The following is a 210,905-nucleotide window of genomic DNA, read 5'->3' as shown; positions in this document are numbered from 1 at the left end:
ATGCCACAGAAACAAATTAGAAATAAATCCAAACAGCTTGCCAACATCATTTTTGCGGTTCCATGTGTTTCATTACTCCCCAAGCCTGCACAAAATGGAGTCATTTTATTCATATTGAGTTTCTTTTGTCTTTTATTAACATATTTGGTATTGGAGTCATCCAAAAGTCATTGAAAGTAATCCAGTTGAAGTAATCCTTCCCAACCCTGGATTTGGGATTGTATTATATGTTTAATCTGTTTTCAAGTTTAGCTATATTTTGTTTTCCTCATGTTGAGGTTTTCCTTGCCCCCATGTAGGTTTTAGATCAGGGGATGGTGTGGTTTGCAATAATCTGTGGTCTGTGCAGCCCTTTGAGACTCTTTGTAATTAAGGGCATCACAAATAAACATGACTTTTTTTTTGAAAACAAAACAAATGAGTAAAAATAATTTTCTAGTAATACAAAACATGATTTAATACATTTTAACCTTTTGTGTGGGGGAAATTATCAAGATATTTAGATTGTGATTTTTACTTTATTACATTTATTTCATTATTTTCTGTTAATAGATATTTGTAAGGAATTATTTGAAAAAAAAAGAGAAAAAAAATGCTGCCACCTACCGCAACGGATGAATGTTACAGCAGGGCGATCAATGGCAGAAAGCTATGTTTTATTTAAAGGTTTTATTTAGAGGTAAAATGAATAATAATAATAATAATAATAATTTCCTTGTATTGTCATTCTGTGTAACAATGTACACAGAACGAAATGTCGATTACACCTGACCCGTTGTAGCGAGCCGATGCAGCCGCAGCCAACAGAGGGCGCCGCCGACCACTTTTTAAGTCTTAGGAATGACTCGGCCGAGGCGCGAACCACCGACCTCCCAGTCTCAAAGCGGGCGCCTTACCATCTAGGCTACTGAGCTGGTACACTGCATGAGTATATTCAATACAGCTCATTCCTTTATAAACGTAATGGAATTATTATCAGGGAATCCTATTTAACATAGGACATCATCCGTCTTTTAATTAGGGATGTATTTTCTCTGGCAACAGACCCCCGCCTCTAAAATTAGAGCGTAATTGTCAGTATTGGTGAATTTTAATGATCTCGGTAATATTAATTATGGGCAGGACCGATTCTAATTTGGAGAAACAATCAGGCGCTGAGGACGGCCCACGCAGATGGTCCTGAATCATGATGAGTATGCGTTTAAAATGAAAAATGTGTTTTCCCATCACTCATTATGACACAAGCATACACCTGTTCTGCAGAAGTCTCTAAGCTATTAAAAAGCTAAACGGTCTTCAGATTAGTGACACGGCAGAGCTTGCAGACGAGTGAAAATTGCTTTCTAAAAACAAAATAGTTTCAAAAACACATGCAGAAAATTATAGGACACGCCACAACGTATCAATCGCAATCGAATTTAAACCGGCTGTCAAGAACCGGAACAGGATCAGGTTTGTTGAAGCTGTAAAAGATTGCAATGTCAGGACCAGATCGGAAACAGGACCCTAACCCTGACTCTTTCTTGTCCTGATTCCTGTTTGATTCCCGGCTCCGACCCCTTTTCTGAACTTGACGTTTTTGCTCCCCCGTCCCGTCCATCGATCTGTTTTTCCCCGCTCTCGACACTGCCTTCGCTCGCCACAGAGATACCACTCTCCTTAACTTATGTTTTTTTAACAGACCCGTTTATTGCGAGTGTGTTGCTAGCGTGTTGCTGCCATTAACTGCCCTGTCACAGGCACCGTTTGGGATGAAAGTTATATTATTATTATTATTAAACTTGGAAAACTCTCTCGGTGTACCGTCTTTCTTTGTAAATATGTGTAACCGTGTATAATATGTATTTGCAACTGTATATTTTTGTCATGTATTTATTTTAGACACTTATTGTGATATGTTTTGCACGGGCGAATGAAAAAGAAGGGGCGGAACAAACGCGGGGTGACGGGAAGTGGGGTAAAGGCGAGACCTGTTTGTAGACGCGGCGGACATTAGTGGATATATATTTTTCCCACCCTCACCTTTGGAAATATACACCTTTTTCCTTGGATTACTTTCAACGGGACCCGGACTCTGCAGGTCTGCATCAAACCTTAAGTACCGGTATCATTTTCCGTTCATTTTGACGGCCGTGATTTTTGGACTGTGGACTTTAATGAAGGACTTTTAGTTTAAATCGCGGGACTTAAAGTCGGGTTTGGGTTAATTTTGTGTTTGTGTTACATTTTTTAATGTGGGCGCATGCGGCTTATATACAGGTGCGTACAAAATCAGTTTTCCTCTTAAAATGCGGTGGGTGCGGCTTATAATCAGGTGCGCTCTATAGTCGGGAATTTACGGTACTCATTATTTACTTCCCGGATGTGAACTGGAGCAAACCTCGAGGGAGCTATTACTATTGTTTCAATGGAGGAGTTCTCTTTGTGATGGTGCATTTTAATAAGTGCAACACCATTATAATTTAAATCCACTTCGAAGCAATTATAGTAGTAATTATTGCCGAGATGTAGCTTCAAATTTATGACACGAAAACATTTAAACAAGTATGCCGGCGCGATAAGAGCTTTGCTTTCATAGGATGAAGTTCTCCTAGGTGAGTCACTGTAATTCAGTCGGCATAGTTGATAAAAGACACAAACATATTTCTTTTCTTCTTCTTTTATACGCACTGAAATAAACTACAATGTTCCCTATAATTTTCCCCGGGTCTGAGTCGGTGAGCAACGCTTGAAACAACAGTGAGCAACAGCAATCCCAAGTGTGGCAACTAAATCATGATCAAACATGTCCAAAACCTGACATCATATTACATTTTGCGGAGTTTCCGGCAATGCAAAATGATTTTTCTCTTTTGAATGAATTGACTCGTGTACGATTGCAAAGGTTGTACGGCCTACAAACCTCGTTTGTTTTTACAATTCTTTCACAAGATATGCATTTCTTTTTTTTTCTGATATATTTTGTCGCATAATACTAACATTTTTGGGGGATGATTTAGTCGGTTGCACGATACAGAACTGCGGCGGAAATGGCTCAGGAGGTAGAGCGCTCGTCTTGGGATCAAGAGATTGCAGTTCGAATCCAGTCTCCTCCGTGTTAGATGTCGAAGTGTCCTTGGGTAAGACACTGAACCCCTAATAACCCCAATAAGCAGGTTAGCGCACACTGTAAAGCGCTTTGGGAAGTGAATGCAACACAAACTTTTTCTTCTTTTTCCGTGCTTTTTTTCTCCTTTTTTTTAAATTACTTTTTTCCTAAATTTTTTCTTCTTTTTTTCTTCTTCTTCTTTTCTCAGCTTTTCACTACTTTTTCATTTTGGTATTTTTTTCTTGTTTGTTCTATTCCCCCCTTCCTTTAAGGCATTTTGTGCGTAATTTTACATCATATTTGGTCATGTTGGGATTAAAGAAGCAAAAAAAAAAAACCTGAAGAGCCGTTTGGGACCCGAAAGAGCCGGTTCCTTTTAGTGAGCCGAGCCGAAGAGGCCGGTTCTCGAAAAACTCTACTGACTTTACTCAACCTCGTTCTGCTTGAACCTTGACTTCAAAATATCGCATTTAGAACACAGCGTCAGTGGAACCCGTGTATTTTTCCCTTCATGCACTGTAACTTTGACTCAATTCGCTTCTTAATTAGCAATTTCGAGCCCTGATTTTTGTGCGCCGGCGCGATTTTCTTGTGCGCAGAGAATGTGCGGGCAGTGCGCAGCTTAGAGGGAACATTGCTTCTGCCATCGCCTTAACCTCTAAATATATGATATTCTTTGTGCCTACGATAGTGTATCAGCATGATAACTTGAATCATTGATTACCTGCCAAGCCTTCTTTAATAATTGAAGAGTTTGTACACATGCAAGAATTGTATCAGCACCACACGACTTACAGTACTGTCTTCTTTATTATGTAGAACATAAATATAGCCCTTATCTTTATAAAGACATATTGAGTTTCTTTACTTCCTGCTTTAAAAAATAATATATGCTGTGCTGTTGACTGTCAATTCATGATTAATAAGAACAAATACTCTGTTAAAGCAAAACACACTTAAAAGTACCGTATTTTCCGCACTATAAGGCGCACCGGGTTATAGGGCGCACCCCCAAAAAAATAGTTTTTGGTCCTATTTTTGACATACATAAGACGCACCGGATTATAAGGCGCTACAATGGGAACGTGGACAAAACAGTCAGATAGTTCAGTCCAACTTCTTACCCCCTTAACATTCCCAAAGCTTGCAAAGAAGCAAATACGTGTCGTAGACACGTGCGGATGCGGTGTTCGTAAGATGTGACTCAAATGCATCGTTTCAAATATCATTCGGAAGGTTTAAGTCTTGGGATTCAAGAAATGCCAACCATTCCTTAGTTTCTATTTTCTTTTTCGCTCGCAACTTTACTGTGCATATGACAATAAACACTTGGAATTGAGTTTAATTTAAAAATAAACACTCCATTCCATCCATTATCTGCACCGCTTATCACAGAAACATAGAGTTCAGTCTGAAACAAGATACAGGGAAAATATATAGCGGGAGTAGCTCACCGAAGTCGTTGTGTTCAATAATAATGTGCAGCCATGGTCCTCTTATATCCGTGAGTTTAGTAAATCCAGGAGAATAAAATTTTTACAAATACAGAATAGTAAAAAAATGCTTTCTGTATGCCGTCAACCACGTGCTATACGCATTCATCTTTTTCGGCCAATTGCAGGCTTTGTTTTGCCGCTTCAGCCGATGCCAGCCTGTAAATGATAAAAAGGATCCGCCCCTTGACCTCCGAATCACTTTAGCCAATAGTGATCGATTCAACTGATGATTGACACATCTTTTTCGGCCAATTGCAGGCTTTGTTTTGCCGCTTTAGCCTATGCCAGCCTGTAAATGATAAAAAGGATCCGCCCCCTTTACCTCCGAATAACTTTAGCCAATAGTGATCGATTCAAATGATGATTGACACATTGGTTAGCCAATGAAACGCCGGTAAATAAATCCCAGCATACACCGCGGACTACTTGGCGTTCGGGGGGAAATCTAGTCGGCGGCTGCAAGTTAGTTGGAAGACTTTGCGATTTAATATTGATCCATAAATAAGGCGCACTGTATTATAAGGCGCATGGTCAGCTTTTGAAAAAAATTAAGGCTTTTAGGTGCGCCTTATAGTGAGGACAATACGGTAATACTGGAACAGCATTTGAAAAGGGAAGTAGTGCGAATCGTCCTTGTTTTTTTTTAATTTCTGTCCAACTACCTGTTTCCTTCAGTTATCGAACTTATATCGATATCGGACAAATGGGGTCAATAACGGACAGTGCAGGACAGACAGGATTGATATCATAACAGGATATCGAAATTAACGAGGACAACTAGACTGGATCAAAGCTGGAAACCGATATTAAAACAGGACATAATGAACGGGAACGATACCGGACAGGAAATACCAACAGGAAACAGGACCGAGTCAAAAGGTTCGTTGACGGACTGACAAAGGGAGAGCCCTGAGCTTGATTAGAAGGAAAGCCGATCTGTCAACGAGCCGCAGCTGGCGCCACACGGGCGGGGCCCATTGGGCGCCATGGCAACCGTGACACCTGCGCAATACTTTTTTTTTTTTAAATTCTTTTTTTTTCTAAATTTTTCCTTCTTCCTTTTGTTTCTTTTTTCCTCAGCTTTTCACTTCAGTTATCCAAGGTTTAAATACTGTATAGGGGTGTGTGATCTCACCATGGCTGTTTAATGTGTACATGGATGGTGTGGTGAGAGAGGTAAGTGCAAGAATATTTGGCAGAGGTGTAGAGATCAGCAGAGAGGCTCCACCTTGCTAATACAGTGGAACCTCGGTTTTCGAACTTCTCTCAGTTCGAACAAATCGGAGTCCGACCAAAAATTTTGAGAAATTCTTGCTTCGCTGTTTAGTCAAAAAAACGGAGTTCGAACGCCGGTAATGCCTGAGTGCGTACGCTACGGTGCCATGCTGAGCGGCGTACGGGTGAAGATGGCTCTTTTCCTGACAAACTGTTATCGCGTGCGGACGTGCTTCCTTTTGCTTTCGCTTTTAATATAGGTGTAGGAAGTGTTTTAGCCCCTAATTATGCCTCCGAAGAAAGTCAGTGCATGCAGCAAAGTTGCTACAGGTGAAAAAAGAAAAGTAGTGCGTACAACTATTGCTGATCTTGCCTGCGCCTTCTGCTGACCACCACAAAGGTAAGTAATCCTATTCATAATTCTTTTCTTTATCCTTTTTTTTTATTTTTTCACGTTCATGTTAGCGTAATCTTCCGTACGAAAGATAACGCGAACGTACGATTAGCCTGGGTTAGCATTATGTTTACGTTGAACATTCAGGGTTTTGGAACGGAGCCCAACTTTCAGGGTGTTGGAACGGAGCCCCCTTTCCAATGTACCGCTCACCACTTGTTGTGGAGACCCGGGTGCTAAATGACTTGTAAACGACCTGATTTTTTGTATTTTTACACGTTCATGTTAGCGTCATCTTTCGTACGGAAGATTACGATAACGCGAACATACGATTAGCCTGGGTTAGCTTCATGTTAACGTTCATGGCAAACATTCAGGGTGTTGGAACGGATTGAAACGATTTACATTATTTTTAATAGGAAAAATGATTTCGGTGATGGAACAAATCGGTTTTCGAACAGGGTTCTGGAACCGATTATGGTCGAGAACCGAGGTTCCACTGTATTATCAAAGTATTCTCATACCTGGATGATTTAGAACATCAATTTTCTCTGTCTTCTTTAATAGACATGGGGATAATTGGAGCATTTCCCAGTTGACTTTGGGCAAGAGGCACAATATATTCCGGCCTGCACGCCTTCCGTACTCATATTTCTATTCAAATGAAATTCACACCTATGGGCAATTTAGGCTCAGTTTTTAATTAACCTAACATGCCATTTTAATATGACAGCAAGTCATTAGTATGCAAAGCAGGTTGTCAGGAATCCCGCTTAAGAACACGCAAAGTCTCAGTAAGAGATGAACCCGAGATTTTGAACCTGCCCCGCCCCTTTTTGGGAATTAAATATCAAAATGTATCGTTTACCAAATTCACCAACAATGCGCGCTCGTTTCTTGATAGAAAAGATGGACAAAAATAGCCGACATTTTCACACGGGGGCAGATTTCATTTCTTTAGCAATTTAACTAAGTTTACTCCATCGAAAATGGCCGAATTAGTCGGATTAGAGTCGTTGGAGTCCCTGTGAAGTTTTTTCTGAAGTCTTCCTGCCTTTCTCCTCTCGGCCCACGCCTCTCCGCAAGATGGTGTGCCGGCTCCTCCCATGGGCGTGCCAATGAAGTCCCCTGGGCTCCACCATCTCGGAGAAGAGTGCCGTGATGTCTGGAATTAACCAAAACAACATAGCCTTTCTCAAAACATTGCCTGCCGTCCTCCGTCATCAGGGCCCCTCCGCGTCTGGATGCGCTGATTATCTTTTCAGCCTCACGTCAGTTCCCGCCATTCCTGTCAACAATATTTCCTAGCCAGGCTTGGGTAGGGTTACTTTAACTGTACTACTTTCAATGACTTTTGGATTACTCCAATACCAAATATGCTAATAAAAGACAAAAGAAACTAAATAGGAATAAAATGATGACTCACAACACGTGGTAAGCTTTCTCTCCTGGCTTTGATCTCTTTGATCTCTGGCAAAACTAACATAAAATGCGACAGGAAGAAAATTAAAATCAATCCAAACAGCTTGCCAACATCAGTTTTGCCGTTCCATGTGTTCCGTTACTCACCAAGCCTGCACAAAATTGAGTCATTTTATTCATATTTTGTTTCTTTTGTCTTTTATTAGCATATTTGGTATTGGAGTAATCCAAAAGTAATTGAAAGTAATCAAGTTAAAGTAACCCTACCAAACCCTGCCCAGACCAGTGTTCCCTGAACTGTCACTGCTCATTGAACTTAAACCTACTCGGTGAAAATCTTCATTGCACTCAATAAATGTAACTTGTATTCAATCGTATAAAATCCTTTATAGTCAATTGTATAAAATCCTTCACCCTTTAAAAATCTATCATTGAAATTTCAATGATTATGCCATTTGAGTATAACCTATGTAATAAGGGATTTAATTATGTAGAAATATAATTTAGAAGTATTTGGAAACATGTCAGTTAGTGCTAAGTAGGCTCCCAGGGTGATATCAAATCCAATACCAGTTTCCGCAGGCAAACAAACCGGGGGTATCCATCACCTCTAATGACAGCGTAACTCCTGTGGCTCAATAGACACAAGGCACTTTGCTGACTTTCTCATTTTTTTATCTTCGTTTAGCGCTGATACGTTACCCCATTCTGCTGTTTCAAATGAATTTGCCCTCTAGGGATCATAAAGGATAATCATAGAAAAGTGTCAATATGTTGGGCATATTGCTACACATGATCTAGGATTTAGCGCTAGCTCATGGAAGAGAGTCATACAGTAATTTCCTTTCTTTTTTTTGTGTATTGCGTTGTTTTAAGAGCAGTTGATAATTGTGTATTTTATGTCAGGAGTAAGAGCGCTCGTCTTGGGATCAAAGGGTCGCAGGTTCGATTCCCGGCTTCTCCGTGTTATATGTCGAAGTATCCTTGGGCAAGACACTGAATCCCTAATGCCCCCAATAAGCAGGTCGGCGATTTGCATGGCTGACTCCCTACCGGTGTGTGTGTGTGTGCGAATGGGCAAGTGTGAAGCACATTGTAAAGCGCTTTGGGAGACTATTGACTTGAAAAGCGCGATATAAATGCAGAGCATTTACCAAATACATGATATATAAAGTCAGGTAAGAAGGTAAGCCACACAAAGTTTATCCATCCATCCATTATCTGCACCGCTTATCCTCAGTAGGGTCGCGGGGGTACTGGAGCCCATCCCAGCCATCTTCGGGCAGTGGGCAGGGGACACACTGAACTGGTTGCCAGCCAACCGCAGGGCACACAGGGACAGACAATTCGTCCCTCATTCACACCTAGGGACAATTTTGGACCTGACATGCATGTTTTTGGAATGTGGGAGGAAACCAGAGTGCCCGGAGGAAATCCACGCAAGCACAGGGATACATACAAACTTCGCACTGGAAGGTTGGTAGCTGGATTTGAACCCATGACCTCAGAACTGTGCCGCACACGCGCTAACCACCGCGCCGCCGTGCTGCCCCACAAAAAGTTTAACAAACAAAACAAAAAAACGAGCTCATACTGTTAATTTAAATCAATTGTCTTTATCATAATTAACATAAAACATTGTAAGTGGATATATGAGACATGGCACTCCGGGGCAAACATGTAATAAAGACTTTAAAGAGAAAAAAGATTAAAGACTGTCGGGTTAAATGGGCAAATAAAAATGGGCGAAAAAGAAGAGTGTACACAAGCACGAGAAGAACATGCAAACTCCACACAGGAAGGCTTGATCCCATGACCGTGGGTTCTGATTGGCTCCCTGTCACTATTTGAACCCAGTCCTGTCTGTCCCCTGTTGTCAGTCTGTCTGCAAACCTCAGTGTATACTAGGCAAGTCTTTTCCGACCCTGACTCCCACCTGTCCGGTTTTGCTCCTGTCAGTCTCCGGCTACGACCTGTTTTGCTCCTGACCACGTTTGTTCTCCCGGTCTGGCTTACGACTCGTCTCCGACCCCGACCACACCTTACTTTTCCAGTCCGGGCTACCGACAAGTTTTTTTCCGTGTTCGGATCATAATCCGAATACAAGAACGACTTGCTTCCCGCGTCCAGCGAACATCGGAGGCGCAGCCCTTCTTCTTTACTTTAATAATACTTGTGAGAAACGCAACGCAATTGGGTCAGGTTTTACAAAACGGGTCAAAGTCAGGCAACAGACAGGAGCAAAAAACAGGTTGGATTCAGGGTCGAAAAAAGGCTTGCCTAATAGAAACTGAGGTTCCCAGACGGACTGACAACAGGGGACAGATAGGAGTGCTTTTTAACAAGCTTTCAATCTAATAATGTGACTTAATTGAGACAGTATTTGACTTCAAATACCTTGATGAAACTTAAATTTATGAATTCATTGAATCAACAAAGGTATTGGAATACCACTTAAAAGACAAAATACCTTGTTTGTAGCATTTTATATTGAATGTGGTAATGTATTGCTCTCTGATCTCCCGTTGTCTGCCTCTGGAAATTTGCATCTGGTGCAAAACGCTGCAGCAGGACTTTTGACTAGGACACGAAAGTTCATATTACCTCAATCTTAGCTGACTTGCACAGGTTCCCTTAAAATTTAGGATGTGTATTCAAGGCTCTGTTACTAAAATGCGAATGTTTACATTCTCTTGCCCCTTGATATCTTTCCAATTTCGTAGTGCTGTATGTTTCTGCTCTGAACATCCTCTCTGATAATGCTGGACCAAGCGCCAAGAAGATAGCTGCAGACTGAGAGCGTTGTCTGTTCGTGCACAGGTGCTGTGGGATACTCTGCTCTCTGAGATAAGACCTGCAAAATTTGTGGAAGTGTTCGAATCTCGACTTAAGACCTTGTAAAGTAGGCTTAAAAGTATTTACCCCAAAGTGTGTATTTCTAATTAGATTGTATGTCTTTGCAGGATCGTGAAAATCAATTGCTCGTCACAGATACGTGCAGCCCTGACCAAATGGTCCCCAAAGGATGGTATGTCCAAACACAAGACTAATGTAAGGTTATCACTAATCCAATCCCGACTTGTTCAAAAGTCGATCACAAAGTTAAGTCAAAATGTCATGATTACTGATGGGACTCAGCTGTGCCCGCTCATTTGGCGCCACCCGCCGCGGGTTCCGATTGGCTCCCTGTCACTATTTTAACTCAGTCCTGTCAATCCCTGTTGTCAGTCCATCTGCGAATCTCCGTGTATACAAGGCAAGCCTTTTTCGACCCTGACCCCCACCTGTCCCGTTTTTACTCCCGTTTGTCTCTGGCTACAGTCCGTTTTGATCCCGATCACGTCTGCTGTAAAGTCCCGGCTTACGACCCTTTTTTTTGTTCCTGACTACTTCTACTCTCCCGTTCTGGCTTGCGACTCGTTTCCGACCCCGACCATGTCTTGCTCTTCCAGTCCCGACTACCGACCAGTTTTCCACCCCTGACACCGCCATCGCTCGCTACGGAAGTTCCACTTCCGTGTTCGATACGAGTACGAGAGCGATTCTCTTCCTGCGCCCAGCGAACACCGGATCGTGGGCGCAGCCCTTCCTCACTCTTTTAATAAAACTTGTGGTAAGCGTCACACAAGTGGGTCCTGTTTCTGTCCTGGTCCCGACACAAAAGCCCATTAGTCCGATCAATTCCATCGTTTTATCTCACAGGTATGCCTTGTCACAGCCTTTACTGGATTGCATTTCTTTGTTATGTATTATATTGCAGTGTTCTGGTTTGCCCGCGTCCCTGCGTCCTCGACGCATCATTTTTGCTGGGGACGCATGGTCTCAAATCAGCGTGCGTCCCCGGGACGCAACTTTTTTGACACATGTTCTCATTATTACCCGATTACATTTTTTTTTAAACAAAGATTTACCACACTCCAAACTTTTCGTCAGGCAGATCCGCCATTGTTGTTTTGGTCTCGCGCCGATCTCTGCAAACGAGATCTCGTTGCTTCGAGATGACGTCATTGTTGTGGCGGTTGTCGAGCGAGAGAGAAGTATGCCTCCGAAAAAACAGTTGGTACTCGGTGCAAATCAACACAAAATTGGTCATTTCTTCAGTGTCGGGAATAAGTCGAAACATAACACAGAAAGTGGTGACAACGGCAATCATTCCGGCACGAAAAAACGGCGGAGAAATTCTTCAGAAGACCGCGAAGGCAAGGAAGACACATGTGTTGAAGCGAACGATTCAACGAAAGAACATAAACAAAAGAATATTCCGAGCAAGTAAAGGACTTTTCTGCCAAAATGGACTCAATTATATTCCTGGTGATGCTATGAGGAGGAGGATAATGGATTGGACCTTGAGAAGACATTACAACTATGGCGGGACAGCAGACCACCAGAATATATGAACTGAAAAATTGGAAGTGATAACTGCTTGATTAGCTGTAGCCCTTTGTGCACGCCTATAGACTTATTTACAAATTGCTAATATCGGGGTAAATAAATTCTGTGCACAATGACACCTTACCTATAAAAATTAAATAATTATGCACCACTATCACATGTGAACAGGAAACTCATTATATGAGAAGTAAGTGGACTGCATTTCTGTAGCGCTTTTCAAGTCACTGAAGACCTCTAAAGCGCTTTACAATGTATTCCACACTTACCCATTCACACACACTCACACACCGATAGCGGCTTCAGCCATGCAAGGCGCCTGCTTATCGAAGGCATTCGGGGTTAGTGTCTTGCCCAAGGACACTTTGACAATGATGGAGTATTTCCATAGTAGTATTTTTTAGTATTTCTGTAGTACTTTTGTTTTTTTTTAATAGTCGATTTTTGTTGTTGTATACGTCGTATTTTTGTATAATTAAAGTTGTTATATAATTTGTAGTACTTTTGTTGTATTTGGAAAGTAGATATTTGTTGTATATTTGTAGTATTTTTGTAGTATTTTGTTTTTTAGTATTTTAGTATTTTGTTGTATTTTCAAATTAGAATGTCGTGTATCTTTATTATTTCTGTAGTACTTTTGTTTTTTTTTAATAGTCGATTTTTGTTGTTGTATACGTCGTATTTTTGTATAATTAAAGTTGTTATATAATTTGTAGTACTTTTGTTGTATTTGGAAAGTAGATTTTTGTTGTATATCTGTAGTATTTTGTTTTTTAGCACTTTTGTATTTTGTTGTATTTTCAAATTAGAATGTCATGTATCTTTATTATTTCTGTAGTATTTTTGTACTACAGTGTTACTGTAGTTTTATTTTTTGTAGTATTTTTGTGATATTTCCATAGGATCTATTTTGTAGGTTCACTATAGATGTAATTTTCAGCATTTCTGTTGTAATCTTCTTGTAGTAGTATTTTTGTAGTAATATTTCTCTGGTGGGTTTTTTTTAATATGTAGTATAATGTATTGGTATTTTTTTTAATACTTAAGTAGAAAAATAACTGATGTATTTCCAAAGCTGTATCTTAGTAGTAATTTTGTAGTATTTCCAAAATTCGATTTTTGTCATTTATTTAGTATTTTGGTAATAAGAACCAAACACTCTCATATAATAAAAATGAGTCACTTTCATGAATTCATCGCGTAAACGGTTTAAACAGAAACCCTGGATGAGTTCGGGTTAATATTTTATCCTCAGGCAGATTCAATATCAGATCAGTGGCTGTTTGGAGTCAGACTCAAACTGCTGTAAAGAGATGTATCATTCATGTGAAAGTAATTATGACCATTTCATTGGAGGCATTTTATTCCCTCTAGTATCTGTTTAAAATTCATTTCGAGTAATAGATCATGGATGCATGCGTGGTTGCTTATGCTAATTCATATCCAGCCAACCATAATCTTTCGCTTATTCTCAGTTGGGTCGCGGGGTGGGGGCCCATCCTAGCTATCCTCCGACAGTGGGCAGGGGACACCGTGAACTGGTTGCCAGCCAGTAAATAAATAAATAAATATTATATGTATGGGCAGCACGGCGGCGCAGTGGTTAGTGCATGTGCGGCACAGTTTATGTCTTGGGAACCTCCTGCGTGGGTTCAAATCCAGCTCCAGACTTCCTGTGCGGAGTTTGTATGTTTTCCCTTTGCTTGCGTGGGTTTCCTCCGGGCACTCCGGTTTCCTTCCAAAAACATGCATTTCAGGTGAATTGGCCGGTCCAAATTGTCCCTAGGTGTGAATGAGCGAGTGAGTTGTCTCTCCCCGTGTGCCCTGCGATTGGCTGGCAACCAGTCCAGGGTGTCCCCTGCCCACTGCCCGATGATTGCTGGGATGGGCTCCAGCACCCCCGCGACCCTACTGAGGATAAGCGGTGTAGCTGAAGAGATGAGATTATATATATATATATACACATTCATATCAGGGCAGCACAGCGGCGCAGTGGTTAGCGTGTGTGCGGCACGTTTATTTTTGTCCCCAACTAAGCTCACTCTCCTGTTCTGGCTTATGACCCGTTTCTGACCCCGACCATGTTTTTGCTCTCTTGTCCTGGCTATCGACCTGTTTTTCCGTCCTTGACACCGCCATCGCCCGCCACGGAAGATCCACTTCCGTGTTCGGATCACAATCTGAGAACGAGAGCGACTTGCTTCCCGCGTCCAGTGAGCATGGGATCGCGGGCGCTGCCCTTCCTCTTTCTTTCAATAACATTGTGAGACAACGTTACACGATTGGGTCCACCCTGTGTGCTGGTCGTGACAGTAGTGGCCAGGGATTAAGAGTCCTTTATCACACAGATGGCTCTGCTGTGGTATTGCAAGCCTTCAATGTCCTTTATACTTGGCAGAGAACAACCGGTGATCTTTTGGGTGGTGTTGATCTGGTTTTCATTTTCCTCATAAGTGTTTTAAAGCGGGTAGCACGGCGGCGCAGTGGTTAGCGCGTGTGTGGCACAGTTCCGAGGTCATGGGTTCAAATCCAGCTACCGGACTTCCTGAGTGGAGTTTGCATGTTCTCCCCGTGTTTCCTCGGGGCACTCTGGTTTCCTCCACATTCCAAAAACAGGCATTTCAGGTGGATTGGCCGGTCCAATTTGTCCCTAGGTGTGAATGAGCGAGCAAATTGTCTGTCCCTGTGTGCCCTGGGATTGGCTGGCAACCAGTTGAGGGTGTCCCCTGCCCACTGCCCGATGATTGCTGGGATGGGCTCCAGCACCCCTGCGACCCTACTGAGGATAAGCGGTGCAGATAATGGATTGTTTCATGTGGTATATTGTTGTGCAGTTAGTAGAAGGCTATGGGTTCTGTCAAAGTGGTCGGCGGCGCCCTCTGTTGGCTGCGGCTGCATCGGCTCGCTACAACGGGTCAGGTGCAATCGACATTTCGTTCTGTGTACATTGTTACACAGAATGACAATACAAGGAAATTATTATTATTATTATTATTATTATTACTTGCCTGGTCTAGACAAAGGAATAGTGATAATTAGATAATTAGAAAGTTCCATTTTTGTCATAGCCCGCCTTCCTAGTATAAATGTAGTGTCAGCCATTTTGACAGTGTATTGGTAAAACTGTACAGCCGTACCTTACAATGCCCAGAATATTATGCTTATAAACTCCCGTGTTTTAGCGTCCGAAAACGTATATAACAGGAACACATGGTGGATTAATTTGTCTTCAAGATCCATTCAGACTTTAAAATGTCGATTGAAAAAAAAACGATATCGTGTTTGCCCTATTAATGCTCAGATGAGTACAAAAAGCCTCTGATGTTCAAGTTCATTTTTGTTTTGAGCATTTTAATTCAGTTTCTTGCCAAAAGAGGATAGTGGAGCAGAGCAAGTGCGCTTCCAGCCCAGAGTGGCATTCACCACAATGTCAAGTGCAAACTACAGACGATTATGACACCATCCCCTGAGCCAAAACCTACATGAGGGCAAGGAAAAACTCAAAAACCTCAACATGAGGAAAATTGTTGTCACTTCTTACACATGGTTTAATGTAATTTACTGTTTATTTTATTTTAATCCTGTTTGCTCCCCATGTGGATCTATTTTCACCATTTAAAACCTGCAAATAAATTACTTAAGATGCCAGGGTTGGGTTAAAATTACTTTTATTCTGCACTGTTTTTCGTCATGTTTACTGTTATGGAGTACGCGTGCACTGTTGCGTCATTGTTACTTTTGTTGTGGATTAAGCAGATTTGGGGCTGACAACAGACATCTGGCAGGATGTTATGAGATAATGTTGATACAAGACATCACAAGTTATTGACTGAGAGTCGATTCTGAGAAAAAACACTTTCGATTCCGAGAAAATCACGTGATCTTGTTGAACACAGTATAAATGCCAGCATCTCTTGGACAAATTTCGAACGTGGATGCAATCAAGAGCGTTCCCTCTCTGCCATATTTTGTTTCTGCGTATATTTAGGGACGACGCCCAACGACATCCTCTCCAAAACTTTTTCATAATCATGTTGCAGTTCTTTGATACCCACACCCTTAAGGGTTGATCTGCTCTTAGTAACCTATGTGATTTTAACAGAAATAGAGGGCTCAGGAGAGGACCTTTAAGTCAAGTCATGTCATGTGTATTTGTCTAGCCCTTAGTCACAAAAAGTCTCAGATTATTGCAAACCACAGACTATGATGACACTATCCCCTGATCTAAAACCTACATGGGGGCAAGGGTGCTGAGGGTGGTGAGGGTCAAACAGAGTTGCTGGATACAACCGGAATGTTTGATGTTTGATCTTACATTTTCGAAGGCCTCTCAGTTCGAACAAATCGGTGCTCGACCGAAAATTTCGAGAAATTCTTGCTTCGCTGTTCGGTCAAAAGATCGGAGTTCGAACGCCGGTACGCTAGGGTGCGATGCTGAGCGGCGTACGGGTGTAGATCGTGTAGATTGCCCCAACCCCTCGTGACCAACTGTTATCACGTGCACACTTTCTTCTTTTCGCTTTCGCTTTTAATATCGGTGAACGGAGTGTTTTAGCCCCTAATTATGCCTCCGAAGAAGGTCGGTGCAAGCAGGACAGCTGAAAAAAGAAAAGTTGTTCATACAACTATTTCCTTTAAGAAAGACATAATAGCTAAATATGAAAGAAGAGTTTCCAATCTTGCTAGGGGAATACAGCATGGCTTCTGCTGACCACCACAAAGGTAAGAAATCCTATTCATAATTCTTTTCTTTATCCTTTTTTTTATTTTTACACGTTCATGTTAGCGTAATCTTTCGTACGGAAGATTACGATAACGCAAGCGTACGATTAGCCTGGGTTACTTTGTTTACGTAAAACATTCAGGGTGTTGGAACGGAGCCGCCTTTTCAATGAACCGGTCACCACTATTCGTGGAGGCCCGGGTGCTAAATAACGTGTAAACGACCCGATTTTTTTTATTTTTACACGTTCATGTTAGCTTAATCTTTTGTACGATTACGCTAACGCGAACGTACGATTAGCCTGGGTTAGCTTCATGTTTACGTTCATGGTAAACATTCAGGGTGTTGGAACGGATTAAAACGATTTACATCACTTTTAATGGGAAAAACGATTTCGGTGATTGAACAAATCGGTTTTCCAACAGGGTTCTGGAACCGATTATGGTTGAGAACCGAGGTTCCACTGTAGATAACTGTAGACTTTCTGTGTTGAGTTTTTTTTTTTAACTGATAAAAACGTTTACAGGCTTTTACAGCACACGAGTGGCTTTCGGAGAGTGTACTGGTATTTATTGGATGTGCGCTGTAATTAACTCCAAGGCCACAAAGAAAACATCACCCAAGACTTATCTCCTTACGGTAAAGGACGAGTGGGCTATTAATCATACTTCACACACACTGGTAATCGGGGAATAGTGTGATAAAAGTCCTTTATCTTTTCACGATATGATTTTTAAAGGTACTGTTAAAACCTCACGTATAAAGTTATGGGTAAAAAAACTTTACTTGAATACAGGTGGAATGGAGTACCGTATTTTCCGCACTATAAGGCGCACCTAAAAGCTTTTATTTTTTTCGCCGACTAGATTTTCCCCCGAACGCCAAGTAGTACGCGGTGTATGCTGGGATTTATTTACCGGCGTTTCATTGGCTAACCAATGTGTCAATCATCATTTGAATGGATCACTATTGGCTAAAGTTATTCGGAGGTTAAGGGGCGGATCCTTTTTATAATTTACAGGCTGGCATTGGCTTGAACGGCAAAACAAAGCCTTCAATTGGCCGAAAAAGATGTGTCAATCATCAGTTGAATCGATCACTATTGGCTAAAGTTATTCGGAGGTCAAGGGGCGGATCCTTTTTATCATTTACAGGCTGGTATAGGCTAAAGCGGCAAAACAAAGCCTGCAATTGGCCAAAAAAGATGGATGTGTATAGCACGTGGCTGACGGCATTGAGAAAGCATTTTTTTCTATTCTGTATTTGTAAATATTTTATTCTCCTGGATTTACTACCCTCACGGATATAAGAGGACATTGGCTGCACATTATTATGAACACAACGACTTCGGTGAGCTACTCCGGGTTTTATATTGTCCCTGTATCTTGTTTCAGACTGAACTCGATGTTTCTGTGATAAGCGGTGCAGATAATGGATGGAAGGGAGTGTCTATTTTTAAATTAAACTCAATTCCAAGTGTTTATTGTCATATGCACAGTAAAGTTGCGGGCGAAAAAGAAAATAGAAACTAAGGAATGGTTGGCATTTCTTGAATCCCAAGACTTTAACCTTCCGAATGATGGAACGATGCATTTGAGTGACATCGTACGGACACCGCATCCGCACGTGTTCTCGACACTTATTTGCATCTTTGCAAGCTTTCGCAATGTTAAGGGGGTAATATGTCGGAATGAACTATCTGACTGTTTTGTCGACGTTCCCATTGTGGCGCCTTATAATCCGGTGCGTCTTATGTATGTCAAAAATAGGACAAAAACGATTTTTTCGGGGTGCGCCCTATAACCCGGTGCGCCTTATAGTGCGGAAAATACGGTAGTTTCTTTTGTCTTTTATGAGCATATTTGGTATTGGAGTCATCCAAAAGTCATTGAAAGTGATCCAGTTAAAGTAACCCTACCCAACCCTGTTTATAAACAGGGAGCGCTTGAAAGTTATGCTTGTTTAATTGCACTCTAGACGCATGGCCACTCCAGAAACCTAAGTATATGCATACAAGCAATTAAAAGTGATATTTTACATAATATGCCAGGTTTATTAAGCACTCTGTGAAATAAGGACCATTTCCTTCTGAGCATTCTTGAGTCCTTTTTATCTGCATGGGCATTTTACTTTTTATCCGTCTTTTCTCCGAATTCTGAAAGTTGCGACACGCAGCAGGGTCGGGTAGGGTTACTTTAACTGGATTACTTTCAATGACTTTTGGATTACTCCAATACCAAATATGCTAATAAAAGACAAAATAAACTAAATAGGAATAAAATGACTACATTTTGTGCAAAATTATGTTTGGATTTATTTTCATTTTGTTTCTGTCGCATTTGCAGTTCAGGGTGTCCCCTGCCCACTGCCCGGAGATGGCTGGGATGGGCTCCAGCCCCCCCCGCGACCCTGATAAAGATAAGCGGTGCAGATAATGAGATGATATTTTTTTTTTTTTTTTTTAAAGCGGCGTCGCTACTTTGCAGATTTTCGCTTTTAGCGGGTAGTTTTGGTCCCCATTAACCGGGTCTGAAAAATAATAATAAAAAAAAAAAATAAGAAAAAAAAATCCCTTTTTTCTTTTTGAAGGTGCACCGCTACTTCGCGGATTTTCACTTATCGCGGGTGGTTTTGGTCCCCGTTAAGCGCGATAACCGAGGTCTTACTGTATATGAACTGAAAAATCTGAAGCTATAACTGCTTTGTATAACCAATTAACTGTGATGATTAAAACTAAATGAAAATATAGATTAATATTTCAGCAATATTATTTGGTATAATGTACAATATTGTTGTGAACTGAAAAATCTTGAAGTGATAACTGATTTGTATTACCAATTAACTGTGATGATTAAAACTGAATGAATATATATCGATTTATATTATATATTTGTCGCCGATTTACTATTTCAACCTGGATAACACTAAATCTTGGGAACCCATAGATCTCTGATGGGACCCATAGATTTTTGAGCATGCGAGTCCCTGGGACCCATCACTTTTTACAGCTCAAATGAACACTGAAAGATAGATAGATAATTTTCTGCCAGTGATATCAGTGATAAAAGATTCGTGTGTACTACCAAATACATGCAGCTGATACACAGAATTCGTCCTCATTATCACATACCAGTAGGGCTTTGCCTACATTCTCCATCTATACAATAATCCAAGCTATTTCTGGGTATGTGTGGGCACGTGTGAATAAAGCATCAAACATATTTACAGGAAGTCCCCGGAAATGAACGGTACAAAGAAAGAAGAACAATAAAGACTTTTCTGGCGTTGCTGTTTTAAATGGGTTAGGAAAAAACACCTAACCCAAGGATGGTATTCTTCCCTGTAGTTCAAAGACATCTTACAGCGAGCGTGTCAAACCCAAGGGGCTCGGGGGACGGGACGCATTATTAAAACATGTTTCATTTATTTATTTATCTTTTCATTGTGAGCGTGTTTCTGTTTTGTCGTGCGCAGCCGTCACGGTGTCGGCAAAGAGAGCGAATCTCAGGTAGGGCGGCAAGGGAATTTGATAGTGAGCATGCTGCGAATAGTTCAAACTGATTGCCGGGCCCCTCCAAGAAAAGTTTGGTCACATAACCCCGATTTTGAGCTAAACTGCATTGGCTCCCTGTTAACTTAAGATGTGATTTGAAGGTTCTGTTGGTAGTATCCAAAATCATGCATGGACTTGCTCCCTCATATCTTTCAGATTTAATTTCCCCTTATGTTCCGGTCCTGAGCCTTCGCTCTGAAAACGCTGGTCCACTAATGATCCCAAGAGCCAAGAAGAAATCCATAGGTTCGAAGGTGTTTTCCATTAGGGCCCCGAGGCTGTGGAATGCTCTTCCCCCTGAGATTTGATCTGCAACCTTAGTGGAAATGTTTAAATCTAAGCTTAAAACACCCTTCCATTCTATAGCATATGAACAGGGTTTGGTTACTTTAACTCGATTACTTTCAATTACTTTTGGATTACTATTATTATGTATGTCTACTAAACTATAAACTTAATGTATAGAGAGTATGTATACGTTTCATAAAACATCTGCACAGTATGACATATTAGTGATAATACAATATTAAAAGCGTTAACTGTCACGGTTGCCATGGCACCCAATTGGCCCTGCCCGTGTGGCGCCAGCTGCGGCTCGTTGACAGATTGGCTTCCCTTCTATTTAAGCTAAGTGCTCTCACTAACCCTTTGTTAGTCCATCAACGAACCTCTGCCCCACAAGACGTGGGTTTTGACTCGGTCCCGTTTCCTGTTGGTATTTCCTGTCCGGTATGGTTCCCGTTTATTTTGGCCTGTTTAATATCGGTTTTCAGTTCTATTCCGATCTAGTTTGTCCTGTTCAATTTGGATATCCTGTTTATGTTCCCGTTTATTTTGTCCTGTTTAATATCGGTTTCCAGTTTTGTTATCAATCATGTCTGTACCGTCCTGTCCGGTATCGACCCCATCCGTCCGATATCTGCTCGGGCAATTGGTATCGATCTCGTCAGCCTCTGGCTTCCTGTCACTCCATGCCAGACTACTGCCTAACGTGCACGACTCCCCATTTCCCATAAAATAAAAGGCTTGTGTGAGAAAAGTCACGCAATTGGGTCCTGATCCTGTTCCAGTTCTGTACATTAATGTAAAATATTGGACATTAGACTGCCACTGATTTAGCTAACTTATATTTATAATCTTATTATTTTTCATTATCAAATAATAGTAAACATTTGAGACTAATTCGGGCACATTGAACCTTTGTGTCATGTCTTGCAAGGTTGTCATGGCGCCCAGCTGGCCCCGCCCCTTGACACCGGCTGACTCGCATTGACTGATTACTCCTATGGGTACTTAAACGTGACTTTTGAAACTGCCTTTGGCCAGATCATTGTTTTCTCTTGTTGAAAACCTGTTCATGCCTGTTTGACACCTGTTTATTCTTGTTGTGCTTGTTGGACTTTGTTGCACTTCGGTGTAACATTCTGAGAGATTCCTGCAAATTCTGTTTAATCCCGTCTGTAGTTTTGCCTGCATTTGAGCCTGCTTTGTTTTGTTTTGTTTTTGGTCCTTTTGTGTGTCGGACAACTTTTCTTTCTCAATTAAAGTGACAGATCGTCTACGCAAATGAGTTCCAACTTCCTGCTTCCCGACCCGTTTCAAGACAGTCCCGATCCGTTTCGTGACATAGCTGATGACTTGAGCTCTGCCACTTTCACAAAGAGTCTTCCGGATGAAAAGGTAATCATCTTCTCATATTCAATTGATCGCCAGAATAACATTTCACACAATTGATTTGTGGAAAGACCAAAACATCAGTGGGAATCAATGTTCCCTCTAAGCTGCCTACCCAGAGCTTTTCCACGCACAAGAAAAATCTAGCCGGCTCACAAAAATCAGGGCTTAAAATTGCTAATTAAGAAGCCAATTAAGTCAAAGTTACAGTGCATGAAGATAAAAATACAAGGGTTCCCCTGACATTGTGTTCTAAATGCGGTATTTTGAAGTCAAGGCCGAAGTAGAACAAAGTTGAGTAAAATCAGTAGAGTTTTTCGAGAACGGGCTTCTTCGGCTCGGCTCACTAAAATGAACCGGCTCTTTCGGGTCTCAAACGGCTCTTTAGGTTGTTTTTGCTTCTTTCATCCCTATAAGATGTAAAATTGTGCACAAAATCGCTTAAAGGAAGGGGGGGAAATAGAACAAAAAAGAAAAAATACCAAAATGAAAAAGTAGTGAAAAGCTGAGGAAAAAAAGAAACAAAAAGAGAAAAAAGAAGTGAAAATACAGAAAAAAAGAAAATAAACAAAGGAAAAAAGTATATAGAAAACTAAAAGAAAAAAGTAACAGCTAGGAAAAAATAAACACAATGAGATTTTTTTTAAAAGGAATTAAAAAAAAAGAAAAAAACAGGGAAAAAGAAGAAACAGTTTGTGTTGCATTCAAATAATTTCCAATTATATCAAGTGAATCTTGTTGCCAACATGTACTTCCACTAAAAGATGTGATGGAATACTGTTGTGTATCGTGCAACTGACTCAATAAGCCCCCAAAAATTTTAGTATGATGCGACAAAAGATACCAGGAAAAAAAAAAATGAAAATCTTGTGAAAGAATTGTTGTAAAAACAGACAACGTTTGTAGGCCGTACAACCTTTGCAATAGTACATGAGTCAATTCATTTAAAAGAGAAAAACAATTTTGCATTGCCGGAAACTCAGCAAAATGTAACGTGATGTCAAATTTTGGACATGTTTGCTAATGACTAAGTTGCCACGCTTGGGATCGCCATTGCTCACTGCAGTTTCAAGCGTTGCTCCCCGACTTTGTGTGAACGCTCGGACCCGTAAGGAAAATGACAGGGAAGATTGGTGAAAATGCGTCTTTGATTTCAGCTCGCAGCTTTAACACAAATGTAAATGATGGCATCGGAGCGACATAAAGCATGAATAAAATATGCACTTACCACGATGACCTGAGGTAAAAAGCCCCAGATGAATGAAGGCTCAGGTGCATGTGCTGACGTTCCTCAGCAGAATTCTAATGGCTGTGGACGGAGGGACCCATTCATCATCCACAGGAGGAAGAAGTTAGGGCTGGATGGCCTTCAGATGGCCGCCACTTCCAGGTTCTGACACATACAAAGTGGTGGAAGTAAAATGATATTCAAAAGATCTCATGATTGACTTTAGAGTAAGAAAATGACCCCCTGAAAAGTGTTCCCTCTAAGCTGCGCACTGCTCGCACATTCTCAGCGCACAAGAAAATCTAGCCAGCGCGCAAAAATCAGGGCTCAAAATTGCTAATTAAGAAGCCAATTAAGTCAAAGTTACAGTGCATGAAGGTCAAAATACACGGGTTCCCCTGACGCTGTGTTCTAAATGCGGTATTTTGGAGTCGAAGTACAACAAAGTTGAGTAAAGTTAGTAGAGTTTGTCGAGAACCGGCTTCTTCGGCTCGGCTCACTAAAAGGAACCGGCTCTTTCGGGTTGTTTTTGCTTCTTTAATCCCAACATGACCAAATGTTATGTAAACTTATGCACAAAATGACTTAAAGGAAGGGGGGAAATAAAAAAAAAAAAAAAAAGAAAAAGTAGTGAAAAGCGGAGAAAAAACAAACAAAAGGATGAGAAAAAAGAAGGAAAAATTCAGAAAAAAAGAAAATAAAGAAACAGAAGAAAAAAGTAAATAGAGAACAAAAAGAAAAAAGTAACAGCTAGGAAAAAAATAAACACAATGAGATTTTTTTTAAAGGAATTAAAAAAAAATTGAAAACAAAACAGGGAAAAAGCAGAAAAAGTTTGTGTTACATTCAAATAATTTCCTATTTTACCAAGTCAATCTTGTTGCCAACATTCTACTTCCACTAAAAAATGTGATTAAATACAGTTGCATATAGTGCAACCGACTAGATAAGCCCGTTGCTCACTGTTGTTTCAAGCGTGGCCCACCGACTGTGTGTGAACGCTCAGATCCGTGGAAAATTACAGGGGGACATTGCCCCTGAACTGGCCAATAACAAGTAAAATTACACATGAAGTTGGAAAATTAAAGTAAAACACGAGCTGGCAAGTCAAATTTTTTTCATCATCGAAAAATGAGTATTAACAAAACTAGGAATATGTCTTACTCGTTTAATACAAAGAACGGATAATTTTTTCTATTTGATAAAATAAAATTTAGAAAAGAAATGTTATGATTAGCAAGATAGGATGCAAGCGCAGACACATGCGTTAAACTGAGAGGTTTATGGGGAATAGGGAATCAACAAAAGGTACTCCGGAGATGAAAGAAACAGGAAACGATTAATAGAAAGTACAGTCCATACAAAAACGAGACTGGTATATAAATGTCCAATTCTACTTCATTTGGGGATTATGGTTGCTGAAACGATCCATTTGTTTAGAAAAAAATAATGACAATATGAATGAATTAATGACAATTTCATATGCCAGTGTTTGGGCGCAGTTGTTTTCCACCCAAAAATCATTACAATTTTGCTACTTTGTACAAAACCACACAAAAAGTAGGGGTCAAATTAAATTAAACACTAGATTGGTTCTTAGAGATCTATTGGCAACCTGTTTCTGGGATTAAAATAATCAATCTCAAAGAGCAAAAATGTATTTACTCGTCCTGTAAAAAAATAAATAAGATATGCTAAGCAATACACATATTAGCTTGCCTGAAGGAAACTTTTACAGCCAGATGTCAAGTTGTTTATGTGTGTTTTTGTAATGTATTAGGTTCATAGTGGACCCTGACATATTACAACATATATATATATATATATATATATATATATATATATATATATATATATACAGTGAAGAAAATAAGTATTTGAACACCCTGCCATGACCCATCTTCAATGCTCTGACTGAGGGAAGCAGGTTGTACCCCAAAATGAGTAAATTTTGTGCAGGCTTGGGGAGTAATGGAATACACAGAAAGGCAAAAATGATGTTGGATTTATTTTCATTTTGTTTCTGTCGCATTTTATTTTAGTTTTGCCGGAGATCAAAGGGATCAAAGCCAGGAGAGAAAGCTTACCACGTGTTGTGAGTCATCATTTTATTCATATTTAGGTTTTTTTTGTCTTTTATTAGCATATTTGGTATTGGAGTCATCCAAAAATAATTGAAAGTAATCAAGTTAAAGTAACCCTACCCAACCCTGAAATGAGTATTAACCAAACTAAGAATATGTCTTACTCGTTTAATACAAAGAACGGAGAATTTTTTTCTATTTGATAAAATAAAATTTAGAAAAGAAATATTATGATTAGCAAGATAGGATGCAAGCGCAGACACATGCGTTAAACTGAGAGGTTTATGGGGAATAGGGATTCAACAAAAGGTACTCCGGAGGTGAAAGAAACAGGAAACGATTAATAGAAAACACTTTATTTTGTCTTTTATTAGCATATTTGGTATTGGAGCAATCCAAAAGTAATTGAAAGTAATCCAGTTAAAGTAACCCTACCCAACCCTGGGTATGTTCCACAGCTAATTTGCAGAAGGGATGAAATGTAAGAGAATATAGAATGTCGTCCTTTATGTGCGCCTTATAAACTGAGAGGTTTATGGGGAATAGGGAATCAACAAAAGGTACTCCGGAGGTGAAAGAAACAGGAAACGATTAATAGAAAACACTTTCTTTTGTCTTTTATTAGCATATTTGGCATTGGAGTAATCCAAAAGTAATTAAAAAGTAATCAAGTTAAAGTAACCCTACCCAACCCTGGGTATGTTCCACAGCTAATTTGCAGAAGGGATGAAACGTAAGAGAATATAGAATTTTGTCCTTGGGCAAAACGTAAGAGCAGGCTGATGAAACATTGCATTTACAGGAATCGGGAATAAATAAACATCAACAAAAAAGGAAATGACGAAACGACGGAACTCCTCGCTGGTGGTGCAGAAGATTATGTTACTCGATAATCTGAAATGGCTACGGCTACAGCTAATTCCTGCTCCAAGGCATCGGTGGAATGGAGTTTTTGTTACTGCAGATCCTTGTGCGGCATTTCCGATTGACAGTTCCGCTGGCTTTGGCTTTGGAATTGTCATTGTTGCCTTGTTTTGAAAAAACGGCCACGGATTATGGAAATCGTACGACGGTCTTGGGTACAATTTTGAAATGTTATGCCAATGTTATTTGGTCAGATTTAGCCTGGAAATGCTACGCTAACAAGAACTGTCAATCCTTATGTCACGGAGCGGAGCGGGAAACAGGAAAGGACCCATCGAAAGCCGGGACGGGAGAGTAGACGTGGTCAAGATCAAAAAAGGGGCGGAGCCAGGGGGACAGACAGGAGCAAAAAACAGGTGGGAGTCAGGGTCGAAAAAAAGGCTTGCCTAGTGTTAACTCAGGTTCGCAGACGGACTGACAAAAGGGGGCAGATAGGAATGGGTTTGAATAGGGACAGGGAGCCAATCAGAGTCCGAGGCAGTTGGCGCCAAAGGAGCGGGCAGAGGTGAAGCACATCGGTAATAATGACAAATTTTTTTCAAACAGTTACTCAATTATTATGGTTTTCTTCAAAGTAAGCAGGTTATTTTGTAGTTTTGTGCAAAACGATGAAACATTTGGCGTTGATTTTAACAGAACGATCAAAATGTTTTGGGTTTTTCGATAACAAAAGTACTTTTGTGGAGTCCAATTTTGAGAAATACACCAGATCTTTTGTCAATTTGATTTAAAGACAAAGCAATTTATAAAACACTTAACTGTTAAATGTTTTTCGTCCTGAACAAAATCCAAGTTAGGAAGTTGGGTGAAATTAAATCATTGACCCGATGGTCAGGACCAGAACGGAAACAGGACCCACTTGGGTTACGTTTTTCTCAGTTTTATGAGAAAAAAGGGAATGGTTGCACCCACGATCCCGTGATCGCTGGACACGGGAAGCAGGTCCCTCTGAACGCGGAAGTGGGACATCTGTGGCGAGCGATGGCGTGTCGGAAACACAAAAAAAAACGGGTCAGTCGCCGGGGCAGGAGAGCAAAAACGTGGTCGGGATCAGAAACGAGTCGAAAGCCAGGAAAGGAGAATAGACGAGGTCAGGGACAGAAAAGGTCGAAAGCAGCGGGGGAGAATCGGAGAGAAACAAAGCGGATGTGTTCTCGGCTCCACAATCGTCCTTCTCCTCCTCCTCTCTGCAGCCGGTTTTATTTGGTGGACTTTAAACTGACACATCATTGGGTAGACATGAGACTAAAACAGCAAAAGATATATAGACAGTGAATATTAGGGAAATGTTCAGAGAAATACACAAAATATATATATAGACTTCACACGTCTTATTGTGTTTCTGGGCAGGCAACTTTTCAGAGTTGTCTGCCCTGATGTCCGCTAACCTATTGCCCTGAGTTTCAGACACTGCTTTAATGCAAGTATGCAGTTCAAGTACATGCGAGATAACGATGGAAAAGTATACAGTATACGGGTGACCTCATGCCCCCTTTGGGTGAACTGTTGGTGCATTATATAAGAACAAAATAAAAAACAGTGAGGGAAAAACCCCCCACGAGTCTTATTTTGCTGATTTTCCTTCCTCCAGCAGACGGTTCTCACCATGGACGATTAGAAAGCATAATAGCCTGCAGGTGCTGCTTCCATGCGTTAAATGTGTGCTGACAGGATTATCGTCACTTGATTTCTTCAAAGAACCAAAATAGATGACACAGTGTGCACGTTGGGTACCGATGTACATCTCCCGCCACAATCATATTTCATTTAACAACTGGGAAGCATTGAGACTGCGTAGAACTAATATGCGTTTATTTATTCGTCCCTTCACACGTGCTATTTGACACCAGTGTTCCCTCTAAACTGCGCACTGCTCGCACATTCTCAGCGCACAAGAAAATCTAGCCAGCGCACAAAAATGAGAGCTCAAAATTACTAATTAAGAAGCAACTTAAGTCAAAGTTACAGTGCATGAAGGTAAAAATACACGCGTTCCCCTGACGTTGTGTTCTAAATGCGGTATTCTGAAGTCGAGTCGAAGTAGAACAAAGTTGAGTAAAGTTAGTAGAGTTTGTCGAGAACCGGCTTCTTCGGCACGGCTCACTAACAAGAACCGGCTCTTTCGGGTCCCAAACGGCTCTTCATGTTTTTTTTGCTTCTTTAATCCCAACATGACCAAATATGACGTAAAATTATGCACAAAATGACTTAAAGGAAGGGGGGAATAGAACAAAAAATAAAAAAATACCAAAATGAAAAAGCAGTGAAAAGCTGAGAAAAAAAGAAACAAAAGGAAGAGAAAAAAAGAAGGAAACATTTAGAAAAAAGACAGAAAAAAAGAAAAAAAGAAATGTAGGAAAAAAGTAAATAGAAAACAAAAAGAAAAAAGTAACAGGAATTAAAAACAAAAGTAGAAAAAAACACGGAAAAAAGAAGACAAAATTGTGTTGCATTCAAATAATTTCCAATGATATCAAGTGAATCTTGTTGCCAACATTGTACTTCCACTAAAAAATGTGATGAAGTACAGTTCTGTATCTTACAACCGACTCAATAAGCCCCCAAAAATGTTAATATTATGCGACAAAATATATCAGGAGGTAAAGAGAAATGGATAACTTGTGAAAGAATTGTAAGAACAAACGACGTTTGCAATTGTACATGAGTCAATTCATTCAAAAGTGAAAAATAATTTTGCATTGCCGGAAACTCCGCAAAATGTAACTTGATGTCAAGTTGTGGACATGTTTGATAATGAATTATCTTGCCACACTTGGGATTGCCGTTGCTCACTGTTGTTTCAAGCGTTGCTCACCGACTTTGTGTGAACGCTCAGACTCCTCCATTGGATTATTTTCTTGACTCTCTCCAATCCGCAGCAAGGACATTCGGTGTCAGTTTTGTCTTGATGCCATATTTCAAGATCGCGCGTTTGGGATATTCCACATCCTTCGGCTCGCCCACGGCGCGTGCGTCATTGCGCAGAAGCGCAAACCAGCCCTTGGTGAGAAAGGGAAAGTGCTGACTGGACACAACCAAATATTCTGTTGCCTTTACGCGTGAGCTCAGGATACGAAGATTCTCTATCTAATTCTTGAAATTGAACTGTCTTCACTTCGAGGACGCAGAGCAGCGGAGATCTCTTCCATGGCGGGCATCGAGTACGAGATGAGATATGTGCGGTAATCGTCCGAGTCAGGTAGGTTTTTATCATTCATCTGATATTAGCATGATATAATTGGCGTATTATTTTAATAATCAAGGGTTTATTCTGGTTATGCATTGCCGTGCGCGTTTCCCCCCCTGCACGCTGACGCGAATACGCATGGACGCATTTTAAGATTGGGGACTTCAAAGGTTGCAAATAACGATTTTTAAAAATAAAAATAATCTTGTGGAGACGTGTTTATTCAGGCAAGTAGTGTATTTGTCGTCTTTGTGCGTGCGTCAACCTTAATTGGTTTAAATTCATTATCTCTGCACTACTGCGTACTATCAATGTGTCAGAGTGAATGTTGCGTTAACGCGCTTTTGCCTTAACTATACATGTAATCTTGAACGTATATACGTTTAAATAAACTGAATTTAGGATCAAAATAGTTGGTTCTAAATAGTATTTCTGAGAACATTAAACAAATTACGGTAATCCCTCGGTTATCGCGGTTAATGGGGACCAAAACCACCCGCGAAAAGTGAAAATCCGCGAAGTAGCGACGCCCCTTCAAAAATGCTTAAAAAAAACAACGTTTTTTTTTTAATTATTATTTAGTTTTATTATTATTATTTTTTAGACCCGGTTAATGGGGACTAAAACAACACGCGAAAAGTGAAAATCTGCCAAGTAGCGACGCCTTTTCAAAAATGCTTGAAAAAAAAAAAAAAAAAAAAAAAAAAAAAAATATATATATATATATATATATATATATATATATATATATATATATATATATATTTTTATTATTTTGTTTTATAATTTTTTTTTTTTTAGACCCGGTTAATGGGGACCAAAACAACCCGTGAAAAGTGAAAATCTGCGAAGCAGCGACGCCCCTTCCAAATTTCGTAAAAATATATATATATAATAAAAAAAAAGAATTAAAAAATACATATATATATTATTATTATTGTTTGGACCCGCGAAGCTCTGAACCCGCGAACGTGAAACCACGAAGTAGCGGGGTCCCACTGTACTGTATTTTCCAGACTATAACTATCATTTCTTCCTCATGCCATGAGGCTCTTGAACTCCACCCCGGGGAATAAAAGCCCACATTAAACCCCACCCCCACATTTGCATATTACCCTATTTTTATGACAGTGTGTATTTTACGTAGCACTATTTAGATACTCCATAACAACACGTTATATTGGGTATTTCTGAATTCTATTTATTTTATTTTATTAATTTAGCTTTCAACACAAGGATACTGCTGGAAGTGTGAATTTCCCTACGGGGATGAATAAAGTTTCTATTTATATATATATATATATATATATATATATCTGTCTGTCTGTCTCTGTCCCTGTCTCTCTCCGTCTCTGTCCCTGTCTCTCTCCGTCTCTGTCCCTGTCTCTCTCCGTCTCTCTCCGTCTCTGTCCGTCTCTGTCCGTCTCTGTCAGTCTCTGTCAGTCTCTGTCAGTCTCTGTCAGTCTCTGTCAGTCTCTGTCAGTCTCTGTCAGTCTCTGTCCGTCTCTGTCAGTCTCTGTCAGTCTCTGTCAGTCTCTGTCAGTCTCTGTCAGTCTCTGTCAGTCTCTGTCAGTCTCTGTCCGTCTCTGTCCGTCTCTGTCCGTCTCTGTCCGTCTCTGTCGCTCTGTCTCTCTCTCTGTCTCTCTCTCTGTCTCTCGCTCTGTCTCTCGCTCTGTCTCTCTCTCTGTCTCTCTCTCTCTGTCCATTTATCTATATCTATCTATCTATCTATCCATCTATAAGGAGCACCTAAAAACCCCAAATTGCCAGTAATTGCTAAGTGTGCATTATAAACAGCAAAACATGGTGGATAAGATTCAAAATGCATTCATTATTTATATGTGAGTGTTACTACACAAGGATTGACAGTATACTACCACATTTGTGCAATGATTGATCAATCAAAAAAACAAATGACTCACCAAATTTGCAAAACATTGCATGCAATAGGGTGGCACAGCGGCTGAAAAGTAAGCCCTTCAGCCCCAAGGGTCTCAGGTTCAAATCCAGCCTCCTTGTGTGGAGTTTGCATGGGTTTCCTTTGAGCAGGTTTGGTCCCACATTCCAAAAACATGACTGGAAGGTTAGTTGGTGAGTCCGAATGGTCCCTCGGTATGATCAAGTGTGTACATGGTTGTATGTTTCCATGTGACTGGTAACTAGTTCAGGGTGCCCACTGCCTGAAAATGGCCGGGATGGGCTCCAGCACCCCTGGACTAAGGATAAGCCGTGCAGATAATGGAAGGGTGTATGCAACAAGACTTAAACCTGGGTCCCAGCGGTGAGAGCACTGGCAACGAAATACTAGACCACCACTGATACAACTGACATCTGAAAAACCATTCAATTGTATGTCATTGTTATTATTTTCACTCATGGTGCCATAAAGAATGGACAAAACTGAAAGTCGTCTTGAAAGCTACTCCTAATCCCAAAGGTGAGAACCACCAGGAAAAGTATGTGTGTGTCTGTGTGTGGAGTCGAACTTTGGAACAATTTACAAGACCAGATAAAACAATGTCCAACTATTCACTTGTTCAAATTTAAAAAACATTCCTGGCGGAATTTTGGGGGATGCACTTTATAATCTGGTGCACTTTGTTTTGCGGGAAAATACAGCGACTTGCAGTGTTCATTTGACCTCTGAGAAGTGATGGGTCCCGGGGACTCGCATGCTCAAAAATCTATGGGTCCCATCAGAGATCTATGGCTCCCCAAAATTTAGTCTTATCCAGGTTGAAATTGTAAATCGGCGACAAATATATCATATAAATCTATATATTCATTCTGTTTTAATCATCACAGTTTATTGGTAATACAAATCAGTTATCACTTCAAGATTTTTCAGTTCACAACAATATTGTACATTATACAAAATAATATTGCTGAAATAATTATATTAATCTATATTTTCATTCAGTTTTAATCATCACAGTTAATTGGTAATACAAAGCAGTTATCGCTTCAGATTTTTCAGTTCATATATTCTTCGTGGTTTGCTGTCCCGCCACAGTTGTAATGCCTTCTCAAAGTCCAATCCATTATCATCCTCCTCTTGGCGTCACCAGGAATAGAATTGAGTCAATTTTGGCAGAAAAGTCCTTTTCTTGCTCGGAGTATTCTTTTGTTTATTTTCTTTCGTCGAATTGTTCGCTTCAACACATGTCTTTTCCTTGCCTTCGCGGTCTTCTGAAGAATTTCTTCGCGTTTTTTTGATGCCGGAATTATTGCCGTTGTTACCACTTTCTGTGTTATGTTTCGAATTATTACCGACACTGAAGAAATTAAAATTTTTTTGTTGATTTGCACCTAATACCAACTGTTTTTACGGAGCCATACTTCCTTTCACTCGACAACCGCCGAGATCGGCGCGAGACCAAAACAACAACGACGAAAAGTTTGGAGTGCGGTAAATCTTTGTTTAAAAAAAAGTAATCTTGTAATAATGACAATTTGGTGTCAAAAACGTTGCGTCCCCAGCAAAAATGATGCGTCGCAGGGACGCGGGCAAACCAGAACACTGTATATATTTATATTGTTTATATTGTACATTATACAAATAATATTGCTGAAATATTAGTATATTTATTCATGCAGTTTTAATCATCACAGTTAATTGGTAATGCAAAGCAGTTATCACTTCAGATTTTTCAGTTCATATATTCTTCGTGGTTTGCTGTTCCCCGCCACAGTTGTAATGCCTTCTCAAGGTCCAATCCATTATTATCCTCCTCTTAGCGTAACCAGGAATCTAATTGAGTCCATTTTGGCAGAAAAGTCCTTGCTCGGAGTATTCTTTTGTTTATTTTCTTTCGTCGAATGATCCGCTTCAACACACGTGTTTTCCTTCCCTCCACGTTCTACCAAAAATTTTCTTCACCGTTTTTTCGTATCGGAATTATTGCTGTTGTTATCACTTTCTGCATCACGTTTCGACTTATTATTGACACTCCAGAAATGACCAATTTTGTGTTGATATTCACCTAATACTAACTGTTTTATTGGAGACATACTTCTTTCACTTGACGACAAGCACCACAACAATGACGTCATCTCGAAGCAGCGAGATCTCGTTCGCCGAGATCGGCGTGCGGACAAGAACTCGAACCGCGAGACCAAAACAACAAAAGCGTATCTGACTGACGAAAAGTTTGAACGGTAAATCGGGTAATAGTGACAATTTTGTGTCGAAAAAGTTGCGTCCCGGGTTTGAGACTATGCGTCCCCAGCAAAAATGACGCGTCTAGGACGCAGGGACGCCGGCAAACCAGAACACTGGACTCGATTCCCAAATGCCTCAAATCACTGCCGATACCTTATTAAAGCGTTCGTTGTTACAAAGGCATCCCCGAGTTTCACAAATGGTTTTAGTCCAACGCTCATCTTTGGAGGGAACCCAGATTAAGAGCCAACTTAATTGGTGCAGCTTTTGTTCACTCATTGCTTCTAAACTGCCAGCTGCCAGCTTTCAGATCTCTTAATGCAAGCCAAGCATCACAAACCGGGACTGGAGGGTAGAGCAATGTGATTTACATAAATAGAGTTGTGTGCGCTACAAATGGAAGCCTTATCATCAGGACTCCAGAGCCGTAAGTGCTGTTGTGTTTCCGAAATTTAGATGGAAAGCGTGTAACAAATCTCAACGCCAGCGACAGCTTTTGAAAATGAGTTTTCAATGTCATGATTTTATCTGCGTCCTAGTGGGGAACCTTGGAATTTTTATTGCAGTTCATATATTGCATTGACTTCCAGTGATGTACACCTTTAACGTAACACCGTTTAGATAGATAGATGTCTAGATAGATGTCTAGATAGATAGATAGATGTCTAGATAGATAGATAGATGTCTAGATAGATGTCTAGATGTCTAGATAGATAGATGTCTAGATAGATAGATAGATGTCTAGATAGATAGATAGATGTCTAGATAGATAGATAGATAGATGTCTAGATAGATAGATAGATGTCTAGATAGATAGATAGATAGATGTCTAGATAGATGTCTAGATAGATAGATGTCTAGATAGATGTCTAGATAGATGGATGTCTAGATAGATAGATAGATGTCTAGATAAATGTCTAGATACATGTCTAGATAGATGTCTAGATAGATGTCTAGATAGATGTCTAGATGTCTAGATAGATAGATAGATGTCTAGATAGATAGATAGATAGATGTCTAGATAGATAGATAGATACCTTAGATAGATAGAGATAGCTAGATGGATAGAGATAGATGGATAGATACCATAGATAGATAGATACCATAGATAGATAGATACCATAGATAGATAGATACCATGGATACCATAGATAAATAGATAGATACCATAGATAGATAGATACCATGGATACCATAGATAAATAGATAGATACCATAGATAGATAGCATAGATAGCATAGATAGCATAGATAGCATAGATAGCATAGATAGCATAGATAGATAGATAGATAGATACATAGATGGCAGTGTTCATTTTAGCTCTGAAAAGTGCTCAAAAATCTATGGGTCCCCAAAATTGAGTGTGCTCCATGCCCTTACAAACTGTCCTATTTTCCCTTACAAAATACAAAAAAAATTCAAGCATGTTCATTGATGTCGTTTTACATGTTATATTGGACATGTGTTTCCTTGTATTATATATATTGTTAATGAACATTTTGTTGTGAGACACTGAGTTGCTCGACATGAATGAGGTTTATTATGAAAAATGTTCAAAAATGAAGTCGTTTGGACGTTCACTGTAGAAGGAAAAAATGCATGCAAATAGAATTAAGTAGAATAATACATTTTCTTATTCAATGATTCATTCATTTTCTGCATTCAATTATTGTTGGTAATATACTGATTAAAAGGGATTACCACAAACCTGTCTTTTTTCATTTTCTCCTTTTATACTTCCTTTTTCTCTTAACTTCTTTATACAACATCATCATTCGTAATGTAATGCATCAAAGCAAGTGAGCCGTTGGAGAGCCGGCTCTCTTTAATGAGTTGAGCCGAAAGAGCCGGTTCTCTAAAAAGAGACGGACTACACAACTCGAACTGGAGATCGGCGTGCAGACGAAAACTCGAACCGCGAGACCAAAACAACAATGGCGGATCTGCCTGACCAAAAGTTTGGAGTGCGGTAAATCTTTGTTAAAAATGATAATGACAATTTCGTGTCAAAAAGTTGTGTCCCGGGGACGCACGTTGATTTGACACAATGCGTCCCCAGCAAAAATAATGCGTCTAGGATGCGGCAAACGAGAACACTGAGATAGATACTTTATTCATCCCCGTAGGAAAATTCACACTACCGGCGTGTGGCACTGTAAGAGGTCAGCCGGCAGGAATACTACTACTTAGTTTGTGTGTAAACATACTACGTGTGTATGGTTTAATATCTCGTGCATCCATTTAATAACTAGATGTTGCATCTTTTGTCACTAGTACGTTATAATTATTGTCAGAACCCAAACAGACAGAGGACCCAGATGCGTAACATTTTCACACAAGCTTTATTTTACGGGAATGGGGAAGTCATGCGTGTGATTCGGTGATCGCTGGGCGGAAGAAGTGAGAGACAGAAGTCAGGCGCAGGAAAACAGGAAGCCAGAGGCAGACGAGATTGAAACCGAACAGGACAGATGGGATCGATACTAGATATACGAGCAGATACCAGCTCAGTAGCCTAGATGGTAGTGTGCCCGCTTTGAGACTGGTAGGTCGCTGGTTCGCGCCTCGGCCGAGTCATACCTAATTGGTAAAATGGCGGCGCCCTCTGTTGGCTGCGGCTGCATCGGCTCGCTACAACGGGTCAGGTGTATCGACATTTCGTTCTGTGTACATTGTTACAAAGAATGACAATACAAAGGCAATTATTAATTATTATTATTAGATACCGGACAGAACGGAACAGACGAGATCGATACATGATACCGGATACTGGAGCAGGGCAGGACAGACGGAATCGATACCGGATGCTGGATACTGGAGCAAGTTACCGGACAGGGTAGGACAGGCGGAATTGATACCAGATACACGAGCAAGATACCGGACAGGGCAGGACATACAGAATCGATACCGGATACTGGCGACTTGGGCAGGATACCGGACAAGGTAGGACAGACTGAATCGATACCGGATCCTGGATACACGAGCAAGATACCGGACAGGATGATGCAGACGGGATCGATACCGGATACTGGAGACTGGCGCAAGATTCCGGATAGGACGAGACAGACGGGATCGATACCGGATACTGGAGACTAGCGCAAGATACCGGATAGGACGAGACAGACGAGGTCGATACCGGATACTGGACACTGGAGCAAGATACCAGACGGGATCGATACCGGATACTAAATACACAAGCAGGATACCGGACAGAGTCAAAATACAAGTCTTTCAAGTGCAGACTTTGGTTGACGGACTGACAAGGAGTGAATGAGAGCACTGAGTTTAAATAGGAGGGAAGCCAATCAGGCAACGAGCCGCAGCTGGCGCCAAATGGGCGGGCCCAGGTGAGGGCATGGTGCAACTTTGACAGATTATAGTAACTTCCTGACTGAAAATATTATTGAAGTTGAAATTGAAGTCATTAATACTGCTAACTCATAAGTGTGCTCATCTTCTAAAAAGTGCAGATGGCGTTTGTTTTTTTTAAACTCATTTATTTAGCGAGGGTTGAAGTTTTGTGTGTGTGTGCAGGCAATGACTAATGACAGCTCGACTGTTTTGTGCGTATGGTCATGTGGCCGTTACAAGCGGAACCCCGAGGCGCTATGAAGTCATTTATAGGTTAGAGCAAAGTCAAAATGGCCGCCCCCTGAGCTGAGTAAAAAATGGTGGATTACATTAGATTCTACAAACATTATCTAGAATATGATTTTCATCTAGACAAGTGTTTGTGCGCAGGGCTGTTGCTCACTATTTGGGTGTCTTGAGCACAAATCCACACTTCCTAGTGACGCTTTTCACGAGCTGGTTAACACCATCATGACCAAAGTGTTTGGTCATGTTTTTTCTTTTATTGTTTTTTTCTTTTTTTAACATTTTTTTTCTGGTGTTTTACTATGTGATAAATACGTGATCGATCTCTCTCTCTCTCTCTCTCTCTCTCTCATCTTTGACTCTCTCTCTCATCTTTGACTCTCTCTCTTTCTCTCTCTCATCTTTGACTTTCTCTCTCTCTTATCTTTGACTCTCTCTCTCTCTCTCTCATCTTTGACTCTCTCTCTCTCTCTCATCTTTGACTCTCTCTCTCTCTCATCTTTGACTCTCTCTCTCTCATCTTTGACTCTCTCTCTCTCTCTCATCTTTGACTCTCTCTCTCTCTGTCTCTCTCTCTCTCTGTCTCTCTCTCTCATCTTTGACTCTCTCTCTCATCTTTGACTCTCTCTCTCTCATCTTTGACTCTCTCTCTCTCATCTTTGACTCTCTCTCATCTTTGACTCTCTCTCTCTCTCTGTCTCTCTCTCTCTCTCTTTCATCTTTGACTCTCTCTCTCTCTCTCTCTTTCTCTCATCTTTGACTCTCTCTCTCTCTCTGTCTCACTCTCATTTTTGACTCTCTCGCTCTCTCTCTCATCTCATCTTTGACTCTATCTCTCTTTCATCTTTGACTCTCTCTCTCTCTCTGTCTCCCCCCCTCCCACCTCCCCCCCACTCCTCTCCCTCCACAATTTACCTGCAAATGAATGAGTCACAACACGTGGTAAGCTTCTCTGCTGGCTTTGATCCCTTTGATCTCCATAAGGGAATTAGGATTTTAGCACAACATGCAACTTCCGACAAAACTAACATAAAAGGCGACAGAAACAAAACGAAAATAAATCCAAACAGCTTAACAACATCAATCACATTACTGTGCATGTTGAGAGATTTGTCAGCTGTGAATTTAATGTTTGAAACAACTTTTTGCGGAGCACCAAAAGATCGTGGCTTACCGTTGACAGCACGCTGTTGGACTGCCAACAAACCCTGCCTTCCGGTCACATGTCTAAAGCCAAACCAAACCTTACCCCATACCAGCAGGTGGCACTGTTGGACTCATCATTGCAGGACACTTACACAAAAACTATACAACATATTTCAGCAGGAATTTCAATAAAACAAAAGTTATTATTACACCCGTTACACACACACACACATATACACACATATATATATATATTATATAAAAACCAAATCAATGTGTGTTAATCTTTATCAAAATACCCAATAGCAGCCTTTTGAATGTCTGATTAATATATGGCTTTTTTAATCTGTATACTGTATATCTGTGTCCTCCTTCCCCCGCCGTCAAACAAGATTTGACGCATGGCTGTCGCCCACATTTCCACTCTGTCAATTTCCCCCCCACCACTTCCATTCATGCATGCCATTGAAATTATCGCAGAGGACACCACAGGTTGATTTGAAGTACAGCTGCATCACAACGGTCTAAACCAGGGGTGTCCAACTCATTTTAACTCGGGGGCCACACGACAGAATAAACATTCTGTCGGGGGCCTGACTAGTAGATTAAAGAGAAAGAAAAAGAGAGATAAAGAAATAAGAGAAAGAGGAAGGGAAAATAAGAGAGAGGGCGGGACAAAGAAAGAGAGAGGGAGAGAGCGTGAGAAACAAAAGAGATAAAAAGAGAAGTCGTGAGAGAGGGAAAGAAAGAGAGGAAGAAAGAAATCCAAAGAAAAATAGAAATACAGAAGGACAGAAAAGAGAAAAGAAAGCGCAAAGGGTAGGACGGGAGAAAGAGAAAAGAGAGAAGAGGAAAAAAAAGGAAGTTAGAGCAAAATAAGTTAAAAAGACACAGAGAGAGAAAGAGACAAAGAGCAACAAAGGAAGATAAAAAGAGAGACACAGAGGGTGTAAGAGACAGAGAGTGGGAGAAAAGGGATGGAAGAGAGAGAGAGAGAGAGAGAGAGAGAGAGAGAGAGAGAGAGAGAGAGAGAGAGAGAGAGAGAGAAATAACTACAAGTCGAGAGAGAGGGAGAGAGCGTGAGAAACAAGAGATAAAAAGTCGTGAGAGAGGGGGAAAAGAAAGGGAGGGGAAGAAAGAAATGCAAAGAGAAAGAGAAAGACAGAAGGAGAGAAAAGAGAAAAGAAAGCGCAGAGGGTAGGAAGAGAGAAAGATGAAAGAGAGAAATAGAAGTTAGAGCAAAAGAAGTTAAAAAGAGATAGAGAGACAAAGAGCAACAAAGGAAGATAAATAGAGACCACAGAGAGTGAAAGAGACAGAGAGAGAGGGAGAAAATGGGTGGAAAAGAGGGAGAGACAGAGAGAGAGAGAGAGAGAGAGAGATAAATAAATACAAGTACACTGTCTTTGGTCAAGGCACCTGGCTTTGGGCCACATCAAGTTGACATATTTCAACCTGCAGCTTGTTTTTCTCTTGTGCTCCTCTGAGTGTTGTCTCGCGGGCCGGGTTCAAACCCTTAGCGGGCCTGATCTGGCCCGCCGGCCGCCTCTTTGACACCTGTGGTCTAAACCCTCCTGCTTTTGTCCTATTCTAAAATGTCAAAGTGTTCAAATTCTTCTTCAGAGAGAAAATCTTTCCCTCGGGCTTTCATTTTCAAGGAGTCAAAGAAATGTGGTCGAAGCATCGTTGTGGGGATGCCGAGGAGCTTTAAAGTCCTCTTTGATGAAAGGTGAGGGCAATGCATCATCCTTCGTCAGTGGTTCTAAGCCTTGGAATCTCGTCATAAGAAAACACATGATTACTATCGGGTTGTGCGTTCATCTTATAAAAATGAATCATCTTTCGAGTGGATTAGGATTCCGATTTAAACAAGCTTCATGTCAAGTGAAGTCATATTTATTTGTGACGCCCTTAATCACAAAGAGTCTCAAAGGGCTGCACAGATCAAAGACTATTGCAAACTACGGACTATTATGACACCATCCCCTGATCTAAAACCTACATGAGGGCAAGGAAAAACGCAAAAACCTCAACATGAGGAAAGTCAATTAAGTAAAGTCATGTTTATTTGTGATGCCCTTAATCACAAAGAGTCTCAAAGGGCTGCACGGACCACATATTATTGCAAACCACAGACTGTTATGACACTATCCCCTGATCTGAAACCTACATGAGGGCAAGGAAAAACTAAAAAACTTTAGCATGAGGAAAGTCAAGTCAAGTGAAGTCATGTTTATTTGTATCGCCCTTAATCACAAAGAGTCTCAAAGGGCTGCACAGATCAAAGACTATTGCAAACTACAGACTTTTATGACACCATCCCCTGATCTAAAACCTACATGAGGGCAAGGAAAAACGCAAAAACTTTAGCATGAGGAAAGTCAAGTCAAGTGAAGTCATGTTTATTTGTGACACACTTAATCACAAAGAGTCTCAAAGGGCTGTACAGACTACAGACTATTCTCACACTGTCCCCTGATCTAAAACCTACATGAGGGCAAGGAAAAACGCTAAAACTTTAGCATGAGGAAAGTCAAGTCAAGTGAAGTCATGTTTATTTGTGACACCCTTAATCACAAAGAGTCTCAAAGGGCTGCACAGACCACAGATTATTGCAAACTACAGAATATTATGACACCATCCCCTGAATGGTTAATAATCTATATTTACATTCAGTTTTAATCATCACAGTTAATTGGTAATACAAAACAGTTATCACTTCAGATTTTTCAGTTTATATATTCTTCGTGGTTTGCTGTCCCGCCATAGTTGTAATGAATTCTTAAGGTCCAATCCATTATCATCCTCCTCTTAGCGTCACCAGGTATATAATTGAGTCAATTTTGGCAGAAAAGTCCTTTTCTTGCTCGGAGTATTCTTTTGTTTATTTTCTTTCGTCGAATTGTTCGCTTCAACACATGTGTCTTCCTTGCCTTCGCGGTCTTCTGAAGAATTTCTCCGCCGTTTTTTCGTGCCGGAATGATTGCCGTTGTTACCACTTTCTGTGTTATGTTTCGACTTATTACTGACACTGAAGGAATGACCAATTTTTTGTTGATTTGCACCTAATACCAACTGTTTTTTCGGAGCCATACTTCCTTTCACTCGACAACCGCCACAATAATGGCGTCATCACGAAACAACGAGATCTCGTTTGCCGAGATCGGCGCGAGACCAAAACAACAATGGCGGATCTGCCCGGCGAAAAGTTTGGAGTGCGATAAAAAAAAAAAAAGTAATCTTGTAATAATGACAATTTGGTGTCAAAAACGTTGCGTCCCCAGCAAAAATGATGCGTCTAGGACGCAGGGACGCGGGCAAACCAGAACACTGTATATATTTATGAATTAAGATATTCCATCTTTATTCCATCTCCTGGTCCCTAGATTCAAGTCCTGGATCAGAAATGCATGAAAGCACATCACAGTCACTCCATTTGTCCAATTGTGTTTTTCATAGTTCCGATATTTCCACTCTAACTCCTCTCAACGCCGTGCATGCTGCTATAAAGCAAGTATGAGTGATGCCTGGTTTCCCCCTAAACAAATTGCATGAAATTGTTTCTTCATCAGAGCAGATAATCTTGTTTTCCCGCCGTCTGTCTTCGGTCGCTCGTTGCCAACGATTCGTGCTTTGTTTGCACGACATTTCATATTCGATTAGGTCGGTACCCGAATGAGTAAAGCAGAACTGTGGTTTCCTCAAATGTATTGCTGTAGTCGAGTGCAGAGATATTTAATGGAATCAATGAAAGATTACCGTAAATTCTGAACTATAAGCCGCTAATTTTTAACCCTAACCCTAACGTTCAACCCTGCGTCTTATTCAGCGATGCGGCCAATTTATGTCATTTTTCTAGCGGCCGCCAGCGGCGCTCGAGTACAAAAGGTAAAATTTAGACTGCAACTTCTCAGCTTGCGCACAAATTAAATTAGCCTAGATATATCCTCATCATGCAAATTGCAAAAAGAAAGGCACAATCGCAATCGAGCAGTCCGATATAGAAGGAACCAGAGCTATTGCACGTCAACTTTTTTGAATAAGAGAGCGTGGGAGGACGTCTACATGACAAAGTCTCTTTCCCATACTGAAGGAAGACGACTTTGATGACATCAGTTATAAGAAGGAAGATGAGGACGATTTACCGTGCTAACTACAAGTACGCTATGTTTTTTTAACAGAGCTGTTTACTGTGTTGCGAGCGTGTTGCTAGTAGCGTGTTGCTACCTGTCACAGTGACGGTTTGGGATGAAAGTTATATTATTATTATTAAAGTTTTGAAGACTCTCTCGGTGTACCGTCTTTCTTTGTAAATATGTGTAACCATGTATAATATGTATTTGCAACTGTATATTTTTGTAATGTATTTATTTTAGAAACTTATTCTGATATATTTTGCACGGACGAATTAAAAAAAAGGGGCGGGGCAAACGCGGGCTGACGGAAAGTGGAGTAATGGTGAGATGTGTTTGTGGACGCGGCGGACAATAGTGGATATATTTTTTCCCACCCTTACCTTTGGAAATATACACTTTTTTCCTTGGATTACTTTCAACGGGCACCCGGACTCTGCAGGTCTGCATTAAATCTTAAGTACTGGTATAATTTTGCCGGCTGTGTTTTTTGGACTGTATTGTGTATGGGTTAATTTCGTGTTTGTATTGCGTTTTTTCAATGTGGGCGCATGTGGCTAATATACAGGAGCGGCTTGTGTATGTACAAAATCGGTTTTCCTCCCGAAATGTGGTGGGTGCGGCTTATAATCAGGTGCGCTCTATAGTCCGGAATTAACGGTATTTCATAAAAAACAGCTATAAAGTGTCTTAATGGGCATACATGTTAAATTTCAGAAATGGGAAATCGGGAGATTTTTTTTCGACGCGATTATTAATAGTGAAATGAAATGAAATGTTTATTGAAGGTATTGTTGGATACATTAATCAAAACATGACACAAAAAGAAAAACTAATGCTGAGAGTGAGCATGGCCAAATAGGGTCACCTTACGCCCCCTCCCCTAAGGAAATTTGACAGATCTGTTTCTGCCAACCTTTGCTTAAAGGTTTGCACCGTATTTGCACTAATAACCCGGTCAGGTTAATGTCCTTGAGTAAGTAAGGGTTCCACACAACGCTGTTATATTCCAACATAAACGCAAAACATTCGAACTAAGAATGCTGGGTTCTTGTTGTAAAAGTGTCTGTAAATGTTTGATGCTATGTTATTGGCTTTGTTGGTAATTTTGGCGATATGCGTGATAAACTTTAGGTTTGAAGTAAGAGTGACACCCAGATCCTTATGTTCAGTAACAACATGCAAATCATGACCATTAATGTTATACAGCGGAACAGAACCATGAAAAAACAACTGTGCTAAGCATTTATGAGATGACAGTTGCAGTTGCCACCGTTCGGACCAAAGAAAAACTGATTTAATGTCATTTTAGAGAGAATCAATTGTTACTGCAACCTGGGTTTTTGGTAAGAAAGCTGAAAGTTTAGCATCATCGGCAAAAATTGAGATGTCACTACTTTGAATGGCCTCAGGTAGGTCGTTCACAAAAAACAGGAATAATAATGGTCCTAGTACTGAGCCCTGCGGTACCCCACTACAAACTTCCGACCACGCTGAAAGAACATCATCATTTTTTACGCATTGTTTACCATTTGACAGATATGCAGTTATCCATTCAAGCAGTTTTCCACTAATACCATAGCATTTCAGTTTTTGTAAAAGCTTGTCATGAGACACTTTATCAAAAGCCTTGCAAAAGTCTAAGTAAACAACATGACCAGCCATATTGTGAACAAAAAACATACTGGTAATATTATTCAAATGAGCTATCAAGTTAGTCATGGTAGAATGTCCGGACCTAAACCCATGTTGCTTAAACGTAAAAAGATTGTGCTCCTGTATAAATTTCCATATGGCATCTGAGATAATTTTCTCAAACACTTTACAGACGCAGCTTATTTCATAAAAAATAGCTATAAAGTGTCTAAATGGGTCAAGGAAGCTATATTTTCCTGGCTCCTCTGTGTTACGTGTCGAAATGCCCCCAATAAGCAGGTTGGCCCCTTGCATGGCTGCACGGCCGCTATTGGTGTGTGGGTGTGTGTGAATGGGTAAATGTGAAGCACATGGTAAAGCGCTTTGGGAAGTCCTCATTGACTTAAAAAGCGCTATATAAATGTAGATCATTTCATATTTTTTCCTCAAATTGAAGTCATTTTGATCAACCCACTGCTGTAGTCCCATCCATTCACCCATTATCTGCACCGCTTATCCCCAGTAGGGTCGCGGGGGTGCTGGAGCCCATTCCAGTCATCTTCGGGCAGTGGGCAGGGGACACCCTGAACTGGTTGCCAGCCAGTCGCAGGGCACACAGGGACAGAAATCAGCAAAATGATTTACCATTTGGAACCATGTGACCTATCCATCCGTCCATCCATTATCTGCACCGCTTATCCTCAGTAGGGTTGCGGGAGTGCTGGAACCCATCCCAGTCATCTTTCGGGCAGTGGGCAGAGGACACCCTGAACTGGTTGCCAGTCGCAGGGCACACAGGGACAGAAATCAGCAAAATTTACCATTAGGAACTATGTGGCCTATCCATCCATCCACCCATCCATCCATTATCTGCACCGCTTATCCCCAGTAGGGCCGCGGGGCTGCTGGAGCCCATCCCAGTCATCTTCGGGCAGTGGGCAGAGGACACCCTGAACTGGTTGCCAGCCAATCGCAGGAACAGGGACAGACAACTCGCTCGCTCACACCTAGGGACAATTTCGACCGGCCAATTAACCTGACATGCATGTTTTTGGAATGTGGGAGGAAACCGGAGTTAAAAAGCTTTCTCATCGATGGCGGTGGATACATTTGCATGGTCCTCTTTCTTGGGCCTTAATTATGTATTGCCTGATCGCACAAATATCGATTTCAAACTATGTGTCAAGCGCTGTAAAGGTTCCTCCAAAGCTAATGTCACTCTCTCCCGTGCTATTTGATTATTTACAGTGCGCAGTATTGAGCTGTTTCCACCATTGATTTTCACAGCCTTTGTGATGCAACTCTGGCCAAGTTCACGGACCCCAAAATGCAGACTCGGGCAATTAAAAAGCAAAACACAGTCAATTGAATTTCATCTGAATCCAAACCTCTTACACAGAACTAGCAGGTTGCTAAGTTTGGGTTTTCCTATACCTGTATTTTCGTTCATAAAGTTAAACATTTTGATTAAAGATTAAACCGGCATTGTTTTTTTTCTACTTTTGCATTCATTCGATTAAAAGTGAAGGTAAAGGATTTTATACGATTGAATACAAGTTTCATTTATTGAGTGCAATGGAGATTTTCAACGAGTAGGCTAAAGGTTCAAACGTTCCAAATGCAGAATATTTTGACCAGGGAATTTTAAAAACAGGACTCTGACGGAGGACGGCAGGCGATGTTTTGAGAACAAGGCCCTGATGACGTAGAAACGCTTGGTGTTGTTTTGAGTTTTCCAGACATTGCGACGCCCAGGGGGGGCTTCTTTGGCACGCTCATGGGAGGAGTCGAGACGCCATCTTGCGGGGGGACGTGGGCCGAGAGGAGAAAGCTAGAGGACTTCAAAGAAGGCTACACAGAGACTCGGGCGACATTAATTCGAATAATTCGACCATATTCGATGGAGTTCACTTAGTTAAATTGTCTATGAAATCAAATCTGCCCCCAGCTTTTCTTGTTCATCTTTTCCATCAAGAGACGAGCGCGCATTGTTGCGTGAATGTAGGTTGTGTTTGGTTAATGGAGTCAGATAACAAATTCGAACAATTTGGTCAACGATACATTATAATAATCAATTCGCAACAAAAGCGTGATTAAAGGTGGCATGCGTCGTTTTGGGTGTCCTTAAAAAAGTTGAAAGCAGCACCTTTTGTCTATTAATTATATGTTACCAATGCCTAGCTGAGTTCAAAGAGCCTTTGGGACTTGAAACATTAGGGAGCAGAAAGGAGGCGGGGGGTGTTGCGGGTTGGAATAGAGCAGGGGTGTCAAACTCATTTGAACTCGGGGGCCACACGAAAGAACAAACATTCTGTCGGGGGCCGGACTTGTAGATTAAAGCGAAAGAAAAAGAGAGATAAAGAAATAAGAGGACGGGACTAAGAAAGAAAAAAAAGGGGAGAGGGAGAGAGCGTAAGAAACAAAAGAGATAAAAAGAGAAGTCGTGAGAGATGAGGAAAGAAAGAGGAAGAAAGAAATCCAAAAAGAAATAGAAGGACAGATTCAGAAAAAAGAGAAAAGAAAGCGCGAAGGGTAGAAAGAGAGAAAGAGAAAAGAGAGAAAAGGAAAAAAGGAAGTTAGAGCAAAAGAAGTTAAAAAGACACAGAGATGGAGAGAAAGAGACAAAGAGCAACAAAGGAAGAGAAAAAGAGAGACACAGAAAGTGAAAGAGACAGAGACAGAGTGAGAGAAAAGGGGTGGAAAAGAAAGAGAGAGAGAGAGAAAGAAATACAAGTACAGTGTCTTTGTTCGAGGCACCTTTCTTTAGCAACATCAAGTTGACATATTTTAACCTGCAGCTGGTTTTTCTCTTGCGCTTCTCTGAGTGTTGTCTTGCGGGCCAGATTCAATCCCTTAGCGGGCCTGATCTGGCCCGCGGGCCGCCTGTTTGACACCTGTGGAATAGAGTAACTCATGCTCATGGATTTCTGTTACCGTAGCATGAAAGTGGAATAAGGACTATTTCTAACACAGTCCAAACAAAAAAAAGTTTATTTGTGCAAGTCTAAGAAATGCATGTACTTGCACACGCCACACAAGCAGCTTGACAGAGGCCGCAATGATGATTTAAGCCAGAAGATGGCCTCAGCAACTAAAAAGAACGTTTGAATCCAGGACAGCACCTTTAAAGAGACTAGTTACCTAGTGTGTGAACTACCTTGATTACAAAATGAAACACTGGAAAAATGTTTATTTTGTATTTTTGTATTTTAAGATTGTTTAACTAAAGTAAAATTTCTAATTCAAATGAGAACATTTGTCACAGAGAAGAAATCATTTTGCCTACTAGAACAGCTTTTTTCCATCTTCGCAACATTGCTAAAATTCGCCCAATGTTGTCTCAATCAGATGCGGAGATTATAATTCAAGCATTTGTTACCTCCCGTCTCGATGACTGTAATGCCCTACTCTCCGGTCTCCCGAAGTCCAGAATCAAGAGCCTTCAGCTGTTACAAAATGCTGCAGCCAGGCTTTTAACTAAGACAAGAAAGTTTGATCACATGACCCCGATTTTAGCTAACCTGCATTGGCTCCCTGTTAGCTTAAGATGTGATTTGAAGGTTCTGTTGGTAGTATACAAAATCATGCATGGACTTGCTCCCTCATATCTTTCAGAAATAATTTTCCCTTATGTTGCGGTCCGGAGCCTTCGCTCTGAAAATGCTGGTCTACTACTGATCCCAAGAGCCAAGAAGAAATCCGCGGGTAAGAGAGCGTTCTCCGTTCGGGCCCCAGTGCTGTGGAATGCTTTTCCCCCTGGTATTTGATAAATGGTTAATGGTAAATGGTCTGCATTTCTATAGCGCTTTTCAAGTCAATGAAGACCTCCCAAAGCGCTTTACAATGTGCTTCACACTTACCCATTCACATACACACTCACACACCAATAGCAGGCATGCAGCCATGCAATGCGCCTATCTGCTTATTGGGGTCATTAGGGATTCAGTGTCTTGCCCAAGGACACTTCGACATATAACACGGAGGAGAATCGAACCTGCGATCTCTTGATTTCAAGACGAGCGCTCTGCAACCTCAGTGGAATTGTTTCAATCCACGCTTAAAACACACTTCTATTCTATAGCATATGAACCTATATTTTATGTTGACAATATCTGTGTATTATTTGCCCTCATGTAAGTTTTAGATCAGGGGATGGTGTCATAATAGTCTGTGGTTTGCAATAATCTGTGGTTTGTGCAGCCCTTTGAGACTCTTTGTGATTAAGGGCATCACAAATAAACATGACTTCACTTGACTTGACTTTCCTCATGTTGGGGTTTTTGAGTTTTTCCTTGCCCTCATGTAGGTTTTAGATCAGGGGATGGTGTCATAATAGTCTGTGGTTTACGATAATCCATGCAGCCCTTTGAAACTCTTTGTGATTACGGGCGTCACAAATAAAAATGACATCACTTGACTTTCCTCATGTTGAGCTTTTTGAGTTTTTCCTTGCCCTTATGTAGGTTTTAGATTAGGGGATGGTGTCATAATAGTTTTTGGTTTGGAATAATCTGTGGTCTGTGCAGCCCTTTGAGACTTTGTCATTAAGGGCTATACAAATAAACATGACTTCACTTGACTTGACTTTGCTCTTGCTAAAGTTTGTAGTTTTTCCTTGCCCTCATGTAGGTTTTAGATCAGGTGAAGGTGTCATAATAGTCTTTGGTTTGCAATAATCTGTGGTCCTTGCAGCCCTTTGATACTCCTTGTGATTAATGATGTCGCAACCATAACTTCACTTGACTTGACGTTGCTCATGCTAAAGTTTTTGAGTTTTTCCTTGCCCTCATGTAGGTTTTAGATCAGGTGATGGTGTCATAATAGTCTGTGGTTTGCAATATGCATTTATTGGTAGTATATATTTTCTTGGTTTCTGAGGCAACATTGAGAAGGTTGGTTGGTTGGAGTTTGGAAGAGTGTGTGATTGGCGTAAGTTATGTGTGAATGTTGAGAAGAGTAGGGTGATGAAGTGTTCACGGGATGGAGTGCGCATGGCGTTAGAAATAAGGCATGAACAGTTGCTGGAAGAAGTTGAAAGTTTTAGGTACTTGGATTGTGATGTGGCTACAGTTGGTGGAATGGAGTGCGAGGTATTGCACCGAGTGAATCAAGGAAGCAAGGTTTTGAGTGCTTTGAGAAGAGTGATGAGCAACAAGAGTATGAGTATGGATGTTAACAGGGGACTTTATGAGAGTGTGATTGTGCCGACAGTGTATTATAGCGCAGAGACTTGGAGCCTGAACGCAGATTTAAGAAGGAAATTAAATGTTTTTAAGATGGAGTATGTTCGGAGTGACAAGATTGGATTGATTGAGAAATGAAATTGTGAGAGACAGAACTGGAGTAGTAGTGGAACTGAGCAATTGTGTGGATAAAAGAGAACTCGGTTGGTTTGGACACATTTTGTTTGTTGGGGTTGTCCATCGATTCGATGACGACCATCTTCTTTTATTTGTGAGTCTGCTGATGTTTGAACAGTCCGATCCTGGATTGTGGTCGGAGACTCAGGTAAAAGAGGATACCTGCGCAATGATGTTTTTTAAAGTGGCGTAAGGGGTGCGCTTTCCCCAACGCCACTATCTTGATTGTAAAGAGTGGCAAGGGAGACCCTAGACGACCGGCATCTTTCTACAACTGCAGGCAGCTAAAGGGATCCAGGTCTGTAGGAAACCGCCTCAAAGCGTGCCGCCACCAGCTTTTAGGATCACTCTTAGTCTGGACTCTACCCTTCGACCTGTTCGGCTTGGGTAACCCTACCAGGAGTACGAGACTCCCGCCGACATAGCTCTAGGGGTCATGGAGACGCGCAAAGTGCCCCAACACGATAAGGTGGTGATCCGTCGGGACACCATGTAGAGGATGGATGGGGAGCGAATGTTGAAGAGGATCCACAGAGCAGTAGTAAATGGAAGAAGACCAAGGGGAAGGCCGTGATTGACGTGGATGGATGGTGTACTGGAGGAAAGAGGTCTAAATGCAGTGGAAGCTAGAGCTCTTGTTGGTGATAGGAATGAGTGGAGAGGTGTTGTGAAAGGACTCGTCCTAAGGGATGGACAGGGCACCCGTATGATGCGGCAGGGGTAAACCAGTGAAAGTTGAACAGAAGAGTGTGCTGTGTCACTCTGGCCGCTTTCTCATGTCCCGTTTCATCTGAAAGGACGAAAGCATGACCGACTTGGGTGCCAAGGTGCTTAACTTGTTTGGGTGTTTGTGCATTTGGGTTGACTATGGTCACATTTTTTGCTACTTTTTCCTTTCTTTGTTTTTGTGTATGTGTTTGTCCAGGGTGGATAGATAGAAATATATTTTTTTTAAAACAGCAAAATTATGTCATGTAGGCTATGTAAAAAATATATTTTTACATTTTAAATATTATTTTAGGGCAGCACGGCAGCGCAGTGGTTAGCGCTTGTGCGGCACAGTTCATGTCATGGGAACCTCCTGCGTGGGTTCAAATCCAGCTCCAGACTTCCTGTGCGGAGTTTGTATGTTCTCCCCGTGCTTGCGTGGGTTTCCTCCGGGCACTCCGGTTTCCTCCCACGTTCCAAAAACATGCATTTCAGGTGAATTGGCCGGTCCAAATTGTCCCTAGGTGTGAATGAGCGAGTGAGTTGTCTGTCCCCGTGTGCCCTGCAATTGGCTGGCAACCGGTTCAGGGTGTCCCCTGCCCACTGCCCGGAGATGGCTGGGATGGGCTCCAGCCCCCCCGCGACCCTAATGAGGATAAGCGGTACAGCTAATGAGATGAGATGAATATTATTTTACCTTTTGGGACATATATCACGAAAATCTTAGAATAATAATTTTAAAAAATCCCGATTGAGCAACAATATATTATTTGTTTTGAGTTTTCACATAAAATCTGTGTAAATACGCAGGAAGAAAGCAACAATGAAATATAGCTCCAAAAGAATATAAATATGCGATCAGGCTCTGCACAGTCCACTACGCAATGTGAATTATAAGCATGAACGTAGCAAAATAAATCATGCTTGATAATACCGTTATAATTATGTACACTGTTCCCGCTCTACTTTGCAGTTTTTATTGGGAGTGACCGCTTTTATTTACTTTTTGTGACATCATTTTAGCCGAGTTTGCCTCATCTTAACTTCATTTTCTGATTTTGACCTTACCTTTTGCAGTGTTTCTTGATTTTTCTTTCTTTAAGTCAGAGTAGGTACAACTTGCAAGCCAGGTTTTCTTAAATCTGCATTTTCAAAGGTAAATGAGTAAATGAGATTGTTGGCGAAGACAATCTGTTCTTCCCTTTCCAGAATTCATCTTCCCATTCATCTATCTATCTAAAATGTTGTTGATTTTCATCAAAGAGTAAGTTAAGTTTCAGCTAAATAACCTTACCGGTGAGAGTCGAAAAGGCTTGGTTAACTCTTAACAATTGGCCATTTTGATTGATTCAACACTGCAGCCCAAAAAATATATTCTTTCTATATTGTGAGGATGGATGACCATTATCCTTTTGGTGTGAGTTTGAACCATTGTTTATCTTGAGTGCGTGTAACCTTCAACATTTAACATACCTTTATCACAAAGCTACGCATTTTTTAAAATTCCGTTAGCCTACCGTAAATTCCGGACTATAGAGCGCACCCACCACATTTTAAGAGGAAAACCGATTTTGTACTTACACACCTGTATATAAGCCGCATGCGCCCACATTAAAATATTTAACACAAACACAAAATTAACCCAAACCCGACTTTAAGTCCCGCAATTGAAACTAAATGTCCTTCATTAAAGTCCACAGTCCAAAATACACAGCCGGCAAAAAGAACGGAAAATGATTCCGGTACTTAAGGTTTAAAGCAGACCTGCAGAGTCCGGGTGCCCGTTGAAAGTAATCCAACAAAAAAAGTGTATATTTCCAAAGGTAAGGGTGGGAAAAATATATATCCACTATTGTCCGCCGCGTCCACAAACACTGTTAACAGGTCTGTCTGTCCCTCACCTTTACCCCACTTCCCGTCACCCCGCGTTTGTTCCGCCCCTTCTTTTTCATTCGCCCGTGCAAAATGTATCAGAATAAGTGTCTAAAATAAATACATTACAAAAATATACAGTTGCAAATACATATTATACATGGTTACACATATTTACAAAGGAAGACGGTACACCGAAAGTTTTCAAAGTTTTAATAATAATATTAGTACTTTCATCCCAAACGGTGCCTGTGACAGGGCAGTTAATGGTAGCACCACGCTAGCAACACGCTCGCAACACAGTAAACGGGTCTGTTATAAAAACATACCGTACTTGTAAAAATCACGGTAAACCGTCCTCATCTTCCTCATGTGCCTTTCTTTTTGAATTTTGCATGATGAGGGTATGTTTACGCTAATTTAATTCATACACAAGCCAAGAAGTTGCAGTCTTCCGTGCCGCATATATTCCACTGGTCTAAATCTTACCCTTTGTACGGCTGGCGGCCGTTAGAAAAATTACATAAATTGGCCGCATCGTTGAAAGTATGGGAAAAAACTAGCGGCTTATAGTCCGGAATTTACGGTAATTTGCCGTCGACGGAAGTCAGGACGAGCAGTCAAAAGGTTCTCTGGTGACTTTCATCTCCGACTTCTGAGAGACGGCACAAAACAAAGAGAGCCCCTTTTTTCTTTTTCAACCCGGTCTGCGTCGGTGGCTTTGAGCCATGAGTCTTCACAGGGGAAAATCATTAAGAAGATGTCATTATGCTGTATAGGGAATATCCCAAAGGCACCTCACCATGGTATCTCTTGTGGCATGATTGAGGGTCTTTTGAGGTCGTCAGCAAGCCAAAGGCTATTTCTCTTTTCAATATGAGATCATCTACTGTATCTTGGAGGATATTGCAAGGAATCCTGAAGTTTTTCTTTTTGAGATACTGTAAAAAAGGATTATAACGTGAACAATGTTCCCTGTAATTTTGCAGGGGTCTGAGCGTTCACACAAAGTCGGTGAGCAACGCTTGAAACAACAGTGAGCCACCATAATCCCAAGTGTGGCAAGATAATTAATTATTAAACATGTCCAAAACATTTTGCTGAGTTTCCGGCAATGGAATTTTATTTTCTCTTTTGAAAGAATTGACTCATGTACTATTGGAAAGGTTGTACGGCCTACAAACATCGTTTGTTCTATCCATTTATTTTTATTTCCTGACATATTTTGTTGCATAATATTAACATTTTTGGGGGCTTATTGAGTCGGTTGTAAGATACAGAACTGTACTTAATCCCATTTTTGAGTGGAAGTACAATGTTGGCAACAAGATTCACTTGATATCATTGGAAATTATTTGAATGCAACACAAACTTTTCTTCTTTTTTCCGTGTTTTTTTTTTCTACTTATTTTTTAATTCCTTTAAAAAAAATCTCATTGTGTTTATTTTTTTTCTTTGTGTTCTCTATTTACTTTTTTCCTACGTTTATTTTCTTTTTTTCTGCTTTTTTTTTCTAAATTTTGCCTTCTTTTTTCTCTTCCTTTTGTTTCTTTTTTTCCTCAGCTTTTCACTACTTTTTCATTTTGGTATTTTTTTTCTTTTTTGTTCTATTCCCCCTTAATTTAAGTCATTTTGTGCATAATTGTACATAATATTTGGTCATGTTGGGATGAAAGAAGCAAAAACAACCCGAAGAGCCGTTTAGGACCCGAAAGAGCCGGTTCCTTTTAGTGAGCCGAGCCGAAGAAGCCTGTTCTCGCCAAACTCTACTGACTTTACTTTTCAACTTCGTTCGACATTGACTTCGAAATACCGCATTTAGGACACAACGTCAAGGGAACCTGTGTATTTTTACCTTCATGCACTGTAACTTTGACTTAAGTCGCTTCTTAATTAGTAATTTTGAGCCCTGATTTTTGTGCGCTGGCTAGATTTTCTTGTGCACTGAGAATGTGCGAGCAAGCCTGCACAAAATTGATTCATTTTTTTCATATTTAGTTTCTTTTGTCTTTTATTAGCATATTTGGTATTGGAGTCATCCAAAAGTCATTGAAAGTAATCCAGTTAAAGTAACCCTACCCAACCCTGCTTCGCCCCGGCCGAGTCATTCCTAAGACTTAAAAAGTGGTCGGCGGCGCCCTCTGTTGGCTGCGGCTGCATCGGCTCGCTACAACGGGTCAGGTGCAATCGACATTTCGTTCTGTGTGCATTGTTACACAGAATGACAATACAAGGAAATTATTATTATTATTATTATTATTATACTCTAGAACGGTTCTGCATGTTTTTATCCTTCACAAAATGAATGGGTGCTTCTTGCAATCAATTGCACGTTATAGTCTTTTTACAGTATTTGAGGAGTATTTTGAAACTCAAACACTTTCTTCGCTATTTTTTTTCACAACCCAGAAACTGTATTAATGAAGAACTCAGCGCAATCAATCAAGTCTTGCGTCACGCTAATTTGCATGTTATTATCCGCTGTTTTTCTTATTCCAGATCCTGAACTCAACACTTCCACTTCCTCTGCAGCTATGGGTCTATACGTATCCGCGGGGACCGTGTTCTCGATGCTCCTCATTAGCAGGTAAGATTGCTGGCTGTGAAAAAAAAAACAATTCTCGGAAATCTCAGGCACAAACTGATCCAACAGGCAGGGAATATAATGGGGTCTATTTCCGTTGACAGCATGCGTATGGTGGCTGATAAAATTGGCAGATCTTGATGTTTGTGGCTGTTTTAGACTATTTTAGCATGTTAATCGGTGTTCATTCGCTGTAAAAAATGATGGGTCCCGGGGACTCGCATGCTGGAAAATCTATGGGTCGCAGCAGAGATCTATAGCTCCCTAAAATTTAGTTTTATCGAGGTTGAAATTGTAAATCAGCGACAAATATATAATATACATCTATATTTTCATTCAGTTTTAATCATGACAGTTAATTGGCAATACAGAGCAGTTATCACTTCAGATCTTTCAGTTCACAATATTGTACACTATACAAAATAATATTGCTGAAATATTTATATATTCATGCAGTTTTAATCATCACAGTTAATTGGTAATACAAAGCAGTTATTAATTCAAAATTTTCAGTTCATATATTCTTCGTAGTTTGCTGTCCCGCCATAGTTGTAATGCCTTCTCAAAGTCCAATCCATTATCACCCTCCTCATAGCGTTACCAGGAATATAATTGAGTCCATTTTGGCAGAAAAGTTATTTTCATGCTTGGACTATTCGTTGGTTTATTTTCTTTCGTCGAATTGTTCGCTTCAAAACACGTTTTTTCCTTGCCTTCGCGGTCTTCTGAAGAATTTTTCCGCCGTTTTTTCATGCCGGAATTATTGCCGTTGTTACCATTTTCTGTGTTATGTTTCGACTTATTACCGACACTGAAGAAATGACCAATTTTTGGTTGATTTGCACCTAATACCAACTGTTTTTACGGAGGCATACTTCTCTTTCACTCGACAACCGCCACAACAATGACACTTTGCATGGCTGCATGGCCGCTATTGGTGTGTGTGTGTGTGAATGGGTAAGTGTGAAGCACATTGTAAAGCGCTTTGGGAGGTCTTCATTGAGTTGAAAAGCGCTATAGAAATGCAGACCATTTACCATTCAATATTAAAAGATTTTGGATCAGGGCAGCACGGCACAGTTCTGAGGTCACGAGATCGAACCTTACTGTGTAGAGTTTGCATGTTCTCCCCGTGCTTGCGTGGGTTTCCTCCGGGCACTCCGGTTACCTACCAAAAACATGCATGTCAGGTTAATTGGCCAGTCCAAATTGTCCCTAGGTGTGAATGAGCGAGCTGATTGTCCGTCCCTGTGTGCCCTGTGATTGGCTGGCAACCAGTTCAGGGTGTCCCCTGCCCACTGCCCGAAGATCGCTGGGATGGGCTCCTGCACCCCTACGACCCTACTGTGGATAAGCAGTGCAGATAATGGACGGATGGATGGATTTTGGCTCAAACAATGCCTTTTTCTGAACGCCAATGGTGACAAAAACATAATTTAAGAACTGACGGGAGAATTACCCGAAAGCAGAGAAGAGGGGAGCATGGGATGGAAAATTCTATATCATTTCTCTGTGGAATGATATCAAGACCCACTCCGCATGGACAAACAACTCCAGTTTTCAGGCCGTGCACATTAAAATTCCATTACGGCATTCATGATGCTGCTGAGCACATCTGATTAGTCCTGCGTAGATCAAACACACAGCCACACCGGCGCAGTTCTCATGGGGATGATGGGAAATTTTGCGCCACATTTATTTGCCATCAGTAAAAAAACTCCTCTACTCCTCCTTCCTCCTTGTGCCTGAGCTTTGATTTGGATCTCACCTCGGAAAAAAGTACATTAGGACTTTAAAAAGGTTCCCCCATATTTTAATTATTTATCTGTATTAATATCCATTTAATTATTGATAATAGGTTAAGGCGTGTGTTGGCGTGTGAAGGCCAAAGATAAAGGTCCTAAAACTATGTTTACTGCTCACCTTGCACAATGTTGACAATTTTTTTGCACTATGATGACTATTTTATTGCACCAAATGCATATGTTGACTATTTTTTGCACTATGATGACTTTTTTTGCACCAATTGCATAATTGCACAAACCCTTACGATGCCAAACTGTATTCAGGGTTGGGTAGGATTACTTTAACTTGATTACTTTCAATTACTTTTGGATTACTCCAATATGAAATATGCTAATAAAAGACAAAATAAACTAAATATGAATAAAATGATGACTCACAACACGTGGTAAGCTTTCTCTCCTGGCTTTGATCTCTTTGATCTCCGGCAAAACTATCATAAAATGCAACAGAAACCAGGGTGGGGTAGGGTTACTTTAACTGGATTACTCTCAATGACTTTTGGATGACTTCAATACCAAATATGCTAATAAAAGGCAAAAGACACTAAATATGAATAAAATGATGACTCACAACACGTGGTAAGCTTTCTCTCCTGGCTTTGATCTCGTTGATCTCCGGCAAAACTAACATCAAATGCGACAGAAACCAGGGTTGGGTAGGGTTACTTTAACTGGATTACTTTCAATTCCTTTTGGATTACTCCAATACCAAATATGCTAATAAAAGACAAAAGAAACTAAATATGAATAAAATGATGACTCACAACACGTGGTAAGCTTTCTCTCCTGGCTTTGATCTCATTGATCTCCGGCAAAACTAACATCAAATGCGACAGAAACCAGGGTTGGGTAGGGTTACTTTAACTGGATTACTTTCAATTCCTTTTGGATTACTCCAATACCAAATATGCTAATAAAAGACAAAAGAAACTAAATATGAATAAAATGATGACTCACAACACGTGGTAAGCTTTCTCTCCTGGCTTTGATCTCTTTGATCTCCGGCAAAACTATCATAAAATGCAACAGAAACCAGGGTGGGGTAGGGTTACTTTAACTGGATTACTCTCAATGACTTTTGGATGACTTCAATACCAAATATGCTAATAAAAGGCAAAAGACACTAAATATGAATAAAATGATGACTCACAACACGTGGTAAGCTTTCTCTCCTGGCTTTGATCTCGTTGATCTCCGGCAAAACTAACATCAAATGCGACAGAAACCAGGGTTGGGTAGGGTTACTTTAACTGGATTACTTTCAATTCCTTTTGGATTACTCCAATACCAAATATGCTAATAAAAGACAAAAGAAACTAAATATGAATAAAATGATGACTCACAACACGTGGTAAGCTTTCTCTCCTGGCTTTGATCTCATTGATCTCCGGCAAAACTAACATCAAATGCGACAGAAACCAGGGTTGGGTAGGGTTACTTTAACTGGATTACTTTCAATTCCTTTTGGATTACTCCAATACCAAATATGCTAATAAAAGACAAAAGAAACTAAATATGAATAAAATGATGACTCACAACACGTGGTAAGCTTTCTCTCCTGGCTTTGATCTCTTTGATCTCCGGCAAAACTAACATAAAATGCGACAGAAACAAAATGAAAATAAATCCACACAGCTTGCCAACATCATTTTTGCCGTTCCATGTATTCCGTTACTCCCCAAGCCTGCACAAAATTGAGTCATTTTATTCATATTTAGTTTCTTTTGTCTTTTATTAGCATATTTGGTATTGGAGTAATCCAAAAGTAATTGAAAGTAATCAAGTTAAAGTAACCCTACCCAACCCTGACTGTATTTTGATACCAAACTGTATGTAACACCCTACATGCCGACAATTACTGTGTAAATATTGTGTAAATTATAACTATAACCTTTATCTTTTTGGCTTTTTTACCTCACTGTGAATGTGTGAAACTGGAGTGTCATGCTCAATTTCGTTGTCACAATACGTTAACCCATTTTGTAACAATGACAATAAAGGTATATTCCATTCAATTCTATCCTAAAATCAATCGGTGTGTCAGTCCTTCTTTACCCTCCAAGTGATGAATTTTGACCTCTCCAAACAGCGCTTTTTAAATTAAATTTCTTCAAGCAAAACCTTATTACAATTGTAGGCTTCATATAATTGTTTTTTTTATTTGAAATACGCCGTAGATTTAATCTCGGTAAGATGCAGTCAATCGGCAAACGTGCATCGGTTCTCCGATCAGTGGCTGGAGAGCTTTAGCTGGATTATGAATGATCAGGTTCCCTCCAGCAGTGGAATACAAATGCACTCCATTTTATAAACAAGGTCATCTAAGTGACCTTGAGGCTCCATAAAAGGACCCGACCTTTCCCTGAACATGCCCCTCGTTGCCCTTTTTAAAAGTGCGTTGACAAAGCTTCACGGAAGACATCCGTTCATCTACCACAACACAGCCACTGAGGCATGAATGGGATAGTTCAATGGGTCTACTGGTAGTTGATCTCCATTGTGAAGCCATTGTGGTTATGTAAACATAAGAGCAAGGGCTTCCGCCTTTCATTTAATTTTCTTCTCATCTGATGTGTAAAATATTCAGTGATAGGCTTAATGGCATCTGAGCATTTGTATTCCCCGAGTTCCATATTGTATGCTGTGACTCTAGTGTTGAATGGTTAATGGTTTGGTTTTGGATTACAGATAATAGGGAGATAATTTTTCCAAAACATACTTTCTATATTTGTCGAAAGTCTTGAGGGCTATTTATGTTTATAATACATACTGTGATACATTCATGTATGTGTACCTGAGGAGATTTGTTTTAGTGATTCACCATTCATCTTCAAGGCTTAACTAATGGCAGCAAATAGACTTATGTCAACTTGACGTGCTAACACATGGATGGATGGATGAATGCAATGATGGTTAGATGGATACATGGATGCAATGAAGGATGGATAGATGTATGGATGGATGCAAATAATAATGGATGGGTGGATGCAAACAATGATGGATGGATGGATGGATGGATGCAAAGGCTTAACTAATGGCAGCAAATAGACTTATGTCAACTCGACGTGCTACCACATGGATGGATGGATGGATGCAATGATGGTTAGATGGATACATGGATGCAATGAAGGATGGATAGATGTATGGATGGATGGATGCAAATAATGATGGATGGATGGATGCAAATAATGATGGATGGATGGATGGATGGATGCAAATAATGATGGATGGATGGATGCAAAGGCTTAACTAATGGCAGCAAATAGACTTATGTCAACTCGACGTGCTACCACATGGATGGATGCAATGGTGGGTGGATGCATGGATGGATGCAATGATGGTTAGATGGATGGGTGGATGCAATGAAGGATGGATTGATAGATGTATGGATGGATGGATGGATGCAAATAATGATGGATGGATGGATGGATGCAAATAATGACAGATGGATGGATGCAAAGGCTTAACTAATGGCAGCAAATAGACTTATGTCAACTTGACGTGCTACCACATGGATGGATGGATGGATGCAATGGTGGGCGGATGGATGGATGGGTGTTTGCAATGATGGTTAGATGGATACATGGATGCAATGAAGGATGGATAGATGTATGGATGCAAATAATGATGGATGGGTGGATGGATGGATGCAAAGGCTTAACTAATGGCAGCAAAAATACTTTTGTCAACTTGGGGTGCTACGACATAGATGGATGGATGCAATGATGGGTGGATGGATGGATGGATCCAATGATGGTTAGAAGGATGGGTGGATGCAATGAAGGGTGGATAGATGGATGGATGGATGCAAATAATAATGGATGGATGCAAATAATGATGGATGGATGGATGCAAATAATGATGGATGGATGGACGCAAATAATGGCGAATGGATGGATGCATGCAAAAAATGGTGCAAATAATGATGGATGGATGGATGCATGCAATGGTGGATGAAGGGATGGTTACATGCTTGCAATAATGGATGGACGGATGGATAAAAGATAGATTAATACATGAAATGAAGGATTGTTGTCAGGATAATTGGTCGGATGGATGGATGGATAAGCAGAAGGATAACTGCATACAATGATGGAGGTAGGATGGATGAATACATGGATTAAGGCATGCAGTGATGGATGGGTGGATGAATGGATGAAGGCATTCGATGGTGGATGAATAGATGGATGGATTAGGGGATGGATAAACACATGTAATGTTTGATGGGTGGATGGGTTGAAAGATGGATAAATGCCTTCAATGAAGGATGGAGGGATTGATGGATAAATACATGAAAAAAAAGATGATTGGATGGACGGATAAAGGGATGTGTTGATGGATGGATGTACAGTATGAATGGATAAAGGCATGCAATGATACATAGATGAATGCTGCATTAATGGATGGATGGATGAAGAGATGCATACATGAAAAAAGTGATAGATGGATAGATACATGCAAATAATGAAGGATGGATGGATGGATAAATGCTTGCAATAATGGATGGATGGGTGGATAAAAGATTAATACATGAAATGAAGGATTGTTGGTTGGATGGATGGATTAGCAGAAGGATAATTGCATAAATTGATGGAGGAATGATGAATGGATGAATACATGGATTAAAGCATGCAATGATGAATAAATGCCTTCTATGAAGGATGGATGGATTCATGGATAAATACATGAAAAACAATGATTGGATGGATGGATAAAGGCATGCAATGATACGTAGATGGATGATGCATTAATGGATGGCTGGATGAATGGATGCATACATGTATAAAGTGATCAGTGTCCTGTCCGTCCGAGAGGCATCATTTTTGCTGGGGACGCATAGTCTCAAACCAACGTGCGTCCCCGGGACGCAACTTTTTTGACACAAAATTGTCATTATTACCCGATTACTTTTTTTTTTAACAAAGATTTACCGCACTCCAAACTTTTTGTCAGGCACATCCGCCATTGTTGTTTTGGTCTCGCGGTTCCAGTTTTTGTCTGCACGCCGATCTCGGAAAACAAGATTACGTCATTGTTGTGGTGGAAGTATGTCTCTTTTTAGAGAACCGGCTTTTTCAGCTCAACTCCTTAATGAGAGCCGGCTCTCAAACGGCTCACTTGCTTTGATGCATTATATTACGAATGAATTTTTTTTTTATAATAAACCTCATTTTTTGTATTTTGTAAGGGAAAATATGACAGTTTGTAAGTGCATGGAGCCGTGGAGGTTGACAGGTATGAGTACGACTCCGAAAAAACAGTTAGTATTAGGTGAAAATCAACACAAAATTGGTCATTTCTTCAGTGTCAGTAATAAGTCGAAACATATTGCAGAAAGTGATAACAACGGCAATAATTCCTGCAGGAAAAAACGGCAGATAAATTCTTCGGAAGATCGCGGAGGCAAGGAAAACTAGTGTGCTGAAGCAAACGATTCGATGAAAGAAAATAAACAAAAGAATATAGATTAATATAATTACTTCAGCAATATTATTTTGTATAATGTAAAATAATCTTGTGAACTGAAAAATCTTGAAGGGATAACTGATTTGTATTACCAATAAACTGTGATGATTAAAACTGAATGAATATATAGATTTATATTATATATTTGTTGCAACAATTTCAACCTGGATAAGACTAAATTTTGGGGAGCTATAGATCTCTGTTGGGACCCATAGATTTTTGAGCATATGAGTCCCCGGGACCCATCACTTTTCACAGCTCAAATGAACATTGGGTGATGGATGGATAGATGAAGGCCATGATGGATGAATGCATAAAGTGGATGGATGTATAACTGCAAGAAATAAAGCATGCGTTGATGATTCATGGGAGAATGGTTAAATGTATGCAATAAGGGGGATGCATAGAGTGACAGATTAAATGCCGATTGGCTGCACGGAATCACAGGAACAAAGTTTAGAGTCAAACTTTTCCAATCATTCAAGATTTGATTATCATCATCCTTAATTGCCTTCCTCCTATCTGGAACAATATCTTCCCCCTTTTGGGATTTTCTGCCATTTTAATTTTCCAGAGCAGTTCATCATTGTTTCATTACCGCAAATAGATCAGAGGCTTTTTTTTTCTCCATTACAATGAAATCTTGCAGACGGTGTCAATCAAACACTGTATTCTTTCTGGAATGGTATATAATATTTTATCATTTGTTTTTCCTTTTAAGGATCGTGTTGCTTGTTCATGCATATTTAAATCAAATTAATTTCTCATTTATAAAGTGAAGAAAATTAGTATTTGAACACCCTGCTATTTTGCTATTTCTCCCACTTAGAAATCATGGAAGTGTGTGAAATTTTCATAGTAAGTCCACTGTGAGAGATAAACTAACAAGAAAAATCCAGAAATCACAAGGCATGATGTTTTAACAATTTTGCCAATGCCACACATGCTGCTGAAGAATCATTTAGCCTACGAGAGAGGTCTGGAAGTAACTTTAGCAGAGAAAATGTCATGGTTGCCATGGCGCCCAATTGGCCCTGCCCGTATGGCACCAGCTGCGGCTCATTAACAGATTGGCTTTCCGTCTTTTTAAGCTCAGTGCGCTCTCTCTTAGTTTGTCAGCCGGTAAACGAACATCTGCCCTGCAAGAGGTGGGTTCTGACTCGGTCCTGTTTTCCTGTTGGTATTTCCGGTGCGGTATTGTTCCCGTTTATTTTGGTTTCCAGTTTCGTTCCCGTCTATTTTTGTCCCGTTTATTAATTTCTCCAGTTTTTGTTCCCGTCTAGTTTGTCCAGTTTATTTTCGATATTCTGTTTTATTATCTATCCCGTCTGTGCCGTCCTGTACGGTATCGACCCCATCCGTCCGATATCAACTGGGGCAATTGGTATCGATCTCGTCAGCCTCTGGCTTCCTATCATTTGACGCCAGACTGCTTCATAACGTGCATGACTCCCCATTTCCCCTAAAATAAAAGGCTTGTCTGAGAACGTCACGCATTTGGGTCCTGATCCTGTTCTGGTTCTTGACAGAAAAATGATTCCCCTATTATGCCCCTAACTTTAAAACCATCACTGGTGAAACGACAAAGTACCACAGTTTAAAAACACCATCCATCTTAGAGCTTGCAGCCGTACTGTTTCCTTATTAAAGTACATTTTCCACTAAATCGGGCTATTAAAAGATTGAATACGATCTCTGGACCATATCAATTAAATAAAAAAGACACCAGCAATGTTCCCTCTAAGCTGCAATCGCGCACTGCCTGCACATACTCAGCGCACAAGAAAATCTAGCCAGCACACAAAAATCAGGGCTCGAAATTGATAATTAAGAAGCCAATTAAGTCAAAGTTACAGTGCATGAAGGTAAAAATACACGGGTTCCCCTGACGCTGTTTTCTAAATGCGGTATTTTGAAGTCGATCTCGAAGTCGAACAAAGTTGAGTAAAGTCGGTAGAGTTTTTCGAGAAACGGCTTCTTCGGCTCGGCTCACTGGCTCAAGAGGTAGGGCGCTCGTCTTGGCATCAAGAGGTTGCAGGTTCGATTCCGGCTCCTCCGTGTTCTTATGCCCCCAATAAGCAGGGCGGCGCCTTGAATGGCTGCATGGCCGCTATTGGTGTGCGAGTGTGTGTGTGAATGGGTAAGTCTGAAGCACATTGTAAAGCGCTTTGGGAGGTCATTGACTTGAAAAGCGCTATAGAAATGCAGACCAATTACCATTTAAAGAGAACCGGCTCCTTCGGGTCCTAAACGGCTCTTCAGGTTGTCTTTGCTTCTTTAATCCCCACACGACCAAATATCATGTAAAATAGTGCACAAAATGACTTAAAGGAAGGGGGGAACAGAACAAAAAAGAAAAAAATACCAAAATGAAAAAGTAGTGAAAAGCTGAGAAAAAATAAACCAAAGGAAGAGAAAAAAGAAGGAAAAAATCAGAAAAACCCAGAAAAAAAAGAAAAGAAACAAGAGAAAAAAAGGAAATAGAGAACAAAAAGAAAAAGTAACAGCTAGGAAAAATCAACACAATGAGATTTTTTTAAAGGAATTAAAAAAATAGAAAAAACAGGGAAAAAGAAGAAAAAGTTTGTCTCATCTCATCAGCTACACCGCTTATCCTCATTAGGGTCGCGGGGGGGCTGGAGCCCATCCCAGCCATCTCCGGGCAGTGGGCAGGGGACACCCTGAACTGGTTGCCAGCCAATCGCAGGGCACACAGGGACAGACAACTCATTCGCTCATTCACACCTAGGGACAATTTGGACAGGCCAATTCACCTGAAATGCATGTCTCTGGAATGTGGGAGGAAACCCACGCAGGCACGGGGAGAACATACAAACTCCGCACAGGAAGTCTGGAGCTGGATTTGAACCCACGACAGGTTCCCATGACATGAACTGTGCCGCACAAGCGCTAACCACTGCGCCTCCGTGCTGCCATGAAAGTTTGTGTTGTTGTTGCCATGTGACGTTTGTAGACTGCACAACCTTTGCAATAGTACATGAGTCAATTCATTCAAAAGAGAAAAATAATTTTGCATTGCCGGAAACTCAGCAAATTGTCAAGTTTTGGGCATGTTTGATAATGACTCAGTTGCCACACTTGGGATTGCCGTTGCTCACTGTTGTTTCAAGCGTTGCTCACCAACTTTGTGTGAACGCTCAGACCCGTAAGGAAATTTACAGGGAACATTGGACACCAGTCGGAAGTATTTTCCTAGAAGTGAGAATGTTGGTTTAAAGCACTAGCTTTTTGGACTTGTGCTATGAATTGCACCCTGGAGCTCACTGATACGGTGCACGCAAGTCTTAGATTGTGGTAAATAAATAAGAAATGAAATTGCTCCGAGGGACAGCTTTGCAGAACATGCAGCGGATGGCTGTTACTTCAAGTTTAGCCGGGATCTCCATGGATCCATAAATAACATTTATTTTACAGTAATATTTTTGTTTTTTTCCCTGACGTTTAGCGCCTAAATCTACAGTTTAAAGACTGGAAAAATATTGGCATAATCTACAGCAGAGGTGTGAAACAGGCGGCCCGCGGGCCAGATCAGGCCCGCTAAGGGATTGAATCCAGCCGGCGAGAAAACACTCAGAGAAGCGCAAGAGAAAAACAAGCTGCAGGTTGAAAGCCAGGTGCCTCTCACAAAGACACTGTACTTGTATTTATTTCTCGCTTTCTTTTCCACCCATTTTCTCCCAATCTGTCTGTCACTCTCTGTGTCTTTTTTTCTCTTCCTTTGTTGCTCTTTGTCTCTTTCTCTCTCTATGTCTTTTAACCTCTTTTGCTCTAACTTCCTTTTCTCTCTTTTCTCTTTCTCTCTTCCGACTCTTTGCGCTTTCTTGTCTCTTTTCTCTCCTTCTGTCTTTCTATTTCTCTTTGGATTTCTTTCTTCCTCTCCCTACCTTTCCCCCTCTCTCACGACTTTTTATCTTTTGTTTCTCACATTCTCTCTCTCTCTCCCTCTTTCTTTCTTGGTTCTGCCCTCTCCTTTTCCCTCCATCTTTCTCTTTTATTACTTTATCTCTTTTTCTTTCTCTTTAATCTACTCGTCTGCCCCCCGACAGAATGTTTGTTCTATCGTGTGGCCTCTGAGTTAAAATGAGTTTGACACCCCTGATCTACAGCAATGGTCAATGAGAAATACCTCGGAATCCGATTGGCTCCCTGTCACTATTTAAACCCACGTCTATCTGTCACCTGTTGTCAGTCCGTCTGCAAACCTCAGTGTACTCAAGGCAAGCTATTTCAACCCCCACTCCCACCTGGTTTTGCTCCTGTCTGTTTCCCAGCTTCGACCCGTTTTTTGATCCTGACCACGTCTACTCTCCTCTCCTGGCTTTCGACTTGTTTCCGATCCAGACCACGTTTTTTTGCTCTCCTGTCCCGGCTACTGACCCGTTTTTTTCCGTTCCCGACGCCACCATCGCTCACCACGGAAGTCCCACTTCCGCGGTCAGAGCGACCTGCTTCCCGCGCCCTTGCAACCCTTTCCTTTCTTCCAATAAAACTGAGAGAAATGCAACGCATGTCTGTCTTGTCCCCGTTCTGGTCCTTACAGTATAATGAAAAGTCATTTCAAACAGGAAAAAAAACGGATAAAAAAATAGAAAAAAAGAATCATCTCATGTCATTATTGCACATTCCTGTCCAATAATATTACACAATTAAGTGTTACTCTTGCCTTAGGATAGAAGCAATATTTCAGTCTATTAGTTGTAGACATAATGGTCCTAAATTGTCTATCTGAGGACAAAAGTCCAAACATTAATGTCCGGGGTTGAAAAATGTTAAATACTAAACGCGAAAAGGGCAGCACGGCGGGGCAGTGGTTAGCGTGTGTGCTGCACAGTTCTGGGGTCGTGAGATCGAACCTCCTGTGTGGAGTTTGCATGTTCTCCCCGTGCATGCGTGGGTTTCCAGCCACTCCGGTTTCCTCCCACATTCAAAAAACATGCATGTCAGGTTAATTGGTTGGTCCCTAGGTGTGAATGAGCGAGCGAATTGTCTGTCCCTGTTGGCCCTGCGATTGGCCGGCAACCAGTTGAGGGTGTCCCCTGACCACTGCCCGAAGATAGCTGGGATGGGCTCCAGCACCCCCGCGACCCTACTGAGGATAAGCGGTGCAGATAATGGATGGATGGATGGATGGATGACCGGTCCAAATTGTCCCTTGGTGTGAATGAGCGAGCGAATTGTCTGTCCCTGCGACTGGCTGGCAATTAGTTCAGGGTGTCCCCTGCCCACTGCCCGGAGATAGCTGGGATGGGCTCCAGCACCCCCGCTAAGCTACTGAGGATAAGCGATGCAGATAATGGATAGATGGCCGGTCCAAATTGTCCCTTGGTGTGAATGAGTAAGCTAATTGTCTGTCCCTGTGTGCCCTGCGACTGGCTGGCAACCAGTCCAGGGTGTCCCCTGCCCACTGCCCAAATATAGCATGGATGGGCTCCAGCACCCCCGCGACCCTACTGGGGATAAGCGGTGCGGATAATGGATGGATGGATGTATGGCCGGTCCAAATTGTCCCTAGGTGCGACTAGCTGGCAACCAGTTCAGGATGTCCCCTGCCTACTGCCCGAAGATAGTTGGGAAGGCCTCCAGCACCCCCGCGACCCTACTGGGATTAAGCAGTGCAGATAATGGATGGATGGATGGCCGGTCCAAATTGTCCCTAGTTACGACTGGCTGGCAACCAGTTCAGGGTGTCCCCTGCCCACTGCCCGAAGATAGCTGGGATGGGCTCCAGCACCCCCGCGGCCCTACTGAAGATAAGCGGTGCAGATAATGGATGGATGGATGGATAAACCCGACTATATGCGACCATGACTAGTATGACAGCATGGCGTCCTTTTCTGTTAGCTAAAAACAAAAATCCGCTGCCGCATTCGGAAATAAGAAGTCTGAGGGCAAACTGTAATGACAGCCAGAACTAAGCTAGCCTCCATTCCAGATTTTAAAGCCATGCTGACGCATTCAAGTGCTGGCTGGTGATGGAGTTAAGCAGCTGTGTGACGGCTACAAAACCAAAAGTATTTGACAGTGTCCAAAAGGGAATTTGGGAAATGATGTGGAGGAAAAACACGGGGAGTGAATACTGCAAGAATACAACAGAAATAATACCAAAAATCCTATTACCGTATTTTTTCCGCACTGTAAGGTGCACCTAAAAGCCTTTATTTTTTTCAAAAGCTGATCATGCGCCTTATAATACAGTGCGCCTTATTTATGGATCAACATTAAGTTTTCCAACTAACTCGCAGCCGCCGACTCGATTTTCCCCCGAACGCCATGTAGTCCGCGTTGCATGCTGGGATTTATTTACCGGCGTTTCATTGGCTAACCAATGTGTCAATCATCATTTGAATGGATCACTATTTGCTAAAGTTATTCGGAGGTCAAGGGGAGGATCCTTTTTATCATTTACAGGCTGGCATAGGCCTAAGCGGCAAAACAAAGCCTGCAATTGGCCAAAAAAGATGAATGCGTATAGCACGTGGCTGACGGCATACAGAAAGCATTTTTTTACTATTTTGTATTTGTAAATATTTTATTCTCCTGGATTTACTACACTCACGGATATAAGAGGACCACGGCTGCACATTATTATGAACACAACGACTTCGGTGAGATACTCCGGCTATATATCTTGTTTCAGACTGAACTCGATGTTTCTGTGATAAGCGGTGCAGATAATGGATGGAATGGAGTGTCTACTTTTAAATTCAACTCAATTCTAAGTGTTTATTGTCATATGTACAGTAAAGTTGCGAGCGAAAAAGAAAATAGAAACTAAGGAATGGTTGGCATTTCTTGAATCCCAAGACTTTAACCTTCCGAATGATGGAACGATGCATTCGAGTGACATCGTACGGACACCGCATCCGCACGTGTTCTCGACACGTATTTGCGTCTCTGCAAGCTTTGGGAATGTTTAGGGGGTAAGAAGTTGGACTGAACTATCTGACTGTTTTGTCCACGTTCCCATTGTAGCGCCTTATAATCCGGTGCGTCTTATGTATGTCAAATATAGGACCAAAAACTATTTTTTCGGGGTGCGCCCTATAACCCGGTGCAGAAAATACGGTACGTAGATTTTATGTCTTGTTATCAGCTTGTTCTGGGTGAGCAGTGTTCTGGTTTTCCCGCGTCCCTGCGTCCTAGACGCATCATTTTTGCTGGGGACGCATAGTCTCAAATCAACGTTGACCTTTTTGATACAAAATTGTCATTATTACCTGATTACTTTATTTTTTTTTATTTATTTTTTTTTACAAAGATTTACCGCTTTCCAAACTTTTCGTCAGGAAGATCCGCCATTGTTGTTTTGGTCTCGCACCGATCTCGGCAAACAAGATCTAGTTGCTTCAAGATTATGCTAGTCGTCGATTTAAGGTGAAAATCAACACCAAATAGGTAATTTTTTCAGTGTCAGTAATTTGAAACATAATGCCGAAAGTGATAACAACGGCAATAATTCTGGCACAAAAAAATGGCGGAGAAATTCTTCGGAAGATTGCGGAGGCAAGGAAAACACATGTGTTGAAGCGAACGATTCGATGAAAGATAACAAAAGAATACTGCTAGCAAGAAAAGGACTTTTCTGCCAAAATGGACTAAATTATATTCCTGGTTACACTATGAAGAGGATGATAATGGACCAAACAGGACGAGTTAGACGAGATCGATACCAGACACTCGGGACTGGAGTCAGATATAAGACAAGACGAGATAGACGGGATCGATACCCGATACTGGAGACTGGAGTCAGATATCAGACAGGACGAGATAGACGGGATCGATACCCGATACTGGAGTCAGATATCAGACAGGACGAGATAGACGGGATCGTCACCAGACACTGGAGACTGGAGTCAGATATCAAACAGGACGAGATAGACGGGATCGATACCAGACACTGGAGTCAGATATCAAACAGGACGAGAAAGACGGGATCGATACCAGACACTGGAGACTGGAGTCAGATATCAAACAGGCAGAGATAGACGGGATCTATACCAGACACGAGGGACTGGAGTCAGATATCAAACAGGCTGAGAAAGACGGGATCAATACCAGACATTCGGGACTGGAGTCAGATATCAAACAGGACGAGAAAGACGGGATCGATACCAGACACTGGAGTCAGATATCAAACAGGACGAGAAAGACGGGATCGATACCAGACACTGGAGACTGGAGTCAGATATCAAACAGGCCAAGATAGACGGGATCGATACCAGACACTGGAGTCAGATATCAAACAGGACGAGAAAGACGGGATCGATACCAGACACTGGAGACTGGAGTCAGATATCAAACAGGCTGAGAAAGACGGGATAAATACCAGACATTCGGGACTGGAGTCAGATATCAAACAGGACGAGAAAGACAGGATCGATACCAGACACTGGTGACTGGAGTCAGATATCAAACTATATATGTTTCAGCCTTGTGTGCCTGTTTAGGGTGGTGATGGCCCTGGGGAAACTACATATGGAACGTTTTCACTTACGCATCAAATATTTAGCGAAAACCCAGCAGCCTTTTTTAGTACACATGTGTTCCTGCCAGCAAAAATTGCTAACACAAAGTCAGAACAGGTTGTAACTTTCCTGCAAAGCGCAAAAAAAAATTTGACTGACATAAGAGCTCATTTGAGTAACCCAAATCTGAAGTTTTGTTCGAAGAACAAAACAGTCTGTGAAGTCAGTCGTCGGAGCTTTCTAGCGACGTCCCATTTTGGCACGGAGTATTGTAGCAAAACACTTATCTTGAAAATTCGTTTTTTTTTCCAGGAAGATAAAAAACACTATCATTCTCCTCCACAATAATTGTATATTATTTACATGAAATATACATTTAATTTAGAAAGATTTGCAAATGTAGTATTTTTATTTACAGTATTTATTTACTTTAAATAAAAGTTTAATAAACCATTAGCAGACTATTCATTATCGGCCGTTTCTTTGTTCTTTAATGCCCACACCCCTTAGTACATTGATGTCTTCTCTCCCGATTTTGAGTGTCTACTAAAGTTGAAACGCAACATAGCTATTGTTATTACAATTTGACCATTTTAATTTATTTATCGGCCATTTTGCTGTTCTTTAATACCCACACCCCTTAGGGCTGATCTGACTTTTGGAACCTAGTAGATTTTATGAAAAGAGGGGGCTCAGAGGCTGGCCGCAGGAGGGAGAATGGAATTTTATTATCTAAAGGCTTATTTTTCAGTTTTTCCCTCGCAAATTTCAGATACAAGAACATTGATGTCTTCTCTCCCTATGTTGAGTGTCTATTAAGTTTAAATTCAATATAACTATTGTCATTATATTTTGACCATTTTTATTTAATTATCCGCCATTTTGCTGTTCTTTAATGTCCACAGCCCTTAGGGCTGATCTGTTTTTTGGAATCTTGGAGATTTTATGAAAAGAGGGGGCTCAGAGGTGGGCTGCAGAAGGGATAATCAAATTGTCTTATCTAAAAGTCTTCTTTTTCAGTTTCTCCTTGCAAATTTCAGATACAAGTACATTGATGTCTTCTCTCCCTATTATGAGTGTCTACTAAAGTTGAGACGCAACATAACTATTGTTATTACATTTTCACCATTTTAATTTAATGATCAGCCATTTTGCTGTTCTTTAATGGCCACACCCCTTAAGGCTGATTTTTTTTTTTTTTGTGGAACCTTGGAGATTTTATAAAAAGAGGGGCTCAGAGGCGGGCTGCAGAAGGGAGAATGGAATTTTCTTATCTAAAGGCTTCTTTTTCAGTTTGTCCTTGCAAATTTCGGATACAATGACATTGATGTCTTCTCCCCCTATTTTGATGGTCTACTAGACAATTGTTTTTATATTTTGACCATTTTTTATTTAATTTTCTGCTGTTTTGCTGTTCTTTAATGCCCACACCCCTTAAGGCTAATTTGTTTTTTTTTGTTTTTTGGAACCTTTGAGGTTTTATAAAAAAAAGAGGGGCTCAGAGGTGGGCCGCAGGAGGGAGAATGGAATTTTCTTATCTAAAGGCTTCTTTTTCAGTTTTTCCTTGCAAATTTCAGATACAAATACATTGATGTCTTCTCTCCCTATTTTGGTGGTCTACTAAACTATTGTTTTTATATTTTGACCATTTCTATTTAATTTTCTGCTGTTTTGCTGTTCTTTAATGCCCACACCCCATAAGGCTGATTTTTTTCTTTTTTTTTTTTTGTGGAACCTTGGAGATTTTATAAAAAAGAGGGGCTCAGAGGCAGGCCACAGAAGGGAGAATGGAATTTTCTTATCTAAAGGCTTCTTTTGCATTTTTTTCCTTGCAAATTTCAGATACAAATACATTGATGTCTTCTCTCCCTATTTTGACGGTCTACTAAACTAAACTATTGTTTTCATATTTTGACCATTCTAATTTGGTGGGCTGATTAAAAATCCTGATGGATTAGTTTTTCTGTTAGAACCTCAGATACTGCTCTAACAAAACCTGAATTTATCGGTTTCCTATTCTCGCTTTTCCCAGCTGACCTTGGGTGGGCTGCTTGGCATTGTCTAAATATCGCCAGCGTAAAAATCTTGTTTTCATCTTTGTGATGAAATATAGTCAATAAATCTGATTTTATGATGCAATGGAGAAGAAAACAAAGAGAAACCAGCACAATTTGGAGCCCACTCAAGAGAGTCTGGCAAAACCAATGAATCATCAAGTGGCTTATTGTTAGACATGTGTCATTTTTTTATGATAACATTAGAAGGTGAGAAGGAGTTTGGATCTATAAACATCAAGCAGAACACTCCCACTAGGTCAATTTCTGGCTCCAGTACTCCTTGTAATATGCTCGACTTGACGTCGAAGGTTTTGAGTGCTGCTGAACTGCACTCATCAAAACATGACCTGTTTATTACTTGGACAGCCACATGCGGATGCTCGTTTTCTTTAGTCATGGTGCATTTCACCAATACCACCCTTTATATTTTTCACTTTCGCCAAAAGAAAAATGCACTTTTGCACTCAGCAGCATGAATGTCTGGTGTCAGATTGACAAATGAGGAGCGGTCCGGTGTAAAAGCAAAGTCATAATTGCTGGCATTTTGTGGCAAGATTGCTGGAACATTCCCTGAAATGCTGTTTTATCTGAGGAGGTTGCTGAGAGAGGGAAGGTAAGAGAGGCTTTAGGTAGGTGACATAAACTCTACGAATGGATGGATTTATTCAAGCCGAGACTATCACGTTCTGTGGGTGGACCCAAGCGCAGGGAGGCCAGAACAGGAGCATATGTGCTCAAAGAAAGGGATAGTCTCATCCAATGTTCCCTGTAATTTTGCAGGGGTCTGAGCGTTCACACAAAGTCGGTGAGCAACGCTTGAATAATAATATAATAATAATAATTTCCTTGTATTGTCATTCTGTGTAACAATGTACACAGAACGAAATGTCGATTGCACCTGACCCGTTGTAGCGAGCCGATGCAGCCGCAGCCAACAGAGGGCGCCGCCGACCACTTTTTAAGTCTTAGGAATGACTCGGCCGGGGCGCGAACCACCGACCTCCCAGTCTCAAAACAACAGTGAGCAACAGCAATCCCAAGTGTGGCAACTAAGTCATTGTCAAACATGTCCGAAATTTGACATCAAGTTACATTTTGCGGAGTTTCCGGCAATGCAAAGAAAAATTCACTTTTGAATGAATTGACTCGTGCATTATTGCAAAGGTTGTACGGCCTACGAACGTCATTTGTTTTTACAACAATTCTTTCACAAGATATCCATTTATTTTTTTTCCTGGTATCTTTTGTCGCATAATACTAACATTTTTGGGGGCTTATTTAGTCGGTTGTAAGATACAGGACTGTATTTAATTACATTTTTTTAGCGGAAGTACAATGTTGGCAACAAAATTGACTTGGTATAATTGGAAATGATTTGAATGCAACACAAATTTTTCTCCTTTTTCCCTGTTTTTTCTTTTTTTTTAATCCCTTTTAAAAAAAATCTCATTGTGTTAGTTTTTCCGAGCTGTTACTTTATTCTTTTTGTTCTCTATTTACTTTTTTTCCTTTGTTTTTTTTTCTTTTTTCTGAATTTTTCCTTCTTTTTTCTCTTCCTTTTGTTTCTTTTTTTCTCAGCTTTTCATTACTTTTTCATTTTGGTATTTTTTTCTTTTTTAGTCTATTCCTTCCTTTAAGTCATTTTGTGCATAACTTTACATAACATTCGGTCATATAGGGATTAAAGAAGCAAAAACAACCCGAAGAGCCGTTTGGGACCCGAAAGAGCCGGTTCCTTTTAGTGAGCCGAGCCTAAGAAGCCGGTTCTCGAAAAACTTGAAAAACTTATAGTAGGGTCGCGCAGTAGGGTCGCGGGGGTGCTGGAGCCCATCCCAGCAATCATCGGGTAGTGGGCAGGGGACACCCTGAACTGGTTGCCAGCCAATTGCAGGGCACACAGGGACAGACAACCTGCTCGCTCATTCACACCTAGGGACAATTTGGACCGGCCAATCCACCTGAAATGCATGTCTTTGGAATGTGGGAGGAAACCAGAGTGCCTGGAGGAAACCCACGCAAGCACGGGGAGAACATACAAACTCCGCACAGGAAGTCCGGTAGCTGGATTCGAACCCACACATTACCGACTGTAATGTGTTGGTTACAGTCTCCAGAACAGACTTTGGACTGTAAATAAAAAAAGGAAAGTTGACTCTGAGGACCGCCACTTCCAGGACAAGTTGAAATAGGAGTATATTTTTCAACGAAATCGGAAACAACTCTGCTTAATTCGCCAAAAAATTGTGACTGTTTTCAAAAAACCCACACAGGAGGTTTCCGTGTTACCTGAGAGGGGTAGTATTTCATAAAAAAAGGAGGTACAGAGTAACAAAAAAACAAGTAAAATGTCCTAAAAAAAACAAACTTGACATGATAGTGGAAGACAGTAGAAATGACAGTGGCAATGACCTGATGCAGTGCGCTGTCCGAGCAGTCAATATAAAGCCTTGAGATCATTAAAAACAAGTGTGTGGAGATTGGTGAACTAATGTGTCAAGTTCCACAACCGGTTAGCGCCCTCTGCAGGAAGGTGTCATGCCAGATCCTGACAGAGGCTGAAGCAGGGGTGTCAAACTCATTTTAACTCAGGGGTCACAGGATAGAACAAACATTCTGTCGGGGGCCGGACTAGTAGATTCAAGAGAAAGAAAAAGAGAGATCAAGAAATAAGAGAAAGAGGGAGGGAAAAGGAGAGAGGGCGGGACAAAAAAAGAAAAAAGGGAGAGAGGGAGAGAGCGTGAGAAACAAAAGAGATAAAAAGATAAAGGGAGAGGAAGAAAGAAACCCAAAGAGAAATAGAAAGACAGAAGGAGAGAAAAGAGAAAAGAAAGCACGAAGGGTAGGAAGAGAGAAAGAAAGAAAAAGAAAAAGGGAAGTTAGAGCAAATAAAGTTAAAGGGACACAGAGAGAGACAGACACAAGAGTGGGAGAAAAGGGGTGGGAAAAGAGAGAGAGAGAGAAAGATAAATACAAGTACAGTGTCTTTGTGAGAAGAACCTGGCTTCGGCAACATCAAGTTGACATATTTCAACCTGCAGCCTGTTTTGCTCTTGCACTTCTCTGAGTGTTGTCTCACGGGCCGGATTCAATCCCTTAGCGGGCCTGATCTGGGTGCAGTATAAAATACATTTGAACTCCCCACCCACCATTTCACCAGAGGATGGCCACCTTGCCCTTGGCTTTCTGCGAAAATTTGAGCCCACCCCATTTTCAACATGCCGACAGTAAATAAAAAAAGGAAAGTTGACTCTGAGGACCGCCACTTCCGGGACAAGTTCAAATAGGAGTTTATTTTTCAACGAAATCGGAAACAACTCTGCTTAACTCGCCTAGAAACTGTGACAGTTTTCAAAAAAATATATCGAGAAGCACTGCCAGACGAAACATGCCGACTACAAAAAAAACTAACTGGAAGCTATGAAAGGGTGAAGCAACTGGAAAGTCATGAGCAGGGTTGGGTAGGGTTACTTTAACTTGATTACTCTCAATGACTTTTGGATGACTCTAATACCAAATATGCTCATAAAAGACGAAAGAAACTAAATAGGAATAAAATGATGACTCACAACACGTGGTAAGCTTTCTCTCCTGGCTTTGATCTCTGGCAAAACTAACATCAAATGCACAAAATGTACCGTATTTTCCGCACTATAAGGCGCACCGGGTTATAGGGCGCACCCCGAAAAAATAGTTTTTGGTCCTATTTTTGACATACATAAGACGCACCGGATTATAAGGCGCTACAATGGGAACGTCGACAAAACAGTCAGATAGTTCAGTCCAACTTCTTACCCCCTTAACATTCCCAAAGCTTGCAAAGAAGCAAATACGTGTCGTAGACACGTGCGGATGCGGTGTCCGTACGATGTCACTCAAATGCATCGTTCCATCATTCGGAAGGTTAAAGTCTTGGGATTCAAGAAATGCCAACCATTCCTTAGTTTCTATTTTCTTTTTCGCTCGCAACTTTACTGTGCATATGACAATAAACACTTGGAATTGAGGTTAATTTAAAAATAGACACTCCATTCCATCCATTATCTGCACCGCTTATCACAGAAACATCGAGTTCAGTCTGAAACAAGATACAGGGACAATATAAAACCCGGAGTAGCTCATCGAAGTCGTTGTGTTCATAATAATGTGCAGCCGTGGTCCTCTTATATCCGTGAGTGTAGTAAATCCAGGAGAATAAAATATTTACAAATACAAAATAGTAAAAAAATGCTTTCTGTATGCCGTCAGCCACGTGCTATTCACATTCATCTTTTTCGGCCAATTGCAGGCTTTGTTTTGCCGTCCAAGCCAATGCCAGCCTGTAAATGATAAAAAGGATCCGCCCCTTGACCTCCGAATAACTTTAGCCAATAGTGATCCATTCAAATGATGATTGACACATTGGTTAGCCAATGAAACGCCGGTAAATAAATCCCAGCATACACCGCGTACTACTTGGCGTTCGGGGGAAAATCGAGTCGGCGGCTGCAAGTTAGTTGGAAAACTTAATATTGATCCATAAATAAGGCGCACTGTATTATAAGGCGCATGGTCAGCTTTTGAAAAAAATAAAGGCTTTTAGGTGCGCCTTATAGTGCTGAAAATACGGTAGTCATTTTATTCATATTGAGTTTATTTTGTCTTTTATGAGCATATTTGGTATTGGAGTAATCTAAAAGTCATTGAAAGTAATCCAGTTAAAGTAACCCAACTCAACCCTGCGCTTCTCTGAGTGTTGTCTCGCGGGCCGGATTCAATCCCTTAGCGGGCCCGATCTGGCCCGCGGGCCGCCTTTTTGACAACGGTGTTCTAAACAGTCGAGTCTTTTATAAATAAAATATTCATTCATCACAGTGTTACATAATTGCCTCTGCAAATAACTCCGACTAATTTTATCATCAGTAAAAAAATGAGGCGCTGCAGTTCACTTACCCGTTTCCTGCACAGGCAGAGTCGCTTTCGCCTCGGTGACAGTGTGAATGCTTGTCTGTGTCAATATGTGTCATTGTGATTGACGAGGGATTCTAGCCTGGTTTCGTCTGCCTTTCGCCTCCGGTCAGCCGACTTGGGCTCCGTTTAAGCTTTAACGGAAGTGATGGATACTTGGAAAACTTCTGAAAGGGTTTGGTGGTCAAACTTTCTAGACAAAAGTTTTCGGTAAATGGACCATTCCTTAAAGCCAAATTATGAATACAAAAAATGAATAGGACATTTAAAAGATAGGGAACTCAGTCAGCACGGCGGGGCGGTGGTTAGCGCGTGTGCGGCACAGTTCTGAGGTCATGGGTTCAAATCCAGCGACCAACCTTCCTGTGCGGAGTTTGCATGTTCTCCCCGTGCTTGCGTGGGTCCTCCGGGCACTCCGGTTTCCTCCCACATTCCAAAAAACATGCTCGTCAGGTTAATTGGCCAGTCCAAATCGTCCCAACTGGCTGGCGACCAGTTCAGGGTGTCCTCTGCCCACTGCCCGAAGATGGCTGGGATGGGCTTCAGCACCCCCGCGACCCTACTTAGGATAAGCGATGTAGATAATGGATGGATGGATGTTTAGTATAAGGGGCAACACAGCAGCGCAGTGGTAAGCCCGTGTGTGGAACAGTTCTGTGGTCATGAGATCGAACCTCCTGTGTGGAGTTTGCATGAGAGAGAAAAGAGAGAGAGAAAGAGAGAAAGAGAGAAAAAGAGAAAGAGAAAGAGAAAGAGAAAGAGAGAGAGAGAGAGAGAGAGAGAGAGAGAGAGAGAGAGAGAAAAAAAATAAATGCATGTACAGTGTCTTTGTTCGAGGCATCTGGCTTTGGCAACATCAAGTCCACATAATTCAACCTGCAGCTTGTTTTTCTCTTGCGCTTCTCTGAGTGTTGTCTCGCGGGCCGGATTCAATCCCTTAGCGGGCCGGATCTGGCCCGCGGGCCGCCTGTTTGTCACCTGTGCATTATAATGACATAACATTCTCCCTCTTTTTTGTGGATGCAGAGAAAAGGTTAAAGGCACTTTTGTGCAATGTTTGCCACCTTGTGGTGAATGCTAAAATTGCAGCTTTGTTCATTTGTTTCTTATACTCAATTCAATACTGTACTATTGTCATTTTAGGGCAAAAATACAAGTCAGCATTACCTTTCAAATTTTTAGTAGACTAAAAAAATCAATTTGCAGGAAAACGACACCAAGCGTGGCCTGAAAATAGATGCTTGGATGTACCGACCCTCAAATGTGTCTGCGAAATGATATGGTCAAATGAAGCTTCGGGGAATCCATCTCAATAAATTCAGTACGGAGGAGTAAATGGCTTGCCGTTTTATTGGATGATGCTGTCAGCAGTGTTTAATTTTTTTGAAATTGCTCCCAAAAGTCTGCATTAAAACTTGATTGACTATAAAAGAATCACTTTTATAAGCATGTTTGTGGTTTTAATATACCTACGAAACATTCGTCTATCCATTGCATTTATGGTTGTTGTGTTCACGGTATTCATTTTTTTACGAATATACAAACATTTGTTGGTTAGTCTAAACCAGGAGGTGTCAAACAGCCGGCCCGCGGGCCAGATCAGGCCCGCTAAGGGATTGAATCTGGCCCGCGAGACAATGCTCAGAGAAGGGCAAGAGAAAAACAAGCTGCAGATTGAAATATGTCGACTTGATGTTGCCAAAGCCAGGTGCCTCTCACAAAAACACTGTACTTGTGTCTGTCTGTCTCTCTCTCTCCCTCTCGTCTTTATTCCTCTCTGTCTCTCTCCCTCTCGTCTTTATTCCTCTCTCTTTCCCTTTCGTCTTTACTCCTCTCTCTCTCTCCCTCTCGTCTTTATTCCTCTCTCTCTCTCTCCCCCCCTTTCGTCTTTATTCATCTCTCGCTCTCTCCCTCTCGTCTGTATTCCTCTCTCTCTCCCTCCCTCTCGTCTGTATTCCTCTCTCTCTCCCTCTCGTCTTTATTCCTCTCTCTCTCCCTCTCGTCTTTATTCCTCTCTCTCTCCCTATCTCGCTCTCTCTTCTCCCTCTCGTCTTTATTCCTCTCTCTCTCCCTATCTCTCTCTCTCTTCTCCCTCTCGTCTTTATTCCTTTCTCTCTCCCCCTCTCTCTCTCTTTTTAACTTATTTTGCTCTAACTTCTTTTTTCCCCTTTTCTCTTTTCTCTTTCTCACTTCCTACCCTTTGCGCTCCCTCTTCTCTTTTCTCTCCCTCTGTCTTTCTATTTCGCTTTGGATTTCTTTCTTCCTCTCCCTTTCTTTTCCCCCTCTCACGATTTCTCTTTTTATCTCTTGTTTCTCATGCTCTCTCCCTCTCTCTTTTTCTTTCTTTGTCCCACCCTCTCTCCTTTTCCCTCCCTCTTTCTCTTATTTCTTGATCTCCCTTTTTCTTTCTCTTGAATCTACTAGTCCGGCCCCCGACAGAATGTTTGTTCTATCGTGTGGCCCCCGAGTTCAAATGACACACCTGGTTTGAACAAAAAGAAAACTTCCACTTTCATCCTCATTGTTGGCTCACTCATTCTGCTTGACTGTGGTTGCTGGGAAGCCTCCCCAGATATCAGATAAAGTGGCCCAGTTACTCTTTGGAGATACGAGCATCTCACATCCAATCTTCTTTCAAAAATCTTCCTGACAATAGAGGAAAATTAGGGCCAAACGGATGTGCAATTTCAAGAGCAGCTTTAAGTTACGACAATAGGAGACCGTTTAAGCTGCGCTGAAAGTAGAGGGAACAGATCAAAGTCAAGTCATGTTTATTTGTGAAGCCCTTAATCACAAAGAGTCTCAAAGCTCTGTACAGACTATTGCAAACTACAGACTATTATCACACCATCCCCTGATCTAAAACCTACATGAGGGCAAGGGAAAACTCAAAAGCCTCAGGTCAAGTCATGTTTATTTGTGAAGCCCTTAATCATAGAGTCTTAAAGGTCTTTACAGACTATTGCAAACTAGACTATCATCACACCATCCCCTGATCTAAAACCTACATGAGGGCAAGGGAAAACTCAAAAGCCTCAGGTCAAGTCGTGTTTATTTGTGAAGCCCTTAATCACAAGGAGTCTCAAAGCTCTGTACAGACTATTGCAAACTACAGACTATTATCACACCATCCCCTGATCTAAAACCTACATGAGGGCAAGGGAAAACTCAAAAGCCTCAGGTCAAGTCATGTTTATTTGTGAAGCCCTTAATCATAGAGTCTTAAAGGTCTTTACAGACTATTGCAAACTAGACTATCATCACACCATCCCCTGATCTAAAACCTACATGAGGGCAAGGGAAAACTCAAAAGCCTCAGGTCAAGTCGTGTTTATTTGTGAAGCCCTTAATCACAAGGAGTCTCAAAGCTCTGTACAGACTATTGCAAACTACAGACTATTATCACACCATCCCCTGATCTAAAACCTACATGAGGGCAAGGGAAAACTCAAAAGCCTCAGGTCAAGTCATGTTTATTTGTGAAGCCCTTAATCATAGAGTCTTAAAGGTCTTTACAGACTATTGCAAACTAGACTATCATCACACCATCCCCTGATCTAAAACCTACATGAGGGCAAGGGAAAACTCAAAAGCCTCAGGTCAAGTCGTGTTTATTTGTGAAGCCCTTAATCACAAGGAGTCTCAAAGCTCTGTACAGACTATTGCAAACTACAGACTATTATCACACCATCCCCTGATCTAAAACCTACATGAGGGCAAGGGAAAACTCAAAAGCCTCAGGTCAAGTCGTGTTTATTTGTGAAGCCCTTAATCACAAGGAGTCTCAAAGCTCTGTACAGACTATTGCAAACTACAGACTATTATCACACCATCCCCTGATCTAAAACCTACATGAGGGCAAGGGAAAACTCAAAAGCCTCAGGTCAAGTCATGTTTATTTGTGAAGCCCTTAATCACAAGGAGACTCAAAGGTCTGTACAGACTATTGCAAACTACAGACTATTATCACACCATCCCCTGATCTAGAAACCTACATGAGGCCAAGGGAAACCTCAAAAAACTCAGCATAAGGAAAATTTAAAAACACATGAGATAATCAACCTTCCAGGATGACCAGGCTGCAATGGATGTCTCATTAACAAAAAATTAAAATAAAAAAATAAGTTTAATACAAAAAAATACACATAAAATAAAAAGGACGACCTGGTTTCAATCAAAGTAGCAGTAACAAACAATACAGACACTGCCCTACTTATGAATAAGTACGTTGATTCAGTGCTATATTTTGTAAGTTGGAGGTTTATATAAGTATGTTTAAGGCTTGTATAAGTAACCCGTATGTTTTGTATCAAAAACTAAACATTTCATCAAATATGCTATGTAAAGATAAATTAATTTGAGTTTAACTTACTTTTGGAAGATGCGCTTCAAGAGGTCCTCCTCCGTGGTAAAAAGAGGCCGAGGAAAAAAAGTCGGTCATGCTTTCGTCCCTCCAGATGAAACAGGACACGAGAAAGCGGCCATGTCACTCGGGTCAGGGTGACACAACACACTTTTTTGTTCAACAGCAGGGCCCGGCAGCTTTCGGTGGTTTACCCCTGCCGCATCATACGGGTGCCCAGCCCATCCTTAAGAACGCGTCCACAGTCCCACTATCCTTTCACAACAGAACACCAATATTGTTTTCACTATATCCATTTATTTCAATGTACTTTTCACCTTTTGTTTTAAATACGTTTTATGCTTTTAAATGATAACCTTCACATTTGTATTCCCCCGAATTTCAAACAAACCTTAAAAAAAGTGTGGCAGCTTCCATAATTATTCCGATATTGTCTCGAATCCGTAATGAGGGTACTTTTTCATCAATAACCTAATTTACTATGCAAAAGTGAAAACATTTTAACTTGATTGTTAGCATGTCAAAAAAGTGCATACTCTTATCATTTGCCTTGCAGATTGAATACATCTACTGTAAAATGACCTCATGAATATGAATGAATGAATCCCTTGTGAGTCAGAGTTTGAGGAGCAACAACAAACTCTGACCGAACTGTAAGTTTTCAACTTCGGAAAAAAAAGAGAAAAATCAATGCAATGGCTCCCAGTGCAGAGGATGAAGCCCCATGGGATTCGTGTAGAAAGAAAGGCACGCTTTGGATGCCAGGGTGGGATAAGAGCGTGAATCAATGAAGAAAGTGTGGAAAAATGCTGTGATTCGTGCATATTGCTGAGTGGGAGGAGGCGTGAATGGGGGAAGGGAGTCCGTGGAGAGCGTTACTCGGCTCATTGTGGGGATTTGAGGATGTGTTTGTCTGAATCGCGGGGAGAAGCACGAGAGAAAAAGGAGCCGCAGCTCTAAAAATGTCCACTGGGTAGCACTGAAGCCAGGCATGGTCTCGAAACAACCGAGCAGTCTTTTGTTTATTATCTTGCTATTTTGTCGTTCTCTTACTCTTTCTCGGTTTTTAATGTCTTTTTTTCCATTTCTTTCTTTATCTTACTATCTTTCTATTGTGTTTTCTGTCTCGCTTGCTTTTGTTTTCTAACTCTTTTCCTTTATTTTCCACTTTCCTTTTTTTTCTCATTCTCTTTTCTGTTTATCTATCCTTTTATGTCTGTGCATGCATTCTCTCTCTCTCGTGCTTTTTTCCTTTTTCCTTTTCTCTTTTATTTTTCATTTTCTTCTTTCTCTTGATCATTCTTCCTTCCTTTGTCTTTCTTGCAAACTTTCTTTCCTTCTTTCGCTCCGTCTCTCTCTCTCCTCCTGTCCCTCTACCTGCTTCTGTATCCACCTCATTTCTCTCTGCCTCACTTTTTTATTTTCTTCTTTCTCTTTGTCTCTTGATCATTCTTCCTTTTTTTGTCTTTCTTACACAATTTATTTCCTTCTTTCTTTCCATAAGTCTCTCTTTCGCTGTCCATCACTCTCTCTCTCTCTGTGTCTCTCTACCCGCTTCTGTATCCCCCTCATTTCTTTCTCCCTCACTTTTTTTATCTTTTATTTTCTTCTTTCTGTCTCTTGATCATTCTTACTTCCTTTGTCTTTTCTTTCTTGCACACTTTCTTGCACACTTTCTTTATTTCTATCTGTCTCTCTTTCGCTGTCTGTCTCTCTCTCTTCCTCACACTTTCTCTCTCCCTCACTCTCTCTCTCTCCTCCTCTGTCTCTCTACCCGCTTCTGTATCCCCCTCATTACTCTCTCTTTCCCACACTTTTTTTCTCTTTCTTTTTTTCTCTTTGTCTCTTGATCATTATTCCTTCCTTTGTCTTTCTTGCACTTTCTTCCCTTCTTTCTTTCTAGCCGTCTCTCTCTCACTCTTTCTCTCTACCTGCTTCTGTAGCCCCCTCATTTCTCTCTTTCCCTCATTTTTTTATCTTTTATTTGCTTTTTTCTCTTTGTCTTTTGATCATAATGCCTTCCTTTGTCTTTCTTTCCTTCTTTCTTTCTATCCGTCTCTCTTTTGCTGTCTGTCACTCTCTCACTCTGTCTCTCTACATGTTTCTGTATCCCCCTCATATCTTTTATTTTTTTCTTTCTCTTTGTCTCTTGAACATTCTTCCTTCCCTTGTCTTTCTTTCTTGCACACTTTCTTTCCTTCTTTCTTTCTATCAGTCTCTCTTTCGCTGTCCGTCACTCTTTCTCCCTGTCTCTCTCTCTCCTCCTCTGTCTCTCCACCCGCTTCTGTATCCCCCTCATTTCTCTCTCTTTCTCTCACTTTTTTGCCCTTTAATCTAGTAGTCTGCCCCCTTGTGAGAACGTTTTTGTTTTTTTGCGACCATGTGGCCCCTGAGCTAAAATGAGTTTGACACCCCTTATCTAAATTAATCCGTTATGAAACCAGCGCGAGCACCGACCGACGCTCGGCTGGAACCGAACCGAGATCCGGACGGCGTTCCGTCGGGGGTTGGGAGGTCTCCAAGAGGTTATGTCAAGAAAGCGTATATGAAAAGGCGAATCCTGCCATCGGGCGGGAGACCTTTATTCCCAGGCACCGCTGCGTAAGGATGTCTCAACCCATCCGTCCAGTCGTGCATCCGACTCGAAGCCACATGTTAGTTTGCCCTGCAGGCCACTCGATGTAAAGTGAGATTGCGGCCGACTAGCGGTCGCTCGCCACTATGCTTTCAAATGTCACACAGAGCTTTGCGCTTAAGGTCGAGAACCTCCAAGGACTGAATAAATTCATTTTTAAAGGCGTTTGGACTTAAAAGAGGACGGACTTTTCTTCCTCCAGTTGTTTAACGAGTAAAGCAAACACTGGGGAGAAGCAATGAATTACAGTGGAACCTCGGTTCTCGACCATAATCCGTTCCAGAACCCTGTTCGAAAACCGATTTGTTCGATCACCGAAATCATTTTTCCCATTAAAAGTAATGTAAATTGTTTTAATCCGTTCCAACACCATGAATGTTTGCCTTGAATGTTTAACGTAAACATAAAGCGAACCCGGGCTAATCGTACCTTTGCGCTATCGTTATCTTCCGTACAATGCAATAGTTAAATGCAATAGTTGTACGCACTACTTTTCTTTTTTCACCTGTAGCAACTTTGCTGCTTGCACTGACTTTCTTCGGAGGCATAACTAGGGGCTAAAACACTTGGTCACCTATGTTAAAAGCGGAAGCAAAACGAAGCACAAACGCACGCAATAACAGTTGGTCAGGAAAAGAGCCATCTACACACGTACGCCGCTCAGCATGGCACCCTAGCGTACGCACTCACGCATTACCGGCGTTCGAACTCCGATTTTTTTAACCGAACAGCGAAGCAAGAATTTCTCGAAATTTTTGGTCAGACTTCGATTTGTTCGAACTGAGAGGCGTTCGAAAACCGAGGTTCCACTGTACAATGAAATAAAAACAAGAAACAGAACATTCTGGGCTAGTGAGTATAGGACAAGGCGGTAATGGTTTAACAGGTTTTTTAAATGGCTAAAAATGTTTTTTATACCAGTTGGGTGAAACAACATACCTGTCAACCTGTACGTTTTTGCCGTACAAACAGGGTTAGGTAGGGTTACTTTAACTGGATTACTTTCAATTACTTTTGGATGACTCCAATACCAAATATAATAATAATAATAATAATAATTTCCTTTGTATTGTCATTCTTTGTAACAATGTACACAGAACGAAATGTCGATACACCTGACCCGTTGTAGCGAGCCGATGCAGCCGCAGCCAACAGAGGGCGCCGCCATATTACCAATTAGGTATGAGTCGGCCGAGGCGCGAACCAGTCTCAAAGCGGGCACACAACCATCTAGGCTACTGAGCTGGTAAATATGCTAATAAAAGACAAAAGAAACTAAATCGGAATAAAATGATGACTCACAACACGTGGTAAGCTTTCTCTCCTGGCTTTGATCTCTTTGATCTCCGGCAAAACAAACATAAAATGCCACAGAAACAAAATGAAAATAAATCCAGCTTGCCAACATCCCTTTTGCCCTTCCGTGTTTTCCGTTACTCCCCAAGCCTGCACAAAATTGAGTCATTTTATTCATATTTAGTTTATTTTGTCTTTTATTAGCATATTTGGTATTGGAGTCATCCAAAAGTAATTGAAAGTAATCCAATTGAAGTAACCCTACCCAACCCTGCGTACAAAATACGTTTATTATGCATTTTCAAACGTGTAGGACGTACGAGGAAATCTCTAGGGAAAAACGCAAATTTTCCAATCATCGGGCAGTGGACAGGGGACATCCTGAACTGATTGCCAGCCAATCGCAGGGCACACAGGGACAGACAACGCACTGGCTCATTAACACCTAGGGACAATTTGTACCGGCCAATTCACCTGAAATGCATGTTTTCGGAATGTGGGAGGAAACCGGAGTGCCCGGAAGAAACCCACGCAAGCACGGGGAGAACATACAAACTCCGCACAGGAAGTGTGGAGCTGGATTTGAACCCACGCAGGAGGTTCCCAAGACATGAACTGTGCCGCACATGCACTAACCACTGCGCCGCCGTGCTGTCCTGGTGTTAAATCATTTTGTATTTGGTAAGGGCATGGAGTGCTGGAGCTTGACAGGTATGAAACAAAGCGGGCTATGACATTAACAAAACATAAGTCAGTGGAAAATTCCCCGAAATCCAGCTTCACATTAGTCCTTCGTCCAGCCTAAATCCTGCGAGCGGTTTGATAAGACTCAAGGCAGGAAACCTCCAACAGTAAATCAGAACACCGATTAGAACAGGCATGTGCAAAATCCAATCAGAGGTCCAGTTACAGGCGGTGAAAACATTTTGTTCATGGTATTGCAGTAAGATGTTTTCCATTGTGTGGCGTCATTAAGCACGCACTATATTTCTTTTTGCTAATTGTTGATCGCCATGTTATCTTGAATGGAGCCGTGTTTGCTTGCTGTTGAGGAATACATATGCTTAAAGGCTGAACCACAATGTCCTGCTTATCTTCTCACGCATGAGGAAACTGCACACTCTGACATATCCTTACCAGGAATCAAGCCAAAACCTCAGCCCCAGAAGAAAGATTCAAAAGAAGCTAACGAAATTTATGACGGTACAAAACGTAAACGTACATTAAAAGCATCGTGGAAAGAGAAGTTCACGTGGCTTGTAGCAGACGACACAACGGAAACATTGCATGAATGAAGATGAGTCGATACAGGTACATACGGATGGTTAGGAATCAAGCCAAAACCTCAGCTCCTGAAGAAAGATTCAAAAGAAGCTAACAAAATTGATGACGCTTCAAAACGTAAACGTACATTAAAAGCATGGTGGAAAGAGGAGTTCACGTGGCTTGTAGCAGACGACGCAACGCAAATATTGCATGAATAAAGATGAGTAAATACAGGTACATACTGATGGCAGATGGAAAACAGCAATTTCATATACATGCAATGAATAAGTAGATTTATCTCATCTCATCTCATTAGCCGTACCGCTCATCCTCATTAGGGTCGCGGGGGGGCTGGAGCCCATCCCAGCCATCTCTGGGCAGTGGGCAGGGGACACCCTGAACTGGTTGCCAGCCAATCGCAGGGCACACGGGGACAGACAACTCACTCGCTCATTCACACCTAGGGACAATTTGGACCGGCCAATTCACCTGAAATGCATGTTTTTGGAACGTGGGAGGAAACCGGAGTGCCCGGAGGAAACCCACGCAAGCACGGGGAGAACATACAAACTCCGCACAGGAAGTCCGGAGCTGGATTTGAACCCACGACAGGTTCCCATGACATGAACTGTGCCGCACAAGCGCTAACCACTGCGCCGCCGTGCTGCCCTAAGTAGATTTATAGTAAATTTAATTTTAAAGGGTTGTTCTGTTATATATTCTGATTATCAATCCTTAATACAGTGGAACCTCGGTTCTCGACCATAATCCGTTCCAGAACCCTGTTCGAAAACCGATTTGTTCAATCACCGAAACCGTTTTTCCCATTAAAAGTAATGTAAAATCGTTTTAATCCGTTCCAACACCCTGAATGTTTACCATGAACGTAAACATGAAGCTAACCCAGGCTAATCGTACGTTCGCTAACATGAACGTGTAAAAATTAAAAAAAGGATTTTGAATAGGATTTCTTACCTTTGTGGTGGACGGTGGGGAGAGAAAAATCATCAAAAGTTTTTCAACCTCTTCCAAAACTTGCGGCAGTTGCTTGCTTATAGCGCTAACTTCCTTAGCCGCATCACTCCATTTCACAGCCTCCTTATTCTTTACTATCGTACTGAAAGTAGATTTAGCCATGCTGTATTCACCAGAAAGATCGGAAATTCGTACACCTCTTTCATATTTAGCTATTATGTCTTTCTTAAATGCAATAGTCTTTTTTCACCTGTCCTGCTTGCACCGACCTTCTTCGGAGGCATAATTAGGGGCTAAAACACCCGTACGCCGCTCAGCATCGCACCCTAGCGTACCGGCGTTCGAACTCCGATTTTTTGACCGAACAGCGAAGCAAGAATTTCTCGAAATTTTTGGTCGAACACCGATTCGTCCGAACCGAGAGGCGTTCGAAAACCGAGGTTCCACTGTACTTTGCAACAATATTTCATTTTTTTGTGATCAGTCGTCTTATTGTGTTTCAGACACTGCTAATAGTCTATTTTTACAGTTTACCATACTGTAATCAATCTAACAATAACCTATAGAATACTGCGATCAAGAGACATTGATGAATTTTTGTTCAGGATAGAAGTTCATTATTGTTCCTTCGGTTTTATTTCACTGTTCTTGAGTGTGTTTTCTACCCATTGATTGTTTGCTACTTCCATTATTTGTGTTTCCTTCGTATTGATCTTGTGACGAGTCTCTCTGCAAAAAAATCCTTTCGATTTCTTTACCGTTCGTCCTGTACACAGTCACAAAACTGCTAGAGTAAACGTAAAATGCACTGCAGACGGCATATGTTTTGTCGAAATAACGACTCTCTAATTACAATACGTTCCACACCATAAATGGCTCCAGAGTATTTATTACACTAAGCTAAAAAGTTAACAATTAAAAATAAATAGTACAAAAATGGGTACGGACAAAAGGGTATTCTACAATTACACCATCCCCTGATCTATAACCGGCATGCGGGCAAGGAAAAACTCAAAAACCTAAGCATGAGAAAAATCAAAGACTCCGTGGTTGTTTATTTATTTGAATGTAGTTATTGTACTTCTTGAGATAGCCATCCATTCAGTTGATATCCAGTCTCTACAATGTTCCAGTGCATATATGAGTTTAGTGTTTCTATGAGTACTTGCCACAGCTGGTCTATAAGTAAGGATTTTTCCACTCCATCTAAACCTTTGTTCATGTCAGAGCCCACCCACCTAGTATAAAAGTGATTGTCGGCCTGTTTGACAGGGAACTTATGTACAGCATTTGTGCCTGGAAAATTCTCGGAAAAAAAACCCTCAAAGGAACTCCTCAACTCCAGCGCAGGCTCCCGTCTCACAGCCTGGTGTTATACAAACAAGTGGAAAAAAAAAGAAAAAGGCATTCCTATTCTGTATCAAGATATTATGCAATCTTATAATAATGTTCCAGTACTTGAGATCGTATCCGACACCAGTAGGTTATGCCCTCTTGTGGCTGTTTTATGATCACGACGTTTGGATAAGAAGAATACAAAATTGCCTATAATACAATGCAATATTAAGGAACTATTGTATCAATACATGTATAAATAAAAAACCCAATTTGCACACACGGACCCCAAAAATATCAATTCAAGTGTCTCAGACTAATCTCCTAAAAAGAACAGTAAACAATTCAAAGCATAATTCTGTGGTGTGATTTGTTTTTTTGTCTTATCTGAATTCTTGGTACAGTAGAACCTCGGTTCTCGACCATAATCCGTTCCAGGACCCTGTTCGAAAACCGATTTGTTCGATCACCGAAATCATTTTTCCCATTAAAAATAATGTAAATCGTTTAAATCCGTTCCAAGACCCTGAATGTTTCCCTTGAATGTTTAACGTAAACATAAAGCTAACCCAGGCTAATCGTACGTCCGCGTTATCGTAATCTTCCGTACGAAAGATGACGCTAACATGAACGTGTAAAAATTAAAAAATCAGGTCGTTTACAAGTCATTTAGCACCCGGGTCTCCACAACAAGTGGTGACATCACTAGATTTCACAGCCTCCTTATGCTTTAGTATCGTACTGATCGTAGATTCAGCCATGCTGTATTACCTAGCAGGATCAGACACTCCAACTCCTTCATATATGGCTATTATTTCTTTCTTAAATGCAATAGTTGTACCCACCGAGCTGGTGGCCGTTGGGGTATGGCGCCCGCCCCGAGACTGGGAGGTTGCTGGTTCAAGCCTCGGCCGAGTCATACCAAACACTTAAACATTGGTACCCGTTGCGTCCCTGCTTGGCTTTCAGCATTAGGGGTTGGAATTGGGGGGTTTGCTCACCTAATGACTCCCAACACCTCAGTTGGGTTGAGCGAAGGGGCTGGGAATCCCCTCCTCTAAATCAATCTTCCCAAAAGAGTCAGAAATGACTCTAGCCACCTCCCACTAGGGGGATATGGCTGTGGTATATATAATAAAATATTGTGAACTGAAAAATCTGAAGTGATAACTGCTTTGTATTACCAATTAACTGTGATGATCCAAACTGCATGAAAATATAGATTTATAAAATTATTTCAGCAATATTATTTTGTATAATTTACAATATTGTTGTGAACTGAAAAATCTTGAAGTGATAACTGATTTGTATTACTAATAAACTGTGATGATTAAAACTGAATGAACATACAGATTTATATTATATATTTGTCACCGATTTACAATTTCAATCTCGATAACACTAAATTTTGGGGACCCATAGATTTTTGAGCATGCGAGTCCCCGGGACCCATCACTTTTCACAGCTCAAATGAACACTGTAACAGTATATCACCAGCTCAGTAGCCTAGATGGTAGTGTGCCCGCTTTGAGACTGGGAGGTCGCTGCTTCGCGCCTCGGCCGAGACATACCTAATTGGTATAATGGCGGCGCCCTCTGTTGGCTGCGGCTGCATCGACTCGCTACAACGGGTCAGGTGTATCGACATTTCGTTCTGTGTACATTGTTACAAAGAATGACAATACAAGGGAAAGTATTATTATTATTATTATTATCATTTAAAACACCATCTTGTTCACGTATCAAAAAATACATACAGCAATTTTAGTGCCTATCAAAGCTCAGCCTGGTCACTTCAAACTTCAAAGTATTTTGTTCTCTTGTGGATATTTTTCGTTTTGTTTTGATCTCCGCTGGGACTTAAGTAAAGCTCTGCATCACATCAGCCCCCCTGAGCTCGGTTGCAGGCACTCGGTGTGTCATCTTATTATTCGTGATAGGCAGCCCAGTGGGCAGGTGTGTCAGGTCTGTCAGATTGCACCCTGGGAAAATCTGCCCTCTGCAGACTTTGCTTCTAAATAGGTGGAGAAAGTTTATTCCGGTTCAGAAATAGCAATGAGGCTTCTGTGAGCAAAAGCAAGCTGCTTAAAGCGTAGCAAAGATAAGGAAATATCCACTTGTCCTCCTTAACATGCTTGTCGTTGCATAGTGATTCGGGAATATGCGACAAGGGTTTTTCTTTGTTTTCAGAAGTGAAGTGAATAAAGTATTACATTTGAATAAAGAGAAGCATACTGAACAGTGTTCCCTCTAAGCTGCGCGCAAGAAAATCTAGCCAGCGCACAAAAATCAGGGCTCAAAATGACTCATTAAGAAGCGACTTAAGTCAAAGTTACAGTGAATGAAGGTAAAAATACACGGCTTCCCCTGACGTTGTGTCCTAAATGCGGTATTTTGAAGTCGAGTCGAAGTAGAACGAAGTTGAGTAAAGTTAGTAGAGTTTGTCGGGGACCGGCTTCTTCGGATCGGCTCACTAAAAGGAACCGGCTCTTTCGGGTCCTAAACGGCTCTTCGGGTTGTTTTTGCTTCTTTAATGCCAACATGACCAACTATTATGTAAAATTATGCACAAAATGACTTAAAGGAAGGGGGGAATGGAACAAAAAAGAAAAAAAATACCAACATGAAAAAGTTGTGAAAAGCTGAGAAAAAAAGAAACAAAAGGAAGAGAAAAAAAGAAGGAAAAATTTAGAAAAAAGCCAGAAATGAAATGAAATGATCTGCATTTATATAGCGCTTTTCAAGTCAAGACTTCCCAACACGCTTTACAGTGTGCTTCACATTTCCCAATAGCGGCCGTGCAGCCATGTAAGGCGCTAACCTGCTTATTGGGGGTATCAGGGGTTCAGTGTCTTACCCAAGGACACTTCGACATGTAACACGGAGGAGCCGGGATTCGAACTGCGATCTCTTGATCCCAAGACGAGCGCTCTACCTCCTGAGCTACTGCCGTATTATGAAGAACACTCTGTAGAAAAAAAGAAAAGAACGAAATGTAGGAAAAAGTAAATAGAGAACAAAATGAAAAAAGTAACAGCTTGGAAAAAATAAACACAATGAGATGTTTTTAAAGGAATTAAAAAAAAAAGTAGAAAAAAACACAGAAAAAAGAAGAAAAAGTTTTTGTTGCATTCAAATAATTTCCAATGATATCAAGTGAATCTTGTTGCCAACATTGTACTTCGACCAAAAAATGTGATTAAGTACAGTTCTGTATCTTACAACCGACTCAATAAGCCCCCAAAAATGTTAATATTATGCGACAAAAGATATCAGGAAATAAAAAGAAATGGATATCTTGTGAAAGAATTGTAAGAACAAAGGACGTTTGCAATAGTACATGAGTCAATTCATTCAAAAGAGAAAAACAATTTTGCATTGCCGGAAACTCAGCAAATTGTAACGTGATGTCAAATTTTGGACATGTTTGATAATGAATTATCTTGCCACACTTGGGATTATGGTTGCTCACTGTTGTTTCAAGCATTGCTCACTGACTTTGTGTGAACGCTCAGACCCGTAAGGAAAATTACAGGGAACATTGATACTGAACATGAGGTTTTCCTGAATCCTTCTGTGAAAAGTGGCCTTTTGCAAATTTCCGGTTAATTTATCTCAAAGACACTTCATCACAGTTTTTCATTTTGATCCAAACTCTTAAGGTATTATGAAGAACACTCTGTACAAAAATGAAAAAAAACTCTATAAGCCTCATTAGCATTCAAGCTTCAATTGCCATCCAGAACCAACTGACGTATTTTCTTTTAGAAACATGTCCAACAGCATAATTCGGGAGACTATATCAAGTGTACCACAGAAAATGGTCCCGTTAAAATGTATACATTAAATATTTTTTCACGCATTCAAGTACAGTATGTGTCAGGTTCTGGACGGTTGCCATGGCGCCCAGCTGGCACCGCCCCTTGACACCGGCTGACTCGCATTTTCTGATTACTCCTCATCTCATCTCATCTCATCAGCTGCACCGCTTATCCTCAGTAGGGTCGCGGGGATGCTGGAGCCCATCCCAGCAATCATCAGGCAGTGGGCAGGGGACACCCTGAACTGGTTGCCAGCCAATTGCAGGGCACACATGGACAGACAACTCACTCGCGCAGTCACACCTAGGGACAATTTGGACCGGCCAATTCACCTGAAATGCATGTTTTTGGAATGCGGGAGGAAACCGGAGTGCCCGGAGGAAACCCACGCAAGCACGGGGAGAACATACAAACTCCGCACAGTAAGGCCGGGAGCTGGATTTGAACCCACTTAGGAGGTTCCCACGACCTCAGAACTGTGCCGCACACGCGCTAACCACTGCGCCGCCGTGCTGCCCCTGATTACCCCTGTGGGTACTTAAACGTGCCCTTTTGAACTGCGCTTTGCCAGTTCGTTGTTGAAAACTTGTTCATACTTGTTGATACCCGTCTATCCTTTTTGTGCTTGTTGGACTTTGTTGCACTTCGGTGAAACATTCTGAGAGATTCCTGAAAGTTCTGATTAATTCTGGAAATGCCTAGTGTGTAGTTTTGCCTGTGTTTGATCCGTTTTGTTTTTTGGTCTGGTCCGTTTGTGTTTTGGACAACTTTTCTTCCTCAATTAAAGTGTGAGGACGTCTACGCAAATGAAGTCCTACTTCCTGCTTCCCGTTCCGTTTCTAGACAGTATGCTTGCTAATTTTAAGTATTTTTTTTTCCTTTCCTTCTTCTTTTCTCTCGACAAAAATGAGTTAACATTTTGTAAAACAATTGAAAAATGTAACTCAATGTAATAACAGTAAATTCATAGAAAAATTACGATAAAATTTGCTATCAATATTTTATTCACCAGGAGTACTACTTCCTAAGCTGTGGCCGCCTCAAAAAAAGGAATTCTATTCAAGAGGCGATAACAACTTTGCATTTTCAACTAAGGTTACATTATAGCCTGTATCGACAAATTATACAGTAAAACCAGAGCCCAAAATTATTATTTTTTGAATTATTTTCAGTAGGTAGTGGGTTTTGTCTTGTCTTGTTGGTGATAGGAATGAGTGGAGAGGTGTTGTAAAAGGATAGTGGGATGTTTGGACGCATTCTAAGGGATGGGCGGGGCACCTGTATAATGCGGCAGGGGTAAACCAGTGAAAGCTGTCGAAGAGAAGAGTGTGTTGTATCACCCTGACCCGAGTGACATGGCCGCTTTCTCGTGTCCCGTTTCATCTGGAGGGACGAAAGCATGACCAACTTAGGTCCCGAGGTGCCTAAATTGTTTGGGTGTTTGGGCATTTGGGTTGGCCACGGTCCAAAACGTTTGGTGTGTTTTTATGCTATTTTTTTTTCCTTTTTTATTTTATTTTTATTTGATTTTCTTTGTTATTGTATGTTTGTTTTGCAGTTGGTCACCCCTCTTGAGGGAAATGACCAAAGTAGATGGATAGACGAATAGAATAGAATAGAATATACCTTTACTGTCATTGTTAAAAAATGGGTTACCATATTGTGACAACGAAATTGGGCATGACACTCCAAGTTCACACATTCACAGTGAAGTAAAAAAGCCAAGAAGATAGAGGAACAGAGAACATAAGGTAATAAAACAAGGAGGGTAAGGCTATAGTTATAATTTACATGATATTTACACAAGAAATGTCGGCATGTAGGATGTTACATACAGTTGGTATCGTAAGGGTTTGTGCAATTATGCATTTATATATATATATATATATATATGTAGGTAGTGGGTTTTGGGAATTTTTGAGAAAAAATAAAGTATGCCATTCCTTAAAACAGGCTGAGAAACTGAAGTACAAGTTACAAGCACTCACCAAGCAAAACAAGCTATTGCCTCCCCATTAACCGGGTCTAAAAAATAATTAATAATAATAATAAAAATAATAAGGAGTGACAAGATTGGATGGACTGAGAAATGAAATTGTGAGAGACAGAACTGGAGTAGTTGTGGAACGGAGCAAGCGTGTCGATAAGAGAGTACTCGGTTGGTTTGGACACATGGAGAGGATGGATGAGGAGCGAATGTTGAAGAAGATCTACAGAGCAGAAGTCAATGGAAGGAGACCAAGAGGAAGGCCGCGATTGACATGGATGGATGGTGTTATGAGTGCACTGCAGGAAAGAGGTCTAAATATAATGGAAGCTAGAGCTCTTGTTGGTGATAGAACAGAGTGGAGAGGTGTTGTGAAAGGATAGTGGGATTGTGGACACGTTCTTAAGGATGGGCTGGGCACCCGTATGATGCGGCAGGGGTAAACCAGTGAAAGCTGTCCGGCCCTGCTGTTGAACAAAAGAGTGTGTTGTGTCACCATGACCCGAGTAACATGGCCAGTTACTGGTGTCCCATTTCATCTGGAGGAACGAAAGCATGACCAACTTAGGTGCTTAACTTGTTTGGGTGTTTGGGCAATTGGGTTGGCCATGGTCCAAAAATGTGTGTGTTTTTTTGCTATTTATTTCCCTTTTATTTTCTTTGTTATTGTATGTGTGTGTCTTGCTGTCGGTCACCCCTCTTGAGGGATATGACCAAGGTAGATAGATAGATAGAAAAAAAAAAAATAATTAAAAAAAAAAAAAAAAAAAAAAAAAAAAAGCATTTTTAAAGGGGCGCCGCTACTCCGCGGATTTTCACTTTCCGCGGGTGGTTTTGGTCCCCATTAACCGCAATAACTGAGGGATTACTGTAGAGGCTTAAGCATCCATCATACGGCACAGCAACAGGGTACCACGAAGAACTTAGCAGCTGTCACTCCATATTTGACACAGTCAGGTGCTCCGAGAGCTCGGCTTCACCTTCATTTGCCGGCAAGCTCGTCGGTTCCCCTCCGGGTCCACATGGGGCCTTCCCGAGTAGGACAAGCACTTGATGGAATGTCATAAGCTTATGAATAGTCCTTTAATACATCTTTAATATGGCTTCCCGAAAATCAAGATGATGCAAATCGCTTTCATCCTTGTAATAAAATATATCCGAAGTTAATTACAGATTTATCCAAAGCCGAACGGCGAATATGGAGCGCCATTAACAGTGGGTTTGTGACTCACGTAGCGAGGACTGTGCAGCAAAGCTTAGCATATAAAATGTTACCGCTCGCAGCAGACTCGTGAAACATCATTAGCATGGTGCCACAGATGTGGAAAGACTCGGGCCTCCCTAAAAATTGATGTCTTCTCCACCCTGCGGTTCATTTCTTTTCCAAATGCACGATACAGATATAACATTACCGTATTTTCCGCACTATAAGGCGCACCTAAAAGCCTTAATTTTTTTCAAAAGCTGACCATGCGCCTTATAATACAGTGCGCCTTATATATGGCTCAATATTAAATTCGCAAGGTCTCGCAACTTACGCAACAGCCACCGACTCGATGTTCCCCCAACGTGGAGTAGTCTGCGGTGTATGCTGGGATTTATATACTGGCGTTTCATTGGCTAACCAATGTGTCAATCATTATTTGAATCGATCGCTATTGGCTAAAGGTTTTCGGAGCCTCGGATTGGCTAGAGGGCCAAAACAAACCCTGCAATTGGCCGAAAAAGATGTGACGATCATCCGTTGCATCGATCGCTATTGGCTGAAGTTATTCGGAGCCTCGGATACGCTAGAGGGCCAAAACAAACCTTGCAATTGGCCGAAAAAGATGTGTCAATCATCCGTTCCATCGATCGCTATTGGCTGAAGTTATTCGGAGCCTCAAATCGGCTAGAGGGCCAAAACAAACCCTGCAATTGGCCGAAAAAGATGACTGAATAGCAAGCTTGCTAAAGTACGCCATAAAGAAACATGTTTCATTAGTCTGTATTTGTAAACATTTTACTCTCCTGGATTTACTACACTCACGGTTGTAAGAAGACCATGATTGCGTATCATTATTGAACGTGAGAACTTAGGTGAGCTATGCGGCTTTATATTTTCCCGGTATCTTGTTTTAGAACGATCTTGATGTTGCTGTGATGAGTTGAGTGAATTCAACTCAATTCCAAATGTTTATTGTCATATGCACAGTAAAGTTGCGAGCGAAAAAGAAAATAGAAAGTAAGGAATGGTTGGCATTTCTTGAATTCCAAGACTTTAACCTTCCGAATGATATTAGAAATGACGAATTTAAGTGACATCGTACGGACACCGCATCCGCACGTGTCTACGACACGTATTTGCTTCTTTGCAAGCTTTGGGAATGTTAAGGGGGTAATCAGTTGGACTGAATCATCTGACTGTTTTGTCCACGTTCCCATTGTAGCGCCTTATAATCCGGTGCGCCTTATCTATGGAAGATATAGGACCAAAATCTATTTTTTGGGGGTGCGCCCTATAACCTGGTGCGCCCTATAGTGCGGAAAATACGGTATATACATATATATATATATATATATACCACAGCCATATCCCCCTAGTGGGAGGTGGCTAGAGTCATTTCTGACTCTTTTTGGGAGATTGATTCAGAGGAGGGGATTCCCAGCCCCCTCGCTCAACCCAACTGATGCGTTGGGAGTCATTAGGTGAGCAAAGTCAAGTCAAGTCAAGTCATTTTTATTTGTATAGCCCTTAATCACAATTAGTCTCTAAGGGCTTCACAAGTTATTACATATACGAAGTTTAGGCAACCCCTAATGCTGAGCGCCAAGCAGGGAGGCAACGGGTACTAATGTTTAAGTCTTAGGTATGACTCGGCCGAGCCTTGAACCACAACCTCCCAGTCTCGGGGCGGGCGCCATACCCCTAAGGCCACCGTGCTGGTTCACATTATATATTTACACAGTGTAATCTGTTTGTATTATTAAATCAGTGCCTCGTATCGTTTCTTTTTGCGACCCGGTAGTTAGAAAAAGGTCATTTTTACGCCCACAAACTTAAATACAGTCTATAAAAGTGTTAAAATACACCCTAATCTATTTAGTATTTTATCTGAGGGGTGTGTGTGATTTGGGGCAGGCAAACAGGGGAAAGTGTCCTTTTAATTTTGAAATAGAAGGGTTCGATTCAAGTCGACTGTGTTGGGGAGTATTATGCTTTTATTATTGTAATTTTACAAAAATTTGAATAAACGTACAAGTATCGTGAGGGTCTTATTTGTGTGAAGCCCCCCCGAAGCTCCTGGGTTTTAAGCAATTTACTTGTCCAAAACCATGCTTGAATTAATCATTTAAGTAACATCTTTAGAAGATTTAGATAACAAAATAATTTGCCCACATACTTGATTTTTTTGTAAATACTGCAAGGTCAGTGACAAGGTCTTTTCTTCTGAATTGTCGGATGGGAGACTTCTTCCATTCTCGACGAGGTCTTAGCGGCTAATAATGCTAACAAGCTAGTACGTTTAGCGAGACGTAATATATCCGAAGGCCAACATTGGCTAGCAGCATTAGGGGCAAAGAACTGAAATCTCATTGGATTAGAGGGAGATGGACACATTCGAGCCCAATCAAATTGCAGTATACTGAATTTCGTGTCACCCTGACATTGGATGAGGAAATGTTGCCCCGACTCAAGTGATTTGAAAATAAAAGTACGCTTTAAGAATCAATAAGTGATGTATACATACTATCTTAAACTTAAAATACGTAAACTATGGAAAAAGTGAAAATGTCGGAATTCCGACTAGTCGGAAAAATCACATCCCTGAAAGAAAATTTGATGCATGTCTTCTGTAGAGCAAATAAGCTCAGCACAAAAATGACTTTCACCTTTTTTGTTTCAAATACTTTGGAATGGATGGAGCAACGGCGTCCCCTATTGGACAGTTTCCGGACATAGCAATTGACCATGTACCATCATGAAATCTGATAACATGAAGTTTTGAATGTAATTAAAACACTCAAGGCAATGTACTGATAGAATAATGTTCTCACAGTATGTAATTCTGTCGAATGGAGTGACATTCTCAAGTACAGTCTATTACGCAAATTTCTCACTTCTTTGGCTTTCTAAAAAAATTTAGCAATTTCAAACACCGTCACCCGATACTGAGAGTATCTGATATCCGAGACCACGCCCAAAGAGGCAAGATTTGGTCAAGCGTCCCTCGTCCACATTCAACACAAGGATACTGCTGGAAGTGGGAATTTCTCTACAGGGATGAATAAAGTATCCATCCATCTAATACAATTAGAAGCTATATAATCCCATTGCTGCACTGCAATGGACCTTAATAGATAGCGTTTATAGCATAAAACGAAGATACATTTCCTGAAAGCCACTAATTAAAATACAAAACTCAATTCCAATGAAGTTGGGAAAGTGTGTTAATTGCAAATAAAAATTGATCCAAGTAAATTGCAAATTCTTTTCAACCCATATTTAAATGAATGCACAGCAAAGACAACATATTTATTGTCTTCACTCATAAACTTTATTGTTTTGGGAGAAAATCATCAACTCTGTAATTTGATGACAGCAACACGTGCCAAAATAGTTGGGACAGGTGTCAATAACTACTCAGAAAGTGGATGAATGGAAATCAACCAACTATTTGCAGGTGAACAGATGAATTAGCAACAGGTGAGAGTTGTTACTGGGTATAAAAAAGGGAGACCCGAACAAGCTAAGTCATTCACATGCAAGGATGGGGCGAGGTTCACCTCTTTGTGAACAACTGCGTGAGCAAATTGTTGTACAGTTTAAAAACAACATTCCTCAAAGTACAATTGCAAGGAATTTAGGGATATCATCATCTACAGTCCATAATATTGTGAAAAGGTTCAGGGAATCTGGAGAAATCACTGTGCGTAAACGGCATGGCCGTAAACCATTATTGAATGCCCGTGACCTCCGAGCCCTCAAGCGGTACTGCATTAAGAACCGACATCAATGTGTCAAGGACATCACCACATGGGCTCAGGAACACTTTGGAAAACCACTGTCAGTCAATACAGTTCGACGCTATATCCGTAAGTGTGGGTTAAAACTTTATGTTGCAAAGCGTAAGCCATTCATCAACAACATCCAGAAACGCCGCAGGGTTCTCTGGGCCCGAGCCCATCTAAAATGGACTGATACAAAGTGGAAAAGTGTTCTGTGGTCTGATGAGTCAGTTTTCCAAATTGTGTTTGGAAATTGTGGACGTCGTGTCCTCCGGTCCAAAGAAGAACAGAACCACCCAGACTGTTATGCACGCAAAGTGCAAAAGCCAGCATCTGTGATGGTATGGGGGTGCATGAGTGGCCAAGGAATGGGTAACCTGCACATCTGTGAAGGCACCATTAATGCAGAAAAGTACATTCAGGTTTTGGAACAAAGTATGTTGCCATCCAAACAGAATCTTTACCATGGGCGCCCTTGCTTCTTCCAGCAGGATAATGCCAAGCCACACACTGCACGTCTCACGACAGCGTGGCTTCGTAGTAAGAGGGTGCGGGTGCTTGACTGGCCTGCCTGCAGTCCTGACCTGTCTCCCATTGAAAATGTGTGGCGCATTATAAAGCGCAGAATAAGACAAAGGAGACCCCGGACTGTTGAACAGCTGAAGCTGTACATAAAGCAAGAATGGGAAAGGATTCCACTATCAACGATTCAACAACTAGTCTCCTCACTTCCTAAACGTTTATTGAGTGTTATTAAAAGGAAAGGTGATGTAACACAATGGTGAAGAAGCCCCTTTCCCAACTACTTTGGCACTTGTTGCAATTATAAAATTCTAAGTTTATCATTATTTGCTTATGGAAATAAAGTTTATGAGTTTGAACATGGATAATCTTGTCTTTGTGGTGTATTCATTTAAATATGGGTTAGAAAAGGTTTGCAAGTCATTCTATTCTAATTTTACTGACATTTTAAACTTTTTCCCAACTTCAATGGAATTGACTTTTGTAAAAACGCTTGGCAGTCTGGTTTTAATAACATGTGATGAATGTTTCAAAACAATTAAGTCAGCTTTGTATATGCGAATACTCTAATTGTGTCCTATTTTTAAAATCCTATTGATGTCTGTTTTATGCCACATCCTCCTACAGCTCCAGTAAGTAAAGCCTGGCTTAGGAAATTGTACATTCTCATACTGTTTCGTCTTTTTTTTTCTGTTCTCAGGTTGTTAGAGAGCTCCATGTTCAACGCAGAAGTGAAAGAAGGAGAAATTTTGCCTCCAACCATCCAGAAACTGATGAAGGGATACAACAAGTACCTCAGGCCTTTCTTTGATAGTAAGAACTGAATCTCAATGGATCCAATCCTGTCTAGCGTTATTTTATAGGGACTATTGGATTGATACAAAATTCAATTATATTTTCTGTTATCACGATCAAATGTCTCAATGTTGAAATCGACAACATGATCAAAACAATAGGCACAATTTTGAAGTTCTTCCATGTTAGTGTCAGTTCTTTTGTGAATAATACCAACTGAGAAGAAAAACAATATACAGTGGAACCTCGGTTGTCGACCATAATCCGTTCAAGAACCCTGTTCGAAAACCGATTTGTTAGATCACCGAAATCATTTTTCCCATTAAAAATAATATAAATAGTTTAAATCCGTTTCAACACCCTGAATGTTTACCTTGAATGTTTAACGTAAACATAAAGCTAACCCAGGCTAATCGTACGTTCGCGTAATCTTCCGCACGAAATATTACGCTAACACAAACGTGTAAAAATAAAAAAGTCATTTAGCACCCGGGTCTCCACAACAAGTGTTGAGCAGTTTATTGGAAAGGGGGCTCCGTTCCAACACCCTGAATGTTGGGCTCTGTTCCAACACCCTGAATGTTTACCTGTAATTATAAAGCTAACCCAGGCTAATCATACGTTCGCGTGATCGTAATCTTCCATACGAAAGATTACGCTAACATGAACGTGTAAAAATAGAAAAAAAGGATAAAGAAAAAAATTATGAATAGCATTTCTTACCTTTGTGGTGGTCAGCAGAAGGCGCAGGTGAACGGTGGGGTATTCCCTAGCAAGATCAGACACTCGCACACCTCCTTCATATTTTGCTATTATTTCTTTCTTAAATGCAATAGTTGTACGCACTACTTTTCTTTTTTCAACTGTAGCAACTTTGCTGCTTGCACTGACTTTCTTCGGAGGCATAATTAGGGGCTAAAACCCTTCGTGCACCTATATTAAAAGCGAAAGCAAAATGAAGTACGTCCGCACGCGATAACAGTTGGTCACGAAAAGAGCCATCTACACCCGTACGCCGCTCAGCATGGCACCCTAGCGTACGCACTCACGCATTACCGGCGTTTGAACTCCGATTTTTTGACCGATTTTTTGACCGAACAGCGAAGCAAGAATTTCTCTAAATTTTTGGTCGGACTCCGATTTGTTCGAACTGAGAGGCGTTCGAAAAACGAGGTTCCACTGTAATTCAATTAGATCAGTAAATGTTTGAATAATATATAACATAATTGCTTAATGTGACCAGAAATTGGATATTGTTCTAACTTATAATACATTCATTGAACAAATTCTTGTTTTTGTCCATTATTGTAGATGGTCCTGTGACTGTTGGGATGAGCTTGGACATTGCTAGCATTGACACCATTTCAGAGATCAACATGGTAAGACAAGCGTTCTCAATCTTTTGGCTATAGAAATATGAAGCCTAAACTTACGATTTATATTGTTGTATTAGAGATAAACAAAAACACTATCATTTTACGATATACAGTATATATTTACATGAAAGTAGTCAAGTCAAGTCATTTTTATTTGTGACTCCCTTAATCACAAAGAGTCTCAAAGGGCTGCACAGGTTATTACACAGACTATTTTTCAGACTATTATTACATCATCCCCTGATCTGGAACCAACATAAGGGCAAGGAAAAACTCAAAAAACCCCAACATGAGGAAAATGAAGAAACCTTGAGAAGGGACCGCACATGTGGCATCCCCTTTTCAGGATTACCAGACAGCAAAGGATATTGCAATCACAAATACTACAGAGATAAAGTAAAGTAAACAATTATTTATAAAAATAACTTAGTTAAATGACTACAGATAATTTTGGAGATGACATGACAGTGACAATATGTTAGACGTAAAATGAGCAAATTTGGGGAAATGTTTATAGAGTATTAAAAAAAACATTAGATGTAGTTATTAAAATGTGTTATTCTGTTGAAAGTTAGCTAGCTAAAAGTTGATCAGCTAAAAAGCGAAAAAAATCCACCCTTTTGGGTCTATGAACCCAACAGGGTGGCGTGGGGAGGAAAGATCAGGTTGGGGGAGTGATAATAGAATAGATTAGAATAGAATAGACCTTTATCGTCATTGTTATAACATGGGATATATTGTGACAACAAAATTGGACGTGGCACTCCAGTTCCACATTTTACAGTGAGGATAAGGAAAACAATACTACTAATAATAGTCCAGATTATTAATCTGCTAATAATAATAATTTAATATAGTATGGATTAGCTTATTAACAAAATATTTTTAAAAACAATAAGCCCGGTTGGGAAAATGTTTGTTAAAAAAAGGCAGAGGGGAAAACATTCAGACAATTTAAGAAAACAAGTGATAATTAAAATTGTATCCATCTCCGAGCTTGACCATTATGTATTTGATCATGTTAAAAATAGAAGTGTTGAAATTATAAAGAAATAAAAAAACATAGGATAATTCATTTTAAAAATCATGACAACAAAATGTTGCTGCAGACAAAGAAACACGCATAAACGTAACTTTTTGTTCTACTGTTCTTTTTGAGGTTTACCTTTGTGGATTGCCCGATCTAACTATTCATACATATTTTATTAGGTTATATGTATATCTGTTTATAAATTCTTGTAATTATTTCCTTATTTACCTATTGTCTTGTACCACGGACAGACTGAAGCGATCTTTTCTTCCTCATGCCATGAGGCTCTTTAACTCCACCCGGTGGAGTAAAGGCCCACATTAAACCACACCCCCTACATTGCATATTACCGTACTTTTATGGCAGTGTGTATTTTATGTAGCACTATTTAAATACTCTATACAACACGCTACAGTGGGTTTTAGCACGTCACATCGGGTATTTGTATATTGTATTCCTTTTGCATTATTATTGTATTGTTCTCAGCGAAGGGATGCTGCTGGAAATGTGAATTTCCCTGCGGGGATGAATAAAGTATCTATCTATTATCATTTTAGATGTATTTCTTTCTTCGTTTTTATGTTAATTCCTGTAGTAATTAATTAAAGAGTAAGTAGGAAGGTAAGGTTTAAACATCTTCAAGGATGAATGAGTGACTATAACTCAAACATCACTCATGCTATAAAGAGTATTTTTGCTGTGTTATTGTTGCTAAGGTTAACTTTAAACAATTCTGACTAATTAACCTCTTGCTGTAATTTGACCCTGCAAAGGTAAAAAAAAAAGTCACTGTTTTTCCGTGGAGCATTTTTGTCACGAAACGGGACGGGACAGTCATGAAACGGGTCGGGAAGCAGGAAGTTGGAACTCATTTGTGTAGACCAGGGGTGTCAAACTCATTTTAACTCGGGGGCCACACCATAGAACAAACATTCTCTCGGGGGCCGGGCTAGTAGATTAAAAAGAAAGAAAAAGAGAGATAAAGAAATAAGAAAAAGAGGGAGGGAAAAGGGGAGAGGGCGGGACAAAGAAAGAAAAAGAGAGAGAGCGAGAGAGCGTGAGAAACAAAAGATAAAAAGTCCTGAGAGAGGGGGAAAAGAAAGGAAGAGGAAGAAAGAAATCCAAAAAGAAATAGAAAGACAGGAGAGAAAAGAGAAAAGAAAGCGCGGAGGGTAGGAAGAGAGAAGGAAAAAAGAGAAAAGAAAAAAAGGAAGTTAGAGCAAAAGAGGTTGAAAGACACAGAGAGAGAAAGAGACAAAGAGCAACAAAGGAAGAGCAAAAGAGAGACACGGAGAGTGAAAGAGACAAAGACAGAGTGGGAGAAAAGGGGTGGAAAAGAGAGAGAGAGAGAGAGAGAGAGGACGAGAGAGAGAGAAATAAATACAAGTGCAGTGTCATATTTCATCCTGCAGCTTGTTTTTCTCTTGCGCTTCTGAGTGTTGTCTCGCGGGCCGGACTCAATCCCTTAGCGGGCCTGATCTGGCCCGCGGGCCGCCTGTTTGACACCTGTGGTGTAGACGATCTGTCACTTTAATTGAGAAAGAAAAGTTGTCCAACACACAAACGGACCAAAAACAAAACAAAGCAGGCTTAAATGCAGGCAAAACTACAGACTAGGCATTTAACGGGATGAAACAGAACTTGCAGGAATCTCTCAGAATGTTACACCGAAGTGCAACAAAGTCCAACAAGCACAAGAAGAATAAACAGGTGTCAAACAGGCATGAACAGGTTTTCAACAAGGGTAAACAACAATCTGGCCAAGGGCAGTTCCAAAAGGCAGGTTTAAGTACCCATAGGAGTAATCAGGAAAATGCAGGTCAGCCGGTGTCAAGGGGCGGGGCCAGCTGGGCGCCATGACAACCGTACAAGACATGACAATTTTACTTATAATAGGAGGATCTCAGTATCGCTAGTGTTCTCTTTCACAGCAGCAGATTTGAGTGTGCTCGATAAAAGACAGCATGAATAGAGCTTTGATTTGACTAGACACCGTGGCAAAGGGGAAGCTGATTTTGGCGTTTTTGAAACAAAAAAACTACAGGGTTTATACTCAGGGTTGGGTAGGGTTACTTTAACTGGATTACTTTTAATGATTTGCGGATTACTCCAATACCAAATATGCTAATAAAAGACAAAATAAACTAAATATGAATAAAATGACTCCATTTTGTGCAGGCTTGGGGAGTAACGGAATACATGGAACGGCAAAAATGATGTTGGCAAGCTGTTTGGATTTATTTTCATTTTGTTTCTATCGCATTTGATGTTAGTTTTGCCGGAGATCAAAGAGATCAAAGCCAGGGGAGAAAGCTTACCACGTGTTGTGAGTCATCATTTTATTCCTATTTAGTTTCTTTTGTCTTTTATTAGCATATTTGGTATTGGAGTCATCCAAAAGTCATTGAAAGTAACCCAGTTAAAGTAACCCTACCCAACCCTGTTTATACTATACGAAGCCCTGGACATAACATAGAAAAGAAGCATGAAAAAAATATATAAATATAGAAAATAAAGAAATACAGAAAGGAAGGAAGGGAAGGAATGAAGGAAGTAAAAAAGAAGGGAAGGAATGAAGAAAGGAAGTCATGTTTATTTGTGACGCCCTTAATCACAAAGAGTCTGGAAAAGGCTGCACAGACCACAGACTATTGCAAACCACATACTATCATTCCACCATCCCCTGATCTAAAACCTACAAGAGGGCAAGGGAAAAACTCAAAAACCTCAACGTGAGGAAAATGAAGAAATAACACACAGCTATTGTCCACATAAAATATAGGTTACTAATATGCTATAGAATAGAAGTGTGTTTTAAGCCTAGATTTTAACAGTTCTACTGAGGTTGCAGATCGAATCTCAGGGGGAAGAGCATTCCACAGCACCGAGGCCCGAATGGAGAGCGCTAAGGCTACTTTGTGCACAAACTATCATGCCCACAAATTAGTAAACTAAGCTCATCCCCGAACAAGTATGGATGACCTTTACAAGAAAATGATTTTCTTTTGCTAGGGCAAATATTCCACAAATAAAAGCATGTACCTCCTTGCTCCCGTCCCACCAAAGACATCCTCCTAAGACAGGAACTTCCAAAGTTCATTCCCAAAATGTGGCAACGCATCCAACAAATGTCAAAAATCAGAAACCGTGCCAGTCCACGACTCAGGAAGCGGTCCAAGATCAGCCGCCCACACATCTGATGAAACAGATGCTTTGCTCTCGCTAGCGTTCCAAAGTTCGTAAACATGCCAGTGAGCAAGTTTTGGGATGCCTTCTGTCTAACTTTGTGATCCAATTGCAACTTGGAAACAAATCCTGGCAAACCTCGCATCCGGGTCTCTGCCACCCCGCCCATCCAAACTCAAAACCGACATTTTCAGGCTAGCCTATCCATTACCTAATCCAAAACCAATGGGTCCCTCCTTTTTACTGTAATTGTTTTTATCTATTTATAGATCTCATCTCATCTCATTAGCTGCACCGCTTATCCTCAGTAGGGTCGCGGGGGTGCTGGAGCCCATCCTAGCAATCATCGGGCAGTGGGCAGGGGACACCTCGAACTGTTTGCCAGCCAGTCCCAGGGCACCCAAGGACAGACAATTCGCTCATTCACACCTAGGGACAATTTGGACCGGTCAATTCACCTGAAATGCATGTCTTTGGAATGTGGGAGGAAACCGGAGTGCCCGGAGGAAACCCACACAAGCACGGGGTGAACATACAAACTCCGCACAGTAAGTCCAGTAGCTGGATTTGAACCCACACAGGAGGTTCCCAAGACCTTAGAACTGTGCCGCACACGCGCTACCCACTTATATATTTACTTAATTTTTATTATTGACATGACTGTCCTTTATTCAGTGTGCAGCAACCTTGGGTGTCTTGAAAGGCGCTTCAAAATGAAATTCATTCATAGTATTATTATTTAATTTATTTTTTTACATGAAAAACTAAATAAATACTTCGAGTATTTCAATTCACCTTACTAGACTATAAGTTTACGCTACACTTGGGTAAAATATAATCGCACCGATTGGGATAAACATCGACAGATAGATTAGATTTGGTTGTTTTTGTCCGGTTTTGTTTTTCAAAATAAAAATGATCTGTTTTTGACTACACCACTTAATCTATATGAGGTTGGTTACCCCAAAACCATTTTTATTTGTTTTAAAATAAATTTGTCATGATTGCTGATGTAAAGCACCTGTGCCCGTTCCTTTGGCGCCAACTGCCACAGACTCTGATTGGCTCCCTGTCCCTATTTAAACCCATTCCTTTCTGTCACCTGTTGTCAGTCCGTCTGCGAACCTCAGTGTATACTAGGCAAGCCTTTTTCGACCCTGACTCCCACCTGTCCCGTCATGCTCCCGTCTGTCTCCGGCTAAGACCCGTTTTGATCTTGACCACGTCTGCTCTCCTGTCCTGGCTTACGACTCGCTTCCGACCCAGACTACGTTTTTGCTCTCCTGTTCCGGATACTGACCCGTTTTTTTCCGTTCCCGACACCGCCATCGGTCACCATGGAAGATCCACTTCCGCATTCAGAGCGGCCCATTTCCCGCGTCCAGCTATCACCGGATCGTGGGCGCAACCCTTTCTCTTTCTTCTAATAGAACTTGCGAGAAACGCTACGCAAGTGGGTCATGTTTCCGTTCTGGTCCTGACAAAAGTAGACTACTTTCTACAACATTTCACATTTTTAATGAGGTTGTAATTTACCCAGGTCAATTCTGCATAAAATGCCATTATTTTGGGACTTTTCAACAGAACATAATATTGTTAAAGTTTTTATATAGCATGAGCATTATTTTTTGAGTTAAAGTGTTCAATTTTGCTTGATTATAGTCAAAATAATCTGTGTATCATTTGGATTTATTTGAAATGATCTGACACTTTTGTTAAAACTGAATGATTGCAACCAAACTAAACTAATTTGTCGGTATTATTTTGTTGAAACTGTATTTTAGGGCAGGCGTCTCCAATGTGGTGCCCGTGGGGACCAGATATACCCCTAAAAACCTGAATAGCTCACCAGTTTCATTGTAAAACTTAGTGTAAAATTCCTAGTAAAATTAAATTCTAACTGACATTAAGTTTAAATGATTGATTTAACTTCTAATATTTACAACCTGGTAATAACAATGTAATAACATAATACGCGTTGTTACTTTAGGAATTGAAATCAAAATGGTAGCCCTTCGTGCCAATCAGTAACAAAATATAGCTCTCAGCTTCAAAAAGGTTGGCGTTTGCCATTTTCAGCGCTATTCTGACTAAAATTGGGTCGAAATAATCCGTGCAGTCAGTCTTTGACCCAAACTGGGTGGTTTTTTTTGCACCTTTTTGTTATACTCCTGACTTCAAAAGTCCCTCGTTTTTTTCTGTCTACGCATGAGTTTCTTAATATAATTTATGACGCTAATGCAATTCATTCCTGTTATGTCGTCGTTGCTTCTCTCTGACCTTTCGACTCATCATCGCCTCCAAATAATTGAGCGAAAGAGACAACCTGTCATAACTTTGTCTATTTTATTGCCTTGCCACTGCCAAGCCCGACTAAAATCAGGCAAATAATCGAGTTTTGCTTCGGTGAAAGTCAAACAATCACCTTCCCATTTTGTACTGTTAACTCACATGAATAGCATTCACCTTTGAAAGCTCCAAGGTTATTAACACCTATCGAAACAAATACCGTATTTTACACACTATAAGGCGCACCGGGTTATAGGGCGCACCCCCAAAAAATAGTTTTTGGTCCTATATTTTCCATACATAAGGCGCACCGGATTATAAGGCGCTACAATGGGAACGTGGACAAAACAGTCAGATAGTTCAGTCCAATTTATTACCCCCTTAACATTCCCAAAGCTTGCAAAGAAGCAAATACGTGTCTCACACATGTACGGAAACAGTGTATGTACAATCTCACTCAAATGCATCGTTCCAAATATCATTCGGAGGGTTAACGTATTGGGATTCAAGAAATGCCAAACATTTCTTAGTTTCCATTTTATTTTTTGCTGGCAACTGTGTGGACAGCAAAGTAAGAATTTTATTGTGCAGGGAAACAGGGTTCTTTACTGTGCATATGACAATAAACACTTTGAATTGAATTTAGATTAAAAATAGACTTACAGAAACATCAAGATCGTTCTAAAACAAGATACCGAGAAATTATAAATCCGCATAGCTCACCTAAGTTCTCTTGCAGCCATGACGTTCAATAATGATACGTAACCGTGGTCTTCTTACAACCGTGAGTGTAGTCAATCCAGGAGAGTAAAACATTTACAAATACAGAATAGTAAAAAATGTTCTCTCTATGTCGTAGTGCAACCCAACGTGTGATTCACATTCATCTTTTTCGGCCAATTGCAGGCTTTGTTTCGCCCCTTTAGCCTATGCGAGCCTGTAAATGATAAAAAGGATCCGCCCCCTTTACCTACGAATAACTTTAGCCAATAGTGACTGATTCAAATGATGATTGACACATTGGTTAGGAAATGAAACGCCGGTATATAAATCCCAGCATACACCGCAGACGACTTCGCCTTCGGGGGAAAATCAAGTCGGCGGCTGCTTGCCTTAGTTGCAAGACTTTGCGACTTAATATTGATCCATATATAAGGCGCACTGTATTATAATGCGCATGGTCAGCTTTTGAAAAAAATAAAGGCTTTTAGGTGCGCCTTATAGTGCGGAAAATACGGTAATTAAAATCCCTCGCAGAACTACGCAATACCAGAATTCTGATCCGTTCTCTTAAACGTAATTTTGAAATGCAATGTAATGTTCTGTATTTCGTTTGCCTTAGGCATTGAAGGGCTCAGGGACCTGAAGTCAACAATATACAGGAAAAAAAAACTGAACAAGAACATCACAGTTAGCAAAAAAACACTGCTAGCTGTCAGCATAAATTTGGACATGTTTAGCAAACGAGTCAATTTTTTTGTCCTAACCTTTGGACCTCAATTTTGCAGGACTATACAGCCACCATTTTCCTGCGGCAGCGCTGGACGGACGAACGTTTGGTGTTTGAAGGTAACAAGAGCCTTAGCCTCGACGGCCGGCTGGTGGAGCTCCTATGGGTGCCCGACACCTTCATCGTGGACTCCAAGAAGTCCTTTCTTCATGACATCACAGTGGAGAACAGACTGATCCGCATCTTTCCGAACGGGACCGTCCTCTACGCACTGAGGTCAGATAATAGAGCCCAGTAGGGAAATTCACAATGAATAATAAACATAGGAGACGATTTATTTCCTGTTGGACGTGTCTGTCAAGCAATAGAGAGTCACCAGGGGAATGGAGATATCACCATACACTATTGGACGCACCAGATTATAAAGGACTCTCCACCAAAAAAAATAATCTTATGTCATAAATTCTGGTCCAGCATCCGGCGTCTTAGTGTGCCATCGACACTGTGTATAGTGCCGATGGGGCGCTGCTGACCTCGACCCGGGACGTTGTGAATCGGTGGGCGGAGTACTTCGAAGACCTCCTCAATCCCACAGACACGTCTTCCTCTGGGGAAGCAGAGCCGGAGGACTCTGGGTTGGGCTCTCGCATCTCTGGGGTTGAAGTCACCGAGGTGGTCAAAAAGCTCCTTGGTGGCAGGGCCCCGGGGGTCGATGAGATCCGCCCGGAGTTCATTAAGGATCTGGATGTTGCAACATCGCATGGACATCAGGGACAGTGCCTCTGGACTGGCAGACTGGGGTGGTGGTTCCCCTCTTTAAGAAGGAAGACCGGAGAGTGTGTTCCAACTACAGGGGAATCACATTTCTCAGACTCCCTGGTAAGGTCTATTCAGGGGTACTGGAGAGGACGGTCTGCCAGGAGGTCGAATCTCGGATTCAGGAGGAACAGTGTGGTTTTCGTACTGGCCGTGGAACACTGGACCAGCTCTACACACTCTGCAGGGTCTTTGAGGGTGCATGGGAGTTTGCCTGTCCGGTCTACATGTGTTTTGTAGACTTGGAGAAGGCTTTCGACCGTGTTCCTCGGGAGGCCCTGTGGGGGGTGCTTCGGGAGTATGGGCTACCGCACAGTCTTATCCGGGCTGTGCGGTCCCTGTATGCCCGGTGCCAGAGTCTGGTCCGCATTGCCGGCAGTAAGTCGGATTCGTTCCCGGTGAGGGTTGGACTCTGCCAGGGCTGCCCTTTGTCACCGATTCTGTTCATAACTTTTCTGGACAGAATTTCTAGGCGCAGCCTTGGTGGGGATGGAGTCCGGTTTGGGGGACTCACTACTTTTTGCAGATGACGTGGTGCTGTTGGCTTCCTCAGGCTGCGATCTTCAGCTCTCGCTGGAGCCATTCGCAGCCGAGTGTGAAGCGGTTGGGATGAGGATCAGCACCCCCAAGTCCGAGACCATGGTACTCAGTCAGAAAAGGGTGGCATGCTCCCTCCGGGTTGGGGATGAGATCTTGCCCCAGACTCTAATCCGGTGATCACTGACTTCACCAGCAGGTGGTGCTCATGGTTTCCCACAAAAATTAATTTGAAAAAGCCTCATATTGGGGCAGCTCGGTGGTTAGCACGTCCACGGCACAGTTCTGAGGACAAGGGTTCAAAACCAGCTACCAGCCTTCGTGTGCGGAGTTTGCATGTTCTCCTCGTGCTTGTGTTGGTTTCCTCCAGGCACTACAGTTTCCTCGCACATTCCGTAGACATGCATGTCAGGTTAATTGGCCGGTCCAATTTGTCCCTAGGTGTGAATCCCTGTGTGCCCTGCGACTCGCTGGCAACCAGTTGAGGGTGTCCCCTGCCCACTGCCCAAAGATAGCAAGGATTGGCTCCAGCACACTCGTAAACCTACTGAGAATACATTTCAAATGGTTTTATTCTAAAAAAAACCTGTTGAAATTTGAATAAAACAAAATAATAACTTTGGTAACAGGTTAACAGTAGTTATCAATAAACCTGGGTTTTAAGATAATAAACTCAATAATATGTGTAGAAATTATTTTCATAGTGTGCCAACATGGAATATTTGACCAAAACAACAAAGAAAATGTATTCTGTTGCTTTTGATTATAAAGTATCTCAACAAAGAACAAAACATGTTTCATAAGCTTCCATATAAAGGATTATTTAGCAATTTACTGCCAAAACCGGGTCTCTCGTTGTGACTCCCTGACTTTAAACTGTAGTAAAAAAATGTCTCCTTTTTATACTGGACCAAACATTGTATCGACTTTGCATGAGCAACAATAGGCTCAAAACGTTACTATAAAATTGGTAATTGTACTCATTCTTTTTTTACCTCTGAGCTATATGTCCTCATGAAAAGAGCCATGTATGGCCCGTGAGCCATACAGGTAGGTCCCTGACCTCTGCCTTACAGCAATGATTGATCAGTCGGTAAGTATCAATGATCAAAATCGTAAAACATTGTTTGCAATGGGATTCAAACCTGGGTAGTTGCAGTGAGACTTGGATATACAGTGGGACCTCGGTTATCGCGGTTAATGGGGACCAAAACCACCCGCGAAAAGTGAAAATCTGCTAAGTAGCGATGCCCCTTCAAAAAAAAAAAAAAACCTTTGCAGTACCTCGGATTAGGTTTGCATCCAGGCTGATTTTCTTCGCCCTTCAATCGTGGATCCAAATAACCAGTGCATTTTCGATTCGCACCATGGTCTTATTCTGGGTGTTTACAACCCTTTTGGCATCTTTCGTGAAAGATATTGCAGCAGTTTTGCGGATGTTCTTCTCTTCCTTCTTTATGTATCTAACAGTGGATTTGTTAAGGCCATATTATCGTGCTACGCTAGCGTAGCTATTTCCTGCTTTCAATTTGTCCAATAGACTCACTTTTTCGGTAATTGTTAGCATCTTTCACTTTTTCTTCGGTTCACAAGCCGCACCAAGGGATGAAGAGTGTTTAGGAGCCATCACGAGGACTTTACAAAACTTTAGAAATCACCGCGAGACAAACTAACTACACTAATGGCGAGAAGCGTACTGTATTGTGCTGTACAGTATTCGTACGAGATAAGCGTGGTCTACTGTAGTGAATAGGCCAATGGGGAGTCGAGCACTCAGCGAGTGCTGGCCAATGAGCTTGCGTTTATGGCCGTGACGCTTGGCGGATACGTGCATTTCTTTGTATTTTAAAATGTTGTAAAACGATGCAATTACTAATTCTAATTGAATATTTTGTTTTCAAATTTTGTAAAATAATGTAATTTCTAATTTTAATGTAATATTTTTCATTATTATTATTATTTTTTTTTAATTCATTTTATTATTATTTTTTTTTAACTATTATTATTTATTTGGCCCGCGAAGCTCTGAACCCGCGAAAGTCGAACCGCGAAGTAGCGAGGTCCCACTGTATACTCACATATCATCCTAGATTCCCTACAGGCCGACCCCCTTAAAGTGCTTTAAAACAGCCATGTTCTCAAATAAATACGTACCCGAAATATAAATGAAACGTGTCCCTAAGCACCGGTGATTGTTTAAACGTGTAAATTAAAATATACACAAAATATATGCTTATTTTTAATCATTTACTGTATGATTAAGCTACGCTTTAATGGCGCTCTTAAACCTTTTTTATATTTTGCAATGATTGCCTTCTTTAACTTTGTAGTTGTTCTACTTTTGATTGTCACCAACTTTCTTGGGACCCATTATAGGAGATGAAAAAGGGCAATAAAATGCACAAAATGACCGTAAAATAAAATGCTGTCCATTTTAAATACTATCAGGATGGCGTCGATTGACTAAACAGAAAGAACAGATTGGAGGAGGGGGAGTATGTGAGCCATTGGGTGTCTATGCCTGTTTTATGCGCCAATTTTGTTTTTTGCACATATTACACAACCCCCCCCCCCCCCCTGATTTCAGTAATTTTATAGTTCTAAATCCAGCTTGATTGTGAGAATATAAGGTAAGTCAATACTTGTGTCGCAAATCATGGTGGACCCAAATGCAGGAGGCAGGAACCTAGGTAATGTACCGTAAATTCCGGATTATAGAGCGCACCTGATTATAAGCCGCACCCACCACATTTTAAGAGGATAACCGCTTTTGTACCTTCACAAGCCGCACCTGTATATAAGCCGCATGCGCCCACAATAAAACATGTAACACAATCTCAAAAGTAACCCAAGCCCGACTTTAAGTCCTGCGATTGTAACTGAAAAGAAAGTACACAGTCCAAAAATCACAGCCGGCAAAATGAATGGAAAATGATACCGGTACTTAAGGTTTGATGCAGACCTGCAGAGTCCGGGTCCCGTTGAAAGTAATCCAAGGAAAAAAAGGCTATATTTCCAAAGGTAAGGGTGGGAAAAATATATATCTTCTATTGTCCGCTGCGTCCAAAAACACGTCTCACCTTTACTCCACTTCCTGTCAGCCCCCGTTGTTTCGCCCCTTCTTTTTGATTCGCCCGTGGAAAACATATCAGAATAAGTCTCTAAAATAAATACATTACAAAAATATACAGTTACAAATACATATTATACATGGTTACACATATTTACAAAGAAAGACGGTACACCGAGAGAGTTTTCAAAGCTTTAATAATAATAACATAACTTTCAGCCCAAACAGTGACTGTGACAGGTAGCAACACGCTACTAGCAACACGCTCGCAAAGCAGTAAACGGGTCTGTTAAAAAAATCATACCCTACTAGTAAAAATCACGATAAACCATCTTCATCTTCCTCCTTATAACTGACGCCATCAAAGTCATCTTCCTCAGTGTCGGAAAGAAACTTTGTCATATAGACGTCGTCCCACGCTCCCTTATTCCAAAACACGCTAGCAACACGCTCGCAACGTAAAGTTTACGTGCAATAGCTCTTTTTCCTTTTATCGGATTGCTCGATTGCTTTAAGCTTGAAAGCTGCGTCATGTTTCTTTTTGCAATTTGCATGATGAGGGTAAGTTTACGCGAATTTAATTCGTGCACAAGCTAAGAAGTTGCAGTCTTCCTCGGCGCATATATTCCACCGGTCTAAAGCTTACCTTTTGTACTCGAGCGCCGCTGGCGGCGGTTAGAAAAATGACATAAATTGGCCGCATCACAGAATTAGCCGCAGGATTGAACGTTTGGGAAAAAAGTAGCGGCTTATAGTCCCGAATTTACGGTAGTCAAAAGAAGGTAGTGATAATAAAGAATAAAAAATAAACAGGTACAATGTAAAAAAAAAAAGTGTCCTCAAAGTAACTAACAAAGTGTCAAAACAAGAAACCTGACGTGACAATGACCCGACATCATGTGGTGTCAGAGCCAGTCAATAAAAGGAGCCAGAATAAGCAGGTGCAGGTGTGGACCCTGATAAGGCGCAGGTGGGCTTTCTCCAGCCACTCCCCGCAGGTTGGCGCCCTTTAGGATGAAAATAAAGAGCCTTTTTCTGACAATACTGCCAACATGAAGAGAGCATGATATCTGCTTGGCTTTCAATACACTTCTTTTTATTGCGGACTTAGCTTTAGAATTAGCTTAGATTTGAAGCTCAATGGCAAATTTTTTGTCATTTAGCACAATTTGAATTTTGCTTGGTGGCTATTAATTGATACACTTTTCATGATCCAGCCAGTCAAAATGCCAGGCCTTTTTTTTTGTTTATAGTTAAACCTAGGTTAGAGTTAACTCATAGGTTGATGCACAAAATGGATTCCATAAACCAGGGACTGGATTCCTTGAGATGTTAACCCAAAAATGTCCTAGGAAAAAGTTATTTTTCAAAACACCTTGGAAGAAAAATTCTGTCTTAGTGAGGATACGTGGCCGCATCCGGCCCGAGAAACAAGGCTCAGAGAAGCACAAGAGAAAGAGAGCTGTAGGTTGAAATAGGTCCACTTGATGTTGCCAGGTGCCTCTCACAAACACTGCACTTGTATTTCTCTCTCTCTAATCTCGCTCTTCCTCCATTTTTCTCTCTCTATCTCTTTCACTCTCACTGTCTGTCACTTTTTCTCTTTGTTCCTTTTGATATCTTTCTCTCTATGTCTTTTACCTGCTTTTGCTCTCTCATGTTTTCCTTTACTCCCTTTCTCTCCCTCTCTTGCTTTCCCGTGCTGTCTTTCCCATTTCTCCCTTTCTCTCCTCTCTAATCTCCTTTTTTTCCTCTTTCTATTTCTCTTTGGATTTCATTATTTCTCTTTCTTTCCCCCTCTCTCACTATTTCTGTTTTTATCTCTTGTTTCTCACTCTCTGTCTCTCTTTCTCTTTTTGTCCCACCCTCTCTACTTTTCTCTCCCTATCTTTCTCTTATTTCTTTCTCTCATTTTTTCCTTTCTCTCTAATCTACTAAACCGGCTCCTGAGAATATTTGTTTTATCGTGTGGCCCCTGAGCTTAAATGAGTTTGACACCCCTGCTTTAGACATATGGTTCCCAAACTTTTTCAGGCTAGCGCCCCCTTGGCTCCCCACTGAATTACTGGACCTAGCAACTACGCGAAAGTAAATTCTTCTGTTCCACGTCCGTTTCATCAAAACCAAAATAGGCCCAAACAATTAATGTACCGCTCTTCTTCGGAGCAAGCTTCGTTTACTTATCGTTCGTTGACTCTGGGACTATGTTTACGGAGTCCGCCATGATACTCAATGAGCTCACACGGTGGGTGTGTCATAGTCTGGTGCTTGCAAACTTTGAATCGCGTTTATTGGCTTGTGCCATTATTAAAACTTCCCTCTGATTGGTCGGTGCTTTTAAAACTTGAACAGTAACAATTGTGGTTTGCCAAAACTCCATCACTAACTATAAAACCTTGAAAAAAACGCAGTGCTTTGCGGTTTCACAACCGCACTACGTTTAAACTGCTGACTTCGACTTCGGACTGCTGACCCCTACCACCTTCTTCTTCCTCACCGCGCCCCCAGATCCTTCCACCGCCCACTTTGGGAAGCACTACATTAGACCATACAGCGCCACATAGTGGTAAAATATTACACACTGGTATGAAAGTTCTTCACTTATTTCTGTTAAAAAAAAACAACAGGAAAACAAAAACTAAACAAACACTTATGCAACACCCGATTTACAAATTCTATGATAGATACTCGGAAAGTGTTTTTACATACAAGAAATAAAAGGTTTTGTTTTTAATAATTGCATCAAACATGACTTGTACTTCATTTTTTTGCTTGTATCAATTACAGTGGAACCTCGGTTTTCGAACGCCTCTCAGTTCGAACAAATCGGAGTCCGAGCAAAAATTTTGAGAAATTCTTGCTTCGCTGTTCGGTCAAAAAATCGGAGTTCGAACGCCGGTAATGCGTGAGTGCGTACGCTAGGGTGCCATGCTGAGCGGCGTACGGGTGTAGGTCGCTCTTTTTGTGACCAACTGTTATCGCGTGCGGACGTCCTTCCTTTTGCTTTCGCTTTTTGATATTGGTGTACGAAGTGTTTTAGCCCCTAATTATGCCTCCGAAGAAAGTCAGTGCAAGCAGCAAAGTTGCTACAGGTGAAAAAAGAAAAGTAGTAGGTACAACTATTGCATTTAAGAAAGAAATAATAGCAAAATATGAAGGAGGTGTGCGAGTGTCTGATCTTGCTAGGGAATACAGCATGGCTAAATCTACGATCAGTACGATACTAAAGAATAAGGACTTTAATGTCACTGTCAATAGTCACTTTAGAAATGTGCTAAAAAGAAGGCAGAAGCAAGTGTCATTAGATCGGTATTTTAAGAGAAAAGAACATCCTTCCAAACAATAATTTTCCTTCCTCCTCCATTCCTCTCCCCACCGTCCACCTGCGCCTTCTGCTGACCACCACAAAGGTAAGAAATCCTATTCATAATTCTTTTCTTTATCCTTTTTTTATTTTGACACGTTCATGTTAGCGTAATCTTTCGTACGGAAGATTACGATAACGCGAACGTACGATTAGCCTGGGTTAGCTTTATGTTTACGTTAAACAATCAAGGTAAACATTCAGGGTGTTGGAACGGATTAAAACGATTTACATTATTTTTAATGGGAAAAATGATTTCGGTGATCGAACAAATCGGTTTTCGAACAGGGTTCTGGAACGGATTATGGTCGAGAACCGAGGTTCCACTGTACTAAAAGGCTATTTTTTTCTTACTGTCAAAATGTCAACTCAATATACATTATGAGTATAAAATAGTTAAATGCCACCCAGTGTTTGAAAAATGATTTTCCTTTTGCTATAGTCCACCATTGTTGTCCTTTATTTAGGAAATTATTAAAGTGCTGAAACATCCTCCTCTATATACTGATTACAAATTCCACAAAGAACGCTCAAAGTGCTGTGATCTTGCCATTAATTGCAATAGATGTCAAGTTGACAAATGAGATTGCGCCAATGATATACGAGCACCAACACGCCTACAAAATTTAACAATTGAGCGCCCCCTGCACCTGATAAATAACCCATATGGCCATGCATGGCAAAATACAAATTCTGGCTTCGTGCCAAACGGTGGCAAGATGAGATTCTTCTCACTCAGCAAATAATTCGACGTACACCTGCTAAAAACTGTCAACTCAGCAGAATTTCTATTTGCCCTTTACTTTGCTCTCATTACGGTTTTTTTAACATAATTATCATCACGTATTTAAGGGGCCGGTCACACAGACATTTGCGGCTGAATCACGGCTAAAATTTTGCGGTTTTTTTTTGCCCGTGGTTGCCCGGGATGGAAAATGCGCAAAATTTGACAACCCGCCGTTCGTCTGTGGTATGGCCGGAAAAAAGACGCCGGCGACTGTTCCGCTTCCTCATCGCGTCATTTCTGCGTCATTTTCTCGTGTGGACCACGGGTATAAAAGCTCCCGAGCCGGTGTTGTGCCCAAATCCGACTCCTACGCAACACACCCACCCCCTCACACCCTCACACCCTCGCGTGAACGCGCATTCTTCTGCGATCGCTTTTGACCTTTTCATCCGCGTTAACAAAAGCATTTTGTAGAATACGATCGCACTTTATTGTTTAAATAAACGCGTTATATAGACTAGGATCTCCCAATTATTATAATTAGCTCGCTTTATTGTTTTAATAAGCGTTTAATATAGAATACGATCGCTTCTGATGAAAGCGCAGGAGAATGCGCGTTCACGCGAGGGGGGAAGGATTTACCGTTCGATTACGTTCACAACAAAAATAAAGACGAAATGTATTATGTTGTATTACATTCCCAACGAATGCAAGACGAAGTGGATTTGGTTATATGTTCGCCATTACATTCCCTATAAGTGAGATAAAACGAGGTAAAAATGGTTGGAGAAGCAAAGAAATGCAAATCTCGGCAGGGATGTATTTCTCGGGCTGTAGAATTCATAAACGCTCTAGACACAGTCCCGTGAATATCAAGACTTCAAGCTATTGCATTTTTTTTTTTATTATCTTGAAAATAAATGTCAAGAAATAAATATGGGTTAAGACGAGATCACTACGCTGACGGGGAGGGGTTTATTGAGGGTAATTGTTTTATCTATTTTGCTAATTATCCATTATCGATCAGTTCATAACACGTTACAAAGCTTAGGAGCCGGGACTCTTACTCTCGGCCAAAAGGCCAAGCTAAGGACCTAGCATCAAAGCCTTGCTACGACCATTGAAAATGCACCGAAAGATTTATTCGAAATGAAGAGAAACTACGCTGACGGTGATCCATGTTCACCCCCTTGACGTCACGAGCACAATGGTGTGCTCGGCAAATCGCGCTGTATATACGCGGAGAAAGGCGTTTGACTGTCACACGCGTAACACGCTAATTTCACGTAATAACACCGCGATACAGGCGCAGAACATGCTAGCACCATGCTCCACCCACGATTACCCGCTGAAATTTCCCGTCCTACCCATGTGTAACTACGCCCTGGCCGCGGCCAGAGCACGTCGTTCCGCGTCATTTCCGCGTCATTACCTCGTGTTGACCACGTGTGCGGCACGCGGTTTAACACGTGCTCAAACTTTTGAGCAGCTCAAAAGTTTTGAACGCGGCCAACCACGTGAAAATTTCCGACCGCGAGTAAAGCACTGCTCTATCTCGTCTATATGGCGGTCTCAAAACGTTCAACAGCGCCCAACGACATCTGCTTCACGGCCAGAAGTTTACGGCCGCGGTCCAGCCTCGATAAACTCGTGAAAGGCTGTGTCCATGCGCCCTCAAGAATTGAACAACGCAAAATTTCCGACCTCGTGTTATGCACTGCCGTAACTCGTCTGAATGGCAATCTCAATGCGTCCTATAGCGTCCGCCTCAAAGTCAGAAATTTCTGGCCGTGATTCAGCCGCAAATGTCTGTGTGACCGGCCCCTTACTGTGCCCATGAGACCTGATGATAGCTGATGTCCCACAAGAATTAATTTGAAATAGCCTCATATTGGGGCAGCTCGGTGGTTAGCACATCCATGGCACAGTTCTGAGGACAAGGGTTCAAAACCAGCTACCGACTTTCCTGTGCGGAGTTTGCATGTGCTCCCCGTGCTTGCGTGGGTTTCCTCCGGGCACTCCGGTTTCCTCCCACATTCCAAAAACATGCATGTCAGTTTATTTGGCTGGTCCAAATTGTCCCTGGGTGTGAATGAGCGAGCGAATTGTCTGTCCCTGTGTGCCCTGCGACTGGCTGGATACCAGTACTGGGTGCCCCCTGCCCACTGCCCAAAGATGGCTGGGATGGGCTCCAGCACCCCCGCGACCATACTGAGGATAAGCGGTGCAGATAATGGATGGACGGACATACATTTCCCCTATTTACACTCTCATATATAATATATATAACACAATCATCCATACAGCAGTTGTGGACTGTTATATTTCTAGGCTTGCTATAATAATGACATAATAAATAAACTAATAGAAATGACGAATAACAAATGACGGCAAATTATATTTAACAAAAATTGTACAGTAGTGTTCAATATATGCCAGTCTCCAGGAAAATCTATCCTGATTTAATAATACCTACTATACCTAGCAACGGACTGGCTAACCAACTGACCTACCTCATCTAAAACTTGCTGATCATAATAATAAAATAGAATACGTGTTATTTTAATATCTATTATAACACTATCATAATACCTACAGTACCTATGCCTGTGGGGGCTCAGGAGGTAGAGCGCTCGTCTTGGGATCAAGGGATCCCAGTTCGAATCCCGGCTCGTCTGTGTTACATGTCGAAGTGTCCTTGGGTAGGACACTGAACCCCTAATACCCCCAATAAGCAGGTTAGCGCCTTACATGGCTGCAAGGCCGCTATTGGGAAATGTGGAGCACATTGTAAAGCGCTTTGGGAAGTCATTGACTTGAAAAGCGCTATATAAAAGCAGATCATTTCATTTTATTTCACCTATCCATCCTACCCACCGATCAACCGATCTACCGACCGACCTGCTGACTTATCTACCAACCCACCTCTCTCTCTCCCCCTTTCTTTCTCAAATCTCTTTCTTTACCTACTCCCCCTCTCTCTCAATCTATTTCTTTAACTCTCTTTCTTAAATGCCTTTTTTTTTCAAATCTCTCTCCCTCTCCCTCGCTCTCTAATCCCTCCTTCTCAGATGTCTTTCTTTCAATTTTCTTTCTAAAATCTTATCTTCTCAGATCGATTTCTCTCTCCATCGCTCTGTATTTCTCTCTCTCACACACACACACACACACACACACACACACACACACACACACTTTCTCTCAAATCTCTAATTCTCAGATCTCTCTCTTTCCCTCTAAAATCTCTCATTCTTTCTTTACCTATCTTTCCAGTTCAAGGCTTCCATTGAGAAGAACAGGCTTCCGCAGAGGATTGCCACTTTGACACCAACCTTCTTTAAAGAATATTTGCGTCACTCTGTGTCTGGCAATAGGCTGGGTGAATTACCCGTTGTTTATTAAGTAATTAAGCTTATTTGCATAGTTGAGGGGAAACTACCCAGCTCAATAAATGCACATTGCCTTATTCAATAGTCCGGAAGCGCATTAAATAAATAGGCGCTTATCAGCTTTCTCTATTTTTACCAGGTATCGCGGTAGTGTAAAAAAGCCTTGGAATCCTTCAGTTCATTTGGTCCTGCGAATTTTTAGGAACACTCACGCTGATTTATATGGACTTGACCTCAAGCGTTCAGAATATTTTTCTCATGGCTGCAATGAAAAGAGGTAAAAATTTACACAGGAGATATTCCCTTTGCTGGTAATGTTAGATCTGCGCCGAACACAGGGAGAATAAATTAAGAACATCCCACAGTGGTAGAAACGAGTAGAGTATTCCCACTCAGTAGTCAGTTCATTCTGATTTTGCAGGGCCATGATATTTTATGGATGTGCCACTCAGTGTTCTCGTTTGCCGGCGTCCCTGCGTCCTAGACGCATGATTTTTGCTGGGGACGCATAGTCTCAAATCAACATGCGTCCCCGGGACGCAACTTTTTTGACACAAAATTGTCATTATTACCCGATTAATTTGATTTTTAACAAAGATTGACCGAACTCCAAACTTTTCGTCAGGCAGATCAGTCATTGTTGTTTTGGTCTTGTGGTTCGAGTTTTCGTCTGCACGCCGATCTCGGCAAACGAGAGGTCGTTGCTTCGAGATGACGTCATTGTTGTGGTGCTTATCGTTGAGTGAAGGTTAAGTATGCATACCTGTCAACCTGTACATTTTTGCCGTACAGAGTACGTTTATTATGCATTTTAAGACGTGTACGACGTACAAGAAAATATGTACGGAAAAACGCAAATTTGTCAATTTTGGGTACCATCCGGTATACACAGACTATCACGAAACGGCAAATCAATCGAGTCAAACGAGTTCGAGTTGTGTAGTGAATGTCCGTCTTTTTTTAGAGAACCGGCTTTTTCGGCTCAACTCATTAGAGAGTCAGCTCTCAAACGACTCACTTGCTTTGATGCATTATATTACGAATTATGATGTTGTATAGAGAAGTTAAGAAAAAGTATAAAAGGAGAAAATGAAAAAAGACAGGTTTGTGGTTATCCCTTGAATCAGTATACTACCAAAAATAAATTAATGCAGAAAATGAATCAATAATTTGAATAAGAAAATGTATTATTCTACTTGATTATACTTGCATTTATTTGTTTACTTCTACAGTGAACATCCAAGCTACTTCATTTTTTTTATAATAAACCTCATTCATGTCGAGCAAGACAGTTAGTATTAGGTAAGTCGAAACATAATGCAGAAAGTGATAACAACGGCAATAATTCCGGCACGAAAAAACGGCGGAGAAATTCTTCGGAAGACGGCTGGGGCAAGGAAAACACGTGTGTTGAAGCGAACGATTCGACGAAATATAATAAACAAAAGAACACTCCTAGCAAGAAAAGGACTTTTCTGCCAAAATGGACTCAATTATATTCCAGGTGACGCTATGAGGAGGATGATAATGGATTGGACCTTGAGAAGGCATTACAACTGTGGCATACAATATGTTTGTGAACTGAAAAATCTGAAGTGATAACTGCTTTGTATTACCAATTAACTGTGATGATTAAAACTGAATGAAAATATAGATTAATATAATTATTTCAGCAATATTATTTTGTATAATGTAAAATATTGTTGTGAACTGAAAAATCTGAAGTGATAACTGATTTGTATTACCAATAAACTGTGATGATTATAACTGAATGAATATATGGATTTATATTATATATTTGTCGCCGATTTACAATTTCAACCTCGATAACACAATATTTTGGGTACCCATAGATCTCTGTTGGGACCCATAGATTTTTGAGCATGCGAGTCCCCGGGACCCATCACTTTTCACAGCTAAAATGAACACTGACCACTGCAAAGGGAGTTTGTTGTGTGGCAAATGTGTTATTTATTACATTTTTTATTCCAGCAATGTGTGTAATACACATGTACTTGGGCTTTACTCTGATAGTAGCTAGTCAACTAGACTAAAAGGATAGTCAAAGAAGGATGGGCTTCTAGGGCAGTTTAGGGCCAAGAAGAGAGCGACTGGAGCTGACGGAGCTTTCGTAAATGTTTCAGTGCATTGCCTTAGCAAGTACACGGGAAAGCACTAAAATAGATGTACAGTATCGTAGATTAGAGCAGAGATTTAATGAGGCAATGTACAAGGCTTTCATTTACAATAAATGTTTGGGGTTTAAATCGTTGAGTAGTGTTTAAATCACCATTACTTTGACGGTAGATTTGAGCAAGTGAAGGTCTTAAAATGCAGAAATAAATGTTGTTTTGATATGGCTTAGGTGCTCTAATATGAGGTTTTAGAGTTCGCAATTGTTTAAATTTCTCAATGATATACATGCTAAAATTCCCATTTTGGGGGTTGGGGGGTGTAGTGTTACTGGGGGGTTTGGGTTCATCATTGTGTGCGAGAAAAATTAATCATTTCAGTAATACAAGCATAAATCTTGTGTTGGTAGATATTTTTTAAAAATATGTTTCTATACTATATTTTTAATATTTCAATATATGAATAGAATACACTTTGGGAATTATTTTTCTTATTGAATGAAAATATAGTAAAAAAAACAACAATTTTAAAATGCAACATAATAAAAAAACATGCCTTCAAAATATTCAAAATTATCTTTCAATTTAATTAAAAATGTATAGTACTTTTTCTATAATTTCTTATTAACTTAAACCTGGCTTTTTGCAGTGTGAGAATGCCAACATTGAAGAAAAATATAAGGATAAAAAACAAAGAATTTTAAAATGCAGTAAAATGAGAGAAAATACATTTCAAATGAGAAAAAATACCATACAACTTCATAAAAAGTATAATACTTTTTTATAATTTTTCATTTATAATTATTTTACAAAGTATTTATTACAAACTAGAAGTTTTGCAGTGTGGAGCTGCAAACACTGAAAAAAATATAGTTAAAAATTGAAAATATTCTACCGAAAAATTTACAAAATGAGCTAAACCATTTGTCAACTTAATCAAAAATATCATATTTTTGTATACATTCATATTTCACTACAATTTGATTTCAAACTGCTCATTTTCAGTGTAGGGCTGCAAAGATGGAGAGTAATTGGAAAAAATAAAGTAACACAGGAAACGTTATTTTCAAAATGAGAAAAATAATCTAACAATTTAATAGAAAGTACAAAAGTATTTTTTGTATTATTCTTTCATGTAGCAAAAATAGGTGGTAAATCACTTATTCTAACAAACAATTTATTGACCAGTTTTTAGATCATTATTTCAGGAAAATGGATGAAAAACCTTCTTTGGTTATTCTGAAGGGTGGCTACACACACTTTAGGTGAATTCTTTTTACCGTTTTTGATCGCTCAATATACTTTAATCAAGACACACACACTCTTGGATTTATGGACTTTATTTTCGACTGAAGAACCTTGAATAGAACACAAAACAATAATGACAAAATAAAACAAAATCAAAACTAGAAGTTGAGAACTTAAACTGGCACCACTTGCAGGGATCAGAATGGAGATTTTCATTTTCAGCTGAAATAGCCAGCGTCCAGGAATAAACCAGGGCGGAGAATGCAGTTCAGTCCCTGCAGCTTGTGCGACAATGCGGCCAATTTTTCTAACGGCCGCCAGGGTGCGCCAGAGTAATAAAGGAAAGAGTGAGACAGTCGGATTTTGAGTTTGTTTGCTACGCAAGAGAAAAAGTGAAAAAGTCGGAATGCCTTTGGGGTTCAAAAACAGCGGAAATCCGCGGATCCGCGGAAAATTCTGATCCCTGCACTTGGAAGGACAACAACATTGGCTGGATACGTTATTGTATTTTGATAGGGTTCCCCATTTTACACAACACCCACACCAATACCTAGCAACAACAAGATGTTCTGCAAGGTTCTGCTTCGATGAAGATGATGGACCTGTCTTTAGGTCCTCGGCTGTAGAATACTGGTAGGCTTGAGAGCCAGTTGGGACGAGGACCACCGGATGCAGAGGGTTGAAGGAGAAGTTGACTGCTGGTGGCTTGAGCTTCTATGAGATTGCTGGCTTTGGCCACTAGCTTGATTAAACTTGGCTGCCGACCTGGCAAGGTTCTCGGGCTTCTTGTTAAGCTGAGACTTGCTCAGGACTGACCAGGATTTGGATCCAGTTCTTGTTAGGATATGCGGTCTTTCCTTGTCGCTGGCCAAATTCAGACTGCCTTTGGGAGGTGAGACGTGTACCAGCTCTGGTCTCCTGAGAGGGGCGGACCCCCTGTGGCGCAGTGGTCACGGAGACCTTTGATGCAAAACTGCAGCCATAGCCCCCCGTCCCCAACCTCACATTCCAGCAGTATCAGTCAGATAACATATCTATGTGATTGACTTAAGACACAGTATTCACTTCACGTTTTGACATTGTTTGATCATTTTCTGACATGGCAAAACGGAATTCTGACCAAACGTTGAATACTCTACACTTATCATAAAAAAAAAAATGTAATCGTATGAAAAGAAATAATGTCGATAATGAGAAAAAAATATGCCGACCTATGAAAAAGTCCCCTAGGTAAGATTGCTATTTTTTCTCAGTTTACTCCGTTCCTTTTAAATTTTTACCGGAGATTTTTCGATGTGTGCACATGTTCACTCATAAGAGACCACAGTTTGATGGACTTTTACGGTTATGGTACATCATTGGACTTGCCACGACATTGCATTTGGAGGCAGGTGTGAAAGTTTAAGAAATGTTCTGTGAGCTGACCAACTGGGACTTGTTACTTCTTTGCTACAGAGCAATAAGTACACGCTGTAAGCGTGATACTCCATGCAGTAAATAATGATTTCAATGCACTTCAAATATTGCATCATTTTTTCTTGTGTTTAATTTTTGATGGTGTTTGCCGCGTGTTATGTTAAACTGTAGCTAACAAAGCAGAAGGACACAACTGAGCATTGAATCAATGTAGTTAAAACTATTATTTAAAACCTCAGTGTGTAGTACGTAGCGACTATTAGTGGTTTAAAATATTTGATGCATTTAAGTAAAAGACCAATGATTTAGATCAGGAGTCCCCAAACTTTTTCCTGTGAGGGCCACATAACTTTTGGCGTCTCTGATGAGGGGCCGGGGTCAGTTTGTAACAGAAAAAGTGTGATGATTGCAGGAGTGCCTAAATGTAAAAATGTATTGTACATCTCACCGGCAAAATAGATGGTAAATGTCAGTCTCACACGACACCATTTACTTGTTGACATTAAGAATGATTTATTGAACAAGTCTCATTAAATCACGTGAGGTCCAGTGAGACTTGCCCCAAACACCCTTCTCTGACCTGTGAGACTATGTCATCTAGTGGTGATATACTGGTACTTCACTTTTTCTGCTTTACAAAACAACACCAAATTACCAAAATATAACATTTTAACTAGTCAGCAACCCTTGTTGCGCCGTATAAAATAGTTACTAACTAATAGTTAATAATGAAAATAGTTCATAACTAAGGAACATTTTATTGCAAAAGTCCAACTTTAAATACAAATACGCATAAATGAAAAAAAAAATCCAAATGCTTTCTGGTATTGTTCAGGGGCCCGGACCAAATGTAGAGGCGGGCCGCATCCGGCCCGCGGGCCGTAGTTTGGGGACCACTGATTTAGATCATGAGGAAAAACACTTGTACTATTTCATATCCATCCTTTAAAAAAAAAAAAAAACCTGTAAATTTAGAAATTTGTGATTTTATGACATAACTTGAGACACCCTTGGAAGGAACTGGCATGTTTGGCTGCCATCTTACTAATACGGACACCTGAATGCTTTTCCCGGTTGTGCTTTCATTGCTTACATTTGACACCTGAGCCCCGCAGGTCATGGTCACGGAGATCCGTGATTAAGGCATCTTCAACTTTAGTTTCCACTGTTTCCTTCTCTAGCAACTCATTTAAACCACTTGGTTACAGGGTAGCCGCTACTGTAAGATGCTCTGTGTAAATTAGGCTTACTTCAGCCTGCTACTGTTTATGTCAGCATGTTCCAGAGGCATGACAAATTCTTATTTATTCTTACAATTGGTTACTGACCTTTTTAGTAGCTGTTCTTGCTAGCTGCCAATTTAAGTGAAGGCGAATGGACGTTTCTGGTTTCTCGCCATATGTTCTTTTCCTGGACCAGACCAAGTATTGGACTTTGAAAAGATAGAGCTGGAGAAAAGCAATCAGAGATGGGTGGAATAGCCTAAAGTTTTACTTAATAAATGCACTGTTACTTCAGAGTAAAACTACTCAAGTAGAAGTAAAAGTAGTCATCCAAATACTTGAGTAAAAGTAAAAAAGTACTTGGTGAAAATGTTACTAAAGTACTGAGTAACTGTAGCAACGTCTTGTTTAATGATTTTTTTCAAACAACCAATTGGATCATGAAATTATAAGAAATTTATAAATTATATACAATAAATAAAATAAATTTAAAAGTAGATTAAAATAATGAACGTAAATTCAAGTGCTTGATTAAAAAACGCTTGAAGATAATAATAATAATAATAATAATAATAATACATTTTACTTTAAATGTTAAAATAATCAGAACACCAAAGTTCAATGTAAAACGAATATTGAACAACAATAAAACAAACAAGTATTAAAAAGCAAATAAAACCAAAGTAAAGTTGAAATTTGAATTTAGGAAACTTACTGCTACGTATTTCCCCAAGTCCGAGGTTGAATTCTTGAATGCAGAAATATCTGTTTGTTTAGGCAAACAAAGGAGACGTTGAATATTGTAGCAGGTGTTTGGCACCCTTTTTAAGGGGAACGTGATTTTGATGTGAGGCTATGGGGTGCTCCTTCTTTTCTGTGTTTTCGTAGTCGGAATGGCTAAACGCCATTTTTCGATGTTTCATCCAAAACGAAATTCCCCCCGCTGAAATTGAATATGGTCACGTGACGAGGCTGCTACGTTTGATTGGTTCATCATGCTAGAGCATGCCGGAAGTTCCATCATAATAAAGACGGACGCGTAATTACGTCGAATGGATTTATTAATTTACGTAAGTAAAAGTACCGTTTTTTTCCTCACAAATTTACTCATGTAAAAGTAAAAGTATGGGGATTTAAAAATACTCCTAAAAGTACAACATTTCCGAAAAGTTACTCAAGTCATGTTTATTTGTGACGCCCTTAATCAGAAAGAGTCTCAAAGGGCTGCACAGACCACAGATTATTGCAATACACAGACTATTATGACATCATCCCCTGATCTAAAACCGACATGAGGGCAAATAATACACAGATATTGTCAACATAAAATATATGTTAGATAGATAGATACTTTATTCATTTCCGAAGGGAAATTCACACTTCCAGCAGTATCCTTGTATTGAAAAATGAAAGAATAAAATAAAGATATAGAATACAAAAATACCCAATATAACGTTTTGCTATAGAGTATTTAAATAGTGCTACGGAAATACGCACTGTAATAAAAAATAGGGTGATATGCAAATGTGGGGGTAGGTTTTAATGTGGGATTTTACTCCCCCAGGTGGAGTTAAAGAGCCTCATGGCATGAGGAAGACATGATCCCCTCAGTCTGTCCGTGGAACAAGACTGTGACAGCAGGTTATTCATATGCTATAGAATAGAAGTGTGTTTTAATCTTAAATTTAAACATTTCCACTGAGGTGGCAGGTCAAACTCTCGCACCTGCAGATCTCTTCTTGGCTCTTGGGATCACTAAGAGGCCGGCATTTTCAGAGCAAAGGCTCCGGACCGGAACATAGGGGGGAATTAAATCTGAAAGATATGAGGGAGCAAGTCCTTGCATGATTTTGTAGACTACCAAGAGAACCTTAAAATCACATCTTAAGTTAACAGGGAGCCAATGCAGGTTAGCTAAACAAAGAAAAACATGATAAACACAAAAAATACAGAAGCGGATTTTCTGTTGGATTTTAAGGTGTCCAGAAATTATACTGTAAATAACTGTATTTTCCATACTATAAGGTGAACAAAAAAGATCAATTACTCATAAATGAAATTGTACGTAATCGATCTTAGAATACGATGGATGAGATGACTTACAACACGTGGTAAGCTTTCTCTCCTGGCTTTGATCTCCGGCAAAACTAACATAAAATGCGCCAGAAACAAAATTAAAATAAATCCAAACAGCTTTTTGCCGTTCCATGTATTCCGTTACTCCCCAAGCCTGCACAAAATTGAGTCATTTTATTCATATTTAGTTACTTTTGTCTTTGATTAGCATGTTTGGTATTGGAGTAATCCAAAAGTAATTGAAAGTAATCCAGTTGAAGTAACCCTACCCAACCCTGGACAGCGTAGAGTAAATTTACTCTGTTACTACCCACCTCTGGAGGCAGTGCAGTTGAGGACATTTTTTACAAAGTTTTAAAAGAAAGACTCTGGTCAAATCGATAGAAAACGTGTCTAACACTGAAAGGGCATCGAAATTTGTTCCGGCCCCTCTCTCAAAGGAGAAAGCCGTGGATTATGCGAAACGTAAAAATGGACGCTCACATTACAAAATAGAAGAAAGGTTTTCAATGAACAAGGGACTTTTGTTGAAACTGCTCACAGCTGGATTTCGAAGGTTGTATGATGAGATAAGGGCTGGAAAGTACTGATATGAAAGGATACAGCAGGTAAATACTTCACTCACAAATTTGGGTAAGTATAAGTGCATTTATAACAACTAAAATAATTAATGGGGGCCCCATCGTGGATGCAGTGCCGGAGCTAAGGCTAAGCGGCTAGCGGCGTTATAAGTCTTCTGTACAGTCCGTAATCATGGTAAATGTGAACCCTCTACCAAATAAGACCGACGAACTGGTGTACTGGTCAAATTCATCAAAGCGTACAGGGAGTGCAGTTTGCTGTGTTTTACGGAAACGTGGCTCACGCCTAGCATCCCGGACGCTAACGAGGAGCTACCCGGCTTCAGCGCTGTTAGGACAGACAAAGACAAAAAGCCTACGGGAAGCGGAGAGGAGGTGGACTCGCTATCTACGTGAATCGAGGTGGTGTAACCCAGGGCACAAAGATTTCCATCTGCTGCAGGGACGTCGAACTTTTGGCCTAGCGCGTGACGTCATCCACTCCGCTGTTGCTAAACTACAACACAGCACCCAGAGGACATCCTGTTAATCTGTTAATAAACAAAAAAGGATAGTGCTGGAAGTGTGAATTTGACTATGGGGATGAATAAAGTATCTATCTATCTATCTATCTATCTAATGTGATTATCAAAATAATGCTGTGATGATCAAATAATTTACATCGTATAGCTGGAAAACTCATGTTATGGTGACTACAATACTCAGCAGGGTTGGGTAGGGTTACTTTAACTGGATTACATCCAATCCCCTAGCGGGCCTGTTCCGGCCCGCGGGCCGGCTTTTTGACACCTGTGAGCTAGAGAGAAAATAAAGAAATCATACCAGAACTAAGTTATTGACTTAACCCGACATTTTGTCCTTTTTGTTGTTGAAATTTCACAATAAATTCTGGGATGGTTCCTGTAACCATCAAAGGAGAATGTGTAGAATTTGTCCAGACCCACAAATACCTGGGTGTGCAGCTGGACAACAAACTGGACTGGACTGCCAACGCAGAAGCTCTATGTAGGAAAGGGCAAAGCCGACTTGACTTCCTCAGAAGGCTGGCCTCCTTCAACATCTGCAAAAAGCTCCTGAAAATATTCTATGAGACAGTTGTGGCAAGCGCCCTCTTCTATGCGACAGCGTGTTGGGGAGGCAGCGACAAGAAGAAGGATGCCTCTCGTCTCAATAAACTGGCTAGGAAAGCGAGCTCTGTTGTGGGCAAAGAGCTGGACAGCCTAACAACAGTAGCTGAGAGACGGGCACTGGGAAAGCTGCGGTCAATCGTGGACAATCCATCGCATCCACTACACAGCATTATCTCCGGACAGAAGAGCAGTTTCAGCGACAGACTGCTGTCACTGTCTTGTACTACGGACAGACGGAAGAGATATTTTCTTCCTCATGCCATGAGGCTCTTTAACTCTACCCGTCAGAGTAAAGGCCCACATTAAACCACACCTCCCTACATTGCATATTACCGTATTTTTATTGAAATATGTATTCTGTGTAGCACCATCTAGATACTCTATATAACACGCTACAGTGGGCATTTGTCACATTGGGTATTTGTATATTGTATATTGTATTCTTTTTGCTTTATTATTGTATTGTTCTCAGCTCAGGGATGCCGCTGGAAATGTGAATTTCCCTTCGGGGATGAATAAAGTATATATCTATCTGTCTATCTATCTATCTATAAAATCTGTAAATCACAAATTAAAGTTTACATTGTTGTTTTGCAGAATCACTACGACGGTGGCCTGCAACATGGATTTGACCAAGTACCCGATGGACAAGCAGACCTGCACACTACAACTGGAGAGCTGTAAGAAACCCCTTCTTTAAGTTTTCTGGTCAAATTCACTTTCACAGCAGAGATTTTTTTATTTCACGTCATCCAAACTTAATACTTGACATCATTTGGGGAAGTTTACATGATGTGACCCGAGGCCCATATGTTATAAAAACAGTATACAGTAGAACCTCGGTTCTCGACCATAATCCGTTCCAGAACCCTGTCGGAAAACCGATTTGTTCGATCACCGAAATCATTTTTCCCATTCAAATGAATTTAAATCGTTTTAATTCGTTCCAACACCCTGGATGTTTACCTTGAAATGAAAATGAAATGATCTGCATTTCTATAGCGCTTTTCAAGTCAATGACTTCCCAAAGCGCTTTACAGTGTGCTTCACATTTCCCAATAGCGGCCTTGTATTGCAGCCATGTAAGACCTGCTTATTGGGGGTATTAGGGGTTCAGTGTCTTACCCAAGGACACTTCGACATGTAACACGGACAAGCCGGGATTTGAACTGGGATTCCTTGATCCCAAGACGAGCGCTCTACCTCCTGAGCTACTGCCGCCCCAATGTTTAACGTAAACATAAAGCTAACCCAGGCTAATCGTACGTTTGCGTTATCGTAATCTTCCGTACAAAAGATTACGCTAACATGAACGTGAAAAAATAAAAAAATATATGATTTTTGAAATAAATATAAATACAAATACTCCCTCTGGCCCGTAGAGGGCAGCGAAGGGTATCCTCTGAGCTTGAATAGGCTTAGGCTAGTAGTTTGATCTGAGGTAGTCTAACCTTAATGTCCATACACTGCTGAAAATTTTTTTGTATGTATTTTTAAACCAGAATGACAAGGGCGAAAAACATATTTTTTTTCTAGCTCTCTCTTGAGTTTGTATAGCGTGGTGAGTTGGTTCAGGTATAAAACTGGATTCACTCAACTGTCAAAATACAGACGCTCCCCTACTTATGAACATTCGATTTGCAAAAACAGTAGATGCGAACATTATTTTCAGGATGTCGAAAAATATCTGGACATTGCTGTAAGTTAGATTTTGTTAACTAAAAAGAGACGGACTTCCACCACAACAATGACATAATCTTGTTTACCGAGATCGGCGCGCGGACGAAAACTCGATCCGCGAGACCAAAACAACAATGCGGATCTGCCCGACGAAACGTTGAGTGCGGTAAATCTTTGTTAAAAAAGGTATCGGGTAATAATGACAATTTTGTGTCAAAAAAGTTGCGTCCCGGGGACGCACGTTGATTTGAGACGTCTAGGACGCAGGGACGCGGGACAACCAGAACACTGTATACTGTATCTCCAGCGCACTAAGAACTTTGACATTTTTATTGTTTAATATCTGGTGTATCCATTCAATAGGGTTGGTGTAAAGTGTAAAGAAGAGGCGAGCTGTTTCTTTTGAAATGAAAGCGTAATAAGAAAGCTTGATGCGGTTGAGAAAATGGTTGGATCGACCTCTTGATCCCAAGACATGGTGTAATCTGGGGTCTTACTGAATTACTTTTTAAATGAGGTAACGACCAACTGTAACTGTCCATCCATCCATTATCTGCACTGCTTATCCTCAGTAGGGTCGCGGGGGTGCTGAAGCCTATCCCAGCTATCTTTATGCAGTGGGCAGGGGACACCCTGAAGCGGTTGCCGGGCACACAGGGACAGTTAACTCACTCACTCATTCACACCTAGGGACAATTTGGAGCGGCCAATTAACCTGACACGCATGTTTTGGGGAATGTGGAAGAGAGGAAGCCGGGGAGAACATGCAAACTCCACACGGGGAAGCTGAAGTAGCTGGACTTGAACCCCGAACCTCCGCACCGTGGGCAGTGTTCCCTCTAAGCTGCGCGCGTGCGCAATTGCGCACTGCTCGCACATTCTCAGCGCACAAGAAAATCTAGCCAGCGCACAAAAATCAGGGCTCAAAATTACTCATTAAGAAGCGACTCAAGTCAAAGTTAGAGTGCATGAAGGTAAAAATACAGTCGAAGGAGAACAAAATTGAGTAAAGTTATTAGAGTTTGTCGGGGGACCAGCTCCTTCGGCTCGGCTCACTAAAAGGAACCGGCTCTTTCGGGTCCTAAACGGCTCTTCGGGTTGTTTTTGCTTCTTTAATCCCAACATGACCAAATATGATGTAAAATGATGCACAAAATGACTTAAAGGAAGGGGGGAATAAAACAAAAAAGAAAAGAATACCAAAATGAAAAAGTAGTGAAAAGCTGAGAAAAAAAGAAACAAAAGGAAGAGAAAAAAGAAGGACAAATTTAGAAAAAAGACAGAAAAAAAGAAAATAGATAAATGTAGGAAAAAAAGTAAATAGAGAACAAAGTCACTTTTCAAGTCAAGGTGGAAGTAGAACGAAGTTGAGTAAAATCAGTAGAGTTTTTCAAGAACCGGCTTCTTCGGCTCGGCTCACTAAAAAGTCCAAAACGGCTCTTCAGGTTGTTTTTGCGTCTTTCGTCCCTAGATGATGTAAAATTGTGCACAAAATGACTTAAAAGAAGGGTGGGAAATAGAACAAAAAAGAAAAACATACCAAAATGAAAAAGTAGTGAAAAGCTGAGAAAAAAAGAAACTAAAGGAAGAGAAAAAAGAAGGGAAAATACAGAAAAAAAGGAAAAAAGAAACGAAACAAAGGAAAAAAGTAAATAGAAAACTAAAAGAAAAAAGTAACAGCTTGGAAAAAATAAACACAATGAGTTTTTTTTTTTAAAGGAACTAAAAAAAAGTAGAAAAAAACAGGGAAAAAAGAAGAAAAAGTTTGTGTTGCATTCAAATAATTTCCAATGATATCAAGTCAATCTTGTTGCCAACATTGTACTTTCACAAAAAAATGTGATCAAGTACAGTTCTGTATCTTACAACCGACTCAATAAGCCCCCAAAATTGTTAATATTATGCGACAAAATCTATCAGGAAATAAAAAGAAATGGATATCTTGTGAAAGAATCGTAAGAACAAACGACGTTTGTAGGCCGTACAACCTTTGCAATAGTACGTAAGTCAATTCATTCAAAAGAGAAAAATCATTTCGCATTGCCGGAAACTCAGCAAATTGTCAAGTTTTGGACATGTTTGATAATGACTTAGTTGCCACACTTGGGATTGCCGTCGCTCACTGTTGTTTCAAGCGCTGCTCACCGACTTTGTGTGAACGCTCAGACCCGTAAGGAAAATGACAGGGAACATTGATTGTGGGGCTGCGCGCTAACCACCCAGCATCCGTCCCGCCATCTGTAACTAATCCTGTTAAAAAATGACCGAGAAACCAAATTCCTGCAGCCGTTGCCCATCTACCGTCAATCCTGAGGCTTAGTGGATTCCGTTCCCGGCCAAAAGCCATCCGAGGCACGGCAGTCAAAATGAAAAGAACGAAATCCTCCTTAGCAGACATAAAAACGTGCGGCAGGGGGGTGATGGCTTTCTTCCCTGCTACCTTTTGTCACTTTCTTTCGATCTTCAACCAAGTTCTCTCTTTGATCTTTTGGCACTCTGTACTTAAGTCTGCCTATCACTTCCTTTTTTGTTCTCTTCTCTATCCGGGAGTATGAAGATGGCGTCAAAGATTCATGTGTCTAAAATTATGCCGTTTGACAGCAGAGCAGGGTGTCACTAAGAAGTAGTAATTTGGGATTGAGGTTTAAATATTTAGTGCTTTCTGACAGGGAAGTGGGAAGAGATGTCTTTTTTACTGTAATTGACATCAGTGGTTTTCAACTGGGGGGTCTGGACTCCAGAATGGTTGGCGGACCCTTTTTTAGTGGGTCGCAACCTGTGTTCCCTCTAAGCTGCTCGCACTGCTTACACATTCTCAGCGCACAAGAAAATCTAGCCAGCGCACAAAAATCAGGGCTCAAAATGACTAATTAAGAAGCGACTTAAGTCAAAGTTACAGCACATGAAGGTATAAATACACGGGTTACCCCGACGTTGTGTCCTAAATGCGGTATTTTGAAGTCGAGTCGAAGTAGAACGTTGTTGAGTAAAGTTAGAAGAGTTTGTCGAGAACCGGCTTCTTTGGCTCGGCTCACTAAACCGGAACCGGCTCTTTCGGGTCCTAAACGGCTCTTCGGGTTGTTTTTGCTTCTTTCATCCCAACATGACCAAATATTATGTAAAATGATGCACAAAATGACTTAGAGGAAGGGGGGAATAGAACGAAAAAGAAAAAAATACCAAAATGAAAAAGTAGTGAAAAGCTGAGAAAAAAAGAAACAAAAGGAAGAGAAAAAAAGAAGGAAAAATTTAGAAAAAAGCCAGAAAAAAAAAGAAAAGAAAGAAATGTAGGAAAAAAGTAAATAGAGAACAAAAAGAAAAAAGTAACAGCTCGGAAAAATTAAACACAATGAGATTTCTTTTAAAGGAATTTAAAAAAAAGGAGAAAAAAAACACAGAAAAAAGAAGAAAAAGTTTGTGCTGCATTCAAATAAATTCCAATTATTTCAAGTGAATCTTGTTGCCAACATTGTACTTCCACTAAAAAATATGATCAAGTACAGTTCTGTATCTTGCAACCGACTAAATAAGCCCCCAAAAATGTTAGCATTATGCGACAAAATATATCAGGAAAAAAAAGAAATGGATATCTTGTGAAACAATTGTAAGAACAAACGACGTTTGTAGGCCATACAACTTTTGCAATAGTACATGAGTCAATTCATTCAAAAGAGAAAAATAATTTTGCATTGCCGAAAACTCCGCAGAATGTAACTTGATGTCAAATTTTGGACACGTTTGAAAATTAATTATCTTGCCACACTTGGGATTGCTGTTGCTCACTGTTGTTTCAAGCGTTGCTCACCCACTTTGTGTTAACGCTTAGACCCGTGGAAAATTAGAGGGAATATTGGTCGCAACTTGTATTGTTTTTACTAAAAAAATAAAAATTTCATAAAATAATATGCTCTATGCAGCACGGCGGCGCAGTGGTTAGCGCTTGTGCGGCACAGTTCATGTCATGGGAACCTGTCGTGGGTTCAAATCCAGCTCCAGACTTCCTGTGCGGAGTTTGTATGTTCTCCCCGTGCTTGCGTGGGTTTCCTCCGGGCACTCCGGTTTCCTCCCACGTTCCAAAGACATGCATTTCTGGTGAATTGGCTGGTCCAAATTGTCCCTAGGTGTGAATGAGCGAATGAGTTGTCTGTCCCTGTGTGCCCTGCGATTGGCTGGCAACCAGTTCAGGGTGTCCCCTGCCAACTGCCCGGAGATGACTGGGATGGGCTCCAGCCCCCCCGCGACCCTAATGAGGATAAGCGGTACGGCTGATGAGATGAGATGAATATGCTCTATAAAGATAAATAAAATTGAGTTTAACTTACTTTTGGAAGATGCGCTTCAAGAGGTCCTCCCCCGTGGTAAAAATTGGCCTAACAAAGCGGTGCGACCATTTTCTCAACCGCCTCAAGCTTTCTTATTTCACCTACGTTTCAAAAGAAACAGCTCGCCTCTTCTTTAAGTTGGACTCCAGAATGGTTCACGGACCCTTTTTTAGTGGGTCGCAGCCCTTTGCCTTGGCAAATTAATGCTGAGAAAAGAAATGAGATTTCAATAGTCATTGACACTCCCTAAAGGTAGATGGGGATAATGTACTGCAAATTTTGCCAGGACCAGAACAGGATCAGGACCCAATCGCGTGACGTTCTCACACAATCCTTTTATTTTAAAAGAAATGGGGAGTTTTTTAGGCAGCGTGGAAAGACAGGAAGCCAGAGACCGACGAAATTGATTCCATTTCGAAAATAAACAGGAGAAACTAGATGGGAACGAAAATTGGAGAGAATAATAAACTGGACAAAAATAGACGGGAACGAAACTGCAAACCGATATTTAACAGGACAAAATATACAGGAACAATACCAGACAGGAAATACCAACAGGAAAACAGGACCCAGTCAGAACCCACATCTTGCAAGGTATAGGTTCATTGGCGGACTGACAAAGGAAGAGTGACAACACTGAGCTTAAAAGGAAGGAAAGCCCGCCTGATCATGAGCCGCAGCTGGCGCCACACGGGCGGGGCCAATTGGGCGCCATGGCAACCGTGACAGATTTCATCCATTCACTTTATATTGTTTACTGCTGATTGTTATTTCATGTTATTATTTACTGTTTTTTTTGTTGCACTTAAAGTGTAGGATAAATATGTTGCTGTTGAAAAAAGAAATATTACAAGGTTCTATAATAGTTCCTTTCCATGGTAACTAGTCATTTTTACTGCAGAGTAACTCAGTTACTTTTCGGAAAAGGTATTGAACAAGTAATTACTTTTTTTTAAAATAAAGTTCCTCAAGATAGTAAAGTGAAGCATTTGGGATTCAAACAAAAACGTCTGTGTATATCATTTTGCCACTAGATGTCGCTATATTGCAAAGTGCGAAGGAAAACAAGTGTGAAAAAGAACAAGGAAAGAATATGAACTCTGACGACTCAAAATTCACAAGAAGTATAATCCATCCATCCATTATCTGGACCGCTTATCCTCAGTAGGGTCGCGGGGGTGCTGGAGCCCATCCCAGCCATCTTTGGGCAGTGGGCAGGGGACACCCTCAACTGGTTGCCAGCCAGGTAGCTGGATTTGAACCCATGACCTCAGAACTGTGTCGCACACGCGCTAACCACTGTCTTGCCGTGCTGCCCAAAAAGTATAATATATATTCCATATTTTTTCCCAGCTTTTCGTGGTGACAGATATAAAAGGAAATAAAAAGAAAATAAGAATAAGAGAGAAAAAGAAAAAAAGACTAATACATAAAAAAAGTAGAGTAAAACCATGAAGGGAAAGAGGGAGTGTGAAAAAAAGGAGGGAAAAACCGAAAAGAAAGAAAAAAGGCAAAAACTAAATTAAAACATATTTATAAAAAGAGGAAAAAGAGAGAAAGAAAAACAAAGACTAAAAATGGAAAACGTACGGAAAAAGAAAAAGAAAAAAGGACAGGAAAAAGAGGAAAAAAGATATGTTTTTTTTTTGTATCCGTAGCAGCAAAAGGGTCGGCAATGATATCAGCTATTTAATCAATGATTTTTATTTTATTTTTATTTTTTTTTAACTTAGATTCAGGTCGAGGTTCGTAATCGGGGTGGGGTCCTGGGACCTTAAGTTAAACCAGTTGAGAACGAGTGATTTACAGAACGTATTCCTGATTTTAGGTGTTTCTTAGTTCTTAGTAATATCAGGTTTCTATGCAAAATAAGTAGACCTTGTCCTGTTTGGCCTTATGGAGTTCCGATTGGAAACAAAAATAAATTGTTTATCAGTAAAAACACAAAGGGATACAATACTGCATTGAGTGTGACATGCTGGATTAGGTAGGGTTACTTTAACTGGATTACTTTCAATTACTTTTGGATTACTCCGATACCAAATATGCTAATAAAAGACAAAAGAAACTAAATAGGAATACAATTATGACCAGGGTTGGGTAGGGTTACTTTAACTGGATTACTTTCAATTACTTTTGGATTACTCCAATACCAAATATGCTCATAAAAGACAAAAGAAACTAAATATGAATACAAATATGACCAGGGTTGGGTAGGGTTACTTTAACTGGATTACTTTCAATTACTTTTAGATTACTCCAATACCAAATATGCTAATAAAAGACTAAATCAACTAAATATGAATACAATTATGACCAAGATTGGGTGGGGTTACTTTAACTGGATTACTTTTAATTACTTTTGGATGACTCCAATACCAAATATGCTAATAAAAGACAAAAGAAACTAAATATGAATACAAATATGACCAGGGTTGGGTAGGGTTACTTTAACTGGATTACTATCAATGACTTTTGGATTACTCCAATACCAAATATGCTAATAAAAGACAAAAGAAACTAAATAGGAATACAATTTTGACTCACAACACGTGGTAAGCTTTCTCTCCTGGCTTTGATCTCTTTGATCTCCGGCAAAATGAACGTCAAATGCGACAGAAACTAGGGTTGGGTAGGGTTACTTTAACTGGATTACTATCAATGACTTTTGGATTACTCCAATACCAAATATGCTAATAAAAGACAAAAGAAACTAAATATGTATACAATTATGACCAGGGTTGGGTAGGGTTACTTTAACTGGATTACTTTCAATTACTTTTGGATTACTCCAATACCGAATATGCTAATAAAAGACAAAAGAAACTAAATATGAATACAATTTTGACTCACAACACGTGGTAAGCTTTCTCTCCTGGCTTTGATCTCTTTGATCTCCGGCAAAACGAACATAAAATGCGACGGAAACAAAATGAAAATAAATCCAAACAGCTTGCCAACATCATTTTTGCTGTTCCGTGTATTCCGTGACTCCCCAAGCCTGCACAAAATTGAGTCATTTTATTCATATGTAGTTTCTTTTGTCTTTGATTAGCATATTTGGTATTGGAGTAATCCAAAAGCAATTGAAAGTAATCCAGTTAAAGTAACCCTACCCAACCCTGGTGACATGGGTTTATGTATACCTCTAGCCCCCTCTGCTGAATATTGTGAGAAGTACATATGTTTTGACTCATGTGTTGCATAATTCAAATGTGTTTTCCTGCTCATACATTCGTCCCAGTTCCAGTTATGGTTGTTAATTTAAACATTGTTTCTTTAAAATTTGAAGGAGAAATCTATGAATAAAAGGTAATTTAAAAAAATAATAATTTTCTCCTGAAGAAAATCTGGATTACTCTTAATCAAAATGAGAATGTAAATGTAAATTGTCTGCATGCAAGGCGACTAACTACCTGCCTAACTGGGGCATTAGGGATTGAGTGCCTTGCCCAAGGACACTTCGACATGAAACAAGAGGTGTTGGGAATCAAACCTGTAATCTCTTGATCCCAAGACGAGTGCTTTACCTCCCGAAATACTGCCAACCCGATATAATAGAAGAGGTGAGACATTTCTTTTAAAATAAAAGTGAAAATAAGAAAGCTTGATGCGGTTGAGAATAACGTCGGAACGCCATCAATAGTAATAATATTGATTACAATAATAAAGGATACAAAATAAGTTTTGTATACTTTTTGGTTTTTGTGTTATTTTATCGCCATTATTGTACTGTTTCTTTAATGCTTTAATGCTAAAGTTCTCCTCTTACTATATTTTAAATATGTCACGGTTGCCATGGCACCCACTTGGCCCTGCCTGTGTGGCGCCAGCTGTCGCTCATTAATAGATTGTATTTCCGTCTTTTTAAACTCAGAGCGCTCACTCTCCCTTTGTCAGTTCGTCAAGGAACCTCTGCCCCGCAAGATGTGGGTTCTGACTCGGTCCTGTTTTCCTGTTGGTATTTCCAGTTCGGTATTGTTCCTGTTTATTTTTGTCCTGTTTAATATCGGTTTCCAGTTTCGTTCCCGTCTATTTTTGTCCTGTTTATTATTTTCTCCAGTTTTCGTTCCCGTATTGTTTGTCCTGTTTATTTTCAATATCCTGTTCCATTATCTATCCTGTCTGTTTGTCCCGTCGTGTCCGGTATCGACCCCATCTGTCCGATATCAACTCGGGCAATTGGAATCGGTCTCGTCGGTCTCTGGCTTCCTGTTTTTCCACGCCAGACCGCTGTCTAACATGCATGACTCCCCATTTCCTATAAAATAAAAGGCTTGTGTGAGAATGTCACGCGATTTGGTCCTGTTTCCGTTCTGGTCTTGACAAAATAAGGTATTTAGATTTGTATTCGTCCTACCAAAGAAAATATTATCCTGACACAATGAAAGTAATGATGATGATACTACTACCACTACTACTACTACTACTACTACTACTACTAGTAATAATAATAATAATAATAATATTTTGAACAATACTAATGATGCAAAATTTTAAATATTTATGATAAGATTAATATTAATATTATTGATAATAAGAATAACATACACAAAACAAGTGTTATTGTTATGAACAGGATTGCATTTATTATTACTAGTATTATTTTTAACATGTTAGGATTATGGTTAATCTGGTAAAATGAGAAAAATACAAATTTTATCCTTATTTTTTTCTAACCCTAACCCGCACCTTTGGCCCCAACTGCCTCGGACGCTGATTGGCTCCCTGTCCCTATATAAACCCACTCCTTTCTGTCACCTGTTGTCAGTCCGTCTGCAAACCTCAGTGTAATCTAAGCAAGTCTTTTCGACCCTGACTCCCAACTGCTTTTGCTCCCGTCTGTTTCCCGGCGTCGACCCTTTTTTTTTATCCTGACCACGTCTCCTGACTACTCTCCTATCCTGGCTTTCGACTTGTTTCTGATCCCGACCACGTTTTTAGCTCTCCTGCCCCGGCTACTGACCCGTTTTTTCCGTTTTTGTACATTTGATTTTCTGTCCCTTGTTTTTTAAGCTTAATGTGTATATTTTCTGTGAACTACATGAGGCAAGAATTACGCCATAGTTTTGATTTTTTTCATTGGATTTTTATTTTATTTCTCGAACCATGTTACATTAATTACAGCGAGAATAAATATTCCGTTGCGCCTTCAAAGCTTAGTTTGATGTTCTGACACAGTTTGTCCATTTCAGGTTTTGCGATGAAAGCAAATTTGAATGCCGTCTCCCCCTCCAGGGGACCACATCCTCTTTAAAGTCGCTTCCGAGAGGAGTTTTGAATTCGTTGTGCCATCGTACTGTTGTAAGAAGGACTTTACGCCAACTCCGGCTTGTAATCCTATAATAACCTAACCGTGGGTGGAGCGCGGTTAATTCACTTCCCAAGGTGTCTTTAGCCGTGCTGCATATTTTAGTTTCACCCTTAGCTTATGAGAAGTAAATCATACTTGCTCTCACATATAATATCATCAGTGTTCCCTCTAAGCTGCTCGCACTGCTTGCACATTCTCAACGCACAAGAAAATCTAGCCAGCGCGCAAAAATCAGGGCTCGAAATGGCTAATTAAGAAGCGAATTAAGTCAAAGTTACAGTGCATGAAGGTAAAAATACACAGGTTCCCCTGACGCTGTGTCCTAAATGCGGTATTTTGAAGTCGAGTCGAAGTAGAACGAAGTTGAGTAAAGTTAGTAGAATTTGTCAAGAACCGGCTTCTTCGGCTCGGCTCACTAAAAGGAACCGGCACTTTCGGGTCCTAAACGGCTCTTCGGGTTGTTTTTGCTTCTTTAATCCCAACATGGCCAAATATTATTTAAAAATATTGCACAAAATGACTCAAAGGAAGGGGCAATAGAACAAAAATGAAAAAAAATACCAAAATGAAAAAGGAGTGAAAAGCTGAGATAAAAAGAAACAAAAGTAAGAAAAAAAGCCAGAAAAAAAGATAAGAAAGAAACGTAGGAAAAAAGTAAATAGTAAATCTTTTTTCTGGCTTTTTTTCTGAATTATTCTTTCTTTTTTCTCTTTCTTTTGTTTCTTATCTCTCAACTTTTCACTACTTTTTCATTTAGGTATTTTTTTCTTTTTTGTCCCCCCCTTCCTTTAAGTGATTTTGTGCACAATTTTACATCATATTTGGTCGTGTAGGGATTAAAGAAGCAAAAACAACTGTTTGGGACCGGAAAGAGCCAGTTCCTTCTCCTGCGACTCGACTTCAAAACACAGCATTTAGGACACAGCGTCAGGGGAACCCGTGTATTTTTTACCTTCATGCACTTTAACTTTGACTTAATTGGCTTCTTAATTAGCAATTTTGAGCCCTGATTTTTGTGAGCTGGCTAGATTTTCTTGTGCGCAGAAAAGCTCTGGGTAGTGCGTGATTGCGCACGCGCGCAGCTTAGAGGGAACATTGGTTGTAAGTGAAAAAGAGAGTAAAAAAGTGTGCATTAGAATGTAGTAATATGTGTTAAAGAGTATAGTAGCTTGTTTTTGAAGGTATAGGAACATCTCATCTCATTTCATTAGCTGCACCGCTTATCCTAAGTAGGGTCGCGGGGGTGCTAAAGCCCATCCCAGCAATCATCGGGCAGTGGGCAAGGGACACCCTGAACTGGTTGCCAACCAATCGCAGGGCATACTCGCTCATTCACTCCTAGTGACAATTTGGACCTGCCAATCCACCTGAAATGCATGTTTTTGGAATGTGGGAGGAAACCGGAGTGCCCGGAGGAAACCCACGCAAGCACGGGGAGAACATACAAACTCCGCACAGGAAGTCTGGAGCTGGATTTGAACCCACAGAGGAGGTTCCCATGACTTGAACTGTGCTGCACATGCGCTAACCACTGCGCCGCCGTGCTGCCGGTATAGGAACATGTGTAAGAAAAAATACTACTGTGTGTACGAGAGAATAGTAGCATGTATAAGATAATATGAGTTCATGAGAGGATAGCCGTGCGGTTATATGAGAGCATGTATGATTTCATACTATCTTGCATGAAAAGTATCTTTGCTGTGTCACGGGAGGACAAAAACTTCACCAAAAGTGCTCTCCAGTCAAAGTTCTGCTATCCAAGCGTGCTTGTCCGATGGATTCTGTTGAAAGGATGTGATTAATTTCTCCTGACACACCTCTTCTAAATTCAATTTATTCCCCTTTCATAGGGGGATACAACATCAATGATGTCATGTTCTACTGGACCCGAGGAAATGAGTCTGTCAGTGGCCTTGACACTCTTCAACTGGCTCAATACACGGTGGAGGACCACTACACCTCCGTCTCAGAAGCTATCTATGAAACTGGTAAATGCAATACAATCATCTATATCGAGGTCGTTTTTTGTTTGCATTTTTAATGGGTTATTACCTGTGAAAAATGATGGGTCCCGGGGGACTTGCATGCTGAAAAATCTATGGGTGTCACGGGGGAGACCGGACCAGAACGGAGGTAGGAGGCAGGAAGGGAGAACTCAATTGCGTTGACGATCAAAACTTTTATTTACCAAAATAAAAGTCGTCCAAAACTCAGGGACAAGACAGAACAAACAGGCTTTAACAAAAAACGTGCAAACACAGGTTTCTTCCGACTCAAACAAAACAGGACAGAGCAAAACAGAACGGGAAATGCAGACAGAAAATGCAATGAGCCAGCCCCCGCAAAACCCCAAACCCCTCTTAAGAAGCAAACGCGCAAATTAGGCGATCTGCTACAGCTGTTGCCCAGGGGGCGGGGCCAGCTGGTTGCCACGGCGACCATGCTGGACAAGACAATGGGTCCCAACAGAGATCTATGGCTCCCCAAAATTTAGTCTTATCCAGGTTGAAATTGTGAATCGGCGACAATTATATAATATAAATCTATATATTCATTCAGTTTTAATCATCACAGTTTATTGGTAATACAAAGCAGTTATCACTTTAAGGTTTTTCAGTTCACAACAATATTGCACATTATTCAAAATAATATTGCTGAAATAATTATATTCATCTATATTTTCATTCAGTTTTAATCATCACAGTTAATTGGTAATACAAATAATAAAGCAGTTATCACTTCAGATTTTTCAGTTCACATATTCTTCGTGGTTTGGTGTCCCGCCACAGTTGTAATGCCTTCTCAAGGTCCAATCCATTATCATCCTCCGCCTCACCAAGAATATAATTGAGTCCATTTTGGCAGAAAAGTCCTTATCTTGCTAGGAGTATTCTTTTGTTTATATCTTTCGTCGAATCGTTCGCTTCAACACACGTGTTTTCCTTGCCTCCGCGATCTTTCGAAGAATTTCTCCGCCGTTTTTTCGTGCCGGAATTATTGCCGTTGTTATCACTTTCTGCATTATCTCATCTCATCTCATTAGCTGCACCGCTTATCCTCAGTAGGGTCGCGGGGGTGCTGGAGCCCATCCCAGCAATCATCGGGCAGTGGGCAGGGGACACCCTCAACTGGTTGCCAGCCAATTGCAGGGCACACAGGGACAGACAACTCGCTCGCCCATTCACACCTAGGGACAATTTGGACCGGCCAATCCACCTGAAATCCATGGAATGTGGGAGGAAACCGGAGTGCCCTGAGGAAACCCACGCAAGCACGGGGAGAACATACAAACTCCGCACAGGATGTCCGGTAGCTGGATTTGAACCCACTCAGGAGGTTCCCAAGACCTTAGAACTGTGCCGCACACGCGCTAATCACTGGCCGCCGTGCTGCCCTTATACAAAATAATATTGCTTAAATATTAGTCTATATATTCGTGCAGTTTTAATCATCACAGTTAATTGGTAATACAAAGCAGTTATCACTTCAGATTTTTCAGTTCATATATTCTGGTGGTTTGCTGTCCCGCCACAGTTGTAATGCCTTCTCAAGGTCCAATCCATTATCATCCTTAGCGAAATCTGAACCAACTGCACTTCCAAAATTTAAAACAGGAGTGCACACGTTAACGCCCAATGGAGTTCAAGTTAAGATAACTTAAAACATTGGAGTGCGTCAATCGTATCCTGCCTTATTCCATTTCCTGCATTGGTCCCGATCCCTGGTTTCCCGCTCGTCCCGGCTTCCCGACTTGTTCCGATCTTCGACCACGCTCCGTTCTCCCGTCCTGGCTACCTGACTTGTTCCGATCCACGATCACGCTTCGTTTTCCTGTCCCGGCTACCCGACTTGTTCCGATCCACAATCACGCTTCGTTTTCCGGCCCCGCCTGTCCGGCTTGTCACCTGTCATCGGCCTCGGGGTCTTCCAGTTCCACCTGTCCAGCCAGCACCAGATCGCTGACTTTTCCCTTGTCCCTGACTTCTCCCTTGTCCCTGACTTCCCCAATCCCTTAATACAGCATTGTATGAAAAATTACGCATTTGGGTCCACCGTTTGTTCCGTTCGTGACACAAAGACCATATATTGTCTATTTTTGAGCTTGTGTCTTTGAGACAAAGCAAGGCCATGACATTTTTCTTATACAGGAAGTCTTTTTATACTTTTTTTAAAACGGTCTCTTCAAACTGTCTCTTGAAACAAAGGAAATATTAAAAAAATGTCCTATCGAGTCTCCATGTTTCCAATTTTCTACATGGAAGTGAATACCACTCAACTTTTCTGAGTTCTAACAAAAGTCATAAAATCCGTCTCAGGCCACGTATAAGACCATAAATCTTGAAATTTGATGTTCCTGCTTTTATTTGTTGTCTTCAAGGTCACTACCCCAAGTTGGTCTTCCACTTTGAGCTGAAGAGGAGCATCCTTTACTTCATCCTTGAGACATACGTCCCATCCAGTCTGCTGGTGGTCCTCTCCTGGGTTTCCTTCTGGATTTCCCTCTCTTCCGTTCCAGCACGAATTTGCATCGGTAATTTGTAAACATCAAAAAATCTGAATAGAAAATGTAGTCAATTAAGCATATCAATAAGAAAGACAAACAGGAGGTGCACATTTTGAAATCATAGGGTAAGGGTAAGGGTAAGGGTAAGGGTAAGGGTAAGGGTAAGGGTAAGGGTAAGGGTAAGGGTAAGGGTAAGGGTAAGGGGTAAGGGCTAGGGTTAGGATTGGGTTTCGGGTTAGGGTTAAGCATGTAAGTGTGTTTTACTCGCCTTTAGGATTATGCAACATGTCAACGACATTATTTAACAATTGTTTCAAATTTAGTGACCAGTTGATTTTTCCAAAGAACTGATGTGTTACTAATAAGTCTATAGCTAGAGAGACACTCAAAATAGGAGAGAAGACATCAATAATTTTTAACTTGCAAGGAGAACAGGGGAATTTGTCTTAAAGGTTTGTTCCGCCCCTCCTTTTTCATTCACCCGTGCAAAACATATCAGAATAAGTGTCTAAAATAATACAAATCAATACATTACAAAAATATACAGTTGCAAATACATATTGTACATGGGTTACACATATTTACAAAGAAAGACGGTACACCGAGAGAGTTTTCCAAGCTTTAATAATAATATAACTTTCATCCCAAACGGTGCCTGTGACAGGGCAGGTAATGGTAGCAACACGCTAGCAACACGCTCGCAACACAGTAAACGGGTCTGGTAAAAAAAAAAACATACCGTACTTGTAAAAATCACGGTAAACCGTCCTCATCTTCCTCCTTAGAACTGAAGCCATTGACGTCGTCTTCCTCAGTGTCGGAAAGACACTTTGTCATATAGACGTCGTCCCACGCTCCTTTATTCCAAAACACGCTAGCAACACGCTCGCAACACAGTAAACGGGTCTGGTAAAAAAAACATACCGTACTTGTAAAAATCACGGTAAACCGTCCGGACTGCTCGATTGCTTTTAGCTTGAAAGCTGCGTCATGTGCCTTTCTTTTTGCATTTTGCATGATGAGGGTATGTTTACGCTGATTTAATTTATACACAAGCCAAGAAGTTGCGGTCTTCCTCGGCGCATATATTCCACCGGTCTAAATTTTACCTTTTGTACTCGAGCGCCGCTGGCGGCCGTAAGAAAAATTACATAAAATGGCCGCATCACTGAATAAGCCGCAAGGTTGAACGTTTGGGAAAAAAGTAGCGGCTTATAGTACGGAATTTACGGTAGTACTGTTGTGGAATGTGGATAATAACTAATGATAAGTATGTAGGCATCTGGTGAAGGTCGTAGGATGACGTTGTTGCAAAAGGTCACAGGCTGATATGCTGAGGGAGTTGGGGCGGACGACCTTTACAAGATATCTTAACGTTATCTGAGAACACTATGAAAGCCAACGTCTGGAACTTAGAACGTGTCCCGAGTGCAATAAAGCACGTTCCCTTTTTGCCATATCTCCTCTCTGCGTATTTTTTGAGGCGACGCCCAACGACGTTCCCTCCAAAAGTACTCCCGCTATTGTGTACTTTTTTACCAGGAGTGACAACGGTACTGACGATGACCACCTTGATGATGGGAGCTCGGACGTCGCTCCCTAATGCCAACTGTTTCATCAAGGCCATCGACGTATACTTGGGAATCTGCTTCAGTTTTATCTTCGGGGCCCTCATCGAGTACGCTGTGGCTCATTTCTGCACGCTGACCTACTGCGACGCCCACATGCTCATGGTGAGACACTTTTGGTATTACTCTGTACGAGCGAGGTAGGTTCCTTCGTAAATTGAATTTGTTCGTAAGTTGCTTCAGTGCTATATTTCGCATGGGAGGTCGGTGGTTCGCGCCCCGGCCGAGTCATTCCTAAGACTTAAAAAGTGGTCGGCGGCGCCCTCTGTTGGCTGCGGCTGCATCGGCTCGCTACAACGGGTCAGGTGCAATCGACATTTCGTTCTGTGTACATTGTTACACAGAATGACAATACAAGGAAATTATTATTATTATTATTATTATGTTTAAGGTTTATATACGTATGTTTAAGGCTTCTAAAAGTAACCAGTATTGTTTGGCACTAAAAAATAAACATTTCTTAAAATAATATGCTCTATAAAGTTAAATCAAGTTGAGTTTAACTCACTTTTGGAAAAAAGTGGCCCGAAACCGGCTTATCGGCTTATCTGTGGATAAAACAATCTGAAAACCCTGAACTGTAAGACTGGTATAACCCAAATAAAGGAAGATAAAAAGAAAGAGAAAGAAAACTAGGACGGGAGAAACAGAAGAAGATAAAAGAGAAAGAAAGAAAGAAAGAAATAGAAAAAGATAAAAAAGAAAGGAAGAAAGAAAGGAAGAAAGAAAGAAAGAAAGGAATAAAGAAAGAAAGGAATAAAGAGATAAAGAAAGAAAGAAAGAAAGAAAGAGATAAAAAGATAAAGAAAGAAAGAGATAAAGAAAGAAAGAGATAACGAGATAAAGAAAAAGATAAAGACATAAAGAAAGAGATAAAGAGATAAAGTACGAGATAAAGAGATAAAGAAAAAGATAAAGAGGTAAAGAAAGAGATAAAGAAAGAGATAAAGAGATAAAGAAACAGATAAAGAAAGATATAAAGAGATAAAGAAAGAGATAAAGAAAGAAAGAAAGAGATAAAGAAAAAAAGAAAGAAAGAGATAAAGAAAGAGAAAGAAAGAAGATATAGATGAAGATAAAAAGAAAGATACATAGAGATAGAGAGAGGACAAAAAGAAAGAGAAAGACAGGAAGACAAAAAGAAAGATACATAGAGATAGAGAGAGGACAAAAAGAAAGAGAAAGACAGGAAGACAAAAACAAAGATACATAGATATAGAGAGGACAAAGAGAAAGAGAAAGACAGGAAGACAAAAAGAAAGATACATGGAGATAGAGAGGACAAAGAGAAAGACAGGAAGACAAAAAGAAAGTGAAAGAAAAAGAAGAAGAGAGATATGTAGGATCTAGGGTTAAGTTGACTCAGTCGTAAAAAAAAACAACAACAGAAAAACATAAACACTAGAAAATCTTAATGACTTAGCACAGGTTGGATATTTTCAAAACAGATGCGCGGGCACCTCAGCTAGCCTCAAAGGGCACCCGGTGGCACCCGGGGCACCAGGTTGGCTACCTCTGCGCCAAGGCAAATAGGTCATAAAGACCTTGAATAGAAAAAAATGATAAAATAATGTTAGTAAATATGCAAGAATATTTACAACGTAGTGTTTAAAGACTGACTCAAGTTATAATGGTGCACGATTGCAATGGTGCATTTATATAGACATTGAATCATTTGTTTTGTGAAAGATAACTCACTTTTACGGCAAACCAATTCTGATTTCTGTTCTTTCTAAACAACCCCAGAAGTAGATTAGTTTTCTTTTGACCCAACTTGACAACCGTTCTTCGTATGGGGTCCCGCCAGGCTAATAAAGCCCCGAGGGAAACCCCGATCCGGTCGTCACGGTTACCCTTTGCACTCAACACTCTCCTTGATTTCGCAGCAGTACGGCCACCAAATACAAATGCACGACTTTGACGACGAAATGAACGGCATCGTCACCACCATCTCCAGCCACTCGGACCGGGCCAAGAGACGCAAGGAACCCGAGTCGAGTCCCGCCGCCGCCCCTGCCGGCGGGGCCACCGAATTGGCCCCTGACCCGTCCACACCGACGGGCAGCGAGCCCAAACCCGAGGTCCCGCCTCCGGAAACCACCCACTGGTGTCTGGTAGTGCTGGCCACCATGCGCAAACTGGTCTCCTTCATCAGCTGCTGTCACATCAAAAATCCACACCACATAGACAACTACTCAAGAGTCACCTTCCCTTTGTCTTTTGTCCTCGTTAATCTTCTTTATTGGACGTATTATTTGTATTTTTAAGCAATCTACAAACAGGGTGTTTATTTAATTGTATGTACGATTAGCAGGGTTGGGTAGGGTTACTTTAACTGGATTACTTTCAATGACTTTTGGGTTACTCCAACACCAAATATGCTAATAAAAGACAAAATAAACTAAATAGGAATAAAATGATGACTCACAACAAGTGGTAAGATTTCTCTCCTGGCTTTGATCTCTTTGATCTCCGGCAAAACGAACATAAAAGGCGACAGAAACCAGGGTTGGGTAGGGTTACTTTAACTGGATTACTTTCAATGACTCTTGGATGACTCCAATACCAAATATGCTAATAAAAGACAAAAGAAACTAAATATAAATCAAATGATGATTCACAACACGTGGTAAGCTTTCTCCCCTGGTTTTGATCTCTTTGATCTCCGGTAAAACTAACATAAAATGACACAGAAACCAGGTGTGGGTAGGATTACTTTAACTGGATTACTTTCAATGACTTTTGGGTTACTCCAATACCAAATATGCTAATAAAAGACAAAATAAACTAAATAGGAATAAAATGATGACTCACAACAAGTGGTAAGATTTCTCTCCTGGCTTTGATCTCTTTGATCTCCGGCAAAACGAACATAAAAGGCGACAGAAACCAGGGTTGGGTAGGGTTACTTTAACTGGATTACTTTCAATGACTCTTGGATGACTCCAATACCAAATATGCTAATAAAAGACAAAATAAACTAAATATAAATAAAATGATGACTCACAACACGTGGTAAGCATTCTCTCCTGGCTTTGATCTCTTTGATCTCCGGCAAAACAAACATCAAATGCGACAGAAACAAAATGAAAATAAATACAAACAGCTTTTTGCCGTTCCATGTATTCCGTTACTCCCCAAGCCTGCACAAAATGGAGTCATTTTATTCCTATTTCGTTTCTTTTGTCTTTTATTAGCATATTTGGTATTGGAGTAATCCAAAAGTCATTGAAAGTAATCAAGTTAAAGTAACCCTACCCAACCCTGCATAAAGGCAGAACAAAAAACCGTAACAAGTCCATGTGGCATAAAAGACAGGAAGCCAGAGACCAACGAGATCGATTCCAATTGCCCTAGTTGATATCGGAAAGATGGGGTCGATACCGGACAGGACGGGACAGACAGGATAGATAATAAATCGGGATATCGAAAATAAACAGGAGAAGCTAGACGAGAACGAAAACTAGGACAAAAATATACAGAAACAAAACTGGAAACCGATATTAAACAGGACAAAATAAACAGGAACATTACCGGACAGGAAAAACCAACAGGAACAGGACCGACTGGAAACCCACGTCTCTAAACAAGAAAAAATGTGGTTTGACTTACTGTTAGCTTGCTAATGCTATCCCTAATTCTATTGTTTGGGGCTGAAGTGTACGGCAAATCAGAGTCCTTAGTCTCACTATCGCCCTCTCTCTTGAGGCAAAAGAATTGCGTGCCGTACTATCGCCTCAACTTTTAAACTTCAAAGAAAACTCAATGAACCCTTCTGTTTAAAAATCAGAAGCCTGATTTGATTTTTTTTAACGTCGTAGAAGCAGGGTTGGGTAAGGTTACTTTAACTGGATTACTTTCGATTACTTTTGGATGACTCCAATACCAAATACGCTAATAAAAGACAAAAGAAACTAAATAGGAATCAAATGTTGACTCACAACACGTGGTAAGCTTTCTCTCCTGGCTTCGATCTCTTTGATCTCCGGCAAAACTAACATAAAATGCGGGGTTGGGTAGGGTTACATTAACTGGATTACTTTCAATGACTTTTGGATGACTCCAATACCAAATATGCTAATAAAAGACAAAAGAAACTAAATAGGAATAAAATGATGACTCACAACACGTGGTAAGCTTTATCCCCCGGCTTTGATCTCTTTGATCTCCGGCAAAACTAACATAAAATGCAGGGTTGGGTAGGGTTACATTAACTGGATTACTTTCAATGACTTTTGGATTACTACTATACCAAATATGCTAATAAAAGACAAAAGAAACTAAATAGGAATAAAATGATGACTCACAACACGTGGTAAGCTTTCTCTCCCGGCTTTGATCTCTTTGATCTCCGGCAAAACTAACATAAAATGTGACAGAAACAAAATGAATATGAAATCCAAACAGCTTGCCAACATCATTTTTGCCGTTTCATGTGTTCCGTTACTCCCCAAGCCTGCACAAAATTGAGTCATTTGATTCCTATTTAGTTTCTTTTGTCTTTTATTAGCATATTTGGTATCGGAGTAATCCAAAAGTAATTGAAAGTAATCCAGTTAAAGTAACCCTACCCAACCCTGCTGATGGTCTTAATGCCGGTGTTCTCAATTCTGCAACCTGGGTTGGATTCCTGTTGCACACAATACTAATTATTTAATTGTTGCACAGAAACGGTAGTGTACCAGTAAAACCGTGTATACTACATTCATAAATAATACATTCATTTCCAGTCTCATACACCATATTTTGCTACATATAATATAGCTATAGTTTAATTTATAGTCCAGAAATTACGGTAGTCAAAATATTAAAGATGTACGCTCAACACACTAATAAAGTGAAAGATTTAGAAGAATATCAATGAGTCAAGTAAACCTAAACTATCCAAATGATTTGCCAAAATAACCTTTGTTTTTTAATGAATAGTGTTCCGCTCTCATAGTTCATTGATCTTTAAGGAAAAATGTTTTTTGTAGCGATTGTCTGGGTTTTGTTGACCTGGAAGGCCACAAAATGTTAGCTAGTGGGCCAAAATTAGCCCCAAAACAATAGTTTGACCAGCACTGCGTCGGGACCAGAACGGGAAACAGAACCCACCCGCGTAACGTTTCTCACAAGTTTTATTAGAAGAAAGGGAGGGGGTTGCTGGACGCGGGAAGCAGGTCGCTCTGAACGCGGAAGTGCGACTTCTGTGGGAACGGAAGAAAACGGTCAGTAAAAGAGCAAAAACGTGGTCGGGATCAGAAACAAGTCGAAAGCCAGGAGAGGAGAGTAGACGTGGTCGAGATAAAAAAAGGATCGTTATTCGGGACGGGAGAACAGACGTGGTCAAGATCAAAACAGGTCGTAATTCGGGACGGGAGAGCAGACGTGGTCGAGATCAAAACAGATCGTAGCGGGAGACAAACAGGAGTAAAAAACGGGACAAGCAAAAAAGGGCTTGCCGCTTAAAAACAGAGATTCGCAGACGGACCGACAACCGGGGATTGACAGGACAGGATTTAAATAGTGGGGAAGCCATTCTGTCAACAAGCCGCAGCTGGCGCCACAAGGGCGGGGCCAATTGGGCGCCACGGCAACCGTGACACACTGTCCTGTTTCATTTAACATCATTCAGTGCCATTTTGTATCATTTGATATTTTTCATCTACCTCATCCAACTGTTTTCACAATTTAAATTTGTGTTTTACATAGTGTGGATATGTTTTTCTCCGATTTTGGGGCATTCTGATGACATTGATGAATGGTTTTGCGTTCGTTAAGATAATTCTTTCAGACATTCAGGCATATCATGTTTATTTGCAACTCTAAAACTGACCAGATATGGAGACAGGACCCACTTGCGTTCAATTTTCTGGAAGAGCCTTGCACGGGTAACAGATCGCTCGGAACGCGGAGGCGGTACTTCCGTGGCGAGCGAAGGCAGTGTCGAAAACGGGGAAAAACAGATTGACGGCCGGGACGGGGGAGCAAAACTGTAATCAAGTTCAGAAAAGAGGTCGGAGCCGGGAATCAAACAGGAACCAGAACAGCAGAAAGTCAGGGTCGCAAAGGCTTGCCTAGCGTGAGCTGAGGTTCGCAGACGGACTGACAACGGGTGACAGTAGGACAGGGGGGGTGAAAAGAGATAAGCAGCCAATCAGCATCCGAGGCAGTTAGCGCCAAAGAAGCAGACTTAGATACCTCGCATCAGTAATCATAACAAAAACTGACGAATATTAGCGACTATTTCATGTTTTTTCACACAATTATGAGTACTTATGGGTGTATTTGGTACAAATATCATTCTGCTGGTGTTCCGACTAATGGCTGATGCTTTCAACCAAAAACTATTATCTATTTTAAAAGTCGCAAGAAAGGGAGGCGGGGGACCGAAAGGGGGACCGAAAGGTCTCGCAAACTAAATGTGAGAGGATGTGGAAGTAAAGCGACTGAGTGGAAGTAAGAAGAGTTCGGAAGGATAATGACTAAAAGGAAGGTTTAAAATTTCAATTGTCAATATTACGCTAGCAGCATGTTGTCAGTCTGAAAGGTGTCATCTCACATATTTGACAACTGGGCAGGGCTGCATGTTAATTTGTTGTGTTCAGTGCTGCTCTCACATATAGAAGCAGAATGACCTGAATGAATAATTTTGCAAGAACTGCATATACGCCTTTATGAAATATTACAGCTGCACTGTTTCTCTGTTTCCTCGGATATCTGCAAGAGTGAATTTGTATTACTTGAGTTTCCCTGCATGCTTTAAAATGTATTTATTTCTTTGATTGAAGTTTTTTTATTTATATTAAGGTGAAATGTTACGACGGGGATCCACCCGATACTTTGATTGTCAATGCTTTCTCTTTCCAAAAGGATACGGTTCTGTTCTCATTTTCAGCTTACGAACTGTTGTCACAAAAGGTCGGGACTAGAACGGAGACAGGACCCACTTGCGTGACGTTTTTCTCAGGTTTGTTGGGAAGAAAGGAAAGGATTACACACACGATCCGGTGGTCGCGGGAAGCAGGTCGCTCTGAACGCGGAAGTGGCACTTCCGTGACGAGCAGTGTCGGGAACGGGAAAAACGGGTCAGTAATTGGGACAGGAGAGCAAAAACGTAGTCAGGATAAAAAAAAGGGTCGAAGCCGGGAAACGGACGGGAGGCCAAAAACAGGAGTGAGTCAGGGTCGAAAAGCTTGCCTAGAGTAAACTGAGGTTTGCAGACGGACTGACAACAGGTGACAGGGAGCCAATCAGAGGCAGTTGGCGCTGTTAGGAATTACATATCAAAATGTACCGTTAACCAAATTGTTCGAATGAGTTATCTGACTCCATTAACCAAACACAACCTGATTTTCCTAACAATGCAGGCTCCTTTCTTGATGGGAAAATATGGACAAGAGACTCGATGTTTGAAATGCTCAAAACATCCTCGAGCGTTTCTACGTCAAGAAGTGCTGATTATCGTATCAGCCCTTTGTCCCAGTTCCCTGCTTTTCCTGTAAACATCATTCTCCCCACAGCTCAGCCAGTGAACATCGTTTGCATTTAAATGTAATTAGTATTTGATCGTACAAAATCCTTTATAGTCAAATGTATAAAATCCTTCAGCGCCAAAAGGAGAGGGCACATGAACAACAGGATTTAACACAGTCATTTTTTTATATATACTGCACTTTTCTCTTGTAAAGGACCGTCATGTTTTAAAAAAGGGATTTTGGGATGAAGCTGCTGAGAACTCCTAAAGAACACTTGTTTAAAATCAAGATGGCGTATGTTTTTACGCACAGTCATGGACACCGCTTGGTTCCGAGGACCTAAGAGAGACAAATGTGCTGGGAGATAAAAAAAAAAAAAGTCTGGCCAAGACCAAAAATGAAAATGGTTTTGAAAAAGGGACTAACTCCTTTCTTCCGTGTTGTAAAGAGTGATTAATACCTCATGGTGACGGACAACTGGGTAGGTTTTCATGTAAATTATATTTCTATTGTACGGCTAGAATGATGTCGGTTTTGTTCTGATGAATCATTTGTAAATAAAATCCTCCTCATCTGCATGATAAATGTAAAGAAATAGACGAGAGCAATAAAATGTTTTTTGTGTATTATCTGTTGAGGAATAGCTTTTTTTGTGTCAAGTCCAGAACGGAGACGGGACCCACTCGCGTAACGATTCTCACAGTTTTATTGGGAAGAAGGGAAAGGAGAGGACACACGATGCGGAGATCGCTAGTGGCGGGGAGTAGGTTGCTCGGATGCGGAAGTGAGACTTCCGTGACGAGCGATGAAACGGAAAAAAAACGGTTAGTAGCCGGGATAGAAGAGCAAAAACTTGATCGGGATCGGAAACAAGTCAAAAGCCAGGAGAGGGGAGTAGAGGTGGTCAAGAACAAAACATATTGTAACGGGAGACAAAATAGGAGCAAAAAACAAGTGAATTTATTATGACTGCAGTGTCATGAACCAGAACAGGATCAGGACCCAAACGCGTGACGTTGGTCGCACAAGCCTTTTATTTTACGGGAAATAGGGAGTCATGCACGTTAGGCAGCGGTCAGGCGTGAAATGATAGGAAGCCAGAGGCCGACGAGATCGATACCAATTGCCCGAGTAGATATCGGACAGATGGGGTCGATACCGGACAGGACGGGACAGACAGAATTGATAATGGAACAGGATAGCAAAATAAAACGGGACAAACTAGACGGGAATGTAATCTGGAGAGAATTATCTCATTATCTTATCTCATCTCATTAGCTGCACCGCTTATCCTCAGTAGGGTCGCGTGGGTCCTGGAGCCCATCCCAGCGATCATCGGGCAGTGGGCAGGGGACACCCTCAACTGGTTGCCAGCCAATCGCAGGGCACACAGGCACAAACAACTCGCTCGCTCATTCACACCTAGGGACAATTGGACCAGCCAATTAACCCGACACGCATGTCTTTAGAATGTGGGAGGAAACTAGAGTGCCTGGAGGAAACCCACGCAAGCACGGGGAGAACATACAAACTCTGCACAGGAAGTCCAGTAGCTGGATTTTGAACCCACACAGGAGGTTCCCAAGACCTGAGAACTGTGCCGCACCCGCGCTAACCACTGCGCCGCCGTGCTGACTAGAGAATAATAAACAGGACAAAAATAGACGGGAACGGAACTGGAAACTGATATTAAACAGTACAAAAATAAACGGGAACAATACTGGACAGGAAATGCCAACAGGAAACATAACTGAACCAAAACTTACGTCTTGTGGGGCAGAGGTTCGTTGATGGACTGACAAAGGAAGAGTGAGAACAATGATATTAAATAGACGAAAAGCCAATCCGTCAATGAGCCGCAGCTGGCGCCACACGGGCGGGGCCAATTGGGCGCCTTGGCAACCTTGACATGCAGGGTAAGTGCAGGTTTTTTTGGATACAGGTGAGTTGATTATGCACTTCGTATTTGAAATAATAAAGTAACAATATATTTTACTTACTGGCCAAAATATACTAGCTATGATCTGTAACACATGTCTGATACATGTATTTAAAAAAAAACATGGAGTGTATTGTTCTCTGAAGCATTGGAAAACAAAAAAAACAGTTTAGTATATCAACAAAACATGCTATTATATTTTTACTTGACCAAAATGTCCGCCACCTAACTGACAAGCCTTGAAATAATATTGTGGCATTAAATGAGACATTTAACACTCATCAAATCAACTCCCAAACTGATAGCCGGAGATCAAAGAGATCAAAGCCAGGAGAGAAAGCTTACCGCGTGTTGTGAGTCATCATTTTATTCAGATTGAGTTTCTTTTGTCTTTTATGAGCATATTTGCTATTGGAGTCATCCAAAAGTCATTGAAAGTAATCCAGTTAAAGTAACCCTACCCAACCCTGTGATATTCCCGAATGTAATCCTGCAGCAAGACAAACAGGGGATGACGTCAGAGGTACATGTAATACCCCAAAAAAACAGAGGATGGCGACAAACATCAATGTTTAAAAAAAATAGTCGAACCTGCCGCAGTGTATCTGCAGAATTTCTCCCTCTCTTTGCTTTTCCTCTCCACTCCCTTTCTCTCTCACGCAAAAATGTTAATTTTGCAAAAAAATTTTGACATTGCACCAAGACGGAGGAATAATAATAATAAGTAGTAAATAATGGTAGAAAAGTCAATAAAACAAGCGAATCTACAGACAATGTGTACATAAAGGGGCCATTTGATGGGAACCAAACCTGATGTTGATGTCCCCTTGTTATAATAAATATGGATCATCTTTAATCAATGATTCTTTGTTAGGGAAGATAAGCCAACTATAGACAAAATAATTATTATTGTTAGGCAAACAAATAATAAATAATAATGAATTCAAATGAAAAATAAAATATACAAAATAATAAAACCAACACCAACAACAATATAAAAACAATAAGTCAATAGAGACAGTGTTTGACTCTTATATCAGTTTGACTGATTTTAGCTCATAGTCGAAAAAAACATTCCAACTGGGGCCTGTCATGAGCTGGAACGGGATCGGGACCCAAACGCGTGACATTTCTCACACAAGCCTTTTATTTTACGGGAAATGGGGAGTCATGCACGTGAGGCGGCAGTCTGGCGTGGAATAATAGGAAGCCAGAGGCCGACGAGATCGATACCAATTGCCGGAGCAGATATCGGGCAGATGGGGTCGATCCCGGACAGGACGGGACAGACAGGATTGATATCAAAACAGGATATCCAAATTAAACAGGACAAACTAGACGGGAACGCAACTGGAAACCGATATTAAACAGGACAAAATAAACCGGAACAATGCAAGACAGGAAATATCAATTGCCCGAGTAGATATTGGTCAGATGGGGGTCGATACCGGACAGGGCGAGACAAACAGGGTTGATAATGAAATAGGATAGCAAAATAAAACAGGACAAACTAGACAGGAACGAAAACTGGAGAGAATAATAAACAGGACTAAACTAGACGGGAACGAAACTGGAAACCGATATTAAACAGGACAAAATTAACCGGAACAATGCCGGACAGGAAATACCAATTGCCCGAGTAGATATTGAATATTGGATACCGGACAGGGCGAGACAGACAGGGTTGATAATGAAATAGGTTAGCGAAATAAAACAGGACAAACTAGACAGGAACGAAAACTGGAGAGAATAATAAACAGGACTAAAATAGACGGGAACGAAACTGGAAACTGATATTAAACAGGACAAATATAAAGGGGAACAATACCAGACAGAAAATGCCAACAGGAAACATAACTGAGTCAAAACCCACGTCTTGCGGGGCAAAGGTTTTGTTGACGGACTGACAAAGTAAGAGTGAGAGCACTGAGCTTAAATAGACAGAAAGCCAATCTGTCAACGAGCCGCAGCTGGCGCCACACGGGCGGGGCCAATTGGGCGCCATGGCAACCTTGACAATTCGGGGGAAAAAAAAAAACAATATGACCAATCACAAGAGAAAAAAGCGTCTGGAAGGGAGCGAGCTCTCGATTGGTGGGTAGCCGGCCCCCAATTCCAAGAGAAGGCTTGCCTAGGATACCATGAGGTTCGCAGACGGACTGACATCAGGGGACTGACAGGCCTGGGTTCAAATAGTGACAGGGAGCCAATCAGAACCCGCGGCGGTTGGTTACCTATCGGTAATCATGACAGTTTACCACAATTTTTATCAAAAAGGGACAGTCAATAAAGATTGTGAACCTATAACACAGTTCATCCTTAAAAGTTCATCCTGAAAGGGGTCACACGGACGAATAGAGCACTGTTCTACTGATGATAGCGCCGCCAACTTTGGGGAAATCTTACTCAAACCACTCAACATTTGCTTGAGGATATTATATATCGGACAAAAAGCCTGACTTAATGTGATCTTGCATTTTTGGGCCGATTACGTCTCCTCATGAGATGAAATTGATGTTTCCTGTCTTTCGTTGTGTGTTTCACTTATTTCTTTATAAGTAAATACATTAAGAGGTAATGAATTAAGGATGTGTATAATTATGACAAAACATAGGCAGTTTAATGTTGTTCCGTGTAAATGGTGTTCCGCAGGGTTCAGTTCTAGGCCCCCTTCTTTTTAGCATTTACATGCTTCTATTAGGTGATATTATTCGCAAGCCATTGGCGCCAAATGAACGGGCACAGGTGAGTCACATCAGTAATCATGACAGAAACAAGAAATGTCTTTAGTGAAAACCCTCCAAAATGAGTCTAAATAACCAGGGTTAGGTAGGGTTACTTTAACTGGATTACTTTCAATTACTTTTGGATGACTCCAATACCAAATATGCTAATAAAAGACAAAATCAACTAAATATGAATACAATGACTAAATTTTGTGCAGGCTTGGGGAGTAACGGAACACATGGAACGGCAAAAAGCTGTTTGGATTTCTTTTCATTTTGTTTCTGTGGCATTTCATGTTAGTTTTGCCGGAGATCAAAGAGATCAAAGCCAGGAGAGAAGGCTTACCACGTGTTGTGAGTCATCATTTTATTTATAATTAGTTTCTTTTGTCTTTTATTAGCATATTTGGTACTGGAGTCATCCAAAAGTCATTGAAAGTAATCCAGTTAAAGTAACCCTACCCAACCCTGGTTTTGCCGGAGATCAAAGAGATCAAAGCCAGGAGAGAAAGCTTACCACGTTTCGTGAGTCATCATTTTATTCATATTTAGTTTCTTTTGTCTTTTAATAGCATATTTGGTATTGAAGTCATCCAAGAGTCATTGAAAGTAATCCAGTTAAAGTAACCCTACCCAACCCTGGTTTTTGTCGCATTTGATGTTAGTTTTGCCGGAGATCAAATGGATCAAAGCCAGGAGAGAAAGCTTATCACGTGTTGTGAGTCATCATTTTAATCATATTTAGTTTATTTTGTCTTTTATTAGCATATTTGGTATTGGAGTAATCCAAGAGTAATTGAAAGTAATCCAGTTAAAGTAACCCTACCCAACCCTGGTTTCTGTGGCATTTGATGTTAGTTTTACCGGAGATCAAAGAGATCAAAGCCAGGAGAGAAAGCTTACCACGTTTCGTGAGTCATCATTTTATTCATATTTAGTTTCTTTTGTCTTTTAATAGCATATTTGGTATTGAAGTCATCCAAGAGTCATTGAAAGTAATCCAGTTAAAGTAACCCTACCCAACCCTGGTTTTTGTCGCATTTGATGTTAGTTTTGCCGGAGATCAAATGGATCAAAGCCAGGAGAGAAAGCTTATCACGTGTTGTGAGTCATCATTTTAATCATATTTAGTTTATTTTGTCTTTTATTAGCATATTTGGTATTGGAGTAATCCAAGAGTAATTGAAAGTAATCCAGTTAAAGTAACCCTACCCAACCCTGGTTTCTGTGGCATTTGATGTTAGTTTTACCGGAGATCAAAGAGATCAAAGCCAGGAGAGAAAGCTTACCACGTTTCGTGAGTCATCATTTTATTCATATTTAGTTTCTTTTGTCTTTTAATAGCATATTTGGTATTGAAGTCATCCAAGAGTCATTGAAAGTAATCCAGTTAAAGTAACCCTACCCAACCCTGGTTTTTGTCGCATTTGATGTTAGTTTTGCCGGAGATCAAATGGATCAAAGCCAGGAGAGAAAGCTTATCACGTGTTGTGAGTCATCATTTTAATCATATTTAGTTTATTTTGTCTTTTATTAGCATATTTGGTATTGGAGTAATCCAAGAGTAATTGAAAGTAATCCAGTTAAAGTAACCCTACCCAACCCTGGTTTCTGTGGCATTTGATGTTCGTTTTGCCGGAGATCAAAGAGATCAAAGCCAGGAGAGAAAGCTTATCACGTGTTGTGAGTCATCATTTTATTCCTATTTAGTTTCTTTTGTCTGTTATTAGCATATTTGGTATTGGAGTAATCCAAGAGTAATTGAAAGTAATCCAGTTAAAGTAACCCTACCCAACCCTGGTTTCTGTGGCATTTGATGTTCGTTTTGCCGGAGATCAAAGAGATCAAAGCCAGGAGAGAAAGCTTATCACGTGTTGTGAGTCATCATTTTATTCCTATTTAGTTTCTTTTGTCTTTTATTAGCATATTTTGTATCGGAGTAATCCAAAAGTAATTGAAAGTAATCCAGTTAAAGTAACCCAACCCTGTAAATAACGGATGGTCCTGCGAAGCTCCATAAATTGGGTGTTAAATGGCTTGGCACGTTTAGCTGGCTCTTTGTGAATTTTAATTGGCTGCGGCGTCTTAAAGCCATTTTGCACATTTGCACGGCCTATCAACAAGAATAGATAATTGCATGCGAGTGTATGCCGCCCAAAAACTTTAAAAAGATAATATAAAACCTCCGTTTGTACTCCGTGGTTATTTGTGGAACGTTGACCCTTTGGCACTCGTTTGAAAATGTAAAAATGAAACCACAATTATTTTTCTGCTTGGACAGATTTAATCCCAAGGGAATTGGGCAAGGAGAAGCCATATTGTATAAACAAATGCCCTGGGCCATTAAAAAAATAGAGAAAACGTATTGTATTTCTTGCATGGTGGCTGGCAAACAATATGTAAATCGTATGTAAACTAGATTGTTTGTTTTTGATATGTGCCCTGCAACTGACTACCGTAAATTCCGGACTATAGGGCGCACCTGATTATAAGCCGCACCCACCACATTTCGGGAGGAAAACCGATTTTGTACATACACAAGCCGCACCTGTATATTAGCCGCATGCGCCCACACTAAAAGAATGCAACACAAACACAAAATTTACCCAAACCCGACACAGTCCAAAATTCACAGCCGAGGAGACGACGCGAGGCAAACATTGCATGAATGAAGATGAGTCGATACAGGTACATACTGATGGTTAGGAATCAAGCCAAAACCTCAGGCCCAGAAGAAAGATTCAAAAGAAGCTAACAAAATTTATGATGCTACAAATCGTAAACGTACATTAAAAGCATCATGGAAAGAGGAGTTCACGTGGCTTATAGGAGACGACGCGACGCAAACATTGCATGAATGAAGATGAGTCGATACAGGTACATACTGATGGTTAGGAATCAAGCCAAAGCCTCAGCCCCAGAAGAAAGATTCAAAAGAAGCTAACAAAATTGATGACGCTACAAAACGTTAAAGCACATTAAAAGCATGGTGGAAAGAGGAGTTCAAGTGGCTTGTAGCAGACAACGCAACACAAACATTGCATGAATGAAGATGAGTCGATACAGGTACATACGGATGGTTAGGAATCAAGCCAAAACCTCAGGCCCAGAAGAAAGATTCAAAAGAAGCTAACAAAATTGATGACGCTACAAAACGTTAAAGCACATTAAAAGCATGGTGGAAAGAGGAGTTCACGTGGCTTGTAGGAGACGACGCGACGCAAACATTGCATGAATGAAGATGAGTCGATACAGGTACATACGGATGGTTAGGAATTGAGCCAAAACCTCAGCCCCAGAAGAAAGATTCAAAAGAAGCTAACAAAATTGATGACGCTACAAAACGTTAAAGCACATTAAAAGCATGGTGGAAAGAGGAGTTCAAGTGGCTTGTAGCAGACAACGCAACACAAACATTGCATGAATGAAGATGAGTCGATACAGGTACATACTGATGGTTAGGAATCAAGCCAAAACCTCAGCCCCAGAAGAAAGATTCAAAAGAAGCTAACAAAATTGATGACGCTACAAAACGTTAAAGCACATTAAAAGCATGGTGGAAAGAGGAGTTCAAGTGGCTTGTAGCAGACAACGCAACACAAACATTGCATGAATGAAGATGAGTCGATACAGGTACATACGGATGGTTAGGAATCAAGCCAAAACCTCAGGCCCAGAAGAAAGATTCGAAAGAAGCTAACAAAATTGATGACGCTACAAAACGTTAAAGCACATTAAAAGCTTGGTGGAAAGAGGAGTTCACGTGGCTTGTAGCAGACAACGCAACGCAAACATTGCATGAATGAAGATGAGTCGATACAGGTACATACTGATGGTTAGGAATCAAGCCAAAACCTCAGCCCCAGAAGAAAGATTCAAATGAAGCTAACAAAATTGATGACGCTACAAAACGTTAAAGCACATTAAAAGCTTGGTGGAAAGAGGAGTTCAAGTGGCTTGTGGCAGACAACGCAACACAAACATTGCATGAATGAAGATGAATCGATACAGGTACATACTGATGGTTAGGAATCAAGCCAAAACCTCAGCCCCAGAAGAAAGATTCGAAAGAAGCTAACAAAATTGATGACGCTACAAAACGTTAAAGCACATTAAAAGCATGGTGGAAAGAGGAGTTCACGTGGCTTGTAGCAGACAACGCAACGCAAACATTGCATGAATGAAGATGAGTCGATACAGGTACATACTGATGGTTAGGAATCAAGCCAAAACCTCAGCCCCAGAAGAAAGATTCAAAAGAAGCTAACAAAATTGATGACGCTACAAAACGTTAAAGCACATTAAAAGCTTGGTGGAAAGAGGAGTTCAAGTGGCTTGTGGCAGACAACGCAACACAAACATTGCATGGATGAAGATGAGTCGATACAGGTACATACTGATGGTTAGGAATCAAGCCAAAACCTCAGGCCCAGAAGAAAGATTCAAAAGAAGCTAACAAAATTGATGACGCTACAAAACGTTAAAGCACATTAAAAGCATGGTGGAAAGAGGAGTTCAAGTGGCTTGTAGCAGACAACGCAACACACACATTGCATGAATGAAGATGAGTCGATACAGGTACATACTGATGGTTAGGAATCAAGCCAAAACCTCAGCCCCAGAAGAAAGATTCGAAAGAAGCCAACAAAATTGATGACGCTACAAAACGTTAAAGCACATTAAAAGCATGGTGGAAAGAGGAGTTCAAGTGGCTTGTGGCAGACAACGCAACACAAACATTGCATGGATGAAGATGAGTCGATACAGGTACATACTGATGGTTAGGAATCAAGCCAAAACCTCAGGCCCAGAAGAAAGATTCAAAAGAAGCTAACAAAATTGATGACGCTACAAAACGTAAACATACTTTAAAAGCATCATGGTACATACTGATGGCAGATGGAAAACTGCAATGTCATATAAATACAATGAATGTTAGAAGTACATTTATAACAAACTTAATTTTAAAGTGTTTTTCTGTTATATATCCTGATTATCAATCCTTAACATTTTGCAACAATAGTTTTTTTTTTTTTGCGATGAGTCGTCTTATTGTGTTTCAAGTTGTGAAAAATGCTGCAGAGTTGTCTGCCCTGACGTCCAGTAACTTTTTGTAGGCCATGTTTTTGGGGAGCACTGGATTATCAGAAACAGATAGGGAATCGAGTCAGATCTTTGAAGCACATCAACTAAATAAGAAGTTTGTCACGCACCGGTGTAGCTGTCACATTGCCTTGTGTTGCTCCGCTTTACACAATAAGCCACAACATTCTTATCTAGCAACTCTTATCCATCTCGTCTTTCAGACGCACACAAAGTCAGGCAAAACTTTCTCTATCGGTCTTCCCATCCGTCCTTGTTTGACTGGCAACATTTAGCAGGGTTGGGTAGGGTTACTTTAACTAGATTACTTTCAATGACTTTTGGATTACAGTGGAACCTCGGTTCTCGACCATAATCTGTTCCAGAACCCTGTTCGAAAACCGATTTGATCGATCAAGGAGAATCGTTTTTCCCGTTAAAAGTACCGTATTTTCCGCACTATAAGGCGCACCTAAAAGTCGGAATTTTTTTCAAAAGCTGACCATGCGCCTTATAATACAGTGCGCCTTATATATGGCTCAATATTAAATCGCAAGGTCTCGCAACTTACGCAACAGCCGCCGACTCGATTTTCCCCCGAACGTGGAGTAGTCCGCGGTGTATGCTGGGATTTATATACCGGCGTTTCATTGGCTAACCAATGTGTCAATCATCATTTGAATGGATCGCTATTGGCTAAAGTTATTCGGAGCCTCAGATAGGCTAGAGGGCCGAAACAAAGCCTGCAATTGGCCGAAAAAGATGTGTCAATCATCATTTGAATCGATCGCTATTGGCTAAAGTTATTCGGAGCCTCGGATAGGCTAGAGGGCCAAAACAAACCCTGCAATTGGCCGAAAAAGATGACTGAATAGCAAGCTTGCTAAAGTACGCCATAAAGAAACATGTTTCATTGGTCTGTATTTGTAAATATTTGACTCTCCTGGATTTACTACACTCACGGTTGTGAGAAGACCATGATTGCGTATCATTATTGAACGTGAGAACTTAGGTGAGTTATGCGGCTTTATATTTTAGAACGATCTTGATGTTGCTGTGATGAGTTGAGTGAATTAAACTCAATTCTAAGTGTTTATTGTCATATGCGCAGTAAAGTTGCGAGCGAAAAAGAAAATAGAAACTAAGGAATGGTTGGCATTTCTTCAATCCCAAGACTTTAACCTTCCGAATGATATTTGAAACGATGCATTTGAGTGACATCGTACGCATCCGCGTACGACACGTATTTGCTTCTTTGCAAGCTTTGGGAATGTTAAGGGGGTAAGAAGTTTGCACGATTTGACTGTTTTGTCCACATTCCCATTGTAGCGCCTTATATTCCGGTGCGTCTTATCTATGGAAGATATAGGACCAAAAACTATTTTTTGGGGTGCGCCCTATAGTGCGGAAAATACGGTAATGTAAAATCATTTTAATCCGTTCCAACACCCTGAACGCTTACCATGCACGTAAACATGAAGCTAACCCAGGCTAATCGTACGTTATCGTAATCTTCCGTACGAAAGATTACGATAACATGAACGTGTAAAAATTAAAAAATCAGGTCGTTTACACGTCATTTAGCACCCGGGTCTCCACAACAAGTGGTGAGCGGTTAAAGGACCGGACCAGAACGGAGGCAGGAGGCAGGAAGGGAGAACTCAATTGCGTTGACGATCAAAACTTTTATTTAGTAAAATAAAAGTCGTCCAAAACTCAGGGCAAGACAGAACAAACAGGCTTTAACTAAAAACGTGCAAACACGGGTTTCTTTCGACTCAAACAAAACAGGACAGAGCAAACCAGAACGGGAGATGCAGACAGAAAATGCAAAACAGAAAATGCAAACAGAAAATGCAATGAGCCAGCACCAGCAAAACCCACAACCCACTCTTATGTAGCACGCACGCAAATTAGCTGATCTGCTTCAGCTGGTGCCCAGGGGGCAGGGCCAGCCGGTCGCCATGGCGACCATGCTGGCCATGACAATTATGAATAGGATTTCTTACCTTTGTGGTGGTCAGCAGAAGCCATGCTGTATGTAAAGCAAGATCGGAAACTCGCACACCTTCTTCATATTTTGCTATTATTTCTTTCTTAAATGCAATAGTTGTACGCACTACTCTTCTTTTTTCACCTGTAGCAACTTTGCTGCTTGCACCGAACTTCTTCCGAGGCATAATTAGGGGTTAAAAAACTCCCTTCACCGCTTTTGAAAAACGAAAGCAGAGAAGGAGTCCGCGTTGCCGTGACAACAGCTCTTCACGAGGGGTGGGGGCAATCTACACCCGTACGCCGCTCAGCATCGCCCCTAGCCTACCGGCGTTCGAACTCCGATTTTTTTGAACGAAAATCGAAGCAAGAATTTCTCGAAATTTTTGGTCGAGAACCGATTTGTTCGAACTGAGAGGCGTTCGAAAACCGAAGTTCCACTGTACTCCAATACCAAATATGCTCATAAAAGACAAAAGAAACTAAATTTGAATAAAATGATGACTCACAACACGTGGTAAGTTTTCTCTCCTGGCTTTGATCTCTTTGATCTCCAGCAAAACGAACATAAAATGCGACAGAAACAAAATGAAAATAAATCCAAACAGCTTGCCGACATCATTTTTGCCGTTCTGTGTATTCCGTTACTCCCCAAGCCTGAACAAAATTGAGTCATTTTATTCATATTTAGTTTATTTTGTATTTTATTAGTATATTTTGTATTGGAGTAATCCAAAGGTAATTGAAAGTAATCCAGTTCAAGTAACCCTACCCAACCCTGACATTTAGCTTCTTTTGAGGGTTCTGTGCACTGACTGATTCCAGAACCTACGTTGCTATGACAACAAAATAATTGGGATTAGTCTGGGAATCACGGTTCGTATCGATTTATTCAGGGAAAAAGGAACACGTAGGGTGCGATAGCGGTAGGTTGCAGACATCATAACATCTCTGTTCTTGACTAAACCCGAAGAAAAGCTCCTGACTCAGAGGCTATGTTCCCTCTAAGCTGCGTGCGTGCGCAATGGCGCACTTCCTGCAGATTCTCCGTGCACAAGAAAATCTAGCCAGCTCACAAAAATCAGGGCTCGAAATTGCTAATTAAGAAGCCAATTAAGTTAAGTTACAGTGCATGAAGGTGAAAATACACGGCTTCCCCTGATGCTGTGTTCTACAGGCGGTATTTGGAAGTCGAGTCGAAGTCAAACGAAGTTGAGTAAAGTTAGTAGAGTTTCTCGAGAACCGGCTTCTTCGACTCGGTTCACTAAAAGGAATCGGCTCTTTCGGGTCCTAAACGGCTCTTCAGGTTGTTTTTGCTTCTTTAATCCCTACACGACCCAATATTATATAAAATTTTGCGCAAAATGACTTAAAGGAATAGAACAAAAAAGAAAAAAAATACCAAAATGAAAAAGTAGTGAAAAGCTGAGAAAAAAGAAACAAAAGGAAGAGAAAAAAGAAGGAAAAATTCAGAAAAAAAGCCAGAAAAAGGAAAAGAAAGAAACAAAGGAAAAAAGGAAATAGAGAACAAAAAGAAAAAAGTAACAGCTAGGAAAAAATAAACACAATGAGATTTTTTTTAAAGGAATTAAAAAAAATATAAAGAAACAGGGAAAAAGAAGAAAAAGTTTGCCAGCTCACAAAATCAGGGCTCGAAATTGCTAATTAAGAAGCCAATTAAGTCAAAGATACAGTACATGAAGGTGAAAATACACGGGTTCCCCTGACGCTGTGTTCTACAGGCGGTATTTGGAAGTCAATGTCGAAGGAGAACGAAGTTGAGTCAAGTCATTAGAGTTTTTCGAGAACCGGCTTCTTCGGCTCGGCTCACTAAAAGGAACCGGCTCTTTCGGGTCCTAAACGGCTCTTCAGGTTGTTTTTGCTTTTTTAATCCCTACACGACCCAATATTGGGGCAGCACGGCGGCGCAGTGGTTAGCGCATGTGCGGCACAGTTCATGTCTTGGGAACCTCCTGCGTGGGTTCAAATCCAGCTCCGGACTTCCTGTGCGGAGTTTGTATGTTCTCCCCGTGCTTGCGTGGGTTTCCTCCGGGCACTCCGGTTTCCTCCTACATTCCAAAAACATGCATTTCAGGTGAATTGGCCGGTCCAAATTGTCCCTAGGTGTGAATGAGTGAGTTCTCTGTCCCTGTGTGCCCAGCGATTGGCTGGCAACCAATTTAGGGTGTCCCCTGCCCACTGCCCGATGATTGCTGGGATGGGCTCCAGCACCCCCGCAACCCAACTGAGGATAAGCGGTGTAGCTAATGAGATGAGACGACCCAATATTTTGTATATAAAATTGTGCACAAAATGGCTTAAAGGAAGGGGGGAATAGAACAAAAAAGAAAAAAATACCAAAATGAAAAAGTAATGAAAAGCAGAGTAAAAGAAACAAAAGGAAGAGAAAAAAGAAGGAAACATTTAGAAAAAAGCCAGAAAAAAAGAAACAAACAAAGGAAAACAAGTAAATAGAGAACACAAAGAAAAAAGTAATATCTAGGAAAACATAAACACAATGAGATTTTTTTAAAAGGAATTAAAAAAGACGAAAAAGCAGGGGAAAAAGAAGAAAAATTTGTGTTGCATTCAAATTATTTCCCATTATACCGAGTCAATCTTGTTGCCAACATTGTACTTCGACCAAAAAATGTGATTAAATACAGTTCTGTATCTACAACCGACTCAACAAGCCCCCAAAATTGTTAATATTATGCGACAAAATATATCAGGAAATAAAAAGAAATGGATATCTTGTGAAAGAATTGTAAATACCGTACAACCTTTGCAATAATACATGAGTCAATTCATTCAAAAGTGAAAAAATGCATTGCTGGAAACTCATCAAAATGTGACTTGATGTCAAATTTTGGACATGTATGATAATGACTCAGTTGCCACACTTGGGATTGCCGTTGCTCACTTTTGTTTCAAGCGTTGCTCACCGACTTTGTGTGAACGCTCAGACCCGTAAGGAAAATGACAGGGAACATCGCCCCTGACGTTGTGTCTATTCTACATCTATCATTCGGCATCCACGTCATATTTTTGTCTGTTTCTCTTCACAGTCATGGAAAACAAAATAAATGTTCCGCTACTTCGTCAGAGGTTATTTCAGTTCAACTGTTTTAACCCGGCAGATTCCGTTCTGCACGTCTCGCTGCCATTCTTCCCGGCTTCGCTCTTGTGTGCGTGACCTCAGAGATCTGACTGAGCATCCGTGATGAGTCATAGCTCAGTCTGAAGCCTCTGCATCACAGTCGGGGGCAAAGAAACCAAAGCGCCATCCAGAATTTTCCAGCCTGCGGAAAGTTACCGAAAATAAGCAGCAGGGGGAAGCAGCATGCATGCATGTTGATTAGCATGCAAGCGAAAAGGCAAATCAATTATTTTTCTTGTTTCTCTCGGGTGAAGATCAGGGTTGGGTAGGGTTACTTGAACTGGATTACTTTCAATGACTTTTGGATGACTCCAATACCAAATATGCTAATAAAAGACAAAAGAAACTAAATAGGAATAAGATTACTGTCATGTACAGCATGGTCGCCGTGGCGACCGGCTGGCCCCGCCTCCTCAGCACCGGCTGTAGCAGATTTTCTAATTTGCGAGTGTGCGTCTTAAGGGCGGGTTTTGGGGATTGCCGGTTGCCGGTTTATTGCATTACTTTGCATTATTCTGTTCTGTTTGACTTGAGGAAACCTGTACTTGCCCGTTCTGAGTAAAATCCTGTTTTGTGAGTATTCCTTGACTGGGTTCCTGGTTGCTAAGCCTGTTTTTGTTTTTGTCCCTGAGTGTTGGACGACTTTTATTTCCTTAATAAAAGTAACTGATCGTTAACGCGAATGAGTTCACCCTTCCTGTCTCCTGCCTCCGATCTGGTCCGGTCCTGTGACAATTACTACATTTTGTGCAGGCTTGGGGAGTAACGGAACACACGGAACGTTGGCAAGCTGTTTGGATTTCTTTTCATTTTGTTTCTGTCGCATTTTATGTTCGTTTTGCCGGATATCAAAGAGATCAAAGCCAGGAGAGAAAGCTTACCACGTGTTGTGAGTCATCATTTTATTCGAATTTAGTTGATTTTGTCTTTTATTAGCATATTTGCTATTGGAGTAATCCAAAAGCAATTAAAAATAATCCAGTTAAAGTAACCCTACCCAACCCTGCAAATATATAATATAAATCTATATATTCATTCAGTTTTAATCATCACAGTTAATTGGTAATACAAAGCAAGTTATCACTTCAAATTTTTCAGTTCATATATTCTTCGTGGTTTGCTGTCCTGCCACAGTTGTAATGCTTTCTCAAAGTCCAATCCATTATCACCCTCCTCATAGCGTAACCAGGAATATAATTGAGTCAATTTTGGCAGAAAAGTCCTTTTCTTGCTAGCAGTATTCTTTTGTTTATTTTCTTTCGCCGAATCGTTCGCTTCAACACACGTGTTTTCCTTGCCTCCGCGATGTTCCGAAGAATTTCTCCGCCATTTTTTCGTGCCGGAATTATTGCCGTTGTTACCACTTTCTGTATTATGTTTCGACTTATTACCGACACTGAAGAAATTACTATTTTTTTGTTGATTTGCACCTAATACCAACTGTTTTTACGGACTTCTATTTCACTCGACAACCACCAAAACAATGACGCCACCTCGAGGCAACGAGATCTCGTTTGCCGAGATCGGCGCGAGACCAAAACAACAATGGCGGATCTGCCTGACGAAAAGTTTGGAGTCCGGTAAAAAAAGTTATTGGGTAATAATGACAATTTGGTGTTAAAAACGATGCGTCCCGGGGACGCACATTGATTTGAGACTATGCGTCCCCAGCAAAAATGATGCGTCTAGGACGCAGGGACGCAGGCAAAACCAGAACACTGCCTTATCCCATCATACACCGCAGTGTGACGTCCCTGCGATCGCATTCATTTTTTTTTTCTCGCTAGAATCATGGAGAGCCTTCCGCATCTCCGATTAATTTCACCTTGATTGAAATTCACGCCGTGGCTCGAAGCCTGGACCGCGTCAAGAAGGTTTCAGCCGCCTTCCGATGGCGTCTCATGACATTAAAAGACTTTGAGTCTTAACTTTTGGCGACTAAAGAACAACCTCCCGAGACAGCGGTGGGATCTCTAAAGGAAAACTGGCTCTGATGTATATTTCAGTTTTTCTCGCCTACTCTCTCGACTGCTGTGCCGCAGTGACGACGGGGAGCATTTGATTCACACCAAAGAAATCGTTATTGGAATTAGAATTGTCTTTAATGGCTGCGGGCTATCCGATTGGCTCCCTGTCCCTGTTTAAACCCAGTCCTGGTACTCTCCTGTTGTCAGTCCGTCTGGGAACCTCTGTTGATGCAAGGCAAGCCTTTTGGACCCTGACTCCTGCCTGCCCCGTATTTGCTCCTGTCTGCGTCCGTCTACGACACGTATTGATCCTTACCACGTCCGCTCTCCCGTCCGACTTACCACCCGTTTTTTATCTCGACTACGTCTGCTCTCCCGTCTGCGAATTTCAGTTTATACGAGGCAAGCCTTTTTCGACCCTGACTCCCGCCTGTCCTGTTTTTGCTCCTGTCTGTGTCCGGCTACGACACGTTTTGATCCTGACCACGTCTGCTCTCCCGTCTGACTTACCACCCGTTTTTTATCTCAACCACGTCTGCTCTCCCGTCTGCGAATTTCAGTTTATACTAGGCAAGCCTTTTTCGACCCTGACTCCCGCCTGTCCTGTTTTTGCTCCTGTCTGTGTCCGGCTACGACCCGTTTTTATCTCGACCACGTCTGCTCTCCCATCTGCGAATTTCAGTTTATACTAGGCAAGCCTTTTTCAACCCTGACTCCCGCCTGCCCCGTTTTTGCTCAGGGACCAAAGACAAAACAAAAACAGGCTTACAGGCAATCACTCAGAACAAACGGGCACGAACAGGTCTTCAAAAAAGAAAAGCAGTAACTCCGAAAAAACGGGCACGAACAGGTTTTTCCTCGAATCAAACAAAACAATGGTTTGGCCACGAGCAGTCCCAAAACGAGCCCTTAAGAATCCCACACGCAATTAAGTCAATCTGTGTCAGCTGGTGTCAAGGGGCGGGACCAGCTGGGTGTCATGGCGACCATGCAGGACATGACACTCACAACAAAATGTTAATCAACAATATATATGCTATAACGGGCAGCACGGCAGCGCAGTGGTTAGCGCTTGTGCGGCACAGTTCATGTTATGGGAACCTGTCGTGGGTTCAAATCCAGCTCTAGACTTCCTGTGCGGAGTTTGTATGTTCTCCCTGTGCTTGCGTGGGTTTCCCCCGGGCACTCCGGTTTCCTCCCACGTTCCAAAAACATGCATTTCAGGTGAATTGGCCGGTCCAAATTGTCCCTAGGTGTGAATGAGCGAGTGAGTTGTCTGTCCCCGTGTGCCCTGCGATTGGCTGGCAACCAGTTCAGGGTGTCCCCAGCCCACTGCCCGATGATTGCTGGGATGGGCTCCAGCACCCCCGCGACCCTACTGAGGATAAGCGTTGTAGCTAATGAGATGAGATGAGACTTTACTCTGAACTCAGCTTGAACCCGTCCTCATTAATGGGATGCCGCCATCAAATTCTTATACCGCTCTGAAGTTTCGGTTAATTTGCGGTCTATAATCTGGGTTTTAGTCAAACGCCGCCACGCATGCTTAAGATCTTTGCTCAAATTCGTGATGGGTCAAAACCCTCCAGCGCTTTATTTTGGAATGTGAAATACAAATTTAAGTAAAGGGGAACATGCTGAGATGAGACACTGTGAGCTTGTTTGCTGTTTGAGGACGCCATCTTTAATGCATAATTAATCCGTTTTTAATCCATAGAGGTGACACAGGAACTTAAAATATATTTTTTAATTAAATCAGATCACCTTAAAAAATAAGACGTGTCAATGGTCCTAATTTAATCAGGACGGGAGATCAGAACGTGGTTGGTGGGTCAAGAAAACGGGTTGTTAGCCGGGAAGGGAGATCAGAATGTGGTCGGTGCTCAAAAACGGGTCGTTAGCCAGGACGGGAGATCAGGACGTGGTCGGTGGTCAAAAAAACGGGTTGTTAGCCGGGAAGGGAGATCAGAATGCGGTCGGTGCTCAAAAACGGGTCGTTAGCCAGGACGGGAGATCAGAACGTGGTCGGTGGTCAAAAAAACGGGTTGTTAGCCGGGAAGGGAGATCAGAATGTGGTCGGTGCTCAAAAACGGGTCGTTAGCCAGGACGGGAGATCAGGACGTGGTCGGTGGTCAAAAAAACGGGTTGTTAGCCGGGAAGGGAGATCAGAATGCGGTCGGTGCTCAAAAACGGGTCGTTAGCCAGGACGGGAGATCAGGACGTGGTCGGTGGTCAAAAAAACGGGTTGTTAGCCGGGAAGGGAGATCAGAATGTGGTCGGTGCTCAAAAACGGGTCGTTAGCCAGGACGGGAGATCAAGACGTGGTCGGTGGTCAGAAACGGGTCGTAGCCGGAGACAAACGGGGAATGGGGAACGGACGAGTGGGATTTGCCCACTAGATGTTGCTGTAATTTAAAAGCACCCAGAGGAATACAAACTACAGAGTCTTTAAGTGACCAAACCGCATCTGGAGTTTTTGTGCCTTTTGTGAGATTTTTGGTTTTGGGGATTAGGAAAAGCAAAATCGCTGTCAAAACCAGAACAGGAAGAGGACCCAGATGCGTAATGTTACTCACAAGTTTCCGGTGGTCGCTGGACGAGGGAAGCAAGCCGATCACGGGTTCGGAGCGTGTTCGGAATGCGGAAGTGGATCTTCCGGAGCTGGAGATCGTAGCATAGTTAGACGTAAAAAACGTGTCGCTAGCCAGAGCGGGGAATTAGAGCGTGGTCGGTAGTCAAAAACGGGTTGTTAGCCGGGAAGGGAGATCAGAATGTGGTTGGTGCTAAAAACGGGTCGTTAGCCAGGACGTGAGATCAGAACGTGGTCGGTGGTCAGAAACGGGTCGTAGCCGGAGACAAACGGGGAATGGGGAACGGACCAGTGGGATACGGGGGAAAAACCGGGACCTAGTCAAAGTGCTTGCCTTGTGTAAACAGGGGTTCGCTGACAGACCGACAACATCTTCTACAAATGATTCCACACCTGCAAAGAACCTAACACATTCCAGAGAAAGTCAAGGTGTTGTCTAAGGCCCAATGTGTCAGGAATCAGAACAGGATCAGGACCCAAGCGCGTGACATTCTCACACAAGCCTTTTACTTCACGGGAAATGGGGAGTCATGCACGTAAGGGAGCGGTTTGGCGTGGAATGATAGGAAGCCAGAGGCCAACGAGATCGTTTCCAATTGCCCGATTTGATATCGGACAGATGAGGGCGGCAGTAGCTCAGGAGGTAGAGCGCTCGTCTTAGGATCAAGGGATCCCAGTTCGAATCCCGGCTCGTCCGTGTTACATGTCAAAGTGTCCTTGGGTAAGACACTGAACCCCAATACCCCCAACAAGCAGGTTAGCGCCTTACATGGCTGCAAGGCCGCTATTGGGAAATGTGAAGCACACTGTAAAGCACTTTGGGAAGTCATTGACTTGAAAAGCGCTATATACAATGCAGATGATTTCATTTCATTTTATGGGGTCGATACCGGACAGGAAAGGACAGACAGGATAGATAACGAATCAGGATATCGAAAATAAACAGGAGAAAACTAGACAGAAACGAAAACTGGAGAAAATAATAAACATACGCTCCCACTTCCGCGTTCAGAGCAACCTGCTTCCCACGTCCAGCGATCCCCGGATCGTGGGCGCAATCCTTTCCCTTCTTCCCATTAAAACTAGGAAAAAAATATCCCATTGTGTTTATTTTTTCCTAGCTGTTACTTTTTTCTTTTTGTTCTCTATTTACTTATTTTCCTTTGTTTCTTTCTTTTCTTTTTCCTGGCTTTTTTTCAAAATTTTTCCTTCTTTTTTCTCTTCCTTTTGTGTCTTTTTTTCCTCAGCTTTTCACTCCTTTTTCATTATGGTATTTTTTTGTTCTATTCTCCCTTCCTTTAAGTCATTTTGTGCATCATTTTACATAATATTTGGTCATATAGGGATGAAAGAAGCAAAAAAAGTTTTTTTTCTCCTTTTTTTTAAATTCCTTTGAAAAAAATCTCATTGTGTTTAGTTTTTTTGTTCCTGTCTTGTTTATTTTTGATATCCTGTTTCATTATCCATCTTGTCTGTCCCATACTGTCCGATATCGACACCATCTGTCTGATATCAACTCGGGTATTTAGAATCGATCTCATTGATATCTGGCTTCCTGTCTTTCCATGCCAGACCGCTGTCTAACATGCATGCCTCCCCATTTCCCGTAAAATAAAAGGCTTTTGTGAAAACGTCACGCATTTGGGTCCTGATCCCGTTCTTTATTGACTTGTTTCCTACATTTCTTTCTCTTCTTTTTTTCTGGCTTTTTTCAAATTTTTTCCTTCTTTTTTTTTCTCTTCCTTTTGTTTCTTTTTTTCTCAGCTTTTCAGTACTTTTTCATTATGGTATTTTTTTCTTTTTTGTTCTATTCCCCCTTCCTTTAAGTCATTTTGTGCATAGTTTTCCATAATATTTGGTCATGTTGGGATTTAAGAAGCAAAAACAACCCGAAGAGCCGTTTAGGACCCGAAAGAGCCGGTTCCTTTTAGTGAGCCGAGCCGAAGAAGCCGGTTCTCGACAAACTCTACTAACTTTACTCAACTTCGTTCTACTTCGACTCGACTTCAAAATACCGCATTTAGGACACAACGTCGGGGGAACCCGTGTATTTTTATCTTCATGCACTGTAACCTTGACTTAATTGGCTTTTTTTTTTCCTCAGCTCTTCACTACTTTTTCATTTTGGTATTTTTTTCTTTTTTGTTCTATTCTCCCTTCCTTTAAGTCATTTTGTGCATAATTCTACATAATATTTGGTCATATAGGGATGAAAGAAGCAAAAACAACCTGAAGAGCCGTTCGGGACCGGAAAGAGCCGGTTCCTTTTAGTGAGCCGAGCCGCAGAAGCCGGTTCTCGAAAAACTCTACTGACTTGACTTCGTTCTCCTTCGACATTGACTTCCAAATACCGCCTTTAGAACACAGCATCAGGGGAACCCGTGTATTTTTACCTTCATGCACTGTAACCTTGACTTAATTGGCTTTTTTTTTTCCTCAGCTCTTCACTACTTTTTCATTATGGTATTTTTTTCTTTTTTGTTCTATTCCCCCTTCCTTTAAGTCATTTTGTGCATAGTTTTCCATAATATTTGGTCATGTTGGGATTTAAGAAGCAAAAACAACCCGAAGAGCCGTTTAGGACCCGAAAGAGCCGGTTCCTTTTAGTGAGCCGAGCCGAAGAAGCCGGTTCTCGACAAACTCTACTAACTTTACTCAACTTCGTTCTACTTCGACTCGACTTCAAAATACCGCATTTAGGACACAACGTCGGGGGAACCCGTGTATTTTTATCTTCATGCACTGTAACCTTGACTTAATTGGCTTTTTTTTTTCCTCAGCTCTTCACTACTTTTTCATTTTGGTATTTTTTTCTTTTTTGTTCTATTCTCCCTTCCTTTAAGTCATTTTGTGCATAATTCTACATAATATTTGGTCATATAGGGATGAAAGAAGCAAAAACAACCTGAAGAGCCGTTCGGGACCGGAAAGAGCCGGTTCCTTTTAGTGAGCCGAGCCGAAGAAGCCGGTTCTCGAAAAACTCCACTGACTTGACTCAACTTCGTTCTACTTCGACTTTGACTTCAAAATACTGCATTTAGGACACAACGTCAGGGGAACCCGTGTATTTTTACCTTCATGCACTGTAACTTGGACTTAATTGGCTTCTTAATTAGCAATTTCGAGCCCTGATTTTTGTGAGCCGGCTAGCTTAGAGGGAATATTGGTCCTGACTTAGAAAAAATGTTTTGTTTTTTTTCACGTTTAGACTCCTGGTTCGGACTAATTGCTACCAGTGGACTCTGGACAGCTGGTGGGAGTCTGTTGCTGCTGCGGTGCCATGAGCAGATGTCCTGCAGGAGAGACTCCATGAGGGAACTCAGGTCAACATTTTTCTTGGATTCCTTCCAGCGTCAGTGAATTGAAAAGGGAGTGGAAGAAAAAGGGAATAGGGAGGAACTACACCGAAAATAAGAGATAGTGTGTAAACTAAATATGAATAAAATGATGACTCACAACACATGGTAAGCTTTCTCTCCTGGCTTTGATCCCTTCGATCTCCGGCAAAACGAACATAAAATGCGACAGAAAGAAAATGAAAATAAATCCAAACAGCTTGCCGACATCATTTTTGCCGTTCCGTATATTCCGTTACTCCTCAAGCCTGCACAAAATGGAGTCATTTTTTTCCTATTTAGTTTATTTTGTCTTTTACTAGCATATTTGGTATTGGAGTAATCCAAAAGTCATTGAAAGTAATCCAGTTAAAGTAACCCTACCCAACCCTGTGTGTAACACACACAGTTTAAGGCAAACATATCCGGCCATGGTTTGTTATCATAGAGCTGCTACAGATGAGAAATGTGCAGGGTTTTATTCTAACCACATGCTGTGTAAAGCCACTGTGACCGCAGTTTCCTCAGGAAAGTTACTTTATTCAAACATCACAGTTATTATTCCATATTCCAAGCGACTTTTTATCTATGGTCTGTAGTTGCTAATACCTTAAAGCATAAGTGTCAAACAGGCGGCCCACGGGCCAAATCAGGCCCGCCAGGGGTTTTAATCAGGCAAGACGACACTGATAGAAGCGTGAAAATGAGCTGCAGTGTTAAATATGTCCACTGGATGTCATCCTAGCCAGGCACCACTCGCAAAGGAACAGTCGTTGTATTTCTCTCTCTCTCTCTCTCTCTCTCTCTCTCTCTCTCTCTCTCTCTCTCTCTCTCTCTCTCTCTCTCTCTCTCTCTCTCTCTCTCTCTCTCTCTCTCTCTCTCTCTCTTTTCCACCCCTTTTCTCCCACTCTCTCACTCTTTCATTCTTCATGTCTTTCTTTTTCTCTTCCTTTGTTGCCATTCTTTTTCCTTCTCTCTGTGTGTCTTTTTAACTTATTTTGCTCTAACTTCCTTTTTACTTTTTCTTTCTTTTCTCTATCTTCCTAACCTATGAACTCTTTTCTCTTTTCTCTTTTCTCTTTTCTCTTTTCTCTTTTCTCTTTTCTCTTTTCTCTTTTCTCTCTTTCTGTCTTTCTATTTCTCTTTGGATTTCTTTCTTCCTCTCCTTTTCCTTCACCCTCTCTCACAACTTTTCTTTTTATCTCTTTTGTTTCTCTCTCTCCCTCTCTCTCCTTCTCTTTCTTTGTCCCGCCCTCTCTCCTTTTTCCTCCCTCTTTCTCTTTATCTCTCTTTTTCTTTCGCTTTAATCTACAAGTCCGGCCCCCGACAGAATGTTTGTTCTATCGTGTGGCCCCCGAGTTCAAATGAGTTTGACACCCCTGCTCCAAAATCTGGAGACGCCAGTGGCGTTTTATGAATATTGTTAAGATATGTAACTTTCTTTGCATGGTGGAGTAAGTAATTACCGTATTTTCCGCACTATAAGGCGCACCTAAAAGCCTTTATTTTTTTCAAAAGCTGACCATGCGTCTTATAATACAGTGCGCCTTATTTATGGATCAATTTTAAAATTGCAAAGTTTTCCAACTAACGACGAGATTTCCCCCCGAAGGCCAAGTCGGCCGCGGTGTATGCTGGGATTTATATACCGGTGTTTCATTTCCTAACTAATGTGTCAATCATAATTTGAATGACTCACTATTGGCTAAAGTTATTCGGAGGTCAAGGGGCGGATCCTTTTTATCATTTACAGGCTGGCATTGGCTTAAACGGCAAAACAAAGCCTGCAATTGGACGAAAAAGATGAATGTGTATAGCACGTCGCTGACGGCATAGAGAAAGCATTTTTTTTCTATTCTGTATTTGTAAATATTTTATTCTCCTGGATTTACTACCCTCACGGATATAAGAGGACATTGGCTGCACATTATTATGAACACAACGACTTCGGTGAGCTACTCCGGGTTTTATATTGTCCCTGTATCTTGTTTCAGACTGAACTCGATGTTTCTGTGATAAGCGGTGCAGATAATGGATGGAATGGAGTGTCTATTTTTAAATTAACCTCAATTCCAAGTGTTTATTGTCATATGCACAGTAAAGTTGCGTGCGAAAAAAGAAAATAGAAACTAAGGAATGGTTGGCATTTCTTGAATCCCAAGACTTTAACCTTCCGAATGATATTTGGAACGATGCATTTGAGTGACATCGTACAGACACCGCATCCGCACGTGTTCTCGACACGTATTTCCGTCATTGCAAGCTTTGGGAATGTTAAGGGGGTAATCAGTTGGACTGAACTATCTGACTGTTTTGTCCTCGTTCCCATTGTAGCGCCTTATAATCCGGTGCGTCTTATGTATGTCAAAAATAGGACCAAAAACTATTTTTTCGGGGTGCGCCCTATAACCCGGTGCGCCTTATAGTGCGGAAAATACGGTACATTTGCAAATGTCCGGGAAACTGCAATATATACTCAGTGTGGTCCCCAGGTATTTGAAGTTTTAGTCCCTTTCTCGGCCAATATCGTATAAAAAACTCTAACATGGCATTAACGAATATCCTTTGGTCAAAAATGTGCAAGCGCTTATTTTTTTCCGGATTTAATAAGGTCCCAAACGGGTTTAAGGACTGGCAATCTTAAATATTAAATACTTTTAATATTTATGACTGAAAATCTTCATGTTGGTGGAGAAAGCAGATGATTTTGAAGCCATTTGTGACGTGACTGGAATTAAGAGAGTACTTCCTAACATCTTTTGCTATTAAAGTATAGTAGAACGCTATAGTTTTTTTGGGAAACACAAAATATCGAATTTACCTTTTTAAAACTGCTTTATCTTTTTTGTCTCACATTTTAAAATGATTATACAACATTTTCATTAAAAAAGTTGGAATATAATCCATATATGTGTAGCAAAGGTGATAAGGTAACATTGTTGTGGAGTAACTGTAAGCCTTCGAGCTGACAACAGACATCTGGCAGGATGTTTTGAGGTAATGTTGATTACAAGAAATCACAAGTTGTTGACTAAGCGAGCCGAGGCCGGAAAAAAACCGTTTTGATTCCGAGAAAAACGTCCCGTGATGTTTTTGAAAACAGTTTAAAAGCCAGCGTCTCTCGGACGAATTTCGAACGTGGCTTGAATGAATGTTGTTGAATGAAGGACGTTCCCTCTCTGTCATATTTCTGTCTCTGCGTATATTTTGGGGCGACGCCCAATGACGTCCTTTCCAAAAATATGACAAGAGTTTTTTAATGCGTCATTATGAAAAACAATCTCATTTTGTTCGGTAATTGATTGAAATGAAATGTGTTTAGGAAAACATCTTAAGTGGGCTCTACTGTGGTTGAATTCGTTTTTTTTTTCTTCAAACAAAGATATGCTATTTTTAGTGCTTGTGTTTATGCTTTTTAAAATGATTTAATTAATATATTTATTTATTGTTGTATTTTAGGTTGTGTCTCATTTTGTGTTCTGTGTTTTCAAGGCAACAAGGCAAACTGTTAGAACCCGAACAGAAGGTAGACCCAAACGCGTAACATTTTCACACCAAGATTTATTTATGGAAGCGGAGGAGTCATGCGCGGGAACACAAACGCCAGAGATTCGGCGATCGCTGGGCAGGAGAAGTGGGGCAGAAAAATCAGGTGCGGGAAAACAGGAAGCCAGCGGCAGAGGAGCAGGATACCGGACAGGACGGGACAGATAAGATCGATGCCGGATACAGGATACAGGATACAGGATAACGGGGCTTGGATCAGGGATTGATACAGGATACAGAATATAGGACAGACGGGATCGATAACGAGCAGGATACCGGAAGGACAGGACAGACTGGATCAATACCGTATACAGGATACAGGACAGTACGGGACAGACGGGATCAATACAAGATACAGGATACAGGATAACGGGGCTTGGATCAGGGATCGATACAGGATGCGTGACAGACGGGTTTGATACCGGATACAGGATAACGGGGCTTGGATCAAGGATCGATACAGGATGCAGGACAGACGAGGTCGATACCGGATACAGGATAACAGGGCTTGGATCAGGGATCGATGTAGGATACAGGACAGACACGGTCGATACTGGATACAGGATACAAGATATAGGATACAGGACAATACGGGACAGACGCGATCAACACAGGATACAGGATACAGGATAACGGGGCTTGGATCAGTGATCGATACAGGATACGGGACGGATGGGTTCGATACCGGATACAGGATACAGGATAACGGGGCTTAAATTAAGGATCGATACAGGATGCAGGACAGACGGGGTCGATACCGGATACAGGATAACAGGGCTTGGATCGGGGATCGATGTAGGATACAGGACAGACGCGGTCGATACTGGTTACAGGATAACAGGGCTTGTGTCAGAGGTCGATACAGGATATGGGACAGACGGGATCGATACCGGATACAGGATACAGGATAACGGGGCTTGGATCAAGGATCGATGTAGGATACAGGACAGACGCGGTCAATACTGGATACAGGATACAGGATAACGGGGCTTGGGTCAGAGATATGGGATATGGGTTTGATACAGGATACAGGATACAGGATACAGGATACAGGATACAGGATACAGGACACAGGATACAGGATACAGGATACAAGAAGGTTCGGAACAGACCGGGAGCCAGAGTCAAAATGCTTGCCTTGCAAGTGCGGTGGTTCATTGACGGACCGACCCGGAGTGAATACGATTGCTGAGTTCAAATAGGAGGGGAACCAATCAGGAAACGAGCAGCAGCTGGAGCCAAACGAGCGGGCACAGGTGAGGACACGAACACACAGGATTTCTCTAAAATGTGTGGTGTATCTCCATGTTGTCTTCTTTCAGCTTGCATTACTTGCTTTAAAGACGCCATGAGATTGTTTTTTATTTGTGTTGTTTTTTAATTTGTTGTCTTTGAATTTTTATGGTTTTTGCACTTTAATTGTATTTTTTACGCCATTTTGTGGAGGAAAAAACACAAATTATGAAGCTTATGAAAGAGAAAAATGTTTTTTGTTTCGACCCAAACAAAATAATAGTAGAAAAGTATGATCCGTACGACTTTAAGCTTGGCATCAAGCAGGAAAGAAAATACTCAAATATGTTTAAAAAAATATATATAAATTTCGTATTTTCATACTTTTCCCTTAATTTACTAATTCAAACTGTTTAACAACTTTATGTTGTTGTAAATTTTCTTGCACAATAAAAAAAACACTTTTTATTTTGTTGTGCATTCAACACACGGCAATAACGATGCATATTATTATATTTAAATTGTATTTAGTGTGAACCATGAGCCTCCTGTGTGGAGTTTGCATGTTCTCCCCGTGCTTGCGTGGGTTTCCTCCGGGCACTCCGGTTTCCTCCCACATTCCAAAAACATGCATGTCAGGTGAATTGGCCGGTCCAAATCGTCCCTAGATGGGAATGAGCGAGTGAGTCACTCTTCCTAGGTGTGAATGAGTGAGTAACTGTCCCTAGTTGTGGGCGAATGAGTTGTCTGTCTCTGTGTGCCCTGCGACTGGCTGGCAACCAGTTCAGGGTGTCCCTTACCCACTGCCAGAAGATAGCTGGGATGGGCTCCAGCACCCCCGATACCCTACTGAGGATAAGCGGTGCAGATAATGGATGGATGGATAGTATGACCCAGTAAACATATGCTGGTAAAATGCATTTTTCATGGAAAATTCCAACAGTCTGCAGTTTTACCTCATTTACCTCAGCCACCATCTTTTCAGTGGCCAAGTGTCATCGGAACCGAATGCGGTAAGGTTAAACCACACATGCGGTTTTTGCTATTTAAAGAGTCCACTTGATTCCTTTTTGATGGTAGGATGCATCTGATTGGACGGCCAAGTGGAGTAAAAGCAGGTTGAAAGATCTTATTTGTAACCAGGGTTGGGTAGGGTTACTTTAACTGGATTACTTTCAATGACTTTTGGATGACTCCAATATCAAATATGCTAATAAAAGACAAAAGAAACTAAATATGAATAAAATGATGACTCACAACACGTGGTAAGCTTTCTCTCCTGGCTTTGATCTCTGGCAAAACTAACATAAAATGCGACAGAAACAAAATGAAAATCAATCCAAACAGCCTGCCAACATGATTTTTCCATGTATTCCGTTACTCCCCAATACTGCACAAAATTGAGTCATTTTATTCCTATTTAGTTTCTTTTGTCTTTTCTGAGCATATTTGGTATTGGAGTCATCCAAAAGTCATTGAAAGCAATCCAGTTAAAGTAACCCTACCCAACCCTGCCGGCATTTTTCCGGTTTATTTTGTCCTGTTTAATATCGGTTTCCAGTTTCGTGCCCGTCTAGTTTGTCCTGTTTAATTTCGATATCCTGTTTTGATATCAATCCTGTCTGTCCCGTCCTGTCCGGTATCGACCCCCATCTGTCCAATATCTACTCGGGCAATTGGTATTTCCTGTACGGCATTGTTCCGGTTTATTTTGTCCTGTTTAATATCGGTTTCCAGTTTTGTTCCCGTCTAATTTGTCCTGTTAATTTCAATATCCCGTTTTTATATCAACCCTGTCTGTCCCGTCCTTTCCGGTATCGACCCCCATCTGCCCGATATCTAATCGGGCAATTGGTATCGATCTCATCGGCCTCTGGCTTCTTATCATTCCACGCCAGACTGCCGCCTAACGTGCATGACTCCCCATTTCCCGTAGAATAAAAGGCTTGTGTGAGAAATGTCACGCATTTGGGTCCTGATCCTGAAAATAAATCCAAACATCTTGCCAACATCATTTTTGCCGTTCCATGTATTCCGTTACTCCCCAAGCCTGCACAAAATGTAGTCATTTCATTCATATTGAGTTTCTTTTGTCTTCTATTAGCATATTTGGTATTGGAGTAATCCAAAAGGAATTGAAAGTAATCCAGTTAAAGTAACCCTACCCAACCCTGTTCGTAACCATGAAATGTCCAAGCGAATGTTTTGATTTAAAGAACTCAGAGGCCCCTTCTCCACAAGTTGGAACTGAAAATGTTTTCTGCGATGACCAACATGTGCTTTGGTTCTTTCCTCCCAACTTTTATTCTTTGATGCGGGCAGCCGGACAGGGACGTTTCTCCGTGAAGTCCAAGATGTGTATGAGTATGAATTAGCGGTCGTTTAAAAAAGGAACTTCTTGACTTGACCCTTTGGCAGTCCAACTGAAGCAAGAGATATGGAGAGTGAACCCGAGCTGGCCTTTTTAATAGAGAGCGCTTCACCAAAAGCCATGAAATATCTCTCTTGGGAGAGTATCCCCTCCGACTCTGAGATGACCTTAGCTGAGAACAAGTAGCAATTATTTTTCCAAAATGGCTATGATAGATAGGAAGTGACTCCTGGCTTTTAGCCCTTTCAATTCTCAGTTGACAACCATCGGGGTGAGAGTATCTTTTTCCTGCAATTACCCCAATGGAGTGGCGTTTGTATTGGATCCATTATAGTTTTAAAGTTGCTTCATCTTTTGAGTTATAACTTAAATGTAGCTCTAACTATTTGATTGAATCCGGCTTAAAACCTTAACTTAGAGATAAAGTACTAAAGCCTGAACTATTATAACTCAGTGACATGCAGTCAGGAAAGGCAGGAGGTTGTGCCTCACCTTTAATCAATCTTGGAAATATAAATAGAAAAACATCTATAATTATACCTATTTAGTTTTAATTGAAAGTTCTTCCTCATTTAACAGATTTTTTAAATTATATTATGAATATTGTGAATATGATGACTATACATGTATTAATGTGCTGAGCATCTGCAGATAAAGAGTGAGGCACGCAATATCCTTGCCTCATGGCAGAGGGCGATAGTAAGACCAATTTTTAAACGGGTGGCTCCCTGTCAATCATTGATTTTTTTTTAAAATGCATATGCGGAGTTTGTATGTTCTTCCCGTGCCTGCGTGGGTTTCCTCCGGGCACTCCGGTTTCCTCCCACGTTCCGAAAACATGCATTTCAGGTGAATTGGCCGGTCCAAATTGTCCCTAGGTGTGAATGAGCGAATGAGTTGTCTGTCCCTGTGTGCCCTGCGATTGGCTGGCAACCAGTTCAGGGTGTCCTCTGCCCACTGCCCAGAGATGGCTGGGATGGGCTCCAGCCCCCCCGCGACCCTAATGAGGATAAGCGGTACGGCTAATCAGATGAGATGAATGATATATAGATATATATATATATAAACCGCAACAACCATTTTATTAATTAAAAAAAACAAAAATAAAACTCAAATACTCGGCAAACGAATAATGTGTGAAAGCCAACTATTCAGCATGACATTCTTTGAAAAGCCATTAAGAAATTCACCCCCATTGAAAGTTTTGCAGTGCTTGGCAATCAGCATCGCAACCTCATAGCTTGCCTTTGTATTCTTTTCATTTGACCCACGGGGTCTCATGAAAAAGCACTGCTGTGCCGTTAAAACAGCTTCCATTTGCTTAAGCTTTTCACAGCGTTTGATTCCATTTTGTTTTTTGTAATCAGCATGTTATGTCCAGGGTTGGGTAGGGTTACTTTAACTGGATTACTTTCAATGACTTTTGGATGACTCCAATACCAAATATGCTAATAAAAGACAAAATAAACTAAATAGGAATAAAATGATGACTCACAACACGTGGTAAGCTTTCTCTCCTGGCTTTGATCTCTTTGATCTCCAGCAAAAAATGCGACAGAAACAAAATGAAAATAAATCCAAACAGCTTTTTGCCGTTCCATGTGTTCCGTTACTCCCCAAGCCTGCACAAAATTGAGTCATTTTATTCATATTTAATTTATTTTGTCTTTTATTAGCATATTTGGTATTGGAGTAATCCAAAAGTAATTGAAAGTAATCAAGTTAAAGTAACACTACCCAACCCTGACAATGGAAAAGTACTGAAATGCATGGATCTTTGAGTGAGGCTATATGTGTGTGTGGGTGTGAATGATTACAGGTTAAACAAATTAATTTCATAGCAAGTTAATTTAGGCAGCACGGCGGCGCAGTGGTTAGCGCTTGTGCGGCACAGTTCATGTCATGGGAACCTGTCGTGGGTTCAAATCCAGCTCCAGACTTCCTGTGCGGAGTTTGTATGTTCTCCCCGTGCTTGCGTGGGTTTCCTCCGGGCACTCCGGTTTCCTCCCACATTCCAAAAACATGCATTCCAGGTGAATTGGCCGGTCCAAATTGTCCATAGGTGTGAATGAGCGAGTGAGTTGTCTGTCCCTGTGTGCCCTGCAATTGGCTGGCAACCAATTCGGGGTGTCCCCTGCCCACTGCCCGGAGATGGCTGGGATGGGCTCCAGCCCCCCCGCGACCCTAATGAGGATAAGCGGTACGGCTGATGAGATGAGAAGTTAATTTGTAACATAGGAGTCTGAGAAATACACAATAACTAAGAGTACCGTAAATTCCGGACTATAGAGCGCACTTGATTATAAGCCGCACTCACCACATTTCAAGAGGAAAACCGAATTTGTACTTACACAAGCCGCACCTGTATATAAGCCGCATGCGCCCACATTAAAAAATGTAACACAAACACAAAATAACCCAAACCCGACTTTAAGTCCCGCGATTGAAACTGAATGTCCTTCATTAAAGTCCACAGTCCAAAAATCACAGCCGGCGAAATGAACGAAAAATGATACCGGTACTTAAGGTTTGATGCAGACCTGCAGAGTCCGGGTCCCGTTGAAAGTAATCCGAGGAAATAAGTGTATATTTCCGAAGGTAAGGGTGTTAAAACTATGTCAGATGAACACATATACTCATGCAAATCCAAAGGTAAGGGTGGGAAAAATATATATCCACTATTGTCCGTCGCGTCCACAAACAGGTCTCTCTGTTTCTCATCTTTACCCCACTTCCCGTCACTCCGCGTTTGTTCCGCCCCTTCTTTTTCATTCGCCTGTGCAAAACATATCAGAATAAGTGCCTGAAATAAATACAAATAAATACATTACAAAAATATACAGTTGCAAATACATATCATACATGGTTACACATATTCACAAAGAAAGACGGTACACCGAGAGAGTTTTCAAAGCTTTAATAATAATAATACTATAACTTTCATCCCAAACGGTGCCTGTGACAGGGCAGTTAATGATAGCAACACGCTAGCAACACGCTCGCAACACAGTAAACGGGTCTGGTAAAAAAACATACCGTACTTGTAAAAATCAGGGTAAACCGTCCTCATCGTGCTCCTTAGAACTGAATCCATCAAAGTCGTCTTCCTCAGTGTCGGAAAGAAACTTTGACATATAGACGTCGTCCCACGCTCCCATCCACTCCTGATTCTTTGCCCTCCTCTCCGTCACACAGCAGATCGGCTTCTCGGAACCCGTTGGTGATGGTGGATTTTTTGATGTGCCTTTCTTTTGCATTTTGCATGATGAGGGTATGTCTACGCTAATTTAATCTATGCACAAGCCAAAAAGTTGCAGTCTTCCTCGGCGCATATATTCCACCGGTCTAAATTTTACCTTTTGTACTCGAGCGCCGCTGGCGGCTGTTAGATAGATAGATAGATAGATACTTTATTCATTCCCATAGGGAAATTCACACTTCCAGCAGTCTACCCCGTTGTTTATTAACAGATTAACATGATGCCCTAGGGGTGCTTGTTGCGGAGTGGATGACGTCACACGCTAGTCCAAAAGTTCGACATCCCTGCAGCAGATAGAATCTTTTTGCCCAAGGATACACCACCTCGTGTTAGCGAGTCCACCTCCTCTCCGATTCCTGCAGGCTTTCGTGTCTCTGTATAGCGGCGCTGAAGCCGGATAGCTCCGGATAGCTCCGGTCCGGGTTGCTTCGGGTGGCTACACATTAGCGTCCGGGATGCTAAACGTGTGCCACGTTTCCGTAAAAACCCAGCAACTGCACTCCCTGTGCGCTTCGATGTTTTTCGCCAGCACAGCCAGTTGGTCTTATTTGGTAGTGATTTCACATTTACCATGATTACGGACGGTACCGAAGACTTATAACGCCGCTCGCCGCTTCGCTAGCTCCGGCTCTTCTTCCAACGATAGGCCCCCTCATCACGCCGGCACGAGAATTCTTCAGGGCAAGGAGTCGATTCCTCGGATAAACGCATTTTTAAGCGCTAAAACCCATGTCCATCGGATAGAAAGTAATCCAAAGTGTAGTTGTCAAACGGGAGGAAAAACACCGAAGATAGTAGTACACCTGACTACATTTATAAATAGCAATTCGAAACAGGAAACATCATGATGTATTTACACACAAATGGCATGTTTGGACACATGTTTGCTTCCTTTGGCAGTGGAGCATTGTTTCATCATTTCACATTTTCGCACCATTGTTAATATTCGTGCAGACGACCTGTCAAATTTGCTGGAAGCCGAACCGTTCTCTCTGGCTTAATCTCTGCAACGCAGTGAGCTAACAAAAGCGTTCCCAGGTCCATTACAGAGAGCTTTTCTCCCAAGGGGCGCAGTTACAGAAAATACGTAGACAAATAAAACAAAAGGGGAAACTGCCGTCAGGCTTGTGGCCTCGTCAAGTGGCGCAGGTAAATATTTAGTGAGAACTGTGATGGCTGCCGGCAATCGTCTACTCATCCCTGTCATCCAGGGATAATGAACAGACGTGAACATTAATGATCGTGAGCGCACAAGAAAATCGAGCCAGCGCACAAAAATGAGGCCTCAAAATTACTAATTAAGAAGCAACTTGAAACAAAGTTACAGTGTATGAAGGTAAAAATACAAGGGTTCCCCCGACGTTGTGTCCTAAATGCGGTATTTTGAAGTCGAGTCGAAGTAGAACGAAGTTGAGTCAAGTTAGTAGAGTTTGTCGAGAACCGGCTTCTTCGGCTCGGCTCGCTAAAAGGAACCGGCTCTTTCGGGTCCTAAACGGCTCTTCGGATTGTTTTTGCTTCTTTCATCCCAACATTACAAAATGTTATGTAAAATTATGCACGAAATGACTTAAAGGAAGGGGGGGAATAGAACAAAAAAGAAAACAATACCATAGTGAAAAAGGAGTGAGAAAAAAAGAAACAAAAGGAAGAAAAAAAAGAAGGAAACATTTAGAAAAAAAGCCAGAGAAAAAGGAAAGAAAGAAATGTAGGAAAAAAGTAAATAGAGAACAAAAAGAAAAAAAGTAACAGTTCGGAAAAAATAAACACAATGAGATTTTTTTAAAGAAATTTAAAAAATAGAAAAAAACAGGGAAAATAGAAGAAAAAGTTTGTGTTGCATTCAAATAATTTCCAATTATACCAAGTGAAAAATGTGATTAAATACAGTTGTGTATCGTGCAACCGACTCAATAAGCCGCCCAAAATGTTAATATTATGCGACAAAATATATATGGAAAAAAAAGAAATGGATATCTTGTGAAAGAATTGTAAGAACAAACGACGTTTGTAGGCCTTACAACCCTTGCAATAGTACATGAGTCAATTCACTCAAAAGAGAAAAATAATTTTGCATTGCCGGAAACTCAGCAAAATGTCAAGTTTTGGACATGTTTGATCATTAATTATCTCGCCACACTTGGGATTACGGTTGCTCACTGTTGTTTCAAGCGTTGCTCACCGACTTTGTGTGAACGCTCAGACCCGTAAGGAAAATTACATTAATGGTGAGCGAACACAAAACAGTTTTTCATGGCTACGACACCAGCAATTTTCCCAGCGGTGAGTACTTATCTTGAATTATTACTGCGCTGTGTTATCTATGTAACGCGATCCTCTGTTTTGAAGCATTGTGTCGCTGAAATGTTTCACATGATGATTTCAGTTCATTTATTTGACTCTCCATTTATTTTCCGTGACGCCTCGCAAACCCTCCCCGGGGTCCGCTATTGTTATCTTTATGCTGCAGTACTTCAACATAAAACATCTCGGAGCCACATCAAGATATCAACTACATGTGTTACGTGATTAGCGGTAAATAAGGCTAAAACATAGATCATAAAGTAAGCATGGTAGGGTTACTTTAACTGGATTACTTTAATGACTTTTGGATTACTCCAGTACCAAATATGCTAATAAAAGACAAAATAAACTAAATATGAATAAAATGATGACTCACAACACATGGTAAGCTTTCTCTCCTGGCTTTGATCTCTTTGATCTCCGGCAAAACCAGGGTTGGGTAGGGTTACTTTAACTGGATTACTTTCAATGACTTTTGGATGACGCCAGTACCAAATATGCTAATAAAAGACAAAAGAAACTAAATCTGAATAAAATGATGACTCACAACATGTGGTAAGCTTTCTCTCCTGGCTTTGATCTCTTTGATCTCTGGCAAAACTAACATAAAATGCGACAGAAACAAAATGAAAATAAATCCAAACAGCTTGCCGACATCATTTTTGCCGTTCCATGTATTCCGTTACTCCCCAAGACTGCACAAAATTGAGTCATTTTATTTATATTTTGTTTTTTTTGTCTATTATTAGCATATTTGTTATTGGAGTAATCCAAAAGTCATTGAAAGTAATCCAGTTAAAGTAACCCTACCCAACCCTGTGGATAATAATGTGGGCAGCACAGCGGCGCAGTGGTTAGCGAGTGTGCGGCACAGTTCTGAGGTCATGGGTTCAAATCCAGCTACCGGAGTTCCTGTGCGGAGTTTGTATGTTCTCCCCGTGCTTGCGTGGGTTTCCTCCGGGCACTCCGGTTTCCTCCCACATTCCAAAGACATGAATTTCAGGTGGATTGGCCGGTCCAAATTGTCCCTACGTGTGAATGAGCAAGCGAGTTGTCTGTCCCTGCCCTGCGATTGGCTGGTAACCAGTTCAGGGTGTCCCCTGCCCACTCCCCGATGATTGCTGGGATGGGCTCCAGCACCCCCGCGACCCTACTGAGGATAAGCGGTGCAGATAATGGATGGATAGATGGATGGATGGATTACCGGTCCAAACTGTCCCTAGGTATGAATGAGCGAGCGAGTCTTCTGTCCCTGTGTGCCCTGTGATTGGCTGGCAACCAGTTCAGGGTGTCCCCCTACCCACTGCCCGAAGATGATGATGGGCTCCAGCACCCCCCGCGACCCTACTGAGGATAAGCGGTGCAAATAATGGATCGATGGATGGATAATAATGTCAAGATCACGTTTTTGCTGTCCTGTCCTGGCTACTGTGCCGTTTTTCCGTTCCCGAAACCTTCTGCGTTCAGGGCGACCTGCTTCCCGCGTCCCGCAACCACCGGATCGTGGGATCAACACTTTATCCTCCTTCCAATAAAAGTTGTGAGAAACGCAATGCAAGTGGGTCCTGTCTCTGTTGTGGTGCTGACACAATGGGATTCTTGGAACTAGTATGTCATATGTTCTACTGCTAATACTGTGTTTGCCTGCATTTCTCTTAGTTATACTGTATTAGGAAGAAGGGAAAGGGGAGCATACACAATCTGTAGATCGTTGATCGTGGGGAGTAGGTTACTCAGACTGAGAGCTGATTGGCTAACGAACTATTTTCAAACCCCCGGCTTTCAAAAGATCCCTGTCAGATCGTTGCGAACCGTTGCTCCCAGCTCGGCAAGCCATCACGTTCAGACACTTTTCCTGCCCTGTTTTTCTCTGTCTGATACCCGTTGCCAACCTGTTTCTGGACCTGACTCTGCCCTGTTCTGCCTTCCCGGTATCCGACCTGTTTTGTCCCGCTACCTGCCTGACACCTGTTGCCGACCTTGTTTCCGAACTTGATACCGCCCTTGCTCTCCTGTCCCGGCTAACGACTAGTATTCGTTTTCACAGTAGAGGCTGAAAACAGATGAGTAATTTCTTTAAAGGTTTTATTTACAGAATATACTATGAGTATAAATGAGCTACCAGACACTGTTTTAGCAATTGACTGGTGCCAAGACCAGTGTGTTTTACCATAATTCTTATAAAGAAAGGGCAGCCCATAAAATGATTGCAGTTAAATGTCGCACTATTTTACTTGTCTGTCACGGTTGCCATGGCGCCCAATTGGCCCCGCCCGTGTGATGCCAGCTGTGGCTCGTTGACAGATTGGCTTCCCCTTTATTTAAGCTCAGTGCTCTCACTCACCCTTTGTCAGTCCGTCAATGAACCTCTGCACTCGTGTATCCAGTATCCGGTATCGATTCTGTCTGTCCTGCCCTGTCCAGTATCTAGCTCGTGTATCCAGTATTGATTCCGTCTGCCCTGCCCTGTCTGGTATCTTGCTCGTGTATCCAGTATCCGGTATCGAGTTTGTCTGTCCTGCCCTGTCCCGTATCTTGGTCGGGTATCCAGTATTTGGTATCGATTCCGTCTGTCCTGCCCTGTCCGGTATCTTGCTCGTGTATCCAGTATCCGGTATCGATTCTGTATGTCCTGCCCTGTCCGGTATCTTGTTCGGGTATCCAGTATTCGGTATCGATTCCGTCTGCCCTGCCCTGTCCGGTATCTTGCTCGTGTATCCAGTAACCAGTATCGATTCCGTCTGTCCTGCCCTGTCTGGTATCTTGCTCGTGTATCCAGTATCCGGTATCGAGTTTGTCTGTCCTGCCCTGTCCCGTATCTTGCTCGGGTATCCAGTATTTGGTATCGATTCCGTCTGTCCTGCCCTGTCCGGTATCTTGCTTGTGTATCCAGTATCCGGTATCGATTCTGTCTGTCCTGCCCTGTCCGGTATCTTGTTCGGGTATCCAGTATTCGGTATCGATTCCGTCTGCCCTGCCCTGTCCGGTATCTTGCTCGTGTATCCAGTAACCAGTATCGATTCCGTCTGTCCCGTCTTGTCCGGTACCTTGCTCGTGTATCCAGGATCCGGTATCGATTCTGTCTGTCCTGCCCTGCCCTGTCCGGTATCTTGCTCCAGTATCCAGTATGTGGTGTTGATTCCGTCTGTCCTGCCCTGTCCGGTATCTTGCTCCAGTATCCGGTATCGATCCCGTCTCAAAGATAAGGTGACATTTAATGCATACAGGATGGTTGATGATAAAATAATATTATTAATCACAAAATCTCTCTCATCTCAATTTAGATTTTAGTTTACTTTAGTTATTGCCAGATACAACAGCTGCAGTCACGGCATTTGTGTCATTATTACAGATGCGGGGCACCTGATGCGGGGCCGCGGACTCTGATTGGCTGTTGAACTCTTTTTAAACCCCCGCCTTCCTGTCAACATTCGTCAGATCGTCTGCGAACCTTAGCTACACGCAAGGCAAGCTTATTTGACTCCTGACTCTATCCTGCCCTCTTTTCCATCTGATTCTCATTGCCGACCTGTTTTCTGAACCTGTTTACGTTTTTGCTCCTCCGTCCCGGCCATCGAACTGTTTTTTCCTCACTCTCGAAATTGCCTTCGCTCGACACAGAACTGCCACTTCCGCGTCCTAGCGATCTGCTACCCGTGGCCGACGATCACTGGATCGTGGGTGCAAGTCCTTTCCTCCTTCTAAATAATACTGAGAAAAACAAACGCAATTGGGTCTCGTCTCCATTCCTGGTCCGTGACGATTTGTGAGCACAGACCGGTGAATTAACCTGACATGCATGTTTTAGAAACGTAAGAGGACATTCATTCAGTCACAAGAACATGCAAACTCTGCACGAGGAGGCTGCGATGGCTGGATTTGGATCCCTGCACTTTATGGCTGAGCGCTTACCACCCAGCCCACATGTCGCCCTGAAATTATTCATATTATCATAGATCATTAATCTCTTTTTGTCACGAAGCGGGTCGGGAAGCAAGAGATTGGAACTCATTTGCGTAGAGAAAGAAAAGTTGCCCAACACACAAACGGACCAAAACCAAAACAAAGCAGGCTCAAATGCAGGCAAAACTACAGACTAGGCATTTAACGGGATGAAACAGAACTTGTAGGAATCTCTCAGAATGTTACACCGAAGTGCAACAAGCACAACAAGAATAAACAGGTATCAAACAGGCATGAACAGGTTTTCAACAAGGGTAAACAACGATCTGGCCAAGGGCAGCCGGTGTCAAGGGGCGGGGCCAGCTGGGCGCCATGACAACCGTGCAGGACATGACACTTTTATTATTTGCCTTATAGTGTTCTTTATGTTTACACCTACATACTTGATTTCAAGCTTGTAGTTTTTGTTTAAGTAGAGCTATTTGTTTGATTGGATCGTCTTTCCATGTTACCTTGGCTCCATATAGAACAATACTACCGTAAATTCCGGACTATAAGCCGCTACTTTTTTCCCTAACTTTCAACCCTGCGGCTTATTCAGTCATGCGGCCAATTTATGTCATTTTTCTAACAGCCGCCAGCGGCGCTCGAGTGTTGCTACCGTTAACTGCCCTGTCAAAGCTATATTATTATTATTAAAGATTTGAAAACTCTCTCGGTGTACCGTCTTTCTTTGTAAATATGTGTAACCCATGTATAATATGTATTTGCTACTGCATATTTTTGGAATGTATTTATTTGTATTTATTTTAGACACTTATTCTGATATGTTTTGCACAGGTGAATGAAAAAGAAGGGGAGGAACAAACACGGGGTGACGGGAAGAGGGGTAAAGGTGAGAAACAGAGACCTGTTTGTGGACGCGGCGGACAATAGCGGATATATATTTTTCCCACCCTCACCTTTGGAAATATAGCCTTTTTTTCCCTGGATTACTTTCAACGGGACCCAGACTCTGCTGGTCTGCATCAAACCTTAAGTACCGGTATCATTTTCCGTTCATTTTGCCAGCTGTGATTTTTGGACTGTGTACTTTAATGAAGGACATTTAGTTTCAATCGCGGGACTTAAAGTCAGGTTTGGGTCAATTTTGTGTTTGTGTTATATGTTTAAATATGGGCGCATGCGGCTTATATACAGGTGCGGCTTGTGTAAGTACAAAATCGGTTTTCCTCTCAAAATGTGGTGCGCTCTATAGTGCGGAATTTACGGTAGATACGTTGTTTTTTTCACCATTACTAAATCGACTCCAGCCCTTATTATGATTCCTGCAGCTGTAGTTGTCTTTATTAGAACACTAGATGGTTATTGATACCGTTCGTGTTTTCCTAAACATTAAAATAGAAAATCAAAGCAATTAAGCTGTTGCATGCTTCCGACCATCCCCGACAGTCATGTATCACAGTAACATTTGTTAAGATGAACAGTTATGCGGAGCAAAGTAAACACAGCGCATCGTTTGGTTTATGGTAGTTCATTAACATATATGCAGAGCAGTAAATGTCTTCTATTTATTGGAATTCCCCAATCAATTAGGTTCATTGTTGGGTAGGGTTACTTTAACTTGATTACTTTCAATGACTTTTGGATTACTCCAATACCAAATATGCTCATAAAAGAACAAAGAAAGTAAATATGAATAAAACGACTCAATTTTGTGCAGGCTTGGGGAGTAACGGAACACATGGAACGGCAAAAATGATGTTGGCAAGCTGTTTGGATTTATTTTCAGGATTAGGACCCAAATGCGTGACATTTCTCACACAAGCCTTTTATTCTACGGGAAATGGGGAGTCATGCACGTTAGGCAGCAATCTGGTGTGGAATGATAAGAAGCCAGAGGCCGATGAGATCGATACCATTGCCCGATTAGATATCGGGCAGATGGGGTCGATACCGGACAGGACGGGACGGACAGGATTGATATCGAAATTAGACAGGACAAACTAGACGGGAACGAAACTGGAAACCGATATTAAACAGGACAAAATAAACCGGAACAATGCCGGCAGGGTTGGGTAGGGTTACTTTAACTGGATTACTTTCAATTACTTTTGGATTACTCCAATACCTAATATGCGGTAGCTCAGGAGGTAGAGCGCTCGTCTTGGGATCAAGGGATCCCAGTTCGAATCCCGGCTCGTCCGTGTTACATGTCGAAGTGTCCTTGGGTAAGACACTGAACCCCTAATACCCCCAATAAGCAGGTTAGCGCCTTACATGGCTGCAAGGCCGCTATTGGGAAATGTGGAGCACATTGTAAAGCGCTTTGGGAAGTCATTGACTTGAAAAGCGCTATAGAAATGCAGATCATTTCATTTCATTTCATATGCTAATAAAAGACAAAAGAAACTAAATATGAATAAAATGACTCCATTTTGTGCAGGCTTGGGGAGTAACGGAATACATGGAATGGCAAAAATGGTGTTGGCAAGGTGTTTGGATTTATTTTCATTTTGTTTCCGTCGCCATTTAGTTTTGCCGGGCGGTGCATGTTGTGCTAAAATGCTAATTCCCCTTATAGTGTTGAAAGCCAGCAGAGGAGCTAACCACGTGTTGTGTGTGTGACTCATTCATTTGCAGGTAAATTGTACCCGTTTTTACACTCGTTATTGTTATTATTTCTATTTTCTCATATAGACAAAAAGGATGATGTTGGTTAAAATTCAGTCCCTGCGATTGGCTGGCAACCAGTTGAGGGTGTCCCCTGCCCACTGCCTGGAGATGGCTGGGATGGGCTCCAGCCCCCCCCGCGACCCTAATGAGGATAAGCGGTACGGCTAATGAGATGAGATGAGATGTTGAATTCGTTGTAAACGTTCAAAAAACACCATACGATCTCTTGTTCAAAGTATCTTGTTAAAATGGATGTAAAAATGTATTGTGATGGTTGATATTCTAAAATGTATTTTATGTAAACTGTAAAGAAAATGTTTTGGGCAGTCTAACAGCGTGCTGCCAACGAGATCAAAGCCAGCAGAGGAGCTAACCACGTGTTGTGACTCATTCATTTGCAGCAACTATAATAAAAACCTCATCATCCAGTACAGCGTGAATGTGGATCTTCGTTGGGACGGGTACACCATGGTTACAGATGCACTTACGGTACATCTGTGAAAACATTGGTGAGTGGCAAGCAAGGGAGGCCTCATGCGAGCACAATGGCGAGCGATTGAGAAAAAGCACGTGTGGACAGGATGTGTAGCTCTTCCATGACAGGAGAATCGAGTGTTTTTGCCGCTTAGACAGACAAATTAGGAACACTGCTTTTGGCAGGTCAGTCGGAGTGGCCTCAAATCATCTTTTGTTCTCCCATCCCAGCCATAATGAGAGAGGAATTCTCTCACATAAGCTCTGGGAATGCAAGAACAACAATCTCAGATAAATGAGATCAATCTAAAGATGGCGATGTTAAAACGACCAATCCCCTTTAAAAGCCAAATGGGGATAATAGATCAGGGGTGTCAAACTCATTTTAACTGGGGGGGCCACGCGATAGAACAAACGTTCTGTCGGGGGCCGGACTAGTAGATTAAAGATAAAGAAAAAGAGGGATAAAGAAATAAGAGAGAGAGAGAGAGAGAGAGAGAGAGAAGGGGTGGAGAAGATAGAGGGAGCAAGAGAGAGAGAGAGAAAGGGTGGAGAAGAAAGAAAGTGAAATAAAGTGAGAGAGAGAGAGGGAGAGAAAGAGAAAAGGGGTGGTGAAGAGAGAAAGAGAGAGAGAAAGAGAAAAGGGGTAGAGAAGAGAGAAAGAGAGAGAGAGCGAAAGAGAAAGAGAAAAGGGGTGCAGAAGAGAGAAAGAGAGAGAGAGAGAGAGAGAAGGGGAGGAGAAGAGAGAAAGAAAGAGAGAGAGAGAGAAAGAGAAAGAGAAAAGGGGTGGAGAAGAGAGAGAGAGAGAGAGAGAGAAAGAGAAAAGGGGTGGAGAAGAGAGAAAGGGAGAGAGAGAGAGAGAGAGAGAGAGAAGGGGTGGAGAAGAGAGAGGGAGCAAGAGAGAGAGAGAGAGAAGGGGTGGAGAAGATATATATATATATATATATATATAAATATATATATAGAGAGAGAGAGAGAGAAAGGGTGGAGAAGAAAGAAAGTGATAGAAAATGAGAGAGAGAGATAGAGAGAGAGAAAGAGAAAAGGGGTAGAGAAGAGAGAAAGAGAAAAGGGGTGGAGAAGAGAGAGAGAGAGAGAGAGAGAGAGAGAGAGAGAGAGAGAGAGAGAGAGGGAGAGAGAAATCCAAGTACAGTGTCTTTGTTCGAGGCACCTGGCTTTGGCAACATCAAGTTGACATATTTCAACCTGCAACTTGTTTTTCTCTTGCACTTCTCTGAAAGTTGTCTCGCGGGCAGGATTCAATCCCATAGCGGGCCGGGTCTGGCCCCGCGGGCCGCCTGTTTGACACCTGCGTACTAGAAGAACAATGATTCTAAGCAATTCCAAAATTTTTTGTGCAAGAAACTTGGTTTGTGTCCAGTCATAATCCTTCAGAACAGTGTTCCTCAACCTGACTGCCCATTTTGCACATCTGGTTAGCTGCTCCTCTTGCACTCTTTGCACTACTGTATAATACTATGCATAGCTATAATTATTTAGTATATTATTAGTACTTCAATACTCCAACTCAATACAACATTTTATTTATATCTGTACAATTCAAGGAAACTGTGCGGGTCAGATGTATCGACATTTCCTTCTGTATACACGTGTACAAGAATGACAATAAAGTAGATCTGAATCTGAATCTGAATCTGAAACTGGTCCCACCATACCACCCTACTTACAAGCCGCGCCCCAAATAAAGAAAGTAATCCTCAAATGTATTGATTGAAAAGATTGAACCGGAACAGGATCAGGACCCAAATGAGCAGCAATCTGGCGTGGAATGACAGGAAGCCAGAGGCCAATGAGATCGATACCAATTGCCCGGGTTGGGGGTTGATACCGGACAGGACGGGACGGACAGGATTGATATCAAAACAGGATATCGAAAATAAACAGGACAAACTAAAACAGGAACGAAAACTTGGAGAAAATAATAAGCAACACAAAACTAGACAGGAACGAAACTTGAAACCGATATTAAACAAGACAAAATAAACGAGAACAATACCAGACAGGAAATACCAACAGGAAGCAGGACAAAACCCATGTCTTGCGGGGCAGAGGTTTGTTGACAGACTGACAAAGGAAGACTGAGAGCACTGAGCCAAAATAGATGGAAAGTTCAGGGTGTTCGCTGCCCACTGCCCGAAGATGGCTGGCATGGGCTCCAGCACCCCCGTGACCCTACTGAGGATAAGCGGTGCAGATAAAGGATGGATGGATAGTTAAACTATATAGGTATTCTCTCATTAGCTATCTCATCTCATTAGCTACACCGCTTATCCTCAGTAGGGTCGCGGGGGTGCTGGAGCCCATCCCAGCAATAATCGGGCAGTGGGCAGGGGACACTCTGAACTGGTTGCTAGCCAATCGCAGGGCACACGGGGACAGACAACTCACTCACTCATTCACACCTAGGGACAATTTGGACCGGTCAATTCACCTGAAATGCATGTTTTTGGAACGTGGGAGGAAACCGGGGTGCCAAAAAAAACCACGCAAGCACGGGGAGAACATACAAACTCCGCACAGGAAGTCTGGAGCTGGAATTGAACCCACGCAGGAGGTTCCCAAGACATGAACTGTGCCGCACATGCGCTAACCACTGCGCCGCCGTGCCGCCCACTTCATAGGTATTATTTGTATTTTTATACAAAACTGTCAGGACCAGAACGGAGACCGGACCCACTCGCGTAATGTTTCTCCCAAGTTTTGTTGGAAGAATGAGAAAGGGTTGCACCCACGATCCGGGGATTGCTGGAATGCGGAAAGCAAGTCGCTCTGAACGCTGAAGTGCATCTTCCATGGCGAGCGATGGCGGGAATGGAAAAACGGGTCAGTAGCCGGGACAAGAGAGCTAAAACGTGGTCGGGGTCGGAAGCCAGGATAGGTGAGTAGACGTGGTCGGGGACAAAAAAAAAATCAAAAGCCGGGACAGGAGAGTAGACGTGGTCAGGATCAAAAACGTGTCAAAGCCGGGGGACAGACGGGAGCAAAAACAGGTGGGAGTCACGGTTGAAAGATACTTGCCTAGTGTTCACTGAGGTTCGCAGACGGACTGACAAAAGGGGATAAAAAAGAGAGGTTTTAAATAGGGACAGAGAGCCAATCAGAGTCCAGGGCACTTGGCGCCAAAGGAGCGGGCACAGGTGAGTCAAATCAGAAAAAAAAATCACCTCTATATTATTTTTGTTTTTTATTTGTATTTGATTTTGTTCAGCAGGTATAAAAACACGAAACTATTTTAGTATGTACAATAATAATACAGAAGGTGAAAATATTAAAAAATAAATTAAAAAATGATATACAAACAACTATCAAAGAACAGAGAAGCGTGAAACACCTGAACGCGTCATGATCATAAAAATAAATAAAATACTCTTGCGCAGTATTTACAAATCCAAAAATATATTCAAAGTACTAAATGTGTTTTTTTAATCGATTAATATATGTCAGGTGTGCGTTTACGATCACGACGCGTCATGTGACTTCTCTATTAGGAAGTTCCACGCTAACAGGGAGGGACTTTTTTGGGATACGATAGCAGCAAGTCCAAAACCGGAAGTAGCGGCTTATACCAGCTCTGTCAAAAGTTTTGCAGGATAATTAGAGAAGTTTTCCGAGCTGAAATGTGTCATTAAATCGTGAGGGTTAGCATGTGGCAAAGTTTGTTTGACTTTCGGAGCGCTAGGTTCAAATTACGCATGGCGCAGCGCACAGAACATTGCGGAACTCTCTGGCAAGTCACCCAAAGTTCGGAAAAACTTATAGTGGACTTAACGGCGTGAGAACTGGACTGCGGATCCACAGGCTGGACTTGTGAAATGGTTTTTGACCTGGACTACAACCTAGGAGGACATCACTTGACAGATGAGCGTGGCCGAAGTCCATCATGAGGATTCTGGTTTTACTGTGCGTCATGGTCGGGTTTTGGGGGTCCAACCTGGCTTACAGGAACTGTCCGGACCTGATTGTGGATAGCTGTCAATGTTCGGCTGAGAGATCCAAAGATCTGAGCAGGCAGCACCTCCGAGTTAAAGTTGTGTGTCACGATGTGGACCTGATGGAGACTCTGCATCCTAGATTTTTGCCCAACAGAACCTTCTCATTGTAAGTAAGGAAAAACGTTTTTTTTTATTACATTTATTGAAATTGTATGACAATTTCTCTATTTATAACGCTGACACGTGGTCTTAAAAAAACCTCGGATTTCATGTGGTAGTTATGTAGTGAAAGGAAGTCCGTCTCTTTTTAGAGAACTTGCTTTTTCGGCTTAACTTATTAAAGAGAGCCGGCTCTCAAACGGCTCACTTGCTTTGGTGCATTATATTATGAATTATTATAGATCAGGGGATGGTGTCATAATAGTCTTTCATATGTGCAGCCCTTTGAGACTCTTTGTGATTAAGGGTGTCACAAATAAACATTACTTGACTTGACTTTCCTCATGTTGAGGTTTTTGAGTTTTTCCTTGCCCTCATGTAGGTTTTAGATCAGGGGATGGTGTCGTAATAGTCTGTGGTTTGCAGTAATCTGTGGTCTGTGCAGCTCTTTGAGACTCTTTGTGATTAAGGGCTTCACAAATAAACATGACTTCACTTGACTTGACTTTCCTCATGTTGAGGTTTTTGAGTTTTTCCTTGCCCTCATGTAGGTTTTAGATCAGGGGATGGTGTCATAATAGTCTGTGGTTTGCAATAATCTGTGGTCTGTGCAGCCCTTTGAGACTCTTTGTGATTAAGGGCGTCACAAATAAACATGACTTCACTTGACTTGACCTTCATTATGTTGAGGATTTTGAGTTTTTCCTTGCCCTCATGTAGGTTTTAGATCAGGGTATGTGTCATAATAGTCTGTGGTTTGCAATAATCTGTGGTCTGTGCAGCCCTTTGAGACTCTTTGTGATAAGGGGATCACAAATAAACATGACTTCACTTGACTTGACTTTCCTCATGTTGAGGTTTTTGAGTTTTTCCTTGCCCTCATGTAGGTTTTAGATCAGGGGATGGTGTCATAATAGTCTGTGGTTTGCAATAATCTGTGGTCTGTGCAGCCCTTTGAGACTCTTTGTGATAAGGGGATCACAAATAAACATGACTTCACTTGACTTGACTTTCCTCATGTTGAGGTTTTTGAGTTTTTCCTTGCCCTCATGTAGGTTTTAGATCAGGGGATGGTGTCATAATAGTCTGTAGTTTGCAATAATCTGTGGTCTGTGCAGCCCTTTGAGACTCTTTGTGATTAAGGGCGTCACAAATAAACATGACTTGACTTGACTTTCATTATGTTGAGGTTTTTGAGTTTTTCCTTGCCCTCATGTAGGTTTTAGATCAGGGGATGTGTCATAATAGTCTGTGGTTTGCAATAATCTGTGGTCTGTGCAGCCCTTTGAGACTCTTTGTGATTAAGGGCGTCACAAATAAACATGACTTGACCTGCAACCCCCAAAAAAATCTGCCACCCCTGTTTTGAGAGAAATAAACATCTTCCCATCCCATTTTTCCAATATTGTCATTACCGATGTGATGCACCTGTGCCCGCTCCTTTGGCGCCAACTGCCTCAGACTCTGATTGGCTCTCTGTCTCTATTTAAACCCACTAATGTCAGTCACCTGTAGTCAGTCAGTTTGCGAACCTCAGTTTACCCCAGGCAAGCTTTTTTTCGACCCTGACTCCAACCTGTTTTTGCTCCCGTCTGTTCCCCGGCTTCAAGCCGTTTTTTGATTCTGATCACATCCTCTCTCCTCTCCTGGCGTTTGACTTGTTTCCGATCACGACCACGTTTTTTTGCTCTCCTGACCCGTTTGGTTCGTTCCCGACACCGCCATCATTCACCACGAAAGTCCCACTTCCGCGTTCAGAGCGACCTGCTTCCCGCGACCAGCGATCACCGGATCGTGGGTGCAACCAATGTTCCCTCTAAGCTACGTGTGTGCGCAATTGCGCACTGCCCAGAGCTTTCCCGCGCACAAGAAAATCTAGCCAGCTCACAAAAATCAGGGCTCGAAATTGCTAAATAAGAAGCAAATTAAGTCAAAGTTACAGTGCATGAAGGTAAAAATACAAGGGTTCCCCTGACGTTGTGTTCTAAATGCGGTATTTTGAAATCAATATCGAAGTAGAACGAAGTTGAGTCAAGTCAGTAGAATTTTTCGAGAACTGGCTCTTTCGGCTCGGCTCATTAAAAAGTACCGCTCTTTCTGGTCCCAAACGGCTCTTCAGGTTGTTTTTGCTTCTTTAATCTCTACACGACCAAATATTATGTAACATTGTGCACAAAATGACTTAAAGGAAGGGGGGGAAATAGAACAAAAAAGAAAAAAATACCAAGATGAAAAAGTAGTGAAAAGCTGAGAAAAAAAAGAAAAAAAAGGAAGAGAAAAAAGAAGGAACATTTCAGAAAAAGCCAGAAACACAGGAAAAAAAGTAAATAGAGAACAAAAAGAAACAAGTAACAGCTCGGAAAAAATAAACACAATGAGATTGTTTTTAAAGGAATTTAAAAAAATGGAAAAAAACAGGGAAAAAGAAAAAAACTCAGCAAAATGTAACTTGATGTCAAGTTGTGGACATGTTTGATAATTAATTATCTTGCCACACTTGGGATTATGGTTGCTCACTGTTGTTTCAAGCGTTGCTCACCGACTTTGTGTGAACGCTCAGACCCGTAAGGAAAATTACAGGGAACATTGGGTGCGACCCTTTCCTTTCTTCCAATAAAACTGAAAGTGGGTCCCGTTTCCGTTCCGGTCCTGACAAAAATTCAATATTCTCCAAACTGCGACAATGTCAAAATCAACTTTCAATCTTCTCATCTCATCTCATTAGCCGTACCGCTTATCCTCAGTAGGGTCGCGGGGGGCTGGAGCCCATCCCAGCAATCATCGGGCAGTGGGCAGGGGACACCCTGAACTGGTTGCCAGCCAATCGCAGGGCACACGGGGACCGACAACTCACTCGCTCATTCACACCTAGGGACAATTTGGACCGGCCAATTCACCTGAAATGCATGTTTTTGGAACGTGGGAGGAAACCGGAGTGCCCGGAGGAAACCCACGCAAGCACGGGGAGAACATACAAACTCCGCACAGAAAGTCTGGAGCTGGATTTGAACCCACAACAGGTTCCCATGACATGAACTGTGCCGCACAAGCGCTAACCACTGCGCCGCCGTGCTGCCCAATCTTGTGTTTGGAATTTCGTAATCCGGTCGACCGTGAAATAAGCAAAAACGAAATGGCGGAGCTCCCCGGAGCAGCAAACTCTTTGACTAAAAACCCCCCATTAGCTGCATCGTTCTGAGACTTATTTAAATTTGGATGTTGCACTTTGATTGCAACTCTAAGAGGCCTTCTTTAATATTCCTGTGTGCCGCCCTGTTGATGAAATAGCACTTCACACACTTTGGGGCTGGGGGCTTGATACTATTCCTTGGCTCTGCAGGTACATGACTGACTTTTCCACTCATAAGAGATTTTTTTTCATTTTTTTTGTCTTGGGAACTTGAGGAGTAGCCTGGAAATAGAGTGGAACCTCGGTTTTGGAACGCCTCTCAGTTGGAACAAATCTGAGTCCGACCCAAAATTTCAAGAAATTCTTGCTTCGCTGTTCGGTCAAAAAATCGGAGTTGGAACGCCGGTAATGCGTGAGTGCGTACACTAGGGTGCGATGCTGAGCGGCGTACGGGTGTTTTAGCCCCTAATTATGCCTCCGAAGAAAGTCAGTGCTAGCAGCAAAGTTGCTACAGGTGAAAAAAGAAAAGTAGTGCGTACAACTATTGCTGATCTTGCCTGCGCCTTCTGCTGACCACCACAAAGGTAAGAAATCCTATTCATAATTCTTTTCTTTATCCTTTTTTTTTAATTTTTACACGTTCATGTTAGCGTAATCTTTCGTACGGAAGATTACGATAACGTGAACGTACGATTAGCCTGGGTTAGCTTTATCTGGGTGTTGGAACGCAGCCCAACTTTCAGGGTGTTGGAACGGAGCCCCCCCTTTCCAATTAACCGCTCACCACTTGTAAACGACCTGATTTTTTTTATTTTTACACGTTCATGTTAGCGTAATCTTTCGTACGGAAGATTACGATAACGCGAACGTACAATTAGCCTGGGTTAGCTTTAAGTTTACTTTAAACATTCAGGGTGTTGGAACGGAGCCCAACATTGAGGGCGTTGGAACGGAGCCCCTTTTTCCAATGAACCGCTCACCACTTGTTGTGGAGACCCGGGTCCTAAATGATTTGTAAACAACCTGATTTTTCTATTTTTACACGTTCATGTTAGCATAATCTTTCGTACGGAAGATTACGATAACGTGAACATACGATTAGCCTGGGTTAGCTTTAAGTTTACGTTAAACATTCAAGCTAAACATTCAGGGTGTTGGAACGGAGCCCAGCATTGAGGGTGTTGGAACGGAGCCCCCTTTCCAATGAACCGCTCACCACTTGTTGTGGAGACCCGAGTGCTAAATGACTTGTAAACGACCTGATTTTTTTATTTTTACACCTTCATGTAATCTTTCGTACGGAAGATTACGATAACACCAACGTACGATTAACCTGGGTTAGCTTTAAGTTTACGTTAAACATTGAGGGTGTTGGAACGGAGCCCAACATTGAGGGTGTTGGAACAGAGCCCCCTTTTCCAATGAACCGCTCACCACTTGTTGTGGAGACCCGGGTCCTAAATGACTTATAAACGACCTAATTTTTTTATTTTTTCACGTTCATGTAATCTTTCGTACGGAAGATTACGATAACGCGGACTTACGATTAGCCTGGGTTAGCTTTAAGTTTACGTTAAACATTCAAGGGAAGCATTCAGGGTGTTGGAACGGATTAAAACGATTTACATTATTTTTAATGGGAAAAATGATTTCGGTGATGGAACAAATCGGTTTTCGAACAGGGTTCTGGAACCGATCATGGTCGAGAACCGAGGTTCCACTGTATGTGAAAGTTAATCTGATATGTAAACGCTGTTGACAAACCGCAGCCTAGCACTCATTCTCAGCAGCGAGTTCAGTTGATTAACGGTAGCACTCTGCCTACTTTAATTTATTTCGCCCTGCATTTCTTTTTGTTTTCTCGCTCTTAGTGGGAATTGGTTAAGGGTTTTGTCTTAGCGTTCGTCAAAGTGGTGAAGGAATTGAATTATTAAAAGTGGTGCGTCTTGATAAATAAAGGGAACTTATAATAAATATTACTGGAATACATATTTGCAAATTGACATAAATTATGTTGAAAGAATTGTTTTGATTGCACTGAGCTCACACAGGTGGAAAGAGTATTGAATTTAGGTTTTTTTGCATTTCAACATCTGCAACTGAAAAGAATGTTGGAACTATTATTTACAGGCTGGTAAACAACACACGTATATCTATATCTAGACATCTATCTATCTGGACATCTATCCATCTATCTGGACAGCTATCTATCTATCTGGACATCTATCTGGACATCTATCCATCTATCTGGACATCTATCTGGACATCTATCCATCTATCTGGACATCTATCTGGACATCTATCCATCTATCTGGACATCTATCTATCTAGACATCTATCCATCTATCTATCTAGACATTTATATGTCTATCTAGACATTTATATGTCTATCTAGACATCTATCTAGACATCTATCGATCTAGACATGTGGACATCCAGACATCTGGACATCTATCTATCTATCTGGACATCTATCCATCTAGACATCTGGACATCTATCTATCTAGACATTTATATGTCTATCTACACATCTATCCATCTAGACATCTATCTATCTATCTGGCCATCTATCTAGACATCTATCCATCTAGACATGTGGACATCTATCTATCTGGACATCTATCCATCTAGACATCTGGACATCTATCTATCTGAACATCTATCCATCTACCTATCTAGACATTTATATGTCTATCTAGACATCTATCTGTCTAGACATCTATCTATCTGTCCATCTAGACATCTATCTATCTAGACATCTCTCCATCTATCTAGACATTTATATGTCTATCTAGATATTTATATGTCTATCTAGACATATATATATAGACATCTATCTAGACACCTATCGATCTAGACAACTATCTATCTAGACATCTAGACATATGTCTAGACATCTATCTATATATCCATCTAGACATATATCTAGACATCTATCTATCCAGACATCTAGACATATATCGATCTATTTAGACATATATCTAGACATCTATCCATCCATCTAGACATCTATCTATCTAGTCATCTATTTATCTAGACATCCACCCATCTATCTATGTAAACATCCATCCATGTAGACATCTATCTACTAGGCACCCATCCACCTATTCATCTAGACATCTAGACATCTATCTTTCTAGACATCTATTTATCTATCTATATCTATGTATCTAGACATCTATCTATCTAGACATCTTTCTCGACAACAATCTTTATCTCTATATTTATCACTACAAATTATTGATTTTAAAACTTAACGATTTTTACATTCAAAGTAATAACGGGCAGTACAGCGGCTGAGTGGTTATCGTCTTCGCAGCACATTTCTGAGGTCATGAGATTGAACTTTACTGTGTGGAGTTTGCCTGTTCTCCCTGTGCTTGCGTGGAATAACTCCAGGCACTCCGGTTTCCAACCACATTTCGAAAACCGGTATGTCAGGTTAAATGGCCGGTTCAAATTGTCCCCAGGTGTGATTGAGTAAGTGAGTTGTCTGTGGCTCCAGCACCCCCGCGACCCTACTGAGGATAAGCAGTGCAGGCAGTGGATGGAAGTCAACATTTGACTTCTTAGGGTTATCACTACCGCTTTATACAAAATTCCCATACTTTCAGTTTTTTTCTTCACAAAATGACCTTTACAATTCTATGTAAAATTTAAGAATGTGCCGTTCTCATTTTGCAGCAAAATCTAACTTGTGTCCTTACATTTCAGGAAACGCAAAAGGAAACAAATTCTTGAACACTATAGATTATGTTGTAACTACCTCATCTCATCTCATTAGCCATACCGCTTATCCTCATTAGGGTCGCGGGGGGCTGGAGCCCATCCCAGCCATCTCCGGG

At 41.2% G+C, this 210,905-nt stretch overlaps 2 protein-coding genes and 1 long non-coding RNA gene across 7 annotated transcripts in view; 2 read left to right on the top strand and 1 right to left on the bottom strand.

Annotated features, from left to right (window-relative positions):
* Positions 1 to 23,194: 23,194 nt before the first annotated feature.
* On the bottom strand, positions 23,195 to 129,516 carry LOC148354517 (uncharacterized). Of its 4 annotated transcripts, XR_015852460.1 has the most exons (4): positions 129,285 to 129,516; positions 128,675 to 128,794; positions 92,060 to 92,170; positions 91,040 to 91,216 (listed from the first exon to the last, which is right to left on the bottom strand). It is a non-coding gene; the product is annotated as an uncharacterized LOC148354517 (long non-coding RNA). The 4 variants fall into 4 exon arrangements; XR_015852458.1 differs by lacking the exons at positions 91,040 to 91,216; positions 92,060 to 92,170 and adding an exon at positions 23,195 to 23,347; XR_015852457.1 differs by having other exon boundaries at positions 91,040 to 92,170.
* gabrzb (gamma-aminobutyric acid type A receptor subunit zeta, b) lies at positions 29,056 to 153,005 on the top strand. 2 transcript variants are annotated; one of them, XM_088351295.1, is made up of 10 exons: positions 29,056 to 29,389; positions 54,490 to 54,577; positions 101,222 to 101,334; positions 102,628 to 102,695; positions 110,706 to 110,923; positions 132,954 to 133,036; positions 145,523 to 145,660; positions 148,051 to 148,203; positions 149,719 to 149,909; positions 151,694 to 153,005. In XM_088351295.1, the coding sequence occupies exons 2-10, from the start codon at positions 54,525 to 54,527 to the stop codon at positions 152,069 to 152,071; spliced, it is 1,395 nt and encodes a 464-aa protein (XP_088207421.1). In that variant the 5' UTR covers positions 29,056 to 29,389; positions 54,490 to 54,524; the 3' UTR covers positions 152,072 to 153,005. The 2 variants fall into 2 exon arrangements, with proteins under 2 accessions (XP_088207421.1, XP_088207420.1); XM_088351294.1 differs by having other exon boundaries at positions 29,059 to 29,389; positions 151,691 to 153,005.
* A 50,370-nt stretch (positions 153,006 to 203,375) lies between these two features.
* adgra1b (adhesion G protein-coupled receptor A1b) overlaps positions 203,376 to 210,905 on the top strand; it is a 336,527-nt gene continuing 328,997 nt past the window's right edge. Inside the window, exon 1 of the mRNA XM_088351215.1 lies at positions 203,376 to 203,937. Coding sequence (XP_088207341.1) covers positions 203,720 to 203,937 — 218 coding nt within the window. The 5' untranslated portion in view covers positions 203,376 to 203,719. The remainder of the gene's footprint in view (positions 203,938 to 210,905) is intronic.

The sequence above is a fragment of the Urocampus carinirostris genome, chromosome 13 (genome assembly GCF_059441175.1).
Source record: "Urocampus carinirostris isolate Australia breed hairy pipefish chromosome 13, RoL_Ucar_1.0, whole genome shotgun sequence".
Classification (NCBI taxonomy): domain Eukaryota; kingdom Metazoa; phylum Chordata; class Actinopteri; order Syngnathiformes; family Syngnathidae; genus Urocampus; species Urocampus carinirostris.
The sequence above is the reverse complement of the archived record's forward strand: the minus strand, read 5'-3'. Positions and strand labels throughout refer to the sequence as shown.

What these genes read in the sequence shown, in the direction of transcription:
- gabrzb (XM_088351294.1), top strand. Translation starts at nt 54,525, where the DNA reads ATGGGTCTATACGTATCCGCGGGGACCGTGTTCTCGATGCTCCTCATT. An exon ending in TCCAGCACGAATTTGCATCG is followed by an intron (nt 148,204 to 149,718) that starts GTAATTTGTAAA and finishes CTTTTTTACCAG; the next exon opens with GAGTGACAACGGTACTGACG. An exon ending in GCGACGCCCACATGCTCATG is followed by an intron (nt 149,910 to 151,690) that starts GTGAGACACTTT and finishes TTGATTTCGCAG; the next exon opens with CAGTACGGCCACCAAATACA.